The 288,358-nt window shown below is 41.8% G+C and overlaps 1 protein-coding gene across 1 annotated transcript; it reads left to right on the plus strand.

Moving 5' to 3' along the window:
- Positions 1 to 61,618: 61,618 nt before the first annotated feature.
- On the plus strand, positions 61,619 to 147,692 carry MPV17 (mitochondrial inner membrane protein MPV17). The gene is made up of 8 exons (XM_088452915.1): positions 61,619 to 61,699; positions 66,981 to 67,058; positions 80,624 to 80,739; positions 82,763 to 82,855; positions 84,958 to 85,053; positions 90,445 to 90,477; positions 146,120 to 146,172; positions 147,129 to 147,692. The coding sequence occupies exons 2-8, from the start codon at positions 66,986 to 66,988 to the stop codon at positions 147,196 to 147,198; spliced, it is 534 nt and encodes a 177-aa protein (XP_088309041.1). The 5' UTR covers positions 61,619 to 61,699; positions 66,981 to 66,985; the 3' UTR covers positions 147,199 to 147,692.
- Positions 147,693 to 288,358: the final 140,666 nt, after the last annotated feature.

Genomic DNA, 288,358 nt, shown 5'->3' on the forward strand with positions numbered 1-288,358 from the left:
AATAAGAGTAAGAACAGTATGACAGTAATAATAGCTAATAAGAGTAAGAACAGTATGGCAGTAATAATAGCTAATAAGAGTAATAACAGTATGGCAGTAATAATAGCTAATAAGAGTAATAACAGTATGACAGTAATAATAGCTAATAAGAGTAAGAACAGTATGACAGTAATAATAGCTAATAAGAGTAAGAACAGTATGACAGTAATAATAGCTAATAAGAGTAATAACAGTATGACAGTAATACTAGCTAATAAGAGTAAGAACAGTATGACAGTAATACTAGCTAGTAAGAGTAAGAACAGTATGGCAGTAATAATAGCTAGTAAGAGTAAGAACAGTATGACAGTAATAATGGCTAATAAGAGTAAGAACAGTATGACAGTAATAATAGCTAATAAGAGTAAGAACAGTATGACAGTAATAATAGCTAATAAGAGTAAGAACAGTTTGGCAGTAATAATAGCTAAGAAGAGTATGACAGTAATAATAGCTAATAAGAGTAATAACAGTATAACAATAATAACATAAGAGTAAAAACAGTATGACAGTAAAAATAGCTAAGAGTAAGAAAAGAATGACAGTAATAATAGCTAATAAGAGTAAGAACAATATGGCAGTAATAATAGCTAATAAGAGTAATAACAGTATGACAGTAAAAATAGCTAATAGGAGTAATAATAGTATGACAGTAATAATAGCTAATAAGAGTAAGAACAGTATGGCAGTTATAATAGCTAATAAGAGTAAGAACAGTATGACAGTAATAACAGTATGACAGTAATAATAGCTAATAAGAGTAAGAACAGTATGGCAGTAATAATAGCTAATAAGAGTAAGAACAGTATGACAGTAATAATAGCTAATAAGAGTAATAACAGTATGGCAGTAATAATAGCTAATAAGAGTAATAACAGTATGGCAGTAATAATAGCTAATAAGAGTAATAACAGTATGGCAGTAATAATAGCTAATAAGAGTAATAACAGTAGACAGTAATAATAGCTAATAAGAGTAAGAACAGTATGACAGTAATAATAGCTAATAAGAGTAAGAACAGTATGGCAGTAATAATAGCTAATAAGAGTATGACAGTAATAATAGCTAATAAGAGTAATAACAGTATAACAATAATAACATAAGAGTAAAAACAGTATGACAGTAAAAATAGCTAAGAGTAAGAAAAGTATGACAGTAATAATAGCTAATAAGAGTAAGAACAGTATGACAGTAATAATAGCTAATAAGAGTAAGAACAGTATGGCAGTAATAATAGCTAATAAGAGTAAGAACAGTATGACAGTAATAATAGCTAATAAGAGTAAGAACAATATGGCAGTAATAATAGCTAATAAGAGTAAGAACAGTATGACAGTAATAATAGCTAATAAGAGTAAGAACAGTATGACAGTAATAATAGCTAATAAGAGTAATAACAGTATGGCAGTAATAATAGCTAATAAGAGTAATAACAGTATGACAGGAATAATAGCTAATAAGAGTAATAACAGTATGACAGGAATAATAGCTAATAAGAGTAATAACAGTATGACAGGAATAATAGCTAATAGGAGTAATAAGAGTATGACAGTAATAATAGCTAATAAGAGTAATAACAGTATAACAGTAATAATAGCTAATAAGAGTAATAACAGTATGGCAGTAATAATAGCTAATAAGAGTAATAACAGTATGACAGTAATAATAGCTAATAAGAGTAAGAACAGTATAACAGTAATAATAGCTAATAAGAGTAATAACAGTATAGCAGTAATAATAGCTAATAAGAGTAAGAACAGTATGACAGTAATAATAGCTAATAAGAGTAATTACAGTATGACAGTAATAATAGCTAATAGGAGTAAGAACAGTATGACAGTAATAATAGCTAATAAGAGTAAGAACAGTATGACAGTAATAATAGCTAATAAGAGTAAGAACTGTATGACAGTAATAATAGCTAATAAGAGTAAGAACAGTACGACAGTAATAATAGCTAATAAGAGTATGAACAATATGACAGTAATAATAGCTAATAAGAGTGATAACACTATGGCAGTAATAATAGCTAATAAGAGTAAGAACAGTATGACAGTAATAATAGCTAATAAGAGTAAGAACAGTATGACAGTAATAATAGCTAATAAGAGTAAGAACAGTATGACAGTAATAATAGCTAATAAGAGTAAGAACAGTATGACAGTAATAATAGCTAATAAGAGTAATAACAGTATGGCAGTAATAATAGCTATTAAGAGTATGACAGTAATAATAGCTAATAAGAGTAATAACAGTATACCAATAATAACATAAGAGTAAAAACAGTATGACAGTAAAAATAGATAATAAGAGTAAGAACAGTATGACAGTAATAATAGCTAATAAGAGTAAGAACAGTATGACATTAATAATAGCTAATAAGAGTAAGAACAGTATGACAGTAATAATAGCTAATAAGAGTAAGAACAGTATGGCAGTAATAATAGCTAATAAGAGTAATAAGAGTAATAACAGTATGACAGTAATAATAGCTAATAAGAGTAATAACAGTATGGCAGTAATAATAGCTAATAAGAGTAATAACAGTATGACAGTAATAATAGCTAATAAGAGTAAGAACAGTATGACAGTAATAATAGCTAATAAGAGTAATAACAGTATAGCAGTAATAATAGCTAATAAGAGTAAGAACAGTATGACAGTAATAATAGCTAATAAGAGTAATTACAGTATGACAGTAATAATAGCTAATAGGAGTAAGAACAGTATGACAGTAATAATAGCTAATAAGAGTAAGAACAGTATGACAGTAATAATAGCTAATAAGAGTAAGAACAGTATGACATTAATATTAGCTAATAAGAGTATGACAGTAATAATAGCTAATAAGAGTAAGAACAGTATGACATTAATAATAGCTAATAAGAGTAATAACAGTATGACAGTAATAATAGCTAATAAGAGTAAGAACAGTATGACAGTAATAATAGCTAATAAGAGTAATAACAATATGGCAGTAATAAAAGCTAATAAGAGTAAGAACAGTATGGCAGTAATAATAGCTAATAAGAGTAATAACAGTATGACAGTAATAATAGCTAATAAGAGTAAGAACAGTATGACAGTAATAATAGCTAATAAGAGTAATAACAGTATGACAGTAAAAATAGCTAATATGAGTAATAACAGTATGACAGTAATAATAGCTAATAAGAGTAAGAACAGTATGACAGTAATAATAGCTAATAAGAGTAAGAACAGTATGACAGTAATAATAGCTAATAAGAGTAAGAACAGTATGACAGCAATAATAGCTAATAAGAGTAATAACAGTATGGCAGTAATAATAGCTAATAAGAGTAATTACAGTATGACAGTAATAATAGCTAATAAGAGTAAGAACAGTATGACAGTAATAATAGCTAATAAGAGTAAGAACAGTATGACAGTAATAATAGCTAATAAGAGTAAGAACAGTATGACAGTAATAATAGCTAATAAGAGTAAGAACAGTATGGCAGTAATAATAGCTAATAAGAGTAATAACAGTATGGCAGTAATAATAGCTAATAAGAGTAATAACAGTATGACAGTAATAATAGCTAATAAGAGTAAGAACAGTATGACAGTAATAATAGCTAATAAGAGTAAGAACAGTATGACAGTAATAATAGCTAATAAGAGTAATAACAGTATGACAGTAATAATAGCTAATAAGAGTAAGAACAGTATGACAGTAATACTAGCTAGTAAGAGTAAGAACAGTATGGCAGTAATAATAGCTAGTAAGAGTAAGAACAGTATGACAGTAATAATGGCTAATAAGAGTAAGAACAGTATGACAGTAATAATAGCTAATAAGAGTAAGAACAGTATGACAGTAATAATAGCTAATAAGAGTAAGAACAGTTTGGCAGTAATAATAGCTAAGAAGAGTATGACAGTAATAATAGCTAATAAGAGTAATAACAGTATAACAATAATAACATAAGAGTAAAAACAGTATGACAGTAAAAATAGCTAAGAGTAAGAAAAGAATGACAGTAATAATAGCTAATAAGAGTAAGAACAATATGGCAGTAATAATAGCTAATAAGAGTAATAACAGTATGACAGTAAAAATAGCTAATAGGAGTAATAATAGTATGACAGTAATAATAGCTAATAAGAGTAAGAACAGTATGGCAGTTATAATAGCTAATAAGAGTAAGAACAGTATGGCAGTAATAATAGCTAATAAGAGTAATAACAGTATGGCAGTAATAATAGCTAATAAGAGTAATAACAGTATGACAGTAATAATAGCTAATAAGAGTAAGAACAGTATGACAGTAATAATAGCTAATAAGAGTAAGAACAGTATGACAGTAATAATAGCTAATAAGAGTAATAACAGTATGACAGTAATAATAGCAAATAAGAGTAAGAACAGTATGACAGTAATACTAGCTAGTAAGAGTAAGAACAGTATGGCAGTAATAATAGCTAGTAAGAGTAAGAACAGTATGACAGTAATAATGGCTAATAAGAGTAAGAACAGTATGACAGTAATAATAGCTAATAAGAGTAAGAACAGTATGACAGTAATAATAGCTAATAAGAGTAAGAACAGTTTGGCAGTAATAATAGCTAAGAAGAGTATGACAGTAATAATAGCTAATAAGAGTAATAACAGTATAACAATAATAACATAAGAGTAAAAACAGTATGACAGTAAAAATAGCTAAGAGTAAGAAAAGAATGACAGTAATAATAGCTAATAAGAGTAAGAACAATATGGCAGTAATAATAGCTAATAAGAGTAATAACAGTATGACAGTAAAAATAGCTAATAGGAGTAATAATAGTATGACAGTAATAATAGCTAATAAGAGTAAGAACAGTATGGCAGTTATAATAGCTAATAAGAGTAAGAACAGTATGACAGTAATAACAGTATGACAGTAATAATAGCTAATAAGAGTAAGAACAGTATGGCAGTAATAATAGCTAATAAGAGTAAGAACAGTATGACAGTAATAATAGCTAATAAGAGTAAGAACAGTATGACAGTAATAATAGCTAATAAGAGTAATAACAGTATGGCAGTAATAATAGCTAATAAGAGTAATAACAGTATGACAGGAATAATAGCTAATAAGAGTAATAACAGTATGACAGGAATAATAGCTAATAAGAGTAATAACAGTATGACAGGAATAATAGCTAATAGGAGTAATAAGAGTATGACAGTAATAATAGCTAGTAAGAGTAATAACAGTATAACAGTAATAATAGCTAATAAGAGTAATAACAGTATGGCAGTAATAATAGCTAATAAGAGTAATAACAGTATGACAGTAATAATAGCTAATAAGAGTAAGAACAGTATAACAGTAATAATAGCTAATAAGAGTAATAACAGTATAGCAGTAATAATAGCTAATAAGAGTAAGAACAGTATGACAGTAATAATAGCTAATAAGAGTAATTACAGTATGACAGTAATAATAGCTAATAGGAGTAAGAACAGTATGACAGTAATAATAGCTAATAAGAGTAAGAACAGTATGACAGTAATAATAGCTAATAAGAGTAAGAACTGTATGACAGTAATAATAGCTAATAAGAGTAAGAACAGTACGACAGTAATAATAGCTAATAAGAGTATGAACAATATGACAGTAATAATAGCTAATAAGAGTGATAACACTATGGCAGTAATAATAGCTAATAAGAGTAAGAACAGTATGACAGTAATAATAGCTAATAAGAGTAAGAACAGTATGACAGTAATAATAGCTAATAAGAGTAAGAACAGTATGACAGTAATAATAGCTAATAAGAGTAAGAACAGTATGACAGTAATAATAGCTAATAAGAGTAATAACAGTATGGCAGTAATAATAGCTATTAAGAGTATGACAGTAATAATAGCTAATAAGAGTAATAACAGTATACCAATAATAACATAAGAGTAAAAACAGTATGACAGTAAAAATAGATAATAAGAGTAAGAACAGTATGACAGTAATAATAGCTAATAAGAGTAAGAACAGTATGACATTAATAATAGCTAATAAGAGTAAGAACAGTATGACAGTAATAATAGCTAATAAGAGTAAGAACAGTATGGCAGTAATAATAGCTAATAAGAGTAATAAGAGTAATAACAGTATGACAGTAATAATAGCTAATAAGAGTAATAACAGTATGGCAGTAATAATAGCTAATAAGAGTAATAACAGTATGACAGTAATAATAGCTAATAAGAGTAAGAACAGTATGACAGTAATAATAGCTAATAAGAGTAATAACAGTATAGCAGTAATAATAGCTAATAAGAGTAAGAACAGTATGACAGTAATAATAGCTAATAAGAGTAATTACAGTATGGCAGTAATAATAGCTAATAGGAGTAAGAACAGTATGACAGTAATAATAGCTAATAAGAGTAAGAACAGTATGACAGTAATAATAGCTAATAAGAGTAAGAACAGTATGACATTAATATTAGCTAATAAGAGTATGACAGTAATAATAGCTAATAAGAGTAAGAACAGTATGACATTAATAATAGCTAATAAGAGTAATAACAGTATGACAGTAATAATAGCTAATAAGAGTAAGAACAGTATGACAGTAATAATAGCTAATAAGAGTAATAACAATATGGCAGTAATAAAAGCTAATAAGAGTAAGAACAGTATGGCAGTAATAATAGCTAATAAGAGTAATAACAGTATGACAGTAATAATAGCTAATAAGAGTAAGAACAGTATGACAGTAATAATAGCTAATAAGAGTAATAACAGTATGACAGTAAAAATAGCTAATATGAGTAATAACAGTATGACAGTAATAATAGCTAATAAGAGTAAGAACAGTATGACAGTAATAATAGCTAATAAGAGTAAGAACAGTATGACAGTAATAATAGCTAATAAGAGTAAGAACAGTATGACAGCAATAATAGCTAATAAGAGTAATAACAGTATGGCAGTAATAATAGCTAATAAGAGTAATTACAGTATGACAGTAATAATAGCTAATAAGAGTAAGAACAGTATGACAGTAATAATAGCTAATAAGAGTAAGAACAGTATGACAGTAATAATAGCTAATAAGAGTAAGAACAGTATGACAGTAATAATAGCGAATAAGAGTAAGAACAGTATGGCAGTAATAATAGCTAATAAGAGTAATAACAGTATGGCAGTAATAATAGCTAATAAGAGTAATAACAGTATGACAGTAATAATAGCTAATAAGAGTAAGAACAGTATGACATTAATAATAGCTAATAAGAGTAAGAACAGTATGACAGTAATACTAGCTAATAAGAGTAATAACAGTATGACAGTAATACTAGCTAATAAGAGTAAGAACAGTATGACAGTAATACTAGCTAGTAAGAGTAAGAACAGTATGGCAGTAATAATAGCTAGTAAGAGTAAGAACAGTATGACAGTAATAATGGCTAATAAGAGTAAGAACAGTATGACAGTAATAATAGCTAATAAGAGTAAGAACAGTATGACAGTAATAATAGCTAATAAGAGTAAGAACAGTTTGGCAGTAATAATAGCTAAGAAGAGTATGACAGTAATAATAGCTAATAAGAGTAATAACAGTATAACAATAATAACATAAGAGTAAAAACAGTATGACAGTAAAAATAGCTAAGAGTAAGAAAAGAATGACAGTAATAATAGCTAATAAGAGTAAGAACAATATGGCAGTAATAATAGCTAATAAGAGTAATAACAGTATGACAGTAAAAATAGCTAATAGGAGTAATAATAGTATGACAGTAATAATAGCTAATAAGAGTAAGAACAGTATGGCAGTTATAATAGCTAATAAGAGTAAGAACAGTATGACAGTAATAACAGTATGACAGTAATAATAGCTAATAAGAGTAAGAACAGTATGGCAGTAATAATAGCTAATAAGAGTAAGAACAGTATGACAGTAATAATAGCCAATAAGAGTAATAACAGTATGGCAGTAATAATAGCTAATAAGAGTAATAACAGTATGGCAGTAATAATAGCTAATAAGAGTAATAACAGTATGGCAGTAATAATAGCTAATAAGAGTAATAACAGTAGACAGTAATAATAGCTAATAAGAGTAATAACAGTAGACAGTAATAATAGCTAATAAGAGTAATAACAGTATGACAGTAATAATAGCTAATAAGAGTAAGAACAGTATAACAGTAATAATAGCTAATAAGAGTAATAACAGTATAGCAGTAATAATAGCTAATAAGAGTAAGAACAGTATGACAGTAATAATAGCTAATAAGAGTAATTACAGTATGACAGTAATAATAGCTAATAGGAGTAAGAACAGTATGACAGTAATAATAGCTAATAAGAGTAAGAACAGTATGACAGTAATAATAGCTAATAAGAGTAAGAACTGTATGACAGTAATAATAGCTAATAAGAGTAAGAACAGTACGACAGTAATAATAGCTAATAAGAGTATGAACAATATGACAGTAATAATAGCTAATAAGAGTGATAACACTATGGCAGTAATAATAGCTAATAAGAGTAAGAACAGTATGACAGTAATAATAGCTAATAAGAGTAAGAACAGTATGACAGTAATAATAGCTAATAAGAGTAAGAACAGTATGACAGTAATAATAGCTAATAAGAGTAAGAACAGTATGACAGTAATAATAGCTAATAAGAGTAATAACAGTATGGCAGTAATAATAGCTATTAAGAGTATGACAGTAATAATAGCTAATAAGAGTAATAACAGTATACCAATAATAACATAAGAGTAAAAACAGTATGACAGTAAAAATAGATAATAAGAGTAAGAACAGTATGACAGTAATAATAGCTAATAAGAGTAAGAACAGTATGACATTAATAATAGCTAATAAGAGTAAGAACAGTATGACAGTAATAATAGCTAATAAGAGTAAGAACAGTATGGCAGTAATAATAGCTAATAAGAGTAATAAGAGTAATAACAGTATGACAGTAATAATAGCTAATAAGAGTAATAACAGTATGGCAGTAATAATAGCTAATAAGAGTAATAACAGTATGACAGTAATAATAGCTAATAAGAGTAAGAACAGTATGACAGTAATAATAGCTAATAAGAGTAATAACAGTATAGCAGTAATAATAGCTAATAAGAGTAAGAACAGTATGACAGTAATAATAGCTAATAAGAGTAATTACAGTATGGCAGTAATAATAGCTAATAGGAGTAAGAACAGTATGACAGTAATAATAGCTAATAAGAGTAAGAACAGTATGACAGTAATAATAGCTAATAAGAGTAAGAACAGTATGACATTAATATTAGCTAATAAGAGTATGACAGTAATAATAGCTAATAAGAGTAAGAACAGTATGACATTAATAATAGCTAATAAGAGTAATAACAGTATGACAGTAATAATAGCTAATAAGAGTAAGAACAGTATGACAGTAATAATAGCTAATAAGAGTAATAACAATATGGCAGTAATAAAAGCTAATAAGAGTAAGAACAGTATGGCAGTAATAATAGCTAATAAGAGTAATAACAGTATGACAGTAATAATAGCTAATAAGAGTAAGAACAGTATGACAGTAATAATAGCTAATAAGAGTAATAACAGTATGACAGTAAAAATAGCTAATATGAGTAATAACAGTATGACAGTAATAATAGCTAATAAGAGTAAGAACAGTATGACAGTAATAATAGCTAATAAGAGTAAGAACAGTATGACAGTAATAATAGCTAATAAGAGTAAGAACAGTATGACAGCAATAATAGCTAATAAGAGTAATAACAGTATGGCAGTAATAATAGCTAATAAGAGTAATTACAGTATGACAGTAATAATAGCTAATAAGAGTAAGAACAGTATGACAGTAATAATAGCTAATAAGAGTAAGAACAGTATGACAGTAATAATAGCTAATAAGAGTAAGAACAGTATGACAGTAATAATAGCGAATAAGAGTAAGAACAGTATGGCAGTAATAATAGCTAATAAGAGTAATAACAGTATGGCAGTAATAATAGCTAATAAGAGTAATAACAGTATGACAGTAATAATAGCTAATAAGAGTAAGAACAGTATGACAGTAATAATAGCTAATAAGAGTAAGAACAGTATGACAGTAATACTAGCTAATAAGAGTAATAACAGTATGACAGTAATACTAGCTAATAAGAGTAAGAACAGTATGACAGTAATACTAGCTAGTAAGAGTAAGAACAGTATGGCAGTAATAATAGCTAGAAAGAGTAAGAACAGTATGACAGTAATAATGGCTAATAAGAGTAAGAACAGTATGACAGTAATAATAGCTAATAAGAGTAAGAACAGTATGACAGTAATAATAGCTAATAAGAGTAAGAACAGTTTGGCAGTAATAATAGCTAAGAAGAGTATGACAGTAATAATAGCTAATAAGAGTAATAACAGTATAACAATAATAACATAAGAGTAAAAACAGTATGACAGTAAAAATAGCTAAGAGTAAGAAAAGAATGACAGTAATAATAGCTAATAAGAGTAAGAACAATATGGCAGTAATAATAGCTAATAAGAGTAATAACAGTATGACAGTAAAAATAGCTAATAGGAGTAATAATAGTATGACAGTAATAATAGCTAATAAGAGTAAGAACAGTATGGCAGTTATAATAGCTAATAAGAGTAAGAACAGTATGACAGTAATAACAGTATGACAGTAATAATAGCTAATAAGAGTAAGAACAGTATGGCAGTAATAATAGCTAATAAGAGTAAGAACAGTATGACAGTAATAATAGCCAATAAGAGTAATAACAGTATGGCAGTAATAATAGCTAATAAGAGTAATAACAGTATGGCAGTAATAATAGCTAATAAGAGTAATAACAGTATGGCAGTAATAATAGCTAATAAGAGTAATAACAGTAGACAGTAATAATAGCTAATAAGAGTAATAACAGTAGACAGTAATAATAGCTAATAAGAGTAATAACAGTATGACAGTAATAATAGCTAATAAGAGTAAGAACAGTATAACAGTAATAATAGCTAATAAGAGTAATAACAGTATAGCAGTAATAATAGCTAATAAGAGTAAGAACAGTATGACAGTAATAATAGCTAATAAGAGTAATTACAGTATGACAGTAATAATAGCTAATAGGAGTAAGAACAGTATGACAGTAATAATAGCTAATAAGAGTAAGAACAGTATGACAATAATAATATCTAATAAGAGTAAGAACTGTATGACAGTAATAATAGCTAATAAGAGTAAGAACAGTACGACAGTAATAATAGCTAATAAGAGTATGAACAATATGACAGTAATAATAGCTAATAAGAGTGATAACACTATGGCAGTAATAATAGCTAATAAGAGTAAGAACAGTATGACAGTAATAATAGCTAATAAGAGTAAGAACAGTATGACAGTAATAATAGCTAATAAGAGTAAGAACAGTATGACAGTAATAATAGCTAATAAGAGTAAGAACAGTATGACAGTAATAATAGCTAATAAGAGTAATAACAGTATGGCAGTAATAATAGCTATTAAGAGTATGACAGTAATAATAGCTAATAAGAGTAATAACAGTATACCAATAATAACATAAGAGTAAAAACAGTATGACAGTAAAAATAGATAATAAGAGTAAGAACAGTATGACAGTAATAATAGCTTATAAGAGTAAGAACAGTATGACATTAATAATAGCTAATAAGAGTAAGAACAGTATGACAGTAATAATAGCTAATAAGAGTAAGAACAGTATGGCAGTAATAATAGCTAATAAGAGTAATAAGAGTAATAACAGTATGACAGTAATAATAGCTAATAAGAGTAATAACAGTATGGCAGTAATAATAGCTAATAAGAGTAATAACAGTATGACAGTAATAATAGCTAATAAGAGTAAGAACAGTATGACAGTAATAATAGCTAATAAGAGTAATAACAGTATAGCAGTAATAATAGCTAATAAGAGTAAGAACAGTATGACAGTAATAATAGCTAATAAGAGTAATTACAGTATGGCAGTAATAATAGCTAATAGGAGTAAGAACAGTATGACAGTAATAATAGCTAATAAGAGTAAGAACAGTATGACAGTAATAATAGCTAATAAGAGTAAGAACAGTATGACATTAATATTAGCTAATAAGAGTATGACAGTAATAATAGCTAATAAGAGTAAGAACAGTATGACATTAATAATAGCTAATAAGAGTAATAACAGTATGACAGTAATAATAGCTAATAAGAGTAAGAACAGTATGACAGTAATAATAGCTAATAAGAGTAATAACAATATGGCAGTAATAAAAGCTAATAAGAGTAAGAACAGTATGGCAGTAATAATAGCTAATAAGAGTAATAACAGTATGACAGTAATAATAGCTAATAAGAGTAAGAACAGTATGACAGTAATAATAGCTAATAAGAGTAATAACAGTATGACAGTAAAAATAGCTAATATGAGTAATAACAGTATGACAGTAATAATAGCTAATAAGAGTAAGAACAGTATGACAGTAATAATAGCTAATAAGAGTAAGAACAGTATGACAGTAATAATAGCTAATAAGAGTAAGAACAGTATGACAGCAATAATAGCTAATAAGAGTAATAACAGTATGGCAGTAATAATAGCTAATAAGAGTAATTACAGTATGACAGTAATAATAGCTAATAAGAGTAAGAACAGTATGACAGTAATAATAGCTAATAAGAGTAAGAACAGTATGACAGTAATAATAGCTAATAAGAGTAAGAACAGTATGACAGTAATAATAGCTAATAAGAGTAAGAACAGTATGGCAGTAATAATAGCTAATAAGAGTAATAACAGTATGGCAGTAATAATAGCTAATAAGAGTAATAACAGTATGACAGTAATAATAGCTAATAAGAGTAAGAACAGTATGACAGTAATAATAGCTAATAAGAGTAAGAACAGTATGACAGTAATAATAGCTAATAAGAGTAATAACAGTATGACAGTAATACTAGCTAATAAGAGTAAGAACAGTATGACAGTAATACTAGCTAGTAAGAGTAAGAACAGTATGGCAGTAATAATAGCTAGTAAGAGTAAGAACAGTATGACAGTAATAATGGCTAATAAGAGTAAGAACAGTATGACAGTAATAATAGCTAATAAGAGTAAGAACAGTATGACAGTAATAATAGCTAATAAGAGTAAGAACAGTTTGGCAGTAATAATAGCTAAGAAGAGTATGACAGTAATAATAGCTAATAAGAGTAATAACAGTATAACAATAATAACATAAGAGTAAAAACAGTATGACAGTAAAAATAGCTAAGAGTAAGAAAAGAATGACAGTAATAATAGCTAATAAGAGTAAGAACAATATGGCAGTAATAATAGCTAATAAGAGTAATAACAGTATGACAGTAAAAATAGCTAATAGGAGTAATAATAGTATGACAGTAATAATAGCTAATAAGAGTAAGAACAGTATGGCAGTTATAATAGCTAATAAGAGTAAGAACAGTATGACAGTAATAACAGTATGACAGTAATAATAGCTAATAAGAGTAAGAACAGTATGGCAGTAATAATAGCTAATAAGAGTAAGAACAGTATGACAGTAATAATAGCTAATAAGAGTAATAACAGTATGGCAGTAATAATAGCTAATAAGAGTAATAACAGTATGGCAGTAATAATAGCTAATAAGAGTAATAACAGTATGGCAGTAATAATAGCTAATAAGAGTAATAACAGTAGACAGTAATAATAGCTAATAAGAGTAAGAACAGTATGACAGTAATAATAGCTAATAAGAGTAAGAACAGTATGGCAGTAATAATAGCTAATAAGAGTATGACAGTAATAATAGCTAATAAGAGTAATAACAGTATAACAATAATAACATAAGAGTAAAAACAGTATGACAGTAAAAATAGCTAAGAGTAAGAAAAGTATGACAGTAATAATAGCTAATAAGAGTAAGAACAGTATGACAGTAATAATAGCTAATAAGAGTAAGAACAGTATGGCAGTAATAATAGCTAATAAGAGTAAGAACAGTATGACAGTAATAATAGCTAATAAGAGTAAGAACAATATGGCAGTAATAATAGCTAATAAGAGTAAGAACAGTATGACAGTAATAATAGCTAATAAGAGTAAGAACAGTATGACAGTAATAATAGCTAATAAGAGTAATAACAGTATGGCAGTAATAATAGCTAATAAGAGTAATAACAGTATGACAGGAATAATAGCTAATAAGAGTAATAACAGTATGACAGGAATAATAGCTAATAAGAGTAATAACAGTATGACAGGAATAATAGCTAATAGGAGTAATAAGAGTATGACAGTAATAATAGCTAATAAGAGTAATAACAGTATAACAGTAATAATAGCTAATAAGAGTAATAACAGTATGGCAGTAATAATAGCTAATAAGAGTAATAACAGTATGACAGTAATAATAGCTAATAAGAGTAAGAACAGTATAACAGTAATAATAGCTAATAAGAGTAATAACAGTATAGCAGTAATAATAGCTAATAAGAGTAAGAACAGTATGACAGTAATAATAGCTAATAAGAGTAATTACAGTATGACAGTAATAATAGCTAATAGGAGTAAGAACAGTATGACAGTAATAATAGCTAATAAGAGTAAGAACAGTATGACAGTAATAATAGCTAATAAGAGTAAGAACTGTATGACAGTAATAATAGCTAATAAGAGTAAGAACAGTACGACAGTAATAATAGCTAATAAGAGTATGAACAATATGACAGTAATAATAGCTAATAAGAGTGATAACACTATGGCAGTAATAATAGCTAATAAGAGTAAGAACAGTATGACAGTAATAATAGCTAATAAGAGTAAGAACAGTATGACAGTAATAATAGCTAATAAGAGTAAGAACAGTATGACAGTAATAATAGCTAATAAGAGTAAGAACAGTATGACAGTAATAATAGCTAATAAGAGTAATAACAGTATGGCAGTAATAATAGCTATTAAGAGTATGACAGTAATAATAGCTAATAAGAGTAATAACAGTATACCAATAATAACATAAGAGTAAAAACAGTATGACAGTAAAAATAGATAATAAGAGTAAGAACAGTATGACAGTAATAATAGCTAATAAGAGTAAGAACAGTATGACATTAATAATAGCTAATAAGAGTAAGAACAGTATGACAGTAATAATAGCTAATAAGAGTAAGAACAGTATGGCAGTAATAATAGCTAATAAGAGTAATAAGAGTAATAACAGTATGACAGTAATAATAGCTAATAAGAGTAATAACAGTATGGCAGTAATAATAGCTAATAAGAGTAATAACAGTATGACAGTAATAATAGCTAATAAGAGTAAGAACAGTATGACAGTAATAATAGCTAATAAGAGTAATAACAGTATAGCAGTAATAATAGCTAATAAGAGTAAGAACAGTATGACAGTAATAATAGCTAATAAGAGTAATTACAGTATGACAGTAATAATAGCTAATAGGAGTAAGAACAGTATGACAGTAATAATAGCTAATAAGAGTAAGAACAGTATGACAGTAATAATAGCTAATAAGAGTAAGAACAGTATGACATTAATATTAGCTAATAAGAGTATGACAGTAATAATAGCTAATAAGAGTAAGAACAGTATGACATTAATAATAGCTAATAAGAGTAATAACAGTATGACAGTAATAATAGCTAATAAGAGTAAGAACAGTATGACAGTAATAATAGCTAATAAGAGTAATAACAATATGGCAGTAATAAAAGCTAATAAGAGTAAGAACAGTATGGCAGTAATAATAGCTAATAAGAGTAATAACAGTATGACAGTAATAATAGCTAATAAGAGTAAGAACAGTATGACAGTAATAATAGCTAATAAGAGTAATAACAGTATGACAGTAAAAATAGCTAATATGAGTAATAACAGTATGACAGTAATAATAGCTAATAAGAGTAAGAACAGTATGACAGTAATAATAGCTAATAAGAGTAAGAACAGTATGACAGTAATAATAGCTAATAAGAGTAAGAACAGTATGACAGCAATAATAGCTAATAAGAGTAATAACAGTATGGCAGTAATAATAGCTAATAAGAGTAATTACAGTATGACAGTAATAATAGCTAATAAGAGTAAGAACAGTATGACAGTAATAATAGCTAATAAGAGTAAGAACAGTATGACAGTAATAATAGCTAATAAGAGTAAGAACAGTATGACAGTAATAATAGCTAATAAGAGTAAGAACAGTATGGCAGTAATAATAGCTAATAAGAGTAATAACAGTATGGCAGTAATAATAGCTAATAAGAGTAATAACAGTATGACAGTAATAATAGCTAATAAGAGTAAGAACAGTATGACAGTAATAATAGCTAATAAGAGTAAGAACAGTATGACAGTAATAATAGCTAATAAGAGTAATAACAGTATGACAGTAATAATAGCTAATAAGAGTAAGAACAGTATGACAGTAATACTAGCTAGTAAGAGTAAGAACAGTATGGCAGTAATAATAGCTAGTAAGAGTAAGAACAGTATGACAGTAATAATGGCTAATAAGAGTAAGAACAGTATGACAGTAATAATAGCTAATAAGAGTAAGAACAGTATGACAGTAATAATAGCTAATAAGAGTAAGAACAGTTTGGCAGTAATAATAGCTAAGAAGAGTATGACAGTAATAATAGCTAATAAGAGTAATAACAGTATAACAATAATAACATAAGAGTAAAAACAGTATGACAGTAAAAATAGCTAAGAGTAAGAAAAGAATGACAGTAATAATAGCTAATAAGAGTAAGAACAATATGGCAGTAATAATAGCTAATAAGAGTAATAACAGTATGACAGTAAAAATAGCTAATAGGAGTAATAATAGTATGACAGTAATAATAGCTAATAAGAGTAAGAACAGTATGGCAGTTATAATAGCTAATAAGAGTAAGAACAGTATGACAGTAATAACAGTATGACAGTAATAATAGCTAATAAGAGTAAGAACAGTATGGCAGTAATAATAGCTAATAAGAGTAAGAACAGTATGACAGTAATAATAGCTAATAAGAGTAATAACAGTATGGCAGTAATAATAGCTAATAAGAGTAATAACAGTATGGCAGTAATAATAGCTAATAAGAGTAATAACAGTAGACAGTAATAATAGCTAATAAGAGTAAGAACAGTATGACAGTAATAATAGCTAATAAGAGTAAGAACAGTATGGCAGTAATAATAGCTAATAAGAGTATGACAGTAATAATAGCTAATAAGAGTAATAACAGTATAACAATAATAACATAAGAGTAAAAACAGTATGACAGTAAAAATAGCTAAGAGTAAGAAAAGTATGACAGTAATAATAGCTAATAAGAGTAAGAACAGTATGACAGTAATAATAGCTAATAAGAGTAAGAACAGTATGGCAGTAATAATAGCTAATAAGAGTAAGAACAGTATGACAGTAATAATAGCTAATAAGAGTAAGAACAATATGGCAGTAATAATAGCTAATAAGAGTAAGAACAGTATGACAGTAATAATAGCTAATAAGAGTAAGAACAGTATGACAGTAATAATAGCTAATAAGAGTAATAACAGTATGACAGTAATAATAGCTAATAAGAGTAAGAACAGTATGACAGTAATACTAGCTAGAAAGAGTAAGAACAGTATGGCAGTAATAATAGCTAATAAGAGTAAGAACAGTATGACAGTAATAATGGCTAATAAGAGTAAGAACAGTATGACAGTAATAATAGCTAATAAGAGTAAGAACAGTATGACAGTAATAATAGCTAATAAGAGTAAGAACAGTTTGGCAGTAATAATAGCTAATAAGAGTATGACAGTAATAATAGCTAATAAGAGTAATAACAGTATAACAATAATAACATAAGAGTAAAAACAGTATGACAGTAAAAATAGCTAAGAGTAAGAAAAGTATGACAGTAATAATAGCTAATAAGAGTAAGAACAGTATGACAGTAATAATAGCTAATAAGAGTAAGAACAGTATGGCAGTAATAATAGCTAATAAGAGTAAGAACAGTATGACAGTAATAATAGCTAATAAGAGTAAGAACAATATGGCAGTAATAATAGCTAATAAGAGTAAGAACAGTATGACAGTAATAATAGCTAATAAGAGTAAGAACAGTATGACAGTAATAATAGCTAATAAGAGTAATAACAGTATGACAGTAATAATAGCTAATAAGAGTAAGAACAGTATGACAGTAATACTAGCTAGTAAGAGTAAGAACAGTATGGCAGTAATAATAGCTAATAAGAGTAAGAACAGTATGACAGTAATAATGGCTAATAAGAGTAAGAACAGTATGACAGTAATAATAGCTAATAAGAGTAAGAACAGTATGACAGTAATAATAGCTAATAAGAGTAAGAACAGTTTGGCAGTAATAATAGCTAATAAGAGTATGACAGTAATAATAGCTAATAAGAGTAATAACAGTATAACAATAATAACATAAGAGTAAAAACAGTATGACAGTAAAAATAGCTAAGAGTAAGAAAAGAATGACAGTAATAATAGCTAATAAGAGTAAGAACAATATGGCAGTAATAATAGCTAATAAAAGTAATAACAGTATGACAGTAAAAATAGCTAATAGGAGTAATAATAGTATGACAGTAATAATAGCTAATAAGAGTAAGAACAGTATGGCAGTTATAATAGCTAATAAGAGTAAGAACAGTATGACAGTAATAACAGTATGACAGTAATAATAGCTAATAAGAGTAAGAACAGTATGGCAGTAATAATAGCTAATAAGAGTAAGAACAGTATGACAGTAATAATAGCTAATAAGAGTAATAACAGTATGGCAGTAATAATAGCTAATAAGAGTAATAACAGTATGGCAGTAATAATAGCTAATAAGAGTAATAACAGTATGGCAGTAATAATAGCTAATAAGAGTAATAACAGTAGACAGTAATAATAGCTAATAAGAGTAAGAACAGTATGACAGTAATAATAGCTAATAAGAGTAAGAACAGTATGGCAGTAATAATAGCTAATAAGAGTATGACAGTAATAATAGCTAATAAGAGTAATAACAGTATAACAATAATAACATAAGAGTAAAAACAGTATGACAGTAAAAATAGCTAAGAGTAAGAAAAGTATGACAGTAATAATAGCTAATAAGAGTAAGAACAGTATGACAGTAATAATAGCTAATAAGAGTAAGAACAGTATGGCAGTAATAATAGCTAATAAGAGTAATTACAGTATGACAGTAATAATAGCTAATAAGAGTAAGAACAGTATGACAGTAATAATAGCTAATAAGAGTAAGAACAGTATGACAGTAATAATAGCTAATAAGAGTAAGAACAGTATGACAGTAATAATAGCTAATAAGAGTAAGAACAGTATGGCAGTAATAATAGCTAATAAGAGTAATAACAGTATGGCAGTAATAATAGCTAATAAGAGTAATAACAGTATGACAGTAATAATAGCTAATAAGAGTAAGAACAGTATGACAGTAATAATAGCTAATAAGAGTAAGAACAGTATGACAGTAATAATAGCTAATAAGAGTAATAACAGTATGACAGTAATAATAGCTAATAAGAGTAAGAACAGTATGACAGTAATACTAGCTAGTAAGAGTAAGAACAGTATGGCAGTAATAATAGCTAGTAAGAGTAAGAACAGTATGACAGTAATAATGGCTAATAAGAGTAAGAACAGTATGACAGTAATAATAGCTAATAAGAGTAAGAACAGTATGACAGTAATAATAGCTAATAAGAGTAAGAACAGTTTGGCAGTAATAATAGCTAAGAAGAGTATGACAGTAATAATAGCTAATAAGAGTAATAACAGTATAACAATAATAACATAAGAGTAAAAACAGTATGACAGTAAAAATAGCTAAGAGTAAGAAAAGAATGACAGTAATAATAGCTAATAAGAGTAAGAACAATATGGCAGTAATAATAGCTAATAAGAGTAATAACAGTATGACAGTAAAAATAGCTAATAGGAGTAATAATAGTATGACAGTAATAATAGCTAATAAGAGTAAGAACAGTATGGCAGTTATAATAGCTAATAAGAGTAAGAACAGTATGGCAGTAATAATAGCTAATAAGAGTAATAACAGTATGGCAGTAATAATAGCTAATAAGAGTAATAACAGTATGACAGTAATAATAGCTAATAAGAGTAAGAACAGTATGACAGTAATAATAGCTAATAAGAGTAAGAACAGTATGACAGTAATAATAGCTAATAAGAGTAATAACAGTATGACAGTAATAATAGCAAATAAGAGTAAGAACAGTATGACAGTAATACTAGCTAGTAAGAGTAAGAACAGTATGGCAGTAATAATAGCTAGTAAGAGTAAGAACAGTATGACAGTAATAATGGCTAATAAGAGTAAGAACAGTATGACAGTAATAATAGCTAATAAGAGTAAGAACAGTATGACAGTAATAATAGCTAATAAGAGTAAGAACAGTTTGGCAGTAATAATAGCTAAGAAGAGTATGACAGTAATAATAGCTAATAAGAGTAATAACAGTATAACAATAATAACATAAGAGTAAAAACAGTATGACAGTAAAAATAGCTAAGAGTAAGAAAAGAATGACAGTAATAATAGCTAATAAGAGTAAGAACAATATGGCAGTAATAATAGCTAATAAGAGTAATAACAGTATGACAGTAAAAATAGCTAATAGGAGTAATAATAGTATGACAGTAATAATAGCTAATAAGAGTAAGAACAGTATGGCAGTTATAATAGCTAATAAGAGTAAGAACAGTATGACAGTAATAACAGTATGACAGTAATAATAGCTAATAAGAGTAAGAACAGTATGGCAGTAATAATAGCTAATAAGAGTAAGAACAGTATGACAGTAATAATAGCTAATAAGAGTAAGAACAGTATGACAGTAATAATAGCTAATAAGAGTAATAACAGTATGGCAGTAATAATAGCTAATAAGAGTAATAACAGTATGACAGGAATAATAGCTAATAAGAGTAATAACAGTATGACAGGAATAATAGCTAATAAGAGTAATAACAGTATGACAGGAATAATAGCTAATAGGAGTAATAAGAGTATGACAGTAATAATAGCTAGTAAGAGTAATAACAGTATAACAGTAATAATAGCTAATAAGAGTAATAACAGTATGGCAGTAATAATAGCTAATAAGAGTAATAACAGTATGACAGTAATAATAGCTAATAAGAGTAAGAACAGTATAACAGTAATAATAGCTAATAAGAGTAATAACAGTATAGCAGTAATAATAGCTAATAAGAGTAAGAACAGTATGACAGTAATAATAGCTAATAAGAGTAATTACAGTATGACAGTAATAATAGCTAATAGGAGTAAGAACAGTATGACAGTAATAATAGCTAATAAGAGTAAGAACAGTATGACAGTAATAATAGCTAATAAGAGTAAGAACTGTATGACAGTAATAATAGCTAATAAGAGTAAGAACAGTACGACAGTAATAATAGCTAATAAGAGTATGAACAATATGACAGTAATAATAGCTAATAAGAGTGATAACACTATGGCAGTAATAATAGCTAATAAGAGTAAGAACAGTATGACAGTAATAATAGCTAATAAGAGTAAGAACAGTATGACAGTAATAATAGCTAATAAGAGTAAGAACAGTATGACAGTAATAATAGCTAATAAGAGTAAGAACAGTATGACAGTAATAATAGCTAATAAGAGTAATAACAGTATGGCAGTAATAATAGCTATTAAGAGTATGACAGTAATAATAGCTAATAAGAGTAATAACAGTATACCAATAATAACATAAGAGTAAAAACAGTATGACAGTAAAAATAGATAATAAGAGTAAGAACAGTATGACAGTAATAATAGCTAATAAGAGTAAGAACAGTATGACATTAATAATAGCTAATAAGAGTAAGAACAGTATGACAGTAATAATAGCTAATAAGAGTAAGAACAGTATGGCAGTAATAATAGCTAATAAGAGTAATAAGAGTAATAACAGTATGACAGTAATAATAGCTAATAAGAGTAATAACAGTATGGCAGTAATAATAGCTAATAAGAGTAATAACAGTATGACAGTAATAATAGCTAATAAGAGTAAGAACAGTATGACAGTAATAATAGCTAATAAGAGTAATAACAGTATAGCAGTAATAATAGCTAATAAGAGTAAGAACAGTATGACAGTAATAATAGCTAATAAGAGTAATTACAGTATGGCAGTAATAATAGCTAATAGGAGTAAGAACAGTATGACAGTAATAATAGCTAATAAGAGTAAGAACAGTATGACAGTAATAATAGCTAATAAGAGTAAGAACAGTATGACATTAATATTAGCTAATAAGAGTATGACAGTAATAATAGCTAATAAGAGTAAGAACAGTATGACATTAATAATAGCTAATAAGAGTAATAACAGTATGACAGTAATAATAGCTAATAAGAGTAAGAACAGTATGACAGTAATAATAGCTAATAAGAGTAATAACAATATGGCAGTAATAAAAGCTAATAAGAGTAAGAACAGTATGGCAGTAATAATAGCTAATAAGAGTAATAACAGTATGACAGTAATAATAGCTAATAAGAGTAAGAACAGTATGACAGTAATAATAGCTAATAAGAGTAATAACAGTATGACAGTAAAAATAGCTAATATGAGTAATAACAGTATGACAGTAATAATAGCTAATAAGAGTAAGAACAGTATGACAGTAATAATAGCTAATAAGAGTAAGAACAGTATGACAGTAATAATAGCTAATAAGAGTAAGAACAGTATGACAGCAATAATAGCTAATAAGAGTAATAACAGTATGGCAGTAATAATAGCTAATAAGAGTAATTACAGTATGACAGTAATAATAGCTAATAAGAGTAAGAACAGTATGACAGTAATAATAGCTAATAAGAGTAAGAACAGTATGACAGTAATAATAGCTAATAAGAGTAAGAACAGTATGACAGTAATAATAGCGAATAAGAGTAAGAACAGTATGGCAGTAATAATAGCTAATAAGAGTAATAACAGTATGGCAGTAATAATAGCTAATAAGAGTAATAACAGTATGACAGTAATAATAGCTAATAAGAGTAAGAACAGTATGACAGTAATAATAGCTAATAAGAGTAAGAACAGTATGACAGTAATACTAGCTAATAAGAGTAATAACAGTATGACAGTAATACTAGCTAATAAGAGTAAGAACAGTATGACAGTAATACTAGCTAGTAAGAGTAAGAACAGTATGGCAGTAATAATAGCTAGTAAGAGTAAGAACAGTATGACAGTAATAATGGCTAATAAGAGTAAGAACAGTATGACAGTAATAATAGCTAATAAGAGTAAGAACAGTATGACAGTAATAATAGCTAATAAGAGTAAGAACAGTTTGGCAGTAATAATAGCTAAGAAGAGTATGACAGTAATAATAGCTAATAAGAGTAATAACAGTATAACAATAATAACATAAGAGTAAAAACAGTATGACAGTAAAAATAGCTAAGAGTAAGAAAAGAATGACAGTAATAATAGCTAATAAGAGTAAGAACAATATGGCAGTAATAATAGCTAATAAGAGTAATAACAGTATGACAGTAAAAATAGCTAATAGGAGTAATAATAGTATGACAGTAATAATAGCTAATAAGAGTAAGAACAGTATGGCAGTTATAATAGCTAATAAGAGTAAGAACAGTATGACAGTAATAACAGTATGACAGTAATAATAGCTAATAAGAGTAAGAACAGTATGGCAGTAATAATAGCTAATAAGAGTAAGAACAGTATGACAGTAATAATAGCCAATAAGAGTAATAACAGTATGGCAGTAATAATAGCTAATAAGAGTAATAACAGTATGGCAGTAATAATAGCTAATAAGAGTAATAACAGTATGGCAGTAATAATAGCTAATAAGAGTAATAACAGTAGACAGTAATAATAGCTAATAAGAGTAATAACAGTAGACAGTAATAATAGCTAATAAGAGTAATAACAGTATGACAGTAATAATAGCTAATAAGAGTAAGAACAGTATAACAGTAATAATAGCTAATAAGAGTAATAACAGTATAGCAGTAATAATAGCTAATAAGAGTAAGAACAGTATGACAGTAATAATAGCTAATAAGAGTAATTACAGTATGACAGTAATAATAGCTAATAGGAGTAAGAACAGTATGACAGTAATAATAGCTAATAAGAGTAAGAACAGTATGACAGTAATAATAGCTAATAAGAGTAAGAACTGTATGACAGTAATAATAGCTAATAAGAGTAAGAACAGTACGACAGTAATAATAGCTAATAAGAGTATGAACAATATGACAGTAATAATAGCTAATAAGAGTGATAACACTATGGCAGTAATAATAGCTAATAAGAGTAAGAACAGTATGACAGTAATAATAGCTAATAAGAGTAAGAACAGTATGACAGTAATAATAGCTAATAAGAGTAAGAACAGTATGACAGTAATAATAGCTAATAAGAGTAAGAACAGTATGACAGTAATAATAGCTAATAAGAGTAATAACAGTATGGCAGTAATAATAGCTATTAAGAGTATGACAGTAATAATAGCTAATAAGAGTAATAACAGTATACCAATAATAACATAAGAGTAAAAACAGTATGACAGTAAAAATAGATAATAAGAGTAAGAACAGTATGACAGTAATAATAGCTTATAAGAGTAAGAACAGTATGACATTAATAATAGCTAATAAGAGTAAGAACAGTATGACAGTAATAATAGCTAATAAGAGTAAGAACAGTATGGCAGTAATAATAGCTAATAAGAGTAATAAGAGTAATAACAGTATGACAGTAATAATAGCTAATAAGAGTAATAACAGTATGGCAGTAATAATAGCTAATAAGAGTAATAACAGTATGACAGTAATAATAGCTAATAAGAGTAAGAACAGTATGACAGTAATAATAGCTAATAAGAGTAATAACAGTATAGCAGTAATAATAGCTAATAAGAGTAAGAACAGTATGACAGTAATAATAGCTAATAAGAGTAATTACAGTATGGCAGTAATAATAGCTAATAGGAGTAAGAACAGTATGACAGTAATAATAGCTAATAAGAGTAAGAACAGTATGACAGTAATAATAGCTAATAAGAGTAAGAACAGTATGACATTAATATTAGCTAATAAGAGTATGACAGTAATAATAGCTAATAAGAGTAAGAACAGTATGACATTAATAATAGCTAATAAGAGTAATAACAGTATGACAGTAATAATAGCTAATAAGAGTAAGAACAGTATGACAGTAATAATAGCTAATAAGAGTAATAACAATATGGCAGTAATAAAAGCTAATAAGAGTAAGAACAGTATGGCAGTAATAATAGCTAATAAGAGTAATAACAGTATGACAGTAATAATAGCTAATAAGAGTAAGAACAGTATGACAGTAATAATAGCTAATAAGAGTAATAACAGTATGACAGTAAAAATAGCTAATATGAGTAATAACAGTATGACAGTAATAATAGCTAATAAGAGTAAGAACAGTATGACAGTAATAATAGCTAATAAGAGTAAGAACAGTATGACAGTAATAATAGCTAATAAGAGTAAGAACAGTATGACAGCAATAATAGCTAATAAGAGTAATAACAGTATGGCAGTAATAATAGCTAATAAGAGTAATTACAGTATGACAGTAATAATAGCTAATAAGAGTAAGAACAGTATGACAGTAATAATAGCTAATAAGAGTAAGAACAGTATGACAGTAATAATAGCTAATAAGAGTAAGAACAGTATGACAGTAATAATAGCTAATAAGAGTAAGAACAGTATGGCAGTAATAATAGCTAATAAGAGTAATAACAGTATGGCAGTAATAATAGCTAATAAGAGTAATAACAGTATGACAGTAATAATAGCTAATAAGAGTAAGAACAGTATGACAGTAATAATAGCTAATAAGAGTAAGAACAGTATGACAGTAATAATAGCTAATAAGAGTAATAACAGTATGACAGTAATACTAGCTAATAAGAGTAAGAACAGTATGACAGTAATACTAGCTAGTAAGAGTAAGAACAGTATGGCAGTAATAATAGCTAGTAAGAGTAAGAACAGTATGACAGTAATAATGGCTAATAAGAGTAAGAACAGTATGACAGTAATAATAGCTAATAAGAGTAAGAACAGTATGACAGTAATAATAGCTAATAAGAGTAAGAACAGTTTGGCAGTAATAATAGCTAAGAAGAGTATGACAGTAATAATAGCTAATAAGAGTAATAACAGTATAACAATAATAACATAAGAGTAAAAACAGTATGACAGTAAAAATAGCTAAGAGTAAGAAAAGAATGACAGTAATAATAGCTAATAAGAGTAAGAACAATATGGCAGTAATAATAGCTAATAAGAGTAATAACAGTATGACAGTAAAAATAGCTAATAGGAGTAATAATAGTATGACAGTAATAATAGCTAATAAGAGTAAGAACAGTATGGCAGTTATAATAGCTAATAAGAGTAAGAACAGTATGACAGTAATAACAGTATGACAGTAATAATAGCTAATAAGAGTAAGAACAGTATGGCAGTAATAATAGCTAATAAGAGTAAGAACAGTATGACAGTAATAATAGCTAATAAGAGTAATAACAGTATGGCAGTAATAATAGCTAATAAGAGTAATAACAGTATGGCAGTAATAATAGCTAATAAGAGTAATAACAGTATGGCAGTAATAATAGCTAATAAGAGTAATAACAGTAGACAGTAATAATAGCTAATAAGAGTAAGAACAGTATGACAGTAATAATAGCTAATAAGAGTAAGAACAGTATGGCAGTAATAATAGCTAATAAGAGTATGACAGTAATAATAGCTAATAAGAGTAATAACAGTATAACAATAATAACATAAGAGTAAAAACAGTATGACAGTAAAAATAGCTAAGAGTAAGAAAAGTATGACAGTAATAATAGCTAATAAGAGTAAGAACAGTATGACAGTAATAATAGCTAATAAGAGTAAGAACAGTATGGCAGTAATAATAGCTAATAAGAGTAAGAACAGTATGACAGTAATAATAGCTAATAAGAGTAAGAACAATATGGCAGTAATAATAGCTAATAAGAGTAAGAACAGTATGACAGTAATAATAGCTAATAAGAGTAAGAACAGTATGACAGTAATAATAGCTAATAAGAGTAATAACAGTATGGCAGTAATAATAGCTAATAAGAGTAATAACAGTATGACAGGAATAATAGCTAATAAGAGTAATAACAGTATGACAGGAATAATAGCTAATAAGAGTAATAACAGTATGACAGGAATAATAGCTAATAGGAGTAATAAGAGTATGACAGTAATAATAGCTAATAAGAGTAATAACAGTATAACAGTAATAATAGCTAATAAGAGTAATAACAGTATGGCAGTAATAATAGCTAATAAGAGTAATAACAGTATGACAGTAATAATAGCTAATAAGAGTAAGAACAGTATAACAGTAATAATAGCTAATAAGAGTAATAACAGTATAGCAGTAATAATAGCTAATAAGAGTAAGAACAGTATGACAGTAATAATAGCTAATAAGAGTAATTACAGTATGACAGTAATAATAGCTAATAGGAGTAAGAACAGTATGACAGTAATAATAGCTAATAAGAGTAAGAACAGTATGACAGTAATAATAGCTAATAAGAGTAAGAACTGTATGACAGTAATAATAGCTAATAAGAGTAAGAACAGTACGACAGTAATAATAGCTAATAAGAGTATGAACAATATGACAGTAATAATAGCTAATAAGAGTGATAACACTATGGCAGTAATAATAGCTAATAAGAGTAAGAACAGTATGACAGTAATAATAGCTAATAAGAGTAAGAACAGTATGACAGTAATAATAGCTAATAAGAGTAAGAACAGTATGACAGTAATAATAGCTAATAAGAGTAAGAACAGTATGACAGTAATAATAGCTAATAAGAGTAATAACAGTATGGCAGTAATAATAGCTATTAAGAGTATGACAGTAATAATAGCTAATAAGAGTAATAACAGTATACCAATAATAACATAAGAGTAAAAACAGTATGACAGTAAAAATAGATAATAAGAGTAAGAACAGTATGACAGTAATAATAGCTAATAAGAGTAAGAACAGTATGACATTAATAATAGCTAATAAGAGTAAGAACAGTATGACAGTAATAATAGCTAATAAGAGTAAGAACAGTATGGCAGTAATAATAGCTAATAAGAGTAATAAGAGTAATAACAGTATGACAGTAATAATAGCTAATAAGAGTAATAACAGTATGGCAGTAATAATAGCTAATAAGAGTAATAACAGTATGACAGTAATAATAGCTAATAAGAGTAAGAACAGTATGACAGTAATAATAGCTAATAAGAGTAATAACAGTATAGCAGTAATAATAGCTAATAAGAGTAAGAACAGTATGACAGTAATAATAGCTAATAAGAGTAATTACAGTATGACAGTAATAATAGCTAATAGGAGTAAGAACAGTATGACAGTAATAATAGCTAATAAGAGTAAGAACAGTATGACAGTAATAATAGCTAATAAGAGTAAGAACAGTATGACATTAATATTAGCTAATAAGAGTATGACAGTAATAATAGCTAATAAGAGTAAGAACAGTATGACATTAATAATAGCTAATAAGAGTAATAACAGTATGACAGTAATAATAGCTAATAAGAGTAAGAACAGTATGACAGTAATAATAGCTAATAAGAGTAATAACAATATGGCAGTAATAAAAGCTAATAAGAGTAAGAACAGTATGGCAGTAATAATAGCTAATAAGAGTAATAACAGTATGACAGTAATAATAGCTAATAAGAGTAAGAACAGTATGACAGTAATAATAGCTAATAAGAGTAATAACAGTATGACAGTAAAAATAGCTAATATGAGTAATAACAGTATGACAGTAATAATAGCTAATAAGAGTAAGAACAGTATGACAGTAATAATAGCTAATAAGAGTAAGAACAGTATGACAGTAATAATAGCTAATAAGAGTAAGAACAGTATGACAGCAATAATAGCTAATAAGAGTAATAACAGTATGGCAGTAATAATAGCTAATAAGAGTAATTACAGTATGACAGTAATAATAGCTAATAAGAGTAAGAACAGTATGACAGTAATAATAGCTAATAAGAGTAAGAACAGTATGACAGTAATAATAGCTAATAAGAGTAAGAACAGTATGACAGTAATAATAGCTAATAAGAGTAAGAACAGTATGGCAGTAATAATAGCTAATAAGAGTAATAACAGTATGGCAGTAATAATAGCTAATAAGAGTAATAACAGTATGACAGTAATAATAGCTAATAAGAGTAAGAACAGTATGACAGTAATAATAGCTAATAAGAGTAAGAACAGTATGACAGTAATAATAGCTAATAAGAGTAATAACAGTATGACAGTAATAATAGCTAATAAGAGTAAGAACAGTATGACAGTAATACTAGCTAGTAAGAGTAAGAACAGTATGGCAGTAATAATAGCTAGTAAGAGTAAGAACAGTATGACAGTAATAATGGCTAATAAGAGTAAGAACAGTATGACAGTAATAATAGCTAATAAGAGTAAGAACAGTATGACAGTAATAATAGCTAATAAGAGTAAGAACAGTTTGGCAGTAATAATAGCTAAGAAGAGTATGACAGTAATAATAGCTAATAAGAGTAATAACAGTATAACAATAATAACATAAGAGTAAAAACAGTATGACAGTAAAAATAGCTAAGAGTAAGAAAAGAATGACAGTAATAATAGCTAATAAGAGTAAGAACAATATGGCAGTAATAATAGCTAATAAGAGTAATAACAGTATGACAGTAAAAATAGCTAATAGGAGTAATAATAGTATGACAGTAATAATAGCTAATAAGAGTAAGAACAGTATGGCAGTTATAATAGCTAATAAGAGTAAGAACAGTATGACAGTAATAACAGTATGACAGTAATAATAGCTAATAAGAGTAAGAACAGTATGGCAGTAATAATAGCTAATAAGAGTAAGAACAGTATGACAGTAATAATAGCTAATAAGAGTAATAACAGTATGGCAGTAATAATAGCTAATAAGAGTAATAACAGTATGGCAGTAATAATAGCTAATAAGAGTAATAACAGTAGACAGTAATAATAGCTAATAAGAGTAAGAACAGTATGACAGTAATAATAGCTAATAAGAGTAAGAACAGTATGGCAGTAATAATAGCTAATAAGAGTATGACAGTAATAATAGCTAATAAGAGTAATAACAGTATAACAATAATAACATAAGAGTAAAAACAGTATGACAGTAAAAATAGCTAAGAGTAAGAAAAGTATGACAGTAATAATAGCTAATAAGAGTAAGAACAGTATGACAGTAATAATAGCTAATAAGAGTAAGAACAGTATGGCAGTAATAATAGCTAATAAGAGTAAGAACAGTATGACAGTAATAATAGCTAATAAGAGTAAGAACAATATGGCAGTAATAATAGCTAATAAGAGTAAGAACAGTATGACAGTAATAATAGCTAATAAGAGTAAGAACAGTATGACAGTAATAATAGCTAATAAGAGTAATAACAGTATGACAGTAATAATAGCTAATAAGAGTAAGAACAGTATGACAGTAATACTAGCTAGAAAGAGTAAGAACAGTATGGCAGTAATAATAGCTAATAAGAGTAAGAACAGTATGACAGTAATAATGGCTAATAAGAGTAAGAACAGTATGACAGTAATAATAGCTAATAAGAGTAAGAACAGTATGACAGTAATAATAGCTAATAAGAGTAAGAACAGTTTGGCAGTAATAATAGCTAATAAGAGTATGACAGTAATAATAGCTAATAAGAGTAATAACAGTATAACAATAATAACATAAGAGTAAAAACAGTATGACAGTAAAAATAGCTAAGAGTAAGAAAAGTATGACAGTAATAATAGCTAATAAGAGTAAGAACAGTATGACAGTAATAATAGCTAATAAGAGTAAGAACAGTATGGCAGTAATAATAGCTAATAAGAGTAAGAACAGTATGACAGTAATAATAGCTAATAAGAGTAAGAACAATATGGCAGTAATAATAGCTAATAAGAGTAAGAACAGTATGACAGTAATAATAGCTAATAAGAGTAAGAACAGTATGACAGTAATAATAGCTAATAAGAGTAATAACAGTATGACAGTAATAATAGCTAATAAGAGTAAGAACAGTATGACAGTAATACTAGCTAGTAAGAGTAAGAACAGTATGGCAGTAATAATAGCTAATAAGAGTAAGAACAGTATGACAGTAATAATGGCTAATAAGAGTAAGAACAGTATGACAGTAATAATAGCTAATAAGAGTAAGAACAGTATGACAGTAATAATAGCTAATAAGAGTAAGAACAGTTTGGCAGTAATAATAGCTAATAAGAGTATGACAGTAATAATAGCTAATAAGAGTAATAACAGTATAACAATAATAACATAAGAGTAAAAACAGTATGACAGTAAAAATAGCTAAGAGTAAGAAAAGAATGACAGTAATAATAGCTAATAAGAGTAAGAACAATATGGCAGTAATAATAGCTAATAAAAGTAATAACAGTATGACAGTAAAAATAGCTAATAGGAGTAATAATAGTATGACAGTAATAATAGCTAATAAGAGTAAGAACAGTATGGCAGTTATAATAGCTAATAAGAGTAAGAACAGTATGACAGTAATAACAGTATGACAGTAATAATAGCTAATAAGAGTAAGAACAGTATGGCAGTAATAATAGCTAATAAGAGTAAGAACAGTATGACAGTAATAATAGCTAATAAGAGTAATAACAGTATGGCAGTAATAATAGCTAATAAGAGTAATAACAGTATGGCAGTAATAATAGCTAATAAGAGTAATAACAGTATGGCAGTAATAATAGCTAATAAGAGTAATAACAGTAGACAGTAATAATAGCTAATAAGAGTAAGAACAGTATGACAGTAATAATAGCTAATAAGAGTAAGAACAGTATGGCAGTAATAATAGCTAATAAGAGTATGACAGTAATAATAGCTAATAAGAGTAATAACAGTATAACAATAATAACATAAGAGTAAAAACAGTATGACAGTAAAAATAGCTAAGAGTAAGAAAAGTATGACAGTAATAATAGCTAATAAGAGTAAGAACAGTATGACAGTAATAATAGCTAATAAGAGTAAGAACAGTATGGCAGTAATAATAGCTAATAAGAGTAATTACAGTATGACAGTAATAATAGCTAATAAGAGTAAGAACAGTATGACAGTAATAATAGCTAATAAGAGTAAGAACAGTATGACAGTAATAATAGCTAATAAGAGTAAGAACAGTATGACAGTAATAATAGCTAATAAGAGTAAGAACAGTATGGCAGTAATAATAGCTAATAAGAGTAATAACAGTATGGCAGTAATAATAGCTAATAAGAGTAATAACAGTATGACAGTAATAATAGCTAATAAGAGTAAGAACAGTATGACAGTAATAATAGCTAATAAGAGTAAGAACAGTATGACAGTAATAATAGCTAATAAGAGTAATAACAGTATGACAGTAATAATAGCTAATAAGAGTAAGAACAGTATGACAGTAATACTAGCTAGTAAGAGTAAGAACAGTATGGCAGTAATAATAGCTAGTAAGAGTAAGAACAGTATGACAGTAATAATGGCTAATAAGAGTAAGAACAGTATGACAGTAATAATAGCTAATAAGAGTAAGAACAGTATGACAGTAATAATAGCTAATAAGAGTAAGAACAGTTTGGCAGTAATAATAGCTAAGAAGAGTATGACAGTAATAATAGCTAATAAGAGTAATAACAGTATAACAATAATAACATAAGAGTAAAAACAGTATGACAGTAAAAATAGCTAAGAGTAAGAAAAGAATGACAGTAATAATAGCTAATAAGAGTAAGAACAATATGGCAGTAATAATAGCTAATAAGAGTAATAACAGTATGACAGTAAAAATAGCTAATAGGAGTAATAATAGTATGACAGTAATAATAGCTAATAAGAGTAAGAACAGTATGGCAGTTATAATAGCTAATAAGAGTAAGAACAGTATGGCAGTAATAATAGCTAATAAGAGTAATAACAGTATGGCAGTAATAATAGCTAATAAGAGTAATAACAGTATGACAGTAATAATAGCTAATAAGAGTAAGAACAGTATGACAGTAATAATAGCTAATAAGAGTAAGAACAGTATGACAGTAATAATAGCTAATAAGAGTAATAACAGTATGACAGTAATAATAGCAAATAAGAGTAAGAACAGTATGACAGTAATACTAGCTAGTAAGAGTAAGAACAGTATGGCAGTAATAATAGCTAGTAAGAGTAAGAACAGTATGACAGTAATAATGGCTAATAAGAGTAAGAACAGTATGACAGTAATAATAGCTAATAAGAGTAAGAACAGTATGACAGTAATAATAGCTAATAAGAGTAAGAACAGTTTGGCAGTAATAATAGCTAAGAAGAGTATGACAGTAATAATAGCTAATAAGAGTAATAACAGTATAACAATAATAACATAAGAGTAAAAACAGTATGACAGTAAAAATAGCTAAGAGTAAGAAAAGAATGACAGTAATAATAGCTAATAAGAGTAAGAACAATATGGCAGTAATAATAGCTAATAAGAGTAATAACAGTATGACAGTAAAAATAGCTAATAGGAGTAATAATAGTATGACAGTAATAATAGCTAATAAGAGTAAGAACAGTATGGCAGTTATAATAGCTAATAAGAGTAAGAACAGTATGACAGTAATAACAGTATGACAGTAATAATAGCTAATAAGAGTAAGAACAGTATGGCAGTAATAATAGCTAATAAGAGTAAGAACAGTATGACAGTAATAATAGCTAATAAGAGTAAGAACAGTATGACAGTAATAATAGCTAATAAGAGTAATAACAGTATGGCAGTAATAATAGCTAATAAGAGTAATAACAGTATGACAGGAATAATAGCTAATAAGAGTAATAACAGTATGACAGGAATAATAGCTAATAAGAGTAATAACAGTATGACAGGAATAATAGCTAATAGGAGTAATAAGAGTATGACAGTAATAATAGCTAGTAAGAGTAATAACAGTATAACAGTAATAATAGCTAATAAGAGTAATAACAGTATGGCAGTAATAATAGCTAATAAGAGTAATAACAGTATGACAGTAATAATAGCTAATAAGAGTAAGAACAGTATAACAGTAATAATAGCTAATAAGAGTAATAACAGTATAGCAGTAATAATAGCTAATAAGAGTAAGAACAGTATGACAGTAATAATAGCTAATAAGAGTAATTACAGTATGACAGTAATAATAGCTAATAGGAGTAAGAACAGTATGACAGTAATAATAGCTAATAAGAGTAAGAACAGTATGACAGTAATAATAGCTAATAAGAGTAAGAACTGTATGACAGTAATAATAGCTAATAAGAGTAAGAACAGTACGACAGTAATAATAGCTAATAAGAGTATGAACAATATGACAGTAATAATAGCTAATAAGAGTGATAACACTATGGCAGTAATAATAGCTAATAAGAGTAAGAACAGTATGACAGTAATAATAGCTAATAAGAGTAAGAACAGTATGACAGTAATAATAGCTAATAAGAGTAAGAACAGTATGACAGTAATAATAGCTAATAAGAGTAAGAACAGTATGACAGTAATAATAGCTAATAAGAGTAATAACAGTATGGCAGTAATAATAGCTATTAAGAGTATGACAGTAATAATAGCTAATAAGAGTAATAACAGTATACCAATAATAACATAAGAGTAAAAACAGTATGACAGTAAAAATAGATAATAAGAGTAAGAACAGTATGACAGTAATAATAGCTAATAAGAGTAAGAACAGTATGACATTAACAATAGCTAATAAGAGTAAGAACAGTATGACAGTAATAATAGCTAATAAGAGTAAGAACAGTATGGCAGTAATAATAGCTAATAAGAGTAATAAGAGTAATAACAGTATGACAGTAATAATAGCTAATAAGAGTAATAACAGTATGGCAGTAATAATAGCTAATAAGAGTAATAACAGTATGACAGTAATAATAGCTAATAAGAGTAAGAACAGTATGACAGTAATAATAGCTAATAAGAGTAATAACAGTATAGCAGTAATAATAGCTAATAAGAGTAAGAACAGTATGACAGTAATAATAGCTAATAAGAGTAATTACAGTATGGCAGTAATAATAGCTAATAGGAGTAAGAACAGTATGACAGTAATAATAGCTAATAAGAGTAAGAACAGTATGACAGTAATAATAGCTAATAAGAGTAAGAACAGTATGACATTAATATTAGCTAATAAGAGTATGACAGTAATAATAGCTAATAAGAGTAAGAACAGTATGACATTAATAATAGCTAATAAGAGTAATAACAGTATGACAGTAATAATAGCTAATAAGAGTAAGAACAGTATGACAGTAATAATAGCTAATAAGAGTAATAACAATATGGCAGTAATAAAAGCTAATAAGAGTAAGAACAGTATGGCAGTAATAATAGCTAATAAGAGTAATAACAGTATGACAGTAATAATAGCTAATAAGAGTAAGAACAGTATGACAGTAATAATAGCTAATAAGAGTAATAACAGTATGACAGTAAAAATAGCTAATATGAGTAATAACAGTATGACAGTAATAATAGCTAATAAGAGTAAGAACAGTATGACAGTAATAATAGCTAATAAGAGTAAGAACAGTATGACAGTAATAATAGCTAATAAGAGTAAGAACAGTATGACAGCAATAATAGCTAATAAGAGTAATAACAGTATGGCAGTAATAATAGCTAATAAGAGTAATTACAGTATGACAGTAATAATAGCTAATAAGAGTAAGAACAGTATGACAGTAATAATAGCTAATAAGAGTAAGAACAGTATGACAGTAATAATAGCTAATAAGAGTAAGAACAGTATGACAGTAATAATAGCGAATAAGAGTAAGAACAGTATGGCAGTAATAATAGCGAATAAGAGTAATAACAGTATGGCAGTAATAATAGCTAATAAGAGTAATAACAGTATGACAGTAATAATAGCTAATAAGAGTAAGAACAGTATGACAGTAATAATAGCTAATAAGAGTAAGAACAGTATGACAGTAATACTAGCTAATAAGAGTAATAACAGTATGACAGTAATACTAGCTAATAAGAGTAAGAACAGTATGACAGTAATACTAGCTAGTAAGAGTAAGAACAGTATGGCAGTAATAATAGCTAGTAAGAGTAAGAACAGTATGACAGTAATAATGGCTAATAAGAGTAAGAACAGTATGACAGTAATAATAGCTAATAAGAGTAAGAACAGTATGACAGTAATAATAGCTAATAAGAGTAAGAACAGTTTGGCAGTAATAATAGCTAAGAAGAGTATGACAGTAATAATAGCTAATAAGAGTAATAACAGTATAACAATAATAACATAAGAGTAAAAACAGTATGACAGTAAAAATAGCTAAGAGTAAGAAAAGAATGACAGTAATAATAGCTAATAAGAGTAAGAACAATATGGCAGTAATAATAGCTAATAAGAGTAATAACAGTATGACAGTAAAAATAGCTAATAGGAGTAATAATAGTATGACAGTAATAATAGCTAATAAGAGTAAGAACAGTATGGCAGTTATAATAGCTAATAAGAGTAAGAACAGTATGACAGTAATAACAGTATGACAGTAATAATAGCTAATAAGAGTAAGAACAGTATGGCAGTAATAATAGCTAATAAGAGTAAGAACAGTATGACAGTAATAATAGCCAATAAGAGTAATAACAGTATGGCAGTAATAATAGCTAATAAGAGTAATAACAGTATGGCAGTAATAATAGCTAATAAGAGTAATAACAGTATGGCAGTAATAATAGCTAATAAGAGTAATAACAGTAGACAGTAATAATAGCTAATAAGAGTAAGAACAGTATGACAGTAATAATAGCTAATAAGAGTAATAACAGTATGACAGTAATAATAGCTAATAAGAGTATGACAGTAATAATAGCTAATAAGAGTAATAACAGTATAACAATAATAACATAAGAGTAAAAACAGTATGACAGTAAAAATAGCTAAGAGTAAGAAAAGTATGACAGTAATAATAGCTAATAAGAGTAAGAACAGTATGACAGTAATAATAGCTAATAAGAGTAAGAACAGTATGGCAGTAATAATAGCTAATAAGAGTAAGAACAGTATGACAGTAATAATAGCTAATAAGAGTAAGAACAATATGGCAGTAATAATAGCTAATAAGAGTAAGAACAGTATGACAGTAATAATAGCTAATAAGAGTAAGAACAGTATGACAGTAATAATAGCTAATAAGAGTAATAACAGTATGGCAGTAATAATAGCTAATAAGAGTAATAACAGTATGACAGGAATAATAGCTAATAAGAGTAATAACAGTATGACAGGAATAATAGCTAATAAGAGTAATAACAGTATGACAGGAATAATAGCTAATAGGAGTAATAAGAGTATGACAGTAATAATAGCTAATAAGAGTAATAACAGTATAACAGTAATAATAGCTAATAAGAGTAATAACAGTATGGCAGTAATAATAGCTAATAAGAGTAATAACAGTATGACAGTAATAATAGCTAATAAGAGTAAGAACAGTATAACAGTAATAATAGCTAATAAGAGTAATAACAGTATAGCAGTAATAATAGCTAATAAGAGTAAGAACAGTATGACAGTAATAATAGCTAATAAGAGTAATTACAGTATGACAGTAATAATAGCTAATAGGAGTAAGAACAGTATGACAGTAATAATAGCTAATAAGAGTAAGAACAGTATGACAGTAATAATAGCTAATAAGAGTAAGAACTGTATGACAGTAATAATAGCTAATAAGAGTAAGAACAGTACGACAGTAATAATAGCTAATAAGAGTATGAACAATATGACAGTAATAATAGCTAATAAGAGTGATAACACTATGGCAGTAATAATAGCTAATAAGAGTAAGAACAGTATGACAGTAATAATAGCTAATAAGAGTAAGAACAGTATGACAGTAATAATAGCTAATAAGAGTAAGAACAGTATGACAGTAATAATAGCTAATAAGAGTAAGAACAGTATGACAGTAATAATAGCTAATAAGAGTAATAACAGTATGGCAGTAATAATAGCTATTAAGAGTATGACAGTAATAATAGCTAATAAGAGTAATAACAGTATACCAATAATAACATAAGAGTAAAAACAGTATGACAGTAAAAATAGATAATAAGAGTAAGAACAGTATGACAGTAATAATAGCTAATAAGAGTAAGAACAGTATGACATTAATAATAGCTAATAAGAGTAAGAACAGTATGACAGTAATAATAGCTAATAAGAGTAAGAACAGTATGGCAGTAATAATAGCTAATAAGAGTAATAAGAGTAATAACAGTATGACAGTAATAATAGCTAATAAGAGTAATAACAGTATGGCAGTAATAATAGCTAATAAGAGTAATAACAGTATGACAGTAATAATAGCTAATAAGAGTAAGAACAGTATGACAGTAATAATAGCTAATAAGAGTAATAACAGTATAGCAGTAATAATAGCTAATAAGAGTAAGAACAGTATGACAGTAATAATAGCTAATAAGAGTAATTACAGTATGACAGTAATAATAGCTAATAGGAGTAAGAACAGTATGACAGTAATAATAGCTAATAAGAGTAAGAACAGTATGACAGTAATAATAGCTAATAAGAGTAAGAACAGTATGACATTAATATTAGCTAATAAGAGTATGACAGTAATAATAGCTAATAAGAGTAAGAACAGTATGACATTAATAATAGCTAATAAGAGTAATAACAGTATGACAGTAATAATAGCTAATAAGAGTAAGAACAGTATGACAGTAATAATAGCTAATAAGAGTAATAACAATATGGCAGTAATAAAAGCTAATAAGAGTAAGAACAGTATGGCAGTAATAATAGCTAATAAGAGTAATAACAGTATGACAGTAATAATAGCTAATAAGAGTAAGAACAGTATGACAGTAATAATAGCTAATAAGAGTAATAACAGTATGACAGTAAAAATAGCTAATATGAGTAATAACAGTATGACAGTAATAATAGCTAATAAGAGTAAGAACAGTATGACAGTAATAATAGCTAATAAGAGTAAGAACAGTATGACAGTAATAATAGCTAATAAGAGTAAGAACAGTATGACAGCAATAATAGCTAATAAGAGTAATAACAGTATGGCAGTAATAATAGCTAATAAGAGTAATTACAGTATGACAGTAATAATAGCTAATAAGAGTAAGAACAGTATGACAGTAATAATAGCTAATAAGAGTAAGAACAGTATGACAGTAATAATAGCTAATAAGAGTAAGAACAGTATGACAGTAATAATAGCTAATAAGAGTAAGAACAGTATGGCAGTAATAATAGCTAATAAGAGTAATAACAGTATGGCAGTAATAATAGCTAATAAGAGTAATAACAGTATGACAGTAATAATAGCTAATAAGAGTAAGAACAGTATGACAGTAATAATAGCTAATAAGAGTAAGAACAGTATGACAGTAATAATAGCTAATAAGAGTAATAACAGTATGACAGTAATAATAGCTAATAAGAGTAAGAACAGTATGACAGTAATACTAGCTAGTAAGAGTAAGAACAGTATGGCAGTAATAATAGCTAGTAAGAGTAAGAACAGTATGACAGTAATAATGGCTAATAAGAGTAAGAACAGTATGACAGTAATAATAGCTAATAAGAGTAAGAACAGTATGACAGTAATAATAGCTAATAAGAGTAAGAACAGTTTGGCAGTAATAATAGCTAAGAAGAGTATGACAGTAATAATAGCTAATAAGAGTAATAACAGTATAACAATAATAACATAAGAGTAAAAACAGTATGACAGTAAAAATAGCTAAGAGTAAGAAAAGAATGACAGTAATAATAGCTAATAAGAGTAAGAACAATATGGCAGTAATAATAGCTAATAAGAGTAATAACAGTATGACAGTAAAAATAGCTAATAGGAGTAATAATAGTATGACAGTAATAATAGCTAATAAGAGTAAGAACAGTATGGCAGTTATAATAGCTAATAAGAGTAAGAACAGTATGACAGTAATAACAGTATGACAGTAATAATAGCTAATAAGAGTAAGAACAGTATGGCAGTAATAATAGCTAATAAGAGTAAGAACAGTATGACAGTAATAATAGCTAATAAGAGTAATAACAGTATGGCAGTAATAATAGCTAATAAGAGTAATAACAGTATGGCAGTAATAATAGCTAATAAGAGTAATAACAGTAGACAGTAATAATAGCTAATAAGAGTAAGAACAGTATGACAGTAATAATAGCTAATAAGAGTAAGAACAGTATGGCAGTAATAATAGCTAATAAGAGTATGACAGTAATAATAGCTAATAAGAGTAATAACAGTATAACAATAATAACATAAGAGTAAAAACAGTATGACAGTAAAAATAGCTAAGAGTAAGAAAAGTATGACAGTAATAATAGCTAATAAGAGTAAGAACAGTATGACAGTAATAATAGCTAATAAGAGTAAGAACAGTATGGCAGTAATAATAGCTAATAAGAGTAAGAACAGTATGACAGTAATAATAGCTAATAAGAGTAAGAACAATATGGCAGTAATAATAGCTAATAAGAGTAAGAACAGTATGACAGTAATAATAGCTAATAAGAGTAAGAACAGTATGACAGTAATAATAGCTAATAAGAGTAATAACAGTATGACAGTAATAATAGCTAATAAGAGTAAGAACAGTATGACAGTAATACTAGCTAGAAAGAGTAAGAACAGTATGGCAGTAATAATAGCTAATAAGAGTAAGAACAGTATGACAGTAATAATGGCTAATAAGAGTAAGAACAGTATGACAGTAATAATAGCTAATAAGAGTAAGAACAGTATGACAGTAATAATAGCTAATAAGAGTAAGAACAGTTTGGCAGTAATAATAGCTAATAAGAGTATGACAGTAATAATAGCTAATAAGAGTAATAACAGTATAACAATAATAACATAAGAGTAAAAACAGTATGACAGTAAAAATAGCTAAGAGTAAGAAAAGTATGACAGTAATAATAGCTAATAAGAGTAAGAACAGTATGACAGTAATAATAGCTAATAAGAGTAAGAACAGTATGGCAGTAATAATAGCTAATAAGAGTAAGAACAGTATGACAGTAATAATAGCTAATAAGAGTAAGAACAATATGGCAGTAATAATAGCTAATAAGAGTAAGAACAGTATGACAGTAATAATAGCTAATAAGAGTAAGAACAGTATGACAGTAATAATAGCTAATAAGAGTAATAACAGTATGACAGTAATAATAGCTAATAAGAGTAAGAACAGTATGACAGTAATACTAGCTAGTAAGAGTAAGAACAGTATGGCAGTAATAATAGCTAATAAGAGTAAGAACAGTATGACAGTAATAATGGCTAATAAGAGTAAGAACAGTATGACAGTAATAATAGCTAATAAGAGTAAGAACAGTATGACAGTAATAATAGCTAATAAGAGTAAGAACAGTTTGGCAGTAATAATAGCTAATAAGAGTATGACAGTAATAATAGCTAATAAGAGTAATAACAGTATAACAATAATAACATAAGAGTAAAAACAGTATGACAGTAAAAATAGCTAAGAGTAAGAAAAGAATGACAGTAATAATAGCTAATAAGAGTAAGAACAATATGGCAGTAATAATAGCTAATAAAAGTAATAACAGTATGACAGTAAAAATAGCTAATAGGAGTAATAATAGTATGACAGTAATAATAGCTAATAAGAGTAAGAACAGTATGGCAGTTATAATAGCTAATAAGAGTAAGAACAGTATGACAGTAATAACAGTATGACAGTAATAATAGCTAATAAGAGTAAGAACAGTATGGCAGTAATAATAGCTAATAAGAGTAAGAACAGTATGACAGTAATAATAGCTAATAAGAGTAATAACAGTATGGCAGTAATAATAGCTAATAAGAGTAATAACAGTATGGCAGTAATAATAGCTAATAAGAGTAATAACAGTATGGCAGTAATAATAGCTAATAAGAGTAATAACAGTAGACAGTAATAATAGCTAATAAGAGTAAGAACAGTATGACAGTAATAATAGCTAATAAGAGTAAGAACAGTATGGCAGTAATAATAGCTAATAAGAGTATGACAGTAATAATAGCTAATAAGAGTAATAACAGTATAACAATAATAACATAAGAGTAAAAACAGTATGACAGTAAAAATAGCTAAGAGTAAGAAAAGTATGACAGTAATAATAGCTAATAAGAGTAAGAACAGTATGACAGTAATAATAGCTAATAAGAGTAAGAACAGTATGGCAGTAATAATAGCTAATAAGAGTAAGAACAGTATGACAGTAATAATAGCTAATAAGAGTAATAACAGTATGACAGTAATAATAGCTAATAAGAGTAAGAACAGTATGACAGTAATAATAGCTAATAAGAGTAAGAACAGTATGGCAGTAATAATAGCTAATAAGAGTATGACAGTAATAATAGCTAATAAGAGTAATAACAGTATAACAATAATAACATAAGAGTAAAAACAGTATGACAGTAAAAATAGCTAAGAGTAAGAACAGTATAACAGTAATAATAGCTAATAAGAGTAAGAACAGTATGACAGTAATAATAGCTAATAAGAGTAAGAACAGTATGACAGTAATAATAGCTAATAAGAGTAAGAACAGTATGGCAGTAATAATAGCTAATAAGAGTAAGAACAGTATGACATTAATAATAGCTAATAAGAGTAATAACAGTATGACAGTAATAATAGCTAATAAGAGTAAGAACAGTATGACAGTAATAATAGCTAATAAGAGTATGACAGTAATAATAGCTAATAAGAGTAATAACAGTCTAACAATAATAACATAAGAGTAAAAACAGTATGACAGTAAAAATAGCTAAGAGTAAGAACAGTATAACAGTAATAATAGCTAATAAGAGTAAGAACAGTATGACAGTAATAATAGCTAATAAGAGTAATAACAGTATGGCAGTAATAACAGGTAATAAGAGTAATAACAGTATGGCAGTAATAATAGCTAATTAGAGTAAGAACAATTTGGAAGTAATAATAGCTAATAAGAGTAATAACAGTATGGCAGTAATAATAGTAATAACAGTATGACAGTAATAATAGCTAATAAGAGTAATAACAGTATGGCAGTAATGATAGCTAATAAGAGAAATAACAGTATGACAGTAATAATAGCTAATAAGAGTAATAACAGTATGACAGAAATAATAGCTAATAAGAGTAAGAACAGTATGACAGTAATAATAGCTAATAAGAGTAAGAACAGTATGGCAGTAATAATAGCTAATAAGAGTAAGAACAATATGACAGTAATAATAGCTAATAAGAGTAATAACAATATGGCAGTAATAATAGCTAATAAGAGTAAGAACAGTATGACAGTAATAATAGCTAATAAGAGTAAGAACACTATGGCAGTAATAACAGCTAATAAGAGTAAGAAAAGTATGACAGTAATAATAGCTAATAAGAGTAATAACAGTATGGCAGTAATAATAGCTAATAAGAGTAATAACAGTATGACAGTAATAATAGCTAATAAGAGTAATAACAGTATGACAGTAATAATAGCTAATAAGAGTAATAACAGTATGGCAGTAATAATAGCTAATAGGAGTAATAACAGTATGGCAGTAATAATAGCTCATGAGTAATAACAGTATGGCAGTAATAATAGCTAATAAGAATATGACAGTAATAATAGCTAATAAGAGTAATAACAGTATGACAGTAAAAATAGCTAATAGGAGTAATAACAGTATGACAGTAATAATAGTTAATAAGAGTAATAACAGTATGGCAGTAATAATAGCTAATAAGAGTAATAACAGTATGACAGTAATAATAGCTAATAATAGTAATAACAGTATGACAGGAATAATAGCTAATAAGAGTAAGAACAGTATGGCAGTAATAATAGCTAATAAGAGTAATAACAGTATGACAGTAATAATAGCTAATAAGAGTAAGAACAGTATGACATTAATAATAGCTAATAAGAGTATGACAGTAATAATAGCTAATAAGAGTAAGAACAGTATGACATTAATAATAGCTAATAAGAGTAATAACAGTATGACAGTAATAATAGCTAGTAAGAGTAAGAACAGTATGACAGTAATAATAGCTAATAAGAGTAATAACAATATGGCAGTAATAATAGCTAATAAGAGTAAGAACAGTATGACAGTAATAATAGCTAATAAGAGTAATAACAGTATGGCAGTAATAATAGCTAATAAGAGTATGACAGTAATAATAGCTAATAAGAGTAAGAACAGTATGACAGTAATAATAGCTAATAGGAGTAATAACAGTTTGGCAGTAATAATAGCTAATAAGAGTAATAACAGTATGGCAGTAATAATAGCTAATAAGAGTAAGAACAGTATAGCAGTAATAACAGCTAATAAGAGTAAGAACAGTATGGCAGTAATAATAGCTAATAAGAGTAATAACAGTATGGCAGTAATAATAGCTAATAAGAGTAATAACAGTATGGCAGTAATAATAGCTAATAAGAGTAAGAACAATATGGAAGTAATAATAGCTAATAAGAGTAATAACAGTATGGCAGTAATAATAGTAAAAACAGTATGACAGTAATAATAGCTAATAAGATAATAACAGTATGGCAGTAATGATAGCTAATAAGAGTAATAACAGTATGACAGTAATAATAGCTAATAAGAGTAATAACAGTATGACAGTAATAATAGCTAATAAGAGTAAGAACAGTATGACAGTAATAATAGCTAATAAGAGTAAGAACAGTATGGCAGTAATAATAGCTAATAAGAGTAAGAACAATATGACAGTAATAATAGCTAATAAGAGTAATAACAATATGGCAGTAATAATAGCTAATAAGAGTAATAACAGTATGGCAGTAATAATAGCTAATAAGAGTAATTACAGTATGACAGTAATAATAGCTAATAAGAGTAAGAACACTATGGCAGTAATAACAGCTAATAAGAGTAAGAAAAGTATGACAGTAATAATAGCTAATAAGAGTAATAACAGTATGGCAGTAATAATAGCTAATAAGAGTAATAACAGAATGACAGTAATAATAGCTAATAAGAGTAATAACAGTATGACAGTAATAATAGCTAATAAGAGAAATAACAGTATGGCAGTAATAATAGCTAATAGGAGTAATAACAGTATGGCAGTAATAATAGCTCATGAGTAATAACAGTATGGCAGTAATAATAGCTAATAAGAGTATGACAGTAATAATAGCTAATAAGAGTAATAACAGTATGGCAGTAAAAATAGCTAATAGGAGTAATAACAGTATGACAGTAATAATAGTTAATAAGAGTAATAACAGTATGGCAGTAATAATAGCTAATAAGAGTAATAACAGTATGACAGTAATAATAGCTAATAAGAGTAATAACAGTATGACAGGAATAATAGCTAATAAGAGTAATAACAGTATGACAGTAATAATAGCTAATAGGAGTAATAAGAGTATGACAGTAATAATAGCTAATAAGAGTAACAACAGTATGACAGTAATAATAGCTAATAAGAGTAATAACAGTATGGCAGTAATAATAGCTAATAAGAGTAATAACAGTATGGCAGTAATAATAGCTAATAAGAGTAATAACAGTATGGCAGTAATAATAGCTAATAAGAGTAAGAACAATATGGCAGTAATAATAGCTAATAAGAGTAATAACAATATGGCAGTAATAATAGCTAATAAGAGTAAGAACAGTATGACAGTAATAATAGCTAATAAGAGTAATAACAGTATGACAGTAATAATAGCTAATAAGAGTAAGAACAGTATGACAGTAATACTAGCTAGTAAGAGTAAGAACAGTATGGCAGTAATAATAGCTAATAAGAGTAAGAACAGTATGACAGTAATAATGGCTAATAAGAGTAAGAACAGTATGACTGTAATAATAGCTAATAAGAGTAAGAACAGTATGACAGTAATAATAGCTAATAAGAGTAAGAACAGTTTGGCAGTAATAATAGCTAATAAGAGTATGACAGTAATAATAGCTAATAAGAGTAATAACAGTATAACAATAATAACATAAGAGTAAAAACAGTATGACAGTAAAAATAGCTAAGAGTAAGAAAAGTATGACAGTAATAATAGCTAATAAGAGTAAGAACAGTATGACAGTAATAATAGCTAATAAGAGTAAGAACAGTATGGCAGTAATAATAGCTAATAAGAGTAAGAACAGTATGACAGTAATAATAGCTAATAAGAGTAAGAACAATATGGCAGTAATAATAGCTAATAAGAGTAAGAACAGTATGACAGTAATAATAGCTAATAAGAGTAAGAACAGTATGACAGTAATAATAGCTAATAAGAGTAATAACAGTATGACAGTAATAATAGCTAATAAGAGTAAGAACAGTATGACAGTAATACTAGCTAGTAAGAGTAAGAACATTATGGCAGTAATAATAGCTAATAAGAGTAAGAACAGTATGACAGTAATAATGGCTAATAAGAGTAAGAACAGTATGACAGTAATAATAGCTAATAAGAGTAAGAACAGTATGACAGTAATAATAGCTAATAACAGTAAGAACAGTTTGGCAGTAATAATAGCTAATAAGAGTATGACAGTAATAATAGCTAATAAGAGTAATAACAGTATAACAATAATAACATAAGAGTAAAAACAGTATGACAGTAAAAATAGCTAAGAGTAAGAAAAGAATGACAGTAATAATAGCTAATAAGAGTAAGAACAATATGGCAGTAATAATAGCTAATAAGAGTAATAACAGTATGACAGTAAAAATAGCTAATAGGAGTAATAATAGTATGACAGTAATAATAGCTAATAAGAGTAAGAACAGTATGGCAGTTATAATAGCTAATAAGAGTAAGAACAGTATGACAGTAATAACAGTATGACAGTAATAATAGCTAATAAGAGTAAGAACAGTATGGCAGTAATAATAGCTAATAAGAGAAAGAACAGTATGACAGTAATAATAGCTAATAAGAGTAATAACAGTATGGCAGTAATAATAGCTAATAAGAGTAATAACAGTATGGCAGTAATAATAGCTAATAAGAGTAATAACAGTATGGCAGTAATAATAGCTAATAAGAGTAATAACAGTAGACAGTAATAATAGCTAATAAGAGTAAGAACAGTATGACAGTAATAATAGCTAATAAGAGTAAGAACAGTATGGCAGTAATAATAGCTAATAAGAGTATGACAGTAATAATAGCTAATAAGAGTAATAACAGTATAACAATAATAACATAAGAGTAAAAACAGTATGACAGTAAAAATAGCTAAGAGTAAGAAAAGAATGACAGTAATAATAGCTAATAAGAGTAAGAACAGTATGACAGTAATAATAGCTAATAAGAGTAAGAACAGTATGGCAGTAATAATAGCTAATAAGAGTAAGAACAGTATGACAGTAATAATAGCTAATAAGAGTAATAACAGTATGACAGTAATAATAGCTAATAAGAGTAAGAACAGTATGACAGTAATAATAGCTAATAAGAGTAAGAACAGTATGGCAGTAATAATAGCTAATAAGAGTATGACAGTAATAATAGCTAATAAGAGTAATAACAGTATAACAATAATAACATAAGAGTAAAAACAGTATGACAGTAAAAATAGCTAAGAGTAAGAACAGTATAACAGTAATAATAGCTAATAAGAGTAAGAACAGTATGACAGTAATAATAGCTAATAAGAGTAAGAACAGTATGACAGTAATAATAGCTAATAAGAGTAAGAACAGTATGGCAGTAATAATAGCTAATAAGAGTAAGAACAGTATGACATTAATAATAGCTAATAAGAGTAATAACAGTATGACAGTAATAATAGCTAATAAGAGTAAGAACAGTATGACAGTAATAATAGCTAATAAGAGTATGACAGTAATAATAGCTAATAAGAGTAATAACAGTCTAACAATAATAACATAAGAGTAAAAACAGTATGACAGTAAAAATAGCTAAGAGTAAGAACAGTATGACAGTAATAATACCTAATAAGAGTAAGAACAGTATGACAGTAATAATAGCTAATAAGAGTAATAACAGTATGGCAGTAATAATAGCTAATAAGATTATGACAGTAATAATAGCTAATAAGAGTAAGAACAGTATGACAGTAATAATAGCTAATAAGATTAAGAACAGTATGGCAGTAATAATAGCTAATAAGAGTAAGAACAGTATGGCAGTAATAACAGCTAATAAGAGTAAGAACAGTATGGCAGTAATAATAGCTAATAAGAGTAATAACAGTATGGCAGTAATAACAGGTAATAAGAGTAATAACAGTATGGCAGTAATAATAGCTAATTAGAGTAAGAACAATTTGGAAGTAATAATAGCTAATAAGAGTAATAACAGTATGGCAGTAATAATAGTAATAACAGTATGACAGTAATAATAGCTAATAAGAGTAATAACAGTATGACAGTAATGATAGCTAATAAGAGAAATAACAGTATGACAGTAATAATAGCTAATAAGAGTAATAACAGTATGACAGAAATAATAGCTAATAAGAGTAAGAACAGTATGACAGTAATAATAGCTAATAAGAGTAAGAACAGTATGGCAGTAATAATAGCTAATAAGAGTAAGAACAATATGACAGTAATAATAGCTAATAAGAGTAATAACAATATGGCAGTAATAATAGCTAATAAGAGTAAGAACAGTATGACAGTAATAATAGCTAATAAGAGTAAGAACACTATGGCAGTAATAACAGCTAATAAGAGTAAGAAAAGTATGACAGTAATAATAGCTAATAAGAGTAATAACAGTATGGCAGTAATAATAGCTAATAAGAGTAATAACAGTATGACAGTAATAATAGCTAATAAGAGTAATAACAGTATGACAGTAATAATAGCTAATAAGAGTAATAACAGTATGGCAGTAATAATAGCTAATAGGAGTAATAACAGTATGGCAGTAATAATAGCTCATGAGTAATAACAGTATGGCAGTAATAATAGCTAATAAGAATATGACAGTAATAATAGCTAATAAGAGTAATAACAGTATGACAGTAAAAATAGCTAATAGGAGTAATAACAGTATGACAGTAATAATAGTTAATAAGAGTAATAACAGTATGGCAGTAATAATAGCTAATAAGAGTAATAACAGTATGGCAGTAATAATAGCTAATAAGAGTAATAACAGTATGACAGTAATAATAGCTAATAAGAGTAATAACAGTATGACAGGAATAATAGCTAATAAGAGTAAGAACAGTATGGCAGTAATAATAGCTAATAAGAGTAATAACAGTATGACAGTAATAATAGCTAATAAGAGTAAGAACAGTATGACATTAATAATAGCTAATAAGAGTATGACAGTAATAATAGCTAATAAGAGTAAGAACAGTATGACATTAATAATAGCTAATAAGAGTAATAACAGTATGACAGTAATAATAGCTAGTAAGAGTAAGAACAGTATGACAGTAATAATAGCTAATAAGAGTAATAACAATATGGCAGTAATAATAGCTAATAAGAGTAAGAACAGTATGACAGTAATAATAGCTAATAAGAGTAATAACAGTATGGCAGTAATAATAGCTAATAAGAGTATGACAGTAATAATAGCTAATAAGAGTAAGAACAGTATGACAGTAATAATAGCTAATAGGAGTAATAACAGTTTGGCAGTAATAATAGCTAATAAGAGTAATAACAGTATGGCAGTAATAATAGCTAATAAGAGTAAGAACAGTATAGCAGTAATAACAGCTAATAAGAGTAAGAACAGTATGGCAGTAATAATAGCTAATAAGAGTAATAACAGTATGGCAGTAATAATAGCTAATAAGAGTAATAACAGTATGGCAGTAATAATAGCTAATAAGAGTAAGAACAATATGGAAGTAATAATAGCTAATAAGAGTAATAACAGTATGGCAGTAATAATAGTAATAACAGTATGACAGTAATAATAGCTAATAAGATAATAACAGTATGGCAGTAATGATAGCTAATAAGAGTAATAACAGTATGACAGTAATAATAGCTAATAAGAGTAAGAACAGTATGACAGTAATAATAGCTAATAAGAGAAAGAACAGTATGGCAGTAATAATAGCTAATAAGAGTAAGAACAATATGACAGTAATAATAGCTAATAAGAGTAATAACAATATGGCAGTAATAATAGCTAATAAGAGTAATAACAGTATGGCAGTAATAATAGCTAATAAGAGTAATTACAGTATGACAGTAATAATAGCTAATAAGAGTAAGAACACTATGGCAGTAATAACAGCTAATAAGAGTAAGAAAAGTATGACAGTAATAATAGCTAATAAGAGTAATAACAGTATGGCAGTAATAATAGCTAATAAGAGTAATAACAGAATGACAGTAATAATAGCTAATAAGAGTAATAACAGTATGACAGTAATAATAGCTAATAAGAGAAATAACAGTATGGCAGTAATAATAGCTAATAGGAGTAATAACAGTATGGCAGTAATAATAGCTCATGAGTAATAACAGTATGGCAGTAATAATAGCTAATAAGAGTATGACAGTAATAATAGCTAATAAGAGTAATAACAGTATGACAGTAAAAATAGCTAATAGGAGTAATAACAGTATGACAGTAATAATAGTTAATAAGAGTAATAACAGTATGGCAGTAATAATAGCTAATAAGAGTAATAACAGTATGACAGTAATAATAGCTAATAAGAGTAATAACAGTATGACAGGAATAATAGCTAATAAGAGTAATAACAGTATGACAGTAATAATAGCTAATAGGAGTAATAAGAGTATGACAGTAATAATAGCTAATAAGAGTAACAACAGTATGACAGTAATAATAGCTAATAAGAGTAATAACAGTATGGCAGTAATAATAGCTAATAAGAGTAATAACAGTATGGCAGTAATAATAGCTAATAAGAGTAATAACAGTATGGCAGTAATAATAGCTAATAAGAGTAAGAACAATATGGCAGTAATAATAGCTAATAAGAGTAATAACAATATGGCAGTAATAATAGCTAATAAGAGTAAGAACAGTATGACAGTAATAATAGCTAATAAGAGTAAGAACAGTATGACAGTAATAATAGCTAATAAGAGTAAGAACAGTATGACAGTAATACTAGCTAGTAAGAGTAAGAACAGTATGGCAGTAATAATAGCTAATAAGAGTAAGAACAGTATGACAGTAATAATGGCTAATAAGAGTAAGAACAGTATGACTGTAATAATAGCTAATAAGAGTAAGAACAGTATGACAGTAATAATAGCTAATAAGAGTAAGAACAGTTTGGCAGTAATAATAGCTAATAAGAGTATGACAGTAATAATAGCTAATAAGAGTAATAACAGTATAACAATAATAACATAAGAGTAAAAACAGTATGACAGTAAAAATAGCTAAGAGTAAGAAAAGTATGACAGTAATAATAGCTAATAAGAGTAAGAACAGTATGACAGTAATAATAGCTAATAAGAGTAAGAACAGTATGGCAGTAATAATAGCTAATAAGAGTAAGAACAGTATGACAGTAATAATAGCTAATAAGAGTAAGAGCAATATGGCAGTAATAATAGCTAATAAGAGTAAGAACAGTATGACAGTAATAATAGCTAATAAGAGTAAGAACAGTATGACAGTAATAATAGCTAATAAGAGTAATAACAGTATGACAGTAATAATAGCTAATAAGAGTAAGAACAGTATGACAGTAATACTAGCTAGTAAGAGTAAGAACAGTATGGCAGTAATAATAGCTAATAAGAGTAAGAACAGTATGACAGTAATAATGGCTAATAAGAGTAAGAACAGTATGACAGTAATAATAGCTAATAAGAGTAAGAACAGTATGACAGTAATAATAGCTAATAAGAGTAAGAACAGTTTGGCAGTAATAATAGCTAATAAGAGTATGACAGTAATAATAGCTAATAAGAGTAATAACAGTATAACAATAATAACATAAGAGTAAAAACAGTATGACAGTAAAAATAGCTAAGAGTAAGAAAAGAATGACAGTAATAATAGCTAATAAGAGTAAGAACAATATGGCAGTAATAATAGCTAATAAGAGTAATAACAGTATGACAGTAAAAATAGCTAATAGGAGTAATAATAGTATGACAGTAATAATAGCTAATAAGAGTAAGAACAGTATGGCAGTTATAATAGCTAATAAGAGTAAGAACAGTATGACAGTAATAACAGTATGACAGTAATAATAGCTAATAAGAGTAAGAACAGTATGGCAGTAATAATAGCTAATAAGAGTAAGAACAGTATGACAGTAATAATAGCTAATAAGAGTAATAACAGTATGGCAGTAATAATAGCTAATAAGAGTAATAACAGTATGGCAGTAATAATAGCTAATAAGAGTAATAACAGTATGGCAGTAATAATAGCTAATAAGAGTAATAACAGTAGACAGTAATAATAGCTAATAAGAGTAAGAACAGTATGACAGTAATAATAGCTAATAAGAGTAAGAACAGTATGGCAGTAATAATAGCTAATAAGAGTATGACAGTAATAATAGCTAATAAGAGTAATAACAGTATAACAATAATAACATAAGAGTAAAAACAGTATGACAGTAAAAATAGCTAAGAGTAAGAAAAGTATGACAGTAATAATAGCTAATAAGAGTAAGAACAGTATGACAGTAATAATAGCTAATAAGAGTAAGAACAGTATGGCAGTAATAATAGCTAATAAGAGTAAGAACAGTATGACAGTAATAATAGCTAATAAGAGTAATAACAGTATGACAGTAATAATAGCTAATAAGAGTAAGAACAGTATGACAGTAATAATAGCTAATAAGAGTAAGAACAGTATGGCAGTAATAATAGCTAATAAGAGTATGACAGTAATAATAGCTAATAAGAGTAATAACAGTATAACAATAATAACATAAGAGTAAAAACAGTATGACAGTAAAAATAGCTAAGAGTAAGAACAGTATAACAGTAATAATAGCTAATAAGAGTAAGAACAGTATGACAGTAATAATAGCTAATAAGAGTAAGAACAGTATGACAGTAATAATAGCTAATAAGAGTAAGAACAGTATGGCAGTAATAATAGCTAATAAGAGTAAGAACAGTATGACATTAATAATAGCTAATAAGAGTAATAACAGTATGACAGTAATAATAGCTAATAAGAGTAAGAACAGTATGACAGTAATAATAGCTAATAAGAGTATGACAGTAATAATAGCTAATAAGAGGAATAACAGTCTAACAATAATAACATAAGAGTAAAAACAGTATGACAGTAAAAATAGCTAGGAGTAAGAACAGTATGACAGTAATAATACCTAATAAGAGTAAGAACAGTATGACAGTAATAATAGCTAATAAGAGTAATAACAGTATGGCAGTAATAATAGCTAATAAGATTATGACAGTAATAATAGCTAATAAGAGTAAGAACAGTATGACAGTAATAATAGCTAATAAGATTAAGAACAGTATGGCAGTAATAATAGCTAATAAGAGTAAGAACAGTATGGCAGTAATAACAGCTAATAAGAGTAAGAACAGTATGGCAGTAATAATAGCTAATAAGAGTAATAACAGTATGGCAGTAATAATAGCTAATAAGAGTAATAACAGTATGGCAGTAATAATAGCTAATTAGAGTAAGAACAATTTGGAAGTAATAATAGCTAATAAGAGTAATAACAGTATGGCAGTAATAATAGTAATAACAGTATGACAGTAATAATAGCTAATAAGAGTAATAACAGTATGGCAGTAATGATAGCTAATAAGAGAAATAACAGTATGACAGTAATAATAGCTAATAAGAGTAATAACAGTATGACAGAAATAATAGCTAATAAGAGTAAGAACAGTATGACAGTAATAATAGCTAATAAGAGTAAGAACAGTATGGCAGTAATAATAGCTAATAAGAGTAAGAACAATATGACAGTAATAATAGCTAATAAGAGTAATAACAATATGGCAGTAATAATAGCTAATAAGAGTAAGAACAGTATGACAGTAATAATAGCTAATAAGAGTAAGAACACTATGGCAGTAATAACAGCTAATAAGAGTAAGAAAAGTATGACAGTAATAATAGCTAATAAGAGTAATAACAGTATGGCAGTAATAATAGCTAATAAGAGTAATAACAGTATGACAGTAATAATAGCTAATAAGAGTAATAACAGTATGACAGTAATAATAGCTAATAAGAGTAATAACAGTATGGCAGTAATAATAGCTAATAGGAGTAATAACAGTATGGCAGTAATAATAGCTCATGAGTAATAACAGTATGGCAGTAATAATAGCTAATAAGAGTATGACAGTAATAATAGCTAATAAGAGTAATAACAGTATGACAGTAAAAATAGCTAATAGGAGTAATAACAGTATGACAGTAATAATAGTTAATAAGAGTAATAACAGTATGGCAGTAATAATAGCTAATAAGAGTAATAACAGTATGGCAGTAATAATAGCTAATAAGAGTAATAACAGTATGACAGTAATAATAGCTAATAAGAGTAATAACAGTATGACAGGAATAATAGCTAATAAGAGTAAGAACAGTATGGCAGTAATAATAGCTAATAAGAGTAATAACAGTATGACAGTAATAATAGCTAATAAGAGTAAGAACAGTATGACATTAATAATAGCTAATAAGAGTATGACAGTAATAATAGCTAATAAGAGTAAGAACAGTATGACATTAATAATAGCTAATAAGAGTAATAACAGTATGACAGTAATAATAGCTAGTAAGAGTAAGAACAGTATGACAGTAATAATAGCTAATAAGAGTAATAACAATATGGCAGTAATAATAGCTAATAAGAGTAAGAATAGTATGACAGTAATAATAGCTAATAAGAGTAATAACAGTATGGCAGTAATAATAGCTAATAAGAGTATGACAGAAATAATAGCTAATAAGAGTAAGAACAGTATGACAGTAATAATAGCTAATAGGAGTAATAACAGTTTGGCAGTAATAATAGCTAATAAGAGTAATAACAGTATGGCAGTAATAATAGCTAATAAGAGTAAGAACAGTATAGCAGTAATAACAGCTAATAAGAGTAAGAACAGTATGGCAGTAATAATAGCTAATAAGAGTAATAACAGTATGGCAGTAATAATAGCTAATAAGAGTAATAACAGTATGGCAGTAATAATAGCTAATAAGAGTAAGAACAATATGGAAGTAATAATAGCTAATAAGAGTAATAACAGTATGGCAGTAATAATAGTAATAACAGTATGACAGTAATAATAGCTAATAAGATAATAACAGTATGGCAGTAATGATAGCTAATAAGAGTAATAACAGTATGACAGTAATAATAGCTAATAAGAGTAATAACAGTATGACAGTAATAATAGCTAATAAGAGTAAGAACAGTATGACAGTAATAATAGCTAATAAGAGTAAGAACACTATGGCAGTAATAATAGCTAATAAGAGTAAGAACAATATGACAGTAATAATAGCTAATAAGAGTAATAACAATATGGCAGTAATAATAGCTAATAAGAGTAATAACAGTATGGCAGTAATAATAGCTAATAAGAGTAATTACAGTATGACAGTAATAATAGCTAATAAGAGTAAGAACACTATGGCAGTAATAATAGCTAATAAGAGTAAGAAAAGTATGACAGTAATAATAGCTAATAAGAGTAAGAACAGTATGACATTAATAATAGCTAATAAGAGTATGACAGTAATAATAGCTAATAAGAGTAAGAACAGTATGACATTAATAATAGCTAATAAGAGTAATAACAGTATGACAGTAATAATAGCTAGTAAGAGTAAGAACAGTATGACAGTAATAATAGCTAATAAGAGTAATAACAATATGGCAGTAATAATAGCTAATAAGAGTAAGAACAGTATGACAGTAATAATAGCTAATAAGAGTAATAACAGTATGGCAGTAATAATAGCTAATAAGAGTATGACAGTAATAATAGCTAATAAGAGTAAGAACAGTATGACAGTAATAATAGCTAATAGGAGTAATAACAGTTTGGCAGTAATAATAGCTAATAAGAGTAATAACAGTATGGCAGTAATAATAGCTAATAAGAGTAAGAACAGTATAGCAGTAATAACAGCTAATAAGAGTAAGAACAGTATGGCAGTAATAATAGCTAATAAGAGTAATAACAGTATGGCAGTAATAATAGCTAATAAGAGTAATAACAGTATGGCAGTAATAATAGCTAATAAGAGTAAGAACAATATGGAAGTAATAATAGCTAATAAGAGTAATAACAGTATGGCAGTAATAATAGTAATAACAGTATGACAGTAATAATAGCTAATAAGATAATAACAGTATGGCAGTAATGATAGCTAATAAGAGTAATAACAGTATGACAGTAATAATAGCTAATAAGAGTAATAACAGTATGACAGTAATAATAGCTAATAAGAGTAAGAACAGTATGACAGTAATAATAGCTAATAAGAGTAAGAACACTATGGCAGTAATAATAGCTAATAAGAGTAAGAACAATATGACAGTAATAATAGCTAATAAGAGTAATAACAATATGGCAGTAATAATAGCTAATAAGAGTAATAACAGTATGGCAGTAATAATAGCTAATAAGAGTAATTACAGTATGACAGTAATAATAGCTAATAAGAGTAAGAACACTATGGCAGTAATAACAGCTAATAAGAGTAAGAAAAGTATGACAGTAATAATAGCTAATAAGAGTAATACCAGTATGGCAGTAATAATAGCTAATAAGAGTAATAACAGAATGACAGTAATAATAGCTAATAAGAGTAATAACAGTATGACAGTAATAATAGCTAATAAGAGAAATAACAGTATGGCAGTAATAATAGCTAATAGGAGTAATAACAGTATGGCAGTAATAATAGCTCATGAGTAATAACAGTATGGCAGTAATAATAGCTAATAAGAGTATGACAGTAATAATAGCTAATAAGAGTAATAACAGTATGACAGTAAAAATAGCTAATAGGAGTAATAACAGTATGACAGTAATAATAGTTAATAAGAGTAATAACAGTATGGCAGTAATAATAGCTAATAAGAGTAATAACAGTATGACAGTAATAATAGCTAATAAGAGTAATAACAGTATGACAGGAATAATAGCTAATAAGAGTAATAACAGTATGACAGTAATAATAGCTAATAGGAGTAATAAGAGTATGACAGTAATAATAGCTAATAAGAGTAACAACAGTATGACAGTAATAATAGCTAATAAGAGTAATAACAGTATGGCAGTAATAATAGCTAATAAGAGTAATAACAGTATGGCAGTAATAATAGCTAATAAGAGTAATAACAGTATGGCAGTAATAATAGCTAATAAGAGTAAGAACAATATGGCAGTAATAATAGCTAATAAGAGTAATAACAATATGGCAGTAATAATAGCTAATAAGAGTAAGAACAGTATGACAGTAATAATAGCTAATAAGAGTAAGAACACTATGGCAGTAATAACAGCTAATAAGAGTAAGAAAAGTATGACAGTGATAATAGCTAATAAGAGTAATAACAGTATGGCAGTAATAATAGCTAATAACAGTAATAACAGTATGACAGTAATAATAGCTAATAAGAGTAATAACAGTATGACAGTAATAATAGCTAATAAGAGTAATAACAGTATGGCAGTAATAATAGCTAATAGGAGTAATAACAGTATGGTAGTAATAATAGCTAATGAGTAATAACAGTATGGCAGTAATAATAGCTAATAAGAGTATGACAGTAATAATAGCTAATAAGAGTAATAACAGTATGACAGTAAAAATAGCTAATAGGAGTAATAACAGTATGACAGTAATAATAGTTAATAAGAGTAATAACAGTATGGCAGTAATAATAGCTAATAAGATTAATAACAGTATGGCAGTAATAATAGCTAATAAGAGTAATAACAGTATGACAGTAATAATAGCTAATAAGAGTAATAACAGTATGACAGGAATAATAGCTAATAAGAGTAATAACAGTATGACAGTAATAATAGCTAATAGGAGTAATAAGAGTATGACAGTAATAATAGCTAATAAGAGTAATAACAGTATGACAGTAATAATAGCTAATAAGAGTAATAACAGTATGGCAGTAATAGCTACTAAGAGTATTAACAGTATGACAGTAATAATAGCTAATAAGAGTAATAACAATATGACAGTAATAATAGCTAATAGGAGTAATAACAGTATGGCAGTAATAATAGCTAATAGGAGTAATAACAGTATGGCAGTAATAATAGCTAATAGGAGTAATAACAGTATGGCAGTAATAATAGCTAATAAAGAGTATGACAGTAATAATAGCTAATAATAGTAATAACAGTATGACAGTAATAATAGCTAATAAGAGTAATAACAGTATGGCAGTAATAATAGCTAATAAGAGTAATAACAGTATGACAGTAATAATAGCTAATAAGAGTAATAACAGTATGACAGTAATATTAGCTAATAGGAGTAATAACAGTATGGCAGTAATAATAGCTAATGAGTAATAACAGTATGGCAGTAATAATAGCTAATAAGAGTAAGACCGTAATAATAGCTAATAATAGTAATAACAGTATGACAGTAATAATAGCTAATAAGAGTAATAACAGTATGACAGTAATAATAGCTAATAAGAGTAATAACACTATGGCAGTAATAACAGCTAATAAGAGTAAGAAAAGTATGACAGTGATAATAGCTAATAAGAGTAATAACAGTATGGCAGTAATAATAGCTAATAAGAGTAATAACAGTATGACAGTAATAATAGCTAATAAGAGTAATAACAGTATGACAGTAATAATAGCTAATAAGAGTAATAACAGTATGGCAGTAATAATAGCTAATAGGAGTAATAACAGTATGGTAGTAATAATAGCTAATGAGTAATAACAGTATGGCAGTAATAATAGCTAATAAGAGTATGACAGTAATAATAGCTAATAAGAGTAATAACAGTATGACAGTAAAAATAGCTAATAGGAGTAATAACAGTATGACAGTAATAATAGTTAATAAGAGTAATAACAGTATGGCAGTAATAATAGCTAATAAGATTAATAACAGTATGGCAGTAATAATAGCTAATAAGAGTAATAACAGTATGACAGTAATAATAGCTAATAAGAGTAATAACAGTATGACAGGAATAATAGCTAATAAGAGTAATAACAGTATGACAGTAATAATAGCTAATAGGAGTAATAAGAGTATGACAGTAATAATAGCTAATAAGAGTAATAACAGTATGACAGTAATAATAGCTAATAAGAGTAATAACAGTATGGCAGTAATAGCTACTAAGAGTAATAACAGTATGACAGTAATAATAGCTAATAAGAGTAATAACAATATGACAGTAATAATAGCTAATAAGAGTAATAACAGTATGACAGTAATAATAGCTAATAAGAGTAATAACAGTATGGCAGTAATAATAGCTAATAAGAGTAATAACAGTATGGCAGTAATAATAGCTAATAAGAGTAATAACAGTATGACAGTAATAATAGCTAATAGGAGTAATAACAGTATGGCAGTAATAATAGCTAATAGGAGTAATAACAGTATGGCAGTAATAATAGCTAATAAAGAGTATGACAGTAATAATAGCTAATAATAGTAATAACAGTATGACAGTAATAATAGCTAATAAGAGTAAGAACAGTATGGCAGTAATAATAGCTAATAAGAGTAATAACAGTATGACAGTAATAATAGCTAATAAGAGTAATAACAGTATGACAGTAATATTAGCTAATAGGAGTAATAACAGTATGGCAGTAATAATAGCTAATGAGTAATAACAGTATGGCAGTAATAATAGCTAATAAGAGTAAGACCGTAATAATAGCTAATAATAGTAATAACAGTATGACAGTAATAATAGCTAATAAGAGTAATAACAGTATGACAGTAATAATAGCTAATAAGAGTAATAACAGTATGGCAGTAATAATAGCTAATAAGAGTAATAACAGTATGACAGTAATAATAGCTAATAGGAGTAATAACAGTATGGCAGTAATAATAGCTATTAAAGAGTATGACAGCAATAATAGCTAATAATAGTAATAACAGTATGGCAGTAATAATAGCTAATAATAGTAATAACAGTATGGCAGTAATAATAGCTAATAATAGCAATAAGAGTATGGCAGTAATAATAGCTAATAAGAGTAATAACAGTATGGCAGTAATAATAGCTAATAAGAGTAATAACAGTATGGCAGTAATAATAGCTAATAATAGTAATAACAGTATGGCAGTAATAATAGCTAATAATAGTAATAACAGTATGGCAGTAATAATAGCTAATAAGAGTAATAACAGTATGGCAGTAATAATAGCTAATAAGAGTAATAACAGTATGGCAGTAATAATAGCTAATAAGAGTAATTACAGTATGACAGTAATAATAGCTAATAAGAGTAATTACAGTATGACAGTAATAATAGCTAATGACAGTAATAACAGTATGACAGTAATAATAGCTAATAAGAGTAAGAACAGTATGACAGTAATAATAGCTAATAAGAGTAAGAACAGTATGACAGTAATAATAGCTAATAAGAGTAATAACAATATGGCAGTAATAATAGCTAATAAGAGTAATAACAGTATGGCAGTAATAATAGCTAATAAGAGTAATTACAGTATGACAGTAATAATAGCTAATAAGAGCAAGAACAATATGACAGTAATAATAGCTAATAAGAGTAATAACAGTATGGCAGTAATAATAGCTAATAAGAGTAATTACAGTATGACAGTAATAATAGCTAATGACAGTAATAATAGCTAATAGGAGTAATAACAGTATGACAGTAATAATAGTAATAACAGTATGACAGTAATAATAGCTAATAAGAGTAAGAACAGTATGACAGTAATAATAGCTAATAAGAGTAAGAACAGTATGACAGTAATAATAGTAATAACAGTATGACAGTAATAATAGCTAATAAGAGTAAGAACAGTATGACAGTAATAATAGCTAATAAGAGTAATTACAGTATGACAGTAATAATAGCTAATGACAGTAATAATAGCTAATAGGAGTAATAACAGTATGACAGTAATAATAGTAATAACAGTATGACAGTAATAATAGTAATAAGAGTAATTAGACATGATGAGAGTACACTGCAGGTGACACAGGCTGGCACAGGGTAATATATAGAGCATTATGCAAGAAGCTTTCCAACATGTGCATGTAAGCTCCGCCCACTAACATCACATGATCCCATAAACCAAAGCAAACTACAACTACCGGCATGCAACGCTCCGTTGAAGACACTTCCGGCACATGAAGGTCACATGGTGAGTGGGAGACAGAAAATGTATTATATACTGCACTGCCCCCCTCTATACTCTCTGTATTATATACTGCACTGCCCCCCTCTATACTCTCTGTATTATATACTGCACTGCCCTCCCTATACTCACTGTATTATATACTGCACTGACCCCCTCTATACTCACTGTATTATATACTGCACTGCCCTCCCTATACTCACTGTATTATATACTGCACTGCCCCCCTCTATACTCTCTGTATTATATACTGCACTGCCCCCCCCTATACTCACTGTATTATATACTGCACTGACCCCCTCTATACTCACTGTATTATATACTGCACTGCCCCCCCCTATACTCACTGTATTATATACTGCACTGACCCCCTCTATACTCACTGTATTATATACTGCACTGCCCCCCCCTATACTCACTGTATTATATACTGCACTGCCCCCCTCTATACTCTCTGTATTATATACTGCACTGCCCCCCCCTATACTCACTGTATTATATACTGCACTGCCCCCCCCTATACTCACTGTATTATATACTGCACTGACCCCCCCCCTATACTCACTGTATTATATACTGCACTGCCCCCCCCTATACTCACTGTATTATATACTGCACTGACCCCCCCCCTATACTCACTATATTATATACTGCACTGACCCCCCCTATACTCACTGTATTATATACTGCACTGCCCCCCCCTATACTCACTGTATTATATACTGCACTGCCCCCCTCTATACTCTCTGTATTATATACTGCACTGCCCCCCCTATACTCACTGTATTATATACTGCACTGCCCCCCCCTATACTCACTGTATTATATACTGCACTGACCCCCCCCCTATACTCACTGTATTATATACTGCACTGACCCCCCCCTATACTCACTGTATTATATACTGCACTGACCCCCCCCCCTATACTCACTGTATTATATACTGCACTGACCCCCCCTATACTCACTGTATTATATACTGCACTGCCCCCCTCTATACTCTCTGTATTATATACTGCACTGCCCCCCTCTATACTCTCTGTATTATATACTGCACTGCCCCCCTCTATACTCTCTGTATTATATACTGCACTGACCCCCCCTATACTCACTGTATTATATACTGCACTGACACCCCTATACTCACTGTATTATATACTGCACTGCCCCCCTCTATACTCTCTGTATTATATACTGCACTGCCCCCCCCTATACTCACTGTATTATATACTGCACTGCCCCCCCTATACTCACTGTATTATATACTGCACTGACCCCCCCCCCTATACTCACTGTATTATATACTGCACTGACCCCCCTCTATACTCTCTGTATTATATACTGCACTGCCCCCCCCTATACTCACTGTATTATATACTGCACTGCCCCCCCTATACTCACTGTATTATATACTGCACTGACCCCCCCCCTATACTCACTATATTATATACTGCACTGCCCCCCTCTATACTCTCTGTATTATATACTGCACTGCCCCCCTCTATACTCTCTGTATTATATACTGCACTGCCCCCCCCTATACTCACTGTATTATATACTGCACTGCCCCCCCCTATACTCACTGTATTATATACTGCACTGCCCCCCTCTATACTCTCTGTATTATATACTGCACTGCCCCCCTCTATACTCTCTGTATTATATACTGCACTGCCCCCCCCTATACTCACTGTATTATATACTGCACTGCGCCCCCTATACTCACTGTATTATATACTGCACTGACCCCCCTCTATACTCACTATATTATATACTGCACTGCCCCCCTCTATACTCTCTGTATTATATACTGCACTGCCCCCTCTATACTCTCTGTATTATATACTGCACTGCCCTCCCTATACTCACTGTATTATATACTGCACTGCCCCCCCTATACTCACTGTATTATATACTGCACTGCCCCCCTCTATACTCTCTGTATTATATACTGCACTGCCCCCCTCTATACTCTCTGTATTATATACTGCACTGCCCCCCTCTATACTCTCTGTATTATATACTGCACTGCCCCCCTCTATACTCTCTGTATTATATACTGCTCTGCCCCCCCCTATACTCACTGTATTATATACTGCACTGCCCCCCCTATACTCACTGTATTATATACTGCACTGACCCCCCCTATACTCACTGTATTATATACTGCACTGCCCCCCTCTATACTCTCTGTATTATATACTGCTCTGCCCCCCCCTATACTCACTGTATTATATACTGCACTGACCCCCCCTATACTCACTGTATTATATACTGCACTGCCCCCCCCTATACTCACTGTATTATATACTGCACTGACCCCCCCCTATACTCACTGTATTATATACTGCACTGACCCCCCCTATACTCACTGTATTATATACTGCACTGACCCCCCCCTATACTCACTGTATTATATACTGCACTGCCCCCCTCTATACTCTCTGTATTATATACTGCACTGCCCCCCTCTATACTCTCTGTATTATATACTGCACTGACCCCCCCTATACTCACTGTATTATATACTGCACTGACCCCCCCTATACTCACTGTATTATATACTGCACTGACCCCCCCTATACTCACTGTATTATATACTGCACTGACCCCCCCCTATACTCACTGTATTATATACTGCACTGACCCCCCCTATACTCACTGTATTATATACTGCACTGACCCCCCCCTATACTCACTGTATTATATACTGCACTGACCCCCCCTATACTCACTGTATTATATACTGCACTGACCCCCCCTATACTCACTGTATTATATACTGCACTGACCCCCCCCTATACTCACTGTATTATATACTGCACTGACCCCCCCTATACTCACTGTATTATATACTGCACTGACCCCCCCCATACTCACTGTATTATATACTGCACTGACCCCCTCTATACTCACTGTATTATATACTGCACTGACCCCCCCCTATACTCACTGTATTATATACTGCACTGACCCCCCCCTATACTCACTGTATTATATACTGCACTGACCCCCATCCTATACTCACTGTATTATATACTGCACTGACCCCCCCCCTATACTCACTGTATTATATACTGCACTGACCCCCCCCTATACTCACTGTATTATATACTGCACTGACCCCCCCCTATACTCACTGTATTATATACTGCACTGACCCCCCCTATACTCTCTGTATTATATACTGCACTGACCCCCCCTATACTCACTGTATTATATACTGCACTGACACCCCTATACTCACTGTATTATATACTGCACTGCCCCCCCCTATACTCACTGTATTATATACTGCACTGCCCCCCCTATACTCACTGTATTATATACTGCACTGCCCCCCTCTATACTCTCTGTATTATATACTGCACTGCCCTCCCTATACTCTCTGTATTATATACTGCACTGCCCTCCCTATACTCACTGTATTATATACTGCACTGCCCCCCTCTATACTCTCTGTATTATATACTGCACTGCCCTCCCTATACTCTCTGTATTATATACTGCACTGCCCTCCCTATACTCACTGTATTATATACTGCACTGCCCCCCTCTATACTCTCTGTATTATATACTGCACTGCCCCCCTCTATACTCACTGTATTATATACTGCACTGCCCCCCTCTATACTCACTGTATTATATACTGCACTGACCCCCCCTATACTCACTGTATTATATACTGCACTGACCCCCCCTATACTCACTGTATTATATACTGCACTGACCCCCCCTATACTCACTATATTATATACTGCACTGACCCCCTCTATACTCACTGTATTATATACTGCACTGACCCCCCCTATACTCACTGTATTATATACTGCACTGACCCCCCCTATACTCACTGTATTATATACTGCACTGCCCCCCTCTATACTCACTGTATTATATACTGCACTGACCCCCCCTATACTCACTGTATTATATACTGCACTGACCCCCCCTATACTCACTGTATTATATACTGCACTGACCCCCCCCTATACTCACTGTATTATATACTGCACTGACCCCCCCTATACTCACTGTATTATATACTGCACTGACCCCCCCTATACTCACTGTATTATCTACTGCACTGACCCCCCCTATACTCACTGTATTATCTACTGCACTGACCCCCGCCCCTATACTCACTGTATTATCTACTGCACTGACACCCCTATACTCACTGTATTATATACTGCACTGACCCCCCCCCTATACTCTCTGTATTATATACTGCACTGATCACCCCTATACTCACTGTATTATATACTGCACTGACCCCCCCTATACTCACTGTATTATATACTGCACTGACCCCCCCTATACTCACTGTATTATCTACTGCACTGACCCCCGCCCCTATACTCACTGTATTATCTACTGCACTGACACCCCTATACTCACTGTATTATATACTGCACTGACCCCCCCCCTATACTCACTGTATTATATACTGCACTGACCCCCCCCTATACTCACTGTATTATATTCTGCACTGACCCCCCCCTATACTCACTGTATTATATACTGCAGTGACCCCCCCCTATACTCACTGTATTATATACTGCACTGATCCCCCCTATACTCACTGTATTATATACTGCACTGACCCCTCCCTATACTCACTGTATTATCTACTGCACTGATCCCCCCCTATACTCACTGTATTATATACTGCACTGATCCCCCCTATACTCACTGTATTATATACTGCACTGACCCCCCCCTATACTCACTGTATTATATACTGCACTGATCCCCCCTATACTCACTGTATTATATACTGCACTGATCCCCCCCTATACTCACTGTATTATATACTGCACTGATCCCCCCTATACTCACTGTATTATATACTGCACTGACCCCCCCCTATACTCACTCTATTATATATTGCACTGACACCCCCCCCCTATACTCACTGTATTATATACTGCACTGACCCCCCCCCCCCTATACTCACTGTATTATCTACTGCACTGATCCCCCCTATACTCACTGTATTATATACTGCACTGATCCCCCCTATACTCACTGTATTATATACTGCACTGACCCCCCCCCTATACTCACTGTATTATATACTGCACTGACACCCCCCCCCCCCTATACTCACTGTATTATATACTGCACTGACCCCCCCCCCCCCCTATACTCACTGTATGTGAGTGGTTACATATATATACGTTCCCTGTTGATGACCTGTGTGAGACCATATACATTACCAAATGTCTCCCAGGTGATAAGTCACATTAACACCACGAATGTTTCTTATATCGCTAATATTCAGGTAACATGGCCGCGCTGTGGAGGAGCTACCAAAGACTCCTGGCTCTTCACCCCTGGAAGGTGCAGATCATTACTGCTGGTGAGCCAGTCCCGTTTTATCCATTACTGTACATCATGTGACCCCAGGGCGTTATCTCCACTGCTGGCATCGTCATCTACATGTTACTGACTGGTAGTAGGGACGCTATAATGTCTGACCCTGTCCTGTTACTGACTGGTAGTAGGGACGCTATAATGTCTGACCCCGTCCTGTACTGACTGGTAGTAGGGACGCTATAATGTCTGACCTCTCCTGTTATTGACTGGTAGTAGGGATACTATAATGTCTGACCTCTCCTGTTACTGACTGGTAGTAGGGATACTATAATGTCTGACCTCTCCTGTTACTGACTGGTGGTAGGGATGCTATAATGTCTGACCCCGTCTTGTACTGACTGGTAGTAGGGATGCTATAATGTCTGACCTCTCCTGTTACTGACTGGTAGTAGGGATACTATAATGTCTGACCTCTCCTGTTACTGACTGGTAGTAGGGATACTATAATGTCTGACCTCTCCTGTTACTGACTGGTAGTAGTGACGCTATAATGTCTGACCCCGTCTTGTACTGACTGGTAGTAGGGATGCTATAATGTCTGACCTCTCCTGTTACTGACTGGTAGTAGGGATACTATAATGTCTGACCTCTCCTGTTACTGACTGGTAGTAGGGATACTATAATGTCTGACCTCTCCTGTTACTGACTGGTAGTAGGGATACTATAATGTCTGACCTCTCCTGTTACTGACTGGTGGTAGGGATGCTATAATGTCTGACCTCTCCTGTTACTGACTGGTAGTAGGGATGCTATAATGTCTGACCCTGTCCTGTTACTGACTGGTAGTAGGGGTGGTATAATGTCTGACCCTGTCCTGTTCTGACTGGTAGTAGGGACGCTATAATGTCTGACCCTGTCCTATTACTGACTGGTAGTAGGGACGCTATAATGTCTGACCCCGTCCTGAACTGACTGGTGGTAGGGACGCTATAATGTCTGACCCTGTCCTGTTACTGACTGGTAGTAGGGATGCTATAATGTCTGACCCCGTCCTGTACTGACTGGTAGTAGGGATGCTATAATGTCTGACCTTCTGACCTCGTCCTGTTACTGACTGGTGGTAGGGACGCTATAATGTCTGACCCTGTCCTGTTACTGACTGGTAGTAGGGATGCTATAATGTCTTACCCCGTCCTATTACTGACTGGTGGTAGGGATGCTATAATGTCTTACCCCGTCCTATTACTGACTGGTGGTAGGGACGCTATAATGTCTGACCTTCTGACCTCGTCCTGTTACTGACTGGTAGTAGGGATGCTATAATGTCTGACCTCTCCTGTTACTGACTGGTAGTAGGGATACTATAATGTCTGACCTCTCCTGTTACTGACTGGTAGTAGGGACTCTATAATGTCTGACCCCGTCCTGTTACTGACTGGTAGTAGGGACACTATAGTGTCTGACCTGTCCTGTTACTGACTAATATTGGGGACGCTATAGTGTCTGACCTGTCCTGTTACTGACTAATATTAGGGACGCTATAATGTCTGACCCTGTCCTGTTCCTGACTGGTAGTAGGGATACTATAATGTCTGACCTCTCCTGTTACTGACTGGTAGTAGGGACTCTATAATGTCTGACCCCGTCCTGTTACTGACTGGTAGTAGGGACACTATAGTGTCTGACCTGTCCTGTTACTGACTAATATTGGGGACGCTATAGTGTCTGACCTGTCCTGTTACTGACTAATATTAGGGACGCTATAATGTCTGACCTCTCCTGGTAATGACTAATATTAGGGACGCTATAATGTCTGACCTCTCCTGGTAATGACTAATATTGGGGACGCTATAATGTCTGACCTCTCCTGGTAATGACTAATATTGGGGACACTATAATGTCTGACCTCTCCTGGTAATGACTAATATTGGGGACGCTATAATGTCTGACCCTGTCCTGTTACTGAGAGGTAGAGAGAGTTGTCTTTCCCTCTCCTCGTCTATGGCCCCTGTGGGGTATTTCTGGCTAGATACCTCCTTGAGTAATTGCACTTTCCTGGCCGGTGACGACCTCCCCTCGTGGCCTCTGTAGGGAATATTCCTGCCTGACCTCCATCTTGCACTACTCCCATCTGCCTCCGCTTGGCCAGAATACCCGGTTTCTGCTTCCAGTCACCCGACAGCCGCCCACACGCCCTCTGTACCAGAACTTTATATATATATATGGGCAGATTGCTTCATTCGTAGGTTTTGGAAAAAAACGTTTATTATATCAGCAGATCCCAGTGTGAGTGTCCCCAGTCTCTGCCGTACAGCTGGTACAGTCTGTTATGTGAGTCCTTAGTGAATATTATGCTGAGATGCGTTGTGTAAGTCACACTGCGACACACACACACACACACACACACCCCCCCGGCATACACACAGTGCCGGCATACACACACACACAGCCGGCATATACACACCTACACACACACCCCCGGCATACACACAGTGTTGGCATATACACGCATACACACAATGCCGGCATATACACACCTACACACACACCCCCGGCATACACACAGTGCCGGCATACACACACACACAGCCGGCATATACACACCTACACACACACCCCCGGCATACACACAATGCCGGCATATACACACCTACACACACACCCCCGGCATACACACAGTGTTGGCATATACACACCTACACACACACCCCCGGCATACACACAGTGCCGGCATATACACACACTGTCACTGTTGTGGACGTCTCCCTCTGATGAAGTTGCTATTGATGTAATGAAATGCACCAGCCCAATATACTAATTCCGGTGTCTGAATAAGGACCTCACCCTGATACCTTTTTATTATAATTTACTTCTTACCAATGTACTATCCTGTGCATAGTGGTGATACCGCTACTTCCCATCCTCCCGGATATTCCAGGGTACAGTTTGGGAATACTGGTAACATTAGAATGTAAGCTCTTACGAGCAGGGCCCTTTACCCTCCTTCTCCTTACTTTACTTTCTTCTACTTCTTACTCCCCATTAGGGCACCTAACACTCGGCTGCTTATGTGGGTGTTATGGTGTTATGGTCAATGTAGCAATGTATATTATCCATGTCCTGTATTGTACTGTAAGTCACTGGTCACCAATGTAGCAATGTATATTATCCATGTCCTGTACTGTACTGTACTGGAAGTCACTGGTCAGCAATGTATATTATCCATGTCCTGTATTGTACTGTACTGTAAGTCACTGGTCACCAATGTATATTATCCATGTCCTGTATTGTACTGTACTGTAAGTCACTGGTCACTAATGTAGCAATGTATATTATCCATGTCCTGTATTGTACTGTACTGTAAGTCACTGGTCAGCAATGTATATTATCCATGTCCTGTATTGTACTGTACTGTAAGTCACTGGTCACCAATGTATATTATCCATGTCCTGTATTGTACTGTACTGTAAGTCACTGGTCACTAATGTAGCTATGTATATTATCCATGTCCTGTATTGTACTGTACTGTAAGTCACTGGTCACCAATGTATATTATCCATGTCCTGTATTGTACTGTACTGTAAGTCACTGGTCACTAATGTAGCTATGTATATTATCCATGTCCTGTACTGTACTGTACTGTAAGTCACTGGTCACTAATGTATATTATCCATGTCCTGTATTGTACTGTACTGTAAGTCACTGGTCACCAATGTAGCAATGTATATTATCCATGTCCTGTACTGTACTGTAAGTCACTGGTCACCAATGTATATTATCCATGTCCTGTATTGTACTGTACTGTAAGTCACTGGTCACCAATGTATATTATCCATGTCCTGTATTGTACTGTACTGTAAGTCACTGGTCACCAATGTAGCAATGTATATTATCCATGTCCTGTACTGTACTGTAAGTCACTGGTCACTAATGTATATTATCCATGTCCTGTACTGTACTGTAAGTCACTGGTCACCAATGTATATTATCCATGTCCTGTATTGTATTGTACTGTAAGTCACTGGTCACCAATGTAGCAATGTATATTATCCATGTCCTGTATTGTACTGTACTGTAAGTCACTGGTCACCAATGTATATTATCCATGTCCTGTATTGTACTGTACTGTAAGTCACTGGTCACTAATGTAGCAATGTATATTATCCATGTCCTGTATTGTACTGTACTGTAAGTCACTGGTCACTAATGTAGCAATGTATATTATCCATGTCCTGTATTGTACTGTATTGTAAGTCACTGGTCACTAATGTAGCAATGTATATTATCCATGTCCTGTATTGTACTGTACTGTAAGTCACTGGTCACCAATGTAGCAATGTATATTATCCATGTCCTGTATTGTACTGTACTGTAAGTCACTGGTCACCAATGTATATTATCCATGTCCTGTATTGTATTGTACTGTAAGTCACTGGTCACCAATGTAGCAATGTATATTATCCATGTCCTGTATTGTACTGTACTGTAAGTCACTGGTCACTAATGTAGCAATGTATATTATCCATGTCCTGTACTGTACTGTACTGTAAGTCACTGGTCACCAATGTAGCAATGTATATTATCCATGTCCTGTATTGTATTGTACTGTAAGTCACTGGTCACTAATGTAGCAATGTATATTATCCATGTCCTGTATTGTACTGTACTGTAAGTCACTGGTCACCAATGTAGCAATGTATATTATCCATGTCCTGTACTGTACTGTAAGTCACTGGTCACCAATGTATATTATCCATGTCCTGTATTGTACTGTACTGTAAGTCACTGGTCACCAATGTATATTATCCATGTCCTGTATTGTACTGTACTGTAAGTCACTGGTCACCAATGTATATTATCCATGTCCTGTATTGTACTGTACTGTAAGTCACTGGTCACCAATGTAGCAATGTATATTATCCATGTCCTGTACTGTACTGTAAGTCACTGGTCACCAATGTATATTATCCATGTCCTGTATTGTACTGTACTGTAAGTCACTGGTCACCAATGTATATTATCCATGTCCTGTATTGTACTGTACTGTAAGTCACTGGTCACTAATGTAGCAATGTATATTATCCATGTCCTGTATTGTATTGTACTGTAAGTCACTGGTCACTAATGTAGCAATGTATATTATCCATGTCCTGTATTGTACTGTACTGTAAGTCACTGGTCACCAATGTAGCAATGTGTATTATCCATGTCCTGTACTGTACTGTAAGTCACTGGTCACCAATGTATATTATCCATGTCCTGTATTGTACTGTACTGTAAGTCACTGGTCACTAATGTAGCAATGTATATTATCCATGTCCTGTACTGTACTGTAAGTCACTGGTCACTAATGTAGCAATGTATATTATCCATGTCCTGTATTGTACTGTAAGTCACTGGTCAGCAATGTAGCAATGTATATTATCCATGTCCTGTATTGTACTGTACTGTAAGTCACTGGTCACTAATGTAGCTATGTATATTATCCATGTCCTGTACTGTACTGTAAGTCACTGGTCACCAATGTATATTATCCATGTCCTGTATTGTACTGTACTGTAAGTCACTGGTCACCAATGTATATTATCCATGTCCTGTATTGTACTGTACTGTAAGTCACTGGTCACCAATGTATATTATCCATGTCCTGTATTGTACTGTACTGTAAGTCACTGGTCACCAATGTAGCAATGTATATTATCCATGTCCTGTACTGTACTGTACTGTAAGTCACTGGTCACCAATGTATATTATCCATGTCCTGTATTGTACTGTACTGTAAGTCACTGGTCACCAATGTATATTATCCATGTCCTGTATTGTACTGTACTGTAAGTCACTGGTCACCAATGTATATTATCCATGTCCTGTATTGTACTGTACTGTAAGTCACTGGTCACCAATGTAGCAATGTATATTATCCATGTCCTGTATTGTACTGTACTGTAAGTCACTGGTCACTAATGTAGCAATGTATATTATCCATGTCCTGTATTGTACTGTACTGTAAGTCACTGGTCACCAATGTAGCAATGTATATTATCCATGTCCTGTATTGTACTGTACTGTAAGTCACTGGTCACTAATGTAGCTATGTATATTATCCATGTTCTGTATTGTATTGTACTGTAAGTCACTGGTCACTAATGTAGCAATGTATATTATCCATGTCCTGTATTGTACTGTACTGTACTGTAAGTCACTGGTCAGCAATGTATATTATCCATGTCCTGTATTGTACTGTACTGTAAGTCACTGGTCAGCAATGTATATTATCCATGTCCTGTATTGTACTGTACTGTAAGTCACTGGTCACCAATGTAGCAATGTATATTATCCATGTCCTGTATTGTACTGTACTGTAAGTCACTGGTCACCAATATAGCAATGTATATTATCCATGTCCTGTATTGTACTGTACTGTAAGTCACTGGTCACCAATGTAGCAATGTATATTATCCATGTCCTGTACTGTACTGTAAGTCACTGGTCACCAATGTATATTATCCATGTCCTGTATTGTACTGTACTGTAAGTCACTGGTCACTAATGTAGCAATGTATATTATCCATGTCCTGTATTGTACTGTACTGTAAGTCACTGGTCACCAATGTATATTATCCATGTCCTGTATTGTACTGTACTGTAAGTCACTGGTCACCAATGTAGCAATGTATATTATCCATGTCCTGTACTGTACTGTAAGTCACTGGTCACCAATGTATATTATCCATGTCCTGTATTGTACTGTACTGTAAGTCACTGGTCACTAATGTAGCAATGTATATTATCCATGTCCTGTATTGTACTGTAAGTCACTGGTCACTAATGTAGCTATGTATATTATCCATGTCCTGTATTGTACTGTACTGTAAGTCACTGGTCACCAATATAGCAATGTATATTATCCATGTCCTGTACTGTACTGTAAGTCACTGGTCACCAATGTATATTATCCATGTCCTGTATTGTACTGTACTGTAAGTCACTGGTCACTAATGTAGCAATGTATATTATCCATGTCCTGTATTGTACTGTACTGTAAGTCACTGGTCACCAATGTATATTATCCATGTCCTGTATTGTACTGTACTGTAAGTCACTGGTCACTAATGTAGCAATGTATATTATCCATGTCCTGTATTGTACTGTACTGTAAGTCACTGGTCACTAATGTAGCAATGTATATTATCCATGTCCTGTATTGTACTGTACTGTAAGTCACTGGTCACTAATGTATATTATCCATGTCCTGTATTGTACTGTACTGTAAGTCACTGGTCACCAATGTAGCAATGTATATTATCCATGTCCTGTATTGTACTGTAAGTCACTGGTCACCAATGTATATTATCCATGTCCTGTATTGTACTGTACTGTAAGTCACTGGTCACCAATGTATATTATCCATGTCCTGTATTGTACTGTACTGTAAGTCACTGGTCACCAATATAGCAATGTATATTATCCATGTCCTGTATTGTACTGTACTGTAAGTCACTGGTCACTAATGTAGCAATGTATATTATCCATGTCCTGTACTGTACTGTAAGTCACTGGTCACCAATGTAGCAATGTATATTATCCATGTCCTGTATTGTACTGTACTGTAAGTCACTGGTCACCAATGTAGCAATGTATATTATCCATGTCCTGTACTGTACTGTACTGTAAGTCACTGGTCACCAATGTAGCAATGTATATTATCCATGTCCTGTATTGTACTGTAAGTCACTGGTCACCAATGTATATTATCCATGTCCTGTATTGTACTGTACTGTAAGTCACTGGTCACTAATGTAGCAATGTATATTATCCATGTCCTGTATTGTACTGTACTGTAAGTCACTGGTCACCAATATAGCAATGTATATTATCCATGTCCTGTATTGTACTGTACTGTAAGTCACTGGTCACCAATGTAGCAATGTATATTATCCATGTCCTGTACTGTAAGTCACTGGTCACTAATGTAGCAATGTATATTATCCATGTCCTGTATTGTACTGTACTGTACTGTACTGTACTGTAAGTCACTGGTCAGCAATGTAGCAATGTATATTATCCATGTCCTGTATTGTATTGTACTGTAAGTCACTGGTCACTAATGTAGCAATGTATATTATCCATATCCTGTATTGTACTGTAAGTCACTGGTCACTAATGTATATTATCCATGTCCTGTATTGTACTGTAAGTCACTGGTCACTAATGTAGCAATGTATATTATCCATGTCCTGTATTGTACTGTACTGTAAGTCACTGGTCACTAATGTAGCAATGTATATTATCCATATCCTGTATTGTACTGTACTGTAAGTCACTGGTCACCAATGTAGCAATGTATATTATCCATGTCCTGTATTGTACTGTAAGTCACTGGTCACCAATGTATATTATCCATGTCCTGTATTGTACTGTACTGTAAGTCACTGGTCACTAATGTAGCAATGTATATTATCCATGTCCTGTACTGTACTGTACTGTAAGTCACTGGTCACCAATGTAGCAATGTATATTATCCATGTCCTGTACTGTACTGTAAGTCACTGGTCACCAATGTATATTATCCATGTCCTGTATTGTACTGTACTGTAAGTCACTGGTCACCAATGTAGCAATGTATATTATCCATGTCCTGTACTGTACTGTAAGTCACTGGTCACCAATGTATATTATCCATGTCCTGTATTGTACTGTACTGTAAGTCACTGGTCACTAATGTAGCAATGTATATTATCCATGTCCTGTATTGTACTGTACTGTAAGTCACTGGTCACCAATGTAGCAATGTATATTATCCATGTCCTGTACTGTACTGTAAGTCACTGGTCACCAATGTATATTATCCATGTCCTGTATTGTACTGTACTGTAAGTCACTGGTCACCAATGTATATTATCCATGTCCTGTATTGTACTGTACTGTAAGTCACTGGTCACTAATGTAGCAATGTATATTATCCATGTCCTGTATTGTACTGTACTGTAAGTCACTGGTCACCAATGTAGCAATGTATATTATCCATGTCCTGTATTGTACTGTAAGTCACTGGTCACCAATGTATATTATCCATGTCCTGTATTGTACTGTACTGTAAGTCACTGGTCACTAATGTAGCAATGTATATTATCCATGTCCTGTACTGTACTGTACTGTAAGTCACTGGTCACCAATGTAGCAATGTATATTATCCATGTCCTGTACTGTACTGTAAGTCACTGGTCACCAATGTATATTATCCATGTCCTGTATTGTACTGTACTGTAAGTCACTGGTCACCAATGTAGCAATGTATATTATCCATGTCCTGTACTGTACTGTAAGTCACTGGTCACCAATGTATATTATCCATGTCCTGTATTGTACTGTACTGTAAGTCACTGGTCACTAATGTAGCAATGTATATTATCCATGTCCTGTATTGTACTGTACTGTAAGTCACTGGTCACCAATGTAGCAATGTATATTATCCATGTCCTGTACTGTACTGTAAGTCACTGGTCACCAATGTATATTATCCATGTCCTGTATTGTACTGTACTGTAAGTCACTGGTCACCAATGTATATTATCCATGTCCTGTATTGTACTGTACTGTAAGTCACTGGTCACTAATGTAGCAATGTATATTATCCATGTCCTGTATTGTACTGTACTGTAAGTCACTGGTCACTAATGTAGCAATGTATATTATCCATGTCCTGTACTGTACTGTACTGTAAGTCACTGGTCACCAATGTAGCAATGTATATTATCCATGTCCTGTACTGTACTGTAAGTCACTGGTCACTAATGTAGCAATGTATATTATCCATGTCCTGTATTGTACTGTACTGTACTGTACTGTAAGTCACTGGTCAGCAATGTAGCAATGTATATTATCCATGTCCTGTATTGTATTGTACTGTAAGTCACTGGTCACTAATGTAGCAATGTATATTATCCATATCCTGTATTGTACTGTAAGTCACTGGTCACTAATGTATATTATCCATGTCCTGTATTGTACTGTAAGTCACTGGTCACTAATGTAGCAATGTATATTATCCATGTCCTGTATTGTACTGTACTGTAAGTCACTGGTCACTAATGTAGCAATGTATATTATCCATATCCTGTATTGTACTGTACTGTAAGTCACTGGTCACCAATGTAGCAATGTATATTATCCATGTCCTGTATTGTACTGTAAGTCACTGGTCACCAATGTATATTATCCATGTCCTGTATTGTACTGTACTGTAAGTCACTGGTCACTAATGTAGCAATGTATATTATCCATGTCCTGTACTGTACTGTACTGTAAGTCACTGGTCACCAATGTAGCAATGTATATTATCCATGTCCTGTACTGTACTGTAAGTCACTGGTCACCAATGTATATTATCCATGTCCTGTATTGTACTGTACTGTAAGTCACTGGTCACCAATGTAGCAATGTATATTATCCATGTCCTGTACTGTACTGTAAGTCACTGGTCACCAATGTATATTATCCATGTCCTGTATTGTACTGTACTGTAAGTCACTGGTCACTAATGTAGCAATGTATATTATCCATGTCCTGTATTGTACTGTACTGTAAGTCACTGGTCACCAATGTAGCAATGTATATTATCCATGTCCTGTACTGTACTGTAAGTCACTGGTCACCAATGTATATTATCCATGTCCTGTATTGTACTGTACTGTAAGTCACTGGTCACCAATGTATATTATCCATGTCCTGTATTGTACTGTACTGTAAGTCACTGGTCACTAATGTAGCAATGTATATTATCCATGTCCTGTATTGTACTGTACTGTAAGTCACTGGTCACTAATGTAGCAATGTATATTATCCATGTCCTGTACTGTACTGTACTGTAAGTCACTGGTCACCAATGTAGCAATGTATATTATCCATGTCCTGTACTGTACTGTAAGTCACTGGTCACCAATGTATATTATCCATGTCCTGTATTGTACTGTACTGTAAGTCACTGGTCACTAATGTAGCTATGTATATTATCCATGTCCTGTATTGTACTGTACTGTACTGTACTGTAAGTCACTGGTCAGCAATGTAGCAATGTATATTATCCATGTCCTGTATTGTATTGTACTGTAAGTCACTGGTCACTAATGTAGCAATGTATATTATCCATATCCTGTATTGTACTGTAAGTCACTGGTCACTAATGTATATTATCCATGTCCTGTATTGTACTGTAAGTCACTGGTCACTAATGTAGCAATGTATATTATCCATGTCCTGTATTGTACTGTATTGTAAGTCACTGGTCACTAATGTAGCTATGTATATTATCCATGTCCTGTATTGTACTGTACTGTAAGTCACTGGTCACTAATGTAGCAATGTATATTATCCATATCCTGTATTGTACTGTACTGTAAGTCACTGGTCACTAATGTATATTATCCATGTCCTGTATTGTACTGTAAGTCACTGGTCACTAATGTATATTATCCATGTCCTGTATTGTACTGTATTGTAAGTCACTGGTCACTAATGTAGCAATGTATATTATCCATGTCCTGTATTGTACTGTACTGTAAGTCACTGGTCACTAATGTAGCTATGTATATTATCCATGTCCTGTATTGTACTGTACTGTAAGTCACTGGTCACTAATGTAGCAATGTATATTATCCATGTCCTGTATTGTACTGTACTGTAAGTCACTGGTCACTAATGTAGCAATGTATATTATCCATGTCCTGTATTGTACTGTACTGTAAGTCACTGGTCAGCAATGTATATTATCCATGTCCTGTATTGTACTGTACTGTAAGTCACTGGTCACCTGTTTGTTAATGTACTGTGTAAGGCGCTGCGGAACACTTGTGGCGCCATATAAATAAACGATGATGATAATGATTATTAGAATCCTGTTCTGACATTAATAGAAAAGTTTTGTGTTAATTTTTTGTCAACTCCAATATTATCGCCGTCCTCCTGAGCGACCGTTTTATGGTTCATTTCATTAGAATAAATCAATGGTTTTGTAGGGCAAACATTAGTCCACGTTCTGTTACTATTTATTTGCCGTAATTAGCGCTCGCTATTGTCGAAGCTGGTTTAGTGGCTGAGACAGAATCAGTGTAAAATTAGCTTGGAGCGACGCCATTTTGCGAATGGCCGTCCAGCGCCATTTTTAAGTTACAACTCACGAGCTAAGTACAGATGGCAATGTATTTGATAATCCTTTTAGAAGCCATGACAGGCGCATTCTGGGGACAACCTTGCTTAGAGAAATACCAAACAGCTAGAAAAACAGCTTCCTGAGAAAAGTACATAGAAAAGACAATACACCAGGAACTGTGGGTGTTTTACATGTAAAGGGAGAGACCCCACATGGGGACAGGTGTAGCTGTGGCAATTGTAATATGGCCCAGACACTTGAATTTGACTGAATGAACAATGGTAAGAAATCTGCTTGAAAAGAACTGACACAGGTACTAAGTAGGCAGAAGAAAACTTTTAAACTCACTGTCAGACAGGCCGGCACCAGCACGGCTGGAGGTCTCCACCCTGTTTGAGAGTGAAATTCATTACTAATAACACATTTGCATTGCAGTTAAAAATGTTAGTGAGGAAAGGTATGATTATATATATATATATATATATATAAACACCGCACAGCTGCGCTGTTAACATGACGCACATTAGCGAATGCACAATATCCTGCATGCGAACGCTGTTTATTAGCTGCATGCGTGCGCATCTGCCCCAAATCAGATAAACCTAACTAGCGTCTTTTCTCATATCCCTAATACTTACACACTGCACACTCACATAAAAGGTTCCAAAGCTATAAAGTATAAGATTCAAGTTTTATTCATTTATTACAAATACTGTGAAATAAAAGCTATTTTGGTATCTAAGGTTTAATACATGATAAGTAAGCCGTGTTTGGTGATATACTGATCTGCACTTTCTCAACAGCTTTCCGGTATCATCGGTGTGAAGATCGCAACATGCATTCTCAACTTATGGACCGTAGAGATATAAAGCACCAAAATGTATTTTGTGAAACCAACAGCCTAGATTTGCATGCAGGGGGAATAGAGGAGACCATAGGCTGTCGGAGGCTGTTCTGTGTCCATTTGAATCAACCTGTTAAATATCCTGTAACAGATGCACCCGCACTGGGAACCAATGAAACCATGCCAAACTTTTCTATTGTATAGTCTATTTCTGTAAGGGTATATATATATATATATATATATATATATATATATATATATATATATGTGGGTTCTGACCCCAATCTGGAGTCTTCATGCTGATGCTGTTGATGAAGGTTTCTTATGGATGCCGGTAACTGGTCCCAGAGCGCGTGCGTATGTATAACTGTATCTTGGGTCTGTATAATTTCTTTGTGCTAAATTGTACTTAGATCACAGCGTGTAACTATCTGTACTTTACTTGAATAATACTTTGTGCTTTGGAAACGCATGTTCAAGGTCTGAAGGCATTTATTTACGGTATGACTGCGTATGCAAATAGCGTCTATTTTAGAAGGTATAGGCAGGAGCGTATAGAGGTTAGAATTCAGTATCCTTACTATGGTCACACTAACCGCACAGCCTCCTCGCACAGGGTCCCTGGTTGGAGTTGGCGATGTGATTTCTCAGCAGCTGGTGGAGAGGACGGGACTGAGAGGCCACAACGTACAGAGGACTATAAAGATGATGGGAGTAGGGTTCTTCTTTGTGGTAAGATCTTTACTCATAGCTGGGTGTATACTCCATTGTCTCCCTACATTACCCTCATAGCTGGCTGTATACTCCATTATCTCTCTACATTACCCTCATAGCTGGGTGTATACTCCATTGTCTCCCTACATTACCCTCATAGCTGGCTGTATACTCCATTATCTCTCTACATTACCCTCATAGCTGGCTGTATACTCCATTGTCTCCCTACATTACCCTCATAGCTGGCTGTATACTCCATTATCTCTCTACATTACCCTCATAGCTGGCTGTATACTCCATTGTCTCCCTACGTTACCCTCATAGCTGGCTCTATACTCCATTGTCTCCCTACATTACCTTCATAGCTGGCTGTATACTCCATTATCTCTCTACATTACCCTCATAGCTGGCTGTATACTCCATTGTCTCCCTACATTACCCTCATAGCTGGCTGTATACTCCATTATCTCTCTACATTACCCTCATAGCTGGCTGTATACTCCATTGTCTCCCTACGTTACCCTCATAGCTGGCTCTATACTCCATTGTCTCCCTACATTACCCTCATAGCTGGGTGTATACTCCATTGTCTCCCTACATTACCCTCATAGCTGGCTGTATACTCTATTATCTCCCTACATTACCCTCATAGCTGGCTGTATACTCCATTATCTCCCTACATTACCCTCATAGCTGGCTGTATACTCCATTATCTCCCTACATTACCCTCATAGCTGGCTGTATACTCCATTGTCTCCCTACGTTACCCTCATAGCTGGCTCTATACTCCATTGTCTCCCTACATTACCCTCATAGCTGGGTGTATACTCCATTGTCTCCCTACGTTACCCTCATAGCTGGCTGTATACTCCATTATCTCCCTACATTACCCTCATAGCTGGCTGTATACTCCATTGTCTCCCTACATTACCCTCATAGCTGGGTGTATACTCCATTATCTCCCTACATTACCCTCATAGCTGGGTGTATACTCCATTGTCTCCCTACATTACCCTCATAGCTGGGTGTATACTCCATTGTCTCCCTACGTTACCCTCATAGCTGGGTGTATACTCCATTGTCTCCCTACGTTACCCTCATAGCTGGCTGTATACTCCATTATCTCCCTACGTTACCCTCATAGCTGGCTGTATACTCCATTATCTCCCTACGTTACCCTCATAGCTGGGTGTATACTCCATTGTCTCCCTACGTTACCCTCATAGCTGGGTGTATACTCCATTGTCTCCCTACGTTACCCTCATAGCTAGCTGTATACTCCATTGTCTCCCTACGTTACCCTCATAGCTGGCTGTATACTCCATTGTCTCCCTACATTACCCTCATAGCTGGCTGTATACTCCATTGTCTCCCTACATTACCCTCATAGCTGGCTGTATACTCCATTGTCTCCCTACATTACCCTCATACCTGGCTGTATACTCCATTATCTCCCTACATTACCCTCATAGCTGGCTGTATACTCCATTATCTCCCTACATTACCCTCATAGCTGGCTGTATACTCCATTATCTCCCTACATTACCCTCATAGCTGGCTGTATACTCCATTATCTCCCTACATTACCCTCATAGCTGGGTGTATACTCCATTGTCTCCCTACATTACCCTCATAGGACTGGGCCGGGTGTGTGGCTGGGGTGCAGGACTGGGCCGGGTGTGTGGCTGGGGTGCAGGACTGGGCCGGGTGTGTGGCTGGGGTGCAGGACTGGGCCGGGCGTGTGGCTGGGGTGCAGGACTGGGCCGGGCGTGTGGCTGGGGTGCAGGACTGGGCCGGGCGTGTGGCTGGGGTGCAGGACTGGGCCGGGCGTGTGGCTGGGGTGCAGGACTGGGCCGGGCGTGTGGCTGGGGTGCAGGACTGGGCCGGGCGTGTGGCTGGGGTGCAGGACTGGGCCGGGCGTGTGGCTGGGGTGCAGGACTGGGCGTGTGGCTGGGGTGCAGGACTGGGCCGGGCCGGTAGAATATAGATGTTGGATGGAGGATCCATATGATAATTGGCAGCACTGTTGGTTCCTTCTCAGGGCCCTGTTGTCGGAGGCTGGTACAAAGTCCTTGATGGGCTGATTCCTGGAAGTAGTAAGTCCGTAGCCCTAAGGAAGATGCTGGTGGACCAGGTAAGTGTGGCTGATATGTCCACGTAATGATGGAGGGATAGGTCCTGTGCTGCTAAATGTTATTCTATCAGATGATCTGTGCTGCACTATCTAGGGCAGGAGTAGGGAGCAGGTGATCAGTATTGCACTGTATAGGGCAGGAGAAGGGGGCAGGTGATCAGTATTGCACTGTATAGGGCAGGAGTAGGGAGCAGATGGTCAGTATTGCACTGTGTAGGGCAGGAGTAGGGGGCAGGTTATCAGTATTGCACTGTATAGAGCAGGAGCAGGGATCAGATGGTCAGTATTGCACTGTATAGAGCAGGAGTAGGGAGCAGGTGATCAGTATTGCACTGTATAGGGCAGGAGTAGGGAGCAGATGGTCAGTATTGCACTGTGTAGGGCAGGAGTAGGGGGCAGGTGATCAGTATTGCACTGTGTAGGGCTGGAGTAGGGGGCAGGTGATCAGTATTGCACTGTATAGGGCTGGAGTAGGGGGCAGGTGATCAGTATTGCACTGTGTAGGGCTGGAGTAGGGGGCAGGTGATCAGTATTGCACTGTGTAGGGCAGGAGTAGGGAGCAGGTGATCAGTATTGCACTGTGTAGGGCAGGAGTAGGGAGCAGGTGATCAGTATTGCACTGTATAGGGCAGGAGTAGGTAGCAGATGGTCAGTATTGCACTGTGTAGGGCTGGAGTAGGGGGCAGGTGATCAGTATTGCACTGTATAGGGCAGGAGTAGGGATCAGATGGTCAGTATTGCACTGTATAGGGCAGGAGTAGGGAGCAGGTGATCAGTATTGCACTGTATAGGGCAGGAGTAGGGAGTAGGTGAGCAGTATTGCACTGTATAGAGCAGGAGTAGCTGATCAGTATTGCACTGTATAGGGCAGGAGTAGGGATCAGATGGTCAGTATTGCACTGTATAGGGCAGGAGTAGGGAACAGGTGATCAGTATTGCACTGTATAGAGCAGGAGTAGGGATCACCTGCTCTTTACAGTGCAATACTGATCACCTGCTCCCTACTCCTGCTCTATACAGTGCAATACTGATCACCTGCTCCCTACTCCTGCCCTATACAATGCAATACTGAACACCTACTCCTGCCCTATACAGTGCAATACTGACCATCTGATCCCTACTCCTGCCCTATACAGTGCAATACTGATCAGCTACTCCCTACTCCTGCCCTATACAGTGCAATACTGATCACCTGTTCCCTACTCCTGCCCTATACAGTGCAATACTGATCACATGCCCCCTACTCCTGCCCTATACAGTGCAATACTGATCACCTGCTCTATACAGTGCAATACTGATCAGTTTGCACTGTATACGGCAGGAGTAGGGAGCAGGTGATTAGTATTGCACTGTATAGGGCAGGAGTAGGGAGCAGGTGATTAGTATTGCACTGTATAGGGCAGGAGTAGGGAGCAGGTGATTAGTATTGCACTGTATACGGCAGGAGTAGGGAGCAGGTGATTAGTATTGCACTGTATAGGGCAGGAGTAGGGAGCAGGTGATTAGTATTGCACTGTATAGGGCAGGAGTAGGGAGCAGCTGGTCAGTATTGCACTGTACAGGGCAGGAGTAGGGAGCATGTGGTCAGTATTGCACTGTACAGGGCAGGAGTAGGGAGCATGTGGTCAGTATTGCACTGTATAGGGCAGTAGTAGGGAGCTGGTGGTCAGTATTGCACTCTATAGGGCAGGAGTAGGGATCAGATGGTTAGTATTGCACTGTATAGGGCAGGAGTAGGGAGCTGGGGATCAGTATTGCCCTGTATAGGGCAGGAGTAGGGATCAGATGGTCAGTATTGCACTGTATAGGGCAGGAGTAGGGAGCAGGTGATTAGTATTGCACTGTATAGGGCAGGAGTAGGGAGCAGCTGATCAGTATTGCACTGTATAGGGCAGGAGTAGGGAGCTGGGGATCAGTATTGCCCTGTATAGGGCAGGAGTAGGGAGCTGGTGATCAGCATTGCACTGTATAGGGCAGGAGTAGGGAGCTGGTGATCAGTATTGCACTGTATAGGGCAGGAGTAGGGAGCAGGTGATCAGTATTGCACTGTATAGGGCAGGAGTAGGGAGCGGGTGATTAGCGCTGTCCCTTATCTGTTCTAGGGTGGATTTGCCCCTTGCTTCCTTGGGTGCTTCCTGACCATTGTGGGGGCGCTGAATGGCCTCTCTAAGGAGGAAATCTGGGACAAGCTAAAGCGGGTGAGGTCTGGCTAATTGTTTATAATGTGTCCTATGCAATATGCTGTATATAAAACTTAGTCCTGTTATTCATAGTCCACAGACCACCTCTCTGTCTATGCTTTTATTACATACATTGTTCTCTCATACTACTCTCACCCCCTATTATATCATGGTATACACAGGGACCATCCGATGGTGTGCGGACATGGGGCCAAGTACGGTGTATGGGGCGTGGACAAGGGACGTGATGTCAGTGTATGTGGAGAGGACAGGGGACGTGATGTCAGCGTATGAGGAGAGGACAGGGGACGTGTGATGTCACAGCGTATGAGGAGAGGACAGGGGACGTGCGATGTCACAGCGTAGGAGGAGAGGACAGGGGACGTGTGATGTCAGTGTATGAGGAGAGGACAGGGGATGTGTGATGTCAGTGTATGAGGAGAGGACAGGGGACGTGTGATGTCACAGCGTATGGGGAGAGGATAGGGGACGTGTGATGTCAGTGTATGGGGAGAGGACAGCGGATGTGATGTCACAGTGTATGGGGAGAGGATAGGGGACGTGATGTCACAGTGTATGGGGAGAGGACATGGGACGTGTGATGTCACAGTGTATGAGGAGAGGACAGGGGACGTGATCTCACAGTGTATGAGGAGAGGACAGGGGACGTGTGATGTCAGTGTATGAGGAGAGGACAGGGGACGTGTGATGTCACAGTGTATGAGGAGAGGACAGGGGACGTGTGATGTCACAACGTATGAGGAGAGGACAGGGGACGTGTGATGTCACAATGTATGAGGAGAGGACAGGGGACGTGTGATGTCACAGTGTATGAGGAGAGGACAGGGGACGTGTGATGTCACAGCGTATGAGGAGAGGACAGGGGACGTGTGATGTCACAGCGTATGAGGAGAGGACAGGGGACGTGTGATGTCACAGCGTATGAGGAGAGGACAGGGGACGTGTGATGTCACAGCGTATGAGGAGAGGACAGGGGACGTGTGATGTCACAGCGTATGAGGAGAGGACAGGGGACGTGTGATGTCACAGCGTATGAGGAGAGGACAGGGGACGTGTGATGTCACAGCGTATGAGGAGAGGACAGGGGACGTGTGATGTCACAGCGTATGAGGAGAGGACAGGGGACGTGTGATGTCACAGCGTATGAGGAGAGGACAGGGGACGTGTGATGTCACAGCGTATGAGGAGAGGACAGGGGACGTGTGATGTCACAGCGTATGAGGAGAGGACAGGGGACGTGTGATGTCACAGCGTATGAGGAGAGGACAGGGGACGTGTGATGTCACAGCGTATGAGGAGAGGACAGGGGACGTGTGATGTCACAGCGTATGAGGAGAGGACAGGGGACGTGTGATGTCACAGCGTACGAGGAGAGGACAGGGGACGTGTGATGTCACAGCGTACGAGGAGAGGACAGGGGACGTGTGATGTCACAGCGTACGAGGAGAGGACAGGGGACGTGTGATGTCACAGCGTACGAGGAGAGGACAGGGGACGTGTGATGTCACAGCGTACGAGGAGAGGACAGGGGACGTGTGATGTCACAGCGTACGAGGAGAGGACAGGGGACGTGTGATGTCACAGCGTACGAGGAGAGGACAGGACGTGTGATGTCACAGCGTACGAGGAGAGGACAGGGGACGTGTGATGTCACAGCGTACGAGGAGAGGACAGGGGACGTGTGATGTCACAGCGTATGAGGAGAGGACAGGGGACGTGTGATGTCACAGCGTATGAGGAGAGGACAGGGGACGTGTGATGTCACAGCGTATGAGGAGAGGACAGGGGACGTGTGATGTCACAGCGTATGAGGAGAGGACAGGGGACGTGTGATGTCACAGCGTATGAGGAGAGGACAGGGGACGTGTGATGTCACAGCGTATGAGGAGAGGACAGGGGACGTGTGATGTCACAGCGTATGAGGAGAGGACAGGGGATGTGTGATGTCAGTGTATGAGGAGAGGACAGGGGATGTGTGATGTCAGTGTATGAGGAGAGGACAGGGGATGTGTGATGTCACAGCGTATGAGGAGAGGACAGGGGATGTGTGATGTCACAGCGTATGGGGAGAGGACAGGGGACGTGTGATGTCACAGCGTATGGGGAGAGGACAGCGGATGTGATGTCACAGTGTATGGGGAGAGGACAGGGGACGTGATGTCACAGTGTATGAGGAGAGGACAGGGGACGTGATCTCACAGTGTATGAGGAGAGGACAGGGGACGTGATCTCACAGTGTATGAGGAGAGGACATGGGACGTGATCTCACAGTGTATGAGGAGAGGACAGGGGACGTGATCTCACAGTGTATGAGGAGAGGACAGGGGACGTGATGTCACAGTGTATGAGGAGAGGACAGGGGATGTGATCTCACAGTGTATGAGGAGAGGACAGGGGACGTGATCTCACAGTGTATGAGGAGAGGACAGGGGACGTGTGATGTCACAGTGTATGAGGGGAGGACAGGGGACGTGTGATGTCACAGCGTATGAGGAGAGGACAGGGGACGTGTGATGTCACAATGTATGAGGAGAGGACAGGGGACGTGCGATGTCACAGCGTATGAGGAGAGGACGGGACGTGCGATGTCACAGCGTATGAGGAGAGGACGGGACGTGCGATGTCACAGCGTATGAGGAGAGGACAGGGGACGTGTGATGTCAGTGTATGAGGAGAGGACAGGGGATGTGTGATGTCAGTGTATGAGGAGAGGACAGGGGATGTGTGATGTCAGTGTATGAGGAGAGGACGGGACGTGTGATGTCGGTGTATGGGGAGAGGACAGGGGACGTGATGTCACAGTGTATGGGGAGAGGATAGGGGACGTGATGTCACAGTGTATGGGGAGAGGACATGGGACGTGTGATGTCACAGTGTATGAGGAGAGGACAGGGGACGTGTGATGTCAGTGTATGGGGAGAGGACAGGGGACGTGTGATGTTAGGACAGGGGACTTGATATCACACTGTGTATGGAGAGAAGACAGGGGACTTGTGACTTTGCAGGATCTGAATGTGTCAGAGAAGGGGTTACAGTCTGACCCCCTCCCCTCCCCTCCCCTGGTGTATTTCTGCCTGTGTTGTGTCTCAGATCCCATTTGTAATGTGTAATTTGTGTACTGAGCGGCTGATGGGATGAGAACAGTGGCTGCAAGATCAGGGTCAGCAGAAGCCATTACTTGTACAAACACCGCGGTGCTGTGGGAGACCACTCCTCACATTACAGGGGCACAGGTTATTACACTCTGCTATAAATACACTGTAAACACTGCGGTCCTGCTGGAGACCACTCCTCACATTACAGGGGCACAGGTTATTACACTCTGCTATAAATACATGGTAAACACTAAGTTTGTGTGTTGTCCATTCAGAGATTCGTGTATATAAATATTTGAACGTGTACTGCGCCCTGGATCAGTGACGCCATTATCATCGTCTATTTCTGACGCCGCCAGAAATTCTGCGGTGCCAGAGAGTCAGAAGAAATAACAAGACCTGTGTTACGGATACAAATAGCGCTACACAGTCGCAGATTCTGTATAAGCTGAACGTGGTACAATGACCCTCACCTACAGACGTGCCCTTATACATCTGTGCTGCAGTGGCGTTAAAAAGCCCCTCTTAGCGCGCCAGGTACCGTGGTCGCAATGCAATGCGTGTAGGGTGCAGCAGCAGAGTAGCACGGGACTGGGCGGCTCACTCATGCCAGGCTAGTTACACTGAGTGGCGTATTGAGGCTAGATGTATGAGGACACATCTGTACATAATGTGCACAGACGGGGGCAGGCGTACGGTAGTGAGGGTCCCGGGCGCTGTGACACTACCATCTAGGAGGACTAAGCACATCAATGCCGTAGGAACAATATGGCCGGTGGAGTAAGGAGAGGGAAGAGGGTAATGGTGGCTTTGTTCCAGCGCTTCAGCAGCTCAGGCGATTGGACTGTCTGTGGTCCTCCTATGCGTCTGTCGGCTGATGCTTTACTCATTGCTGTGAGATCACAGGTAGCAGATAGTTACACGCTGTGATCTAAATACAATTGGTGCAAACATATTATACAGACACACAAGGTACAGTTGTTACATACGCACGCGCTCTGGACCCAGATCCCGGCATCAAAGATGAAACCTCCGTCAACAGCAAAGCAAGAAGACTGAGCTCTAGTTTCAGAGAGCCTGCATATATACTCTAGCAGAGATAGGCAATACAATAGACCAGATTGGCATGATTCCATTGGTTCTTCTTCCTGGTTCTTCTGTTACAGTACAGTCCATAGGTCAGTTCGTATGGTCACAGTCCAGCCTCCAACAGCTCTTTGTGTCCATTTTCCCGCTGCATAATAAATTAGACTGACTGCATTACAGTAAACATTTCAATCCCTAACTCTCTATTATCCATAACTTATAGACACATGTTGCGATCTCCTCACCGATGAAACCGGAAATCTGCAAAGACACAGTGGTTTAGAATACACCAAACACAGTCTGCTTATTATGTACTAAACCTCAGATATCAAATAACATGTATTCCACAACCTTGCTAATAATGAATAAAACCTTAAATATAAACCTTAATGCTAGGGAACCTTTTTATGTAAGTGTGCAGTGTGTAAGTATTGGGGTATTGAGAAAAGATGCTAGTTAGCGTTGTGCGACTACGTGTTTGTGGAGTACACCGTGATACGTGTTTTGCAGGGTTGATCATATTATATGTTTTAGTAACTGTCAGTATTTATATAATGGGGACTTTTAACATCTTTCTATTGCGTGGGAATCACACGACGCTAAATAATAGCATCGCCGTATGTACTTATAATGTGTGAGAATCGCTAAAAATGGCGCTGGGCGGCCAATCGCAAAATAGCGTCTTGTTGCCATTCGCAAAATGGCGTAGTGCAGATTTAATTTTAAACAGATTCTGTCTCAGCCAATTATCCAGCTTCGACAAGTGATTGCTGGCTGCCGTCCTGTGTATCAGGTGTATACAGTATATTGCTGGCTGCCGTCCTGTGTATCAGGTGTATACAGTATATTGCTGGCTGCCGTCCTGTGTATCAGGTGTATACAGTATATTGCTGGCTGCCGTCCTGTGTATCAGGTGTATACAGTATATTGCTGGCTGCCGTCCTGTGTATCAGGTGTATACAGTATATTGCTGGCTGCCGTCCTGTGTATCAGGCGTATACAGTATATTGCTGGCTGCCGTCCTGTGTATCAGGCGTATACAGTATATTGCTGGCTGCCGTCCTGTGTATCAGGCGTATACAGTATATTGCTGGCTGCGCTGAGTAGGAGCAATCAGACAATGCATGGGCCAGATAAATGATTGTATAACGGGGCAATACAGGAAACAGACCTCTTATAATTTCCACTCTTTATTCTCTGATTTCAGGATTACAAAGATGCTTTAATCACAAATTACTATGTAAGTTTATAGCATGTATTATGTAGGTGTCTTTCCTGTCTCTAAGATCAATTCCTCACTACACATGTCTTTTATACAATACATCATCACCCTTTGTGCTGTACTCCTGGCTACACCTCTGTCTATCCTGTATGGTACATCCTCACCCTTCTCCTGTCTCTGTACTGTACTCCTGACTACGCCTCTGTCTATCCTGTGTGGTACATCCTCACCCTTCTCCCGTCTCTGTACTGTACTGTACTCCTGACTACACCTCTGTCTATCCTGTGTGGTACATCCTCACCCTTCTCCCGTCTCTGTACTGTACTCCTGACTACACCTCTGTCTATCCTGTATGGTACATCCTCACCCTTCTCCTATCTCTGTACTGTACTCCTGACTACACCTCTGTCTATCCTGTGTGGTACATCCTCACCCTTCTCCTGTCTCTGTACTGTACTCCTGACTACACCTCTGTCTATCCTGTATGGTACATCCTCACCCTTCTCCCGTCTCTGTACTGTACTCCTGGCTACACCTCTGTCTATCCTGTATGGTATATCCTCACCCTTCTCCCGTCTCTGTACTGTACTCCTGACTACACCTCTGTCTATCCTGTATGGTACATCCTCACCCTTCTCCTGTCTCTGTACTGTACTCCTGACTACACCTCTGTCTATCCTGTGTGGTACATCCTCACCCTTCTCCTGTCTCTGTACTGTACTCCTGACTACACCTCTGTCTATCCTGTATGGTACATCCTCACCCTTCTCCTATCTCTGTACTGTACTCCTGGCTACACCTCTGTCTATCCTGTATGGTATATCCTCACCCTTCTCCCGTCTCTGTACTGTACTCCTGACTACACCTCTGTCTATCCTGTGTGGTACATCCTCACCCTTCTCCTGTCTCTGTACTGTACTCCTGGCTACACCTCTGTCTATCCTGTGTGGTACATCCTCACCCTTCTCCTGTCTCTGTACTGTACTCCTGGCTACACCTCTGTCTATCCTGTATGGTACATCCTCACCCTTCTCCTATCTCTGTACTGTGCTCCTGACTACACCTCTGTCTATACTGTATGGTACATCCTCACCCTTCTCCCGTCTCTGTACTGTACTCCTGACTACGCCTCTGTCTATCCTGTATTGTACATCCTCACCCTTCTCCTGTCTCTGTACTGTACTCCTGGCTACACCTCTGTCTATCCTGTATGGTACATCCTCACCCTTCTCCTGACTACACCTCTGTCTATCCTGTATGGTACATCCTCACCCTTTGTACTGTACTGTACTCCTGACTACACCTCTGTCTATGCTGTATGGTACATCCTCACCCTTCTCCTATCTCTGTACTGTACTCCTGACTACACCTCTGTCTATCCTGTGTGGTACATCCTCACCCTTCTCCCGTCTCTGTACTGTACTCCTGACTACACCTCTGTCTATCCTGTATGGTACATCCTCACCCTTCTCCTATCTCTGTACTGTACTCCTGACTACACCTCTGTCTATCCTGTGTGGTACATCCTCACCCTTCTCCTGTCTCTGTACTGTACTCCTGGCTACACCTCTGTCTATCCTGTGTGGTACATCCTCACCCTTCTCCTGTCTCTGTACTGTACTCCTGACTACACCTCTGTCTATACTGTGTGGTACATCCTCTCCCGTCTCTGTACTGTACTCCTGACTACACCTCTGTCTATCCTGTGTGGTACATCCTCACCCTTCTCCTATCTCTGTACTGTGCTCCTGACTACACCTCTGTCTATCCTGTGTGGTACATCCTCACCCTTCTCCTGTCTCTGTACTGTACTCCTGACTACACCTCTGTCTATACTGTGTGGTACATCCTCACCCTTCTCCTGTCTCTGTACTGTACTCCTGACTACACCTCTGTCTATCCTGTGTGGTACATCCTCACCCTTCTCCTGTCTCTGTACTGTACTCCTGGCTACACCTCTGTCTATCCTGTGTGGTACATCCTCACCCTTCTCCCGTCTCTGTACTGTACTCCTGGCTACACCTCTGTCTATCCTGTGTGGTACATCCTCACCCTTCTCCCGTCTCTGTACTGTACTCCTGGCTACACCTCTGTCTATCCTGTATGGTACATCCTCACCCTTCTCCCGTCTCTGTACTGTACTCCTGACTACACCTCTGTCTATCCTGTGTGGTACATCCTCACCCTTCTCCTGTCTCTGTACTGTACTCCTGACTACACCTCTGTCTATCCTGTGTGGTACATCCTCTCCCTTCTCTGTCTCTGTACTGTACTCCTGGCTACACCTCTGTCTATCCTGTGTGGTACATCCTCACCCTTCTCCTATCTCTGTACTGTGCTCCTGACTACACCTCTGTCTATCCTGTGTGGTACATCCTCACCCTTCTCCTGTCTCTGTACTGTACTCCTGGCTACACCTCTGTCTATCCTGTGTGGTACATCCTCACCCTTCTCCCGTCTCTGTACTGTACTCCTGGCTACACCTCTGTCTATCCTGTATGGTACATCCTCACCCTTCTCCTGACTACACCTCTGTCTATCCTGTATGGTACATCCTCACCCTTTGTACTGTACTGTACTCCTGACTACACCTCTGTCTATACTGTATGGCACATCCTCACCCTTCTCCTGTCTCTGTACTGTACTCCTGACTACACCTCTGTGTGTCCTGTATGGTACATCCTCACCCTTCTCCTATCTCTGTACTGTACTCCTGACTACACCTCTGTGTGTCCTGTATGGTACATCCTCACCCTTCTCCTGTCTCTGTACTGTACTCCTGACTACACCTCTGTGTGTCCTGTATGGTACATCCTCACCCTTCTCCTGTCTCTGTACTGTACTCCTGACTACACCTCTGTCTATCCTGTGTGGTACATCCTCACCCTTCTACTGTACTGTACTCCTGACTACACCTCTGTCTATCCTGTATGGTACATCCTCACCCTTCTCCTATCTCTGTACTGTGCTCCTGACTACACCTCTGTCTATCCTGTGTGGTACATCCTCACCCTTCTCCTGTCTCTGTACTGTACTCCTGGCTACACCTCTGTCTATCCTGTGTGGTACATCCTCACCCTTTGTACTGTACTGTACTCCTGACTACACCTCTGTCTATCCTGTATGGTACATCCTCTCCCTTCTCCTGTCTCTGTACTGTACTCCTGACTACACCTCTGTCTATCCTGTGTGGTACATCCTCACCCTTCTCCTATCTCTGTACTGTGCTCCTGACTACACCTCTGTCTATCCTGTATGGTACATCCTCACCCTTCTCCTGTCTCTGTGCTGTACTCCTGACTACACCTCTGTCTATCCTGTGTGGTACATCCTCACCCTTCTACTGTACTGTACTCCTGGCTACACCTCTGTCTATCCTGTATGGTACATCCTCACCCTTCTCCTGTCTCTGCACTGTACTCCTGGCTACACCTCTGTCTATCCTGTATGGCACATCTTCACCCTTTGTACTGTACTGTACTCCTGACTACACCTCTGTCTATCCTGTATGGTACATCCTCACCCTTCTCCTATCTCTGTACTGTGCTCCTGACTACACCTCTGTCTATCCTGTGTGGTACATCCTCACCCTTCTCCTGTCTCTGTACTGTACTCCTGGCTACACCTCTGTCTATCCTGTGTGGTACATCCTCACCCTTTGTACTGTACTGTACTCCTGACTACACCTCTGTCTATCCTGTATGGTACATCCTCTCCCTTCTCCTGTCTCTGTACTGTACTCCTGACTACACCTCTGTCTATCCTGTGTGGTACATCCTCACCCTTCTCCTATCTCTGTACTGTGCTCCTGACTACACCTCTGTCTATCCTGTATGGTACATCCTCACCCTTCTCCTGTCTCTGTACTGTACTCCTGACTACACCTCTGTCTATCCTGTATGGTACATCCTCTCCCTTCTCCTGTCTCTGTACTGTACTCCTGACTACACCTCTGTCTATCCTGTATGGTACATCCTCACCCTTCTCCTGTCTCTGTACTGTACTCCTGACTACACCTCTGTCTATCCTGTATGGTACATCCTCACCCTTCTAATGTACTGTACTCCTGGCTACACCTCTGTCTATCCTGTATGGTACATCCTCACCCTTCTCCTGACTACACCTCTGTCTATCCTGTATGGTACATCCTCACCCTTCTCCTGTCTCTGTACTGTACTCCTGGCTACACCTCTGTCTATCCTGTATGGTACATCCTCACCCTTCTCCCGTCTCTGTACTGTACTCCTGACTACACCTCTGTCTATCCTGTATGGTACATCCTCACCCTTCTCCTATCTCTGTACTGTACTCCTGACTACACCTCTGTCTATCCTGTGTGGTACATCCTCACCCTTCTCCCGTCTCTGTACTGTACTCCTGACTACGCCTCTGTCTATCCTGTATTGTACATCCTCACCCTTCTCCTGTCTCTGTACTGTACTCCTGGCTACACCTCTGTCTATCCTGTGTGGTACATCCTCACCCTTCTCCTGTCTCTGTACTGTACTCCTGGCTACACCTCTGTCTATCCTGTGTGGTATATCCTCACCCTTCTCCCGTCTCTGTACTGTACTCCTGACTACGCCTCTGTCTATCCTGTATGGTACATCCTCACCCTTTGTACTGTACTGTACTCCTGACTACACCTCTGTCTATGCTGTATGGTACATCCTCACCCTTCTCCTATCTCTGTACTGTACTCCTGACTACACCTCTGTGTGTCCTGTATGGTACATCCTCACCCTTCTCCTGTCTCTGTACTGTACTCCTGACTACACCTCTGTGTGTCCTGTATGGTACATCCTCACCCTTCTCCTGTCTCTGTGCTGTACTCCTGACTACACCTCTGTCTATCCTGTGTGGTACATCCTCACCCTTCTCCTGTCTCTGCACTGTACTCCTGGCTACACCTCTGTCTATCCTGTATGGCACATCCTCACCCTTCTCCTATCTCTGTACTGTACTCCTGACTACACCTCTGTCTATCCTGTATGGTACATCCTCTCCCTTCTCCTGTCTCTGTACTGTACTCCTGGCTACACCTCTGTCTATCCTGTATGGTACATCCTCACCCTTCTCCTGTCTCTGCACTGTACTCCTGGCTACACCTCTGTCTATCCTGTATGGCACATCCTCACCCTTCTCCTGTCTCTGTACTGTACTCCTGACTACACCTCTGTCTATCCTGTATGGTACATCCTCACCCTTCTCCTATCTCTGTACTGTACTCCTGACTACACCTCTGTCTATCCTGTATGGTACATCCTCACCCTTCTCCTGTCTCTGTACTGTACTCCTGACTACACCTCTGTCTATCCTGTGTGGTACATCCTCACCCTTCTAATGTACTGTACTCCTGGCTACACCTCTGTCTATCCTGTATGGTACATCCTCACCCTTCTCCTGACTACACCTCTGTCTATCCTGTATGGTACATCCTCACCCTTCTCCTGTCTCTGTACTGTACTCCTGGCTACACCTCTGTCTATCCTGTATGGTACATCCTCACCCTTCTCCTGTCTCTGTACTGTACTCCTGACTACACCTCTGTCTATCCTGTATGGTACATCCTCACCCTTCTCCTATCTCTGTACTGTACTCCTGACTACACCTCTGTCTATCCTGTGTGGTACATCCTCACCCTTCTCCCGTCTCTGTACTGTACTCCTGACTACGCCTCTGTCTATCCTGTATTGTACATCCTCACCCTTCTCCTGTCTCTGTACTGTACTCCTGGCTACACCTCTGTCTATCCTGTGTGGTACATCCTCACCCTTCTCCTGTCTCTGTACTGTACTCCTGGCTACACCTCTGTCTATCCTGTGTGGTATATCCTCACCCTTCTCCCGTCTCTGTACTGTACTCCTGACTACGCCTCTGTCTATCCTGTATTGTACATCCTCACCCTTCTCCTGTCTCTGTACTGTACTCCTGGCTACACCTCTGTCTATCCTGTATGGTACATCCTCACCCTTCTCCTGACTACACCTCTGTCTATCCTGTATGGTACATCCTCACCCTTTGTACTGTACTGTACTCCTGACTACACCTCTGTCTATGCTGTATGGTACATCCTCACCCTTCTCCTATCTCTGTACTGTACTCCTGACTACACCTCTGTCTATCCTGTGTGGTACATCCTCACCCTTCTCCCGTCTCTGTACTGTACTCCTGACTACACCTCTGTCTATCCTGTGTGGTACATCCTCACCCTTCTCCTATCTCTGTACTGTACTCCTGACTACACCTCTGTCTATCCTGTATGGTACATCCTCACCCTTCTCCTGTCTCTGTACTGTACTCCTGACTACACCTCTGTCTATCCTGTATGGTACATCCTCACCCTTTGTACTGTACTGTACTCCTGACTACACCTCTGTCTATGCTGTATGGTACATCCTCACCCTTCTCCCGTCTCTGTACTGTACTCCTGACTACACCTCTGTCTATCCTGTATGGTACATCCTCACCCTTCTCCTATCTCTGTACTGTACTCCTGACTACACCTCTGTCTATCCTGTGTGGTACATCCTCACCCTTCTCCTGTCTCTGTACTGTACTCCTGACTACACCTCTGTCTATCCTGTGTGGTACATCCTCACCCTTCTCCTGTCTCTGTACTGTACTCCTGACTACACCTCTGTCTATCCTGTATGGTACATCCTCACCCTTCTCCCGTCTCTGTACTGTACTCCTGACTACACCTCTGTCTATCCTGTGTGGTACATCCTCACCCTTCTCCTGTCTCTGTACTGTACTCCTGACTACACCTCTGTCTATCCTGTGTGGTACATCCTCACCCTTCTCCCGTCTCTGTACTGTACTCCTGACTACACCTCTGTCTATCCTGTATGGTACATCCTCACCCTTCTCCTATCTCTGTACTGTACTCCTGACTACACCTCTGTCTATCCTGTGTGGTACATCCTCACCCTTCTCCTGTCTCTGTACTGTACTCCTGACTACACCTCTGTCTATCCTGTGTGGTACATCCTCACCCTTCTCCTGACTACACCTCTGTCTATCCTGTATGGTACATCCTCACCCTTCTCCTGTCTCTGTACTGTACTCCTGACTACACCTCTGTCTATACTGTGTGGTACATCCTCTCCCTTCTCCTGTCTCTGTACTGTACTCCTGACTACACCTATGTCTATCCTGTATGGTACATCCTCACCCTTCTCCTATCTCTGTACTGTGCTCCTGACTACACCTCTGTCTATCCTGTGTGGTACATCCTCACCCTTCTCCTGTCTCTGTACTGTACTCCTGACTACACCTCTGTCTATACTGTGTGGTACATCCTCTCCCTTCTCCTGTCTCTGTACTGTACTCCTGACTACACCTCTGTATCCTGTGTGGTACATCCTCACCCTTCTCCTATCTCTGTACTGTGCTCCTGACTACACCTCTGTCTATCCTGTGTGGTACATCCTCACCCTTCTCCTGTCTCTGTACTGTACTCCTGGCTACACCTCTGTCTATCCTGTGTGGTACATCCTCACCCTTCTCCCGTCTCTGTACTGTACTCCTGGCTACACCTCTGTCTATCCTGTATGGTACATCCTCACCCTTCTCCTGTCTCTGCACTGTACTCCTGGCTACACCTCTGTCTATCCTGTATGGTATATCCTCACCCTTCTCCTGACTACACCTCTGTCTATCCTGTATGGTACATCCTCACCCTTTGTACTGTACTGTACTCCTGACTACACCTCTGTCTATACTGTATGGCACATCCTCACCCTTCTCCTGTCTCTGTACTGTACTGCTGGTTACACCTCTGTCTATCCTGTATAGTATATCCTCACCCTTCTACTGTACTGTACTCCTGAGTACACCTCTATCTATCCTGTATGGTACATCCTCACCCTTCTCCTGTCTCTGTACTGTACTCCTGGTTACACCTCTGTCTATCCTGTATGGTACATCCTCACCCTTCTCCTGTCTCTGTACTGTACTCCTGGCTACACCTCTGTGTGTCCTGTATGGTACATCCTCTCCCTTCTCCTATCTCTGTACTGTACTCCTGACTACAGCTCTGTCTATCCTGTATGGTACATCCTCACCCTTCTCCTATCTCTGTACTGTACTCCTGACTACACCTCTGTGTGTCCTGTATGGTACATCCTCACCCTTCTCCTATCTCTGTACTGTACTCCTGACTACACCTCTGTGTGTCCTGTATGGTACATCCTCACCCTTCTCCTATCTCTGTACTGTACTCCTGACTACACCTCTGTGTGTCCTGTATGGTACATCCTCACCCTTCTCCTGTCTCTGTACTGTACTCCTGACTACACCTCTGTCTATCCTGTGTGGTACATCCTCACCCTTCTACTGTACTGTACTCCTGACTACACCTCTGTCTATCCTGTATGGTACATCCTCACCCTTCTCCTATCTCTGTACTGTGCTCCTGACTACACCTGTCTATCCTGTGTGGTACATCCTCACCCTTCTCCTGTCTCTGTACTGTACTCCTGGCTACACCTCTGTCTATCCTGTGTGGTACATCCTCACCCTTCTCCCGTCTCTGTACTGTACTCCTGGCTACACCTCTGTCTATCCTGTGTGGTACATCCTCACCCTTCTCCTGTCTCTGTACTGTACTCCTGGCTACACCTCTGTCTATCCTGTATGGTACATCCTCACCCTTCTCCTGTCTCTGTACTGTACTCCTGGCTACACCTCTGTCTATCCTGTATGGCACATCCTCACCCTTTGTACTGTACTGTACTCCTGACTACACCTCTGTCTATCCTGTATGGTACATCCTCTCCCTTCTCCTGTCTCTGTACTGTACTCCTGACTACACCTCTGTCTATCCTGTATGGTACATCCTCTCCCTTCTCCTATCTCTGTACTGTACTCCTGACTACACCTCTGTCTGTCCTGTATGGTACATCCTCACCCTTCTCCTATCTCTGTACTGTACTCCTGGCTACACCTCTGTCTATCCTGTATGGTACATCCTCTCCCTTCTCCTGTCTCTGTACTGTACTCCTGACTACACCTCTGTCTATCCTGTATGGTACATCCTCTCCCTTCTCCTATCTCTGTACTGTACTCCTGACTACACCTCTGTCTGTCCTGTATGGTACATCCTCACCCTTCTCCTATCTCTGTACTGTACTCCTGACTACACCTCTGTGTGTCCTGTATGGTACATCCTCACCCTTCTCCTGTCTCTGTACTGTACTCCTGACTACACCTCTGTGTGTCCTGTATGGTACATCCTCACCCTTCTCCTGTCTCTGTACTGTACTCCTGACTACACCTCTGTCTATCCTGTGTGGTACATCCTCACCCTTCTACTGTACTGTACTCCTGACTACACCTCTGTCTATCCTGTATGGTACATCCTCACCCTTCTCCCGTCTCTGTACTGTACTCCTGACTACACCTCTGTCTATCCTGTATGGCACATCCTCACCCTTCTCCTATCTCTGTACTGTACTCCTGACTACACCTCTGTCTATCCTGTATGGTACATCCTCACCCTTCTCCTATCTCTGTACTGTACTCCTGACTACACCTCTGTCTATCCTGTGTGGTACATCCTCACCCTTCTCCTGTCTCTGTACTGTACTCCTGGCTACACCTCTGTCTATCCTGTATGGTACATCCTCACCCTTCTCCTGTCTCTGCACTGTACTCCTGGCTACACCTCTGTCTATCCTGTATGGCACATCCTCACCCTTTGTACTGTACTGTACTCCTGACTACACCTCTGTCTATACTGTATGGCACATCCTCACCCTTCTCCTGTCTCTGTACTGTACTCCTGACTACACCTCTGTCTATCCTGTATGGTACATCCTCTCCCTTCTCCTGTCTCTGTACTGTACTCCTGGCTACACCTCTGTCTATCCTGTATGGTACATCCTCTCCCTTCTCCTGTCTCTGTACTGTACTCCTGACTACACCTCTGTCTATCCTGTATGGTACATCCTCACCCTTCTCCTGTCTCTGTACTGTACTCCTGACTACACCTCTGTCTATCCTGTGTGGTACATCCTCACCCTTCTAATGTACTGTACTCCTGGCTACACCTCTGTCTATCCTGTATGGTACATCCTCACCCTTCTCCTGACTACACCTCTGTCTATCCTGTATGGTACATCCTCACCCTTCTCCTGTCTCTGTACTGTACTCCTGGCTACACCTCTGTCTATCCTGTATGGTACATCCTCACCCTTCTCCCGTCTCTGTACTGTACTCCTGACTACACCTCTGTCTATCCTGTATGGTACATCCTCACCCTTCTCCTATCTCTGTACTGTACTCCTGACTACACCTCTGTCTATCCTGTGTGGTACATCCTCACCCTTCTCCCGTCTCTGTACTGTACTCCTGACTACGCCTCTGTCTATCCTGTATTGTACATCCTCACCCTTCTCCTGTCTCTGTACTGTACTCCTGGCTACACCTCTGTCTATCCTGTGTGGTACATCCTCACCCTTCTCCTGTCTCTGTACTGTACTCCTGACTACACCTCTGTCTATCCTGTGTGGTATATCCTCACCCTTCTCCCGTCTCTGTACTGTACTCCTGACTACGCCTCTGTCTATCCTGTGTGGTATATCCTCACCCTTCTCCTGACTACACCTCTGTCTATCCTGTATGGTACATCCTCACCCTTTGTACTGTACTGTACTCCTGACTACACCTCTGTCTATGCTGTATGGTACATCCTCACCCTTCTCCTATCTCTGTACTGTGCTCCTGACTACACCTCTGTCTATCCTGTGTGGTACATCCTCACCCTTCTCCTGTCTCTGTACTGTGCTCCTGACTACACCTCTGTCTATCCTGTATGGTACATCCTCACCCTTCTCCCGTCTCTGTACTGTACTCCTGACTACACCTCTGTCTATCCTGTGTGGTACATCCTCACCCTTCTCCTGTCTCTGTACTGTACTCCTGACTACACCTCTGTCTATCCTGTATGGTACATCCTCACCCTTCTCCCGTCTCTGTACTGTACTCCTGACTACACCTCTGTCTATCCTGTGTGGTATATCCTCACCCTTCTCCTATCTCTGTACTGTGCTCCTGACTACACCTCTGTCTATCCTGTATGGTACATCCTCACCCTTCTCCTGTCTCTGTACTGTACTCCTGACTACACCTCTGTCTATCCTGTATGGTACATCCTCACCCTTCTCCCGTCTCTGTACTGTACTCCTGACTACACCTCTGTCTATCCTGTGTGGTACATCCTCACCCTTCTCCTGTCTCTGTACTGTACTCCTGGCTACACCTCTGTCTATCCTGTGTGGTACATCCTCACCCTTCTCCCGTCTCTGTACTGTACTCCTGGCTACACCTCTGTCTATCCTGTATGGTACATCCTCACCCTTCTCCTGTCTCTGCACTGTACTCCTGGCTACACCTCTGTCTATCCTGTATGGTACATCCTCACCCTTCTCCTGACTACACCTCTGTCTATCCTGTATGGTACATCCTCACCCTTTGTACTGTACTGTACTCCTGACTACACCTCTGTCTATACTGTATGGCACATCCTCACCCTTCTCCTGTCTCTGTACTGTACTGCTGGTTACACCTCTGTCTATCCTGTATAGTATATCCTCACCCTTCTACTGTACTGTACTCCTGAGTACACCTCTATCTATCCTGTATGGTACATCCTCACCCTTCTCCTGTCTCTGTACTGTACTCCTGGTTACACCTCTGTCTATCCTGTATGGTACATCCTCACCCTTCTCCTGTCTCTGTACTGTACTCCTGGTTACACCTCTGTCTATCCTGTATGGTACATCCTCACCCTTCTCCTGTCTCTGTACTGTACTCCTGGCTACACCTCTGTCTATCCTGTGTGGTACATCCTCACCCTTCTCCTGTCTCTGTACTGTACTCCTGACTACACCTCTGTCTATCCTGTATGGTACATCCTCACCCTTCTCCTATCTCTGTACTGTACTCCTGACTACACCTCTGTCTATCCTGTATGGTACATCCTCTCCCTTCTCCTATCTCTGTACTGTACTCCTGACTACAGCTCTGTCTATCCTGTATGGTACATCCTCACCCTTCTCCTGTCTCTGTACTGTACTCCTGACTACACCTCTGTCTATCCTGTGTGGTACATCCTCACCCTTCTACTGTACTGTACTCCTGACTACACCTCTGTCTATCCTGTATGGTACATCCTCACCCTTCTCCTATCTCTGTACTGTGCTCCTGACTACACCTCTGTCTATCCTGTATGGTACATCCTCTCCCTTCTCCTATCTCTGTACTGTACTCCTGACTACACCTCTGTCTATCCTGTATGGTACATCCTCACCCTTCTCCTGTCTCTGTACTGTACTCCTGACTACACCTCTGTCTATCCTGTATGGTACATCCTCTCCCTTCTCCTATCTCTGTACTGTACTCCTGACTACACCTCTGTCTGTCCTGTATGGTACATCCTCACCCTTCTCCTATCTCTGTACTGTACTCCTGACTACACCTCTGTGTGTCCTGTATGGTACATCCTCACCCTTCTCCTATCTCTGTACTGTACTCCTGACTACACCTCTGTGTGTCCTGTATGGTACATCCTCACCCTTCTCCGGTCTCTGTACTGTACTCCTGACTACACCTCTGTGTGTCCTGTATGGTACATCCTCACCCTTCTTCTGTCTCTGTACTGTACTCCTGACTACACCTCTGTCTATCCTGTGTGGTACATCCTCACCCTTCTACTGTACTGTACTCCTGACTACACCTCTGTCTATCCTGTATGGTACATCCTCACCCTTCTCCTATCTCTGTACTGTGCTCCTGACTACACCTCTGTCTATCCTGTGTGGTACATCCTCACCCTTCTCCTGTCTCTGTACTGTACTCCTGACTACACCTCTGTCTATCCTGTATGGTACATCCTCACCCTTCTCCTGTCTCTGTACTGTACTCCTGACTACACCTCTGTCTATCCTGTATGGTACATCCTCACCCTTCTCCTGTCTCTGTGCTGTACTCCTGACTACACCTCTGTCTATCCTGTATGGTACATCCTCACCCTTCTCCCGTCTCTGTACTGTACTCCTGACTACACCTCTGTCTATCCTGTATGGTACATCCTCACCCTTCTCCTATCTCTGTACTGTGCTCCAGACTACACCTCTGTCTATCCTGTGTGGTACATCCTCACCCTTCTCCTGTCTCTGTACTGTACTCCTGGCTACACCTCTGTCTATCCTGTATGGCACATCCTCACCCTTTGTACTGTACTGTACTCCTGACTACACCTCTGTCTATACTGTATGGCACATCCTCACCCTTCTCCTGTCTCTGTACTGTACTCCTGACTACACCTCTGTCTATCCTGTGTGGTACATCCTCACCCTTCTCCTGTCTCTGTACTGTACTCCTGACTACACCTCTGTCTATCCTGTGTGGTACATCCTCACCCTTCTAATGTACTGTACTCCTGGCTACACCTCTGTCTATCCTGTATGGTACATCCTCACCCTTCTCCTGACTACACCTCTGTCTATCCTGTATGGTACATCCTCACCCTTCTCCTGACTACACCTCTGTCTATCCTGTATGGTACATCCTCACCCTTCTCCTGACTACACCTCTGTCTATCCTGTGTGGTACATCCTCACCCTTCTCCTGTCTCTGTACTGTACTCCTGGCTACACCTCTGTCTATCCTGTATGGTACATCCTCACCCTTCTCCTGTCTCTGTACTGTACTCCTGGTTACACCTCTGTCTATCCTGTATGGTACATCCTCACCCTTCTACTGTACTGTACTCCTGAGTACACCTCTATCTATCCTGTATGGTACATCCTCACCCTTCTCCTGTCTCTGTACTGTACTCCTGGTTACACCTCTGTCTATCCTGTATGGTACATCCTCACCCTTCTCCTGTTTCTGTACTGTACTCCTGACTACACCTCTGTCTATCCTGTGTGGTACATCCTCACCCTTCTCCTGTCTCTGTACTGTACTCCTGGTTACACCTCTGTCTATCCTGTATGGTACATCCTCACCCTTCTCCTGTCTCTGTACTGTACTCCTGGCTACACCTCTGTGTGTCCTGTATGGTACATCCTCTCCCTTCTCCTATCTCTGTACTGTACTCCTGACTACACCTCTGTCTATCCTGTATGGTACATCCTCACCCTTCTCCTATCTCTGTACTGTACTCCTGACTACACCTCTGTGTGTCCTGTATGGTACATCCTCACCCTTCTCCTATCTCTGTACTGTACTCCTGACTACACCTCTGTGTGTCCTGTATGGTACATCCTCACCCTTCTCCTGTCTCTGTACTGTACTCCTGACTACATCTCTGCGTGTCCTGTATGGTACATCCTCACCCTTCTCCTGACTACACCTCTGTCTATCCTGTGTGGTACATCCTCACCCTTCTCCTGTCTCTGTACTGTACTCCTGACTACACCTCTGTCTATCCTGTGTGGTACATCCTCACCCTTCTCCTGTCTCTGTACTGTACTCCTGACTACACCTCTGTCTATCCTGTATGGTACATCCTCTCCCTTCTCCTATCTCTGTACTGTACTCCTGACTACACCTCTGTCTGTCCTGTATGGTACATCCTCACCCTTCTCCTATCTCTGTACTGTACTCCTGACTACACCTCTGTGTGTCCTGTATGGTACATCCTCACCCTTCTCCTATCTCTGTACTGTACTCCTGACTACACCTCTGTGTGTCCTGTATGGTACATCCTCACCCTTCTCCTGTCTCTGTACTGTACTCCTGACTACACCTCTGTGTGTCCTGTATGGTACATCCTCACCCTTCTCCTGTCTCTGTACTGTACTCCTGACTACACCTCTGTCTATCCTGTGTGGTACATCCTCACCCTTCTACTGTACTGTACTCCTGACTACACCTCTGTCTATCCTGTATGGTACATCCTCACCCTTCTCCTATCTCTGTACTGTGCTCCTGACTACACCTCTGTCTATCCTGTGTGGTACATCCTCACCCTTCTCCTGTCTCTGTGCTGTACTCCTGACTACACCTCTGTCTATCCTGTATGGTACATCCTCACCCTTCTCCCGTCTCTGTACTGTACTCCTGACTACACCTCTGTCTATCCTGTATGGTACATCCTCACCCTTCTCCTATCTCTGTACTGTGCTCCAGACTACACCTCTGTCTATCCTGTGTGGTACATCCTCACCCTTCTCCTGTCTCTGTACTGTACTCCTGGCTACACCTCTGTCTATCCTGTATGGCACATCCTCACCCTTTGTACTGTACTGTACTCCTGACTACACCTCTGTCTATACTGTATGGCACATCCTCACCCTTCTCCTGTCTCTGTACTGTACTCCTGACTACACCTCTGTCTATCCTGTATGGTACATCCTCTCCCTTCTCCTGTCTCTGTACTGTACTCCTGGCTACACCTCTGTCTATCCTGTATGGTACATCCTCACCCTTCTCCTGTCTCTGTACTGTACTCCTGACTACACCTCTGTCTATCCTGTGTGGTACATCCTCACCCTTCTAATGTACTGTACTCCTGGCTACACCTCTGTCTATCCTGTATGGTACATCCTCACCCTTCTCCTGACTACACCTCTGTCTATCCTGTATGGCACATCCTCACCCTTCTCCTGTCTCTGTACTGTACTCCTGACTACACCTCTGTCTATCCTGTGTGGTACATCCTCACCCTTCTACTGTACTGTACTCCTGACTACACCTCTGTCTATCCTGTGTGGTACATCCTCACCCTTCTCCTGTCTCTGTACTCTACTCCTGACTACACCTCTGTCTATCCTGTGTGGTATATCCTCACCCTTCTCCTGTCTCTGTGCTGTACTCCTGACTACACCTCTGTCTATCCTGTATGGTACATCCTCACCCTTCTCCTGTCTCTGTACTGTACTCCTGACTACACCTCTGTCTATCCTGTGTGGTATATCCTCACCCTTCTCCTATCTCTGTACTGTACTCCTGACTACACCTCTGTCTATCCTGTGTGGTATATCCTCACCCTTCTCCTGTCTCTGTACTGTACTCCTGATTACACCTCTGTCTATCCTGTATGGTACATCCTCACCCTTCTCCTGTCTCTGTACTGTACTCCTGATTACATCTCTGTCTATCCTGTATGGTATATCCTCTCCCTTCTCCTGTCTCTGTACTGTACTCCTGACTACACCTCTGTCTATCCTGTGTGGTACATCCTCACCCTTCTCCCGTCTTTGTACTGTACTCCTGACTACACCTCTGTCTATACTGTATGGTACATCCTCACCCTTCTCCTGTCTCTGTACTGTACTCCTGACTACACCTCTGTCTATCCTGTATGGTACATCCTCACCCTTCTCCTATCTCTGTACTGTACTCCTGACTACACCTCTGTCTATCCTGTATGGTACATCCTCACCCTTCTCCTGTCTCTGTACTGTACTCCTGACTACACCTCTGTCTATCCTGTATGGTACATCCTCTCCCTTCTCCTGTCTCTGTACTGTACTCCTGATTACATCTCTGTCTATCCTGTGTGGTACATCCTCACCCTTCTCCTATCTCTGTACTGTACTCCTGATTACATCTCTGTCTATCCTGTGTGGTACATCCTCACCCTTCTCCTGTCTCTGTACTGTACTCCTGGCTACACCTCTGTCTATCCTGTATGGTACATCCTCACCATTCTCCTGTCTCTGTACTGTACTCCTGACTACACCTCTGTCTATCCTGTATGGTATATCCTCTCCCTTCTCCTGTCTCTGTACTGTACTCCTGACTACACCTCTGTCTATCCTGTGTGGTATATCCTCTCCCTTCTCCTGTCTCTGTACTGTACTCCTGACTACACCTCTGTCTATCCTGTATGGTACATCCTCACCCTTCTCCTATCTCTGTACTGTACTCCTGACTACACTTCTGTCTATCCTGTGTGGTACATCCTCACCCTTCTCCCGTCTCTGTACTGTACTCCTGACTACACCTCTGTCTATCCTGTATGGCACATCCTCACCCTTCTCCTGTCTCTGTACTGTACTCCTGGCTACACCTCTGTCTATCCTGTATGGTACATCCTCACCCTTCTCCCGTCTCTGTACTGTACTCCTGACTACACCTCTGTCTATCCTGTATGGCACATCCTCACCCTTCTCCTGTCTCTGTACTGTACTCCTGGCTACACCTCTGTCTATCCTGTATGGTACATCCTCACCCTTCTCCTGTCTCTGTACTGTACTCCTGACTACACCTCTGTCTATCCTGTATGGTACATCCTCTCCCTTCTCCTGTCTCTGTACTGTACTCCTGGCTACACCTCTGTCTATCCTGTATGGTACATCCTCACCCTTCTCCTGTCTCTGTACTGTACTCCTGACTACACCTCTGTCTATCCTGTATGGTACATCCTCTCCCTTCTCCTGTCTCTGTACTGTACTCCTGACTACACCTCTGTCTATCCTGTATGGTACATCCTCTCCCTTCTCCTGTCTCTGTACTGTACTCCTGATTACATCTCTATCTATCCTGTGTGGTACATCCTCACCATTCTCCTATCTCTGTACTGTACTCCTGGCTACACCTCTGTCTATCCTGTATGGTACATCCTCACCCTTCTCCTATCTCTGTACTGTACTCCTGAGTACACCTCTGTCTATCCTGTGTGGTACATCCTCACCCTTCTCCTGTCTCTGTACTGTACTCCTGACTACACCTCTGTCTATCTTGAAGGTTACATCCTCACCCTTCTACTGTACTGTACTCCTGACTACACCTCTGTCTATCCTGTATGGTACATCCTCACCCTTCTCCTGTCTCTGTACTTTACTCCCGATTACACTTCTGTCTATACTGTGTGGTACATCCTCTCCCTTCTCCTGTCTCTGTACTGTACTCCTGGCTACACCTCTGTCTATCCTGTATGGTATATCCTCACCCTTCTCCTGACTACACCTCTGTCTATCCTGTATGGTACATCCTCACCCTTTGTACTGTACTGTACTCCTGACTACACCTCTGTCTATCCTGTATGGCACATCCTCACCCTTCTCCTGTCTCTGTACTGTACTCCTGACTACACCTCTGTCTATCCTGTCTCTGTACTGTACTCCTGACTACACCTCTGTCTATCCTGTATGGCACATCCTCACCCTTCTCCTGTCTCTGTACTGTACTCCTGACTACAACTCTGTCTATCCTGTCTCTGTACTGTACTCCTGGCTACACCTCTGTCTATCCTGTGTGGTACATCTTCACCCTTCTCCTATCTCTGTACTGTACTCCTGACTACACGTCTGTCTATCCTGTGTGGTACATCCTCACCCTTCTCCTGTCTCTGTACTGTACTCCTGACTACACCTCTGTCTATACTGTGTGGTACATCCTCACCCTTCTCCTATCTCTGTACTGTACTCCTTACTACACCTCTGTCTATCCTGTATTGTATATCCTCTCCCTTCTCCTGTCTCTGTACTGTACTCCTGGCTGCACCTCTGTCTATCCTGTATGGTACATCCTCACCCTTCTCCTATCTCTGTACTGTACTCCTGACTACACCTCTTTCTATCCTGTATGGTACATCCTCACCTTTCTCCTGTCTCTGTACTGTACTCCTGACTACACCTCTGTCTATCCTGTATTGTACATCCTCTCCCTTCTCCTGTCTCTGTTCTGTACTCCTGACTACACCTCTTTCTATCCTGTATGGTACATCCTCACCTTTCTCCTGTCTCTGTACTGTACTCCTGACTACACCTCTGTCTATCCTGTATGGTACATCCTCACCCTTCTCCTGTCTCTGTACTGTACTCCTGGCTACACCTCTGTCTATCCTGTGTGGTACATCCTCACCCTTCTCCTGTCTCTGTACTGTACTCCTGACTACACCTCTGTCTATCCTGTATGGTACATCCTCACCCTTCTCCTGTCTCTGTACTGTACTCCTGGCTACACCTCTGTCTATCCTGTATGGTATATCCTCACCCTTCTCCTGACTACACCTCTGTCTATCCTGTATGGTACATCCTCACCCTTTGTACTGTACTGTACTCCTGACTACACCTCTGTCTATCCTGTATGGCACATCCTCACCCTTCTCCTGTCTCTGTACTGTACTCCTGACTACACCTCTGTCTATCCTGTATGGCACATCCTCACCCTTCTCCTGTCTCTGTACTGTACTCCTGACTACAACTCTGTCTATCCTGTCTCTGTACTGTACTCCTGGCTACACCTCTGTCTATCCTGTGTGGTACATCTTCACCCTTCTCCTATCTCTGTACTGTACTCCTGACTACACGTCTGTCTATCCTGTGTGGTACATCCTCACCCTTCTCCTGTCTCTGTACTGTACTCCTGACTACACCTCTGTCTATACTGTGTGGTACATCTTCACCCTTCTCCTATCTCTGTACTGTACTCCTGACTACACCTCTGTCTATCCTGTATTGTATATCCTCTCCCTTCTCCTGTCTCTGTACTGTACTCCTGACTACACCTCTGTCTATCCTGTGTGGTACATCTTCACCCTTCTCCTATCTCTGTACTGTACTCCTGACTACACCTCTGTCTATCCTGTATGGTATATCCTCACCCTTCTCCTGTCTCTGTACTGTACTCCTTACTACACCTCTGTCTATCCTGTATGGTACATCCTCACCCTTCTCCTATCTCTGTACTGTACTCCTAACTACACCTCTGTCTATCCTGTATTGTACATCCTCTCCCTTCTCCTGTCTCTGTACTGTACTCCTGACTACACCTCTGTCTATCCTGTATGGTACATCCTCACCTTTCTCCTGTCTCTGTACTGTACTCCTGGCTACACCTCTGTCTATCCTGTATGGTACATCCTCACCCTTCTCCTGTCTCTGTACTGTACTCCTGAGTACACCTCTGTCTATCCTGTATGGTACATCCTCACCCTTCTCCTGTCTCTGTACTGTACTCCTGGCTACACCTCTGTCTATCCTGTATGGTACATCCTCACCCTTCTCCTGTCTCTGTACTGTACTCCTGACTACACCTCTGTCTATCCGGTATGGTACATCCTCACCCTTCTCCTGTCTCTGTACTGTACTCCTGACTACACCTCTGTCTATACTGTGTGGTACATCCTCACCCTTCTCCTGTCTCTGTACTGTATTTCTGACTACACGTCTGTCTATCCTGTGTGGTACATCCTCACCCTTCTCCTGTCTCTGTACTGTACTCCTGACTACACCTCTGTCTATCCTGTATGGTACATCCTCACCCTTCTCCTTTCTCTGTACTGTACTCCTGACTACACCTCTGTCTATACTGTGTGGTACATCCTCACCCTTCTCCTGTCTCTGTACTGTACTCCTGACTACACCTCTGTCTATCCTGTGTGGTACATCCTCTCCCTTCTCCTATCTCTGTACTGTACTCCTGACTACACCTCTGTCTATCCTGTATGGTACATCCTCACCCTTCTCCCGTCTCTGTACTGTACTCCTGACTACACCTCTGTCTATCCTGTGTGGTATATCCTCACCCTTCTCCTATCTCTGTACTGTGCTCCTGACTACACCTCTGTCTATCCTGTATGGTACATCCTCTCCCTTCTCCTGTCTCTGTACTGTACTCCTGACTACACCTCTGTCTATCCTGTATGGTACATCCTCACCCTTCTCCTGTCTCTGTACTGTACTCCTGACTACACCTCTGTCTATCCTGTTTGGTACATCCTCACCCTTCTCCTGTCTCTGTACTGTACTCCTGACTACACCTCTGTCTATCCTGTATGGTACATCCTCACCCTTCTCCTGTCTCTGTACTGTACTCCTGACTACACCTCTGTCTATCCTGTGTGGTACATCCTCACCCTTCTCCTGTCTCTGTACTGTACTCCTGACTACACCTCTGTCTATCCTGTATGGTACATCCTCACCCTTCTCCTGTCTCTGTACTGTATTTCTGACTACACCTCTGTCTATCCTGTATGGTACATCCTCACCCTTCTCCTATCTCTGTACTGTACTCCTGACTACACCTCTGTCTATCCTGTATGGTACATCCTCACCCTTCTCCTGTCTCTGTACTGTACTCCTGACTACACCTCTGTCTATCCTGTGTGGTACATCCTCTCCCTTCTCCTGTCTCTGTACTGTACTCCTGACTACACCTCTGTCTATCCTGTGTGGTACATCCTCACCCTTCTCCTGTCTCTGTACTGTACTCCTGACTACACCTCTGTCTATCCTGTGTGGTACATCCTCTCCCTTCTCCTGTCTCTGTACTGTACTCCTGACTACACCTCTGTCTATCCTGTATGGTACATCCTCACCCTTCTCCTGTCTCTGTACTGTACTCCTGACTACATCTCTGTCTATCCTGTATGGTACATCCTCACCCTTCTCCTATCTCTGTACTGTACTCCTGACTACACCTCTGTCTATCCTGTATGGTACATCCTCACCCTTCTACTGTACTGTACTCCTGACTACACCTCTGTCTATCCTGTATGGTACATCCTCACCCTTCTCCTGTCTCTGTACTTTACTCCTGATTACACCTCTGTCTATCCTGTATGGTACATCCTCACCCTTCTCCTATCTTTGTACTGTACTATCTAATTACACCTCTGTCTATCCTGTATGGTATATCCTCACCCTTCTCCTGTCTCTGTACTGTACTCCTGACTACACCTCTGTCTATCCTGTATGGTATATCCTCACCCCTCTCGTGACTACACCTCTGTCTATCCTGTATGGTACATCCTCACCCTTCTCCTGTCTTTGTACTGTACTATCTGATTACACCTCTGTCTATCCTGTGTGGTACATCCTCACCCTTCTCCTGTCTCTGTACTGTACTCCTGAGTACATCTCTGTCTATCCTGTATGGTACATCCTCTCCCTTCTCCTGTCTCTGTTCTGTACTCCTGACTACACCTCTGTCTATCCTGTATGGTACATCCTCACCCTTCTCCTGTCTCTGTACTGTACTGTACTCCTGACTACACCTCTGTCTATCCTGTATGGTACATCCTCACCCTTCTCCTGTCTCTGTACTGTACTCCTGACTACACCTCTGTCTATCCTGTATGGTACATCCTCACCCTTCTCCTGTCTCTGTACTGTACTCCTGACTACACCTCTGTCTATCCTGTATGGTACATCCTCACCCTTCTCCTATCTCTGTACTGTACTCCTGACTACACCTCTGTCTATCCTGTATGGTACATCCTCACCCTTCTCCTGTCTCTGTACTGTACTCCTGACTACACCTCTGTCTATCCTGTATGGTACATCCTCACCCTTCTCCTGTCTCTGTACTGTACTGTACTCCTGACTACACCTCTGTCTATCCTGTATGGTACATCCTCACCCTTCTCCTGTCTCTGTACTGTACTCCTGACTACACCTCTGTCTATCCTGTATGGTACATCCTCACCCTTCTCCTATCTCTGTACTGTACTCCTGACTACACCTCTGTCTATCCTGTATGGTACATCCTCACCCTTCTCCTGTCTCTGTACTGTACTGTACTCCTGACTACACCTCTGTCTATCCTGTGTGGTACATCCTCTCCCTTCTCCTGTCTCTGTACTGTACTCCTGACTACACCTCTGTCTATCCTGTATGGTACATCCTCACCCTTCTCCTGTCTCTGTACTGTACTCCTGACTACACCTCTGTCTATCCTGTGTGGAACATCCTCACCATTCTCCTGTCTCTGTACTGTACTCCTGACTACACCTCTGTCTATCCTGTATGGTACATCCTCACCCTTCTCCTATCTTTGTACTGTACTATCTAATTACACCTCTGTCTATCCTGTATGGTACATCCTCACCTTTCTCCTGTCTCTGTACTGTACTCCTGACTACACCTCTGTCTATCCTGTATGGTACATCCTCACCCTTCTCCTGTCTCTGTACTGTACTCCTGACTACACCTCTGTCTATCCTGTATGGTACATCCTCACCCTTCTCCTGTCTCTGTACTGTACTCCTGACTACACCTCTGTCTATCCTGTGTGGAACATCCTCACCATTCTCCTGTCTCTGTACTGTACTCCTGACTACACCTCTGTCTATCCTGTATGGTACATCCTCACCCTTCTCCTGTCTCTGTACTGTACTCCTGACTACACCTCTGTCTATCCTGTGTGGTACATCCTCACCCTTCTCCTATCTTTGTACTGTACTATCTAATTACACCTCTGTCTATCCTGTATGGTACATCCTCACCTTTCTCCTGTCTCTGTACTGTACTCCTGACTACACCTCTGTCTATCCTGTGTGGTACATCCTCACCCTTCTCCTATCTTTGTACTGTACTATCTAATTACACCTCTGTCTATCCTGTGTGGTACATCCTCTCCCTTCTCTGTCTCTGTACTGTACTCCTGACTACACCTCTGTCTATCCTGTATGGTACATCCTCTCCCTTCTCCTATCTCTGTACTGTACTCCTGACTACACCTCTGTCTATCCTGTATGGTACATCCTCACCCTTCTCCTATCTCTGTACTGTACTCCTGATTACATCTCTGTCTATCCTGTGTGGTACATCCTCACCCTTCTCCTGTCTCTGTCCTGTACTCCTGACTACACCTCTGTCTATCCTGTGTGGTACATCCTCACCCTTCTCCTGTCTCTGTACTGTACTCCTGACTACACCTCTGTCTATCCTGTATGGTACATCCTCACCCTTCTCCTGTCTCTGTACTGTACTCCTGACTACACCTCTGTCTATCCTGTGTGGTACATCCTCACCCTTCTCCTGTCTCTGTCCTGTACTCCTGGCTACACCTCTGTCTATCCTGTATGGTACATCCTCACCCTTCTCCTGTCTCTGTACTGTACTCCTGACTACACCTCTGTCTATCCTGTATGGTACATCCTCACCCTTCTCCTGTCTCTGTACTGTACTCCTTACTACACCTCTGTCTATCCTGTGTGGTATATCCTCACCCTTCTCCCGTCTCTGTACTGTACTCCTGACTACACCTCTGTCTATCCTGTATGGTACATCCTCACCCTTCTCCTGTCTCTGTACTGTACTCCTGACTACACCTCTGTCTATCCTGTATGGTACATCCTCACCCTTCTACTGTACTGTACTCTTGACTACACCTCTGTCTATCCTGTATGGTACATCCTCACCCTTCTCCTGTCTCTGTACTGTACTCCTGAGTACACCTCTGTCTATCCTGTATAGTATATCCTCGCCCTTCTACTGTACTGTACTCCTGACTACACCTCTGTCTATCCTGTATGGTACATCCTCACCCTTCTCCTATCTCTGTACTGTACTCCTGACTACACCTCTGTCTATCCTGTATGGTACATCCTCACCCTTCTCCTGTCTCTGTACTGTACTCCTGACTACACCTCTGTCTATCCTGTATGGTACATCCTCACCCTTCTCCTGTCTCTGTACTGTACTCCTGACTACACCTCTGTCTATCCTGTGTGGTATATCCTCACCCTTCTACTATCTCTGTACTGTACTCCTGACTACACCTCTGTCTATCCTGTATGGTACATCCTCACCCTTCTCCTGTCTTTGTACTGTACTATCTGATTACACCTCTGTCTATCCTGTTTGGTACATCCTCACCCTTCTACTGTACTGTACTATCTGATTACACCTCTGTCTATCCTGTGTGGTATATCCTCACCCTTCTCCTATCTCTGTACTGTACTCCTGACTACACCTCTGTCTATCCTGTATGGTACATCCTCACCCTTCTCCTATCTCTGTACTGTACTCCTTACTACACCTCTGTCTATCCTGTGTGGTACATCCTCACCCTTCTCCTATCTCTGTACTTTACTCCTGACTACACCTCTGTCTATCCTGTATGGTACATCCTCACCCTTCTACTCTACTGTACTCCTGACTACACCTCTGTCTATCCTGTGTGGTACATCCTCACCCTTCTCCTGTCTCTGTACTGTACTCCTGACTACACCTCTGTCTATTCTGTGTGGTACATCCTCACCCTTCTCCTGTCTCTGTACTGTACTCCTGACTACACCTATGTCTATCTTGTGTGGTACATCCTCACCCTTCTCCTGTCTCTGTACTGTACTCCTGACACCTCTGTCTATCCTGTGTGGTACATCGTCACCCTTCTCCTGTCTCTGTACTGTACTCCTGGCTACACCTCTGTCTATCCTGTATGGTATATCCTCACCCTTCTCCTGTCTCTGTACTGTACTCCTGACTACACCTCTGTCTATCCTGTATGGTACATCCTCACCCTTCTCCTGTCTCTGTACTGTACTCCTGACTACACCTCTGTCTATCCTGTGTGGTACATCCTCACCCTTCTCCTGTCTCTGTACTGTACTCCTGACTACACCTCTGTCTATCCTGTATGGTAGATCCTGACCCTTCTACTGTACTGTACTCCTGACTACACCTCTCTCTGTCCTGCATGGTACATCCTCACCCTTCTCCTGTCTTTGTACTGTACTCCTGGCTACACCTCTGTCTATCCTGTATGGTACATCCTCACCCTTCTCCTGTCTCTGTACTGTACTCCTGACTACACCTCTGTCTATCCTGTATGGTACATCCTCTCCCTTCTCCTGTCTTTGTACTGTACTCCTGACTACACCTCTGTCTATCCTGTATGGTACATCCTCACCCTTCTCCTATCTCTGTACTGTACTCCTGACTACACCTCTGTCTATCCTGTATGGTACATCCTCACCCTTTTCCTATCTCTGTACTGTACTCCTGACTACACCTCTGTCTATCCTGTGTCGTACATCCTCACCCTTCTCCTGTCTTTGTACTGTACTCCTGATTACATCTCTGTCTATCCTGTATGGTACATCCTCACCCTTCTCCTATCTCTGTACTGTACTCCTGACTACACCTCTGTCTATCCTGTATGGTACATCCTCACCCTTCTCCTGTCTCTGTACTGTACTCCTGACTACACCTCTGTCTATCCTGTGTGGTACATCCTCACCCTTCTCCTGTCTCTGTACTGTACTCCTGGCTACACCTCTGTCTATCCTGTGTGGTACATCCTCTCCCTTCTCCTGTCTCTGTACTGTACTCTTGACTACACCTCTGTCTATCCTGTATGGTACATCCTCACCCTTCTCCTGTCTCTGTACTGTATTTCTGACTACACCTCTGTCTATCCTGTGTGGTACATCCTCACCCTTCTCCTGTCTCTGTACTGTACTCCTGACTACACCTCTGTCTATCCTGTATGGTACATCCTCACCCTTCTCCTGTCTCTGTACTGTACTCCTGACTACACCTCTGTCTATACTGTGTGGTACATCCTCACCCTTCTACTGTCTCTGTACTGTACTCCTGACTACACCTCTGTCTATCCTGTGTGGTACATCCTCACCCTTCTCCTATGTCTGTACTGTACTCCTGACTACACCTCTGTCTATCCTGTATGGTACATCCTCACCCTTCTCCTGTCTCTGTACTGTACTCCTGACTACACCTCTGTCTATCCTGTGTGGTACATCCTCACCCTTCTCCTGTCTCTGTACTGTACTCCTGACTACACCTCTGTCTATCCTGTATGGTACATCCTCACCCTTCTCCTGTCTCTGTACTGTACTCCTGGCTACACCTCTGTCTATCCTGTATGGTATATCCTCACCCTTCTCCTGTCTCTGTACTGTATTCCTGACTACACCTCTGTCTATCCTGTATGGTACATCCTCACCCTTCTCCTGACTCTGTACTGTACTCCTGGCTACACCTCTGTCTATCCTGTATGGTACATCGTCACCCTTCTCCTGTCTCTGTACTGTACTGTACTCCTGACTACACCTCTGTCTATCCTGTGTGGTACATCCTCTCCCTTCTCCTGTCTCTGTACTGTACTCCTGACTACACCTCTGTCTATCCTGTGTGGTACATCCTCACCCTTCTCCCGTCTCTGTACTGTACTCCGGACTACACCTCTGTCTATCCTGTGTGGTATATCCTCACCCTTCTCCTGTCTCTGTACTGTACTCCTGACTACACCTCTGTCTATCCTGTATGGTACATCGTCACCCTTCTCCTGTCTCTGTACTGTACTCCTGACTACACCTCTGTCTATCCTGTATGGTACATCCTCACCCTTCTCCTATGTCTGTACTGTACTCCTGACTACACCTCTGTCTATACTGTGTGGTACATCCTCTCCCTTCTCCCGTCTCTGTACTGTACTCCTGACTACACCTCTGTCTGTCCTGTATGGTACATCCTCACCCTTCTCCTATGTCTGTACTGTACTCCTGACTACACCTCTGTCTGTCCTGTATGGTACATCCTCACCCTTCTCCTATCTCTGTACTGTACTCCTGACTACACCTCTGTCTATCCTGTGTGGTACATCCTCACCCTTCTCCTGTCTCTGTACTGTACTCCTGATTACACCTCTGTCTATCCTGTATGGTACATCCTCACCCTTCTCCTGTCTTTGTACTGTACTATCTGATTACACCTCTGTCTATCCTGTGTGGTACATCCTCACCCTTCTCCTGTCTCTGTACTGTACTCCTGACTACACCTCTGTCTATCCTGTGTGGTATATCCTCACCCTTCTCCTGTCTCTGTACTGTACTCCTGACTACACCTCTGTCTATCCTGTATGGTATATCCTCTCCCTTCTCCTGTCTCTGTACTGTACTGTACTCCTGACTACACCTCTGTCTATCCTGTATGGTACATCCTCACCCTTCTCCCGTCTCTGTACTGTACTCCTGACTACACCTCTGTCTATCCTGTGTGGTACATCCTCACCCTTCTCCTGTCTCTGTACTGTACTCCTGACACCTCTGTCTATCCTGTGTGGTATATCCTCACCCTTCTCCTGTCTCTGTACTGTACTCCTGACTACACCTCTGTCTATCCTGTGTGGTACATCCTCACCCTTCTCCTGTCTCTGTACTGTACTCCTGACACCTCTGTCTATCCTGTGTGGTACATCCTCACCCTTCTCCTGTCTCTGTACTGTACTCCTGACTACACCTCTGTCTATCCTGTATGGTACATCCTCACCCTTCTCCTGTCTCTGTACTGTACTCCTGACTACACCTCTGTCTATCCTGTATGGTAGATCCTGACCCTTCTCCTGTCTCTGTACTGTACTCCTGACTACACCTCTCTCTGTCCTGCATGGTACATCCTCACCCTTCTCCTGTCTCTGTACTGTACTCCTGGCTACACCTCTGTCTATCCTGTATGGTACATCCTCACCCTTCTCCTGTCTCTGTACTGTACTCCTGACTACACCTCTGTCTATCCTGTATGGTACATCCTCACCCTTCTCCTGTCTTTGTACTGTACTCCTGGCTACACCTCTGTCTATCCTGTGTGGTACATCCTCACCCTTCTCCTATCTCTGTACTGTACTCCTGACTACACCTCTGTCTATCCTGTATGGTACATCCTCACCCTTCTCCTGTCTCTGTTCTGTACTCCTGACTACACCTCTGTCTATCCTGTATGGTACATCCTCACCCTTCTACTGTACTGTACTCTTGACTACACCTCTGTCTATCCTGTATGGTACATCCTCACCCTTCTCCTGTCTCTGTACTGTACTCCTGAGTACACCTCTGTCTATCCTGTATAGTATATCCTCGCCCTTCTACTGTACTGTACTCCTGACTACACCTCTGTCTATCCTGTATGGTACATCCTCACCCTTCTCCTATCTCTGTACTGTACTCCTGACTACACCTCTGTCTATCCTGTATGGTACATCCTCACCCTTCTCCTGTCTCTGTACTGTACTCCTGACTACACCTCTGTCTATCCTGTATGGTACATCCTCACCCTTCTCCTGTCTCTGTACTGTACTCCTGACTACACCTCTGTCTATCCTGTGTGGTATATCCTCACCCTTCTACTATCTCTGTACTGTACTCCTGACTACACCTCTGTCTATCCTGTATGGTACATCCTCACCCTTCTCCTGTCTTTGTACTGTACTATCTGATTACACCTCTGTCTATCCTGTTTGGTACATCCTCACCCTTCTACTGTACTGTACTATCTGATTACACCTCTGTCTATCCTGTGTGGTATATCCTCACCCTTCTCCTATCTCTGTACTGTACTCCTGACTACACCTCTGTCTATCCTGTATGGTACATCCTCACCCTTCTCCTATCTCTGTACTGTACTCCTTACTACACCTCTGTCTATCCTGTGTGGTACATCCTCACCCTTCTCCTATCTCTGTACTTTACTCCTGACTACACCTCTGTCTATCCTGTATGGTACATCCTCACCCTTCTACTCTACTGTACTCCTGACTACACCTCTGTCTATCCTGTGTGGTACATCCTCACCCTTCTCCTGTCTCTGTACTGTACTCCTGACTACACCTCTGTCTATTCTGTGTGGTACATCCTCACCCTTCTCCTGTCTCTGTACTGTACTCCTGACTACACCTATGTCTATCTTGTGTGGTACATCCTCACCCTTCTCCTGTCTCTGTACTGTACTCCTGACACCTCTGTCTATCCTGTGTGGTACATCGTCACCCTTCTCCTGTCTCTGTACTGTACTCCTGGCTACACCTCTGTCTATCCTGTATGGTATATCCTCACCCTTCTCCTGTCTCTGTACTGTACTCCTGACTACACCTCTGTCTATCCTGTATGGTACATCCTCACCCTTCTCCTGTCTCTGTACTGTACTCCTGACTACACCTCTGTCTATCCTGTGTGGTACATCCTCACCCTTCTCCTGTCTCTGTACTGTACTCCTGACTACACCTCTGTCTATCCTGTATGGTAGATCCTGACCCTTCTACTGTACTGTACTCCTGACTACACCTCTCTCTGTCCTGCATGGTACATCCTCACCCTTCTCCTGTCTTTGTACTGTACTCCTGGCTACACCTCTGTCTATCCTGTATGGTACATCCTCACCCTTCTCCTGTCTCTGTACTGTACTCCTGACTACACCTCTGTCTATCCTGTATGGTACATCCTCTCCCTTCTCCTGTCTTTGTACTGTACTCCTGACTACACCTCTGTCTATCCTGTATGGTACATCCTCACCCTTCTCCTATCTCTGTACTGTACTCCTGACTACACCTCTGTCTATCCTGTATGGTACATCCTCACCCTTTTCCTATCTCTGTACTGTACTCCTGACTACACCTCTGTCTATCCTGTGTCGTACATCCTCACCCTTCTCCTGTCTTTGTACTGTACTCCTGATTACATCTCTGTCTATCCTGTATGGTACATCCTCACCCTTCTCCTATCTCTGTACTGTACTCCTGACTACACCTCTGTCTATCCTGTATGGTACATCCTCACCCTTCTCCTGTCTCTGTACTGTACTCCTGACTACACCTCTGTCTATCCTGTGTGGTACATCCTCACCCTTCTCCTGTCTCTGTACTGTACTCCTGGCTACACCTCTGTCTATCCTGTGTGGTACATCCTCTCCCTTCTCCTGTCTCTGTACTGTACTCTTGACTACACCTCTGTCTATCCTGTATGGTACATCCTCACCCTTCTCCTGTCTCTGTACTGTATTTCTGACTACACCTCTGTCTATCCTGTGTGGTACATCCTCACCCTTCTCCTGTCTCTGTACTGTACTCCTGACTACACCTCTGTCTATCCTGTATGGTACATCCTCACCCTTCTCCTGTCTCTGTACTGTACTCCTGACTACACCTCTGTCTATACTGTGTGGTACATCCTCACCCTTCTACTGTCTCTGTACTGTACTCCTGACTACACCTCTGTCTATCCTGTGTGGTACATCCTCACCCTTCTCCTATGTCTGTACTGTACTCCTGACTACACCTCTGTCTATCCTGTATGGTACATCCTCACCCTTCTCCTGTCTCTGTACTGTACTCCTGACTACACCTCTGTCTATCCTGTGTGGTACATCCTCACCCTTCTCCTGTCTCTGTACTGTACTCCTGACTACACCTCTGTCTATCCTGTATGGTACATCCTCACCCTTCTCCTGTCTCTGTACTGTACTCCTGGCTACACCTCTGTCTATCCTGTATGGTATATCCTCACCCTTCTCCTGTCTCTGTACTGTATTCCTGACTACACCTCTGTCTATCCTGTATGGTACATCCTCACCCTTCTCCTGACTCTGTACTGTACTCCTGGCTACACCTCTGTCTATCCTGTATGGTACATCGTCACCCTTCTCCTGTCTCTGTACTGTACTGTACTCCTGACTACACCTCTGTCTATCCTGTGTGGTACATCCTCTCCCTTCTCCTGTCTCTGTACTGTACTCCTGACTACACCTCTGTCTATCCTGTGTGGTACATCCTCACCCTTCTCCCGTCTCTGTACTGTACTCCGGACTACACCTCTGTCTATCCTGTGTGGTATATCCTCACCCTTCTCCTGTCTCTGTACTGTACTCCTGACTACACCTCTGTCTATCCTGTATGGTACATCGTCACCCTTCTCCTGTCTCTGTACTGTACTCCTGACTACACCTCTGTCTATCCTGTATGGTACATCCTCACCCTTCTCCTATGTCTGTACTGTACTCCTGACTACACCTCTGTCTATACTGTGTGGTACATCCTCTCCCTTCTCCCGTCTCTGTACTGTACTCCTGACTACACCTCTGTCTGTCCTGTATGGTACATCCTCACCCTTCTCCTATGTCTGTACTGTACTCCTGACTACACCTCTGTCTGTCCTGTATGGTACATCCTCACCCTTCTCCTATCTCTGTACTGTACTCCTGACTACACCTCTGTCTATCCTGTGTGGTACATCCTCACCCTTCTCCTGTCTCTGTACTGTACTCCTGATTACACCTCTGTCTATCCTGTATGGTACATCCTCACCCTTCTCCTGTCTTTGTACTGTACTATCTGATTACACCTCTGTCTATCCTGTGTGGTACATCCTCACCCTTCTCCTGTCTCTGTACTGTACTCCTGACTACACCTCTGTCTATCCTGTGTGGTATATCCTCACCCTTCTCCTGTCTCTGTACTGTACTCCTGACTACACCTCTGTCTATCCTGTATGGTATATCCTCTCCCTTCTCCTGTCTCTGTACTGTACTCCTGACTACACCTCTGTCTATCCTGTGTGGTACATCCTCACCCTTCTCCTGTCTCTGTACTGTACTCCTGACACCTCTGTCTATCCTGTGTGGTATATCCTCACCCTTCTCCTGTCTCTGTACTGTACTCCTGACTACACCTCTGTCTATCCTGTGTGGTACATCCTCACCCTTCTCCTGTCTCTGTACTGTACTCCTGACACCTCTGTCTATCCTGTGTGGTACATCCTCACCCTTCTCCTGTCTCTGTACTGTACTCCTGACTACACCTCTGTCTATCCTGTATGGTACATCCTCACCCTTCTCCTGTCTCTGTACTGTACTCCTGACTACACCTCTGTCTATCCTGTATGGTAGATCCTGACCCTTCTCCTGTCTCTGTACTGTACTCCTGACTACACCTCTCTCTGTCCTGCATGGTACATCCTCACCCTTCTCCTGTCTCTGTACTGTACTCCTGGCTACACCTCTGTCTATCCTGTATGGTACATCCTCACCCTTCTCCTGTCTCTGTACTGTACTCCTGACTACACCTCTGTCTATCCTGTATGGTACATCCTCACCCTTCTCCTGTCTTTGTACTGTACTCCTGGCTACACCTCTGTCTATCCTGTGTGGTACATCCTCACCCTTCTCCTATCTCTGTACTGTACTCCTGACTACACCTCTGTCTATCCTGTATGGTACATCCTCACCCTTCTCCTGTCTCTGTTCTGTACTCCTGACTACACCTCTGTGTGTCCTGTATGGTACATCCTCACCCTTCTCCCGTCTCTGTACTGTACTCCTGACTACACCTCTGTCTATCCTGTATGGTACATCCTCACCCTTCTCCTGTCTCTGTACTGTACTCCTGACTACACCTCTGTCTATCCTGTGTGGTACATCCTCACCCTTCTACTGTACTGTACTCCTGACTACACCTCTGTCTATCCTGTGTGGTACATCCTCACCCTTCTCCTGTCTCTGTACTGTACTCCTGAGTACACCTCTGTCTATCCTGTATGGTACATCCTCACCCTTCTCCTGTCTCTGTACTGTACTCCTGGCTACACCTCTGTCTATCCTGTGTGGTACATCCTCACCCTTCTCCTGTCTCTGTACTGTACTCCTGGCTACACCTCTGTCTATCCTGTATGGTATATCCTCACCCTTCTCCTGACTACACCTCTGTCTATCCTGTATGGTACATCCTCACCCTTTCTACTGTACTGTACTCCTGACTACACCTCTGTCTATCCTGTATGGCACATCCTCACCCTTCTCCTGTCTCTGTACTGTACTCCTGACTACACCTCTGTCTATCCTGTGTGGTACATCCTCACCCTTCTCCTGTCTCTGTACTGTACTCCTGACTACACCTCTGTCTATCCTGTGTGGTACATCTTCACCCTTCTCCTATCTCTGTACTGTACTCCTGACTACACCTCTGTCTATCCTGTATTTTATATCCTCTCCCTTCTCCTGTCTCTGTACTGTACTCCTGACTACACCTCTGTCTATCCTGTGTGGTACATCTTCACCCTTCTCCTATCTCTGTACTGTACTCCTGACTACACCTCTGTCTATCCTGTATGGTATATCCTCACCCTTCTCCTGTCTCTGTACTGTACTCCTTACTACACCTCTGTCTATCCTGTATGGTACATCCTCACCCTTCTCCTATCTCTGTACTGTACTCCTAACTACACCTCTGTCTATCCTGTATTGTACATCCTCTCCCTTCTCCTGTCTCTGTACTGTACTCCTGACTACACCTCTGTCTATCCTGTATGGTACATCCTCACCTTTCTCCTGTCTCTGTACTGTACTCCTGACTACACCTCTGTCTATCCTGTATGGTACATCCTCACCCTTCTCCTGTCTCTGTACTGTACTCCTGAGTACACCTCTGTCTATCCTGTATGGTACATCCTCACCCTTCTCCTGTCTCTGTACTGTACTCCTGGCTACACCTCTGTCTATCCTGTATGGTACATCCTCACCCTTCTCCTGTCTCTGTACTGTACTCCTGGCTACACCTCTGTCTATCCTGTATGGTATATCCTCACCCTTCTCCTGACTACACCTCTGTCTATCCTGTATGGTACATCCTCACCCTTTCTACTGTACTGTACTCCTGACTACACCTCTGTCTATCCTGTATGGCACATCCTCACCCTTCTCCTGTCTCTGTACTGTACTCCTGACTACACCTCTGTCTATCCTGTGTGGTACATCCTCACCCTTCTCCTGTCTCTGTACTGTACTCCTGACTACACCTCTGTCTATCCTGTGTGGTACATCTTCACCCTTCTCCTGTCTCTGTACTGTACTCCTGACTACACCTCTGTCTATCCTGTATTTTATATCCTCTCCCTTCTCCTGTCTCTGTACTGTACTCCTGACTACACCTCTGTCTATCCTGTGTGGTACATCTTCACCCTTCTCCTATCTCTGTACTGTACTCCTGACTACACCTCTGTCTATCCTGTATGGTATATCCTCACCCTTCTCCTGTCTCTGTACTGTACTCCTTACTACACCTCTGTCTATCCTGTATGGTACATCCTCACCCTTCTCCTATCTCTGTACTGTACTCCTAACTACACCTCTGTCTATCCTGTATTGTACATCCTCTCCCTTCTCCTGTCTCTGTACTGTACTCCTGACTACACCTCTGTCTATCCTGTATGGTACATCCTCACCTTTCTCCTGTCTCTGTACTGTACTCCTGACTACACCTCTGTCTATCCTGTATGGTACATCCTCACCCTTCTCCTGTCTCTGTACTGTACTCCTGAGTACACCTCTGTCTATCCTGTATGGTACATCCTCACCCTTCTCCTGTCTCTGTACTGTACTCCTGGCTACACCTCTGTCTATCCTGTATGGTACATCCTCACCCTTCTCCTGTCTCTGTACTGTACTCCTGACTACACCTCTGTCTATCCGGTATGGTACATCCTCACCCTTCTCCTGTCTCTGTACTGTACTCCTGACTACACCTCTGTCTATACTGTGTGGTACATCCTCACCCTTCTCCTGTCTCTGTACTGTATTTCTGACTACACGTCTGTCTATCCTGTGTGGTACATCCTCACCCTTCTCCTGTCTCTGTACTGTACTCCTGACTACACCTCTGTCTATCCTGTATGGTACATCCTCACCCTTCTCCTTTCTCTGTACTGTACTCCTGACTACACCTCTGTCTATCCGGTATGGTACATCCTCACCCTTCTCCTGTCTCTGTACTGTACTCCTGACTACACCTCTGTCTATACTGTGTGGTACATCCTCACCCTTCTCCTGTCTCTGTACTGTATTTCTGACTACACCTCTGTCTATCCTGTATGGTACATCCTCACCCTTCTCCTGTCTCTGTACTGTATTTCTGACTACACCTCTGTCTATCCTGTATGGTACATCCTCACCCTTCTCCTATCTCTGTACTGTACTCCTGACTACACCTCTGTCTATCCTGTGTGGTACATCCTCACCCTTCTCCTGTCTCTGTACTGTACTCCTGACTACACCTCTGTCTATCCTGTGTGGTACATCCTCACCCTTCTCCTGTCTCTGTACTGTACTCCTGACTACACCTCTGTCTATCCTGTGTGGTACATCCTCACCCTTCTCCTGTCTCTGTACTGTACTCCTGACTACACCTCTGTCTATACTGTGTGGTACATCCTCACCCTTCTCCTGTCTCTGTACTGTACTCCTGACTACACCTCTGTCTATCCTGTGTGGTACATCCTCACCCTTCTCCTGTCTTTGTACTGTACTCCTGACTACACCTCTGTCTATCCTGTGTGGTACATCCTCACCCTTCTCCTGTCTCTGTACTGTACTCCTGATTACATCTCTGTCTATCCTGTATGGTACATCCTCACCATTCTCCTGTCTCTGTACTGTACTCCTGACTACACCTCTGTCTATCCTGTATGGTACATCCTCACCCTTCTCCTGTCTCTGTACTGTACTCCTGACTACACCTCTGTCTATCCTGTATGGTACATCCTCACCCTTCTCCTGTCTCTGTACTGTACTCCTGACTACACCTCTGTCTATCCTGTATGGTACATCCTCACCCTTCTCCTGTCTCTGTACTGTACTCCTGACTACACCTCTGTCTATCCTGTGTGGTACATCCTCTCCCTTCTCCTGTCTCTGTACTGTACTCCTGACTACACCTCTGTCTATCCTGTATGGTACATCCTCACCCTTCTCCTATCTCTGTACTGTACTCCTGACTACACCTCTGTCTATCCTGTATGGTACATCCTCTCCCTTCTCCTGTCTCTGTACTGTACTCCTGGCTACACCTCTGTCTATCCTGTGTGGTACATCCTCACCCTTCTACTGTACTGTACTCCTGACTACACCTCTGTCTATCCTGTATGGTACATCCTCACCCTTCTCCTATCTCTGTACTGTACTCCTGACTACACCTCTGTCTATCCTGTGTGGTACATCCTCACCCTTCTCCTGTCTCTGTACTTTACTCCTGATTACACCTCTGTCTATCCTGTATGGTACATCCTCACCCTTCTCCTATCTTTGTACTGTACTATCTAATTACACCTCTGTCTATCCTGTATGGTATATCCTCACCCTTCTCGTGACTACACCTCTGTCTATCCTGTATGGTACATCCTCACCCTTCTCCTGTCTCTGTACTGTACTCCTGACTACACCTCTGTCTATCCTGTATGGTATATCCTCACCCTTCTCGTGACTACACCTCTGTCTATCCTGTGTGGTACATCCTCACCCTTCTCCTGTCTCTGTTCTGTACTCCTGACTACACCTCTGTCTATCCTGTGTGGTACATCCTCTCCCTTCTACTGTCTCTGTACTGTACTCCTGACTACACCTCTGTCTATCCTGTATGGTACATCCTCACCCTTCTCCTATCTCTGTTCTGTACTCCTGACTACACCTCTGTCTATCCTGTATGGTACATCCTCACCCTTCTCCTGTCTCTGTTCTGTACTCCTGACTACACCTCTGTCTATCCTGTGTGGTACATCCTCTCCCTTCTACTGTCTCTGTACTGTACTCCTGACTACACCTCTGTCTATCCTGTATGGTACATCCTCACCCTTCTCCTATCTCTGTACTGTACTCCTGACTACGCCTCTGTCTATCCTGTATGGTACATCCTCACCCTTCTCCTGTCTCTGTTCTGTACTCCTGACTACACCTCTGTCTATCCTGTGTGGTACATCCTCTCCCTTCTACTGTCTCTGTACTGTACTCCTGACTACACCTCTGTCTATCCTGTGTGGAACATCCTCACCCTTCTCCTATCTCTGTACTGTACTCCTGACTACACCTCTGTCTATCCTGTATGGTACATCCTCACCCTTCTCCTGTCTCTGTACTGTACTCCTGACTACACCTCTGTCTATCCTGTATGGTACATCCTCACCCTTCTCCTGTCTCTGTACTGTACTGTACTCCTGACTACACCTCTGTCTATCCTGTATGGTACATCCTCACCCTTCTCCTGTCTCTGTACTGTACTCCTGACTACACCTCTGTCTATCCTGTGTGGTACATCCTCACCCTTCTCCTATCTCTGTACTGTACTCCTGACTACACCTCTGTCTATCCTGTATGGTACATCCTCACCCTTCTCCTATCTTTGTACTGTACTATCTAATTACACCTCTGTCTATCCTGTATGGTACATCCTCACCTTTCTCCTGTCTCTGTACTGTACTGTACTCCTGACTACACCTCTGTCTATGCTGTATGGTACATCCTCACCCTTCTCCTGTCTCTGTACTGTACTCCTGACTACACCTCTGTCTATCCTGTATGGTACATCCTCACCCTTCTCCTGTCTCTGTACTGTACTCCTGACTACACCTCTGTCTATCCTGTGTGGAACATCCTCACCATTCTCCTGTCTCTGTACTGTACTCCTGACTACACCTCTGTCTATCCTGTATGGTACATCCTCACCCTTCTCCTATCTTTGTACTGTACTATCTAATTACACCTCTGTCTATCCTGTATGGTACATCCTCACCCTTCTCCTATCTTTGTACTGTACTATCTAATTACACCTCTGTCTATCCTGTATGGTACATCCTCACCTTTCTCCTGTCTCTGTACTGTACTCCTGATTACACCTCTGTCTATCCTGTATGGTACATCCTCACCCTTCTCCTGTCTTTGTACTGTACTATCTGATTACACCTCTGTCTATCCTGTGTGGTACATCCTCTCCCTTCTCTGTCTCTGTACTGTACTCCTGACTACACCTCTGTCTATCCTGTATGGTACATCCTCTCCCTTCTCCTATCTCTGTACTGTACTCCTGACTACACCTCTGTCTATCCTGTATGGTACATCCTCACCCTTCTCCTATCTCTGTACTGTACTCCTGACTACACCTCTGTCTATCCTGTATGGTACATCCTCACCCTTCTCCTATCTCTGTACTGTACTCCTGATTACATCTCTGTCTATCCTGTGTGGTACATCCTCACCCTTCTCCTGTCTCTGTCCTGTACTCCTGACTACACCTCTGTCTATCCTGTGTGGTACATCCTCACCCTTCTCCTGTCTCTGTACTGTACTCCTGACTACACCTCTGTCTATCCTGTATGGTACATCCTCACCCTTCTCCTGTCTCTGTACTGTACTCCTGACTACACCTCTGTCTATCCTGTGTGGTACATCCTCACCCTTCTCCTGTCTCTGTCCTGTACTCCTGGCTACACCTCTGTCTATCCTGTGTGGTATATCCTCACCCTTCTCCCGTCTCTGTACTGTACTCCTGACTACGCCTCTGTCTATCCTGTATTGTACATCCTCACCCTTCTCCTGTCTCTGTACTGTACTCCTGACTACACCTCTGTCTATCCTGTATGGTACATCCTCACCCTTCTACTGTACTGTACTCTTGACTACACCTCTGTCTATCCTGTATGGTACATCCTCACCCTTCTCCTGTCTCTGTACTGTACTCCTGAGTACACCTCTGTCTATCCTGTATGGTACATCCTCACCCTTCTCCTGTCTCTGTACTGTACTCCTGACTACACCTCTGTCTATCCTGTGTGGTATATCCTCACCCTTCTACTATCTCTGTACTGTACTCCTGACTACACCTCTGTCTATCCTGTATGGTACATCCTCACCCTTCTCCTATCTCTGTACTGTACTCCTGACTACACCTCTGTCTATCCTGTATGGTATATCCTCACCCTTCTCCTGTCTCTGTACTGTACTCCTGACTACACCTCTGTCTATCCTGTGTGGTATATCCTCACCCTTCTACTATCTCTGTACTGTACTCCTGGCTTCACCTCTGTCTATCCTGTATGGTACATCCTCACCCTTCTCCTGTCTTTGTACTGTACTATCTGATTACACCTCTGTCTATCCTGTTTGGTACATCCTCACCCTTCTACTGTACTGTACTCCTGACTACACCTCTGTCTATCCTGTATGGTACATCCTCACCCTTCTCCTGTCTCTGTACTGTACTCCTTACTACACCTCTGTCTATCCTGTGTGGTACATCCTCACCCTTCTCCTATCTCTGTACTTTACTCCTGACTACACCTCTGTCTATCCTGTATGGTAGATCCTGACCCTTCTACTCTACTGTACTCCTTACTACACCTCTGTCTATCCTGTGTGGTACATCCTCACCCTTCTCCTGTCTCTGTACTGTACTCCTGACTACACCTATGTCTATTCTGTGTGGTACATCCTCACCCTTCTCCTATCTCTGTACTTTACTCCTGACTACACCTCTGTCTATCCTGTATGGTAGATCCTGACCCTTCTACTCTACTGTACTCCTTACTACACCTCTGTCTATCCTGTGTGGTACATCCTCACCCTTCTCCTGTCTCTGTACTGTACTCCTGACTACACCTATGTCTATCCTGTGTGGTACATCCTCACCCTTCTCCTGTCTCTGTACTGTACTCCTGACACCTCTGTCTATCCTGTGTGGTACATCGTCACCCTTCTCCTGTCTCTGTACTGTACTCCTGGCTACACCTCTGTCTATCCTGTATGGTATATCCTCACCCTTCTCCTGTCTCTGTACTGTACTCCTGACTACACCTCTGTCTATCCTGTATGGTAGATCCTGACCCTTCTACTGTACTGTACTCCTGACTACACCTCTCTCTGTCCTGCATGGTACATCCTCACCCTTCTCCTGTCTTTGTACTGTACTCCTGGCTACACCTCTGTCTATCCTGTGTGGTACATCCTCTCCCTTCTCCTGTCTTTGTACTGTACTCCTGACTACACCTCTGTCTATCCTGTGTGGTACATCCTCACCCTTCTCCTGTCTTTGTACTGTACTCCTGATTACATCTCTGTCTATCCTGTGTGGTACATCCTCACCCTTCTCCTGTCTCTGTACTGTACTCTTGACTACACCTCTGTCTATCCTGTGTGGTATATCCTCACCCTTCTCCCGTCTCTGTACTGTACTCCTGACTACACCTCTGTCTATCCTGTATGGTACATCCTCACCCTTCTCCTATCTCTGTACTGTACTCCTGACTACACCTCTGTCTATCCTGTATGGTACATCCTCACCCTTTTCCTATCTCTGTACTGTACTCCTGACTACACCTCTGTCTATCCTGTGTCGTACATCCTCACCCTTCTCCTGTCTTTGTACTGTACTCCTGATTACATCTCTGTCTATCCTGTATGGTACATCCTCACCCTTCTCCTATCTCTGTACTGTACTCCTGACTACACCTCTGTCTATCCTGTATGGTACATCCTCACCCTTCTCCTGTCTCTGTACTGTACTCCTGACTACACCTCTGTCTATCCTGTGTGGTACATCCTCACCCTTCTCCTATCTCTGTACTGTACTCCTGGCTACACCTCTGTCTATCCTGTGTGGTACATCCTCACCCTTCTCCTGTCTCTGTACTGTACTCCTGACTACACCTCTGTCTATCCTGTATGGTACATCCTCACCCTTCTCCTGTCTCTGTACTGTACTCCTGACTACACCTCTGTCTATCCTGTGTGGTACATCCTCACCCTTCTACTGTCTCTGTACTGTACTCCTGATTACATCTCTGTCTATCCTGTGTGGTACATCCTCACCCTTCTCCTGTCTCTGTACTGTACTCTTGACTACACCTCTGTCTATCCTGTGTGGTATATCCTCACCCTTCTCCCGTCTCTGTACTGTACTCCTGACTACACCTCTGTCTATCCTGTATGGTACATCCTCACCCTTCTCCTGTCTCTGTACTGTACTCCTGACTACACCTCTGTCTATCCTGTGTGGTACATCCTCACCCTTCTACTGTCTCTGTACTGTACTCCTGGCTACACCTCTGTCTATCCTGTATGGCACATCCTCACCCTTCTACTGTCTCTGTACTGTACTCCTGATTACATCTCTGTCTATCCTGTGTGGTACATCCTCACCCTTCTCCTATCTCTGTACTGTACTCCTGATTACACCTCTGTCTATCCTGTGTGGTACATCCTCACCCTTCTCCTGTCTCTGTACTGTACTCCTGACTACACCTCTGTCTATCCTGTGTGGTACATCCTCACCCTTCTCCTGTCTCTGTACTGTACTCTTGACTACACCTCTGTCTATCCTGTATGGTACATCCTCACCCTTCTCCTGTCTCTGTACTGTATTTCTGACTACACCTCTGTCTATCCTGTGTGGTACATCCTCTCCCTTCTCTGTCTCTGTACTGTACTCCTGACTACACCTCTGTCTATCCTGTATGGTACATCCTCACCCTTCTCCTGTCTCTGTACTGTATTTCTGACTACACCTCTGTCTATCCTGTGTGGTACATCCTCTCCCTTCTCTGTCTCTGTACTGTACTCCTGACTACACCTCTGTCTATCCTGTATGGTACATCCTCTCCCTTCTCCTATCTCTGTACTGTACTCCTGACTACACCTCTGTCTATCCTGTATGGTACATCCTCACCCTTCTCCTGTCTCTGTACTGTACTCCTGAGTACACCTCTGTCTATCCTGTGTGGTACATCCTCACCCTTCTCCTGTCTCTGTACTGTACTCCTGACTACACCTCTGTCTATCCTGTGTGGTACATCCTCACCCTTCTCCTGTCTCTGTACTGCATTCCTGGCTACACCTCTGTCTATCCTGTATGGTACATCCTCACCCTTCTCCTGTCTCTGTACTGTACTCCTGACTACACCTCTGTCTATCCTGTATGGTACATCCTCAACCTTCTCCTATCTCTGTACTGTACTCCTGACTACACCTCTGTATCCTGTGTGGTACATCCTCACCCTTCTCCTATCTCTGTACTGTACTCCTGACTACACCTCTGTCTATCCTGTGTGGTATATCCTCACCCTTCTCCTATCTCTGTACTGTACTCCTGACTACACCTCTGTCTATCCTGTGTGGTACATCCTCACCCTTCTCCTATCTCTGTACTGTACTCCTGACTACACCTCTGTCTATCCTGTGTGGTACATCCTCACCCTTCTCCTGTCTCTGTACTGTACTCCTGACTACACCTCTGTCTATCCTGTATGGTACATCCTCTCCCTTCTCCTGTCTCTGTACTGTACTCCTGACTACACCTCTGTCTATCCTGTATGGTACATCCTCACCCTTCTCCTGTCTCTGTACTGTACTCCTGACTACACCTCTGTCTATCCTGTGTGGTACATCCTCACCCTTCTCCTGTCTCTGTACTGTACTCCTGACTACACCTCTGTCTATCCTGTATGGTACATCCTCACCCTTCTCCTGTCTCTGTACTGTACTCCTGACTACACCTCTGTCTATCCTGTGTGGTACATCCTCACCCTTCTCCTGACTCTGTACTGTACTCCTGGCTACACCTCTGTCTATCCTGTATGGTACATCGTCACCCTTCTCCTGTCTCTGTACTGTACTCCTGACTACACCTCTGTCTATCCTGTGTGTTATATCCTCACCCTTCTCCTGTCTCTGTACTGTACTCCTGACTACACCTCTGTCTATCCTGTATGGTACATCCTCACCCTTCTCCTGTCTCTACTGTACTCCTGACTACACCTCTGTCTATCCTGTGTGGTACATCCTCACCCTTCTCCTATGTCTGTACTGTACTCCTGACTACACCTCTGTCTATCCTGTATGGTACATCCTCACCCTTCTCCTGTCTCTGTACTGTACTCCTGACTACACCTCTGTCTATCCTGTGTGGTACATCCTCACCCTTCTCCTGTCTCTGTACTGTACTCCTGGCTACACCTCTGTCTATCCTGTATGGTATATCCTCACCCTTCTCCTGTCTCTGTACTGTACTCCTGACTACACCTCTGTCTATCCTGTATGGTACATCGTCACCCTTCTCCTGTCTCTGTACTGTACTGTACTCCTGACTACACCTCTGTCTATCCTGTGTGGTACATCCTCTCCCTTCTCCTGTCTCTGTACTGTACTCCTGACTACACCTCTGTCTATCCTGTGTGGTACATCCTCACCCTTCTCCCGTCTCTGTACTGTACTCCGGACTACACCTCTGTCTATCCTGCATGGTATATCCTGTCCCTTCTACTGTACTGTACTCCTGACTACACCTCTGTCTATACTGTGTGGTACATCCTCACCCTTCTCCTGTCTCTACTGTACTCCTGACTACACCTCTGTCTATCCTGTGTGGTACATCCTCACCCTTCTCCTATGTCTGTACTGTACTCCTGACTACACCTCTGTCTATCCTGTGTGGTACATCCTCACCCTTCTCCTGTCTCTGTACTGTACTCCTGATTACACCTCTGTCTATCCTGTATGGTACATCCTCACCCTTCTCCTATGTCTGTACTGTACTCCTGACTACACCTCTGTCTGTCCTGTATGGTACATCCTCACCCTTCTCCTATCTCTGTACTGTACTCCTGACTACACCTCTGTCTATCCTGTGTGGTACATCCTCACCCTTCTCCTGTCTCTGTACTGTACTCCTGATTACACCTCTGTCTATCCTGTATGGTACATCCTCACCCTTCTCCTGTCTTTGTACTGTACTATCTGATTACACCTCTGTCTATCCTGTGTGGTACATCCTCACCCTTCTCCTGTCTTTGTACTGTACTATCTGATTACACCTCTGTCTATCCTGTGTGGTACATCCTCACCCTTCTCCTGTCTCTGTACTGTACTCCTGACTACACCTCTGTCTATCCTGTATGGTATATCCTCTCCCTTCTCCTGTCTCTGTACTGTACTCCTGACTACACCTCTGTCTATCCTGTGTGGTACATCCTCACCCTTCTCCTGTCTCTGTACTGTACTCCTGATTACACCTCTGTCTATCCTGTATGGTACATCCTCACCCTTCTCCTGTCTCTGTACTGTACTCCTGACTACACCTCTGTCTATCCTGTGTGGTATATCCTCTCCCTTCTACTGTCTCTGTACTGTACTCCTGACTACACCTCTGTCTATCCTGTATGGTACATCCTCACCCTTCTCCTGTCTTTGTACTGTACTCCTGACTACACCTCTGTCTATCCTGTGTGGTATATCCTCACCCTTCTCCTGTCTCTGTACTGTACTCCTGACTACACCTCTGTCTATCCTGTGTGGTATATCCTCACCCTTCTCCTGTCTCTGTACTGTACTCCTGACTACACCTCTGTCTATCCTGTGTGGTATATCCTCACCCTTCTCCTGTCTCTGTACTGTACTCCTGACTACACCTCTGTCTATCCTGTGTGGTACATCCTCACCCTTCTCCTGTCTCTGTACTGTACTCCTGATTACACCTCTGTCTATCCTGTATGGTACATCCTCACCCTTCTCCTGTCTTTGTACTGTACTATCTGATTACACCTCTGTCTATCCTGTTTGGTACATCCTCACCCTTCTACTGTACTGTACTCCTGACTACACCTCTGTCTATCCTGTGTGGTACATCCTCACCCTTCTCCTATCTCTGTACTTTACTCCTGACTACACCTCTGTCTATTCTGTGTGGTACATCCTCACCCTTCTCTTGTCTCTGTACTGTACTCCTGACTACACCTCTGTCTATCCTGTGTGGTACATCCTCACCCTTCTCCTGTCTCTGTACTGTACTCCTGACTACACCTCTGTCTATTCTGTGTGGTACATCCTCACCCTTCTCCTGTCTCTGTACTGTACTCCTGACACCTCTGTCTATCCTGTGTGGTACATCCTCACCCTTCTCCTGTCTCTGTACTGTACTCCTGACTACACCTCTGTCTATCCTGTATGGTATATCCTCACCCTTCTCCTGTCTCTGTACTGTACTCCTGACTACACCTCTGTCTATCCTGTATGGTAGATCCTGACCCTTCTCCTGTCTCTGTACTGTACTCCTGACTACACCTCTCTCTGTCCTGCATGGTACATCCTCACCCTTCTCCTGTCTCTGTACTGTACTCCTGGCTACACCTCTGTCTATCCTGTATGGTACATCCTCACCCTTCTCCTGTCTCTGTACTGTACTCCTGACTACACCTCTGTCTATCCTGTATGGTACATCCTCACCCTTCTCCTGTCTTTGTACTGTACTCCTGGCTACACCTCTGTCTATCCTGTGTGGTACATCCTCACCCTTCTCCTATCTCTGTACTGTACTCCTGACTACACCTCTGTCTATCCTGTATGGTACATCCTCACCCTTCTCCTGTCTCTGTTCTGTACTCCTGACTACACCTCTGTGTGTCCTGTATGGTACATCCTCACCCTTCTCCCGTCTCTGTACTGTACTCCTGACTACACCTCTGTCTATCCTGTGTGGTACATCCTCACCCTTCTACTGTACTGTACTCCTGACTACACCTCTGTCTATCCTGTGTGGTACATCCTCACCCTTCTCCTGTCTCTGTACTGTACTCCTGGCTACACCTCTGTCTATCCTGTATGGTACATCCTCACCCTTCTCCTATCTCTGTACTGTACTCCTGACTACACCTCTGTCTATCCTGTGTGGTACATCCTCACCCTTCTCCCGTCTCTGTACTGTACTCCTGACTACACCTCTGTCTATCCTGTGTGGTACATCCTCACCCTTCTCCTGTCTCTGTACTGTACTCCTGACTACACCTCTGTCTATCCTGTATGGTACATCCTCTCCCTTCTCCTGTCTTTGTACTGTACTCCTGACTACACCTCTGTCTATCCTGTGTGGTACATCCTCACCCTTCTCCTATCTCTGTACTGTACTCCTGACTACACCTCTGTCTATCCTGTATGGTACATCCTCACCCTTCTCCTGTCTTTGTACTGTACTCCTGGCTACACCTCTGTCTATCCTGTGTGGTACATCCTCACCCTTCTCCCGTCTCTGTACTGTACTCCTGACTACACCTCTGTCTATACTGTGTGGTACATCCTCACCCTTCTACTGTCTCTGTACTGTACTCCTGATTACATCTCTGTCTATACTGTGTGGTACATCCTCACCCTTCTCCTATGTCTGTACTGTACTCCTGACTACACCTCTGTCTATCCTGTGTGGTACATCCTCACCCTTCTCCTGTCTCTGTACTGTACTCCTGGCTACACCTCTGTCTATCCTGTATGGTACATCCTCACCCTTCTCCTGTCTCTGTACTGTACTCTTGACTACACCTCTGTCTATCCTGTATGGTACATCCTCACCCTTCTCCTGTCTCTGTACTGTACTCCTGAGTACACCTCTGTCTATCCTGTGTGGTACATCCTCACCCTTCTCCTGTCTCTGTACTGTACTCCTGACTACACCTCTGTCTATCCTGTATGGTACATCCTCACCCTTCTCCTATGTCTGTACTGTACTCCTGACTACACCTCTGTCTATCCTGTATGGTACATCCTCACCCTTCTCCTATGTCTGTACTGTACTCCTGACTACACCTCTGTCTGTCCTGTATGGTACATCCTCACCCTTCTCCTATGTCTGTACTGTACTCCTGGCTACACCTCTGTCTATCCTGTATGGTACATCCTCTCCCTTCTCCTGTCTCTGTACTGTACTCCTGACTACACTTCTGTCTATCCTGTATGGTACATCCTCTCCCTTCTCCTGTCTCTGTACTGTACTCCTGACTACACCTCTGTCTATCCTGTGTGGTACATCCTCTCCCTTCTCCTGTCTCTGTACTGTACTCCTGACTACACCTCTGTCTATCCTGTATGGTACATCCTCTCCCTTCTCCTGTCTCTGTACTGTACTCCTGACTACACCTCTGTCTATCCTGTATGGTACATCCTCACCCTTCTCCTATGTCTGTACTGTACTCCTGACTACACCTCTGTCTATCCTGTATGGTACATCCTCACCCTTCTCCTATGTCTGTACTGTACTCCTGACTACACCTCTGTCTGTCCTGTATGGTACATCCTCACCCTTCTCCTATGTCTGTACTGTACTCCTGGCTACACCTCTGTCTATCCTGTATGGTACATCCTCTCCCTTCTCCTGTCTCTGTACTGTACTCCTGACTACACTTCTGTCTATCCTGTATGGTACATCCTCACCCTTCTCCTATGTCTGTACTGTACTCCTGACTACACCTCTGTCTGTCCTGTATGGTACATCCTCACCCTTCTCCTATGTCTGTACTGTACTCCTGACTACACTTCTGTCTATCCTGTATGGTACATCCTCACCCTTCTCCTATGTCTGTACTGTACTCCTGACTACACTTCTGTCTATCCTGTATGGTACATCCTCACCCTTCTCCTGTCTCTGTACTGTACTCTTGACTACACCTCTGTCTATCCTGTATGGTACATCCTCACCCTTCTCCCGTCTCTGTACTGTACTCCTGACTACACCTCTGTCTATCCTGTGTGGTACATCCTCACCCTTCTCCCGTCTCTGTACTGTACTCCTGACTACACCTCTGTCTATCCTGTGTGGTACATCCTCACCCTTCTCCTGTCTCTGTACTGTACTCCTGACTACACCTCTGTCTATCCTGTATGGTACATCCTCACCCTTCTCCTGTCTCTGTACTTTACTCCTGACTACACCTCTGTCTATCCTGTGTGGTACATCCTCACCCTTCTCCTGTCTCTGTACTGTACTCCTGACTACACCTCTGTCTATTCTGTGTGGTACATCCTCACCCTTCTCCTGTCTCTGTACTGTACTCCTGACACCTCTGTCTATCCTGTGTGGTACATCCTCACCCTTCTCCTGTCTCTGTACTGTACTCCTGACTACACCTCTGTCTATCCTGTGTGGTACATCCTCACCCTTCTCCTGTCTCTGTACTGTACTCCTGACTACACCTCTGTCTATTCTGTGTGGTACATCCTCACCCTTCTCCTGTCTCTGTACTGTACTCCTGACACCTCTGTCTATCCTGTGTGGTACATCCTCACCCTTCTCCTGTCTCTGTACTGTACTCCTGACTACACCTCTGTCTATCCTGTATGGTATATCCTCACCCTTCTCCTGTCTCTGTACTGTACTCCTGACTACACCTCTGTCTATCCTGTATGGTAGATCCTGACCCTTCTCCTGTCTCTGTACTGTACTCCTGACTACACCTCTCTCTGTCCTGCATGGTACATCCTCACCCTTCTCCTGTCTCTGTACTGTACTCCTGGCTACACCTCTGTCTATCCTGTATGGTACATCCTCACCCTTCTCCTGTCTCTGTACTGTACTCCTGACTACACCTCTGTCTATCCTGTATGGTACATCCTCACCCTTCTCCTGTCTTTGTACTGTACTCCTGGCTACACCTCTGTCTATCCTGTGTGGTACATCCTCACCCTTCTCCTATCTCTGTACTGTACTCCTGACTACACCTCTGTCTATCCTGTATGGTACATCCTCACCCTTCTCCTGTCTCTGTTCTGTACTCCTGACTACACCTCTGTGTGTCCTGTATGGTACATCCTCACCCTTCTCCCGTCTCTGTACTGTACTCCTGACTACACCTCTGTCTATCCTGTGTGGTACATCCTCACCCTTCTACTGTACTGTACTCCTGACTACACCTCTGTCTATCCTGTGTGGTACATCCTCACCCTTCTCCTGTCTCTGTACTGTACTCCTGGCTACACCTCTGTCTATCCTGTATGGTACATCCTCACCCTTCTCCTATCTCTGTACTGTACTCCTGACTACACCTCTGTCTATCCTGTGTGGTACATCCTCACCCTTCTCCCGTCTCTGTACTGTACTCCTGACTACACCTCTGTCTATCCTGTGTGGTACATCCTCACCCTTCTCCTGTCTCTGTACTGTACTCCTGACTACACCTCTGTCTATCCTGTATGGTACATCCTCTCCCTTCTCCTGTCTTTGTACTGTACTCCTGACTACACCTCTGTCTATCCTGTGTGGTACATCCTCACCCTTCTCCTATCTCTGTACTGTACTCCTGACTACACCTCTGTCTATCCTGTATGGTACATCCTCACCCTTCTCCTGTCTTTGTACTGTACTCCTGGCTACACCTCTGTCTATCCTGTGTGGTACATCCTCACCCTTCTCCCGTCTCTGTACTGTACTCCTGACTACACCTCTGTCTATACTGTGTGGTACATCCTCACCCTTCTACTGTCTCTGTACTGTACTCCTGATTACATCTCTGTCTATACTGTGTGGTACATCCTCACCCTTCTCCTATGTCTGTACTGTACTCCTGACTACACCTCTGTCTATCCTGTGTGGTACATCCTCACCCTTCTCCTGTCTCTGTACTGTACTCCTGGCTACACCTCTGTCTATCCTGTATGGTACATCCTCACCCTTCTCCTGTCTCTGTACTGTACTCTTGACTACACCTCTGTCTATCCTGTATGGTACATCCTCACCCTTCTCCTGTCTCTGTACTGTATTTCTGACTACACCTCTGTCTATCCTGTGTGGTACATCCTCTCCCTTCTCCTGTCTCTGTACTGTACTCCTGACTACACCTCTGTCTATCCTGTATGGTACATCCTCACCCTTCTCCTATGTCTGTACTGTACTCCTGACTACACCTCTGTCTATCCTGTATGGTACATCCTCACCCTTCTCCTATGTCTGTACTGTACTCCTGACTACACCTCTGTCTGTCCTGTATGGTACATCCTCACCCTTCTCCTATGTCTGTACTGTACTCCTGACTACACTTCTGTCTATCCTGTATGGTACATCCTCACCCTTCTCCTATGTCTGTACTGTACTCCTGACTACACCTCTGTCTGTCCTGTATGGTACATCCTCACCCTTCTCCTATGTCTGTACTGTACTCCTGACTACACTTCTGTCTATCCTGTATGGTACATCCTCACCCTTCTCCTATGTCTGTACTGTACTCCTGACTACACTTCTGTCTATCCTGTATGGTACATCCTCACCCTTCTCCTGTCTCTGTACTGTACTCTTGACTACACCTCTGTCTATCCTGTATGGTACATCCTCACCCTTCTCCCGTCTCTGTACTGTACTCCTGACTACACCTCTGTCTATCCTGTGTGGTACATCCTCACCCTTCTCCCGTCTCTGTACTGTACTCCTGACTACACCTCTGTCTATCCTGTGTGGTACATCCTCACCCTTCTCCTGTCTCTGTACTGTACTCCTGACTACACCTCTGTCTATCCTGTATGGTACATCCTCACCCTTCTCCTGTCTCTGTACTGTATTTCTGACTACACCTCTGTCTATCCTGTGTGGTACATCCTCACCCTTCTACTGTACTGTACTCCTGACTACACCTCTGTCTATCCTGTGTGGTACATCCTCACCCTTCTCTGTCTCTGTACTGTACTCCTGACTACACCTCTGTCTATCCTGTATGGTACATCCTCACCCTTCTCCTGTCTCTACTGTACTCCTGACTACACCTCTGTCTATCCTGTGTGGTACATCCTCACCCTTCTCCTATGTCTGTACTGTACTCCTGACTACACCTCTGTCTGTCCTGTATGGTACATCCTCACCCTTCTCCTATGTCTGTACTGTACTCCTGACTACACCTCTGTCTATCCTGTGTGGTACATCCTCACCCTTCTCCTGTCTCTGTACTGTACTCCTGACTACACCTCTGTCTATCCTGTGTGGTACATCCTCACCCTTCTCCTGTCTCTGCACTGTACTCCTGACTACACCTCTGTCTATCCTGTGTGGTACATCCTCACCCTTCTCCTGTCTCTGTACTGTACTCCTTACTACACCTCTGTCTATCCTGTGTGGTACATCCTCACCCTTCTCCTGTCTCTGTACTGTACTCCTGACTACACCTCTGTCTATCCTGTATGGTACATCCTCACCCTTCTCCTGTCTCTGTACTGTACTGCTGGTTACACCTCTGTCTATCCTGTGTGGTACATCCTCACCCTTCTCCTGACTCTGTACTGTACTCCTGACTACACCTCTGTCTATCCTGTCTCTGTACTGTACTCCTGACTACACCTCTGTCTATCCTGTCTCTGTACTGTACTCCTGACTACACCTCTGTCTATCCTGTCTCTGTACTGTACTCCTGACTACACCTCTGTCTATCCTGTGTGGTACATCCTCACCCTTTGTACTGTACTGTACTCCTGACTACACCTCTGTCTATCCTGTGTGGTACATCCTCACCCTTCTCTTGTCTCTGTACTGTACTCCTGACTACACCTCTGTCTATCCTGTGTGGTACATCCTCACCCTTCTCCTGTCTCTGTACTGTACTCCTGACTACACCTCTGTCTATCCTGTGTGGTACATCCTCACCCTTCTCCTGTCTCTGTACTGTACTCCTGACTACACCTCTGTCTATCCTGTGTGGTACATCCTCACCCTTCTCCTGTCTCTGTACTGTACTCCTGACTACACCTCTGTCTATCCTGTCTCTGTACTGTACTCCTGACTACACCTCTGTCTATCCTGTGTGGTACATCCTCACCCTTCTCCTATCTCTGTACTGTACTCCTGACTACACCTCTGTCTATCCTGTCTCTGTACTGTACTCCTGACTACACCTCTGTCTATCCTGTATGGTATATCCTCACCCTTCTCCTGTCTCTGTACTGTACTCCTGACTACACCTCTGTCTATCCTGTATGGTACATCCTCACCCTTCTCCTATCTCTGTACTGTACTCCTGACTACACCTCTGTCTATCCTGTATGGTACATCCTCACCCTTCTCCTGTCTCTGTACTGTACTCCTGACTACACCTCTGTCTATCCTGTATGGTACATCCTCACCCTTCTCCTGTCTCTGTACTGTACTCCTGACTACACCTCTGTCTATCCTGTGTGGTACATCCTCACCCTTCTCCTGTCTCTGTACTGTACTCCTGACTACACCTCTGTCTATCCTGTATGGTACATCCTCACCCTTCTCCTGTCTCTGTACTGTACTCCTGACTACACCTCTGTCTATCCTGTGTGGTACATCCTCACCCTTCTCCTGTCTCTGTACTGTACTCCTGACTACACCTCTGTCTATCCTGTATGGTACATCCTCACCCTTCTCCTATCTCTGTACTGTACTCCTGACTACACCTCTGTCTATCCTGTCTCTGTACTGTACTCCTGACTACACCTCTGTCTATCCTGTCTCTGTACTGTACTCCTGACTACACCTCTGTCTATCCTGTATGGTACATCCTTACCCTTCTCCTGTCTCTGTACTGTACTCCTGACTACACCTCTGTCTATACTGTGTGGTACATCCTCACCCTTCTCCTGTCTCTGTACTGTACTCCTGACTACACCTCTGTCTATCCTGTGTGGTACATCCTCACCCTTCTCCTGTCTCTGTACTGTACTCCTGACTACACCTCTGTCTATCCTGTGTGGTACATCCTCACCCTTCTCCTATCTCTGTACTGTACTCCTGACTACACCTCTGTCTATCCTGTATGGCACATCCTCACCCTTCTCCTGTCTCTGTACTGTACTCCTGACTACACCTCTGTCTATCCTGTGTGGCACATCCTCACCCTTCTCCTGTCTCTGTACTGTACTCCTGACTACATCTCTGTCTATCCTGTCTCTGTACTGTACTCCTGACTACACCTCTGTCTATCCTGTATGGCACATCCTCACCCTTCTCCTGTCTCTGTACTGTACTCCTGACTACACCTCTGTCTATCCTGTATGGTACATCCTCACCCTTCTCCTGTCTCTGTACTGTACTGTACTCCTGATTACACCTCTGTCTATACTGTGTGGTACATCCTCACCCTTCTGTCTCTGTACTGTACTCTACACCTCTGTCTATCCTGTATGGTACATCCTCACCCTTCTCCTGTCTTTGTACTGTACTCCTGACTACACCTCTGTCTATCCTGTATGGTACATCCTCACCCTTCTCCTGTCTCTGTACTGTACTCCTGGCTACACCTCTGTCTATCCTGTATGGTACATCCTCACCCTTCTCCTGTCTCTGTACTGTACTCCTGACTACACCTCTGTCTATACTGTGTGGTACATCCTCACCCTTCTCCTGTCTCTGTACTGTACTCTTGACTACACCTCTGTCTATACTGTGTGGTACATCCTCACCCTTCTCCTGTCTCTGTACTGTACTCCTGACTACACCTCTGTCTATCCTGTATGGTACATCCTCACCCTTCTCCTATCTCTGTACTGTACTCCTGACTACACCTCTGTCTATCCTGTGTGGTACATCCTCACCCTTCTCCTGTCTCTGTACTGTACTCCTGACTACACCTCTGTCTATCCTGTATGGTACATCCTCACCCTTCTCCTATCTCTGTACTGTACTCCTGACTACACCTCTGTCTATCCTGTGTGGTACATCCTCACCCTTCTCCTATCTCTGTACTGTACTCCTGACTACACCTCTGTCTATCCTGTATGGTATATCCTCACCCTTCTCCTGTCTCTGTACTGTACTCCTGACTACACCTCTGTCTATCCTGTGTGGTACATCCTCACCCTTCTCCTGTCTCTGTACTGTACTCCTGACTACACCTCTGTCTATCCTGTATTGTATATCCTCTCCCTTCTCCTGTCTCTGTACTGTACTCCTGACTACACCTCTGTCTATCCTGTGTGGTACATCCTCACCCTTCTCCTGTCTCTGTACTGTACTCCTGACTACACCTCTGTCTATCCTGTATGGTACATCCTCACCCTTCTCCTGTCTCTGTACTGTACTCCTGACTACACCTCTGTCTATCCTGTATGGTATATCCTCACCCTTCTCCTGTCTCTGTACTGTACTCCTGACTACACCTCTGTCTATCCTGTGTGGTACATCCTCACCCTTCTCCTGTCTCTGTACTGTACTCCTGGCTACATCTCTGTCTATCCTGTATGGTACATCCTCACCCTTCTCCTGTCTCTGTACTGTACTCCTGACTACACCTCTGTCTATCCTGTATGGTATATCCTCACCCTTCTCCTGTCTCTGTACTGTACTCCTGACTACACCTCTGTCTATCCTGTGTGGTACATCCTCACCATTCTCCTGTCTCTGTACTGTACTCCTGACTACACCTCTGTCTATCCTGTGTGGTACATCCTCACCCTTCTCCTGTCTCTGTACTGTACTCCTGGCTACATCTCTGTCTATCCTGTATGGTACATCCTCACCCTTCTCCTGTCTCTGTACTGTACTCCTGACTACACCTCTGTCTATCCTGTATGGTACATCCTCACCCTTCTCCTGTCTCTGTACTGTACTCCTGACTACACCTCTGTCTATCCTGTGTGGTACATCCTCACCCTTCTCCTGTCTCTGTACTGTACTCCTGGCTACATCTCTGTCTATCCTGTATGGTACATCCTCACCCTTCTCCTGTCTCTGTACTGTACTCCTGACTACACCTCTGTCTATCCTGTGTGGTACATCCTCACCCTTCTCCTGTCTCTGTACTGTACTCCTGGCTACATCTCTGTCTATCCTGTATGGTACATCCTCACCCTTCTCCCGTCTCTGTACTGTACTCCTGACTACACCTCTGTCTATCCTGTGTGGTACATCCTCACCCTTCTCCCGTCTCTGTACTGTACTCCTGACTACACCTCTGTATCCTGTGTGGTACATCCTCTCCCTTCTCCTATGTCTGTACTGTACTCCTGACTACACCTCTGTCTATCCTGTGTGGTACATCCTCACCCTTCTCCTATCTCTGTACTGTACTCCTGACTACACCTCTGTCTATCCTGTATGGTACATCCTCACCCTTCTCCTGTCTCTGTACTGTACTCCTGACTACACCTCTGTCTATCCTGTATGGTACATCCTCACCCTTTGTACTGTACTGTACTCCTGACTACACCTCTGTCTATCCTGTGTGGTACATCCTCTCCCTTCTCCTGTCTCTGTACTGTACTCCTGACTACATCTCTGTCTATCCTGTGTGGTACATCCTCACCCTTCTCCTGTCTCTGTACTGTACTCCTGACTACACCTCTGTCTATCCTGTATGGTATATCCTCACCCTTCTCCTGTCTCTGTACTGTACTCCTGACTACACCTCTGTCTATCCTGTGTGGTACATCCTCACCATTCTCCTGTCTCTGTACTGTACTCCTGACTACACCTCTGTCTATCCTGTGTGGTACATCCTCACCCTTCTCCTGTCTCTGTACTGTACTCCTGACTACATCTCTGTCTATCCTGTGTGGTACATCCTTACACCACTGGCTACCCTGCATGTTACACCCCCATTTCCCACGTGCTCTGTCTCATTTGCTTTCTTTGTATCTTTAATTCTTCTAATTTTATTGTTTGCTTCTTACAGATATGGCCAGCGGTTCAAATGGCAAATTTTTACTTCATCCCTTTATATCATAGGTATGTGTGTACAGGGCTGCATGTGACACGGGCAGTGACATGATGTGAGGAGGGGAATGGGGGCAGCAGGAAGCCACAGACTGAGAGTTATATAGTGGGAGGAGCAGGATCCCCAGCAGCACAGAGTATATCAGGAGATGAGTGATGTGTTAGTGAGGACAGGGCTGCATGTGACATGATATGAGGAGGGGAATGGAGGCAGCAGGAAGCCACAGACTGAGAGTTATATAGTGGGAGGAGTAGGGTCCCCAGCAGCACAGAGTATATCAGGAGATGAGTGATGTTAAGAGCAGGAAGCCACAGACTGAGAGTTATATAGTGGAGAAGCAGGGTCCCCAGTAGCACAGAGTATATCAGGAGATGAGTGATATGTTAGTGAGGACAGGGCTGTATGTGACAGGGGCAGTGACATGATGTGAGGAGGGGAATGGGGACAGCAGTAAGCCACAGACTGAGAGTTATATAGTGGGAGGATCAGGGTCCCCAGCAGCACAGAGTATATCAGGAGATGAGTGATGTGTTAGTGAGGACAGGGCTGTATGTGACAGGGGCAGTGACATGATGTGAGGAGGGGAATGGGGGCAGTAGGAAGTCACAGACTGAGAGTTATATAATGGGAGGAGCAGGGTCCCCAGCAGCACAGAGTATATCAGGAGATGAGTGATGTGAAGAGGGGAATGGAGGCAGCAGGAAACCACAGACTGAGAGTTATATAGTGGGAGGAGTAGGGTCCCCAGCAGCACAGAGTATATCAGGAGATGAGTGATGTGAAGAGCAGGAAGCCACAGACTGAGAGTTATATAGTGGGAGAATTGCCCCCTACTAAAGTTCCAGTATATGTGGCCAGTCAGAGCATGCTAGGTTATGTAGTGTAACAAGGTTTGTCGGCTCTGCTGTACATTTTCTGGTTGAAGTGCTTGTCCTGGTCATATCTCCATATTGTCTCTTGCGGGCAGGCTGGCCGTGGTGCAGTGTGTAGCAATTATCTGGAACGCTTATCTCTCCTGGAAGGCGAACCAGGCCTGATCCTGGGATCTGCTGTGAGGACACTCGTCTCTTGGACTGAAATCCTGCCTCTTCCTTACCACAAGTGTTACAGAAATGCCCCAGGTGGAATGAAGGATCTAGATCCACCCTACAGCAATGTGAGCTGGTATAACGTCTGTGTGCAGATTCCAGCCCTACAGATACGGTATGCGGAACCTGGCGCCCAGGAGCAGCATCCGTGGGATGGCATCTTGTATGGACTCCTGGCCCATAGAACAATGGTTGTTCACTTCGAGGCGGTCACAGCCCAGATGTACTCCTGGTTACCACCAATTTATCTGTTACTACGGCGTCGCCTGAGCTGGTACACTGCGCAGCCGCCACCTTGCACCCTCTGTGTGCGTCAGCCTCCGATACCAGTGTCTGTGTACTGTCCGTCCTTCATGATCCTGCTCACTAGGATCTATCTCAGGAACCATGTTATTTGTACCATGTGACATTGTCCCTCCAATAAAGTGATCTGTTCTGCAGAACTGACTCCAGCTGCTTGTAAAGTGGGCAGTGCCCGATATGTGCCGAATGTGAGGAGACTGCAGAAACCCAGGGACAATGTGTGCCACCGGTAATTGTATCTTTAGTGCGTAATGGGCGGAGATTTTTCCATGTAAGTTCTTGTTGGCATCGATAGTATACCCTACAGGGAAACCAATGGCGCATTTCCACCATGTCTGCTAATCTTATGCTAATGAGTGTCTTATAGAACGCTCGCCATGTGGGGGATACTCGTGTGTTTTCTGATGGAGTCAACGGAAAGTCTTACAGCGGGAAGAGGATTACGGCGTGTATAAATTGCTACCATCGTTCCCGTATCTCCCCATCTCTCCTGCGCACGCCTGGTGGGTCACATTGTTAGGGGTCTTGTGTCATACAGCGCTGCGTACATGAGGGATTTTGCGTCGGTGATTTCCCTCCATTATATCGCTTCATTTTCCAACAATGACCGTAATTACCGGCATTATTATTTATAGATAACGGGAGTGTCTCACCAATATACAGGCTCCATTGTTCCTATAGCTTCCTGTTTTATTAGTGTCCCTTGTTCCAAGATATAATGTTGCAGGTCTTCGTATATAACGGAAAGGTCGCAGTTCCGTCTGACGTACGACGCGTCACGTGCTATATTGATGCCATCTTGCCATGTGTGTATCATAATGTCATTGTGAGAAGAACCCTCATTGGCTCTCAGACGAGTTGTACATGGAGCATACGATTAGTATTTTGGTGTTACCCGGTCCCAGGACATCCTCGCTGCGCACGGATAGCGTGGGCTCAGCGGGCCACCTTCCATCGCCCAGGTGAGGGGGGGGATCTCGCTATGGAGGCGTCTGCCCACCCTCTGAGCTGGGAGCGAGGTGATAGGGAGCAGTGTGCGAGTAATGTTACAGACCCTAGAATTGGGGAGAAGAGACTATCACTGGGGATCCGGATCCGGCGAGGAAAATGGCGCCTCATAATGATTAATCTTCATTTCTATTTTCTTTATTATCAGGTCAAGTGTTTAAGCAAAATGTACAAAATGTAACGTAATAAATCAGACGGCATCTAGTGCTGCTTTGTGACAGGGACGAAAAAGTAACATATAAATAGTGGCGTATACATATATCGATTAGACATAGTGTATTTCAGTATCAAACCTGTATATAGCTGGAATACATTTAATAAACCCTCCTATAATATTCATCTCTTCACCCATATACAGTATATTTTTCTCACAATAACATTTTTTAATAAAAAGAAAAATATATGTGTGTGTGTAATATATATTATGCTGCCTGGGTGCTCTCTCTCCTGCCCGTCTCCTGTCCCTCTGTGTCTCTCTCCTGCCCCTCTGTCTCGGGGTCTCTCTCTCTCCTGCCCCTCTGTCTCGGGGTCTCTCTCTCTCCTGCCCCTCTGTCTCGGGGTCTCTCTCTCTCTCCTGCCCCTCTGTCTCAGGGTCTCTCTCTCTCTCCTGCCCCTCTGTCTCGGGGTCTCTCTCTCTCCTGCCCCTCTGTCTCGGGGTCTCTCTCTCTCCTGCCCCTCTGTCTCAGGGTCTCTCTCTCTCCTGCCCCTCTGTCTCGGGGTTTCTCTCTCTCCTGCCCCTCTGTCTCGGGGTCTCTCTCTCTCCTGCCCCTCTGTCTCGGGGTCTCTCTCTCTCCTGCCCCTCTGTCTCGGGATCTCTCTCTCTCCTGCCCCTCTGTCTCGGGGACTCTCTCTCTCCTGCCACTCTGTCTCGGGGTCTTTCTCTCCTGCCCCTCTGTGTGTCTCTCTCTCTCTCTCTCTCTCGCGTGTGTGTATACAGCGTCCTCTATCTGTCTGCTTCCCGTTACTAGCTCTGTGTGTGTGTATACAGTGTCCTCTATCTGTCTGCTTCCCGTTACTAGCTCTGTGTGTGTATACAGCGTCCTCTATCTGTCTGCTTCCCGTTACTAGCTCTGTGTGTGTATATACAGCGTCCCCTATCTGTCTGCTTCCCGTTACTAGCTCTGTGTGTGTGTATACAGCGTCCTCTATCTGTCTGCTTCCCGTTACTAGCTCTGTGTGTGTGTATACAGTGTCCCCTATCTGTCTGCTTCCCGTTACTAGCTCTGTGTGTGTGTATACAGCGTCCCCTATCTGTCTGCTTCCCGTTACTAGCTCTGTGTGTGTGTATACAGCGTCCCCTATCTGTCTGCTTCCCGTTACTAGCTCTGTGTGTGTGTGTATACAGCGTCCTCTATCTGTCTGCTTCCCGTTACTAGCTCTGTGTGTGTATACAGCGTCCTCTATCTGTCTGCTTCCCGTTACTAGCTCTGTGTGTGTGTATACAGTGTCCCCTATCTGTCTGCTTCCCGTTACTAGCTCTGTGTGTGTGTATACAGCGTCCTCTATCTGTCTGCTTCCCGTTACTAGCTCTGTGTGTGTGTGTGTATACAGCGTCCTCTATCTGTCTGCTTCCCGTTACTAGCTCTGTGTGTGTATACAGTGTCCCCTATCTGTCTGCTTCCCGTTACTAGCTCTGTGTGTGTGTATACAGCGTCCTCTATCTGTCTGCTTCCCGTTACTAGCTCTGTGTGTGTATACAGTGTCCCCTATCTGTCTGCTTCCCGTTACTAGCTCTGTGTGTGTGTATATACAGCGTCCTCTATCTGTCTGCTTCCCGTTACTAGCTCTGTGTGTGTGTATACAGCGTCCTCTATCTGTCTGCTTCCCGTTACTAGCTCTGTGTGTGTGTATACAGTGTCCCCTATCTGTCTGCTTCCCGTTACTAGCTCTGTGTGTGTATACAGTGTCCCCTATCTGTCTGCTTCCCGTTACTAGCTCTGTGTGTGTATACAGCGTCCCCTATCTGTCTGCTTCCCGTTACTAGCTCTGTGTGTGTGTATACAGCGTCCTCTATCTGTCTGCTTCCCGTTACTAGCTCTGTGTGTGTGTATACAGCGTCCTCTATCTGTCTGCTTCCCGTTACTAGCTCTGTGTGTGTGTATACAGCGTCCTCTATCTGTCTGCTTCCCGTTACTAGCTCTGTGTGTGTGTATACAGCGTCCTCTATCTGTCTGCTTCCCGTTACTAGCTCTGTGTGTGTGTGTATACAGTGTCCTCTATCTGTCTGCTTCCCGTTACTAGCTCTGTGTGTGTGTATACAGCGTCCTCTATCTGTCTGCTTCCCGTTACTAGCTCTGTGTGTGTGTGTATACAGCGTCCTCTATCTGACTGCTTCCCGTTACTAGCTCTGTGTGTGTGTATACAGTGTCCCCTATCTGTCTGCTTCCCGTTACTAGCTCTGTGTGTGTGTGTGTATACAGCGTCCCCTATCTGTCTGCTTCCCGTTACTAGCTCTGTGTGTGTGTATACAGCGTCCTCTATCTGACTGCTTCCCGTTACTAGCTCTGTGTGTGTGTGTATACAGCGTCCTCTATCTGTCTGCTTCCCGTTACTAGCTCTGTGTGTGTGTATACAGTGTCCCCTATCTGTCTGCTTCCCGTTACTAGCTCTGTGTGTGTGTATACAGCGTCCTCTATCTGTCTGCTTCCCGTTACTAGCTCTGTGTGTGTATATACAGCGTCCCCTATCTGTCTGCTTCCTGTTACTAGCTCTGTGTGTGTATATACAGCGTCCCCTATCTGTCTGCTTCCCGTTACTAGCTCTGTGTGTGTGTATACAGTGTCCTCTATCTGTCTGCTTCCCGTTACTAGCTCTGTGTGTGTATACAGTGTCCTCTATCTGTCTGCTTCCCGTTACTAGCTCTGTGTGTGTGTATACAGCGTCCCCTATCTGTCTGCTTCCCGTTACTAGCTCTGTGTGTGTGTATACAGCGTCCTCTATATGTCTGCTTCCCGTTACTAGCTCTGTGTGTGTGTGTATATACAGCGTCCTCTATCTGTCTGCTTCCCGTTACTAGCTCTGTGTGTGTGTATACAGCGTCCTCTATCTGTCTGCTTCCCGTTACTAGCTCTGTGTGTGTATACAGTGTCCCCTATCTGTCTGCTTCCCGTTACTAGCTCTGTGTGTGTGTATACAGTGTCCCCTATCTGTCTGCTTCCCGTTACTAGCTCTGTGTGTGTGTATATACAGCGTCCTCTATCTGTCTGCTTCCCGTTACTAGCTCTGTGTGTGTGTATACAGTGTCCTCTATCTGTCTGCTTCCCGTTACTAGCTCTGTGTGTGTGTATACAGTGTCCTCTATCTGTCTGCTTCCCGTTACTAGCTCTGTGTGTGTGTATACAGTGTCCTCTATCTGTCTGCTTCCCGTTACTAGCTCTGTGTGTGTGTATACAGCGTCCCCTATCTGTCTGCTTCCCGTTACTAGCTCTGTGTGTGTGTGTATACAGCGTCCTCTATCTGTCTGCTTCCCGTTACTAGCTCTGTGTGTATATACAGCGTCCCCTATCTGTCTGCTTCCCGTTACTAGCTCTGTGTGTGTGTATACAGCGTCCTCTATCTGACTGCTTCCCGTTACTAGCTCTGTGTGTGTGTGTATACAGCGTCCTCTATCTGTCTGCTTCCCGTTACTAGCTCTGTGTGTGTATACAGCGTCCTCTATCTGTCTGCTTCCCGTTACTAGCTCTGTGTGTGTGTATACAGTGTCCCCTATCTGTCTGCTTCCCGTTACTAGCTCTGTGTGTATACAGCGTCCCCTATCTGTCTGCTTCCCGTTACTAGCTCTGTGTGTGTGTATACAGCGTCCCCTATCTGTCTGCTTCCCGTTACTAGCTCTGTGTGTGTATACAGCGTCCTCTATCTGTCTGCTTCCCGTTACTAGCTCTGTGTGTGTGTATACAGCGTCCTCTATCTGTCTGCTTCCCGTTACTAGCTCTGTGTGTGTATACAGTGTCCCCTATCTGTCTGCTTCCCGTTACTAGCTCTGTGTGTATACAGCGTCCCCTATCTGTCTGCTTCCCGTTACTAGCTCTGTGTGTGTGTATACAGCGTCCCCTATCTGTCTGCTTCCCGTTACTAGCTCTGTGTGTGTATACAGTGTCCCCTATCTGTCTGCTTCCCGTTACTAGCTCTGTGTGTGTGTATACAGTGTCCCCTATCTGTCTGCTTCCCGTTACTAGCTCTGTGTGTGTGTGTGTATACAGCGTCCCCTATCTGTCTGCTTCCCGTTACTAGCTCTGTGTGTGTGTATACAGTGTCCCCTATCTGTCTGCTTCCCGTTACTAGCTCTGTGTGTGTGTATACAGTGTCCCCTATCTGTCTGCTTCCCGTTACTAGCTCTGTGTGTGTGTGTGTATACAGCGTCCCCTATCTGTCTGCTTCCCGTTACTAGCTCTGTGTGTGTGTATACAGCGTCCTCTATCTGTCTGCTTCCCGTTACTAGCTCTGTGTGTGTATACAGCGTCCTCTATCTGTCTGCTTCCCGTTACTAGCTCTGTGTGTGTGTATACAGCGTCCTCTATCTGACTGCTTCCCGTTACTAGCTCTGTGTGTGTGTGTATACAGCGTCCTCTATCTGTCTGCTTCCCGTTACTAGCTCTGTGTGTGTATACAGCGTCCTCTATCTGTCTGCTTCCCGTTACTAGCTCTGTGTGTGTGTATACAGTGTCCCCTATCTGTCTGCTTCCCGTTACTAGCTCTGTGTGTATACAGTGTCCCCTATCTGTCTGCTTCCCGTTACTAGCTCTGTGTGTGTGTATACAGCGTCCCCTATCTGTCTGCTTCCCGTTACTAGCTCTGTGTGTGTGTATACAGCGTCCTCTATCTGTCTGCTTCCCGTTACTAGCTCTGTGTGTGTATACAGTGTCCCCTATCTGTCTGCTTCCCGTTACTAGCTCTGTGTGTGTGTATACAGCGTCCTCTATCTGTCTGCTTCCCGTTACTAGCTCTGTGTGTGTATACAGCGTCCTCTATCTGTCTGCTTCCCGTTACTAGCTCTGTGTGTGTATACAGTGTCCCCTATCTGTCTGCTTCCCGTTACTGGCTCTGTGTGTGTGTGTATACAGTGTCCTCTATCTGTCTGCTTCCCGTTACTAGCTCTGTGTGTGTGTATACAGCGTCCTCTATCTGTCTGCTTCCCGTTACTAGCTCTGTGTGTGTGTATACAGCGTCCTCTATCTGTCTGCTTCCCGTTACTAGCTCTGTGTGTGTGTATACAGTGTCCCCTATCTGTCTGCTTCCCGTTACTAGCTCTGTGTGTGTGTGTGTATACAGCGTCCCCTATCTGTCTGCTTCCCGTTACTAGCTCTGTGTGTGTATACAGCGTCCTCTATCTGACTGCTTCCCGTTACTAGCTCTGTGTGTGTGTGTATACAGCGTCCTCTATCTGTCTGCTTCCCGTTACTAGCTCTGTGTGTGTATACAGCGTCCTCTATCTGTCTGCTTCCCGTTACTAGCTCTGTGTGTGTGTATACAGTGTCCCCTATCTGTCTGCTTCCCGTTACTAGCTCTGTGTGTATACAGCGTCCCCTATCTGTCTGCTTCCCGTTACTAGCTCTGTGTGTGTGTATATACAGCGTCCTCTATATGTCTGCTTCCCGTTACTAGCTCTGTGTGTGTGTATACAGCGTCCCCTATCTGTCTGCTTCCCGTTACTAGCTCTGTGTGTGTATACAGTGTCCCCTATCTGTCTGCTTCCCGTTACTAGCTCTGTGTGTGTGTATACAGCGTCCCCTATCTGTCTGCTTCCCGTTACTAGCTCTGTGTGTGTGTATACAGCGTCCTCTATCTGTCTGCTTCCCGTTACTAGCTCTGTGTGTGTATACAGTGTCCCCTATCTGTCTGCTTCCCGTTACTAGCTCTGTGTGTATACAGCGTCCCCTATCTGTCTGCTTCCCGTTACTAGCTCTGTGTGTGTGTATACAGCGTCCCCTATCTGTCTGCTTCCCGTTACTAGCTCTGTGTGTGTATACAGTGTCCCCTATCTGTCTGCTTCCCGTTACTAGCTCTGTGTGTGTGTATACAGTGTCCCCTATCTGTCTGCTTCCCGTTACTAGCTCTGTGTGTGTGTGTGTATACAGCGTCCCCTATCTGTCTGCTTCCCGTTACTAGCTCTGTGTGTGTGTATACAGCGTCCTCTATCTGACTGCTTCCCGTTACTAGCTCTGTGTGTGTGTGTATACAGCGTCCTCTATCTGTCTGCTTCCCGTTACTAGCTCTGTGTGTGTATACAGCGTCCTCTATCTGTCTGCTTCCCGTTACTAGCTCTGTGTGTGTGTATACAGTGTCCCCTATCTGTCTGCTTCCCGTTACTAGCTCTGTGTGTATACAGCGTCCCCTATCTGTCTGCTTCCCGTTACTAGCTCTGTGTGTGTGTATACAGCGTCCCCTATCTGTCTGCTTCCCGTTACTAGCTCTGTGTGTGTATACAGTGTCCCCTATCTGTCTGCTTCCCGTTACTAGCTCTGTGTGTGTGTATACAGCGTCCCCTATCTGTCTGCTTCCCGTTACTAGCTCTGTGTGTGTGTATACAGCGTCCTCTATCTGTCTGCTTCCCGTTACTAGCTCTGTGTGTGTATACAGTGTCCCCTATCTGTCTGCTTCCCGTTACTAGCTCTGTGTGTGTATACAGCGTCCTCTATCTGTCTGCTTCCCGTTACTAGCTCTGTGTGTGTATACAGTGTCCCCTATCTGTCTGCTTCCCGTTACTAGCTCTGTGTGTGTGTATACAGTGTCCTCTATCTGTCTGCTTCCCGTTACTAGCTCTGTGTGTGTGTATACAGCGTCCTCTATCTGTCTGCTTCCCGTTACTAGCTCTGTGTGTGTGTATACAGCGTCCTCTATCTGTCTGCTTCCCGTTACTAGCTCTGTGTGTGTGTATACAGTGTCCCCTATCTGTCTGCTTCCCGTTACTAGCTCTGTGTGTGTGTGTGTATACAGCGTCCCCTATCTGTCTGCTTCCCGTTACTAGCTCTGTGTGTGTGTATACAGCGTCCTCTATCTGTCTGCTTCCCGTTACTAGCTCTGTGTGTGTGTATACAGCGTCCTCTATCTGTCTGCTTCCCGTTACTAGCTCTGTGTGTGTGTATACAGTGTCCCCTATCTGTCTGCTTCCCGTTACTAGCTCTGTGTGTGTGTATACAGCGTCCCCTATCTGTCTGCTTCCCGTTACTAGCTCTGTGTGTGTGTGTATACAGCGTCCTCTATCTGTCTGCTTCCCGTTACTAGCTCTGTGTGTGTGTATACAGTGTCCCCTATCTGTCTGCTTCCCGTTACTAGCTCTGTGTGTGTGTATACAGCGTCCTCTATCTGTCTGCTTCCCGTTACTAGCTCTGTGTGTGTGTATACAGCGTCCCCTATCTGTCTGCTTCCCGTTACTAGCTCTGTGTGTGTGTATACAGTGTCCCCTATCTGTCTGCTTCCCGTTACTAGCTCTGTGTGTGTATATACAGCGTCCCCTATCTGTCTGCTTCCCGTTACTAGCTCTGTGTGTGTGTCTACAGCGTCCTCTATCTGTCTGCTTCCCGTTACTAGCTCTGTGTGTGTGTGTGTATACAGCGTCCCCTATCTGTCTGCTTCCCGTTACTAGCTCTGTGTGTGTGTATACAGTGTCCCCTATCTGTCTGCTTCCCGTTACTAGCTCTGTGTGTGTATATACAGCGTCCCCTATCTGTCTGCTTCCCGTTACTAGCTCTGTGTGTGTATATACAGCGTCCCCTATCTGTCTGCTTCCCGTTACTAGCTCTGTGTGTGTGTGTGTATACAGCGTCCCCTATCTGTCTGCTTCCCGTTACTAGCTCTGTGTGTGTGTATACAGTGTCCTCTATCTGTCTGCTTCCCGTTACTAGCTCTGTGTGTGTATACAGTGTCCCCTATCTGTCTGCTTCCCGTTACTAGCTCTGTGTGTGTGTATACAGCGTCCCCTATCTGTCTGCTTCCCGTTACTAGCTCTGTGTGTGTGTATACAGTGTCCCCTATCTGTCTGCTTCCCGTTACTAGCTCTGTGTGTGTGTGTGTATACAGTGTCCCCTATCTGTCTGCTTCCCGTTACTAGCTCTGTGTGTGTGTATACAGCGTCCTCTATCTGTCTGCTTCCCGTTACTAGCTCTGTGTGTGTATACAGTGTCCCCTATCTGTCTGCTTCCCGTTACTAGCTCTGTGTGTGTGTATACAGCGTCCTCTATCTGTCTGCTTCCCGTTACTAGCTCTGTGTGTGTATACAGTGTCCCCTATCTGTCTGCTTTCCATTACTAGCTCTGTGTGTGTATACAGCGTCCCCTATCTGTCTGCTTCCCGTTACTAGCTCTGTGTGTGTGTGTATACAGTGTCCTCTATCTGTCTGCTTCCCGTTACTAGCTCTGTGTGTGTGTATACAGCGTCCCCTATCTGTCTGCTTCCCGTTACTAGCTCTGTGTGTGTGTATACAGCGTCCTCTATCTGTCTGCTTCCCGTTACTAGCTCTGTGTGTGTGTATACAGCGTCCTCTATCTGTCTGCTTCCCGTTACTAGCTCTGTGTGTGTATATACAGCGTCCCCTATCTGTCTGCTTCCTGTTACTAGCTCTGTGTGTGTATATACAGCGTCCCCTATCTGTCTGCTTCCCGTTACTAGCTCTGTGTGTGTGTATACAGTGTCCTCTATCTGTCTGCTTCCCGTTACTAGCTCTGTGTGTGTGTATACAGCGTCCCCTATCTGTCTGCTTCCCGTTACTAGCTCTGTGTGTGTGTATACAGCGTCCTCTATATGTCTGCTTCCCGTTACTAGCTCTGTGTGTGTGTGTAGATACAGCGTCCTCTATCTGTCTGCTTCCCGTTACTAGCTCTGTGTGTGTGTATACAGCGTCCTCTATCTGTCTGCTTCCCGTTACTAGCTCTGTGTGTGTATACAGTGTCCCCTATCTGTCTGCTTCCCGTTACTAGCTCTGTGTGTGTGTATACAGCGTCCCCTATCTGTCTGCTTCCCGTTACTAGCTCTGTGTGTGTATACAGCGTCCCCTATCTGTCTGCTTCCCGTTACTAGCTCTGTGTGTGTGTATACAGTGTCCCCTATCTGTCTGCTTCCCGTTACTAGCTCTGTGTGTGTGTATATACAGCGTCCTCTATCTGTCTGCTTCCCGTTACTAGCTCTGTGTGTGTGTATACAGTGTCCTCTATCTGTCTGCTTCCCGTTACTAGCTCTGTGTGTGTGTATACAGTGTCCTCTATCTGTCTGCTTCCCGTTACTAGCTCTGTGTGTGTGTATACAGTGTCCTCTATCTGTCTGCTTCCCGTTACTAGCTCTGTGTGTGTGTATACAGCGTCCCCTATCTGTCTGCTTCCCGTTACTAGCTCTGTGTGTGTGTGTATACAGCGTCCTCTATCTGTCTGCTTCCCGTTACTAGCTCTGTGTGTATATACAGCGTCCCCTATCTGTCTGCTTCCCGTTACTAGCTCTGTGTGTGTGTATACAGCGTCCTCTATCTGACTGCTTCCCGTTACTAGCTCTGTGTGTGTGTGTATACAGCGTCCTCTATCTGTCTGCTTCCCGTTACTAGCTCTGTGTGTGTATACAGCGTCCTCTATCTGTCTGCTTCCCGTTACTAGCTCTGTGTGTGTGTATACAGTGTCCCCTATCTGTCTGCTTCCCGTTACTAGCTCTGTGTGTATACAGCGTCCCCTATCTGTCTGCTTCCCGTTACTAGCTCTGTGTGTGTGTATACAGCGTCCCCTATCTGTCTGCTTCCCGTTACTAGCTCTGTGTGTGTATACAGTGTCCCCTATCTGTCTGCTTCCCGTTACTAGCTCTGTGTGTGTGTATACAGCGTCCCCTATCTGTCTGCTTCCCGTTACTAGCTCTGTGTGTGTGTATACAGCGTCCTCTATCTGTCTGCTTCCCGTTACTAGCTCTGTGTGTGTATACAGTGTCCCCTATCTGTCTGCTTCCCGTTACTAGCTCTGTGTGTGTATACAGCGTCCTCTATCTGTCTGCTTCCCGTTACTAGCTCTGTGTGTGTATACAGTGTCCCCTATCTGTCTGCTTCCCGTTACTGGCTCTGTGTGTGTGTGTATACAGTGTCCTCTATCTGTCTGCTTCCCGTTACTAGCTCTGTGTGTGTGTATACAGCGTCCTCTATCTGTCTGCTTCCCGTTACTAGCTCTGTGTGTGTGTATACAGCGTCCTCTATCTGTCTGCTTCCCGTTACTAGCTCTGTGTGTGTGTATACAGTGTCCTCTATCTGTCTGCTTCCCGTTACTAGCTCTGTGTGTGTGTGTGTATACAGCGTCCCCTATCTGTCTGCTTCCCGTTACTAGCTCTGTGTGTGTGTATACAGCGTCCTCTATCTGTCTGCTTCCCGTTACTAGCTCTGTGTGTGTGTATACAGCGTCCTCTATCTGACTGCTTCCCGTTACTAGCTCTGTGTGTGTGTATACAGTGTCCCCTATCTGTCTGCTTCCCGTTACTAGCTCTGTGTGTGTGTATACAGCGTCCCCTATCTGTCTGCTTCCCGTTACTAGCTCTGTGTGTGTGTGTATACAGCGTCCTCTATCTGTCTGCTTCCCGTTACTAGCTCTGTGTGTGTATACAGCGTCCTCTATCTGTCTGCTTCCCGTTACTAGCTCTGTGTGTGTGTATACAGTGTCCCCTATCTGTCTGCTTCCCGTTACTAGCTCTGTGTGTGTGTATACAGCGTCCCCTATCTGTCTGCTTCCCGTTACTAGCTCTGTGTGTGTGTATACAGTGTCCCCTATCTGTCTGCTTCCCGTTACTAGCTCTGTGTGTGTATATACAGCGTCCCCTATCTGTCTGCTTCCCGTTACTAGCTCTGTGTGTGTGTCTACAGCGTCCTCTATCTGTCTGCTTCCCGTTACTAGCTCTGTGTGTGTGTATACAGTGTCCCCTATCTGTCTGCTTCCCGTTACTAGCTCTGTGTGTGTGTGTGTATACAGCGTCCCCTATCTGTCTGCTTCCCGTTACTAGCTCTGTGTGTGTGTGTGTATACAGCGTCCTCTATCTGTCTGCTTCCCGTTACTAGCTCTGTGTGTGTATACAGTGTCCCCTATCTGTCTGCTTCCCGTTACTAGCTCTGTGTGTGTGTATACAGCGTCCCCTATCTGTCTGCTTCCCGTTACTAGCTCTGTGTGTGTATACAGTGTCCCCTATCTGTCTGCTTCCCGTTACTAGCTCTGTGTGTGTGTATACAGTGTCCTCTATCTGTCTGCTTCCCGTTACTAGCTCTGTGTGTGTGTATACAGCGTCCTCTATCTGTCTGCTTCCCGTTACTAGCTCTGTGTGTGTGTATACAGCGTCCCCTATCTGTCTGCTTCCCGTTACTAGCTCTGTGTGTGTGTATACAGCGTCCTCTATCTGTCTGCTTCCCGTTACTAGCTCTGTGTGTGTGTATACAGCGTCCTCTATCTGTCTGCTTCCCGTTACTAGCTCTGTGTGCGTATATACAGCGTCCCCTATCTGTCTGCTTCCTGTTACTAGCTCTGTGTGTGTATATACAGCGTCCCCTATCTGTCTGCTTCCCGTTACTAGCTCTGTGTGTGTGTATACAGTGTCCTCTATCTGTCTGCTTCCCGTTACTAGCTCTGTGTGTGTGTATACAGCGTCCCCTATCTGTCTGCTTCCCGTTACTAGCTCTGTGTGTGTGTATACAGCGTCCTCTATATGTCTGCTTCCCGTTACTAGCTCTGTGTGTGTGTATACAGCGTCCTCTATCTGTCTGCTTCCCGTTACTAGCTCTGTGTGTGTGTATACAGCGTCCCCTATCTGTCTGCTTCCCGTTACTAGCTCTGTGTGTGTGTATACAGCGTCCTCTATCTGTCTGCTTCCCGTTACTAGCTCTGTGTGTGTGTATACAGCGTCCTCTATCTGTCTGCTTCCCGTTACTAGCTCTGTGTGCGTATATACAGCGTCCCCTATCTGTCTGCTTCCTGTTACTAGCTCTGTGTGTGTATATACAGCGTCCCCTATCTGTCTGCTTCCCGTTACTAGCTCTGTGTGTGTGTATACAGTGTCCTCTATCTGTCTGCTTCCCGTTACTAGCTCTGTGTGTGTGTATACAGCGTCCCCTATCTGTCTGCTTCCCGTTACTAGCTCTGTGTGTGTGTATACAGCGTCCTCTATATGTCTGCTTCCCGTTACTAGCTCTGTGTGTGTGTGTATATACAGCGTCCTCTATCTGTCTGCTTCCCGTTACTAGCTCTGTGTGTGTGTATACAGCGTCCTCTATCTGTCTGCTTCCCGTTACTAGCTCTGTGTGTGTGTATACAGCGTCCCCTATCTGTCTGCTTCCCGTTACTAGCTCTGTGTGTGTATACAGCGTCCCCTATCTGTCTGCTTCCCGTTACTAGCTCTGTGTGTGTGTATACAGTGTCCCCTATCTGTCTGCTTCCCGTTACTAGCTCTGTGTGTGTGTATATACAGCGTCCTCTATCTGTCTGCTTCCCGTTACTAGCTCTGTGTGTGTGTATACAGTGTCCTCTATCTGTCTGCTTCCCGTTACTAGCTCTGTGTGTGTATACAGTGTCCCCTATCTGTCTGCTTCCCGTTACTAGCTCTGTGTGTGTGTATACAGCGTCCTCTATCTGTCTGCTTCCCGTTACTAGCTCTGTGTGTGTGTATATACAGCGTCCTCTATCTGTCTGCTTCCCGTTACTAGCTCTGTGTGTGTGTATACAGTGTCCTCTATCTGTCTGCTTCCCGTTACTAGCTCTGTGTGTGTGTATACAGTGTCCTCTATCTGTCTGCTTCCCGTTACTAGCTCTGTGTGTGTGTATACAGCGTCCCCTATCTGTCTGCTTCCCGTTACTAGCTCTGTGTGTGTGTGTATACAGCGTCCTCTATCTGTCTGCTTCCCGTTACTAGCTCTGTGTGTATATACAGCGTCCCCTATCTGTCTGCTTCCCGTTACTAGCTCTGTGTGTGTGTATACAGCGTCCCCTATCTGTCTGCTTCCCGTTACTGGCTCTGTGTGTGTGTGTATACAGCGTCCCCTATCTGTCTGCTTCCCGTTACTAGCTCTGTGTGTGTATACAGTGTCCTCTATCTGTCTGCTTCCCGTTACTAGCTCTGTGTGTGTGTATACAGTGTCCTCTATCTGTCTGCTTCCCGTTACTAGCTCTGTGTGTGTGTATACAGCGTCCCCTATCTGTCTGCTTCCCGTTACTAGCTCTGTGTGTGTGTGTATACAGCGTCCCCTATCTGTCTGCTTCCCGTTACTAGCTCTGTGTGTATACAGCGTCCCCTATCTCTCAGCATTCCTGGCCTCCTATAGATGTCTGTTCTATAATCTTGTACTCACCATCGCCTTAAACCTGGCAATTCAAACCCCGGCTCTACATATGGACCCGCCCCCTGTAATAGTGCCGCGCAGCGCTTTGTGACCATGTTAGACATTTTACCTCCAACATTTATTTCTTCCATTTCAAATTTTCCTATTTACTGCTCCGTCCTCTCTCTTATCCCTAACACACACTCATGTAACCAACACTTTATCTCAAAGCCTTATTCATCGAGCCTCTCTACCCATTGGCTATTGCGGCACTGTACTCTTCTCCTGCACCCCCTTCCCTCCTTTGGCTATTGCGGCACTGTACTCTTCTCCTGCACCTCCTTCCCTCCACTGTACTCTTCCCCTGCACCCCCTTCCCTCCATTGGCTGTTGCGGCACTGTACTCTTCTCCTGCACCCCCTTCCCTCCATTGGCTATTGTGGCACTGTACTCTTCCCCTGCACCCCCTTCCCTCCATTGGCTATTGCGGCACTGTACTCTTCCCCTGCATCCCCTTCCCTCCATTGGCTATTGCGGCACAGTACTCTTCCCCTGCACCCCCTTCCCTCCATTGGCTATTGCGGCACTGTACTCTTCTCCTGCACCCCCTTCCCTCCATTGGCTGTTGCGGCACTGTACTCTTCTCCTGCACCCCCTTCCCTCCATTGGCTGTTGCGGCACTGTACTCTTCTCCTGCACCCCCTTCCCTCCATTGGCTGTTGCGGCACTGTACTCTTCTCCTGCACCCCCTTCCCTCCATTGGCTGTTGCGGCACTGCACTCTTCCCCTGCACCCCCTTCCCTCCATTGCCTATTGTGGCACTGTACTCTCTGGCTCCTGATTCAGTATCTGTTCCTGTATTGCATCACAGCATTCTGCTCCAGTGCTATCCAAAAAACCTGCACTAGTATTTCTTCACAGATTCCTGCTCCTGGATAGCTTTGCAGTGCTCAGCTACTCAGAAAACCTGCTCCAGTATTGCTTCACAGCATATTTCATTGCAATCTGTCTCCGAGATACGGCGCCGCCTTAGGTGCGGAGGGGAGATACGGCGCCGCCTTAGGTGCGGAGGGGAGATACGGCGCTGCCTTAGGTGCGGAGGGGAGATACAGCGCCGCCTTAGGTGCGGAGGTGAGATACGGCGCCGCCTTAGGTGCGGAGGGGAGATACGGCGCCGCCTTAGGTGAGATGGGGAGATACGGCGCTGCCTTAGGTGCGGAGGGGAGATACGGCGCTACCTTAGGTGCGGAGGGGAGATACGGTGCTGCCTTAGGTGCGGAGGGGAGATACGGCGCTGCCTTAGGTGCGGAGGGGAGATACGGCGCTGCCTTAGGTGCGGAGCGGACACATGGCACTGCCTTAGGTGCGGAGGGGAGATACGGCACTGCCTTAGGTGCGGAGGGGAGATACGGCGCTGCCTTAGGTGCGGAGGGGAGATACGGCGCCGCCTTAGGTGCGGAGGGGAGATACGGCGCCGCCTTAGGTGCGGAGGGGAGATACGGCGCCGCCTTAGGTGCGGAGGGGAGATACGGCGCCGCCTTAGGTGCGGAGGGGAGATACGGCGCCGCCTTAGGTGCGGAGGGGAGATACAGCGCCGCCTTAGGTGCGGAGGGGAGATACGGCGCCGCCTTAGGTGCGGAGGGGAGATACGGCGCCGCCTTAGGTGCGGAGGGGAGATACGGCGCCGCCTTAGGTGCGGAGGGGAGATACGGCGCCGCCTTAGGTGCGGAGGGGAGATACGGCGCCGCCTTAGGTGCGGAGGGGAGATACGGCGCCGCCTTAGGTGCGGAGGGGAGATACGGCGCCGCCTTAGGTGCAGAGTGGGGATATAAGTCGTCTTGCATCCTGGGTATAAATTAACCTACACTGAAGTACCAAAAGTCATGGATAGGTGCCTAGAATCATGTAGGACCCCCTCTAGCCCAGCGAAGTGCAGCATCTCGACGTGGCATGGATTACACAAGTGGATGGGAGACCTCTGGAGTGATGGTGACCCATGCCGTCTGGGTGGCTTTGCACAGGTCCCTGATATTTGTAGGTGCAGGATCTTGGGTGTGAATGGGAGAATGTGGCGGCCACACCATTCCTCAGAACTCTCCAGAATGCTCCTCAAGCCACTTCTGGACAACTTGGAACCGGTGACACGGTGCATTATCCTGCTGGAATAATCCATCGCTGTGGGGGTACATGATGTCCATGAATGGCTGCAAATGGTCATCAAGCAATACCACGTAGCTGTTACCGGTCAGTGACGTGTTCAGATGGACCAGCGGAACCAACCCATGTCACGTGAACACACCCAACACTATTATGGAACCACTACCAGCTTGCACGGTGCATTGTTGACAACTGAGATCCATGGCCTCATGGGGTCTGTACCACACCCGAACCCTACCATCATCCCGAATCATCTGGAACTCTTTGGACCACGCCACATGCTGCCAGACCTCCAGGGGCCAATTACAGATGACATGAGCCCAGGTGGGGTGCTGTGTATGGTGACGCAGTGATAACATTGACACTCCGGTGGGTCTTCTGCTCCCATATCCCATGTAAACTAAAGAACGCTGCACTGACCTGCGTCTGGTACCTCCTGCATTGTATGTGGATGCGATTTGTGCCAGTGTCGCTTGTCTGTTACCACGGACATTTCTGGCCAGGCGCCACTGGTCACCATCTTTAAGCACCCATGGTCAGCCACGGTGGGTGGTAATGTCTTCCATGAGGTATTCCTGGTACACATGTGACACCATAGATCGAGGAATGTTGAATGTCCTCATAACTTCATATCTAGCTCACAAGATGTCACATTACAACTGATGCAGGTCTAGGCTTTTCCAAGATGTCACAATACGGTGACGCCACTTACCAATACCTTCACCTCCTGCTATCCCATGACTATTGCCACGTCAGTGTATAAGGGACAGTGAGGATGTCCTCTGCAGAGCGATGTTTTGCTGCCGCTCATGCGTCTAAGTCACACAGCACATGCAGCCCCGAATGTATCCGCAAGAGAACCGCAGTCAGGATATCGAGATTGCCGGAGGAAGGGTAAAGAAGATGTAATTGGTGTTCCTGGGTGGTGACGGGGAGGTGGATTAGCGCAAGCACAGATATTGTCCGTCTTGTGGGCGTGTTATGGGAGTGGTGAAAGTGGGTGTGTACACAGACGCTCACACAGGAGACCGTACATGGAACTGAACCTGCCGCAGAGATAACTCATTTTTCATGGTGCAGCCAATGATGGCATCTAAAGACGTTTACGGGCGTTATCAGTGGATGTCTCGGTGCATCCGGACGCACGGCTGTACACCAAGGAAGGACTTTGTATCAGCATTTGCATAACATCACAGATGGGCAACCGCCTGTAGACGCAGCTGCGTGGTCACCTCTGTGTGATATCCGGGAGAGACGTATGGAGCAGAGGCCGCCTGTAGACGCAGCTGCGCGGTCACCTCCGTGTGATATCCAGGAGAGATGGATGGAGCAGGGGCCGCCTGTAGACGCAGCTGCATGGTCACCTCTGTGTGATATCAGGGAGGGACGGATGGAGCAGAGGCCGCCTGTAGACGCAGCTGCGTGGTCACCTCTGTGTGATATCTGGGAGGGACGGATGGAGCAGAGGCCGCCTGTAGACGCAGCTGCGCGGTCACCTCCGTGTGATATCCAGGAGAGATGGATGGAGCAGGGGCCTCCTGTAGACGCAGCTGCGTGGTCACCTCTGTGTGATATCCGGGAAAAACGGATGGAGCAGAGGCCTCCTGTAGATATTCTCTTCTCTCGCCCCCCTTCCTGATGGCGGTCAGATGGCGCGCTCACTGTTCTGGCCTGGCAGACCCTGCCGTGTGTCTTGCCCAGTCTGTGTTATTGTTCTTGGAACCCATCACTTTCCTGGCGGAGAGACGTTCTATTCCTCGCAGGATTCTCCGCACACAAACAAGAGGCTTCGGTGAAAGGTTGGTTACGTGTTTACCTTCTATTTACAGATCTCATCTGCTGCCCAATCTCCAGCCCAGCGGCCTATGCGCTGCCAATGCTGAAGCCAGGCTATTAGCTGCCAAATTAGAGGCCCCTAAGGGGAACCCAGAGAGATTTATTTTCCAGTTTACTCTCGGTCACCTCTGCCGCAATGAAGACGCTTCCTACACCTGGCGCAAGAGAGGATTCTGGGTTCTCTGTCCTTTTGCTTCTGACAGCAAAGTAATATGTACCAATGACGGATGCACGCGATTTGCAAGGTTCCTATTCCTGAGGTCTCCAGCGATCTGTGCGCACAGACGAGATCCCCATTTGTGTGCTCTACTAGTGTGAGCAAATCTTATTGTCAAATTACAGAGCAGTCACAAGAATAACATCGTATGTCCGTGTTATAAAGAGACCCAGTGGTGATGAGTGTCTGATATAACCATGCACACTCCTGTCTGTCAGCGTAAGGTCTGTGGCCACAGGCGTGATTCCTCCGCCTTTCCCCCTATGCTGTGGCCATCTGATCACCAATGGGCGCCTTGGCACGCTAGGATCTTTCTGGTCAGCTTCCTGCTTATTTATCACACAGGGATCCCTGATTCTCTCTGCCAGTCTCCTGGTGACATCTGCCTGGTGATTTCCAGGCCTTGGCTTCCAGTTCTGGCCCTGACATTGGATGCAATCCCTCTGTGGGCACTGCCCACATGTATTCTCCTATATCATGTAGTCTCCTTATAGAATACACCCAGCTCTAGAGTCCAGCTCTGCAATAAGACCTGCTCCTATGTGCTGGAGACCTGGGACTTCCATTGGGCGCCTTCCGTCTAAGGGAGAGGGGACTGCTAGAGGCAAAGAGCACAATTAGCCGGTTTCAGGATCCGCAGATCTAATCATCTGCAGGGGAGCCAGAGGGAAGAGGAGAAAGAGAAGGGGGTGAGAGAGGAATGGGAGGGTTATTGGGGGGCAGGATAAGAGACATGGGGAATGATGGCAGCGTAAGGGTACAAGTGATGGTCATAGAAACATAGAATGTGATGGCAGATAAGAACCACTTGGCCCACCTAGTCTGCCCCATTTTTAAACATATTACCCCAACCCTTATTGATCCTTACTTCTTCTGAAGGATATCCTTATGTCTATCCCATGCATGTATATATTGCTCTACTGTCTTAGCCTCTACCACCTCTGATGGGAGGCTATTCCACTCATCCACTACCCTCTCTGTGACGTCATTCTTCCTCACATTTCCCCTGAACCTACCACCCTCCAGTGTCAGAACATGTCCTCTTGTTCTAATACTCTTCTTCCTATGAAGAATGTCTCCTTCCTTTACCTTGTTATAACCCTTTATATATTTGAACGTTTCTATCATGTCCCCCCTTTCCCTTCTCTGCCCCAAACTATACATATAAGATCTTTTAGTCTTTCCTGGTAGGTTTTGTGGTGTAGACCTTGCAACATTTTAGTTGCCCTTCTTTGTACAGTCTCTAATGTATTAATATCCTTCTGGAGATATGGCATCCAGAACTGAACACAGTATAGAGATGAGGACGTACCAATGACCTATACAGTGATATCACTTCTTTCTTTCTGCTACTGATTCCTCTCCCTATGTACCAAGCATCTGACCAGCCTTCCTCATTGCTTTGTTACAATGTTTTCTTGCCTTTATGTCACCTGAAATAGTGACTCCTAGATCCCTTTCCTCCTCAGTATTAATGGCACTATACTGGAAAGTACTATATTTAGCCTTTATGTCACCGGAGATAGTGACTCCTAGATCCCTTTCCTCCTCAGTACTTTCCAGTATAGTCCCATTAATACTATATTTAGCCTATAAGTCACCAGAAATAGTGACTCCTAGATCCCTTTCCTCCTCAGTAGTTACCAGTATAGTGCCATTAATACTATATTTAGCCTTTGTCACCTGAGATAGTGAATCCTAGATCCCTTTCCTCCTCAGTAGTTACCAGTATAGTGCCCTTAATACTATATTTAGCCTATAAGTCACCTGAAATAGTGACTCCTAGATCCCTTTCCTCCTCAGTACTTTCCAGTATAGTCCCATTAATACTATATTTAGCCTATAAGTCACCAGAAATAGTGACTCCTAGATCCCTTTCCTCCTCAGTAGTTACCAGTATAGTGCCATTAATACTATATTTAGCCTTTGTCACCTGAGATAGTGAATCCTAGATCCCTTTCCTCCTCAGTAGTTACCAGTATAGTGCCCTTAATACTATATTTAGCCTATAAGTCACCTGAAATAGTGACTCCTAGATCCCTTTCCTCCTCAGTACTTTCCAGTATAGTGCCATTAATACTATATTTAGCCTTTGTCACCTGAGATAGTGACTCCTAGATCCCTTTCCTCCTCAGTAGTTACCAGTATAGTGCCATTACTACTATATTTAGCCTTTATGTCACCTGAGATAGTGACTCCTAGATCCCTTTCCTCCTCAGTACTTTCCAGTATAGTGCCATTAATACTATATTTAGCCTTTGTCACCTGAGATAGTGAATCCTAGATCCCTTTCCTCCTCAGTAGTTACCAGTATAGTGCCCTTAATACTATATTTAGCCTATAAGTCACCTGAAATAGTGACTCTTAGATCCCTTTCCTCCTCAGTAGTTTCCAGTATAGTGCCATTAATACTATATTTAGCCTTTATGTCACCTGAAATAGTGACTCCTAGATCCCTTTCCTCTTCAGTACTTTCCAGTATAGTGCCATTAATACTATATTTAGCCTTTATGTCACCTGAAATAGTGACTCCTAGATCCCTTTCCTCTTCAGTACTTTCCAGTATAGTGCCATTAATACTATATTTAGCCTTTATGTCACCTGAAATAGTGACTCCTAGATCCCTTTCCTCCTCAGTAGTTTCCAGTATAGTGCCATTAATACTATATTTAGCCTTTATGTCACCTGAAATAGTGACTCCTAGATCCCTTTCCTCCTCAGTACTTTCCAGTATAGTGCCATTAATACTATATTTAGCCTTTGTCACCTGAGATAGTGAATCCTAGATCCCTTTCCTCCTCAGTAGTTACCAGTATAGTGCCCTTAATACTATATTTAGCCTATAAGTCACCTGAAATAGTGACTCCTAGATCCCTTTCCTCCTCAGTAGTTTCCAGTATAGTGCCATTAATACTATATTTAGCCTTTATGTCACCTGAAATAGTGACTCCTAGATCCCTTTCCTCTTCAGTACTTTCCAGTATAGTGCCATTAATACTATATTTAGCCTTTATGTCACCTGAAATAGTGACTCCTAGATCCCTTTCCTCTTCAGTACTTTCCAGTATAGTGCCATTAATACTATATTTAGCCTTTATGTCACCTGAAATAGTGACTCCTAGATCCCTTTCCTCCTCAGTAGTTTCCAGTATAGTGCCATTAATACTATATTTAGCCTTTGTCACCTGAGATAGTGACTCCTAGATCCCTTTCCTCTTCAGTAGTTTCCAGTATAGTGCCATTAATACTATATTTAGCCTTTGGATTTTTGAGACCCAAGTGCATGATTTAGCATTTTTTGGCATTAAACTGCAGTTGCCACGTTCTTGACCATTCCTCTAGTTTACCCAGATCACGGGGTCACAGGGCTAAAAGGCAGATCAGGGAGAGGACAGTGATAAAGGGAGAGAAATACAGGTAATATCCTTTTTTATCTCTTTATTTAAAATGTAATAAAGTCATAATATATAAAATGTTTACCTAGAAAATATGAACAGTGACAGCGCTCGAAGACACAGCGGTAATGGGAACCAGGTGAAGCAGACAGTGTGGTGTCAACATTTCCAGCAAGAAGTTGGTTAGAGTAGATGAGTAAAGGGAGAGGACAGAGGGAGTTTATCTATGGTGTAGGGGAGAAATGGGTGAGGAATGGGAGTGAGCCAGGTGGAGGGGAGAATGGAGTCATGGGAGGGGACAGGGACAGAGAAGGGGCTTACTCATAGTATATCGGTGTGCGCTGATGGCTTACGCAGTGCCTAGTATACCATAGGCTGGTGTTCGCTGATCGGTTACGCAGTGACTAGTATATCATAGTCTGGTGTGCGCTGATCGGTTACGCAGTGACTAGTATACCATAGGCTGGTGTGCGCTGATCGGTTACGCAGTGACTAGTATATCATAGGCTGGTGTGCGCTGATCGGTTACGCAGTGACTAGTATATCATAGGCTGGTGTGCGCTGATCGGTTACGCAGTGACTAGTATATCATAGGCTGGTGTGCGCTGATCGGTTATGCAGTGACTAGTATATCATAGGCTGGTGTGCGCTGATCGGTTACGCAGTGACTAGTATATCATAGGCTGGTGTGCGCTGATCGGTTACGCAGTGACTAGTATATCATAGGCTGGTGTGCGCTGATCGGTTACGCAGTGACTAGTATATCATAGGCTGGTGTGCGCTGATCGGTTATGCAGTGACTAGTATATCATAGGCTGGTGTGCGCTGATCGGTTACGCAGTGACTAGTATATCATAGGCTGGTGTGCGCTGATCGGTTACGCAGTGACTAGTATATCATAGGCTGGTGTGCGCTGATCGGTTATGCAGTGACTAGTATATCATAGGCTGGTGTGCGCTGATGGTTTATGCAGTGCCTAGTATATCACAGGACGGATCGCACATCACTGGGTGATGAGCTGGGCTAGAAGCTGCCGTTACTACCCCCGGTGATGAGCTAGAAGCTGCCGTTACTTCCCACGGTGATGAGCTAGAAGCTGCTGTTACTTCCCCCGGTGATGAGCCGGGCTAGAAGCCGCTGTTACTTCCCCCGGTGATGAGCTGGGCTAGAAGCTGCTGTTACTTCCCCCGGTGATGAGCTAGAAGCTGCTGTTACTTCCCCCGGTGATGAGCTAGAAGCTGCCGTTACTTCCCCCGGTGATGAGCTGGGCTAGAAGCTGCTGTTACTTCCCCCAGTGATGAGCTAGAAGCCGCTGTTACGTCCCCCAGTGATGAGCTAGAAGCCGCTGTTACTTCCCCCGGTGATGAGCTGGGCTAGAAGCTGCTGTTACTTCCCCCGGTGATGAGCTGGGCACGAAGCTGCCGTTACTTCCCCCGGTGATGAGCTGGGATAGAAGCTGCTGTTACTTCCCCCGGTGATGAGCTGGGCTAGAAGCCGCTGTTACTTCCCCCAGTGATGAGCTAGAAGCCGCTGTTACTTCGCCCAGTGATGAGCTGGGCTAGAAGCTGCTGTTACTTCCCCCGGTGATGAGCTGGGCTAGAAGCTGCTGTTACTTCCCCCGGTGATGAGCTGGGATAGAATCTGCCGTTACTTCCCCCGGTGATGAGCTGGGATAGAAGCTGCCGTTACTTCCCCCGGTGATGAGCTGGGCACGAAGCTGCCGTTACTTCCCCCGGTGATGAGCTGGGATAGAAGCTGCTGTTACTTCCCCCGGTGATGAGCTGGGCTAGAAGCCGCTGTTACTTCCCCCGGTGATGAGCTGGGCTAGAAGCTGCTGTTACTTCCCCCGGTGATGAGCTAGAAGCCGCTGTTACTTCCCCCGGTGATGAGCTGGGCTAGAAGCTGCTGTTACTTCCCCCGGTGATGAGCTGGGCTAGAAGCTGCTGTTACTTCCCCCAGTGATGAGCTAGAAGCCGCTGTTACTTCCCCCGGTGATGAGCTGGGCTAGAAGCTGCTGTTACTTCCCCCGGTGATGAGCTGGGCACGAAGCTGCCGTTACTTCCCCCGGTGATGAGCTGGGATAGAAGCTGCTGTTACTTCCCCCGGTGATGAGCTGGGCTAGAAGCCGCTGTTACTTCCCCCAGTGATGAGCTAGAAGCCGCTGTTACTTCCCCCGGTGATGAGCTGGGCTAGAAGCTGCTGTTACTTCCCCCGGTGATGAGCTGGGATAGAATCTGCTGTTACTTCCCCCGGTGATGAGCTGGGATAGAAGCTGCTGTTACTTCCCCCAGTGATGAGCTGGGCTAGAAGCTGCTGTTACTTCCCCCAGTGATGAGCTAGAAGCCGCTGTTACTTCCCCCGGTGATGAGCTGGGCTAGAAGCTGCTGTTACTTCCCCCGGTGATGAGCTGAGCTAGAAGCTGCTGTTACTTCCCCCGGTGATGAGCTGGGCTAGAAGCTGCTGTTACTTCCCCCAGTGATGAGCTAGAAGCCGCTGTTACTTCCCCCGGTGATGAGCTGGGCTAGAAGCTGCTGTTACTTCCCCCAGTGATGAGCTAGAAGCTGCTGTTACTTCCCCTGGTGATGAGCTGGGATAGAAGCTGCTGTTACTTCCCCCAGTGATGAGCTGGGCTAGAAGCTGCTGTTACTTCCCCAGTGATGAGCTAGAAGCTGCCGTTACTTCCCCCAGTGATAAGCTAGAAGCTGCTGTTACTTCCCCCAGTGATGAGCTAGAAGCTGCTGTTACTTCCCCCGGTGATGAGCTAGAAGCTGCTGTTACTTCCCCCGGTGATGATCTGGGCTAGAAGCTGCCGTTACTTCCCCCGGTGATGATCTGGGCTAGAAGCTGCCGTTACTTCCCCCGGTGATGATCTGGGCTAGAAGCTGCTGTTACTTCCCCAGTGATGAGCTGGGATAGAAGCTGCTGTTACTTCCCCCGGCGATGAGCTGGGATAGAAGCTGATGTTACTTCCCCCGGTGATGATCTGGGCTATAAGCTGCCGTTACTTCCCCCGGTGATGATCTGGGCTAGAAGCTGCCGTTACTTCCCCCGGTGATGAGCTAGAAGCCGCTGTTACTTCCCCCGGTGATGAGCTGGGCTAGAAGCTGCTGTTACTTCCCCCAGTGATGAGCTAGAAGCTGCTGTTACTTCCCCCGGTGATGAGCTGGGATAGAAGCTGCTGTTACTTCCCCCAGTGATGAGCTGGGCTAGAAGCTGCTGTTACTTCCCCAGTGATGAGCTAGAAGCTGCCGTTACTTCCCCCAGTGATAAGCTAGAAGCTGCTGTTACTTCCCCCAGTGATGAGCTAGAAGCTGCTGTTACTTCCCCCGGTGATGAGCTAGAAGCTGCTGTTACTTCCCCCGGTGATGATCTGGGCTAGAAGCTGCCGTTACTTCCCCCGGTGATGATCTGGGCTAGAAGCTGCCGTTACTTCCCCCGGTGATGATCTGGGCTAGAAGCTGCCGTTACTTCCCCCGGTGATGAGCTGGCCTAGAAGCTGCTGTTACTTCCCCAGTGATGAGCTGGGATAGAAGCTGCTGTTACTTCCCCCGGCGATGAGCTGGGATAGAAGCTGCTGTTACTTCCCCCGGTGATGATCTGGGCTATAAGCTGCCGTTACTTCCCCCGGTGATGATCTGGGCTAGAAGCTGCCGTTACTTCCCCCGGTGATGAGCTGGGATAGAAGCTGCTGTTACTTCCCCCGGTGATGAGCTGGGATAGAAGCTGCTGTTACTTCCCCCAGTGATGAGCTAGAAGCTGCTGTTACTTCCCCCGGTGATGAGCTAGAAGCTGCCGTTACTTCCCCCGGTGATGAGCTGGGATAGAAGCTGCCGTTACTTCCCCCGGTGATGAGCTGGGATAGAAGCTGCCGTTACTTCCCCCGGTGATGAGCTGGGCTAGAAGCTGCTGTTACTTCCCCCGGTGATGAGCTAGAAGCTGCCGTTACTTCCCCCGGTGATGAGCTGGGATAGAAGCTGCTGTTACTTCCCCCAGTGATGAGCTAGAAGCTGCTGTTACTTCCCCCAGTGATGAGCTAGAAGCTGCTGTTACTTCCCCCGGTGATGAGCTAGAAGCTGCTGTTACTTCCCCCAGTGATGAGCTGGGATAGAAGCTGCTGTTACTTCCCCCAGTGATGAGCTAGAAGCTGCTGTTACTTCCCCCGGTGATGAGCTAGAAGCTGCCGTTACTTCCCCCGGTGATGAGCTGGGATAGAAGCTGCTGTTACTTCCCCCGGTGATGAGCTGAGCTAGAAGCTGCCGTTACTTCCCTCGGTGATGAGCTGGGATAGAAGCTGCCGTTACTTCCCCCGGTGATGAGCTGGGCTAGAAGCTGCCGTTACTTCCCCCGGTGATGAGCTGGGCTAGAAGCTGCCGTTACTTCCCCCGGTGATGAGCTGGGCTAGAAGCTGCCGTTACTTCCCCCGGTGATGAGCTGGGCTAGAAGCTGCCGTTACTTCCCCCGGTGGTGAGCTGGGCTAGAAGCTGCCGTTACTTCCCCCGGTGATGAGCTGGGCTAGAAGCTGCCGTCACTTCCCCCGGTGATGAGCTAGAAGCTGCTGTTACTTCCCCCGGTGATGAGCTGGGATAGAAGCTGCTGTTACTTCCCCCGGTGATGAGCTGGGCTAGAAACTGCTGTTATTTCCCCCGGTGATGAGCTAGAAGCTGCTGTTACTTCCCCCGGTGATGAGCTGGGCTAGAAGCTGCTGTTCCATTTGCCCGATATAAGCTGCTGTCCTGTAAGCCGCCTGTCCCACAAGCTGCTGACTTTCAGAAACATGTTTTCATTCACTCCTTCCCCTGGCTCCCAATAATACTCAGTATGTTATTGTGGTTCTTAGTGTTGGGAGTCTCGCTTCTCTTTGTCTCCTGAAACCAAGAAGTAACTGTCACCACAAATCAGCACAATCATTGTTCGGTAATCTGACTGCTTCTCAGTGACTTCTCGACGTTCTTGTTCCTCAGAGAACATTAGGGCCTATAGCAGCCTGCGACAATGGGCAACGGTGAGATCTCAGCAACACAGATGCTAGATTTAAAACAGCAATTTATTTTAAGGCAAAACCAGGACGCCGGGGATCCACAAGAGAAAGTTCTACAGTCATGCTTCCCCTCTGCCCGGAATGCCGCGCAGAATCTAACATGGTGACCAAGACAGAGATACCGGTGGATGCTGTCCCAGCTCTCCTGCAGTCTGTGCAGTCCTGTTCTCTTTGTGACTGTACCGATTTCTTATGGGGATCTTCTGAAGGCCATTAAAGAGAGACCATGCAGCCTTCAGGAGCAGGCAGACACATTTACACAGGTTCTCACATCCTATGGCAGGTGCGACTGACAGGGCTGGCAACAGAAATCATGGGGCCCAGCGGGTGCCAGTTAATACATGCCACAGGTAATATCGCACCCTGCAATGTGATCTTGGGCGATAACATTGTGCCCAGGTCACATTGGAAATTTTTGGTAAATGCACCCCATAATAATAGAAGTTTTAGTGCAGGACAAAATGTGAACTTCTTGAGCAAACAATTATATTTTATTAAACTATATTTGCTGATTGTGTCCTTGTGTCTCTCCAGCCCTAGTCCCCTTCTATCTCTCTATCCCCAGACCCTTCTGTCTCTCCAGACCAGATAGTCTTCCTCCAGACTCCACAGCCTCCCTCCAGACCCAGCTCAGTGTGTCCCTTCAGCCCACAGTCTCTCTCCAGCCTCCACACTGCCTGCCCTGACCCCTTTGGGTTGATTTCCAGTGGTGCTGTGCTGCAATAAACAAAAACTTTATTGTACTGGCCCCTGCTGTTGCTATAAAGCAGTGGTTGCCCGGATGATTTTATCCATACATGCCTGTGATCCGCTGATCACTGCAGCAGCACAGGTAGAGGTTAGAGCACAGGTTCCCAAACGCGGTCCTCAAGGCTCCCCAACAGTTCAGGTTTTAGAGATATCCATTGTTAAGCACAGGTGGTTAAATCAAATTGATTGAGGTACTAATTAAATCACCAGTGGTTAACCATGGATATATCTAAAACCTGAACTGTTGGGGAGCCTTGAGGACCGTGATTGGGAACCTCTGGGTTAGAGTGAGGATTATCTGTGGGCTCCACCAGGGCCCCCTAGAACCTTGGGGCCCATTACAGGGACTGGCAACCAATAGTGGCCTCTAAAGATGTACCAATCAATATTCCTGCATGTACGAAAGTGAATAGTGGGCATCTCAGTCTTTGCACATTGGGACCCACAGATCTACACATGGGAAAGAGATTGTATCGACATTTGCATAAAGTCACCAAAGATGCAGCTGTTAGCACTTCTGTGTGCACCTATTAATCAGGGCCACAGTATCTACCTGAGGCTGAACACAAGCTGGGGGGATCATCAGTTGTGGAATAAACTTGAAGACCTGGAGACTAGGTACAGGCTGAATAATATTTGGATTGTAGGCTTACAGAAGTCCCTTAAAGGCTCAAAACTATTATCTAGTTTAAATTGCATCCTGGTAATTTTATGGTCGTATTGGTCAAGCAGCTTGCAGGAAAGCTTAGAGTTCCCTTTTTTTAAAAAAAAATTGGAATCCACAGATGTAGATGGTATGTATTCATTATGTCAACATTCTGAATTTTGACAGTGGTAATGGAAGACAGATGGAGAACACAAGTAGATTAGTGGCGGGAGGCAGGTGAAGAAGACCGATGCTAAACACAAGGAGACTGGTGATGGAAGTTAGATGAAGAAGACAAGACTGGTGATGGAAGACAGATGTGAATATCAAGAATACTAGTGGCGGAAGTCAGGTGTAGAAGATGAGATTGGTGATGGAAGACAGCTGCTGAACACTAGAAGACTAGTAGTAGAAGTCAGGTGAAGAAGACAAGAATGGTGATGGAAGACAGATGGTGAACACAAGGAGGTTGGTGATGGAAGCTAGATGAAGACGAGACTGGTAACTGAAGACAGATGGAGAACACAAGTAGACTAGTGGCATAAGTCAGGTGAAGATGACGAGACTAGTGATAGAAGAAAGACAGCGAACACAAGGAGACTGGTGATGGAAGCTAGATAAGAAGACAATAATGGTGATGGAAGCCAGATGGTGATCACAAGGAGACTGGTGATGGAAGCTAGATAAGAAGACCATAATGGTGATGGAAGCCAGATGGTGATCACAAGGAGACTGGTGATGGAAGCTAGATAAGAAGACAATAATGGTGATGGAAGCCAGATGATGATCACAAGGAGACTGGTGATGGAAGACAGATCTAGTAGAATATACTGCTTTTTATGCATTTAAGCAGACAGAGTGATGATCCAAGGGAAGTATGCTGATTACAGAACATGCTATATGTGGGATTCCAGCTTGGCTTGCAGACACTAACACCACATGTAATGAACCAGTGCTCAGGTGTTACACAAATGAGTCTGTAATTATAATTAAACCTATTTACAGAGAGCTGGGAATTCATCTCAGCCAGTTCTACCATCATTAAGCAAATGATTATTTCCACATCTACACCCACAGTTCTGTATCATCTCCAAGAGAAACAGAGTAACAACACAAAGCCTCCAGCTGGTCCTATATTAGTGCAGACCTGGAAGACACAATCGACTGAGATTAAAACCTTGTATGACCTATCACGTAGGTTCTCAAACTCTGTCCTCAGGACCCAAACAGTTCATGTTTTCCATATCCCCTCACAGAATCACAAATTAAATAATTCCACCTCCATATCTTTTAAAATGTCTCTGTGAGTAATTAATATACCTGGGTACCTGCTATGTGATCTGAAAAACATGACCTGTTGGGATTCCTGAGGAGCGAGTTTGAGAACCACTGACCTATAATGATGTGTCTACAGCAGTGCTCCTGGTGTCCCATCAAGTCTTGCACACAGCTGGCAATTTTACTGAGACTTGTAGTTCTGTAATACCTGCAGTGCCATAGAATGTCCAGCCCTGCTATATACAATCACACTATATAGTCTCGGACAGTGGTCCCCAACTCTGTCCTCAGGACCCCACACAGGTCACGTTTTCCTGGTCACCCAGCAGGTGCACAGGTGTATTCATTACTCTGACACATTTTAAAAGATCCACAGGTGGAGCTAATTATTTCACTTGTGATTCTGTGAGGAAACCCAGAAAACATGCACAGTTTGGGGTCCCGAGAACCGAGTTTGAGAACCTGTGGTCTAGAATGTACATCATTGTTTCCTCTGTGCTATCACATTAGGACAGAGATTGCCAATCTCCACCATTACAGTCCATTTATTAAGGATATCCATGCTTGAGCACAGGTGACTTAATTAGTATCTCAGTCAATTTGCTTTAATCATAGATCAGGGGTGGCTAGACTTTTGGAATCTGTGGTCTACTTTTTTTTCATAAATTCTTTATTTTAAAGTTCGGAAAGTCCTAAAACATAAAAACGGTCATAAAACAATATCACAATGGTAAAGTATATGGGGTAATAAACTATTTTCCTGTTTGATCCGATCAGGTTGGATGAAATATAATATACAGCCTGGCCAAAAGTTTTGAGAATGAAACCAGTATTGGCTTTCACAGTCTGCTGCTTCAGTTATTATGATGGAAATTTGCATATACTCCAGAATGTCATGAAGAGTGATCAGATGATTTGCAATTAATTGCAAAGTCCCTCTTTGCCATGACAATGATCTTAATCCCAAAAACAACATTTCCTCTGCATTTCAGCCCTGCCACAAAAGGACAAGCTGACATGTCAGTGATTCTCTCGTTAACACAGTGTTGACGAGGAAAAGGCTGGAGATCACTCTGTCAAGCTGATTGAGTTAAAATAAGACTGGAAGCTTTAAAAGGAGGGTTGAACTTGAAATTATTGCTCTTCCTCTGTTAACCATGGTTACCTGCAAGGAAACATGTGCAGTCATCATTGCTTTGCACAAAAAAGGGCTTCTATTGCTGCAAGTAAGATTGCACCTAAATCAACCATTTAACGGATCTTCAAGAAGAGAGGTTCAATAGTTGTGAAGAAGGCTTCAGGACACCCTAGAACATCCAGCAAGCTCTCCTAAAGTTGATTCAGCTGCGGGATTGGGGCACCACCAATGCAGAACTTGCTTAGGTATGGCAGCAGGCAGGTGTGTGTGCATCTTCATGCACAGTGAGGCGAAGACTTTTGGAGGATAGCCTGGTGTCAAGAAGGGCAGCAAAGAATCCACATCTCTCCAGGAAAACCATCAGGTACAGGCTGATATTCTGCAAAACAACCGATGAGGACTGTGGTAAAGTTATTTTCTCTGATGAATGCCCTTTCAGATTGTTTGGGGCATCTGGAAAACCCTTGTCCAAAGAAGGAAAGGTGAGCGCTACCATCAGTCTTTTGTCATGCCAAGTAAGGCATCCTGAGACCATTCATGTGTCGGATTGCTTCTCGGCCAAGGGAGTTGGCTCACAATTTTGCCTACGAACACAGCCATAAAAAAAGAATAGTACCAAAACATCCTTCAAGAGCAACTTCTCCCAACCATCCAAGAACAGTTTTGTGACGTACAATGCTTTTTCCAGCACGATGGAGAACCTTGCCATAAGGTAAAAGTGATAAGTTAATGGCTTGGGGAATAAAACATCAAAATTTTGGGTCCATAGCCAGGAAACTCCCCAGACCTTAATCCCATTGAGAACTTGTGTTCAATCCTCAAAAGGTGGGTGGATAAACAAAAACCCACAAATTCTGACAATCTCCAAAAAATTGATTAAGCAAGAATGGGCGGCCATCAGTCAGGATGTGGCCCAGAAGTTGATTGCCAGCATGCCAGGGCAAATTGCAGAGGTCTTGAAAAAGAAGGGTCAACACTGCAAATATTCACTCTTTGCACAAACTTAATAAAAGCCTTTGACACTTATGAAATAATGTAATATACTCTTCAGTATACCATAGTAACATCTGACAAAAAGGTCTAAAAACACTGAAGCAGCTAACTTTGTGAAAACCAACACTTGTGTCATTCTCAAAACTTTTGACCATTAGGACGCCCACTATGTCTTGCCGTGCGATTGCGGTATGTATTTATACGCCCACCAGCCTGTCTCAAGACACCCACTTTCCCTTCGTAACACGTCATTACCAGGATGTCTGTTACACAATCTGTAACATTAAGAAAGATCGGAGCTATATGCAGCACTTGTCGCTGCCCAGACCCTACCGCAAACACTGAGAGTGCTACAGTGCGTAATTCAGCTATGTGACGTGTATTCTGATGCTGCGTCTTAATTATGCACGCCCCTGAAATGGCATTAAGATGCACAGACACGCCTGCATTCACACCACCACACCCCCATTTCCATCGACCACCCTGTCACCCACCCACAAATGGCTCGTCCTGTCACTCATTCTACCGGAGTGTCTGTACAGGGAGCGATCAACTAGATCGCGCACGTGCACTCTCTTATATGCATGCACAGATTGCAAACATCGGCAGGCTACGTGCAAACGCAGCCTAGCGGGCGAGTCTGCTTCAGGCCCTAAGATCATTGTCATGGCAAAGAGGGACTTTGTAATTAATTACAATTCATCTGATCACTCTCTATGACATCCTGGAGTATATGCACATTGCCATAATAAACACTGAGACTCTGTGACACCCAACACTCGTGTCATTCTCAGAACTTGTGGCCACGGCTGTATATTTATATACAGAGTAGGGGTCTCAGAACTTGTGGCCACGGCTGTATATTTATATACAGAGTAGGGGCCTCCTGCCGTCTTCTGTAATCGCGGCTGCATCGGAACATGCAGCATTGGATGCATTGCGAGACTGTCAGACATCTGAGTAACCCTACGGTTGCTCATGATGTAGGGTGAATTCATGATTCGTGGGCCAGTGATGCATCCAAGGACGCAGCTCCTGCCCTCAGCACGCCCAGGAAATGGGGCTGGCACACCCCATGTTATCTGTGACGATGGCTGTCGCCTCCCCAACCCCGCCCCCAAATGGCCAGCAGCATATAAATCATGTGACTTAGGAGATGCCGAAATTGTCATCACAGACACAGCTGCATATGCGCAGTACAGACCCTGCGCACATCTCACACCACATGTGATGTACCAGGTGAGGCTATTAAATAACGAGGCTGATGCTATAACTTATGTCTAATTATATAAAGTACATTTTACCTACGTTCCCCATCTATGTCAAATGGTGCTAGGCCTGGCGAGTATGGAGGGTGCTCTAGCTCTGCAATCTGTCTCTCTGCCAGTAACTGATACAGAACGGGTGCCCCTGAGTACAGATGTGATATTAGGGAAAAGAGAGAAGTTACATGGTGCTAGGCCTGGCGAGTATGGAGGGTGCTCTAGCTCTGCAATCTGTCTCTCTGCCAGTAACTGATACAGAATGGGTTCCCCTGAGTACAGATGTGACATTAGGGAAAAGAGAGAAGTCACATGATGCTGGGCCTGGCGAGTATGGAGGGTGCTCTAGCTCTGCAATCTGTCTCTCTGCCAGTAACTGATACAGAACGGGTTCCCCTGAGTACAGATGTGACATTAGGGAGAAGAGAGAAGTCACATGGTGCTAGGCCTGGTGAGTATGGAGGGTGCTCTAGCTCTGCAATCTGTCTCTCTGCCAGTAACTGATACAGAACGGGTTCCCCTGAGTACAGATGTGACATTAGGGAAAAGAGGGAAGTCACATGATGCTAGGCCTGGCGAGTATGGAGGGTGCTCTAGCTCTGCTATCTGATTCTCTGCCAGTAACTGATACAGAACGGGTTCCCCTAAGAACAGATGTGACATTAGGGAAAAGAGAGAAGTCACATGGTGCTATGCCTGGTGAGTATGGAGGGTGCTCTAGCTCTGCAATCTGATGCTCTGCCAGTAACTGATGCAGAACGGGTTCCCCTGAGTACAGAAGTGACATTAGGGAGAAGAGAGAAGTCACATGGTGCTAGGCCTGGCGAGTATGGAGGGTACTCTAGCTCTGCAATCTGTCTCTCTGCCACTAACTGATGCAGAACGGGTTCCCCTGAGTACAGATGTGACAATAGGGCAAAGAGAGAAGTCACATGGTGCTAGGCCTGGCGAGCATGGAGGGTGCTCTAGCTCTCCAATCTGTCTTTCTGCCAGTAACTGATGCAGATCGGGTTCCCCTGAGTACAGATGTCACATTAGGGAAAAGAAAAGTCACATGGTGCTAGGCCTGGCGAGTATAAAGGGTGCTCTAGCACTGCAATCTGATTCTCTGCCAGTAACTGATACAGATCGGGTTCCCCTGAGTACAGATGTGACATTAGGGAGAAGAGAGAAGTCACATGGTGCCAGGCCTGGCGAGTATGGAGGGTACTCTAGCTCTGCAATATGTCTCTCTGCCAGTAACTGATACAGAACAGGTTCCCCTGAGTAGAGATGTGACATTAGGGAGAAGAGAGAAGTCACATGGTGCTAGGTCTGGCGAGTATGGAGGGTGTTCTAGCTCTGCAATCTGTCTGCCAGTAACTGATGCAGAATGGGTGCCCCTGAGTACAGATGTGACATTAGGGAGAAGAGAGAAGTCACATGGTGCCAGGCCTGGCGAGTATGGAGGGTACTCTAGCTCTGCAATATGTCTCTCTGCCAGTAACTGATGCAGATCGGGTTCCACTGAGTACAGATGTGACATTAGGGAAAAGAGAGAAGTCACATGGTGCTAGGTCTGGCGAGTATGGAGGGTGTTCTAGCTCTGCAATCTGTCTGCCAGTAACTGATGCAGAACGGGTGCCCCTGAGTACAGATGTGACATTAGGGAGAAGAGAGAAGTCACATGGTGCTAGGTCTGGCGAGTATGTAGGGTGTTCTAGCTCTGCAATCTGTCTGCCAGTAACTGATGCAGAACGGGTACCCCTGAGTACAGATGTGACATTAGGGAGAAGAGAGAAGTCACATGGTGCTAGGCCTGGCGAGTATGGAGGGTGTTCTAGGTCTGCAATCTGTCTTTCTGCCAGCAACTGATGCAGATCGGGTTCCACTGAGTACAGATGTGACATTAGGGAGAAGAGAGAAGTCACATGGTGCTAGGTCTGGCGAGTATGGAGGGTGTGCTAGCTCTGCAATCTGTCTTTCTGCCAGTAACTGATGCAGATCGGGTTCCACTGAGTACAGATGTGACATTAGGGAAAAGAGGGAAGTCACATGGTGCTAGGTCTGGCGAGTATGGAGGGTGTTCTAGCTCTGCAATCTGTCTCTCTGCCAGTAACTGATACAGAACGGGTTCCCCTGAGTACAGATGTGACATTAGGGAGAAGAGAGAAGTCACATGGTGCTAGGCCTGGCGAGTATGGAGGGTGTTCTAGGTCTGCAATCTGTCTTTCTGCCAGCAACTGATGCAGATCGGGTTCCACTGAGTACAGATGTGACATTAGGGAGAAGAGAGAAGTCACATGGTGCTAGGTCTGGCGAGTATGGAGGGTGTGCTAGCTCTGCAATCTGTCTTTCTGCCAGTAACTGATGCAGATCGGGTTCCACTGAGTACAGATGTGACATTAGGGAAAAGAGAGAAGTCACATGGTGCTAGGTCTGGCGAGTATGGAGGGTGTTCTAGCTCTGCAATCTGTCTCTCTGCCAGTAACTGATACAGAACGGGTTCCCCTGAGTACAGATGTGACATTAGGGAGAAGAGAGAAGTCACATGGTGCTAGGCCTGGCGAGTATGGAGGGTGTTCTAGCTCTGCAATCTGTCTCTCTGCCAGTAACTGGTCACAGAGAGAGAGCTGTAAGGGCTGCATCGTTGTCCTGATGGAGGATGAAAATTTTTTTCCAAGCATTGGCCCAATTTCTTCTGATTTTTTCCCGCAAAGTTGCTAACATATTTTTGTAGTAATGTTGATTCAGCATTGAAACAACATTACTACATAGTATATTGTTTGGTCAATGTCCCCCCTCTCCCTTTATAACTTGCATAGTATGGTTTTAGGGCCAGATTAATGACTGATTGCAATTGTGTGGTGATGTACATATTATATGGTATACAGTGTGACGGGGCAGAGTGTGTGGTGATGTACATATTATATGGTACACAGTGTGACGGGGCAGAGTGTGTGGTGATGTACATATTATATGGTATACAGTGTGATGGTGCAGAGTGTGTGGTGATGTACATATTATATGGTATACAGTGTGACGGGGCAGAGTGTGTGGTGATGTACATATTATATGGTACACAGTGTGACGGGGCAGAGTGTGTGGTGATGTACATATTATATGGTATACAGTGTGACGGGGCAGAGTGTGTGGTGATGTACATATTAGTGGTGATGTACATATTATGTGGTATACAGTGTGATGGGGCAGAGCGTGTGGTGATGTACATATTATATGGTATACAGTGTGATGGGGCAGAGTGTGTGGTGATGTACATAGTATATGGTATACAGTGTGACGGGGCAGAGTGTGTGGTGATGTACATATTATATGGTATACAGTGTGATGGGGCAGAGTGTGTGGTGATGTACATATTATATGGTATACAGTGTGATGGGGCAGAGTGTGTGGTGATGTACATATTATATGGTATACAGTGTGACGGGGCAGAGTGTGTGGTGATGTACATATTATATGGTATACAGTGTGACGGGGCAGATTGTGTGCTGATGTACATATTATATGGTATACAGTGTGACGGGGCAGAGTGTGTGGTGATGTACATATTATATGGTATACAGTGTGACGGGGCAGAGTGTATGGTGATGTACATATTATTATATGGTATACAGTGTGATGGTGCAGAGTGTGTGCTGATGTACATATTATATGGTATACAGTGTGACGGGGCAGAGCGTGTGGTGACGTACATATTATATGGTATACAGTGTGACGGGGCAGAGCGTGTGGTGACGTACATATTATATGGTATACAGTGTGACGGGGCAGAGCGTGTGGTGACGTACAAATTATATGGTATACAGTGTGACGGAGCAGAGCGTGTGGTGATGTACATATTATATGGTATACAGTGTGACGGGGCAGAGCGTGTGGTGACGTACATATTATATGGTATACAGTGTGACGGGGCAGAGCGTGTGGTGACGTACATATTATATGGTATACAGTGTGACGGGGCAGAGTGTGTGGTGACGTACATATTATATGGTATACAGTATGACGGGGCAGAGTGTGTGGTGACGTACATATTATATGGTATACAGTGTGACGGGGCAGAGTGTGTGGTGACGTACATATTAATGGTGATGTACATATTATGTGGTATACAGTGTGACAGGGCAGAGCGTGTGGTGATGGACATATTATATGGTATACAGTGTGATGGTGCAGAGTGTGTGGTGATGGACATATTATATGGTATACAGTGTGATGGGGCAGAGTGTGTGGTGATGTACATAGTATATGGTATACAGTGTGACGGGGCAGAGTGTGTGGTGATGTACATATTATATGGTATACAGTGTGACGGGGCAGAGTGTGTGGTGATGTACATATTATATGGTATACAGTGTGACGGGGCAGACTGTGTGGTGATGTACATATTACATGGTATACAGTGTGACGGGGCAGATTGTGTGCTGATGTACATATTATATGGTATACAGTGTGATGGTGCAGAGTGTGTGCTGATGTACATATTATATGGTATACAGTGTGACGGGGCAGAGTGTGTGGTGACGTACATATTATACGGTATACAGTGTGACGGGGCAGAGTGTGTGGTGACGTACATATTATACGGTATACAGTGTGACGGGGCAGAGTGTGTGGTATACAGTGTGACGGGGCAGAGTGTGTGGTGATGTACATATTATATTGTATACAGTGTGAAGGGGCAGATTGTGTGCTGACGTACATATTATATGGTATACAGTATGACGGGGCAGAGTGTGTGGTGACGTACATATTATACGGTATACAGTGTGACGGGGCAGAGTGTGTGGTATACAGTGTGACGGGGCAGAGTGTGTGGTGATGTACATATTATATTGTATACAGTGTGAAGGGGCAGATTGTGTGCTGACGTACATATTATATGGTATACAGTATGACGGGGCAGAGTGTGTGGTGACGTACATATTATATGGTATACAGTGTGACGGGGCAGAGTGTGTGGTGACGTACATATTAGTGGTGATGTACATATTATATGGTATACAGTGTGACGGGGCAGAGCGTGTGGTGATGTACATATTATATGGTATACAGTGTGACGGGGCAGAGCGTGTGGTGACGTACATATTATATGGTATACAGTGTGACGGGGCAGAGCGTGTGGTGACGTACATATTATATGGTATACAGTGTGACGGGGCAGAGTGTGTGGTGACGTACATATTATATGGTATACAGTATGACGGGGCAGAGTGTGTGGTGACGTACATATTATATGGTATACAGTGTGACGGGGCAGAGTGTGTGGTGACGTACATATTAATGGTGATGTACATATTATGTGGTATACAGTGTGACAGGGCAGAGCATGTCGTGATGTACATATTATATGGTATACAGTGTGATGGGGCAGAGTGTGTGGTGATGTACATAGTATATGGTATACAGTGTGACGGGGCAGAGTGTGTGGTGATGTACATATTATATGGTATACAGTGTGACGGGGCAGAGTGTGTGGTGATGTACATATTATATGTTTACGGTGTGACGGGGCAGAGTGTGTGGTGATGTACATATTACATGGTATACAGTGTGACGGGGCAGATTGTGTGCTGATGTACATATTATATGGTATACAGTGTGATGGGGCAGAGTGTGTGGTGATGTACATATTATATGGTATACAGTGTGATGGTGCAGAGTGTGTGCTGATGTACATATTATATGGTATACAGTGTGACGGGGCAGAGTGTGTGGTGACGTACATATTATATGGTATACAGTGTGACGGGGCAGAGTGTGTGGTGACGTACATATTATACGGTATACAGTGTGACGGGGCAGAGTGTGTGGTATACAGTGTGACGGGGCAGAGTGTGTGGTGATGTACATATTATATTGTATACAGTGTGAAGGGGCAGATTGTGTGCTGACGTACATATTATATGGTATACAGTATGACGGGGCAGAGTGTGTGGTGACGTACATATTATATGGTATACAGTGTGACGGGGCAGAGTTTGTGGTGACGTACATATTAGTGGTGATGTACATATTATGTGGTATACAGTGTGACAGGGCAGAGCGTGTGGTGATGTACATATTATATGGTATACAGTGTGATGATGTACATAGGATATGGTATACAGTGTGACGGGGCAGAGTGTGTGGTGATGTACATATTATATGGTATACAGTGTGACGGGGCAGAGTGTGTGGTGATGTACATATTATATGGTATACAGTGTGACGGGGCAGAGTGTGTGGTGATGTACATATTACATGGTATACAGTGTGACGGGGCAGATTGTGTGCTGATGTACATATTATATGGTATACAGTGTGACGGGGCAGTGTGTGTGGTGATGTACATATTATATGGTATACAGTGTGATGGTGCAGAGTGTGTGCTGATGTACATATTATATGGTATACAGTGTGACGGGGCAGAGTGTGTGGTGACGTACATATTATATGGTATACAGTGTGACGGGGCAGAGTGTGTGGTGACGTACATATTAGTGGTGATGTACATATGTGGTAAACAGTGTGACAGGGCAGAGCGTGTGGTGATGTACATATAATATGGTATACAGTGTGATGGTGCAGAGTGTGTGGTGATGTATATATTATATGGTATACAGTGTGACGGGGCAGAGTGTGTGGTGATGTACATATATGGTATACAGTGTGACGGGGCAGAGTGTGTGACGTACATATTATATGGTATGAAGTGTTACGCGGCATAGTGTGTGGTGATGTACATATTATATGGTATACATTGTGACGGGGCAGAGTGTGTGGTGATGTACATATTATATGGTATACAGTGTGACAGGGCAGAGCGTGTGGTGACTACATATTATATGGTATACAGTGTGACAGGGCACAGTGTGTGGTGATGTACATATTACATGGTATACAGTGTGACGGGGCAGAGTGTGTGGTGACGTACATATTATATGGTATACAGTGTGACGGGGCAGAGTGTGTTGTGACGTACATATTATATGGTATACAGTGTGACGGGGCAGAGTGTGTGGTGATGTACATGTTATATGGTATACAGTGTGACGGGGCAGAGTGTGTGGTGACGTACATATTATATGGTATACAGTGTGACGGGGCAGAGTGTGTGGTGATGTACATATTATATTGGTATACAGTGTGATGGGGCAGAGTGTGTGGTGATGTACATATTATATGGTATACAGTGTGACGGGGCAGAGTGTGTGACGTACATATATGGTATACAGTGTGACAGGGCAGAGTGTGTGGTGACGTACATATTATATGGTATACAGTGTGACGGGGCAGATGTGTGGTGACGTACATATTATGTGGTATACAGTGTGACAGGGCAGAGCGTGTGGTGATGTACATATTATATGGTATACAGTGTGACGGGGCAGAGTGTGTGGTGATGTACATATTATATGGTATACAGTGTGACGGGCAGAGTGTGTGACGTACATATTATATGGTATACAGTGTGACGGGGCATAGTGTCTGGTGATGTACATATTTTATGGTATACAGTGTGATGGTGCAGAGTGTGTGCTGATGTACATATTATATGGTATACAGTGTGACAGGGCAGAGCGTGTGGTGATGTACATATTATTTGGTATACAGTGTGACGGGGCAGAGTGTGTGGTGACGTACATATTATATGGTATACAGTGTGACGGGGCAGAGTGTGTGGTGATGTACATATTATGTGGTATACAGTGTGACAGGGCAGAGTGTTTGGTGATGTACATATTATGTGGTATACAGTGTGACGGGGCAGAGCGTGTGGTGATGTACATATTATCTGGTATACAGTGTGACGGGGCAGAGTGTGTGGTGATGTACATATTATATTGTATACAGTGTGACGGGGCAGAGTGTGTCACGTACATATTATATGGTATACAGTGTGACGGGGCATAGTGTCTGGTGATGTACATATTTTATGGTATACAGTGTGACGGGGCATAGTGTGTGGTGATGTACATATTATATGGTATACAGTGTGACGGGGCAGAGTGTGTGGTGATGTACATATTATATGGTATACAGTGTGACAGGGCAGAGCGTGTGGTGACGTACATATTATATGGTATACAGTGTGTGGTGACTTACATATTAGTGGTGATGTACATATTATATGGTATACAGTATGGAATACAGTGTGACGGAGCAGAGTGTGTGTTGACGTACATATTATATGGTATACAGTGTGACGGGGCAGAGTGTGTGGTGATGTACATATTATATGGTATACAGTGTGACGGGGCAGAGCGAGTGGTGACGTACATATTATATGGTATACAGTGTGACGGGGCAGAGCGTGTGGTGACGTACATATTATATGGTATACAGTATGACGGGGCAGAGCGTGTGGTGATGTACATATTATATGGTATACAGTGTGACGGGGCAGAGTGTGTGGTGACGTACATATTAGTGGTGATGTACATATTATGTGGTATACAGTGTGACAGGGCAGAGCGTGTGGTGACGTACATATTATATGGTATACAGTGTGACGGGGCAGAATGTGTGGTGATGTACATATTATATGGTATACAGTGTGACGGGGCAGAGTGTGTGCTGATGTACATATTATATGGTATACAGTGTGACGGGGCAGAGTGTGTGGTGATGTACATATTATATGGTATACAGTGTGATGGGGCAGAGTGTGTGGTGATGTACATATTATATGGTATACAGTGTGACGGGGCAGAGTGTGTGGTGATGTACATATTATATGGTATACAGTGTGACGGGGCAGATTGTGTGCTGATGTACATATTATATGGTATACAGTGTGACGGGGCAGTGTGTGGTGATGTACATATTATATGGTATACAGTGTGATGGTGCCGAGTGTGTGGTGATGTACATATTATATGGTATACAGTGTGACGGGGCAGAGTGTGTGGTGACGTACATATTATATGGTATACAGTGTGACGGGGCAGAGTGTGTGGTGACGTACATATTAGTGGTGATGTACATATTATGTGGTATACAGTGTGACAGGGCAGAGCGTGTGGTGATGTACATATTATATGGTATACAGTGTGACGGGGCAGAGTGTGTGGTGATGTACATATTATATGGTATACAGTGTGACGGGGCAGAGTGTGTGACGTACATATATGGTATACAGTGTGACAGGGCAGAGTGTGTGGTGACGTACATATTATATGGTATACAGTGTGACAGGGCAGAGTGAGTGGTGACGTACATATTATATGGTATACAGTGTGACGGGGCAGAGTGTGTGGTGACGTACATATTATATGGTATACAGTGTGTCGGGGCAGAGTGTGTGGTGACGTACATATTAGTGGTGATGTACATATTATGTGGTATACAGTGTGACAGGGCAGAGCGTGTGGTGATGTACATATTATCTGGTATACAGTGTGACTGGGCAGAGTGTTTGGTGATGTACATATTATGTGGTATACAGTGTGACGGGGCAGAGCGTGTGGTGATGTACATATTATCTGGTATACAGTGTGACGGGGCAGAGTGTGTGGTGATGTACATATTATATTGTATACAGTGTGACGGGGCAGAGTGTGTGACGTACATATTATATGGTATACAGTGTGACGGGGCATAGTGTCTGGTGATGTACATATTTTATGGTATACAGTGTGACAGGGCAGAGTGTGTGGTGATGTACATATTATATGGTATACAGTGTGACGGGGCAGAGAGTGTGGTGATGTACATATTATATGGTATACAGTGTGACAGGGCAGAGCGTGTGGTGACGTACATATTATATGGTATACAGTGTGTGGTGACTTACATATTAGTGGTGATGTACATATTATATGGTATACAGTATGGAATACAGTGTGACGGAGCAGAGTGTGTGTTGACGTACATATTATATGGTATACAGTGTGACGGGGCAGAGTGTGTGGTGATGTACATATTATATGGTATACAGTGTGACGGGGCAGAGCGAGTGGTGACGTACATATTAAATGGTATACAGTGTGACGGGGCAGAGCGTGTGGTGACGTACATATTATATGGTATACAGTATGACGGGGCAGAGCGTGTGGTGATGTACATATTATATGGTATACAGTGTGACGGGGCAGAGCGTGTGGTGACGTACATATTATATGGTATATAGTGTGACGGGGCAGAGTGTGTGGTGATGTACATATTATATGGTATACAGTGTGATGGTGCAGAGTGTGTGTTGATGTAGATATTATATAGTGTACAGTGTGACGGGGCAGAGTGTGTGGTGATGTACATATTATATGGTATACAGTGTGACGGGGCATAGTGTGTGGTGATGTACATATTATATGGTATACAGTGTGACGGGGCAGAGTGTGTGGTGATGTACATATTATATGGTATACAGTGTGACGAGGCAGAGTGTGTGGTGATGTACATATTATATGGTATACAGTGTGATGGTGCAGAGTGTGTGGTGATGTACATATTATATGGTATACAGTGTGATGGGGCACAGTGTGTGGTGATGTACATATTATATGGTATACAGTGTGACGGGGCAGAGTGTGTGTTGACGTACATATTATATTGTATACAGTGTGACGGGGCAGAGTGTGTGGTTACGTACATATTATATGGTATACAGTGTGATGGGGCAGAGTGTGTGGTGATGTACTTATTATATGGTATACAGTGTGACGGGGCAGAGTGTGTGGTGATGTACATATTATCTGGTATACAGTGTGATGGTGCAGAGTGTGTGCTGATGTACATATTATATGGTATACAGTGTGACGGGGCAGAGTGTGTGGTGACGTACATATTATATGGTATACAGTGTGACGGGGCAGAGTGTGTGGTGACGTACATATTAGTGGTGATGTACATATGTGGTATACAGTGTGACGGGGCAGAGTGTGTGACGTACATATATGGTATACAGTGTGACGGGGTAGAGAGTGTGGTGCTGTACATATTACATGGTATACAGTGTGACGGGGCAGAGTGTGTGGTGACGTACATATTATATGGTATACAGTGTGACGGGGCAGATTGTGTGCTGATGTACATATTATATGGTATACAGTGTGACGGGGCAGAGTGTGTGGTGATGTACATATTATATGGTATACAGTGTGATGGTGCAGAGTGTGTGCTGATGTACATATTATATGGTATACAGTGTGACGGGGCAGAGTGTGTGGTGATGTACATATTATATGGTATACAGTGTGATGGTGCAGAGTGTGTGCTGATGTACATATTATATGGTATACAGTGTGACGGGGCAGAGTGTGTGGTGACGTACATATTATATGGTATACAGTGTGACGGGGCAGAGTGTGTGGTGACAAACATATTAGTGGTGATGTACATATGTGGTAAACAGTGTGACAGGGCAGAGCGTGTGGTGATGTACATATTATATGGTATACAGTGTGATGGTGCAGAGTGTGTGGTGATGTACATATTATATGGTATACAGTGTGACGGGGCAGAGTGTGTGGTGATGTACATATTATATGGTATACAGTGTGACAGGGCAGAGCATGTGGTGACGTACATATTATATGGTATACAGTGTGACGGGGCAGAGTGTGTGGTGATGTACATATTATATGGTATACAGTGTGACGGGGCAGAGTGTGTGGTGATGTACATATTACATGGTATACAGTGTGATGGTGCAGAGTGTGTGCTGATGTACATATTATATGGTATACAGTGTGACGGGGCAGAGTGTGTGGTGACGTACATATTAGTGGTGATTTACATATGTGGTATACAGTGTGACAGGGCAGAGCGTGTGGTGATGTACATATTATATGGTATACAGTGTGTGGTGACGTACATATTAGTGGTGATGTACATATTATATGGTATATAGTGTGACGGGGCAGAGTGTGTGGTGATGTACATATTATATGGTATACAGTGTGATGGTGCCGAGTGTGTGGTGATGTACATATTATATGGTATACAGTGTGACGGGGCAGAGTGTGTGGTGACGTACATATTATATGCTATACAGTGTGACGGGGCAGAGTGTGTGGTGACGTACATATTAGTGGTGATGTACATATTATGTGGTATACAGTGTGACAGGGCAGAGCGTGTGGTGATGTACATATTATATGGTATACAGTGTGACGGGGCAGAGTGTGTGGTGATGTACATATTATATGGTATACAGTGTGACGGGGCAGAGTGTGTGACGTACATATTATATGGTATACAGTGTGACGGGGCAGAGTGTGTGACGTACATATTATATGGTATACAGTGTGACGGGGCATAGTGTGTGGTGATGTACATATATAGTATACATTGTGACGGGGTAGAGTGTGTGGTGATGTACATATTATATGGTATACAGTGTGACAGGGCAGAGCGTGTGGTAACTACATATTATATGGTATACAGTGTGACGGGGCAGAGTGTGTGACGTACATATATGGTATACAGTGTGACAGGGCAGAGTGTGTGGTGACGTACATATTATATGGTATACAGTGTGACAGGGCAGAGTGTGTGGTGACGTACATATTATATGGTATACAGTGTGACGGGGCAGAGTGTGTGGTGACGTACATATTAGTGGTGATGTACATATGTGGTAAACAGTGTGACAGGGCAGAGCGTGTGGTGATGTACATATTATATGGTATACAGTGTGACGGGGCAGAGTGTGTGGTGATGTACATATTATATGGTATACAGTGTGATGGTGCAGAGCGTGTGGTGATGTACATATTATATGGTATACAGTGTGATGGTGCCGAGTGTGTGGTGATGTACATATTATATGGTATACAGTGTGACGGGGCAGAGTGTGTGGTGAAGTACATATTATATGGTATACAGTGTGACGGGGCAGAGTGTGTGGTGACGTACATATTAGTGGTGATGTACATATTATGTGGTATACAGTGTGACAGGGCATAGCGTGTGGTGATGTACATATTATATGGTATACAGTGTGACGGGGCAGAGCGTGTGGTGATGTACATATTATATGGTATACAGTGTGACGGGGCAGAGTGTGTGACGTACATATTATATGGTATACAGTGTGACGGGGCATAGTGTCTGGTGAAGTACATATTTTATGGTATACAGTGTGACGGGGCATAGTGTGTGGTGATGTACATATTATATGGTATACAGTGTGACGTGGCAGAGTGTGTGGTGACGTACATATTATATGGTATACAGTGTGACAGGGCAGAGCGTGTGGTGACGTACATATTATATGGTATACAGTGTGACGGGGCAGAGTGTGTGGTGATGTACATATTACATGGTATACAGTGTGACGGGGCAGATTGTGTGCTGATGTACATATTATATGGTATACAGTGTGACGGGGCAGAGTGTGTGGTGATGTACATATTATATGGTATACAGTGTGACGGGTCAGAGTGTGTGGTGACGTACATATTAGTGGTGATTTACATATGTGGTATACAGTGTGACAGGGCAGAGCGTGTGGTGATGTACATATTATATGGTATACAGTGTGATGGTGCAGAGTGTGTGGTGATGTACATATTATATGGTATACAGTGTGACGGGGCAGAGTGTGTGGTGACGTACATATTATATGGTATACAGTGTGACGGGGCAGAGTGTGTGGTGATGTACATATTATATGGTATACAGTGTGACGGGGCAGAGTGTGTGGTGACGTACATATTAGAGGTGATGTACATATTATGTGGTATACAGTGTGACAGGGCAGAGCGTGTGGTGACGTACATATTATATGGTATACAGTGTGACGGGGCAGAGTGTGTGGTGATGTACATATTATATGGTATACAGTGTGATGGTGCAGAGTGTGTGCTGATGTACATATTATATGGTATACAGTGTGACGGGGCAGAGTGTGTGGTGACGTACATATTAGTGGTGATGTACATATGTGGTATACAGTGTGACAGGGCAGAGCGTGTGGTGATGTACATATTATATGGTATACAGTGTGACGGGGCAGAGTGTGTGGTGATGTACATATTATATGGTATACAGTGTGACGGGGCAGAGTGTGTGGTGATGTACATATTATATGGTATACAGTGTGACAGGGCAGAGCATGTGGTGACGTACATATTATATGGTATACAGTGTGACGGGGCAGAGTGTGTGGTGATGTACATATTATATGGTATACAGTGTGACGGGGCAGAGTGTGTGGTGATGTACATATTACATGGTATACAGTGTGACGGGGCAGATTGTGTGCTGATGTACATATTATATGGTATACAGTGTGACGGGGCAGAGTGTGTGGTGATGTACATATTATATGGTATACAGTGTGATGGTGCAGAGTGTGTGCTGATGTACATATTATATGGTATACAGTGTGACGGGGCAGAGTGTGTGGTGACGTACATATTAGTGGTGATTTACATATGTGGTATACAGTGTGACAGGGCAGAGCGTGTGGTGATGTACATATTATATGGTATACAGTGTGTGGTGACGTACATATTAGTGGTGATGTACATATTATATGGTATATAGTGTGACGGGGCAGAGTGTGTGGTGATGTACATATTATATGGTATACAGTGTGATGGTGCCGAGTGTGTGGTGATGTACATATTATATGGTATACAGTGTGACGGGGCAGAGTGTGTGGTGACGTACATATTATATGGTATACAGTGTGACGGGGCAGAGTGTGTGGTGACGTACATATTAGTGGTGATGTACATATTATGTGGTATACAGTGTGACAGGGCAGAGCGTGTGGTGATGTACATATTATATGGTATACAGTGTGACGGGGCAGAGTGTGTGGTGATGTACATATTATATGGTATACAGTGTGACGGGGCAGAGTGTGTGACGTACATATTATATGGTATACAGTGTGACGGGGCAGAGTGTGTGACGTACATATTATATGGTATACAGTGTGACGGGGCATAGTGTGTGGTGATGTACATATATAGTATACATTGTGACGGGGTAGAGTGTGTGGTGATGTACATATTATATGGTATACAGTGTGACAGGGCAGAGCGTGTGGTAACTACATATTATATGGTATACAGTGTGACGGGGCAGAGTGTGTGACGTACATATATGGTATACAGTGTGACAGGGCAGAGTGTGTGGTGACGTACATATTATATGGTATACAGTGTGACAGGGCAGAGTGTGTGGTGACGTACATATTATATGGTATACAGTGTGACGGGGCAGAGTGTGTGGTGACGTACATATTAGTGGTGATGTACATATGTGGTAAACAGTGTGACAGGGCAGAGCGTGTGGTGATGTACATATTATATGGTATACAGTGTGACGGGGCAGAGTGTGTGGTGATGTACATATTATATGGTATACAGTGTGATGGTGCAGAGCGTGTGGTGATGTACATATTATATGGTATACAGTGTGATGGTGCCGAGTGTGTGGTGATGTACATATTATATGGTATACAGTGTGACGGGGCAGAGTGTGTGGTGAAGTACATATTATATGGTATACAGTGTGACGGGGCAGAGTGTGTGGTGACGTACATATTAGTGGTGATGTACATATTATGTGGTATACAGTGTGACAGGGCATAGCGTGTGGTGATGTACATATTATATGGTATACAGTGTGACGGGGCAGAGCGTGTGGTGATGTACATATTATATGGTATACAGTGTGACGGGGCAGAGTGTGTGACGTACATATTATATGGTATACAGTGTGACGGGGCATAGTGTCTGGTGAAGTACATATTTTATGGTATACAGTGTGACGGGGCATAGTGTGTGGTGATGTACATATTATATGGTATACAGTGTGACGTGGCAGAGTGTGTGGTGACGTACATATTATATGGTATACAGTGTGACAGGGCAGAGCGTGTGGTGACGTACATATTATATGGTATACAGTGTGACGGGGCAGAGTGTGTGGTGATGTACATATTACATGGTATACAGTGTGACGGGGCAGATTGTGTGCTGATGTACATATTATATGGTATACAGTGTGACGGGGCAGAGTGTGTGGTGATGTACATATTATATGGTATACAGTGTGACGGGTCAGAGTGTGTGGTGACGTACATATTAGTGGTGATTTACATATGTGGTATACAGTGTGACAGGGCAGAGCGTGTGGTGATGTACATATTATATGGTATACAGTGTGATGGTGCAGAGTGTGTGGTGATGTACATATTATATGGTATACAGTGTGACGGGGCAGAGTGTGTGGTGACGTACATATTATATGGTATACAGTGTGACGGGGCAGAGTGTGTGGTGATGTACATATTATATGGTATACAGTGTGACGGGGCAGAGTGTGTGGTGACGTACATATTAGAGGTGATGTACATATTATGTGGTATACAGTGTGACAGGGCAGAGCGTGTGGTGACGTACATATTATATGGTATACAGTGTGACGGGGCAGAGTGTGTGGTGATGTACATATTATATGGTATACAGTGTGATGGTGCAGAGTGTGTGCTGATGTACATATTATATGGTATACAGTGTGACGGGGCAGAGTGTGTGGTGACGTACATATTAGTGGTGATGTACATATGTGGTATACAGTGTGACAGGGCAGAGCGTGTGGTGATGTACATATTATATGGTATACAGTGTGACGGGGCAGAGTGTGTGGTGATGTACATATTATATGGTATACAGTGTGACGGGGCAGAGTGTGTGACGTACATATTATATGGTATACAGTGTGACGGGGCATAGTGTCTGGTGATGTACATATTTTATGGTATACAGTGTGACGGGGCATAGTGTGTGGTGATGTACATATTATATGGTATACAGTGTGACGGGGCAGAGTGTGTGGTGACGTACATATTATATGGTATACAGTGTGACGGGGCAGAGTGTGTGGTGACGTACATATTAGTGGTGATGTACATATTATGTGGTATACAGTGTGACAGGGCAGAGCGTGTGGTGATGTACATATTATATGGTATACAGTGTGACGGGGCAGAGTGTGTGGTGATGTACATATTATATGGTATACAGTGTGACGGGGCAGAGTGTGTGACGTACATATATGTATACAGTGTGACAGGGCAGAGTGTGTGGTGACGTACATATTATATGGTATACAGTGTGACAGGGCAGAGTGTGTGGTGACGTACATATTATATGGTATACAGTGTGACGGGGCAGAGTGTGTGGTGACGTACATATTAGTGGTGATGTACATATGTGGTAAACAGTGTGACAGGGCAGAGAGTGTGGTGATGTACATATTATATGGTATACAGTGTGATGGTGCCGAGTGTGTGGTGATGTACATATTATATGGTATACAGTGTGACGGGGCAGAGTGTGTGGTGACATACATATTATATGGTATACAGTGTGACGGGGCAGAGTGTGTGGTGACGTACATATTAGTGGTGATGTACATATTATGTGGTATACAGTGTGACAGGGCAGAGCGTGTGGTGATGTACATATTATATGGTATACAGTGTGACGGGGCAGAGCGTGTGGTGATGTACATATTATATGGTATACAGTGTGACGGGGCAGAGTGTGTGGTGACGTACATATTAGTGGTGATGTACATATGTGGTAAACAGTGTGACAGGGCAGAGCGTGTGGTGATGTACATATTATATGGTATACAGTGTGACGGGGCAGAGTGTGTGGTGATGTACATATTATATGGTATACAGTGTGATGGTGCAGAGCGTGTGGTGATGTACATATTATATGGTATACAGTGTGATGGTGCCGAGTGTGTGGTGATGTACATATTATATGGTATACAGTGTGACGGGGCAGAGTGTGTGGTGAAGTACATATTATATGGTATACAGTGTGACGGGGCAGAGTGTGTGGTGACGTACATATTAGTGGTGATGTACATATTATGTGGTATACAGTGTGACAGGGCATAGCGTGTGGTGATGTACATATTATATGGTATACAGTGTGACGGGGCAGAGCGTGTGGTGATGTACATATTATATGGTATACAGTGTGACGGGGCAGAGTGTGTGACGTACATATTATATGGTATACAGTGTGACGGGGCATAGTGTCTGGTGAAGTACATATTTTATGGTATACAGTGTGACGGGGCATAGTGTGTGGTGATGTACATATTATATGGTATACAGTGTGACGGGGCAGAGTGTGTGGTGACGTACATATTATATGGTATACAGTGTGACAGGGCAGAGCATGTGGTGACGTACATATTATATGGTATACAGTGTGACGGGGCAGAGCGTGTGGTGACGTACATATTATATGGTATACAGTGTGACGGGGCAGATTGTGTGCTGATGTACATATTATATGGTATACAGTGTGACGGGGCAGAGTGTGTGGTGATGTACATATTATATGGTATACAGTGTGACGGGTCAGAGTGTGTGGTGACGTACATATTAGTGGTGATTTACATATGTGGTATACAGTGTGACAGGGCAGAGCGTGTGGTGATGTACATATTATATGGTATACAGTGTGATGGTGCAGAGTGTGTGGTGATGTACATATTATATGGTATACAGTGTGACGGGGCAGAGTGTGTGGTGACGTACATATTATATGGTATACAGTGTGACGGGGCAGAGTGTGTGGTGATGTACATATTATATGGTATACAGTGTGACGGGGCAGAGTGTGTGGTGACGTACATATTAGAGGTGATGTACATATTATGTGGTATACAGTGTGACAGGTCAGAGCGTGTGGTGACGTACATATTATATGGTATACAGTGTGACGGGGCAGAGTGTGTGGTGATGTACATATTATATGGTATACAGTGTGATGGTGCAGAGTGTGTGCTGATGTACATATTATATGGTATACAGTGTGACGGGGCAGAGTGTGTGGTGACGTACATATTAGTGGTGATGTACATATGTGGTATACAGTGTGACAGGGCAGAGCGTGTGGTGATGTACATATTATATGGTATACAGTGTGACGGGGCAGAGTGTGTGGTGATGTACATATTATATGGTATACAGTGTGACGGGGCAGAGTGTGTGACGTACATATTATATGGTATACAGTGGGACGGGGCATAGTGTCTGGTGATGTACATATTTTATGGTATACAGTGTGACGGGGCATAGTGTGTGGTGATGTACATATTATATGGTATACAGTGTGACGGGGCAGAGTGTGTGGTGACGTACATATTATATGGTATACAGTGTGACGGGGCAGAGTGTGTGGTGACGTACATATTAGTGGTGATGTACATATTATGTGGTATACAGTGTGACAGGGCAGAGCGTGTGGTGATGTACATATTATATGGTATACAGTGTGACGGGGCAGAGTGTGTGGTGATGTACATATTATATGGTATACAGTGTGACGGGGCAGAGTGTGTGACGTACATATATGTATACAGTGTGACAGGGCAGAGTGTGTGGTGACGTACATATTATATGGTATACAGTGTGACAGGGCAGAGAGTGTGGTGATGTACATATTATATGGTATACAGTGTGATGGTGCCGAGTGTGTGGTGATGTACATATTATATGGTATACAGTGTGACGGGGCAGAGTGTGTGGTGACGTACATATTAGTGGTGATGTACATATTATGTGGTATACAGTGTGACAGGGCAGAGCGTGTGGTGATGTACATATTATATGGTATACAGTGTGACGGGCCAGAGCGTGTGGTGATGTACATATTATATGGTATACAGTGTGACGGGGCAGAGTGTGTGACGTACATATTATATGGTATACAGTGTGACGGGGCATAGTGTCTGGTGAAGTACATATTTTATGGTATACAGTGTGACGGGGCATAGTGTGTGGTGATGTACATATTATATGGTATACAGTGTGACGGGGCAGAGTGTGTGGTGATGTACATATTATATGGTATACAGTGTGACAGGGCAGAGCGTGTGGTGACGTACATATTATATGGTATACAGTGTGACGGGGCAGAGTGTGTGGTGATGTACATATTACATGGTATACAGTGTGACGGGGCAGATTGTGTGCTGATGTACATATTATATGGTATACAGTGTGACGGGGCAGAGTGTGTGGTGATGTACATATTATATGGTATACAGTGTGATGGTGCAGAGTGTGTGCTGATGTACATATTATATGGTATACAGTGTGATGGGGCAGAGTGTGCGGTGACGTACATATTAGTGGTGATGTACATATGTGGTATACAGTGTGACAGGGCAGAGCGTGTGGTGATGTACATATTATATGGTATACTGTGTGATGGTGCAGAGTGTGTGGTGATGTACATATTATATGGTATACAGTGTGACGGGGCAGAGTGTGTGGTGACGTACATATTATATGGTATACAGTGTGACGGGGCAGAGTGTGTGGTGATGTACATATTATATGGTATACAGTGTGACGGGGCAGAGTGTGTGGTGACGTACATATTAGTGGTGATGTACATATGTGGTATACAGTGTGACGGGGCAGAGTGTGTGGTGATGTACATATTATATGATATACAGTGTGACGGGGCAGAGTGTGTGACGTACATATTATATGGTATACAGTGTGACGGGGCATAGTGTCTGGTGATGTACATATTTTATGGTATACAGTGTGACGGGGCATAGTGTGTGGTGATGTACATATTATATGGTATACAGTGTGACGGGGCAGAGTGTGTGGTGATGTACATATTATATGGTATACAGTGTGACAGGGGCAGAGCGTGTGGTGACGTACATATTATATGGTATACAGTATGGAATACAGTATGACAGGGCAGAGTGTGTGGTGATGTACATATTACATGGTATACAGTGTGACGGGGCAGAGTGTGTGGTGATGTACATATTATATGGTATACAGTGTGACGGGGCAGAGTGTGTGGTGATGTACATATTATATGGTATACAGTGTGACGGAGCAGTGTGTGTGGTGATGTACATATTATATGGTATACAGTGTGACGGAGCAGTGTGTGTGGTGATGTACATATTATATGGTATACAGTGTGACGGGCAGAGTGTGTGGTGATGTACATATTATATGGTATACAGTGTGACGGGGCAGAGTGTGTGGTGATGTACATATTATATGGTATACAGTGTGACGGGGCAGAGTGTGTGGTGATGTACATATTATATGGTATACAGTGTGACGGGGCAGATTGTGTGCTGATGTACATATTATATGGTATACAGTGTGATGGGGCAGAGTGTGTGGTGACGTACATATTATATGGTATACAGTGTGACGGGGCAGAGCGAGTGGTGACGTACATATTATATGGTATACAGTGTGACGGGGCAGAGCGTGTGGTGATGTACATATTATATGGTATACAGTGTGACGGGGCAGAGTGTGTGGTGACGTACATATTATATGGTATATAGTGTGACGGGGCAGAGTGTGTGGTGATATACATATTATATGGTATACAGTGTGATGGTGCAGAGTGTGTGGTGATGTAGATATTATATGGTGTACAGTGTGACGGGGCAGAGCGTGTGGTGATGTACATATTATATGGTATACAGTGTGTGGTGACGTACATATTAGTGGTGATGTACATATTATATGGTATACAGTGTGACAGAGCAGAGCGTGTGGTGACGTACATATTATAAGGTATACAGTGTGACAGGGCAGAGTGTGTGGTGATGTACATATTATATGGTATACAGTGTGACTGGGCATAGTGTGTGGTGCTGTACATATTATATGGTATACAGTGTGACGAGGCAGAGTGTGTGGTGATGTACATATTATATGGTATACAGTGTGACGGGGCAGAGTGTGTGGTGATGTACATATTATATGGTATACAGTGTGATGGGGCAGAGTGTGTGGTGATGTACATATTATATGGTATACAGTGTGACGAGGCAGAGTGTGTGGTGATGTACATATTATATGGTATACAGTGTGATGGTGCAGAGTGTGTGGTGATGTACATATTATATGGTATACAGTGTGATGGGGCACAGTGTGTGGTGACGTACATATTATATGGTATACAGTGTGACGGGGCAGAGTGTGTGGTGACGTACATATTATATGGTATACAGTGTGACGGGGCAGAGTGTGTGGTGACGTACATATTAAATGGTATACAGTGTGACGGGGCAGAGTGTGTGGTGACGTACATATTATATGGTATACAGTGTGACGGGGCAGAGTGTGTGGTGATGTACATATTATATGGTATACAGTGTGACGGGGCAGAGTGTGTGGTGATGTACATATTATATGGTATACAGTGTGATGGTGCCGAGTGTGTGGTGATGTACATATTATATGGTATACAGTGTGACGGGGCAGAGTGTGTGGTGACGTACATATTATATGGTATACAGTGTGACGGGGCAGAGTGTGTGGTGACGTACATATTAGTGGTGATGTACATATGTGGTATACAGTGTGACAGGGCAGAGCGTGTGGTGATGTACATATTATATGGTATACAGTGTGATGGTGCAGAGTGTGTGGTGATGTACATATTATATGGTATACAGTGTGACGGGGGCAGAGTGTGTGGTGACGTACATATTATATGGTATACAGTGTGACGGGGCAGAGTGTGTGGTGATGTACATATTATATGGTATACAGTGTGACGGGGCAGAGTGTGTGGTGACGTACATATTAGAGGTGATGTACATATTATGTGGTATACAGTGTGACAGGGCAGAGCGTGTGGTGACGTACATATTATATGGTATACAGTGTGACGGGGCAGAGTGTGTGGTGATGTACATATTATATGGTATACAGTGTGATGGTGCAGAGTGTGTGCTGATGTACATATTATATGGTATACAGTGTGACGGGGCAGAGTGTGTGGTGACGTACATATTAGTGGTGATGTACATATGTGGTATACAGTGTGACAGGGCAGAGCGTGTGGTGATGTACATATTATATGGTATACAGTGTGACGGGGCAGAGTGTGTGGTGATGTACATATTATATGATATACAGTGTGATGGGGCAGAGTGTGTGACGTACATATTATATGGTATACAGTGTGACGGGGCATAGTGTCTGGTGATGTACATATTTTATGGTATACAGTGTGACGGGGCATAGTGTGTGGTGATGTACATATTATATGGTATACAGTGTGACGGGGCAGAGTGTGTGGTGATGTACATATTATATGGTATACAGTGTGATGGTGCAGAGTGTGTGGTGATGTAGATATTATATGGTGTACAGTGTGACGGGGCAGAGCGTGTGGTGATGTACATATTATATGGTATACAGTGTGTGGTGACGTACATATTAGTGGTGATGTACATATTATATGGTATACGGTGTGACAGAGCAGAGCGTGTGGTGACGTACATATTATAAGGTATACAGTGTGACAGGGCAGAGTGTGTGGTGATGTACATATTATATGGTATACAGTGTGACTGGGCATAGTGTGTGGTGATGTACATATTATATGGTATACAGTGTGACGGGGCATAGTGTGTGGTGATGTACATATTATATGGTATACAGTGTGACGAGGCAGAGTGTGTGGTGATGTACATATTATATGGTATACAGTGTGACGGGGCAGAGTGTGTGGTGACGTACATATTATATGGTATACAGTGTGATGGGGCAGAGTGTGTGGTGATGTACATATTATATGGTATACAGTGTGACGAGGCAGAGTGTGTGGTGATGTACATATTATATGGTATACAGTGTGATGGGGCACAGTGTGTGGTGACGTACATATTATATGGTATACAGTGTGACGGGGCAGTGTGTGGTGATGTACATATTATATGGTATACAGTGTGACAGGGCAGAGCGTGTGGTGACGTACATATTATATGGTATACAGTGTGACGGGGCAGAGTGTGTGGTGATGTACATATTACATGGTATACAGTGTGACGGGGCAGATTGTGTGCTGATGTACATATTATATGGTATACAGTGTGACGGGGCAGAGTGTGTGGTGATGTACATATTATATGGTATACAGTGTGATGGTGCAGAGTGTGTGCTGATGTACATATTATATGGTATACAGTGTGATGGGGCAGAGTGTGCGGTGACGTACATATTAGTGGTGATGTACATATGTGGTATACAGTGTGACAGGGCAGAGCGTGTGGTGATGTACATATTATATGGTATACAGTGTGATGGTGCAGAGTGTGTGGTGATGTACATATTATATGGTATACAGTGTGACGGGGCAGAGTGTGTGGTGACGTACATATTATATGGTATACAGTGTGACGGGGCAGAGTGTGTGGTGATGTACATATTATATGGTATACAGTGTGACGGGGCAGAGTGTGTGGTGACGTACATATTAGAGGTGATGTACATATTATGTGGTATACAGTGTGACAGGGCAGAGTGTGTGGTGACGTACATATTATATGGTATACAGTGTGATGGTGCAGAGTGTGTGCTGATGTACATATTATATGGTATACAGTGTGACGGGGCAGGGTGTGTGGTGACGTACATATTAGTGGTGATGTACATATGTGGTATACAGTGTGACAGGGCAGAGTGTGTGGTGATGTACATATTATATGGTACACAGTGTGACGGGGCAGAGTGTGTGGTGATGTACATATTATATGATATACAGTGTGACGGGGCAGAGTGTGTGACGTACATATTATATGGTATACAGTGAGACGGGGCATAGTGTCTGGTGATGTACATATTTTATGGTATACAGTGTGACGGGGCATAGTGTGTGGTGATGTACATATTATATGGTATACAGTGTGATGGGGCAGAGTGTGTGGTGATGTACATATTATATGGTATACAGTGTGACAGGGCAGAGCGTGTGGTGACGTACATATTATATGGTATACAGTATGGAATACAGTATGACAGGGCAGAGTGTGTGGTGATGTACATATTACATGGTATACAGTGTGACGGGGCAGAGTGTGTGGTGATGTACATATTATATGGTATACAGTGTGACGGAGCAGAGTGTGTGGTGATGTACATATTATATGGTATACAGTGTGACGGGGCAGAGTGTGTGGTGATGTACATATTATATGGTATATAGTGTGACGGGGCAGAGTGTGTGGTGATGTACATATTATATGGTATACAGTGTGACGGGGCAGAGTGTGTGGTGATGTACATATTATATGGTATACAGTGTGACGGGGCAGATTGTGTGCTGATGTACATATTATATGGTATACAGTGTGATGGGGCAGAGTGTGTGGTGACGTACATATTATATGGTATACAGTGTGACGGGGCAGAGCGAGTGGTGACGTACATATTATATGGTATACAGTGTGACGGGGCAGAGCGTGTGGTGATGTACATATTATATGGTATACAGTGTGACGGGGCAGAGTGTGTGGTGACGTACATATTATATGGTATATAGTGTGACGGGGCAGAGTGTGTGGTGATATACATATTATATGGTATACAGTGTGATGGTGCAGAGTGTGTGGTGATGTAGATATTATATGGTGTACAGTGTGACGGGGCAGAGCGTGTGGTGATGTACATATTATATGGTATACAGTGTGTGGTGACGTACATATTAGTGGTGATGTACATATTATATGGTATACAGTGTGACAGAGCAGAGCGTGTGGTGATGTACATATTATAAGGTATACAGTGTGACAGGGCAGAGTGTGTGGTGATGTACATATTATATGGTATACAGTGTGACTGGGCATAGTGTGTGGTGATGTACATATTATATGGTATACAGTGTGACTGGGCATAGTGTGTGGTGATGTACATATTATATGGTATACAGTGTGACGGGGCATAGTGTGTGGTGATGTACATATTATATGTTATACAGTGTGACGAGGCAGAGTGTGTGGTGACGTACATATTATATGGTATATAGTGTGACGGGGCAGAGTGTGTGGTGATATACATATTATATGGTATACAGTGTGATGGTGCAGAGTGTGTGGTGATGTAGATATTATATGGTGTACAGTGTGACGGGGCAGAGCGTGTGGTGATGTACATATTATATGGTATACAGTGTGTGGTGACGTACATATTATATGGTATACAGTGTGACAGAGCAGAGCGTGTGGTGATGTACATATTATAAGGTATACAGTGTGACAGGGCAGAGTGTGTGGTGATGTACATATTATATGGTATACAGTGTGACTGGGCATAGTGTGTGGTGATGTACATATTATATGGTATACAGTGTGACTGGGCATAGTGTGTGGTGATGTACATATTATATGGTATACAGTGTGACGGGGCATAGTGTGTGGTGATGTACATATTATATGTTATACAGTGTGACGAGGCAGAGTGTGTGGTGATGTACATATTATATGGTATACAGTGTGACGGGGCAGAGTGTGTGGTGATGTACATATTATATGGTATACAGTGTGACGGGGCAGAGTGTGTGGTGATGTACATATTATATGGTATACAGTGTGACGAGGCAGAGTGTGTGGTGATGTACATATTATATGGTATACAGTGTGATGGTGCAGAGTGTGTGGTGATGTACATATTATATGGTATACAGTGTGATGGGGCACAGTGTGTGGTGACGTACATATTATATGGTATACAGTGTGACGGGGCAGAGTGTGTGGTGACGTACATATTATATGGTATACAGTGTGACGGGGCAGAGTGTGTGCTGATGTACATATTATATGGTATACAGTGTGACGGGGCAGAGTGTGTGGTGATGTACATATTATATGGTATACAGTGTGACGAGGCAGAGTGTGTGGTGATGTACATATTATATGGTATACAGTGTGATGGTGCAGAGTGTGTGGTGATGTACATATTATATGGTATACAGTGTGACGGGGCACAGTGTGTGGTGACGTACATATTATATGGTATACAGTGTGACGGGGCAGAGTGTGTGGTGACGTACATATTATATGGTATACAGTGTGACGGGGCAGAGTGTGTGGTGACGTACATATTAAATGGTATACAGTGTGACGGGGCAGAGTGTGTGGTGACGTACATATTATATGGTATACAGTGTGACGGGGCAGAGTGTGTGGTGATGTACATATTATATGGTATACAGTGTGACGGGGCAGAGTGTGTGGTGATGTACATATTATATGGTATACAGTGTGATGGTGCCGAGTGTGTGGTGACGTACATATTATATGGTATACAGTGTGACGGGGCAGAGTGTGTGGTGACGTACATATTATATGGTATACAGTGTGACGGGGCAGAGTGTGTGGTGACGTACATATTAGTGGTGATGTACATATGTGGTATACAGTGTGACAGGGCAGAGCGTGTGGTGATGTACATATTATATGGTATACAGTGTGACGGGGCAGAGTGTGTGGTGATGTACATATTATATGGTATACAGTGTGACGGGGCAGAGTGTGTGGTGATGTACATATTATATGGTATACAGTGTGACGGGGCAGAGTGTGTGGTGACGTACATATTATATGGTATACAGTGTGACGGGGCAGAGTGTGTGGTGACGTACATATTAAATGGTATACAGTGTGACGGGGCAGAGTGTGTGGTGACGTACATATTATATGGTATACAGTGTGACGGGGCAGAGTGTGTGGTGATGTACATATTATATGGTATACAGTGTGACGGGGCAGAGTGTGTGGTGATGTACATATTATATGGTATACAGTGTGATGGTGCCGAGTGTGTGGTGACGTACATATTATATGGTATACAGTGTGACGGGGCAGAGTGTGTGGTGATGTACATATTATATGGTATACAGTGTGATGGGGCAGAGTGTGTGGTGACGTACATATTATATGGTATACAGTGTGACGGGGCAGAGTGTGTGGTGATGTACATATTAAATGGTATACAGTGTGACGGGGCAGAGTGTGTGGTGACGTACATATTAGAGGTGATGTACATATTATGTGGTATACAGTGTGACAGGGCAGAGCGTGTGGTGACGTACATATTATATGGTATACAGTGTGACGGGGCAGAGTGTGTGGTGATGTACATATTATATGGTATACAGTGTGATGGTGCAGAGTGTGTGCTGATGTACATATTATATGGTATACAGTGTGACGGGGCAGAGTGTGTGGTGACGTACATATTAGTGGTGATGTACATATGTGGTATACAGTGTGACAGGGCAGAGCGTGTGGTGATGTACATATTATATGGTATACAGTGTGATGGGGCAGAGTGTGTGGTGATGTACATATTATATGATATACAGTGTGACGGGGCAGAGTGTGTGACGTACATATTATATGGTATACAGTGTGACGGGGCATAGTGTCTGGTGATGTACATATTTTATGGTATACAGTGTGACGGGGCATAGTGTGTGGTGATGTACATATTATATGGTATACAGTGTGACGGGGCAGAGTGTGTGGTGATGTACATATTATATGGTATACAGTGTGATGGTGCAGAGTGTGTGGTGATGTAGATATTATATGGTGTACAGTGTGACGGGGCAGAGCGTGTGGTGATGTACATATTATATGGTATACAGTGTGTGGTGACGTACATATTAGTGGTGATGTACATATTATATGGTATACAGTGTGACAGAGCAGAGCGTGTGGTGACGTACATATTATAAGGTATACAGTGTGACAGGGCAGAGTGTGTGGTGATGTACATATTATATGGTATACAGTGTGACTGGGCATAGTGTGTGGTGATGTACATATTATATGGTATACAGTGTGACGGGGCATAGTGTGTGGTGATGTACATATTATATGGTATACAGTGTGACGAGGCAGAGTGTGTGGTGATGTACATATTATATGGTATACAGTGTGACGGGGCAGAGTGTGTGGTGATGTACATATTATATGGTATACAGTGTGACGGGGCAGAGTGTGTGGTGATGTACATATTATATGGTATACAGTGTGACGAGGCAGAGTGTGTGGTGATGTACATATTATATGGTATACAGTGTGATGGTGCAGAGTGTGTGGTGATGTACATATTATATGGTATACAGTGTGATGGGGCACAGTGTGTGGTGACGTACATATTATATGGTATACAGTGTGACGGGGCAGAGTGTGTGGTGACGTACATATTATATGGTATACAGTGTGACGGGGCAGAGTGTGTGGTGACGTACATATTAAATGGTATACAGTGTGACGGGGCAGAGTGTGTGGTGACGTACATATTATATGGTATACAGTGTGACGGGGCAGAGTGTGTGGTGATGTACATATTATATGGTATACAGTGTGACGGGGCAGAGTGTGTGGTGATGTACATATTACATGGTATACAGTGTGACGGGGCAGATTGTGTGCTGATGTACATATTATATGGTATACAGTGTGACGGGGCAGAGTGTGTGGTGATGTACATATTATATGGTATACAGTGTGATGGTGCAGAGTGTGTGCTGATGAACATATTATATGGTATACAGTGTGACGGGGCAGAGTGTGTGGTGACGTACATATTATATGGTATACAGTGTGACGGGGCAGAGTGTGTGGTGACGTTCATATTAGTGGTGATGTACATATGTGGTATACAGTTTGACAGGGCAGAGCGTGTGGTGATGTACATATTATATGGTATACAGTGTGATGGTGCAGAGTGTGTGGTGATGTACATATTATATGGTATACAGTGTGATGGGGCACAGTGTGTGGTGATGTACATATTATATGGTATACAGTGTGACGGGGCAGAGTGTGTGGTGACGTACATATTATATGGTATACAGTGTGACCGGGCAGAGTGTGTGGTGACGTACATATTAAATGGTATACAGTGTGACGGGGCAGAGTGTGTGGTGACGTACATATTATATGGTATACAGTGTGACGGGGCAGAGTGTGTGGTGACGTACATATTTTATGGTATACAGTGTGACGGGGCAGAGTGTGTGGTGTTGTACATATTATATGGTATACAGTGTGACGGGGCAGAGTGTGTGGTGATGTACATATTATATGGTATACAGTGTGACGGGGCAGAGTGTGTGGTGATGTACATATATGGTATACAGTGTGACGGGGCAGAGTGTGTGCTGATGTACATATTATATGGTATACAGTGTGACGGGGCAGAGTGTGTGGTGATGTACATATTATATGGTATACAGTGTGACGGGGCAGAGTGTGTGGTGATGTACATATTATATGGTATACAGTGTGACGGGGCAGAGTGTGTGGTGATGTACATATTATATGGTATACAGTGTGACGGGGCAGAGTGTGTGGTGATGTACATATTACATGGTATACAGTGTGACGGGGCAGATTGTGTGCTGATGTACATATTATATGGTATACAGTGTGACGGGGCAGAGTGTGTGGTGATGTACATATTATATGGTATACAGTGTGATGGTGCAGAGTGTGTGCTGATGTACATATTATATGGTATACAGTGTGACGGGGCAGAGTGTGTGGTGATGTACATATTATATGGTATACAGTGTGATGGTGCCGAGTGTGTGGTGATGTACATATTATATGGTATACAGTGTGACGGGGCAGAGTGTGTGGTGACGTACATATTATATGGTATACAATGTGACGGGCAGAGTGTGTGGTGACGTACATATTAGTGGTGATGTACATATTATGTGGTATACAGTGTGACAGAGCAGAGCGTGTGGTGATGTACATATTATATGGTATACAGTGTGACGGGGCAGAGTGTGTGGTGATGTACATATTATATGGTATACAGTGTGACGGGGCAGAGTGTGTGACGTACATATATGTATACAGTGTGACAGGGCAGAGTGTGTGGTGACGTACATATTATATGGTATACAGTGTGACAGGGCAGAGTGTGTGGTGACGTACATATTATATGGTATACAGGGTGACGGGGCAGAGTGTGTGGTGACGTACATATTAGTGGTGATGTACATATGTGGTAAACAGTGTGACAGGGCAGAGCGTGTGGTGATGTACATATTATATGGTATACAGTGTGATGGTGCCGAGTGTGTGGTGATGTACATATTATATGGTATACAGTGTGACGGGGCAGAGTGTGTGGTGATGTACATATTATATGGTATACAGTGTGACGGGGCAGAGTGTGTGGTGACGTACATATTAGTGGTGATGTACATATGTGGTATACAGTGTGACAGGGCAGAGCGTGTGGTGATGTACATATTATATGGTATACAGTGTGATGGTGCAGAGTGTGTGGTGATGTACATATTATATGGTATACAGTGTGACGGGGCAGAGTGTGTGGTGACGTACATATTATATGGTATACAGTGTGACGGGGCAGAGTGTGTGGTGATGTACATATTATATGGTATACAGTGTGACGGGGCAGAGTGTGTGGTGACGTACATATTAGAGGTGATGTACATATTATGTGGTATACAGTGTGACAGGGCAGAGCGTGTGGTGACGTACATATTATATGGTATACAGTGTGACGGGGCAGAGTGTGTGGTGATGTACATATTATATGGTATACAGTGTGATGGTGCAGAGTGTGTGCTGATGTACATATTATATGGTATACAGTGTGACGGGGCAGAGTGTGGGGTGACGTACATATTAGTGGTGATGTACATATGTGGTATACAGTGTGACAGGGCAGAGCGTGTGGTGATGTCCATATTATATGGTATACAGTGTGACGGGGCAGAGTGTGTGGTGATGTTCATATTTTATGATATACAGTGTGACGGGGCAGAGTGTGTGACGTACATATTATATGGTATACAGTGTGACGGGGCATAGTGTCTGGTGATGTACATATTTTATGGTATACAGTGTGACGGGGCATAGTGTGTGGTGATGTACATATTATATGGTATACAGTGTGACGGGGCAGAGTGTGTGGTGATGTACATATTATATGGTATACAGTGTGACAGGGCAGAGCGTGTGGTGACGTACATATTATATGGTATACAGTGTGACAGAGCAGAGCGTGTGGTGACGTACATATTATAAGGTATACAGTGTGACAGGGCAGAGTTTGTGGTGATGTACATATTATATGGTATACAGTGTGATGGTGCAGAGTGTGTGGTGATGTACATATTATAAGGTATACAGTGTGACTGGGCATAGTGTGTGGTGATGTACATATTATATGGTATACAGTGTGATGGTGCAGAGTGTGTGGTGATGTACATATTATATGGTATACAGTGTGATGGGGCACAGTGTGTGGTGACGTACATATTATATGGTATACAGTGTGACGGGGCAGAGTGTGTGGTGACGTACATATTATATGGTATACAGTGTGACGGGGGCAGAGTGTGTGGTGACGTACATATTAAATGGTATACAGTGTGACGGGGCAGAGTGTGTGGTGACGTACATATTATATGGTATACAGTGTGATGGGGCAGAGTGTGTGGTGATGTACATATTATATGGTATACAGTGTGACGGGGCAGAGTGTGTGGTGATGTACATATTACATGGTATACAGTGTGACGGGGCAGATTGTGTGCTGATGTACATATTATATGGTATACAGTGTGACGGGGCAGAGTGTGTGGTGAGGTACATATTATATGGTATACAGTGTGATGGTGCAGAGTGTGTGCTGATGTACATATTATATGGTATACAGTGTGACGGGGCAGAGTGTGTGGTGACGTACATATTATATGGTATACAGTGTGACGGGGCAGAGTGTGTGGTGACGTACATATTAGTGGTGATGTACATATGTGGTATACAGTTTGACAGGGCAGAGCGTGTGGTGATGTACATATTATATGGTATACAGTGTGATGGTGCAGAGTGTGTGGTGATGTACATATTATATGGTATACAGTGTGATGGGGCACAGTGTGTGGTGATGTACATATTATATGGTATACAGTGTGACGGGGCAGAGTGTGTGGTGACGTACATATTATATGGTATACAGTGTGACCGGGCAGAGTGTGTGGTGACGTACATATTAAATGGTATACAGTGTGACGGGGCAGAGTGTGTGGTGACGTACATATTATATGGTATACAGTGTGACGGGGCAGAGTGTGTGGTGACGTACATATTATATGGTATACAGTGTGACGGGGCAGAGTGTGTGGTGATGTACATATTATATGGTATACAGTGTGACGGGGCAGAGTGTGTGGTGATGTACATATTATATGGTATACAGTGTGACGGGGCAGAGTGTGTGGTGATGTACATATTATATAGTATACAGTGTGACGGGGCAGAGTGTGTGGTGATGTACATATTATATAGTATACAGTGTGACGGGGCAGAGTGTGTGCTGATGTACATATTATATGGTATACAGTGTGACGGGGCAGAGTGTGTGGTGATGTACATATTATATGGTATACAGTGTGACGGGTCAGAGTGTGTGGTGATGTACATATTATATGGTATACAGTGTGACGGGGCAGAGTGTGTGGTGATGTACATATTACATGGTATACAGTGTGACGGGGCAGATTGTGTGCTGATGTACATATTATATGGTATACAGTGTGACGGGGCAGAGTGTGTGGTGATGTACATATTATATGGTATACAGTGTGACGGGGCAGAGTGTGTGGTGATGTGACGGGGCAGAGTGTGTGGTGATGTACATATTACATGGTATACAGTGTGATGGTGCAGAGTGTGTGCTGATGTACATATTATATGGTATACAGTGTGACGGGCAGAGTGTGTGGTGATGTACATATTATATGGTATACAGTGTGATGGTGCCGAGTGTGTGGTGATGTACATATTATATGGTATACAGTGTGACGGGGCAGAGTGTGTGGTGACGTACATATTATATGGTATACAATGTGACGGGCAGAGTGTGTGGTGACGTACATATTATATGGTATACAGTGTGACGGGGCAGAGTGTGTGCTGATGTACATATATGGTATACAGTGTGACGGGGCAGAGTGTGTGGTGATGTACATATTTTATGGTATACAGTGTGATGGGGCAGAGTGTGTGGTGATGTACATATTATGTGGTATACAGTGTGACAGGGCAGAGCGTGTGGTGATGTACATATTATATGGTATACAGTGTGACGGGGCAGAGTGTGTGGTGATGTACATATTATATGGTATACAGTGTGACGGGGCAGAGTGTGTGACGTACATATATGTATACAGTGTGACAGGGCAGAGTGTGTGGTGACGTACATATTATATGGTATACAGTGTGACAGGGCAGAGTGTGTGGTGACGTACATATTATATGGTATACAGGGTGACGGGGCAGAGTGTGTGGTGACGTACATATTAGTGGTGATGTACATATGTGGTAAACAGTGTGACAGGGCAGAGCGTGTGGTGATGTACATATTATATGGTATACAGTGTGATGGTGCCGAGTGTGTGGTGATGTACATATTATATGGTATACAGTGTGACGGGGCAGAGTGTGTGGTGACGTACATATTATATGGTATACAGTGTGACGGGGCAGAGTGTGTGGTGACGTACATATTAGTGGTGATGTACATATTATGTGGTATACAGTGTGACAGGGCAGAGCGTGTGGTGACGTACATATTATATGGTATACAGTGTGACGGGGCAGAGCGTGTGGTGATGTACATATTATATGGTATACAGTGTGACGGGGCAGAGTGTGTGACGTACATATTATATGGTATACAGTGTGACGGGGCATAGTGTCTGGTGATGTACATATTTTATGGTATACAGTGTGACGGGGCATAGTGTGTGGTGATGTACATATTATATGGTATACAGTGTGACGGGGCAGAGTGTGTGGTGATGTACATATTATATGGTATACAGTGTGACGGGGCAGAGCGTGTGGTGACGTACATATTATATGGTATACAGTGTGACGGGGCAGAGTGTGTGGTGATGTACATATTATATGGTATACAGTGTGATGGTGCAGAGTGTGTGCTGATGTACATATTATATGGTACACAGTGTGACGGGGCAGAGTGTGTGGTGACGTACATATTAGTGGTGATGTACATATGTGGTATACAGTGTGACAGGGCAGAGCGTGTGGTGATGTACATATTATATGGTATACAGTGTGACGGGGCAGAGTGTGTGGTGATGTACATATTATATGATATACAGTGTGACGGGGCAGAGTGTGTGACGTACATATTATATGGTATACAGTGTGACGGGGCATAGTGTCTGGTGATGTACATATTTTATGGTATACAGTGTGACGGGGCATAGTGTGTGGTGATGTACATATTATATGGTATACAGTGTGACGGGGCAGAGTGTGTGGTGATGTACATATTATATGGTATACAGTGTGACAGGGCAGAGCGTGTGGTGACGTACATATTATATGGTATACAGTATGGAATACAGTATAACAGGGCAGAGTGTGTGGTGATGTACATATTACATGGTATACAGTGTGACGGGGCAGAGTGTGTGGTGATGTACATATTATATGGTATACAGTGTGACGGAGCAGTGTGTGTGGTGATGTACATATTATATGGTATACAGTGTGACGGGGCAGAGTGTGTGGTGATGTACATATTATATGGTATACAGTGTGACGGGGCAGAGTGTGTGGTGATGTACATATTATATGGTATACAGTGTGACGGGGCAGAGTGTGTGGTGATGTACATATTATATGGTATACAGTGTGACGGGGCAGATTGTGTGCTGATGTACATATTATATGGTATACAGTGTGATGGGGCAGAGTGTGTGGTGACGTACATATTATATGGTATACAGTGTGACGGGGCAGAGCGAGTGGTGACGTACATATTATATGGTATACAGTGTGACGGGGCAGAGCGTGTGGTGACGTACATATTATATGGTATACAGTATGACGGGGCAGAGCGTATGGTGATGTACATATTATATGGTATACAGTGTGACGGGGCAGAGTGTGTGGTGTCGTACATATTATATGGTATATAGTGTGACGGGGCAGAGTGTGTGGTGATGTACATATTATATGGTATACAGTGTGATGGTGCAGAGTGTGTGGTGATGTAGATATTATATGGTGTACAGTGTGACGGGGCAGAGCGTGTGGTGATGTACATATTATATGGTATACAGTGTGTGGTGACGTACATATTAGTGGTGATGTACATATTATATGGTATACAGTGTGACAGAGCAGAGCGTGTGGTGACGTACATATTATAAGGTATACAGTGTGACAGGGCAGAGTGTGTGGTGATGTACATATTATATGGTATACAGTGTGACGGGGCATAGTGTGTGGTGATGTTCATATTATATGGTATACAGTGTGACGAGGCAGAGTGTGTGGTGATGTACATATTATATGGTATACAGTGTGACGGGGCAGAGTGTGTGGTGATGTACATATTATATGGTATACAGTGTGACGGGGCAGAGTGTGTGGTGATGTACATATTATATGGTATACAGTGTGACGGGGCAGAGTGTGTGGTGATGTACATATTATATGGTATACAGTGTGACGAGGCAGAGTGTGTGGTGATGTACATATTATATGGTATACAGTGTGATGGTGCAGAGTGTGTGGTGATGTACATATTATATGGTATACAGTGTGATGGGGCACAGTGTGTGGTGACGTACATATTAAATGGTATACAGTGTGACGGGGCAGAGTGTGTGGTGACGTACATATTATATGGTATACAGTGTGATGGGGCAGAGTGTGTGGTGATGTACATATTATATGGTATACAGTGTGACGGGGCAGAGTGTGTGGTGATGTACATATTACATGGTATACAGTGTGACGGGGCAGATTGTGTGCTGATGTACATATTATATGGTATACAGTGTGACGGGGCAGAGTGTGTGGTGACGTACATATTATATGGTATACAGTGTGACGGGGCAGAGTGTGTGGTGACGTACATATTAGTGGTGATGTACATATGTGGTATACAGTTTGACAGGGCAGAGCGTGTGGTGATGTACATATTATATGGTATACAGTGTGATGGTGCAGAGTGTGTGGTGATGTACATATTATATGGTATACAGTGTGATGGGGCACAGTGTGTGGTGATGTACATATTATATGGTATACAGGGTGACGGGGCAGAGTGTGTGGTGACGTACATATTATATGGTATACAGTGTGACCGGGCAGAGTGTGTGGTGACGTACATATTAAATGGTATACAGTGTGACGGGGCAGAGTGTGTGGTGACGTACATATTATATGGTATACAGTGTGACGGGGCAGAGTGTGTGGTGACGTACATATTATATGGTATACAGTGTGACGGGGCAGAGTGTGTGGTGATGTACATATTATATGGTATACAGTGTGACGGGGCAGAGTGTGTGGTGATGTACATATTATATGGTATACAGTGTGACGGGGCAGAGTGTGTGGTGATGTACATATTATATAGTATACAGTGTGACGGGGCAGAGTGTGTGCTGGTGTACATATTATATGGTATACAGTGTGACGGGGCAGAGTGTGTGGTGATGTACATATTATATGGTATACAGTGTGACGGGGCAGAGTGTGTGGTGATGTACATATTATATGGTATACAGTGTGACGGGGCAGAGCATGTGGTGATGTACATATTATATGGTATACAGTGTGACGGGGCAGAGTGTGTGGTGATGTACATATTACATGGTATACAGTGTGACGGGGCAGATTGTGTGCTGATGTACATATTATATGGTATACAGTGTGACGGGGCAGAGTGTGTGGTGATGTACATATTATATGGTATACAGTGTGATGGTGCAGAGTGTGTGCTGATGTACATATTATATGGTATACAGTGTGACGGGGCAGAGTGTGTGGTGATGTACATATTATATGGTATACAGTGTGATGGTGCCGAGTGTGTGGTGATGTACATATTATATGGTATACAGTGTGACGGGGCAGAGTGTGTGGTGACGTACATATTATATGGTATACAGTGTGACAGGGCAGAGTGTGTGGTGACGTACATATTATATGGTATACAGGGTGACGGGGCAGAGTGTGTGGTGACGTACATATTAGTGGTGATGTACATATGTGGTAAACAGTGTGACAGGGCAGAGCGTGTGGTGATGTACATATTATATGGTATACAGTGTGATGGTGCCGAGTGTGTGGTGATGTACATATTATATGGTATACAGTGTGACGGGGCAGAGTGTGTGGTGACGTACATATTATATGGTATACAGTGTGACGGGGCAGAGTGTGTGGTGACGTACATATTAGTGGTGATGTACATATTATGTGGTATACAGTGTGACAGGGCAGAGCGTGTGGTGACGTACATATTATATGGTATACAGTGTGACGGGGCAGAGCGTGTGGTGATGTACATATTATATGGTATACAGTGTGACGGGGCAGAGTGTGTGACGTACATATTATATGGTATACAGTGTGACGGGGCATAGTGTCTGGTGATGTACATATTTTATGGTATACAGTGTGACGGGGCATAGTGTGTGGTGATGTACATATTATATGGTATACAGTGTGACGGGGCAGAGTGTGTGGTGATGTACATATTATATGGTATACAGTGTGACGGGGCAGAGCGTGTGGTGACGTACATATTATATGGTATACAGTGTGACGGGGCAGAGTGTGTGGTGATGTACATATTATATGGTATACAGTGTGATGGTGCAGAGTGTGTGCTGATGTACATATTATATGGTACACAGTGTGACGGGGCAGAGTGTGTGGTGACGTACATATTAGTGGTGATGTACATATGTGGTATACAGTGTGACAGGGCAGAGCGTGTGGTGATGTACATATTATATGGTATACAGTGTGACGGGGCAGAGTGTGTGGTGATGTACATATTATATGATATACAGTGTGACGGGGCAGAGTGTGTGACGTACATATTATATGGTATACAGTGTGACGGGGCATAGTGTCTGGTGATGTACATATTTTATGGTATACAGTGTGACGGGACATAGTGTGTGGTGATGTACATATTATATGGTATACAGTGTGACGGGGCAGAGTGTGTGGTGATGTACATATTATATGGTATACAGTGTGACGGGGCAGAGTGTGTGGTGATGTACATATTATATGGTATACAGTGTGACGGGGCAGAGTGTGTGGTGATGTACATATTATATGGTATACAGTGTGACGGGGCAGATTGTGTGCTGATGTACATATTATATGGTATACAGTGTGATGGGGCAGAGTGTGTGGTGACGTACATATTATATGGTATACAGTGTGACGGGGCAGAGCGAGTGGTGATGTACATATTATATGGTATACAGTGTGACGGGGCAGAGCGTGTGGTGACGTACATATTATATGGTATACAGTATGACGGGGCAGAGCGTATGGTGATGTACATATTATATGGTATACAGTGTGACGGGGCAGAGTGTGTGGTGACTTACATATTATATGGTATATAGTGTGACGGGGCAGAGTGTGTGGTGATGTACATATTATATGGTATACAGTGTGATGGTGCAGAGTGTGTGGTGATGTAGATATTATATGGTGTACAGTGTGACGGGGCAGAGCGTGTGGTGATGTACATATTATATGGTATACAGTGTGTGGTGACGTACATATTAGTGGTGATGTACATATTATATGGTATACAGTGTGACAGAGCAGAGCGTGTGGTGACGTACATATTATAAGGTATACAGTGTGACAGGGCAGAGTGTGTGGTGATGTACATATTATATGGTATACAGTGTGACGGGGCATAGTGTGTGGTGATGTTCATATTATATGGTATACAGTGTGACGAGGCAGAGTGTGTGGTGATGTACATATTATATGGTATACAGTGTGACGGGGCAGAGTGTGTGGTGATGTACATATTATATGGTATACAGTGTGACGGGGCAGAGTGTGTGGTGATGTACATATTATATGGTATACAGTGTGACGAGGCAGAGTGTGTGGTGATGTACATATTATATGGTATACAGTGTGATGGTGCAGAGTGTGTGGTGATGTACATATTATATGGTATACAGTGTGATGGGGCACAGTGTGTGGTGACGTACATATTATATGGTATACAGTGTGACGGGGCAGAGTGTGTGGTGACGTACATATTATATGGTATACAGTGTGACGGGGCAGAGTGTGTGGTGACGTACATATTAAATGGTATACAGTGTGACGGGGCAGAGTGTGTGGTGACGTACATATTATATGGTATACAGTGTGATGGGGCAGAGTGTGTGGTGATGTACATATTATATGGTATACAGTGTGACGGGGCAGAGTGTGTGGTGATGTACATATTACATGGTATACAGTGTGACGGGGCAGATTGTGTGCTGATGTACATATTATATGGTATACAGTGTGACGGGGCAGAGTGTGTGGTGACGTACATATTATATGGTATACAGTGTGACGGGGCAGAGTGTGTGGTGACGTACATATTAGTGGTGATGTACATATGTGGTATACAGTTTGACAGGGCAGAGCGTGTGGTGATGTACATATTATATGGTATACAGTGTGATGGTGCAGAGTGTGTGGTGATGTACATATTATATGGTATACAGTGTGATGGGGCACAGTGTGTGGTGATGTACATATTATATGGTATACAGGGTGACGGGGCAGAGTGTGTGGTGACGTACATATTATATGGTATACAGTGTGACCGGGCAGAGTGTGTGGTGACGTACATATTAAATGGTATACAGTGTGACGGGGCAGAGTGTGTGGTGACGTACATATTATATGGTATACAGTGTGACGGGGCAGAGTGTGTGGTGACGTACATATTATATGGTATACAGTGTGACGGGGCAGAGTGTGTGGTGATGTACATATTATATGGTATACAGTGTGACGGGGCAGAGTGTGTGGTGATGTACATATTATATGGTATACAGTGTGACGGGGCAGAGTGTGTGGTGATGTACATATTATATAGTATACAGTGTGACGGGGCAGAGTGTGTGCTGGTGTACATATTATATGGTATACAGTGTGACGGGGCAGAGTGTGTGGTGATGTACATATTATATGGTATACAGTGTGACGGGGCAGAGTGTGTGGTGATGTACATATTATATGGTATACAGTGTGACGGGGCAGAGCGTGTGGTGATGTACATATTATATGGTATACAGTGTGACGGGGCAGAGTGTGTGGTGATGTACATATTACATGGTATACAGTGTGACGGGGCAGATTGTGTGCTGATGTACATATTATATGGTGTACAGTGTGACGGGGCAGAGTGTGTGGTGATGTACATATTATATGGTATACAGTGTGATGGTGCAGAGTGTGTGCTGATGTACATATTATATGGTATACAGTGTGACGGGGCAGAGTGTGTGGTGATGTACATATTATATGGTATACAGTGTGATGGTGCCGAGTGTGTGGTGATGTACATATTATATGGTATACAGTGTGACGGGGCAGAGTGTGTGGTGACGTACATATTATATGGTATACAGTGTGACAGGGCAGAGTGTGTGGTGACGTACATATTATATGGTATACAATGTGACGGGCAGAGTGTGTGGTGACGTACATATTAGTGGTGATGTACATATTATGTGGTATACAGTGTGACAGGGTAGAGCGTGTGGTGATGTACATATTATATGGTATACAGTGTGACGGGGCAGAGTGTGTGGTGATGTACATATTATATGGTATACAGTGTGACGGGGCAGAGTGTGTGACGAACATATATGTATACAGTGTGACAGGGCAGAGTGTGTGGTGACGTACATATTATATGGTATACAGTGTGACAGGGCAGAGTGTGTGGTGACGTACATATTATATGGTATACAGGGTGACGGGGCAGAGTGTGTGGTGACGTACATATTAGTGGTGATGTACATATGTGGTAAACAGTGTGACAGGGCAGAGCGTGTGATGATGTACATATTATATGGTATACAGTGTGATGGTGCCGAGTGTGTGGTGATGTACATATTATATGGTATACAGTGTGACGGGGCAGAGTGTGTGGTGACGTACATATTATATGGTATACAGTGTGACGGGGCAGAGTGTGTGGTGACGTACATATTAGTGGTGATGTACATATTATATGGTATACAGTGTGACGGGGCAGAGTGTGTGACGTACATATTATATGGTATACAGTGTGACGGGGCATAGTGTCTGGTGAAGTACATATTTTATGGTATACAGTGTGACGGGGCATAGTGTGTGGTGATGTACATATTATATGGTATACAGTGTGACGGGGCAGAGTGTGTGGTGATGTACATATTATATGGTATACAGTGTGACAGGGCAGAGCGTGTGGTGACGTACATATTATATGGTATACAGTGTGACGGGGCAGAGTGTGTGGTGATGTACATATTACATGGTATACAGTGTGACGGGGCAGATTGTGTGCTGATGTACATATTATATGGTATACAGTGTGACGGGGCAGAGTGTGTGGTGATGTACATATTATATGGTATACAGTGTGATGGTGCAGAGTGTGTGCTGATGTACATATTATATGGTATACAGTGTGATGGTGCAGAGTGTGTGCTGATGTACATATTATATGGTATACAGTGTGACAGGGCAGAGTGTGCGGTGACGTACATATTAGTGGTGATGTACATATGTGGTATACAGTGTGACAGGGCAGAGCGTGTGGTGATGTACATATTATATGGTATACAGTGTGATGGTGCAGAGTGTGTGGTGATGTACATATTATATGGTATACAGTGTGACGGGGCAGAGTGTGTGGTGACGTACATATTATATGGTATACAGTGTGACGGGGCAGAGTATGTGGTGATGTACATATTATATGGTATACAGTGTGACGGGGCAGAGTGTGTGGTGACGTACATATTAGAGGTGATGTACATATTATGTGGTATACAGTGTGACAGGGCAGAGCGTGTGGTGACGTACATATTATATGGTATACAGTGTGACGGGGCAGAGTGTGTGGTGATGTACATATTATATGGTATACAGTGTGATGGTGCAGAGTGTGTGCTGATGTACATATTATATGGTATACAGTGTGACGGGGCAGAGTGTGTGGTGACGTACATATTAGTGGTGATGTACATATGTGGTATACAGTGTGACAGGGCAGAGCGTGTGGTGATGTACATATTATATGGTATACAGTGTGACGGGGCAGAGTGTGTGGTGATGTACATATTATATGATATACAGTGTGACGGGGCAGAGTGTGTGACGTACATATTATATGGTATACAGTGTGACGGGGCATAGTGTCTGGTGATGTACATATTTTATGGTATACAGTGTGACGGGGCATAGTGTGTGGTGATGTACATATTATATGGTATACAGTGTGACGGGGCAGAGTGTGTGGTGATGTACATATTATATGGTATACAGTGTGATGGTGCAGAGTGTGTGGTGATGTAGATATTATATGGTGTACAGTGTGACGGGGCAGAGCGTGTGGTGATGTACATATTATATGGTATACAGTGTGTGGTGACGTACATATTAGTGGTGATGTACATATTATATGGTATACAGTGTGACAGAGCAGAGCGTGTGGTGACGTACATATTATAAGGTATACAGTGTGACAGGGCAGAGTGTGTGGTGATGTACATATTATATGGTATACAGTGTGACTGGGCATAGTGTGTGGTGATGTACATATTATATGGTATACAGTGTGACGGGGCATAGTGTGTGGTGATGTACATATTATATGGTATACAGTGTGACGAGGCAGAGTGTGTGGTGATGTACATATTATATGGTATACAGTGTGACGGGGCAGAGTGTGTGGTGATGTACATATTATATGGTATACAGTGTGACGGGGCAGAGTGTGTGGTGATGTACATATTATATGGTATACAGTGTGACGAGGCAGAGTGTGTGGTGATGTACATATTATATGGTATACAGTGTGATGGTGCAGAGTGTGTGGTGATGTACATATTATATGGTATACAGTGTGATGGGGCACAGTGTGTGGTGACGTACATATTATATGGTATACAGTGTGACGGGGCAGAGTGTGTGGTGACGTACATATTATATGGTATACAGTGTGACGGGGCAGAGTGTGTGGTGACGTACATATTAAATGGTATACAGTGTGACGGGGCAGAGTGTGTGGTGACGTACATATTATATGGTATACAGTGTGACGGGGCAGAGTGTGTGGTGATGTACATATTATATGGTATACAGTGTGACGGGGCAGAGTGTGTGGTGATGTACATATTACATGGTATACAGTGTGACGGGGCAGATTGTGTGCTGATGTACATATTATATGGTATACAGTGTGACGGGGCAGAGTGTGTGGTGATGTACATATTATATGGTATACAGTGTGATGGTGCAGAGTGTGTGCTGATGAACATATTATATGGTATACAGTGTGACGGGGCAGAGTGTGTGGTGACGTACATATTATATGGTATACAGTGTGACGGGGCAGAGTGTGTGGTGACGTTCATATTAGTGGTGATGTACATATGTGGTATACAGTTTGACAGGGCAGAGCGTGTGGTGATGTACATATTATATGGTATACAGTGTGATGGTGCAGAGTGTGTGGTGATGTACATATTATATGGTATACAGTGTGATGGGGCACAGTGTGTGGTGATGTACATATTATATGGTATACAGTGTGACGGGGCAGAGTGTGTGGTGACGTACATATTATATGGTATACAGTGTGACCGGGCAGAGTGTGTGGTGACGTACATATTAAATGGTATACAGTGTGACGGGGCAGAGTGTGTGGTGACGTACATATTATATGGTATACAGTGTGACGGGGCAGAGTGTGTGGTGACGTACATATTTTATGGTATACAGTGTGACGGGGCAGAGTGTGTGGTGATGTACATATTATATGGTATACAGTGTGACGGGGCAGAGTGTGTGGTGATGTACATATTATATGGTATACAGTGTGACGGGGCAGAGTGTGTGGTGATGTACATATTATATAGTATACAGTGTGACGGGGCAGAGTGTGTGCTGATGTACATATTATATGGTATACAGTGTGACGGGGCAGAGTGTGTGGTGATGTACATATTATATGGTATACAGTGTGACGGGGCAGAGTGTGTGGTGATGTACATATTATATGGTATACAGTGTGACAGGGCAGAGTGTGTGGTGATGTACATATTATATGGTATACAGTGTGACGGGGCAGAGTGTGTGGTGATGTACATATTACATGGTATACAGTGTGACGGGGCAGATTGTGTGCTGATGTACATATTATATGGTATACAGTGTGACGGGGCAGAGTGTGTGGTGATGTACATATTATATGGTATACAGTGTGATGGTGCAGAGTGTGTGCTGATGTACATATTATATGGTATACAGTGTGACGGGGCAGAGTGTGTGGTGATGTACATATTATATGGTATACAGTGTGATGGTGCCGAGTGTGTGGTGATGTACATATTATATGGTATACAGTGTGACGGGGCAGAGTGTGTGGTGACGTACATATTATATGGTATACAATGTGACGGGCAGAGTGTGTGGTGACGTACATATTAGTGGTGATGTACATATTATGTGGTATACAGTGTGACAGGGCAGAGCGTGTGGTGATGTACATATTATATGGTATACAGTGTGACGGGGCAGAGTGTGTGGTGATGTACATATTATATGGTATACAGTGTGACGGGGCAGAGTGTGTGACGTACATATATGTATACAGTGTGACAGGGCAGAGTGTGTGGTGACGTACATATTATATGGTATACAGTGTGACAGGGCAGAGTGTGTGGTGACGTACATATTATATGGTATACAGGGTGACGGGGCAGAGTGTGTGGTGACGTACATATTAGTGGTGATGTACATATGTGGTAAACAGTGTGACAGGGCAGAGCGTGTGGTGATGTACATATTATATGGTATACAGTGTGATGGTGCCGAGTGTGTGGTGATGTACATATTATATGGTATACAGTGTGACGGGGCAGAGTGTGTGGTGACGTACATATTATATGGTATACAGTGTGACGGGGCAGAGTGTGTGGTGACGTACATATTAGTGGTGATGTACATATGTGGTATACAGTGTGACAGGGCAGAGCGTGTGGTGATGTACATATTATATGGTATACAGTGTGATGGTGCAGAGTGTGTGGTGATGTACATATTATATGGTATACAGTGTGACGGGGCAGAGTGTGTGGTGACGTACATATTATATGGTATACAGTGTGACGGGGCAGAGTGTGTGGTGATGTACATATTATATGGTATACAGTGTGACGGGGCAGAGTGTGTGGTGACGTACATATTAGAGGTGATGTACATATTATGTGGTATACAGTGTGACAGGGCAGAGCGTGTGGTGACGTACATATTATATGGTATACAGTGTGACGGGGCAGAGTGTGTGGTGATGTACATATTATATGGTATACAGTGTGATGGTGCAGAGTGTGTGCTGATGTACATATTATATGGTATACAGTGTGACGGGGCAGAGTGTGTGGTGACGTACATATTAGTGGTGATGTACATATGTGGTATACAGTGTGACAGGGCAGAGCGTGTGGTGATGTCCATATTATATGGTATACAGTGTGACGGGGCAGAGTGTGTGGTGATGTTCATATTTTATGATATACAGTGTGACGGGGCAGAGTGTGTGACGTACATATTATATGGTATACAGTGTGACGGGGCATAGTGTCTGGTGATGTACATATTTTATGGTATACAGTGTGACGGGGCATAGTGTGTGGTGATGTACATATTATATGGTATACAGTGTGACGGGGCAGAGTGTGTGGTGATGTACATATTATATGGTATACAGTGTGACAGGGCAGAGCGTGTGGTGACGTACATATTATATGGTATACAGTGTGACAGAGCAGAGCGTGTGGTGACGTACATATTATAAGGTATACAGTGTGACAGGGCAGAGTTTGTGGTGATGTACATATTATATGGTATACAGTGTGATGGTGCAGAGTGTGTGGTGATGTACATATTATAAGGTATACAGTGTGACTGGGCATAGTGTGTGGTGATGTACATATTATATGGTATACAGTGTGATGGTGCAGAGTGTGTGGTGATGTACATATTATATGGTATACAGTGTGATGGGGCACAGTGTGTGGTGACGTACATATTATATGGTATACAGTGTGACGGGGCAGAGTGTGTGGTGACGTACATATTATATGGTATACAGTGTGACGGGGCAGAGTGTGTGGTGACGTACATATTAAATGGTATACAGTGTGACGGGGCAGAGTGTGTGGTGACGTACATATTATATGGTATACAGTGTGATGGGGCAGAGTGTGTGGTGATGTACATATTATATGGTATACAGTGTGACGGGGCAGAGTGTGTGGTGATGTACATATTACATGGTATACAGTGTGACGGGGCAGATTGTGTGCTGATGTACATATTATATGGTATACAGTGTGACGGGGCAGAGTGTGTGGTGAGGTACATATTATATGGTATACAGTGTGATGGTGCAGAGTGTGTGCTGATGTACATATTATATGGTATACAGTGTGACGGGGCAGAGTGTGTGGTGACGTACATATTATATGGTATACAGTGTGACGGGGCAGAGTGTGTGGTGACGTACATATTAGTGGTGATGTACATATGTGGTATACAGTTTGACAGGGCAGAGCGTGTGGTGATGTACATATTATATGGTATACAGTGTGATGGTGCAGAGTGTGTGGTGATGTACATATTATATGGTATACAGTGTGATGGGGCACAGTGTGTGGTGATGTACATATTATATGGTATACAGTGTGACGGGGCAGAGTGTGTGGTGACGTACATATTATATGGTATACAGTGTGACCGGGCAGAGTGTGTGGTGACGTACATATTAAATGGTATACAGTGTGACGGGGCAGAGTGTGTGGTGACGTACATATTATATGGTATACAGTATGACGGGGCAGAGTGTGTGGTGACGTACATATTATATGGTATACAGTGTGACGGGGCAGAGTGTGTGGTGATGTACATATTATATGGTATACAGTGTGACGGGGCAGAGTGTGTGGTGATGTACATATTATATGGTATACAGTGTGACGGGGCAGAGTGTGTGGTGATGTACATATTATATAGTATACAGTGTGACGGGGCAGAGTGTGTGGTGATGTACATATTATATAGTATACAGTGTGACGGGGCAGAGTGTGTGCTGATGTACATATTATATGGTATACAGTGTGACGGGGCAGAGTGTGTGGTGATGTACATATTATATGGTATACAGTGTGACGGGGCAGAGTGTGTGGTGATGTACATATTATATGGTATACAGTGTGACGGGGCAGAGTGTGTGGTGATGTACATATTACATGGTATACAGTGTGACGGGGCAGATTGTGTGCTGATGTACATATTATATGGTATACAGTGTGACGGGGCAGAGTGTGTGGTGATGTACATATTATATGGTATACAGTGTGACGGGGCAGAGTGTGTGGTGATGTGACGGGGCAGAGTGTGTGGTGATGTACATATTACATGGTATACAGTGTGATGGTGCAGAGTGTGTGCTGATGTACATATTATATGGTATACAGTGTGACGGGGCAGAGTGTGTGGTGATGTACATATTATATGGTATACAGTGTGATGGTGCCGAGTGTGTGGTGATGTACATATTATATGGTATACAGTGTGACGGGGCAGAGTGTGTGGTGACGTACATATTATATGGTATACAATGTGACGGGCAGAGTGTGTGGTGACGTACATATTAGTGGTGATGTACATATTATGTGGTATACAGTGTGACAGGGCAGAGCGTGTGGTGATGTACATATTATATGGTATACAGTGTGACGGGGCAGAGTGTGTGGTGATGTACATATTATATGGTATACAGTGTGACGGGGCAGAGTGTGTGACGTACATATATGTATACAGTGTGACAGGGCAGAGTGTGTGGTGACGTACATATTATATGGTATACAGTGTGACAGGGCAGAGTGTGTGGTGACGTACATATTATATGGTATACAGGGTGACGGGGCAGAGTGTGTGGTGACGTACATATTAGTGGTGATGTACATATGTGGTAAACAGTGTGACAGGGCAGAGCGTGTGGTGATGTACATATTATATGGTATACAGTGTGATGGTGCCGAGTGTGTGGTGATGTACATATTATATGGTATACAGTGTGACGGGGCAGAGTGTGTGGTGACGTACATATTATATGGTATACAGTGTGACGGGGCAGAGTGTGTGGTGACGTACATATTAGTGGTGATGTACATATGTGGTATACAGTGTGACAGGGCAGAGCGTGTGGTGATGTACATATTATATGGTATACAGTGTGACGGGGCAGAGCGTGTGGTGATGTACATATTATGTGGTATACAGTGTGACAGGGCAGAGCGTGTGGTGACGTACATATTATATGGTATACAGTGTGACGGGGCAGAGCGTGTGGTGATGTACATATTATATGGTATACAGTGTGACGGGGCAGAGTGTGTGACGTACATATTATATGGTATACAGTGTGACGGGGCATAGTGTCTGGTGATGTACATATTTTATGGTATACAGTGTGACGGGGCATAGTGTGTGGTGATGTACATATTATATGGTATACAGTGTGACGGGGCAGAGTGTGTGGTGATGTACATATTATATGGTATACAGTGTGACGGGGCAGAGCGTGTGGTGACGTACATATTATATGGTATACAGTGTGACGGGGCAGAGTGTGTGGTGATGTACATATTATATGGTATACAGTGTGATGGTGCAGAGTGTGTGCTGATGTACATATTATATGGTACACAGTGTGACGGGGCAGAGTGTGTGGTGACGTACATATTAGTGGTGATGTACATATGTGGTATACAGTGTGACAGGGCAGAGCGTGTGGTGATGTACATATTATATGGTATACAGTGTGACGGGGCAGAGTGTGTGGTGATGTACATATTATATGATATACAGTGTGACGGGGCAGAGTGTGTGACGTACATATTATATGGTATACAGTGTGACGGGCATAGTGTCTGGTGATGTACATATTTTATGGTATACAGTGTGACGGGGCATAGTGTGTGGTGATGTACATATTATATGGTATACAGTGTGACGGGGCAGAGTGTGTGGTGATGTACATATTATATGGTATACAGTGTGACAGGGCAGAGCGTGTGGTGACGTACATATTATATGGTATACAGTATGGAATACAGTATGACAGGGCAGAGTGTGTGGTGATGTACATATTACATGGTATACAGTGTGACGGGGCAGAGTGTGTGGTGATGTACATATTATATGGTATACAGTGTGACGGAGCAGTGTGTGTGGTGATGTACATATTATATGGTATACAGTGTGACGGGGCAGAGTGTGTGGTGATGTACATATTATATGGTATACAGTGTGACGAGGCAGAGTGTGTGGTGATGTACATATTATATGGTATACAGTGTGACGGGGCAGAGTGTGTGGTGATGTACATATTATATGGTATACAGTGTGACGGGGCAGATTGTGTGCTGATGTACATATTATATGGTATACAGTGTGATGGGGCAGAGTGTGTGGTGACGTACATATTATATGGTATACAGTGTGACGGGGCAGAGCGAGTGGTGACGTACATATTATATGGTATACAGTGTGACGGGGCAGAGCGTGTGGTGACGTACATATTATATGGTATACAGTATGACGGGGCAGAGCGTATGGTGATGTACATATTATATGGTATACAGTGTGACGGGGCAGAGTGTGTGGTGACGTACATATTATATGGTATATAGTGTGACGGGGCAGAGTGTGTGGTGATGTACATATTATATGGTATACAGTGTGATGGTGCAGAGTGTGTGGTGATGTAGATATTATATGGTGTACAGTGTGACGGGGCAGAGCGTGTGGTGATGTACATATTATATGGTATACAGTGTGTGGTGACGTACATATTAGTGGTGATGTACATATTATATGGTATACAGTGTGACAGAGCAGAGCGTGTGGTGACGTACATATTATAAGGTATACAGTGTGACAGGGCAGAGTGTGTGGTGATGTACATATTATATGGTATACAGTGTGACGGGGCATAGTGTGTGGTGATGTTCATATTATATGGTATACAGTGTGACGAGGCAAAGTGTGTGGTGATGTACATATTATATGGTATACAGTGTGACGGGGCAGAGTGTGTGGTGATGTACATATTATATGGTATACAGTGTGACGGGGCAGAGTGTGTGGTGATGTACATATTATATGGTATACAGTGTGACGAGGCAGAGTGTGTGGTGATGTACATATTATATGGTATACAGTGTGATGGTGCAGAGTGTGTGGTGATGTACATATTATATGGTATACAGTGTGATGGGGCACAGTGTGTGGTGACGTACATATTATATGGTATACAGTGTGACGGGGCAGAGTGTGTGGTGACGTACATATTATATGGTATACAGTGTGACGGGGCAGAGTGTGTGGTGACGTACATATTAAATGGTATACAGTGTGACGGGGCAGAGTGTGTGGTGACGTACATATTATATGGTATACAGTGTGATGGGGCAGAGTGTGTGGTGATGTACATATTATATGGTATACAGTGTGACGGGGCAGAGTGTGTGGTGATGTACATATTACATGGTATACAGTGTGACGGGGCAGATTGTGTGCTGATGTACATATTATATGGTATACAGTGTGACGGGGCAGAGTGTGTGGTGACGTACATATTATATGGTATACAGTGTGACGGGGCAGAGTGTGTGGTGACGTACATATTAGTGGTGATGTACATATGTGGTATACAGTTTGACAGGGCAGAGCGTGTGGTGATGTACATATTATATGGTATACAGTGTGATGGTGCAGAGTGTGTGGTGATGTACATATTATATGGTATACAGTGTGATGGGGCACAGTGTGTGGTGATGTACATATTATATGGTATACAGGGTGACGGGGCAGAGTGTGTGGTGACGTACATATTATATGGTATACAGTGTGACCGGGCAGAGTGTGTGGTGACGTACATATTAAATGGTATACAGTGTGACGGGGCAGAGTGTGTGGTGACGTACATATTATATGGTATACAGTGTGACGGGGCAGAGTGTGTGGTGACGTACATATTATATGGTATACAGTGTGACGGGGCAGAGTGTGTGGTGATGTACATATTATATGGTATACAGTGTGACGGGGCAGAGTGTGTGGTGATGTACATATTATATGGTATACAGTGTGACGGGGCAGAGTGTGTGGTGATGTACATATTATATAGTATACAGTGTGACGGGGCAGAGTGTGTGCTGGTGTACATATTATATGGTATACAGTGTGACGGGGCAGAGTGTGTGGTGATGTACATATTATATGGTATACAGTGTGACGGGGCAGAGTGTGTGGTGATGTACATATTATATGGTATACAGTGTGACGGGGCAGAGCGTGTGGTGATGTACATATTATATGGTATACAGTGTGACGGGGCAGAGTGTGTGGTGATGTACATATTACATGGTATACAGTGTGACGGGGCAGATTGTGTGCTGATGTACATATTATATGGTGTACAGTGTGACGGGGCAGAGTGTGTGGTGATGTACATATTATATGGTATACAGTGTGATGGTGCAGAGTGTGTGCTGATGTACATATTATATGGTATACAGTGTGACGGGGCAGAGTGTGTGGTGATGTACATATTATATGGTATACAGTGTGATGGTGCCGAGTGTGTGGTGATGTACATATTATATGGTATACAGTGTGACGGGGCAGAGTGTGTGGTGACGTACATATTATATGGTATACAGTGTGACAGGGCAGAGTGTGTGGTGACGTACATATTATATGGTATACAATGTGACGGGCAGAGTGTGTGGTGACGTACATATTAGTGGTGATGTACATATTATGTGGTATACAGTGTGACAGGGTAGAGCGTGTGGTGATGTACATATTATATGGTATACAGTGTGACGGGGCAGAGTGTGTGGTGATGTACATATTATATGGTATACAGTGTGACGGGGCAGAGTGTGTGACGAACATATATGTATACAGTGTGACAGGGCAGAGTGTGTGGTGACGTACATATTATATGGTATACAGTGTGACAGGGCAGAGTGTGTGGTGACGTACATATTATATGGTATACAGGGTGACGGGGCAGAGTGTGTGGTGACGTACATATTAGTGGTGATGTACATATGTGGTAAACAGTGTGACAGGGCAGAGCGTGTGATGATGTACATATTATATGGTATACAGTGTGATGGTGCCGAGTGTGTGGTGATGTACATATTATATGGTATACAGTGTGACGGGGCAGAGTGTGTGGTGATGTACATATTATATGGTATACAGTGTGACGGGGCAGAGTGTGTGACGTACATATTATATGGTATACAGTGTGACGGGGCATAGTGTCTGGTGAAGTACATATTTTATGGTATACAGTGTGACGGGGCATAGTGTGTGGTGATGTACATATTATATGGTATACAGTGTGACGGGGCAGAGTGTGTGGTGATGTACATATTATATGGTATACAGTGTGACAGGGCAGAGCGTGTGGTGACGTACATATTATATGGTATACAGTGTGACGGGGCAGAGTGTGTGGTGATGTACATATTACATGGTATACAGTGTGACGGGGCAGATTGTGTGCTGATGTACATATTATATGGTATACAGTGTGACGGGGCAGAGTGTGTGGTGATGTACATATTATATGGTATACAGTGTGATGGTGCAGAGTGTGTGCTGATGTACATATTATATGGTATACAGTGTGATGGTGCAGAGTGTTTGCTGATGTACATATTATATGGTATACAGTGTGACGGGGCAGAGTGTGCGGTGACGTACATATTAGTGGTGATGTACATATGTGGTATACAGTGTGACAGGGCAGAGCGTGTGGTGATGTACATATTATATGGTATACAGTGTGATGGTGCAGAGTGTGTGGTGATGTACATATTATATGGTATACAGTGTGACGGGGCAGAGTGTGTGGTGACGTACATATTATATGGTATACAGTGTGACGGGGCAGAGTATGTGGTGATGTACATATTATATGGTATACAGTGTGACGGGGCAGAGTGTGTGGTGACGTACATATTAGAGGTGATGTACATATTATGTGGTATACAGTGTGACAGGGCAGAGCGTGTGGTGACGTACATATTATATGGTATACAGTGTGACGGGGCAGAGTGTGTGGTGATGTACATATTATATGGTATACAGTGTGATGGTGCAGAGTGTGTGCTGATGTACATATTATATGGTATACAGTGTGACGGGGCAGAGTGTGTGGTGATGTACATATTATATGATATACAGTGTGACGGGGCAGAGTGTGTGACGTACATATTATATGGTATACAGTGTGACGGGGCATAGTGTCTGGTGATGTACATATTTTATGGTATACAGTTTGACGGGGCATAGTGTGTGGTGATGTACATATTATATGGTATACAGTGTGACGGGGCAGAGTGTGTGGTGATGTACATATTATATGGTATACAGTGTGACAGGGCAGAGCGTGTGGTGACGTACATATTATATGGTATACAGTATGGAATACAGTATGACAGGGCAGAGTGTGTGGTGATGTACATATTATATGGTATACAGTGTGACGGGGCAGATTGTGTGCTGATGTACATATTATATGGTATACAGTGTGATGGGGCAGAGTGTGTGGTGACGTACATATTATATGGTATACAGTGTGACGGGGCAGAGCGAGTGGTGACGTACATATTATATGGTATACAGTGTGACGGGGCAGAGCGTGTGGTGACGTACATATTATATGGTATACAGTATGACGGGGCAGAGCGTATGGTGATGTACATATTATATGGTATACAGTATGACGGGGCAGAGCGTATGGTGATGTACATATTATATGGTATACAGTGTGACGGGGCAGAGTGTGTGGTGATGTACATATTACATGGTATACAGTGTGACGGGGCAGATTGTGTGCTGATGTACATATTATATGGTATACAGTGTGACGGGGCAGAGTGTGTGGTGATGTACATATTATATGGTATACAGTGTGATGGTGCAGAGTGTGTGCTGATGTACATATTATATGGTATACAGTGTGACGGGGCAGAGTGTGTGGTGACGTACATATTATATGGTATACAGTGTGACGGGGCAGAGTGTGTGGTGACGTACATATTATATGGTATACAGTGTGATGGTGCAGAGTGTGTGGTGATGTACATATTATATGGTATACAGTGTGACGGGGCAGAGTGTGTGGTGACGTACATATTATATGGTATACAGTGTGACGGAGCAGAGTGTGTGGTGATGTACATATTATATGGTATACAGTGTGACGGGGCAGAGTGTGTGGTGACGTACATATTAGTGGTGATGTACATATTACGTGGTATACAGTGTGACAGGGCAGAGCGTGTGGTGACGTACATATTATATGGTATACAGTGTGACGGGGCAGAGTGTGTGGTGATGTACATATTATATGGTATACAGTGTGACGGGGCAGAGTGTGTGGTAATGTACATATTATATGGTATACAGTGTGACGGGGCAGAGTGTGTGCTGATGTACATATTATATGGTATACAGTGTGACCGAGGCAGAGTGTGTGGTGATGTACATATTATATGGTATACAGTGTGATGGTGCAGAGTGTGTGGTGATGTACATATTATATGGTATACAGTGTGATGGGGCATAGTGTGTGGTGATGTACATATTTTATGGTATACAGTGTGACGGGGCAGAGTGTGTGTTGACGTACATATTATATTGTATACAGTGTGACGGGGCAGAGTGTGTGGTTACATACATATTATATGGTATACAGTGTGATGGGGCAGAGTGTGTGGTGATGTACTTATTATATGGTATACAATGTGACGGGGCAGAGTGTGTGGTGATGTACATATTATATGGAATACAGTGTGATGGTGCAGAGTGTGTGCTGATGTACATATTATATGGTATACAGTGTGACGGGGCAGAGTGTGTGGTGACGTACATATTATATGGTATACAGTGTGACGGGGCAGAGTGTGTGGTGACGTACATATTAGTGGTGATGTACATATGTGGTATACAGTGTGACAGGGCAGAGCGTGTGGTGATGTACATATTATATGGTATACAGTGTGATGGTGCAGAGTGTGTGGTGATGTACATATTATATGGTATACAGTGTGACGGGGCAGAGTGTGTGGTGACGTACATATTATATGGTATACAGTGTGACGGAGCAGAGTGTGTGGTGATGTACATATTATATGGTATACAGTGTGACGGGGCAGAGTGTGTGGTGACGTACATATTAGTGGTGATGTACATATTACGTGGTATACAGTGTGACAGGGCAGAGCGTGTGGTGACGTACATATTATATGGTATACAGTGTGACGGGGCAGAGTGTGTGGTGATGTACATATTATATGGTATACAGTGTGACGGGGCAGAGTGTGTGGTAATGTACATATTATATGGTATACAGTGTGACGGGGCAGAGTGTGTGCTGATGTACATATTATATGGTATACAGTGTGACGAGGCTGAGTGTGTGGTGATGTACATATTATATGGTATACAGTGTGATGGTGCAGAGTGTGTGGTGATGTACATATTATATGGTATACAGTGTGATGGGGCATAGTGTGTGGTGATGTACATATTTTATGGTATACAGTGTGACGGGGCAGAGTGTGTGTTGACGTACATATTATATTGTATACAGTGTGACGGGGCAGAGTGTGTGGTTACATACATATTATATGGTATACAGTGTGATGGGGCAGAGTGTGTGGTGATGTACTTATTATATGGTATACAATGTGACGGGGCAGAGTGTGTGGTGATGTACATATTATATGGTATACAGTGTGATGGTGCAGAGTGTGTGCTGATGTACATATTATATGGTATACAGTGTGACGGGGCAGAGTGTGTGGTGACGTACATATTAGTGGTGATGTACATATGTGGTATACAGTGTGACAGGGCAGAGCGTGTGGTGATGTACATATTATATGGTATACAGTGTGACGGGGCAGAGTGTGTGGTGATGTACATATTATATGATATACAGTGTGACGGGGCAGAGTGTGTGACGTACATATTATATGGTATACAGTGTGACGGGGCATAGTGTCTGGTGATGTACATATTTTATGGTATACAGTGTGACGGGGCATAGTGTGTGGTGATGTACATATTATATGGTATACAGTGTGACGGGGCAGAGTGTGTGGTGATGTACATATTATATGGTATACAGTGTGATGGTGCAGAGTGTGTGGTGATGTAGATATTATATGGTGTACAGTGTGACGGGGCAGAGCGTGTGGTGATGTACATATTATATGGTATACAGTGTGTGGTGACGTACATATTAGTGGTGATGTACATATTATATGGTATACAGTGTGACAGAGCAGAGCGTGTGGTGACGTACATATTATAAGGTATACAGTGTGACAGGGCAGAGTGTGTGGTGATGTACATATTATATGGTATACAGTGTGACTGGGCATAGTGTGTGGTGATGTACATATTATATGGTATACAGTGTGACGGGGCATAGTGTGTGGTGATGTACATATTATATGGTATACAGTGTGACGAGGCAGAGTGTGTGGTGATGTACATATTATATGGTATACAGTGTGACGGGGCAGAGTGTGTGGTGATGTACATATTATATGGTATACAGTGTGACGGGGCAGAGTGTGTGGTGATGTACATATTATATGGTATACAGTGTGACGAGGCAGAGTGTGTGGTGATGTACATATTATATGGTATACAGTGTGATGGTGCAGAGTGTGTGGTGATGTACATATTATATGGTATACAGTGTGATGGGGCACAGTGTGTGGTGACGTACATATTATATGGTATACAGTGTGACGGGGCAGAGTGTGTGGTGACGTACATATTATATGGTATACAGTGTGACGGGGCAGAGTGTGTGGTGACGTACATATTAAATGGTATACAGTGTGACGGGGCAGAGTGTGTGGTGACGTACATATTATATGGTATACAGTGTGACGGGGCAGAGTGTGTGGTGATGTACATATTATATGGTATACAGTGTGACGGGGCAGAGTGTGTGGTGATGTACATATTACATGGTATACAGTGTGACGGGGCAGATTGTGTGCTGATGTACATATTATATGGTATACAGTGTGACGGGGCAGAGTGTGTGGTGATGTACATATTATATGGTATACAGTGTGATGGTGCAGAGTGTGTGCTGATGAACATATTATATGGTATACAGTGTGACGGGGCAGAGTGTGTGGTGACGTACATATTATATGGTATACAGTGTGACGGGGCAGAGTGTGTGGTGACGTTCATATTAGTGGTGATGTACATATGTGGTATACAGTTTGACAGGGCAGAGCGTGTGGTGATGTACATATTATATGGTATACAGTGTGATGGTGCAGAGTGTGTGGTGATGTACATATTATATGGTATACAGTGTGATGGGGCACAGTGTGTGGTGATGTACATATTATATGGTATACAGTGTGACGGGGCAGAGTGTGTGGTGACGTACATATTATATGGTATACAGTGTGACCGGGCAGAGTGTGTGGTGACGTACATATTAAATGGTATACAGTGTGACGGGGCAGAGTGTGTGGTGACGTACATATTATATGGTATACAGTGTGACGGGGCAGAGTGTGTGGTGACGTACATATTTTATGGTATACAGTGTGACGGGGCAGAGTGTGTGGTGATGTACATATTATATGGTATACAGTGTGACGGGGCAGAGTGTGTGGTGATGTACATATTATATGGTATACAGTGTGACGGGGCAGAGTGTGTGGTGATGTACATATTATATAGTATACAGTGTGACGGGGCAGAGTGTGTGCTGATGTACATATTATATGGTATACAGTGTGACGGGGCAGAGTGTGTGGTGATGTACATATTATATGGTATACAGTGTGACGGGGCAGAGTGTGTGGTGATGTACATATTATATGGTATACAGTGTGACGGGGCAGAGTGTGTGGTGATGTACATATTATATGGTATACAGTGTGACGGGGCAGAGTGTGTGGTGATGTACATATTACATGGTATACAGTGTGACGGGGCAGATTGTGTGCTGATGTACATATTATATGGTATACAGTGTGACGGGGCAGAGTGTGTGGTGATGTACATATTATATGGTATACAGTGTGATGGTGCAGAGTGTGTGCTGATGTACATATTATATGGTATACAGTGTGACGGGGCAGAGTGTGTGGTGATGTACATATTATATGGTATACAGTGTGATGGTGCCGAGTGTGTGGTGATGTACATATTATATGGTATACAGTGTGACGGGGCAGAGTGTGTGGTGACGTACATATTATATGGTATACAATGTGACGGGCAGAGTGTGTGGTGACGTACATATTAGTGGTGATGTACATATTATGTGGTATACAGTGTGACAGGGCAGAGCGTGTGGTGATGTACATATTATATGGTATACAGTGTGACGGGGCAGAGTGTGTGGTGATGTACATATTATATGGTATACAGTGTGACGGGGCAGAGTGTGTGACGTACATATATGTATACAGTGTGACAAGGCAGAGTGTGTGGTGACGTACATATTATATGGTATACAGTGTGACAGGGCAGAGTGTGTGGTGACGTACATATTATATGGTATACAGGGTGACGGGGCAGAGTGTGTGGTGACGTACATATTAGTGGTGATGTACATATGTGGTAAACAGTGTGACAGGGCAGAGCGTGTGGTGATGTACATATTATATGGTATACAGTGTGATGGTGCCGAGTGTGTGGTGATGTACATATTATATGGTATACAGTGTGACGGGGCAGAGTGTGTGGTGACGTACATATTATATGGTATACAGTGTGACGGGGCAGAGTGTGTGGTGACGTACATATTAGTGGTGATGTACATATGTGGTATACAGTGTGACAGGGCAGAGCGTGTGGTGATGTACATATTATATGGTATACAGTGTGATGGTGCAGAGTGTGTGGTGATGTACATATTATATGGTATACAGTGTGACGGGGCAGAGTGTGTGGTGACGTACATATTATATGGTATACAGTGTGACGGGGCAGAGTGTGTGGTGATGTACATATTATATGGTATACAGTGTGACGGGGCAGAGTGTGTGGTGACGTACATATTAGAGGTGATGTACATATTATGTGGTATACAGTGTGACAGGGCAGAGCGTGTGGTGACGTACATATTATATGGTATACAGTGTGACGGGGCAGAGTGTGTGGTGATGTACATATTATATGGTATACAGTGTGATGGTGCAGAGTGTGTGCTGATGTACATATTATATGGTATACAGTGTGACGGGGCAGAGTGTGTGGTGACGTACATATTAGTGGTGATGTACATATGTGGTATACAGTGTGACAGGGCAGAGCGTGTGGTGATGTCCATATTATATGGTATACAGTGTGACGGGGCAGAGTGTGTGGTGATGTTCATATTTTATGATATACAGTGTGACGGGGCAGAGTGTGTGACGTACATATTATATGGTATACAGTGTGACGGGGCATAGTGTCTGGTGATGTACATATTTTATGGTATACAGTGTGACGGGGCATAGTGTGTGGTGATGTACATATTATATGGTATACAGTGTGACGGGGCAGAGTGTGTGGTGATGTACATATTATATGGTATACAGTGTGACAGGGCAGAGCGTGTGGTGACGTACATATTATATGGTATACAGTGTGACAGAGCAGAGCGTGTGGTGACGTACATATTATAAGGTATACAGTGTGACAGGGCAGAGTTTGTGGTGATGTACATATTATATGGTATACAGTGTGATGGTGCAGAGTGTGTGGTGATGTACATATTATAAGGTATACAGTGTGACTGGGCATAGTGTGTGGTGATGTACATATTATATGGTATACAGTGTGATGGTGCAGAGTGTGTGGTGATGTACATATTATATGGTATACAGTGTGATGGGGCACAGTGTGTGGTGACGTACATATTATATGGTATACAGTGTGACGGGGCAGAGTGTGTGGTGACGTACATATTATATGGTATACAGTGTGACGGGGCAGAGTGTGTGGTGACGTACATATTAAATGGTATACAGTGTGACGGGGCAGAGTGTGTGGTGACGTACATATTATATGGTATACAGTGTGATGGGGCAGAGTGTGTGGTGATGTACATATTATATGGTATACAGTGTGATGGGGCAGAGTGTGTGGTGATGTACATATTACATGGTATACAGTGTGACGGGGCAGATTGTGTGCTGATGTACATATTATATGGTATACAGTGTGACGGGGCAGAGTGTGTGGTGAGGTACATATTATATGGTATACAGTGTGATGGTGCAGAGTGTGTGCTGATGTACATATTATATGGTATACAGTGTGACGGGGCAGAGTGTGTGGTGACGTACATATTATATGGTATACAGTGTGACGGGGCAGAGTGTGTGGTGACGTACATATTAGTGGTGATGTACATATGTGGTATACAGTTTGACAGGGCAGAGCGTGTGGTGATGTACATATTATATGATATACAGTGTGATGGTGCAGAGTGTGTGGTGATGTACATATTATATGGTATACAGTGTGATGGGGCACAGTGTGTGGTGATGTACATATTATATGGTATACAGTGTGACGGGGCAGAGTGTGTGGTGACGTACATATTATATGGTATACAGTGTGACCGGGCAGAGTGTGTGGTGACGTACATATTAAATGGTATACAGTGTGACGGGGCAGAGTGTGTGGTGACGTACATATTATATGGTATACAGTGTGACGGGGCAGAGTGTGTGGTGACGTACATATTATATGGTATACAGTGTGACGGGGCAGAGTGTGTGGTGATGTACATATTATATGGTATACAGTGTGACGGGGCAGAGTGTGTGGTGATGTACATATTATATGGTATACAGTGTGACGGGGCAGAGTGTGTGGTGATGTACATATTATATAGTATACAGTGTGACGGGGCAGAGTGTGTGGTGATGTACATATTATATAGTATACAGTGTGACGGGGCAGAGTGTGTGCTGATGTACATATTATATGGTATACAGTGTGACGGGGCAGAGTGTGTGGTGATGTACATATTATATGGTATACAGTGTGACGGGGCAGAGTGTGTGGTGATGTACATATTATATGGTATACAGTGTGACGGGGCAGAGTGTGTGGTGATGTACATATTACATGGTATACAGTGTGACGGGGCAGATTGTGTGCTGATGTACATATTATATGGTATACAGTGTGACGGGGCAGAGTGTGTGGTGATGTACATATTATATGGTATACAGTGTGACGGGGCAGAGTGTGTGGTGATGTGACGGGGCAGAGTGTGTGGTGATGTACATATTACATGGTATACAGTGTGATGGTGCAGAGTGTGTGCTGATGTACATATTATATGGTATACAGTGTGACGGGGCAGAGTGTGTGGTGATGTACATATTATATGGTATACAGTGTGATGGTGCCGAGTGTGTGGTGATGTACATATTATATGGTATACAGTGTGACGGGGCAGAGTGTGTGGTGACGTACATATTATATGGTATACAATGTGACGGGCAGAGTGTGTGGTGACGTACATATTAGTGGTGATGTACATATTATGTGGTATACAGTGTGACAGGGCAGAGCGTGTGGTGATGTACATATTATATGGTATACAGTGTGACGGGGCAGAGTGTGTGGTGATGTACATATTATATGGTATACAGTGTGACGGGGCAGAGTGTGTGACGTACATATATGTATACAGTGTGACAGGGCAGAGTGTGTGGTGACGTACATATTATATGGTATACAGTGTGACAGGGCAGAGTGTGTGGTGACGTACATATTATATGGTATACAGGGTGACGGGGCAGAGTGTGTGGTGACGTACATATTAGTGGTGATGTACATATGTGGTAAACAGTGTGACAGGGCAGAGCGTGTGGTGATGTACATATTATATGGTATACAGTGTGATGGTGCCGAGTGTGTGGTGATGTACATATTATATGGTATACAGTGTGACGGGGCAGAGTGTGTGGTGACGTACATATTCTATGGTATACAGTGTGACGGGGCAGAGTGTGTGGTGACGTACATATTAGTGGTGATGTACATATTATGTGGTATACAGTGTGACAGGGCAGAGCGTGTGGTGACGTACATATTATATGGTATACAGTGTGACGGGGCAGAGCGTGTGGTGATGTACATATTATATGGTATACAGTGTGACGGGGCAGAGTGTGTGACGTACATATTATATGGTATACAGTGTGACGGGGCATAGTGTCTGGTGATGTACATATTTTATGGTATACAGTGTGACGGGGCATAGTGTGTGGTGATGTACATATTATATGGTATACAGTGTGACGGGGCAGAGTGTGTGGTGATGTACATATTATATGGTATACAGTGTGACGGGGCAGAGCGTGTGGTGACGTACATATTATATGGTATACAGTGTGACGGGGCAGAGTGTGTGGTGATGTACATATTATATGGTATACAGTGTGATGGTGCAGAGTGTGTGCTGATGTACATATTATATGGTACACAGTGTGACGGGGCAGAGTGTGTGGTGACGTACATATTAGTGGTGATGTACATATGTGGTATACAGTGTGACAGGGCAGAGCGTGTGGTGATGTACATATTATATGGTATACAGTGTGACGGGGCAGAGTGTGTGGTGATGTACATAATATATGATATACAGTGTGACGGGGCAGAGTGTGTGACGTACATATTATATGGTATACAGTGTGACGGGGCATAGTGTCTGGTGATGTACATATTTTATGGTATACAGTGTGACGGGGCATAGTGTGTGGTGATGTACATATTATATGGTATACAGTGTGACGGGGCAGAGTGTGTGGTGATGTACATATTATATGGTATACAGTGTGACAGGGCAGAGCGTGTGGTGACGTACATATTATATGGTATACAGTATGGAATACAGTATGACAGGGCAGAGTGTGTGGTGATGTACATATTACATGGTATACAGTGTGACGGGGCAGAGTGTGTGGTGATGTACATATTATATGGTATACAGTGTGACGGAGCAGTGTGTGTGGTGATGTACATATTATATGGTATACAGTGTGACGGGGCAGAGTGTGTGGTGATGTACATATTATATGGTATACAGTGTGACGGGGCAGAGTGTGTGGTGATGTACATATTATATGGTATACAGTGTGACGGGGCAGAGTGTGTGGTGATGTACATATTATATGGTATACAGTGTGACGGGGCAGATTGTGTGCTGATGTACATATTATATGGTATACAGTGTGATGGGGCAGAGTGTGTGGTGACGTACATATTATATGGTATACAGTGTGACGGGGCAGAGCGAGTGGTGACGTACATATTATATGGTATACAGTGTGACGGGGCAGAGCGTGTGGTGACGTACATATTATATGGTATACAGTATGACGGGGCAGAGCGTATGGTGATGTACATATTATATGGTATACAGTGTGACGGGGCAGAGTGTGTGGTGACGTACATATTATATGGTATATAGTGTGACGGGGCAGAGTGTGTGGTGATGTACATATTATATGGTATACAGTGTGATGGTGCAGAGTGTGTGGTGATGTAGATATTATATGGTGTACAGTGTGACGGGGCAGAGTGTGTGGTGATGTACATATTATATGGTATACAGTGTGTGGTGACGTACATATTAGTGGTGATGTACATATTATATGGTATACAGTGTGACAGAGCAGAGCGTGTGGTGACGTACATATTATAAGGTATACAGTGTGACAGGGCAGAGTGTGTGGTGATGTACATATTATATGGTATACAGTGTGACGGGGCATAGTGTGTGGTGATGTTCATATTATATGGTATACAGTGTGACGAGGCAGAGTGTGTGGTGATGTACATATTATATGGTATACAGTGTGACGGGGCAGAGTGTGTGGTGATGTACATATTATATGGTATACAGTGTGACGGGGCAGAGTGTGTGGTGATGTACATATTATATGGTATACAGTGTGACGAGGCAGAGTGTGTGGTGATGTACATATTATATGGTATACAGTGTGATGGTGCAGAGTGTGTGGTGATGTACATATTATATGGTATACAGTGTGATGGGGCACAGTGTGTGGTGACGTACATATTATATGGTATACAGTGTGACGGGGCAGAGTGTGTGGTGACGTACATATTATATGGTATACAGTGTGACGGGGCAGAGTGTGTGGTGACGTACATATTAAATGGTATACAGTGTGACGGGGCAGAGTGTGTGGTGACGTACATATTATATGGTATACAGTGTGATGGGGCAGAGTGTGTGGTGATGTACATATTATATGGTATACAGTGTGACGGGGCAGAGTGTGTGGTGATGTACATATTACATGGTATACAGTGTGACGGGGCAGATTGTGTGCTGATGTACATATTATATGGTATACAGTGTGACGGGGCAGAGTGTGTGGTGACGTACATATTATATGGTATACAGTGTGACGGGGCAGAGTGTGTGGTGACGTACATATTAGTGGTGATGTACATATGTGGTATACAGTTTGACAGGGCAGAGCGTGTGGTGATGTACATATTATATGGTATACAGTGTGATGGTGCAGAGTGTGTGGTGATGTACATATTATATGGTATACAGTGTGATGGGGCACAGTGTGTGGTGATGTACATATTATATGGTATACAGGGTGACGGGGCAGAGTGTGTGGTGACGTACATATTATATGGTATACAGTGTGACCGGGCAGAGTGTGTGATGATGTACATATTATATGGTATACAGTGTGACGGGGCAGAGTGTGTGGTGACGTACATATTATATGGTATACAGTGTGACGGGGCAGAGTGTGTGGTGATGTACATATTATATGGTATACAGTGTGACGGGGCAGAGTGTGTGGTGATGTACATATTATATGGTATACAGTGTGACGGGGCAGAGTGTGTGGTGATGTACATATTATATAGTATACAGTGTGACGGGGCAGAGTGTGTGCTGGTGTACATATTATATGGTATACAGTGTGACGGGGCAGAGTGTGTGGTGATGTACATATTATATGGTATACAGTGTGACGGGGCAGAGTGTGTGGTGATGTACATATTATATGGTATACAGTGTGACGGGGCAGAGCGTGTGGTGATGTACATATTATATGGTATACAGTGTGACGGGGCAGAGTGTGTGGTGATGTACATATTACATGGTATACAGTGTGACGGGGCAGATTGTGTGCTGATGTACATATTATATGGTGTACAGTGTGACGGGGCAGAGTGTGTGGTGATGTACATATTATATGGTATACAGTGTGATGGTGCAGAGTGTGTGCTGATGTACATATTATATGGTATACAGTGTGACGGGGCAGAGTGTGTGGTGATGTACATATTATATGGTATACAGTGTGATGGTGCCGAGTGTGTGGTGATGTACATATTATATGGTATACAGTGTGACGGGGCAGAGTGTGTGGTGACGTACATATTATATGGTATACAGTGTGACAGGGCAGAGTGTGTGGTGACGTACATATTATATGGTATACAATGTGACGGGCAGAGTGTGTGGTGACGTACATATTAGTGGTGATGTACATATTATGTGGTATACAGTGTGACAGGGTAGAGCGTGTGGTGATGTACATATTATATGGTATACAGTGTGACGGGGCAGAGTGTGTGGTGATGTACATATTATATGGTATACAGTGTGACGGGGCAGAGTGTGTGACGAACATATATGTATACAGTGTGACAGGGCAGAGTGTGTGGTGACGTACATATTATATGGTATACAGTGTGACAGGGCAGAGTGTGTGGTGACGTACATATTATATGGTATACAGGGTGACGGGGCAGAGTGTGTGGTGACGTACATATTAGTGGTGATGTACATATGTGGTAAACAGTGTGACAGGGCAGAGCGTGTGATGATGTACATATTATATGGTATACAGTGTGATGGTGCCGAGTGTGTGGTGATGTACATATTATATGGTATACAGTGTGACGGGGCAGAGTGTGTGGTGACGTACATATTATATGGTATACAGTGTGACGGGGCAGAGTGTGTGGTGACGTACATATTAGTGGTGATGTACATATTATATGGTATACAGTGTGACGGGGCAGAGTGTGTGACGTACATATTATATGGTATACAGTGTGACGGGGCATAGTGTCTGGTGAAGTACATATTTTATGGTATACAGTGTGACGGGGCATAGTGTGTGGTGATGTACATATTATATGGTATACAGTGTGACGGGGCAGAGTGTGTGGTGATGTACATATTATATGGTATACAGTGTGACAGGGCAGAGCGTGTGGTGACGTACATATTATATGGTATACAGTGTGACGGGGCAGAGTGTGTGGTGATGTACATATTACATGGTATACAGTGTGACGGGGCAGATTGTGTGCTGATGTACATATTATATGGTATACAGTGTGACGGGGCAGAGTGTGTGGTGATGTACATATTATATGGTATACAGTGTGATGGTGCAGAGTGTGTGCTGATGTACATATTATATGGTATACAGTGTGATGGTGCAGAGTGTTTGCTGATGTACATATTATATGGTATACAGTGTGACGGGGCAGAGTGTGCGGTGACGTACATATTAGTGGTGATGTACATATGTGGTATACAGTGTGACAGGGCAGAGCGTGTGGTGATGTACATATTATATGGTATACAGTGTGATGGTGCAGAGTGTGTGGTGATGTACATATTATATGGTATACAGTGTGACGGGGCAGAGTGTGTGGTGACGTACATATTATATGGTATACAGTGTGACGGGGCAGAGTATGTGGTGATGTACATATTATATGGTATACAGTGTGACGGGGCAGAGTGTGTGGTGACGTACATATTAGAGGTGATGTACATATTATGTGGTATACAGTGTGACAGGGCAGAGCGTGTGGTGACGTACATATTATATGGTATACAGTGTGACGGGGCAGAGTGTGTGGTGATGTACATATTATATGGTATACAGTGTGATGGTGCAGAGTGTGTGCTGATGTACATATTATATGGTATACAGTGTGACGGGGCAGAGTGTGTGGTGATGTACATATTATATGATATACAGTGTGACGGGGCAGAGTGTGTGACGTACATATTATATGGTATACAGTGTGACGGGGCATAGTGTCTGGTGATGTACATATTTTATGGTATACAGTGTGACGGGGCATAGTGTGTGGTGATGTACATATTATATGGTATACAGTGTGACGGGGCAGAGTGTGTGGTGATGTACATATTATATGGTATACAGTGTGACAGGGCAGAGCGTGTGGTGACGTACATATTATATGGTATACAGTATGGAATACAGTATGACAGGGCAGAGTGTGTGGTGATGTACATATTATATGGTATACAGTGTGACGGGGCAGATTGTGTGCTGATGTACATATTATATGGTATACAGTGTGATGGGGCAGAGTGTGTGGTGACGTACATATTATATGGTATACAGTGTGACGGGGCAGAGCGAGTGGTGACGTACATATTATATGGTATACAGTGTGACGGGGCAGAGCGTGTGGTGACGTACATATTATATGGTATACAGTATGACGGGGCAGAGCGTATGGTGATGTACATATTATATGGTATACAGTATGACGGGGCAGAGCGTATGGTGATGTACATATTATATGGTATACAGTGTGACGGGGCAGAGTGTGTGGTGATGTACATATTACATGGTATACAGTGTGACGGGGCAGATTGTGTGCTGATGTACATATTATATGGTATACAGTGTGACGGGGCAGAGTGTGTGGTGATGTACATATTATATGGTATACAGTGTGATGGTGCAGAGTGTGTGCTGATGTACATATTATATGGTATACAGTGTGACGGGGCAGAGTGTGTGGTGACGTACATATTATATGGTATACAGTGTGACGGGGCAGAGTGTGTGGTGACGTACATATTATATGGTATACAGTGTGATGGTGCAGAGTGTGTGGTGATGTACATATTATATGGTATACAGTGTGACGGGGCAGAGTGTGTGGTCACGTACATATTATATGGTATACAGTGTGACGGAGCAGAGTGTGTGGTGATGTACATATTATATGGTATACAGTGTGACGGGGCAGAGTGTGTGGTGACGTACATATTAGTGGTGATGTACATATTACGTGGTATACAGTGTGACAGGGCAGAGCGTGTGGTGACGTACATATTATATGGTATACAGTGTGACGGGGCAGAGTGTGTGGTGATGTACATATTATATGGTATACAGTGTGACGGGGCAGAGTGTGTGGTAATGTACATATTATATGGTATACAGTGTGACGGGGCAGAGTGTGTGCTGATGTACATATTATATGGTATACAGTGTGACGAGGCAGAGTGTGTGGTGATGTACATATTATATGGTATACAGTGTGATGGTGCAGAGTGTGTGGTGATGTACATATTATATGGTATACAGTGTGATGGGGCATAGTGTGTGGTGATGTACATATTTTATGGTATACAGTGTGACGGGGCAGAGTGTGTGTTGACGTACATATTATATTGTATACAGTTTGACGGGGCAGAGTGTGTGGTTACATACATATTATATGGTATACAGTGTGATGGGGCAGAGTGTGTGGTGATGTACTTATTATATGGTATACAATGTGACGGGGCAGAGTGTGTGGTGATGTACATATTATATGGAATACAGTGTGATGGTGCAGAGTGTGTGCTGATGTACATATTATATGGTATACAGTGTGACGGGGCAGAGTGTGTGGTGACGTACATATTATATGGTATACAGTGTGACGGGGCAGAGTGTGTGGTGACGTACATATTAGTGGTGATGTACATATGTGGTATACAGTGTGACAGGGCAGAGCGTGTGGTGATGTACATATTATATGGTATACAGTGTGATGGTGCAGAGTGTGTGGTGATGTACATATTATATGGTATACAGTGTGACGGGGCAGAGTGTGTGGTGACGTACATATTATATGGTATACAGTGTGACGGAGCAGAGTGTGTGGTGATGTACATATTATATGGTATACAGTGTGACGGGGCAGAGTGTGTGGTGACGTACATATTAGTGGTGATGTACATATTACGTGGTATACAGTGTGACAGGGCAGAGCGTGTGGTGACGTACATATTATATGGTATACAGTGTGACGGGGCAGAGTGTGTGGTGATGTACATATTATATGGTATACAGTGTGACGGGGCAGAGTGTGTGGTAATGTACATATTATATGGTATACAGTGTGACGGGGCAGAGTGTGTGCTGATGTACATATTATATGGTATACAGTGTGACGAGGCAGAGTGTGTGGTGATGTACATATTATATGGTATACAGTGTGATGGTGCAGAGTGTGTGGTGATGTACATATTATATGGTATACAGTGTGATGGGGCATAGTGTGTGGTGATGTACATATTTTATGGTATACAGTGTGACGGGGCAGAGTGTGTGTTGACGTACATATTATATTGTATACAGTGTGACGGGGCAGAGTGTGTGGTTACATACATATTATATGGTATACAGTGTGATGGGGCAGAGTGTGTGGTGATGTACTTATTATATGGTATACAATGTGACGGGGCAGAGTGTGTGGTGATGTACATATTATATGGAATACAGTGTGATGGTGCAGAGTGTGTGCTGATGTACATATTATATGGTATACAGTGTGACGGGGCAGAGTGTGTGGTGACGTACATATTATATGGTATACAGTGTGACGGGGCAGAGTGTGTGGTGATGTACATATTATATGGTATACAGTGTGACAGGGCAGAGCGTGTGGTGATGTACATATTATATGGTATACAGTGTGACGGGGCAGAGTGTGTGGTGATGTACATATTTTATGATATACAGTGTGACGGGGCAGAGTGTGTGACGTACATATTATATGGTATACAGTGTGACGGGGCATAGTGTCTGGTGATGTACATATTTTATGGTATACAGTGTGACGGGGCATAGTGTGTGGTGATGTACATATTATATGGTATACAGTGTGACGGGGCAGAGTGTGTGGTGATGTACATATTATATGGTATACAGTGTGACAGGGCAGAGCGTGTGGTGACGTACATATTATATGGTATACAGTGTGACGGGGCAGAGTGTGTGGTGATGTACATATTATATGGTATACAGTGTGATGGTGCAGAGTGTGTGCTGATGTACATATTATATGGTACACAGTGTGACGGGGCAGAGTGTGTGGTGACGTACATATTAGTGGTGATGTACATATGTGGTATACAGTGTGACAGGGCAGAGCGTGTGGTGATGTACATATTATATGGTATACAGTGTGACGGGGCAGAGTGTGTGGTGATGTACATATTATATGATATACAGTGTGACGGGGCAGAGTGTGTGACGTACATATTATATGGTATACAGTGTGACGGGGCATAGTGTCTGGTGATGTACATATTTTATGGTATACAGTGTGACGGGGCATAGTGTGTGGTGATGTACATATTATATGGTATACAGTGTGACGGGGCAGAGTGTGTGGTGATGTACATATTATATGGTATACAGTGTGACAGGGCAGAGCGTGTGGTGACGTACATATTATATGGTATACAGTATGGAATACAGTATGACAGGGCAGAGTGTGTGGTGATGTACATATTACATGGTATACAGTGTGACGGGGCAGAGTGTGTGGTGATGTACATATTATATGGTATACAGTGTGACGGAGCAGTGTGTGTGGTGATGTACATATTATATGGTATACAGTGTGACGGGGCAGAGTGTGTGGTGATGTACATATTATATGGTATACAGTGTGACGGGGCAGAGTGTGTGGTGATGTACATATTATATGGTATACAGTGTGACGGGGCAGAGTGTGTGGTGATGTACATATTATATGGTATACAGTGTGACGGGGCAGATTGTGTGCTGATGTACATATTATATGGTATACAGTGTGATGGGGCAGAGTGTGTGGTGACGTACATATTATATGGTATACAGTGTGACGGGGCAGAGTGAGTGGTGACGTACATATTATATGGTATACAGTGTGACGGGGCAGAGCGTGTGGTGACGTACATATTATATGGTATACAGTATGACGGGGCAGAGCGTATGGTGATGTACATATTATATGGTATACAGTGTGACGGGGCAGAGTGTGTGGTGACGTACATATTATATGGTATATAGTGTGACGGGGCAGAGTGTGTGGTGATGTACATATTATATGGTATACAGTGTGATGGTGCAGAGTGTGTGGTGATGTAGATATTATATGGTGTACAGTGTGACGGGGCAGAGCGTGTGGTGATGTACATATTATATGGTATACAGTGTGTGGTGACGTACATATTAGTGGTGATGTACATATTATATGGTATACAGTGTGACAGAGCAGAGCGTGTGGTGACGTACATATTATAAGGTATACAGTGTGACAGGGCAGAGTGTGTGGTGATGTACATATTATATGGTATACAGTGTGACTGGGCATAGTGTGTGGTGATGTACATATTATATGGTATACAGTGTGACGGGGCATAGTGTGTGGTGATGTTCATATTATATGGTATACAGTGTGACGAGGCAGAGTGTGTGGTGATGTACATATTATATGGTATACAGTGTGACGGGGCAGAGTGTGTGGTGATGTACATATTATATGGTATACAGTGTGACGGGGCAGAGTGTGTGGTGATGTACATATTATATGGTATACAGTGTGACGAGGCAGAGTGTGTGGTGATGTACATATTATATGGTATACAGTGTGATGGTGCAGAGTGTGTGGTGATGTACATATTATATGGTATACAGTGTGATGGGGCACAGTGTGTGGTGACGTACATATTATATGGTATACAGTGTGACGGGGCAGAGTGTGTGGTGACGTACATATTATATGGTATACAGTGTGACGGGGCAGAGTGTGTGGTGACGTACATATTAAATGGTATACAGTGTGACGGGGCAGAGTGTGTGGTGACGTACATATTATATGGTATACAGTGTGATGGGGCAGAGTGTGTGGTGATGTACATATTATATGGTATACAGTGTGACGGGGCAGAGTGTGTGGTGATGTACATATTACATGGTATACAGTGTGACGGGGCAGAGGGCAGATTGTGTGCTGATGTACATATTATATGGTATACAGTGTGACGGGGCAGAGTGTGTGGTGAGGTACATATTATATGGTATACAGTGTGATGGTGCAGAGTGTGTGCTGATGTACATATTATATGGTATACAGTGTGACGGGGCAGAGTGTGTGGTGACGTACATATTATATGGTATACAGTGTGACGGGGCAGAGTGTGTGGTGACGTACATATTAGTGGTGATGTACATATGTGGTATACAGTTTGACAGGGCAGAGCGTGTGGTGATGTACATATTATATGGTATACAGTGTGATGGTGCAGAGTGTGTGGTGATGTACATATTATATGGTATACAGTGTGATGGGGCACAGTGTGTGGTGATGTACATATTATATGGTATACAGGGTGACGGGGCAGAGTGTGTGGTGACGTACATATTATATGGTATACAGTGTGACCGGGCAGAGTGTGTGGTGACGTACATATTAAATGGTATACAGTGTGACGGGGCAGAGTGTGTGGTGACGTACATATTATATGGTATACAGTGTGACGGGGCAGAGTGTGTGGTGACGTACATATTATATGGTATACAGTGTGACGGGGCAGAGTGTGTGGTGATGTACATATTATATGGTATACAGTGTGACGGGGCAGAGTGTGTGGTGATGTACATATTATATGGTATACAGTGTGACGGGGCAGAGTGTGTGGTGATGTACATATTATATAGTATACAGTGTGACGGGGCAGAGTGTGTGCTGATGTACATATTATATGGTATACAGTGTGACGGGGCAGAGTGTGTGGTGATGTACATATTATATGGTATACAGTGTGACGGGGCAGAGTGTGTGGTGATGTACATATTATATGGTATACAGTGTGACGGGGCAGAGCGTGTGGTGATGTACATATTATATGGTATACAGTGTGACGGGGCAGAGTGTGTGGTGATGTACATATTACATGGTATACAGTGTGACGGGGCAGATTGTGTGCTGATGTACATATTATATGGTATACAGTGTGACGGGGCAGAGTGTGTGGTGATGTACATATTATATGGTATACAGTGTGATGGTGCAGAGTGTGTGCTGATGTACATATTATATGGTATACAGTGTGACGGGGCAGAGTGTGTGGTGATGTACATATTATATGGTATACAGTGTGATGGTGCCGAGTGTGTGGTGATGTACATATTATATGGTATACAGTGTGACGGGGCAGAGTGTGTGGTGACGTACATATTATATGGTATACAGTGTGACAGGGCAGAGTGTGTGGTGACGTACATATTATATGGTATACAATGTGACGGGCAGAGTGTGTGGTGACGTACATATTAGTGGTGATGTACATATTATGTGGTATACAGTGTGACAGGGCAGAGCGTGTGGTGATGTACATATTATATGGTATACAGTGTGACGGGGCAGAGTGTGTGGTGATGTACATATTATATGGTATACAGTGTGACGGGGCAGAGTGTGTGACGTACATATATGTATACAGTGTGACAGGGCAGAGTGTGTGGTGACGTACATATTATATGGTATACAGTGTGACAGGGCAGAGTGTGTGGTGACGTACATATTATATGGTATACAGGGTGACGGGGCAGAGTGTGTGGTGACGTACATATTAGTGGTGATGTACATATGTGGTAAACAGTGTGACAGGGCAGAGTGTGTGGTGATGTACATATTATATGGTATACAGTGTGATGGTGTCGAGTGTGTGGTGATGTACATATTATATGGTATACAGTGTGACGGGGCAGAGTGTGTGGTGACGTACATATTATATGGTATACAGTGTGACGGGGCAGAGTGTGTGGTGACGTACATATTAGTGGTGATGTACATATTATATGGTATACAGTGTGACGGGGCAGAGTGTGTGACGTACATATTATATGGTATACAGTGTGACGGGGCATAGTGTCTGGTGAAGTACATATTTTATTGGATACAGTGTGACGGGGCATAGTGTGTGGTGATGTACATATTATATGGTATACAGTGTGACGGGGCAGAGTGTGTGGTGATGTACATATTATATGGTATACAGTGTGACAGGGCAGAGCGTGTGGTGACGTACATATTATATGGTATACAGTGTGACGGGGCAGAGTGTGTGGTGATGTACATATTACATGGTATACAGTGTGACGGGGCAGATTGTGTGCTGATGTACATATTATATGGTATACAGTGTGACGGGGCAGAGTGTGTGGTGATGTACATATTATATGGTATACAGTGTGATGGTGCAGAGTGTGTGCTGATGTACATATTATATGGTATACAGTGTGATGGTGCAGAGTGTGTGCTGATGTACATATTATATGGTATACAGTGTGACGGGGCAGAGTGTGCGGTGACGTACATATTAGTGGTGATGTACATATGTGGTATACAGTGTGACAGGGCAGAGCGTGTGGTGATGTACATATTATATGGTATACAGTGTGATGGTGCAGAGTGTGTGGTGATGTACATATTATATGGTATACAGTGTGACGGGGCAGAGTGTGTGGTGACGTACATATTATATGGTATACAGTGTGACGGGGCAGAGTGTGTGGTGATGTACATATTATATGGTATACAGTGTGACGGGGCAGAGTGTGTGGTGACGTACATATTAGAGGTGATGTACATATTATGTGGTATACAGTGTGACAGGGCAGAGCGTGTGGTGACGTACATATTATATGGTATACAGTGTGACGGGGCAGAGTGTGTGGTGATGTACATATTATATGGTATACAGTGTGATGGTGCAGAGTGTGTGCTGATGTACATATTATATGGTATACAGTGTGACGGGGCAGAGTGTGTGGTGATGTACATATTATATGATATACAGTGTGACGGGGCAGAGTGTGTGACGTACATATTATATGGTATACAGTGTGACGGGGCATAGTGTCTGGTGATGTACATATTTTATGGTATACAGTGTGACGGGGCATAGTGTGTGGTGATGTACATATTATATGGTATACAGTGTGACGGGGCAGAGTGTGTGGTGATGTACATATTATATGGTATACAGTGTGACAGGGCAGAGCGTGTGGTGACGTACATATTATATGGTATACAGTATGGAATACAGTATGACAGGGCAGAGTGTGTGGTGATGTACATATTATATGGTATACAGTGTGACGGGGCAGAGTGTGTGGTGATGTACATATTATCTGGTATACAGTGTGACGGGGCAGAGTGTGTGGTGATGTACATATTATATGGTATACAGTGTGACGGGGCAGATTGTGTGCTGATGTACATATTATATGGTATACAGTGTGATGGGGCAGAGTGTGTGGTGACGTACATATTATATGGTATACAGTGTGACGGGGCAGAGCGAGTGGTGACGTACATATTATATGGTATACAGTGTGACTGGGCAGAGCGTGTGGTGACGTACATATTATATTGTGTACAGTATGACGGGGCAGAGCGTATGGTGATGTACATATTATATGGTATACAGTATGACGGGGCAGAGCGTATGGTGATGTACATATTAAATGGTATACAGTGTGACGGGGCAGAGTGTGTGGTGACGTACATATTATATGGTATACAGTGTGACGGGGCAGAGTGTGTGGTGACGTACATATTAGTGGTGATGTACATATGTGGTATACAGAGTGACAGGGCAGAGCGTGTGGTGATGTACATATTATATGGTATACAGTGTGATGGTGCAGAGTGTGTGGTGATGTACATATTATATGGTATACAGTGTGACGGGGCAGAGTGTGTGGTGACGTACATATTATATGGTATACAGTGTGACGGAGCAGAGTGTGTGGTGATGTACATATTATATGGTATACAGTGTGACGGGGCAGAGTGTGTGGTGACGTACATATTAGTGGTGATGTACATATTACGTGGTATACAGTGTGACAGGGCAGAGCGTGTGGTGACGTACATATTATATGGTATACAGTGTAACGGGGCAGAGTCTGTGGTGATGTACATATTATATGGTATACAGTGTGACGGGGCAGAGTGTGTGGTAATGTACATATTATATGGTATACAGTGTGACGGGGCAGAGTGTGTGCTGATGTACATATTATATGGTATACAGTGTGACGAGGCAGAGTGTGTGGTGATGTACATATTATATGGTATACAGTGTGATGGTGCAGAGTGTGTGGTGATGTACATATTATATGGTATACAGTGTGACGGTGCAGAGTGTGTGGTGATGTACATATTACATGGTATACAGTGTGACGGGGCAGAGTGTGTGGTGACGTACATATTATATGGTATACAGTGTGACGGGGCAGAGTGTGTGGTGACGTACATATTATATGGTATACAGTGTGACGGGGCAGAGTGTGTGGTGACGTACATATTAGTGGTGATGTACATATTATGTGGTATACAGTGTGACAGGGCAGAGCGTGTGGTGATGTACATATTATATGGTATACAGTGTGACGGGGCAGAGTGTGTGGTGATGTACATATTATATGGTATACAGTGTGACGGGGCAGAGTGTGTGACGTACATATTATATGGTATACAGTGTGACGGGGCATAGTGTGTGGTGATGTACATATATAGTATACATTGTGACGGGGCAGAGTGTGTGGTGATGTACATATTATATGGTATACAGTGTGACAGGGCAGAGCGTGTGGTGACTACATATTATATGGTATACAGTGTGACAGGGCACAGTGTGTGGTGATGTACATATTACATGGTATACAGTGTGACGGGGCAGAGTGTGTGGTGACGTACATATTATATGGTATACAGTGTGACGGGGCATAGTGTGTGGTGACGTACATATTATATGGTATACAGTGTGACGGGGCAGAGTGTGTGGTGATGTACATATTATATGGTATACAGTGTGACGGGGCAGATTGTGTGGTGACGTACATATTATATGGTATACAGTGTGACGGGGCAGAGTGTGTGGTGACGTACATATTAGTGGTGATGTACATATTATGTGGTATACAGTGTGACAGGGCAGAGCGTGTGGTGATGTACATATTATATGGTATACAGTGTGACGGGGCAGAGCGTGTGGTGATGTACATATTATATGGTATACAGTGTGACGGGGCAGAGTGTGTGACGTACATATTATATGGTATACAGTGTGACGGGGCATAGTGTCTGGTGAAGTACATATTTTATGGTATACAGTGTGACGGGGCATAGTGTGTGGTGATGTACATATTATATGGTATACAGTGTGTCGGGGCAGAGTGTGTGGTGATGTACATATTATATGGTATACAGTGTGACAGGGCAGAGCGTGTGGTGACTTACATATTATATGGTATACAGTGTGACGGGGCAGAGTGTGTGGTGATGTACATATTACATGGTATACAGTGTGACGGGGCAGATTGTGTGCTGATGTACATACTATATGGTATACAGTGTGACGGGGCATAGTGTGTGGTGATGTACATATTATATGGTATACAGTGTGTCGGGGCAGAGTGTGTGGTGATGTACATATTATATGGTATACAGTGTGATGGTGCAGAGTGTGTGCTGATGTACATATTATATGGTATACAGTGTGACGGGGCAGAGTGTGCGGTGATGTACATATTAGTGGTGATGTACATATGTGGTATACAGTGTGACAGGGCAGAGCGTGTGGTGATGTACATATTATATGGTATACAGTGTGATGGTGCAGAGTGTGTGGTGATGTACATATTATATGGTATACAGTGTGACGGGGCAGAGTGTGTGGTGATGTACATATTATATGGTATACAGTGTGACGGGGCAGAGTGTGTGGTGACGTACATATTAGAGGTGATGTACATATTATGTGGTATACAGTGTGACAGGGCAGAGCGTGTGGTGACGTACATATTATATGGTATACAGTGTGACGGGGCAGAGTGTGTGGTGATGTACATATTATATGGTATACAGTGTGATGGTGCAGAGTGTGTGCTGATGTACATATTATATGGTATACAGTGTGACGGGGCAGAGTGTGTGGTGATGTACATATTATATGATATACAGTGTGACGGGGCAGAGTGTGTGACGTACATATTATATGGTATACAGTGTGACGGGGCATAGTGTCTGGTGATGTACATATTTTATGGTATACAGTGTGACGGGGCATAGTGTGTGGTGATGTACATATTATATGGTATACAGTGTGACGGGGCAGAGTGTGTGGTGATGTACATATTATATGGTATACAGTGTGACAGGGCAGAGCGTGTGGTGATGTACATATTATATGGTATACAGTATGGAATACAGTATGACAGGGCAGAGTGTGTGGTGATGTACATATTATATGGTATACAGTGTGACGGGGCAGAGTGTGTGGTGATGTACATATTATATGGTATACAGTGTGACGGGGCAGAGTGTGTGGTGATGTACATATTATATGGTATACAGTGTGACGGGGCAGATTGTGTGCTGATGTACATATTATATGGTATACAGTGTGATGGGGCAGAGTGTGTGGTGACGTACATATTATATGGTATACAGTGTGACGGGGCAGAGCGAGTGGTGACGTACATATTATATGGTATACAGTGTGACTGGGCAGAGCGTGTGGTGACGTACATATTATATGGTATACAGTATGACGGGGCAGAGCGTATGGTGATGTACATATTATATGGTATACAGTGTGACGGGGCAGAGTGTGTGGTGATGTACATATTACATGGTATACAGTGTGACGGGGCAGATTGTGTGCTGATGTACATATTATATGGTATACAGTGTGACGGGGCAGAGTGTGTGGTGATGTACATATTATATGGTATACAGTGTGATGGTGCAGAGTGTGTGCTGATGTACATATTATATGGTATACAGTGTGACGGGGCAGAGTGTGTGGTGATGTACATATTATATGGAATACAGTGTGATGGTGCAGAGTGTGTGCTGATGTACATATTATATGGTATACAGTGTGACGGGGCAGAGTGTGTGGTGACGTACATATTATATGGTATACAGTGTGACGGGGCAGAGTGTGTGGTGACGTACATATTAGTGGTGATGTACATATGTGGTATACAGTGTGAAGGGGCAGAGTGTGTGACGTACATATATGGTATGCAGTGTGACGGGGCAGAGCGTGTGGTGCTGTACATATTACATGGTATACAGTGTGACGGGGCAGAGTGTGTGGTGACGTACATATTATATGGTATACAGTGTGACGGGGCAGATTGTGTGCTGATGTACATATTATATGGTATACAGTGTGATGGGGCAGAGTGTGTGGTGATGTACATATTATATGGTATACAGTGTGACGGTGCAGAGTGTATGCTGATGTACATATTATATGGTATACAGTGTGATGGGGCAGAGTGTGTGGTGATGTACATATTATATGGTATACAGTGTGATGGTGCAGAGTGTGTGCTGATGTACATATTATATGGTATACAGTGTGACGGGGCAGAGTGTGTGGTGACGTACATATTATATGGTATACAGTGTGACGGGGCAGAGTGTGTGGTGACAAACATATTAGTGGTGATGTACATATGTGGTAAACAGTGTGACAGGGCAGAGCGTGTGGTGATTTACATATTATATGGTATACAGTGTGATGGTGCAGAGTGTGTGGTGATGTACATATTATATGGTATACAGTGTGACGGGGCAGAGTGTGTGGTGATGTACATATATGGTAAACAGTGTGACGGGGCAGAGTGTGTGACGTACATATTATATGGTATACAGTGTGACAGGGCACAGTGTGTGGTGATGTACATATTACATGGTATACAGTGTGACGGGGCAGAGTGTGTGGTGACGTACATATTATATGGTATACAGTGTGACGGGGCAGAGTGTGTGGTGACGTACATATTATATGGTATACAGTGTGACGGGGCAGAGTGTGTGGTGACGTACATATTAGTGGTGATGTACATATTATGTGGTATACAGTGTGACAGGGCAGAGCGTGTGGTGATGTACATATTATATGGTATACAGTGTGACGGGGCAGAGTGTGTGGTGATGTACATATTATATGGTATACAGTGTGACGGGGCAGAGTGTGTGACGTACATATTATATGGTATACAGTGTGACGGGGCATAGTGTGTGGTGATGTACATATATAGTATACATTGTGACGGGGCAGAGTGTGTGGTGATGTACATATTATATGGTATACAGTGTGACAGGGCAGAGCGTGTGGTGATGTACATATTACATGGTATACAGTGTGACGGGGCAGAGTGTGTGGTGACGTACATATTATATGGTATACAGTGTGACGGGGCAGAGTGTGTGGTGACGTACATATTATATGGTATACAGTGTGACGGGGCAGAGTGTGTGGTGATGTACATATTATATGGTATACAGTGTGACGGGGCAGAGTGTGTGGTGACGTACATATTATATGGTATACAGTGTGACGGGGCAGAGTGTGTGGTGACGTACATATTATATGGTATACAGTGTGACGGGGCAGAGTGTGTGGTGATTTACATATTATATGGTATACAGTGTGACGGGGCAGAGTGTGTGGTGATGTACATATTATATGGTATACAGTGTGTCGGGGCAGAGTGTGTGGTGATGTACATATTATATGGTATACAGTGTGATGGGGCAGAGTGTGTGCTGATGTACATATTATATGGTATACAGTGTGACGGGGCATAGTGTGTGGTGATGTACATATTATATGGTTTACAGTGTGACGGGGCAGAGTGTGTGGTGATGTACATATTATATGGTATACAGTGTGACGGGGCAGAGTGTGTGGTGATGTACATATTATATGGTATACAGTGTGATGGTGCAGAGTGTGTGGTGATGTACATATTATATGGTATACAGTGTGACGGGGCAGAGCGTGTGGTGACGTACATATTATATGGTATACAGTGTGACGGGGCAGAGTGTGTGGTGACGTACATATTATATGGTATACAGTGTGATGGTGCAGAGTGTGTGGTGATGTACATATTATGTGGTATACAGTGTGATGGTGCAGAGTGTGTGGTGACGTACATATTATATGGTATACAGTGTGACCGGGCAGAGTGTGTGGTGACGTACATATTACATGGTATACAGTGTGACGGGGCAGAGTGTGTGGTGATGTACATATTATAAGGTATACAGTGTGATGATGTACATATTATATGGTATACAGTGTGACGGGGCAGAGTGTGTGGTGATGTACATATTATATGGTATACAGTGTGACGGGGCAGATTGTGTGCTGATGTACATATTATATGGTATACAGTGTGACGGTGCAGAGTGTGTGGTGATGTACATATTATATGGTATACAGTGTGACGGGGCAGAGTGTGTGACGTGCATATATGGTATACAGTGTGACCGGGCAGAGTGTGTGGTGATGTACATATTACATGGTATACAGTGTGACAGGGCAGAGTGTGTGGTGATGTACATATTATATGGTATACAGTGTGACGGGGCACAGTGTGTGGTGATGTACATATTATATGCTATACAGTGTGACGGGGCAGAGTGTGTGGTGACGTACATATTATATGGTATACAGTGTGACGGGGCAGAGTGTGTGGTGACGTACATATTATATGGTATACAGTGTGACGGGGCAGAGTGTGTGGTGACGTACATAGTGGTGATGTACATATTACATGGTATACAGTGTGACAGGGCAGAGTGTGTGGTGATGTACATATTATATGGTATACAGTGTGACGGGGCAGAGCGTGTGCTGATGTACATATTATATGGTATACAGTGTGACGGGGCAGAGCGTGTGGTGATGTACATATTATATGGTATACAGTGTGACGGGGCAGAGTGTGTGACGTACATATATGGTATACAGTGTGACGGGGCAGAGTGTGTGGTGATGTACATATTATATGGTATACAGTGTGACGGAGCAGAGCGTGTGGTGATGTACATATTATATGGTATACAGTGTGACGGGGCAGAGTGTGTGGTGATGTACATATTATATGGTATACAGTGTGACGGGGCAGAGTGTGTGATGTACATATATGGTATACAGTGTGACAGGGCAGAGTGTGTGGTGATGTACATATTATATGGTATACAGTGTGACGGGGCAGAGCGTGTGGTGATGTACATATTATATGGTATACAGTGTGACGGGGCAGAGTGTGTGGTGATGTACATATTATATGGTATACTGTGTGATGGTGCAGAGTGTGTGGTGATGTAGATATTATATGGTGTACAGTGTGACGGGGCAGAGCGTGTGGTGATGTACATATTATATGGTATACAGTGTGACGGGGCAGAGTGTGTGGTGACGTACATATTAGTGGTGATGTACATATGTGGTATACAGTGTGACAGGGCAGAGCGTGTGGTGATGTACATATTATATGGTATACAGTGTGATGGTGCAGAGTGTGTGGTGATGTACATATTATATGGTATACAGTGTGACGGGGCAGAGTGTGTGGTGACGTACATATTATATGGTATACAGTGTGACGGGGCAGAGTGTGTGGTGACGTACATATTATATGGTATACAGTGTGACGGGGCAGAGTGTGTGGTGACGTACATATTAGTGGTGATGTACATATTATGTGGTATACAGTGTGACCGGGCAGAGCGTGTGGTGACGTACATATTATATGGTATACAGTGTGACGGGGCAGAGTGTGTGGTGATGTACATATTATATGGTATACAGTGTGACGGGGCAGAGTGTGTGGTGATGTACATATTATATGGTATACAGTGTGACGAGGCAGAGTGTGTGGTGATGTACATATTATATGGTATACAGTGTGATGGTGCAGAGCGTGTGGTGATGTACATATTATATGGTATACAGTGTGATGGGGCACAGTGTGTGGTGATGTACATATTATATGGTATACAGTGTGATGGTGCAGAGTGTGTGCTGATGTACATATTATATGGTATACAGTGTGACGGGGCAGAGTGTGTGGTGATGTACATATTATATGATATACAGTGTGACGGGGCAGAGTGTGTGACGTACATATTATATGGTATACAGTGTGACGGGGCATAGTGTCTGGTGATGTACATATTTTATGGTATACAGTGTGACGGGGCATAGTGTGTGGTGATGTACATATTATATGGTATACAGTGTGACGGGGCAGAGTGTGTGGTGATGTACATATTATATGGTATACAGTGTGACAGGGCAGAGCGTGTGGTGATGTACATATTATATGGTATACAGTATGGAATACAGTATGACAGGGCAGAGTGTGTGGTGATGTACATATTATATGGTATACAGTGTGACGGGGCAGAGTGTGTGGTGATGTACATATTATATGGTATACAGTGTGACGGGGCAGAGTGTGTGGTGATGTACATATTATATGGTATACAGTGTGACGGGGCAGATTGTGTGCTGATGTACATATTATATGGTATACAGTGTGATGGGGCAGAGTGTGTGGTGACGTACATATTATATGGTATACAGTGTGACGGGGCAGAGCGAGTGGTGACGTACATATTATATGGTATACAGTGTGACTGGGCAGAGCGTGTGGTGACGTACATATTATATGGTATACAGTATGACGGGGCAGAGCGTATGGTGATGTACATATTATATGGTATACAGTGTGACGGGGCAGAGTGTGTGGTGATGTACATATTACATGGTATACAGTGTGACGGGGCAGATTGTGTGCTGATGTACATATTATATGGTATACAGTGTGACGGGGCAGAGTGTGTGGTGATGTACATATTATATGGTATACAGTGTGATGGTGCAGAGTGTGTGCTGATGTACATATTATATGGTATACAGTGTGACGGGGCAGAGTGTGTGGTGATGTACATATAATATGGTATACAGTGTGATGGTGCAGAGTGTGTGGTGATGTACATATTATATGGTATACAGTGTGACGGGGCAGAGTGTGTGGTGACGTACATATTATATGGTATACAGTGTGACGGGGCAGAGTGTGTGGTGACGTACATATTAGTGGTGATGTACATATGTGGTATACAGTGTGACAGGGCAGAGCGTGTGGTGATGTACATATTATATGGTATACAGTGTGATGGTGCAGAGTGTGTGGTGATGTACATATTATATGGTATACAGTGTGATGGTGCAGAGTGTGTGGTGATGTACATATTATATGGTATACAGTGTGACGGGGCAGAGTGTGTGGTGACGTACATATTATATGGTATACAGTGTGACGGAGCAGAGTGTGTGGTGATGTACATATTATATGGTATACAGTGTGACGGGGCAGAGTGTGTGGTGACGTACATATTAGTGGTGATGTACATATTATGTGGTATACAGTGTGACAGGGCAGAGCGTGTGGTGACGTACATATTATATGGTATACAGTGTGACGGGGCAGAGTGTGTGGTGATGTACATATTATATGGTATACAGTGTGACGGGGCAGAGTGTGTGGTAATGTACATATTATATGGTATACAGTGTGACGGGGCAGAGTGTGTGCTGATGTACATATTATATGGTATACAGTGTGACGAGGCAGAGTGTGTGGTGATGTACATATTATATGGTATACAGTGTGATGGTGCAGAGTGTGTGGTGATGTACATATTATATGGTATACAGTGTGATGGGGCATAGTGTGTGGTGATGTACATATTTTATGGTATACAGTGTGACGGGGCAGAGTGTGTGTTGACGTACATATTATATTGTATACAGTGTGACGGGGCAGAGTGTGTGGTTACGTACATATTATATGGTATACAGTGTGATGGGGCAGAGTGTGTGGTGATGTACTTATTATATGGTATACAGTGTGATGGGGCAGAGTGTGTGGTGATGTACTTATTATATGGTATACAGTGTGACGGGGCAGAGTGTGTGTTGACGTACATATTATATGGTATACAGTGTGACGGGGCAGAGTGTGTGGTGACGTACATATTATATGGTATACAGTGTGACGGGGCAGAGTGTGTGGTGACGTACATATTAGTGGTGATGTACATATTATGTGGTATACAGTGTGACAGGGCAGAGCGTGTGGTGATGTACATATTATATGGTATACAGTGTGACAGGGCAGAGCGTGTGGTGATGTACATATTACATGGTATACAGTGTGACGGGGCAGAGTGTGTGGTGACGTACATATTATATGGTATACAGTGTGACGGGGCAGAGTGTGTGGTGACGTACATATTATATGGTATACAGTGTGACGGGGCAGAGTGTGTGGTGATGTACATATTATATGGTATACAGTGTGACGGGGCAGAGTGTGTGGTGACGTACATATTATATGGTATACAGTGTGACGGGGCAGAGTGTGTGGTGACGTACATATTATATGGTATACAGTGTGACGGGGCAGAGTGTGTGGTGATTTACATATTATATGGTATACAGTGTGACGGGGCAGAGTGTGTGGTGATGTACATATTATATGGTATACAGTGTGTCGGGGCAGAGTGTGTGGTGATGTACATATTATATGGTATACAGTGTGATGGGGCAGAGTGTGTGCTGATGTACATATTATATGGTATACAGTGTGACGGGGCATAGTGTGTGGTGATGTACATATTATATGGTTTACAGTGTGACGGGGCAGAGTGTGTGGTGATGTACATATTATATGGTATACAGTGTGACGGGGCAGAGTGTGTGGTGATGTACATATTATATGGTATACAGTGTGATGGTGCAGAGTGTGTGGTGATGTACATATTATATGGTATACAGTGTGACGGGGCAGAGCGTGTGGTGACGTACATATTATATGGTATACAGTGTGACGGGGCAGAGTGTGTGGTGACGTACATATTATATGGTATACAGTGTGATGGTGCAGAGTGTGTGGTGATGTACATATTATGTGGTATACAGTGTGATGGTGCAGAGTGTGTGGTGACGTACATATTATATGGTATACAGTGTGACCGGGCAGAGTGTGTGGTGACGTACATATTACATGGTATACAGTGTGACGGGGCAGAGTGTGTGGTGATGTACATATTATAAGGTATACAGTGTGATGATGTACATATTATATGGTATACAGTGTGACGGGGCAGAGTGTGTGGTGATGTACATATTATATGGTATACAGTGTGACGGGGCAGATTGTGTGCTGATGTACATATTATATGGTATACAGTGTGACGGTGCAGAGTGTGTGGTGATGTACATATTATATGGTATACAGTGTGACGGGGCAGAGTGTGTGACGTGCATATATGGTATACAGTGTGACCGGGCAGAGTGTGTGGTGATGTACATATTACATGGTATACAGTGTGACAGGGCAGAGTGTGTGGTGATGTACATATTATATGGTATACAGTGTGACGGGGCACAGTGTGTGGTGATGTACATATTATATGCTATACAGTGTGACGGGGCAGAGTGTGTGGTGACGTACATATTATATGGTATACAGTGTGACGGGGCAGAGTGTGTGGTGACGTACATATTATATGGTATACAGTGTGACGGGGCAGAGTGTGTGGTGACGTACATAGTGGTGATGTACATATTACATGGTATACAGTGTGACAGGGCAGAGTGTGTGGTGATGTACATATTATATGGTATACAGTGTGACGGGGCAGAGCGTGTGCTGATGTACATATTATATGGTATACAGTGTGACGGGGCAGAGCGTGTGGTGATGTACATATTATATGGTATACAGTGTGACGGGGCAGAGTGTGTGACGTACATATATGGTATACAGTGTGACGGGGCAGAGTGTGTGGTGATGTACATATTATATGGTATACAGTGTGACGGAGCAGAGCGTGTGGTGATGTACATATTATATGGTATACAGTGTGACGGGGCAGAGTGTGTGGTGATGTACATATTATATGGTATACAGTGTGACGGGGCAGAGTGTGTGATGTACATATATGGTATACAGTGTGACAGGGCAGAGTGTGTGGTGATGTACATATTATATGGTATACAGTGTGACGGGGCAGAGCGTGTGGTGATGTACATATTATATGGTATACAGTGTGACGGGGCAGAGTGTGTGGTGATGTACATATTATATGGTATACTGTGTGATGGTGCAGAGTGTGTGGTGATGTAGATATTATATGGTGTACAGTGTGACGGGGCAGAGCGTGTGGTGATGTACATATTATATGGTATACAGTGTGACGGGGCAGAGTGTGTGGTGACTTACATATTAGTGGTGATGTACATATGTGGTATACAGTGTGACAGGGCAGAGCGTGTGGTGATGTACATATTATATGGTATACAGTGTAATGGTGCAGAGTGTGTGGTGATGTACATATTATATGGTATACAGTGTGACGGGGCAGAGTGTGTGGTGACGTACATATTATATGGTATACAGTGTGACGGGGCAGAGTGTGTGGTGACGTACATATTATATGGTATACAGTGTGACGGGGCAGAGTGTGTGGTGACGTACATATTAGTGGTGATGTACATATTATGTGGTATACAGTGTGACCGGGCAGAGCGTGTGGTGACGTACATATTATATGGTATACAGTGTGACGGGGCAGAGTGTGTGGTGATGTACATATTATATGGTATACAGTGTGACGGGGCAGAGTGTGTGGTGATGTACATATTATATGGTATACAGTGTGACGAGGCAGAGTGTGTGGTGATGTACATATTATATGATATACAGTGTGACGGGGCAGAGTGTGTGACGTACATATTATATGGTATACAGTGTGACGGGGCATAGTGTCTGGTGATGTACATATTTTATGGTATACAGTGTGACGGGGCATAGTGTGTGGTGATGTACATATTATATGGTATACAGTGTGACGGGGCAGAGTGTGTGGTGATGTACATATTATATGGTATACAGTGTGACAGGGCAGAGCGTGTGGTGATGTACATATTATATGGTATACAGTATGGAATACAGTATGACAGGGCAGAGTGTGTGGTGATGTACATATTATATGGTATACAGTGTGACGGGGCAGAGTGTGTGGTGATGTACATATTATATGGTATACAGTGTGACGGGGCAGAGTGTGTGGTGATGTACATATTATATGGTATACAGTGTGACGGGGCAGATTGTGTGCTGATGTACATATTATATGGTATACAGTGTGATGGGGCAGAGTGTGTGGTGACGTACATATTATATGGTATACAGTGTGACGGGGCAGAGCGAGTGGTGACGTACATATTATATGGTATACAGTGTGACTGGGCAGAGCGTGTGGTGACGTACATATTATATGGTATACAGTATGACGGGGCAGAGCGTATGGTGATGTACATATTATATGGTATACAGTGTGACGGGGCAGAGTGTGTGGTGATGTACATATTACATGGTATACAGTGTGACGGGGCAGATTGTGTGCTGATGTACATATTATATGGTATACAGTGTGACGGGGCAGAGTGTGTGGTGATGTACATATTATATGGTATACAGTGTGATGGTGCAGAGTGTGTGCTGATGTACATATTATATGGTATACAGTGTGACGGGGCAGAGTGTGTGGTGATGTACATATAATATGGTATACAGTGTGATGGTGCAGAGTGTGTGGTGATGTACATATTATATGGTATACAGTGTGACGGGGCAGAGTGTGTGGTGACGTACATATTATATGGTATACAGTGTGACGGGGCAGAGTGTGTGGTGACGTACATATTAGTGGTGATGTACATATGTGGTATACAGTGTGACAGGGCAGAGCGTGTGGTGATGTACATATTATATGGTATACAGTGTGATGGTGCAGAGTGTGTGGTGATGTACATATTATATGGTATACAGTGTGATGGTGCAGAGTGTGTGGTGATGTACATATTATATGGTATACAGTGTGACGGGGCAGAGTGTGTGGTGACGTACATATTATATGGTATACAGTGTGACGGAGCAGAGTGTGTGGTGATGTACATATTATATGGTATACAGTGTGACGGGGCAGAGTGTGTGGTGACGTACATATTAGTGGTGATGTACATATTATGTGGTATACAGTGTGACAGGGCAGAGCGTGTGGTGACGTACATATTATATGGTATACAGTGTGACGGGGCAGAGTGTGTGGTGATGTACATATTATATGGTATACAGTGTGACGGGGCAGAGTGTGTGGTAATGTACATATTATATGGTATACAGTGTGACGGGGCAGAGTGTGTGCTGATGTACATATTATATGGTATACAGTGTGACGAGGCAGAGTGTGTGGTGATGTACATATTATATGGTATACAGTGTGATGGTGCAGAGTGTGTGGTGATGTACATATTATATGGTATACAGTGTGATGGGGCATAGTGTGTGGTGATGTACATATTTTATGGTATACAGTGTGACGGGGCAGAGTGTGTGTTGACGTACATATTATATTGTATACAGTGTGACGGGGCAGAGTGTGTGGTTACGTACATATTATATGGTATACAGTGTGATGGGGCAGAGTGTGTGGTGATGTACTTATTATATGGTATACAGTGTGATGGGGCAGAGTGTGTGGTGATGTACTTATTATATGGTATACAGTGTGACGGGGCAGAGTGTGTGTTGACGTACATATTATATGGTATACAGTGTGACGGGGCAGAGTGTGTGGTGACGTACATATTATATGGTATACAGTGTGACGGGGCAGAGTGTGTGGTGACGTACATATTAGTGGTGATGTACATATTATGTGGTATACAGTGTGACAGGGCAGAGCGTGTGGTGATGTACATATTATATGGTATACAGTGTGACGGGGCAGAGTGTGTGGTGATGTACATATTATATGGTATACAGTGTGACGGGGCATAGTGTGTGACGTACATATTATATGGTATACAGTGTGACGGGGCATAGTGTGTGGTGATGTACATATATAGTATACAGTGTGACGGGGCAGAGTGTGTGGTGATGTACATATTATATGGTATACAGTGTGACAGGGCAGAGCGTGTGGTGATGTACATATTACATGGTATACAGTGTGACGGGGCAGAGTGTGTGGTGACGTACATATTATATGGTATACAGTGTGACGGGGCAGAGTGTGTGGTGACGTACATATTATATGGTATACAGTGTGACGGGGCAGAGTGTGTGGTGATGTACATATTATATGGTATACAGTGTGACGGGGCAGAGTGTGTGGTGACGTACATATTATATGGTATACAGTGTGACGGGGCAGAGTGTGTGGTGACGTACATATTATATGGTATACAGTGTGACGGGGCAGAGTGTGTGGTGATTTACATATTATATGGTATACAGTGTGACGGGACAGAGTGTGTGGTGATGTACATATTATATGGTATACAGTGTGTCGGGGCAGAGTGTGTGGTGATGTACATATTATATGGTATACAGTGTGATGGGGCAGAGTGTGTGCTGATGTACATATTATATGGTATACAGTGTGACGGGGCATAGTGTGTGGTGATGTACATATTATATGGTTTACAGTGTGACGGGGCAGAGTGTGTGGTGATGTACATATTATATGGTATACAGTGTGACGGGGCAGAGTGTGTGGTGATGTACATATTATATGGTATACAGTGTGATGGTGCAGAGTGTGTGGTGATGTACATATTATATGGTATACAGTGTGACGGGGCAGAGCGTGTGGTGACGTACATATTATATGGTATAAAGTGTGACGGGGCAGAGTGTGTGGTGACGTACATATTATATGGTATACAGTGTGATGGTGCAGAGTGTGTGGTGATGTACATATTATGTGGTATACAGTGTGATGGTGCAGAGTGTGTGGTGACGTACATATTATATGGTATACAGTGTGACCGGGCAGAGTGTGTGGTGACGTACATATTACATGGTATACAGTGTGACGGGGCAGAGTGTGTGGTGATGTACATATTATAAGGTATACAGTGTGATGATGTACATATTATATGGTATACAGTGTGACGGGGCAGAGTGTGTGGTGATGTACATATTATATGGTATACAGTGTGACGGGGCAGATTGTGTGCTGATGTACATATTATATGGTATACAGTGTGACGGTGCAGAGTGTGTGGTGATGTACATATTATATGGTATACAGTGTGACGGGGCAGAGTGTGTGACGTGCATATATGGTATACAGTGTGACCGGGCAGAGTGTGTGGTGATGTACATATTACATGGTATACAGTGTGACAGGGCAGAGTGTGTGGTGATGTACATATTATATGGTATACAGTGTGACGGGGCACAGTGTGTGGTGATGTACATATTATATGCTATACAGTGTGACGGGGCAGAGTGTGTGGTGACGTACATATTATATGGTATACAGTGTGACGGGGCAGAGTGTGTGGTGACGTACATATTATATGGTATACAGTGTGACGGGGCAGAGTGTGTGGTGACGTACATAGTGGTGATGTACATATTACATGGTATACAGTGTGACAGGGCAGAGTGTGTGGTGATGTACATATTATATGGTATACAGTGTGACGGGGCAGAGCGTGTGCTGATGTACATATTATATGGTATACAGTGTGACGGGGCAGAGCGTGTGGTGATGTACATATTATATGGTATACAGTGTGACGGGGCAGAGTGTGTGACGTACATATATGGTATACAGTGTGACGGGGCAGAGTGTGTGGTGATGTACATATTATATGGTATACAGTGTGACGGAGCAGAGCGTGTGGTGATGTACATATTATATGGTATACAGTGTGACGGGGCAGAGTGTGTGGTGATGTACATATTATATGGTATACAGTGTGACGGGGCAGAGTGTGTGATGTACATATATGGTATACAGTGTGACAGGGCAGAGTGTGTGGTGATGTACATATTATATGGTATACAGTGTGACGGGGCAGAGCGTGTGGTGATGTACATATTATATGGTATACAGTGTGACGGGGCAGAGTGTGTGGTGATGTACATATTATATGGTATACTGTGTGATGGTGCAGAGTGTGTGGTGATGTAGATATTATATGGTGTACAGTGTGACGGGGCAGAGCGTGTGGTGATGTACATATTATATGGTATACAGTGTGACGGGGCAGAGTGTGTGGTGACGTACATATTAGTGGTGATGTACATATGTGGTATACAGTGTGAAGGGGCAGAGTGTGTGACGTACATATATGGTATACAGTGTGACGGGGCAGAGCGTGTGGTGCTGTACATATTACATGGTATACAGTGTGACGGGGCAGAGTGTGTGGTGACGTACATATTATATGGTATACAGTGTGACGGGGCAGATTGTGTGCTGATGTACATATTATATGGTATACAGTGTGATGGGGCAGAGTGTGTGGTGATGTACATATTATATGGTATACAGTGTGACGGTGCAGAGTGTATGCTGATGTACATATTATATGGTATACAGTGTGATGGGGCAGAGTGTGTGGTGATGTACATATTATATGGTATACAGTGTGATGGTGCAGAGTGTGTGCTGATGTACATATTATATGGTATACAGTGTGACGGGGCAGAGTGTGTGGTGACGTACATATTATATGGTATACAGTGTGACGGGGCAGAGTGTGTGGTGACAAACATATTAGTGGTGATGTACATATTATATGGTATACAGTGTGACGGGGCAGAGCGTGTGGTGATTTACATATTATATGGTATACAGTGTGATGGTGCAGAGTGTGTGGTGATGTACATATTATATGGTATACAGTGTGACGGGGCAGAGTGTGTGGTGATGTACATATATGGTAAACAGTGTGACGGGGCAGAGTGTGTGACGTACATATTATATGGTATACAGTGTGACAGGGCACAGTGTGTGGTGATGTACATATTACATGGTATACAGTGTGACGGGGCAGAGTGTGTGGTGACGTACATATTATATGGTATACAGTGTGACGGGGCAGAGTGTGTGGTGACGTACATATTATATGGTATACAGTGTGACGGGGCAGAGTGTGTGACGTGCATATATGGTATACAGTGTGACCGGGCAGAGTGTGTGGTGATGTACATATTACATGGTATACAGTGTGACAGGGCAGAGTGTGTGGTGATGTACATATTATATGGTATACAGTGTGACGGGGCACAGTGTGTGGTGATGTACATATTATATGCTATACAGTGTGACGGGGCAGAGTGTGTGGTGACGTACATATTATATGGTATACAGTGTGACGGGGCAGAGTGTGTGGTGACGTACATATTATATGGTATACAGTGTGACGGGGCAGAGTGTGTGGTGACGTACATAGTGGTGATGTACATATTACATGGTATACAGTGTGACAGGGCAGAGTGTGTGGTGATGTACATATTATATGGTATACAGTGTGACGGGGCAGAGCGTGTGCTGATGTACATATTATATGGTATACAGTGTGACGGGGCAGAGCGTGTGGTGATGTACATATTATATGGTATACAGTGTGACGGGGCAGAGTGTGTGACGTACATATATGGTATACAGTGTGACGGGGCAGAGTGTGTGGTGATGTACATATTATATGGTATACAGTGTGACGGAGCAGAGCGTGTGGTGATGTACATATTATATGGTATACAGTGTGACGGGGCAGAGTGTGTGGTGATGTACATATTATATGGTATACAGTGTGACGGGGCAGAGTGTGTGATGTACATATATGGTATACAGTGTGACAGGGCAGAGTGTGTGGTGATGTACATATTATATGGTATACAGTGTGACGGGGCAGAGCGTGTGGTGATGTACATATTATATGGTATACAGTGTGACGGGGCAGAGTGTGTGGTGATGTACATATTATATGGTATACTGTGTGATGGTGCAGAGTGTGTGGTGATGTAGATATTATATGGTGTACAGTGTGACGGGGCAGAGCGTGTGGTGATGTACATATTATATGGTATACAGTGTGACGGGGCAGAGTGTGTGGTGACGTACATATTAGTGGTGATGTACATATGTGGTATACAGTGTGAAGGGGCAGAGTGTGTGACGTACATATATGGTATACAGTGTGACGGGGCAGAGCGTGTGGTGCTGTACATATTACATGGTATACAGTGTGACGGGGCAGAGTGTGTGGTGACGTACATATTATATGGTATACAGTGTGACGGGGCAGATTGTGTGCTGATGTACATATTATATGGTATACAGTGTGATGGGGCAGAGTGTGTGGTGATGTACATATTATATGGTATACAGTGTGACGGTGCAGAGTGTATGCTGATGTACATATTATATGGTATACAGTGTGATGGGGCAGAGTGTGTGGTGATGTACATATTATATGGTATACAGTGTGATGGTGCAGAGTGTGTGCTGATGTACATATTATATGGTATACAGTGTGACGGGGCAGAGTGTGTGGTGACGTACATATTATATGGTATACAGTGTGACGGGGCAGAGTGTGTGGTGACAAACATATTAGTGGTGATGTACATATTATATGGTATACAGTGTGACGGGGCAGAGCGTGTGGTGATTTACATATTATATGGTATACAGTGTGATGGTGCAGAGTGTGTGGTGATGTACATATTATATGGTATACAGTGTGACGGGGCAGAGTGTGTGGTGATGTACATATATGGTAAACAGTGTGACGGGGCAGAGTGTGTGACGTACATATTATATGGTATACAGTGTGACAGGGCACAGTGTGTGGTGATGTACATATTACATGGTATACAGTGTGACGGGGCAGAGTGTGTGGTGACGTACATATTATATGGTATACAGTGTGACGGGGCAGAGTGTGTGGTGACGTACATATTATATGGTATACAGTGTGACGGGGCAGAGTGTGTGGTGACGTACATATATAGTATACATTGTGACGGGGCAGAGTGTGTGGTGATGTACATATTATATGGTATACAGTGTGACAGGGCAGAGCGTGTGGTGACTACATATTATATGGTATACAGTGTGACAGGGCACAGTGTGTGGTGATGTACATATTACATGGTATACAGTGTGACGGGGCAGAGTGTGTGGTGACGTACATATTATATGGTATACAGTGTGACGGGGCAGAGTGTGTGGTGACGTACATATTATATGGTATACAGTGTGACGGGGCAGAGTGTGTGGTGACGTACATATTATATGGTATACAGTGTGACGGGGCAGAGTGTGTGGTGACGTACATATTATATGGTATACAGTGTGACGGGGCAGAGTGTGTGGTGACGTACATATTATATGGTATACAGTGTGACGGGGCAGAGTGTGTGGTGATTTACATATTATATGGTATACAGTGTGACGGGGCAGAGTGTGTGGTGATGTACATATTATATGGTATACAGTGTGACGGGGCAGAGTGTGTGACGTACATATTATATGGTATACAGTGTGACGGGGCATAGTGTGTGGTGATGTACATATATAGTATACATTGTGACGGGGCAGAGTGTGTGGTGATGTACATATTATATGGTATACAGTGTGACAGGGCAGAGCGTGTGGTGACTACATATTATATGGTATACAGTGTGACAGGGCACAGTGTGTGGTGATGTACATATTACATGGTATACAGTGTGACGGGGCAGAGTGTGTGGTGACGTACATATTATATGGTATACAGTGTGACGGGGCAGAGTGTGTGGTGACGTACATATTATATGGTATACAGTGTGACGGGGCAGAGTGTGTGGTGACGTACATATTATATGGTATACAGTGTGATGGGGCAGAGTGTGTGGTGACGTACATATTATATGGTATACAGTGTGACGGGGCAGAGTGTGTGGTGACGTACATATTATATGGTATACAGTGTGACGGGGCAGAGTGTGTGGTGATTTACATATTATATGGTATACAGTGTGACGGGGCAGAGTGTGTGGTGATGTACATATTATATGGTATACAGTGTGACGGGGCAGAGTGTGTGGTGATGTACATATTATATGGTATACAGTGTGATGGGGCAGAGTGTGTGCTGATGTACATATTATATGGTATACAGTGTGACGGGGCATAGTGTGTGGTGATGTACATATTATATGGTTTACAGTGTGACGGGGCAGAGTGTGTGGTGATGTACATATTATATGGTATACAGTGTGACGGGGCAGAGTGTGTGGTGATGTACATATTATATGGTATACAGTGTGATGGTGCAGAGTGTGTGGTGATGTACATATTATATGGTATACAGTGTGACGGGGCAGAGCGTGTGGTGACGTACATATTATATGGTATACAGTGTGACGGGGCAGAGTGTGTGGTGACGTACATATTATATGGTATACAGTGTGATGGTGCAGAGTGTGTGGTGATGTACATATTATATGGTATACAGTGTGATGGTGCAGAGTGTGTGGTGACGTACATATTATATGGTATACAGTGTGACCGGGCAGAGTGTGTGGTGACGTACATATTACATGGTATACAGTGTGACGGGGCAGAGTGTGTGGTGATGTACATATTATAAGGTATACAGTGTGATGATGTACATATTATATGGTATACAGTGTGACGGGGCAGAGTGTGTGGTGATGTACATATTATATGGTATACAGTGTGACGGGGCAGATTGTGTGCTGATGTACATATTATATGGTATACAGTGTGACGGTGCAGAGTGTGTGGTGATGTACATATTATATGGTATACAGTGTGACGGGGCAGAGTGTGTGACGTGCATATATGGTATACAGTGTGACCGGGCAGAGTGTGTGGTGATGTACATATTACATGGTATACAGTGTGACAGGGCAGAGTGTGTGGTGATGTACATATTATATGGTATACAGTGTGACGGGGCACAGTGTGTGGTGATGTACATATTATATGCTATACAGTGTGACGGGGCAGAGTGTGTGGTGACGTACATATTATATGGTATACAGTGTGACGGGGCAGAGTGTGTGGTGACGTACATATTATATGGTATACAGTGTGACGGGGCAGAGTGTGTGGTGATGTACATATTATATGGTATACAGTGTGACGGGGCAGAGTGTGTGATGTACATATATGGTATACAGTGTGACAGGGCAGAGTGTGTGGTGATGTACATATTATATGGTATACAGTGTGACGGGGCAGAGCGTGTGGTGATGTACATATTATATGGTATACAGTGTGACGGGGCAGAGTGTGTGGTGATGTACATATTATATGGTATACAGTGTGATGATGTACATATTATATGGTATACAGTGTGACGGGGCAGAGTGTGTGGTGACGTACATATTATATGGTATACAGTGTGACGGGCAGAGTGTGTGGTGATGTACATATTATATGGTATACACTGTGACAGGGCAGAGTGTGTGGTGATGTACATATTATATGGTATACAGTGTGACGGGGCAGAGCGTGTGCTGATGTACATATTATATGGTATACAGTGTGACGGGGCAGAGTGTGTGGTGATGTACATTTTATATGGTATACAGTGTGATGGTGCAGAGTGTGTGGTGATGTACATATTATATGGTATACAGTGTGATGGTGCAGAGTTTGTGGTGATGTACATATTATATGGTATACAGTGTGACGGGGCAGAGCGTGTGGTGATGTACATATTATATGGTATACAGTGTGACGGGGCAGAGTGTGTGGTGACGTACATATTAGTGGTGATGTACATATGTGGTATACAGTGTGACAGGGCAGAGCGTGTGGTGATGTACATATTATATGGTATACAGTGTGATGGTGCAGAGTGTGTGGTGATGTACATATTATATGGTATACAGTGTGACGGGGCAGAGTGTGTGGTGACGTACATATTATATGGTATACAGTGTGACGGGGCAGAGTGTGTGGTGACGTACATATTATATGGTATACAGTGTGACGGGGCAGAGTGTGTGGTGACGTACATATTAGTGGTGATGTACATATTATGTGGTATACAGTGTGACCGGGCAGAGCGTGTGGTGACGTACATATTATATGGTATACAGTGTGACGGGGCAGAGTGTGTGGTGACGTACATATTATATGGTATACAGTGTGACGGGGCAGAGTGTGTGGTGATGTACATATTATATGGTATACAGTGTGACGGGGCAGAGTGTGTGGTGATGTACATATTATATGGTATACAGTGTGACGGGGCAGAGTGTGTGACGTACATATTATATGGTATACAGTGTGACGGGGCATAGTGTGTGGTGATGTACATATATAGTATACATTGTGACGGGGCAGAGTGTGTGGTGATGTACATATTATATGGTATACAGTGTGACAGGGCAGAGCGTGTGGTGACTACATATTATATGGTATACAGTGTGACAGGGCACAGTGTGTGGTGATGTACATATTACATGGTATACAGTGTGACGGGGCAGAGTGTGTGGTGACGTACATATTATATGGTATACAGTGTGACGGGGCAGAGTGTGTGGTGACGTACATATTATATGGTATACAGTGTGACGGGGCAGAGTGTGTGGTGACGTACATATTATATGGTATACAGTGTGACGGGGCAGAGTGTGTGGTGACGTACATATTATATGGTATACAGTGTGACAGGGCAGAGTGTGTGGTGACGTACATATTATATGGTATACAGTGTGACGGGGCAGAGTGTGTGGTGATTTACATATTATATGGTATACAGTGTGACGGGGCAGAGTGTGTGGTGATGTACATATTATATGGTATACAGTGTGACGGGGCAGAGTGTGTGGTGATGTACATATTATATGGTATACAGTGTGATGGGGCAGAGTGTGTGCTGATGTACATATTATATGGTATACAGTGTGACGGGGCATAGTGTGTGGTGATGTACATATTATATGGTTTACAGTGTGACGGGGCAGAGTGTGTGGTGATGTACATATTATATGGTATACAGTGTGACGGGGCAGAGTGTGTGGTGATGTACATATTATATGGTATACAGTGTGATGGTGCAGAGTGTGTGGTGATGTACATATTATATGGTATACAGTGTGACGGGGCAGAGCGTGTGGTGACGTACATATTATATGGTATACAGTGTGACGGGGCAGAGTGTGTGGTGACGTACATATTATATGGTATACAGTGTGATCGTGCAGAGTGTGTGGTGATGTACATATTATATGGTATACAGTGTGATGGTGCAGAGTTTGTGGTGATGTACATATTATATGGTATACAGTGTGACGGGGCAGAGTGTGTGGTGATGTACATATTATATGGTATACAGTGTGACGGGGCAGAGTGTGTGGTGATGTACATATATAGTATACATTGTGACGGGGCAGAGTGTGTGGTGATGTACATATTATATGGTATACAGTGTGACAGGGCAGAGCGTGTGGTGACTACATATTATATGGTATACAGTGTGACAGGGCACAGTGTGTGGTGATGTACATATTACATGGTATACAGTGTGACGGGGCAGAGTGTGTGGTGACGTACATATTATATGGTATACAGTGTGACGGGGCAGAGTGTGTGGTGACGTACATATTATATGGTATACAGTGTGACGGGGCAGAGTGTGTGGTGACGTACATATTATATGGTATACAGTGTGACGGGGCAGAGTGTGTGGTGACGTACATATTATATGGTATACAGTGTGACAGGGCAGAGTGTGTGGTGACGTACATATTATATGGTATACAGTGTGACGGGGCAGAGTGTGTGGTGATTTACATATTATATGGTATACAGTGTGACGGGGCAGAGTGTGTGGTGATGTACATATTATATGGTATACAGTGTGACGGGGCAGAGTGTGTGGTGATGTACATATTATATGGTATACAGTGTGATGGGGCAGAGTGTGTGCTGATGTACATATTATATGGTATACAGTGTGACGGGGCATAGTGTGTGGTGATGTACATATTATATGGTTTACAGTGTGACGGGGCAGAGTGTGTGGTGATGTACATATTATATGGTATACAGTGTGATGGTGCAGAGTGTGTGGTGATGTACATATTATATGGTATACAGTGTGACGGGGCAGAGCGTGTGGTGACGTACATATTATATGGTATACAGTGTGACGGGGCAGAGTGTGTGGTGACGTACATATTATATGGTATACAGTGTGATCGTGCAGAGTGTGTGGTGATGTACATATTATATGGTATACAGTGTGATGGTGCAGAGTTTGTGGTGATGTACATATTATATGGTATACAGTGTGACGGGGCAGAGTGTGTGGTGATGTACATATTATATGGTATACAGTGTGACGGGGCAGAGTGTGTGGTGACGTACATATTATATGGTATACAGTGTGACGGGGCAGAGTGTGTGGTGACGTACATATTATATGGTATACAGTGTGACGGGGCAGAGTGTGCATAGTGGTGATGTACATATTACATGGTATACAGTGTGACAGGGCAGAGTGTGTGGTGATGTACATATTATATGGTATACAGTGTGACGGGGCAGAGCGTGTGCTGATGTACATATTATATGGTATACAGTGTGACGGGGCAGAGCGTGTGGTGATGTACATATTATATGGTATACAGTGTGACGGCAGAGTGTGTGCTGATGTACATATTATATGGTATACAGTGTGACGGGGCAGAGTGTGTGGTGACGTACATATTATATGGTATACAGTGTGACGGGGCAGAGTGTACATAGTGGTGATGTACATATTACATGGTATACAGTGTGACAGGGCAGAGTGTGTGGTGATGTACATATTATATGGTATACAGTGTGACGGGGCAGAGCGTGTGCTGATGTACATATTATATGGTATACAGTGTGACGGGGCAGAGCGTGTGGTGATGTACATATTATATGGTATACAGTGTGACGGGGCAGAGTGTGTGACGTACATATATGGTATACAGTGTGACGGGGCAGAGTGTGTGGTGATGTACATATTATATGGTATACAGTGTGACGGAACAGAGCGTGTGGTGATGTACATATTATATGGTATACAGTGTGACGGGGCAGAGTGTGTGGTGATGTACATATTATATGGTATACAGTGTGACGGGGCAGAGTGTGTGATGTACATATATGGTATACAGTGTGACAGGGCAGAGTGTGTGGTGATGTACATATTATATGGTATACAGTGTGACTGGGCAGAGCGTGTGGTGATGTACATATTATATGGTATACAGTGTGACGGGGCAGAGTGTGTGGTGATGTACATATTATATGGTATACAGTGTGATGATGTACATATTATATGGTATACAGTGTGACGGGGCAGAGTGTGTGGTGACGTACATATTATATGGTATACAGTGTGACGGGCAGAGTGTGTGGTGATGTACATATTATATGGTATACACTGTGACAGGGCAGAGTGTGTGGTGATGTACATATTATATGGTATACAGTGTGACGGGGCAGAGCGTGTGCTGATGTACATATTATATGGTATACAGTGTGACGGGGCAGAGTGTGTGGTGATGTACATTTTATATGGTATACAGTGTGATCGTGCAGAGTGTGTGGTGATGTACATATTATATGGTATACAGTGTGATGGTGCAGAGTTTGTGGTGATGTACATATTATATGGTATACAGTGTGACGGGGCAGAGTGTGTGGTGATGTACATATTATATGGTATACAGTGTGACGGGGCAGATTGTATGCTGATGTACATACTACATGGTATACAGTGTGACGGGGAAGAGTGTGTGGTGATGTACATATTATATGGTATACAGTGTGATGGTGCAGAGTGTGTGGTGACGTACATATTATATGGTATACAGTATGACGGGGCAGAGTGTGTGGTGATGTACATATTATATGGTATACAGTGTGATGGTGCAGAGTGTGTGGTGATGTAGATATTATATGGTGTACAGTGTGACAGGGCAGAGCGTGTGGTGATGTACATATTATATGGTATACAGTGTGACGGGGCAGAGTGTGTGGTGACGTACATATTAGTGGTGATGTACATATGTGGTATACAGTGTGACAGGGCAGAGCGTGTGGTGATGTACATATTATATGGTATACAGTGTGATGGTGCAGAGTGTGTGGTGATGTACATATTATATGGTATACAGTGTGACGGGGCAGAGTGTGTGGTGACGTACATATTATATGGTATACAGTGTGACGGGGCAGAGTGTGTGGTGACGTACATATTATATGGTATACAGTGTGACGGGGCAGAGTGTGTGGTGACGTACATATTAGTGGTGATGTACATATTATGTGGTATACAGTGTGACCGGGCAGAGCGTGTGGTGACGTACATATTATATGGTATACAGTGTGACGGGGCAGAGTGTGTGGTGATGGACATATTATATGGTATACAGTGTGACGGGGCAGAGTGTGTGGTGATGTACATATTATATGGTATACAGTGTGACGGGGCAGAGTGTGTGCTGATGTACATATATGGTATACAGTGTGACGGGGCAGAGTGTGTGGTGATGTACATATTATATGGTATACAGTGTGACGGGGCAGAGTGTGTGGTGATGTACATATTATATGGTATACAGTGTGACGGGGCAGAGTGTGTGACGTACATATTATATGGTATACAGTGTGACGGGGCATAGTGTGTGGTGATGTACATATATAGTATACATTGTGACGGGGCAGAGTGTGTGGTGATGTACATATTATATGGTATACAGTGTGACAGGGCAGAGCGTGTGGTGACTACATATTATATGGTATACAGTGTGACAGGGCACAGTGTGTGGTGATGTACATATTACATGGTATACAGTGTGACGGGGCAGAGTGTGTGGTGACGTACATATTATATGGTATACAGTGTGACGGGGCAGAGTGTGTGGTGACGTACATATTATATGGTATACAGTGTGACGGGGCAGAGTGTGTGGTGACGTACATATTATATGGTATACAGTGTGACGGGGCAGAGTGTGTGGTGACGTACATATTATATGGTATACAGTGTGACGGGGCAGAGTGTGTGGTGACGTACATATTATATGGTATACAGTGTGACGGGGCAGAGTGTGTGGTGATTTACATATTATATGGTATACAGTGTGACGGGGCAGAGTGTGTGGTGATGTACATATTATATGGTATACAGTGTGATGGGGCAGAGTGTGTGCTGATGTACATATTATATGGTATACAGTGTGACGGGGCATAGTGTGTGGTGATGTACATATTATATGGTTTACAGTGTGACGGGGCAGAGTGTGTGGTGATGTACATATTATATGGTATACAGTGTGACGGGGCAGAGTGTGTGGTGATGTACATATTATATGGTATACAGTGTGATGGTGCAGAGTGTGTGGTGATGTACATATTATATGGTATACAGTGTGACGGGGCAGAGCGTGTGGTGACGTACATATTATATGGTATACAGTGTGACGGGGCAGAGTGTGTGGTGACGTACATATTATATGGTATACAGTGTGATGGTGCAGAGTGTGTGGTGATGTACATATTATATGGTATACAGTGTGATGGTGCAGAGTGTGTGGTGACGTACATATTATATGGTATACAGTGTGACCGGGCAGAGTGTGTGGTGACGTACATATTACATGGTATACAGTGTGACGGGGCAGAGTGTGTGGTGATGTACATATTATAAGGTATACAGTGTGATGATGTACATATTATATGGTATACAGTGTGACGGGGCAGAGTGTGTGGTGATGTACATATTATATGGTATACAGTGTGACGGGGCAGATTGTGTGGTGATGTACATATTATATGGTATACAGTGTGACGGTGCAGAGTGTGTGGTGATGTACATATTATATGGTATACAGTGTGACGGGGCAGAGTGTGTGACGTGCATATATGGTATACAGTGTGACCGGGCAGAGTGTGTGGTGATGTACATATTACATGGTATACAGTGTGACGGGGCAGAGTGTGTGGTGATGTACATCTTATATGGTATACAGTGTGACGGGGCACAGTGTGTGGTGATGTACATATTATATGCTATACAGTGTGACGGGGCAGAGTGTGTGGTGACGTACATATTATATGGTATACAGTGTGACGGGGCAGAGTGTGTGGTGACGTACATATTATATGGCATACAGTGTGACGGGGCAGAGTGTGTGGTGACGTACATAGTGGTGACGTACATATTACATGGTATACAGTGTGACAGGGCAGAGTGTGTGGTGATGTACATATTATATGGTATACAGTGTGACGGGGCAGAGCGTGTGCTGATGTACATATTATATGGTATACAGTGTGACGGGGCAGAGCGTGTGGTGATGTACATATTATATGGTATACAGTGTGACGGGGCAGAGTGTGTGACGTACATATATGGTATACAGTGTGACGGGGCAGAGTGTGTGGTGATGTACATATTATATGGTATACAGTGTGACGGAGCAGAGCGTGTGGTGATGTACATATTATATGGTATACAGTGTGACGGGGCAGAGTGTGTGGTGATGTACATATTATATGGTATACAGTGTGACGGGGCAGAGTGTGTGATGTACATATATGGTATACAGTGTGACAGGGCAGAGTGTGTGGTGATGTACATATTATATGGTATACAGTGTGACGGGGCAGAGCGTGTGGTGATGTACATATTATATGGTATACAGTGTGACGGGGCAGAGTGTGTGGTGATGTACATATTATATGGTATACAGTGTGATGATGTACATATTATATGGTATACAGTGTGACGGGGCAGAGTGTGTGGTGACGTACATATTATATGGTATACAGTGTGACGGGCAGAGTGTGTGGTGATGTACATATTATATGGTATACACTGTGACAGGGCAGAGTGTGTGGTGATGTACATATTATATGGTATACAGTGTGACGGGGCAGAGCGTGTGCTGATGTACATATTATATGGTATACAGTGTGACGGGGCAGAGTGTGTGGTGATGTACATTTTATATGGTATACAGTGTGATGGTGCAGAGTGTGTGGTGATGTACATATTATATGGTATACAGTGTGATGGTGCAGAGTTTGTGGTGATGTACATATTATATGGTATACAGTGTGACGGGGCAGAGTGTGTGGTGATGTACATATTATATGGTATACAGTGTGACGGGGCAGATTGTATGCTGATGTACATACTACATGGTATACAGTGTGACGGGGAAGAGTGTGTGGTGATGTACATATTATATGGTATACAGTGTGATGGTGCAGAGTGTGTGGTGACGTACATATTATATGGTATACAGTATGACGGGGCAGAGTGTGTGGTGATGTACATATTATATGGTATACAGTGTGATGGGGCAGAGTGTGTGGTGATGTAGATATTATATGGTGTACAGTGTGACAGGGCAGAGCGTGTGGTGATGTACATATTATATGGTATACAGTGTGACGGGGCAGAGTGTGTGGTGACGTACATATTAGTAGTGATGTACATATGTGGTATACAGTGTGACAGGGCAGAGCGTGTGGTGATGTACATATTATATGGTATACAGTGTGATGGTGCAGAGTGTGTGGTGATGTACATATTATATGGTATACAGTGTGACGGGGCAGAGTGTGTGGTGACGTACATATTATATGGTATACAGTGTGACGGGGCAGAGTGTATGGTGACGTACATATTATATGGTATACAGTGTGACGGGGCAGAGTGTGTGGTGACGTACATATTAGTGGTGATGTACATATTATGTGGTATACAGTGTGACCGGGCAGAGCGTGTGGTGACGTACATATTATATGGTATACAGTGTGACGGGGCAGAGTGTGTGGTGATGGACATATTATATGGTATACAGTGTGACAGGGCAGAGTGTGTGGTGATGTACATATTATATGGTATACAGTGTGACGGGGCAGAGTGTGTGCTGATGTACATATATGGTATACAGTGTGACGGGGCAGAGTGTGTGGTGATGTACATATTATATGGTATACAGTGTGACGGGGCAGAGTGTGTGGTGATGTACATATTATATGGTATACAGTGTGACGGGGCAGAGTGTGTGACGTACATATTATATGGTATACAGTGTGACGGGGCATAGTGTGTGGTGATGTACATATATAGTATACATTGTGACGGGGCAGAGTGTGTGGTGATGTACATATTATATGGTATACAGTGTGACAGGGCAGAGCGTGTGGTGACTACATATTATATGGTATACAGTGTGACAGGGCACAGTGTGTGGTGATGTACATATTACATGGTATACAGTGTGACGGGGCAGAGTGTGTGGTGACGTACATATTATATGGTATACAGTGTGACGGGGCAGAGTGTGTGGTGACGTACATATTATATGGTATACAGTGTGACGGGGCAGAGTGTGTGGTGACGTACATATTATATGGTATACAGTGTGACGGGGCAGAGTGTGTGGTGACGTACATATTATATGGTATACAGTGTGACGGGGCAGAGTGTGTGGTGACGTACATATTATATGGTATACAGTGTGACGGGGCAGAGTGTGTGGTGATTTACATATTATATGGTATACAGTGTGACGGGGCAGAGTGTGTGGTGATGTACATATTATATGGTATACAGTGTGACGGGGCAGAGTGTGTGGTGATGTACATATTATATGGTATACAGTGTGATGGGGCAGAGTGTGTGCTGATGTACATATTATATGGTATACAGTGTGACGGGGCATAGTGTGTGGTGATGTACATATTATATGGTTTACAGTGTCACGGGGCAGAGTGTGTGGTGATGTACATATTATATGGTATACAGTGTGACGGGGCAGAGTGTGTGGTGATGTACATATTATATGGTATACAGTGTGATGGTGCAGAGTGTGTGGTGATGTACATATTATATGGTATACAGTGT

The sequence above is a fragment of the Taudactylus pleione genome, unplaced genomic scaffold (assembly GCF_031769625.1).
Source record: "Taudactylus pleione unplaced genomic scaffold, aTauple2 ptg000558l, whole genome shotgun sequence".
NCBI lineage: Eukaryota > Metazoa > Chordata > Amphibia > Anura > Myobatrachidae > Taudactylus > Taudactylus pleione.

Coding starts and splice junctions, on each gene's coding strand:
- MPV17 (XM_088452915.1), top strand. CDS start 66,986: ATGGCCGCGCTGTGGAGGAGCTACCAAAGACTCCTGGCTCTTCACCCC. Junction 85,054..90,444: donor TCTGGGACAAGCTAAAGCGG/GTGAGGTCTGGC, acceptor CTCTGATTTCAG/GATTACAAAGATGCTTTAAT. Junction 90,478..146,119: donor CTTTAATCACAAATTACTAT/GTAAGTTTATAG, acceptor TGCTTCTTACAG/ATATGGCCAGCGGTTCAAAT.